The sequence below is a fragment of the Staurois parvus genome, unplaced genomic scaffold, assembly GCF_062004578.1.
Source record: "Staurois parvus isolate SC_StPar_1 unplaced genomic scaffold, SC_StPar_1.0 ptg001307l, whole genome shotgun sequence".
NCBI lineage: Eukaryota > Metazoa > Chordata > Amphibia > Anura > Ranidae > Staurois > Staurois parvus.
Window position 1 is genome coordinate 1 of NW_028319103.1, and position 274,603 is coordinate 274,603.

At 49.7% G+C, this 274,603-nt stretch overlaps 2 protein-coding genes across 2 annotated transcripts; both read left to right on the forward strand.

Moving 5' to 3' along the window:
* The first annotated feature begins 2,770 nt into the window (after positions 1 to 2,770).
* On the forward strand, positions 2,771 to 42,445 carry LOC149437132 (uncharacterized). Its single transcript, XM_089661091.1, has 4 exons — positions 2,771 to 2,918; positions 12,711 to 12,956; positions 39,755 to 40,015; positions 42,220 to 42,445. Exons 1-4 carry the CDS (start codon positions 2,771 to 2,773, stop codon positions 42,339 to 42,341), a joined length of 777 nt encoding a protein of 258 aa, XP_089517217.1. The 3' UTR covers positions 42,342 to 42,445.
* Positions 42,446 to 54,819: 12,374 nt separating this feature from the next.
* LOC149437133 (uncharacterized) lies at positions 54,820 to 205,062 on the forward strand. The gene is made up of 6 exons (XM_089661090.1): positions 54,820 to 54,935; positions 70,830 to 70,880; positions 82,133 to 82,234; positions 146,916 to 147,038; positions 197,107 to 197,226; positions 200,759 to 205,062. The coding sequence occupies exons 1-6, from the start codon at positions 54,884 to 54,886 to the stop codon at positions 200,872 to 200,874; spliced, it is 564 nt and encodes a 187-aa protein (XP_089517216.1). The 5' UTR covers positions 54,820 to 54,883; the 3' UTR covers positions 200,875 to 205,062.
* Positions 205,063 to 274,603: the final 69,541 nt, after the last annotated feature.

Sequence of the window (274,603 nt, forward strand, 5' to 3'; positions counted from 1 at the left end):
CGTAATCCAAGGCAAGCCGAAGTCGGTACAGGCAAGTCGAGACACGTCAGGTCGGCAACAACATCAGGATACAGCGGACAGCAGATGACAAGAAGTAGTGGATCAAAAGGCAAAGACTCCTAGAGCAGTGTGGTTTAAATAGCGCCAATCTGGTGGCGGGCATGCATGTGTGCACGGAAATGGGCACGGCTGTTGGGCAATCGGCATTGCTGCATTAATGTGCGCCTGGGCATTCCTTTTCTTCCCTGACAACATCAGACAAGGCAATTAAAGGAACACGGACAGTCTTTACTGCAGTCATGCAAACATGCAGGAACAGTTCCGGTGGCAGAGCATAACCCTCTGCAGAGGTGCCCATTGGATAGTCGTACTGGAGTCCTTCACGGCACTTGTCCCACCCGCCCAATGTAGATAAACGGTCGAGTCGGGGAAGTGCCGCTCTGACTGGACGTACCTATAAGTCTTGTCAGTGCCATTCTGTGATGGGTGTGTCCCTCTGACACAGCGTATCACAGATGATATGTCTGATTGGCCCTCCCAATCATGTGATGGCTGCATCCCTCACCAGTGCACCAAGCACCATCTGTTCCTGTCCAAGTGCACATCAACATCTGTACCAGTGTCCCTTCAACATCTGCCACAGTGTACCAGTGCATAAAACATCTGTCACTGTGTACTACTGCCTCATCAGCACCTCACAGTGTCCCATTGCAACATCAACATCTGTCAGTGTCCCTAGTGGACGTTTAACATCTGTCACAGTGTACCAGTGCATAAAAACATGTCAGTGTACCAGTGCATAAAAACATCTGTCAGTGTACCAGTGTCCCATCAACATCTGTCACAGTGTACCAGTGCATAAAAACATGTCAGTGTACCAGTGCATAAAAACATCTGTCAGTGTACCAGTGTCCCATCAACATCTGTCACAGTGTACCAGTGCATAAAACCATCTGTCAGTGTACCAGTGTCCCATCAACATCTGTCACAGTGTACCAGTGCATAAAATATCTGTCTCAGTGTACTGGTGACCAATCAACATCTGTCACAGTCTACCACTGCCTCATCAGCACCTCACAGTGTCCCATTTCAACATCTGTCAGTGTCCCTAGTGGACGTTTAACATCTGTCACAGTGTACCAGTGCATAAAAACATCTGTCAGTGTAGCAGTGTCACATCAACATCTGTCACAGTGTGCCAGTGCACAAAAACATCTGCAATAGTGTCCCATTGCAACACCAACATCTGTTAGTGTCCCTAGAGGACCATCAGCATCTGTCAGTGTCCCTAGTGGACTATCAATATCTGTTGGTGTCCCTAGTGGACCATCTACACCTGTCAGTGTCCCTAGTAGATCATCGACACTCCAGTAAACCATCAACATCTGTTGGTGTCCCTAGAGGACCATCAACATCTGTTGGTGTCCCTAGTGAACCGTAAACATCTGTTGGTGTCCCTAGTGGACCGTGAACATCTGTCAGTGTCCCTAGTGGACCGTGAACATCTGTCAGTGTCCCTAGTGGACAGTCAACATCTGTTGGTGTCCCCAGTGGGCCTCCAAATGTGTGAGAGGTAGTCAGGAAATTGTATGTGCAATTTATGCACCTATAATGCCTGAAGGTGCTCCTTGGATCTTGGGCCTCTCTATATTGCTAGGCCATTGTGGCGGGAAAACTTGACCAGCAACATTAACCCCTTCCTCTTGGACACATCCACCTAGTAGGTCATCCTGAGGACACAGTGGACACAGCAACATTTGGACAGTTTCAGTGGAAAGGCGGCAGACTTGACCCAGATAACTGAGGAACTTGAGCCAGCATAGAAAAAAAACATTAACCTATTGGAAGCACCAGTCTGGCTGGGACAGTTGTACAGCATGGAGACTGTGGCTTCAAAAAGATTGGGGTGCAAGTGAGGGTAAGACTTGGATCCTTTACAGTCTACCTAAATATGATGGCCGAATTGGAAGCTGGTTCTATTCTATTCAAAATTCGAATTTTGGAAGAAGGCTATATTTTTTCTATTCTATTCTATTTTTTTTCCTATTTTATATTCCTTTTTGTTTTTATTCTTTTCTATTCTATTCTGTTTTATTCTATTCTTTTCAATTCTATTTTAATCTATTCCATTTGAATTTCAGAAGACGGCTATATGCTTTCTATTTTACTCTATTCTCTTCCATTCTATTCTTTTATTTTCTATTCTATTCTGGTTTTTTCTATTCTTCACTATTCTACTCTATTTTATTCTTTTCTAAATTCAAATTTGGGAAGTCAGCTACATTATTCTTTTCTATTCTATTCTACACTTTTCTATTCCTTTATTTTGTATTCTATTCTTTTATTTTCCATTCTGTTCTATACCTTTATTTTCTAGTCTATTCTTTTATTTTCTATTCTGTTCTGTTTTACTCTATTCTTTTCTATTCTGTTTTATTCTATTATATTGTTTTCAAAATCGAATTTCGGAAGACGGTTATATTCTAACACTAATATGCAGTCTTTGAAGGAAATTATCAACAGTCAGCAATGTGTTTACAGTTCGCATTCCTTTTAGAATTTGATTCAAATTCGATTTTCACACAAATTCTTGTTTCGTTGTTTCAGGTTAATTTAAAATTGTTTACTACCGTAATTCGGAAATTCGGACACATCCGAATCTCCAAATAATAAAAATTTTGTCCGAATTTTGATTTGGAACTAAACCCCCGAGAATGTCAAAACCATTCGGCAACTTGGGCATGATGATCGTCGGGGAACAATCCACAACATGGCTGCCATTGTCCGTGTGTCATACGGAACAGTCCAGGCAATCCTCACGTGTGATTTGAATATGCGCCGTGTTGCTGCCAAGTTAGTCCCCAGGCTGCTGACCCAGGAGCAGAAGGAACATCGCATCAAAGTCTACCAAGAACTCTGTTAGTGTGCCAGGGATGACCCGTCCTTCATGTCAAGGATCATTACTGGGGACGAAACTTGGGTGGGCGGGTTTCATGTAGAATTTCACATTTGCTCTTTGTTCTAACTTGCTGTCCATGATGACATAGCAGACGTGGAAGCGCACGTGGTCAAATTAGCACCAGTTGCACAGCTCCCGATGTACACAGGACGATGTCTTTTGGCACACTGATTTATGAAGGTCGGTGCTCCCTGTGACTGTGTGTGCAGCCATGTGCTGCCATCTGTTGATGTGTTACAAAACTTGTCTCGAAACTTTTTGATACCACCTTTTATGTAGCATTTATGACTTTTTCTAACTCATAACATCTCTTCTCCTTTAATTGTCTCTTCTCTCTTTCCCTATCCTCCTTGCTCTCCCTTTCCCCAATCTTTCCCTCTGTAACGTACTAGAAGTGCAGAGAGAGAGCACACGGAGACAGATTGCACGGAACCCGACGTGCGGCCGTTTATTGGGGAGTTTTTCGGGGTACAGACAATAGAACCGTTAGTCCACAGATCAACGCCAGACACAGCGACACAGTATGGAAGGCAATATGGAACAACAGATGGCCGATAGTCCACCGGGTTTAACAGGAAAGAGTGGCGGAGGTTCCGTGAGAATTGGGGTTCCTGGGGAGAACTGGGCTCAGTCTGTCGGGCAGCACGGGGTTAGTCCACTTACTGGATGCGGGGAGCCGGACACGGAGGGTTACAGTCCACACAGGCAGCACAGGGTCAATCCACACAGGCAGCTCCAGGCAGCAAAGGGCTAGGTCCGCCAGGTTCATGGGCAGCAAAGGGTTAAGTCCGCCAGGCTCATGGGCAGCAAAGGGTTAAGTCCGCCAGGCTCATGGGCAGCAAAGGGTTAAGTCCGCCAGGCTCAGGGGCAGCAAAGGGTTAAGTCTGCCAGGCTCATGGGCAGCAAAGGGTTAAGTCCGCCAGGCTCAGGGGCAGCAGAGGGTTAATCCGCACAGAGACGTTACAGGCAGCGGAGAGTTAACCCCACACAGGGGAGGGATCTGGCAGCAGATGAGTAGGCAGTGGAGATCAGTGAGAGGACGGGGCATTGGATCAGTGAGGAGGCTGGCCCGGAGCTCAGACCTCACTCACACTAACAGGAGCCAGGAGAACTACCTCAGGACCGGGGCCCAGCTCTGCATTAAATACAGAGTCGGGCGTGTTCCCGTTTGCCGTGGTTACCCTGAGACTTAGTGTCGGGTCACAATGTGTCTTGGAAATTCACTTTAACGAATTTCTCCTTACCGTGAGTACTCGCAGTTGGATGCGCAGAAATCCCCCATAAAGCTGTGCGAATCTCGCTTACCACGACTGCAGCCAAACTACACGATTCCTGCCCATCCAAATACTTTGGTCCTGTTGAATTTGTGGGTGATTGGAGCTCCGCTACCCTAGAATGATCACACGACACTCTAAGGCTGGTGTTGCAATCCACATCAGGGCTGATTTTAGGCTCCGCTCTCTGTTTTATTAAGAATACACACATGCCCCCCACATGAATAAAGTCAATCCCTCCCACCGAACAATACAATGGGGAGTACCTATACAGAGGATGTACATTCCAATTGGAGCATAGCCTTTGCTATTATCTATCACTGGTCCTCCCCCATGAACCTTCTGAGGTCAGCAGACTTCCTCCCCTTCCCCCCTATGAGCCATCTGAGGTCATATTTCCTGTCCTACTAGCTTCTATTGGTATGTAAAATTCTCTGCACAAGCACTCTCTAAAAATATCAGTCTGTACCTGGATGGGCCCGATACGATCTTTATTAAAACACATCCATCCGAGATACAGTTCAGATTAGTAATGGGTTGTAAGATATGCACAAGCCTACACGTGGAGTTCACACCGCTTGCGCATTGCGTTATGAAGCCCACGTGGTACCATGCTGCTGATATGTGGATACAGGCCCACGGTCTACTGACAGCAGCATTCGCATGGAATGCCGTGGTGGTATACACGCCGGTCTATAAGCGCAGATCTGCCATCTCATCCATTACCAAGCCGAGTACTGTAATACATACATTGTACATGCGCATGGCCCAATTGCAGCCTTCAGAGCTTTAATTAAGCCACACGAGAGACATATGAATAACACGAATACATGACACATTTAAAGTTCGACCAACAATACAAAATTTCCATGACATTCCCTCCTGTTTTATCATATTCTCCTCGTGTCCCTTCTTGATCTTCTTCAGCTTGATGGGTGTAGTCTCAAACTTCAAAGAGTTCCTGTAGTTGTCCCTGAGAATAAAGCTCCACGGGGTACCTGAAACAACAAGACCCGACGCAGACTCGACGCAAACAGGCTTGATTGAAGCGATGATCCTCAAGAGCGTTGGAACCTTCACTACAGGAAGGCTCTTGCAAAAACCACAAACAGACTTGTGGTATGAATAAAGCTTGTGATCCCACGGTGGTCTGGGGAGATCCAGCAATAGATTCTCAAATTGCCCCTGCAGACGGGGCCACACAAGGCTGGTCTCGACCCAGACAGTTTTCCAAATCGCAGACACAAACAATGATGAGGCTTGAAGCTTGCTTGAAGGTCTTGGAGAATGTGGTCTTCAGAGAGATAAATTAGAGGGAAGCCAGGACGTAATCTGTAGAGAAGGTGGATGGTTGGTGAGGTCTTCCTCCGATCAGTGGTTGGAGTGGGATCCCAGGAGCGGGCATGGAGATGTGGTCGTCTGCCCAAGCTTGGTTTACACGGTCGATGAGGCAACAGGAACATCTCACCGCGGCATATAAAAGGCAGATGAAAAAGAGAAGCATCAGGATATACACTCCCACTTCCTTCAACCAAGATCCGATGGAGAACAGGAAATCTCCCAATCCTCCCAAACCCTTGAACGGATTCCAACCCTCACTAGCTATAGCTCTAGCTTTTCCCTGTAGTTCACTAACTTTGTCCATATGGGCCTGGACCTTGTCATCGGTGTCTTCTATCCAAGTACAACAATCCTCTCCGATGAACTCACAGAACCCCCCTTTGGCGGCTAAAAGATAATCGAGGGCCATCTTCTCCTGAAGCACTAAAATTCCCATCTGCCGTTGTTCTTGGGCAATTTCTCTGACAGCCTCTACGGTCTCGTTAAACATACTATCCACGATGACAGAAAAATTGTTCAGGCGCTTCATAAGTTCTATTCCCCATCCTGTCCATGAGGGGAACCAAGCCCATGCCTGGTCGCCCTCAGAGAACAGCTCCCTGCGAACTCTCCCTGCCATCCTTACCTTCTTGTGGACCATCAACTCTTCATGGTCCATCACTACATAGGATGCGGGGACTAGCTTTATGAGGGCACACGAACCTTTCGCGTTCTGGGGAAATGTTCTATAGGCTGCCGAACCACACAGAAAATAGTATGGACCTGTCAGAGCAGAACAGGAGGAGTTCCTCGTTCGGCCTCTGGTACTGAGCAACAGTTGCACAGACTGGGGGATTGCTCCCTCAGTCTGCACATCACATCCGTCCTTCCAACACACGTGGTCTGGTCGGTCAGTGTGGTTACTCAGAAAGGAAGTCTGGTTAGTCAGATTGACAGTTATACCTCCCTCGCAGGTGGTAATCCCAACAAACTTGTTACCTGTGCCAAAGCTGATGTTAAAGCACACCTGAGGGCTGCCTAGCTGCCCAGTTACCCATAATGGACTGGTGAGGGCCCTACAGGAGCTAGAGCTAATATTGGTGCTGAAACTGATGTTACCTGCTAAAAATGTGTCATTAAGTTCTACCGACAAATGTCTACGTGGGGGCTGACCAGGGGTCCCTTGCTTTTTCATGCCGACGCGGATGTCATATAGGGCATGAACAGCGGCCATTGCGGACATGTGATGACTGGGTGGGGGCTTAGAGCATACCCAACAGTTGGTTTTGTTGGCGGTTCTGGCTAAACGCAGGTGCATTTTAAATAAAAGGTTGGGGTATCTGCCGTCTTTTCCTCCGTTCACACACATGTATGACATACAAACAAAAAGAAAAAGGAAAATGACACCCCTCATTCTCTGGTGTAGCTGAGAAGCTTCTTGCAGTGGCTTGCGTGCACCCAGTTGTCTCGTCCCTCGAGCTTGAGTGAGGTAGGTGTCGTCAGCTGGACTTGGTATGGTCCGGTGAACCGTGGCTCGAGTCCGGTTCTTTGATGTTTCTTTAGGACGACCCAATCACCTGGCTCAATAGAAAGAACACCTGTTATTGTATTTGGATCGGGGAGCGATTCGCGAACCCGATGGTGTATCTTCTGCAGCTCCCGTTGCAGAGATTGCACATAACCTGTAAGCTGTGAATGCAAAGACGACAACTGTTGAGGAAAGTACAACCCTGTTTTGGGAGGTCCCCCAAACAACACCTCGTAGGGTGACAGCCCATGTGGTTGCCGAGGGGCATTCCGGATGGAATAGGGGGCAATGGGGAGACACTCAGGCCAAGGTTTTTGGGTATCGGAAGACGTTCAACCTTACCGCTACTCTCGGGGTGATATGGGGTGTGTCGCCGCTGACTCCAGTTCCACCAAAGAGATGCAGTCGTGTCCTTTGGAAGAGAGATTAGTAGTGGACAAAGAAGACATGTTAGCAGAAGAGGTGTTAGTATTGTTAGTCGTGTTGCAAAATTCAGCACTGTCATTGCTGTCCTCCCCCCCCTTCTCATCTTCCGACACAGGAAGAAGAGAAGCTGGGTTAAGAATAGTGCATCGTTTGATAGTGAGGTTAGTAGGGGTTAGGAGGGTTTTCCCCTGAGAGGGGTACCTTGCCTTGGATGTCCTGTTTTCGCAAGACTGTTCTGGCTGCACTGGTGTCGGTGAGGCAAGGGAGGGGATATTTTAATTCCTCTAGAAAAAGATGGATCTGGGCCGACACCGATTTGTCAACTTCCTATGAGAATTCATAGGAGTTACTTACCATGGTGGTCATAGGGGCGGAGGACTCATCAGGAATGAACTGCCACCGACCTTTAGGTAATTGGGGACAGCTCCTCCTCATGTGCCCCGTTTGGTGGCACTGGAAGCACCTGGGTGGGGGCCTATTCTTCCTGTGACCCAGATCCCTTGGTTTTTCGTGTGGGGTCTGGGACATAAGAACTTTGGCCTTGTCTTGTTTTCTTCTATCCATTTCCCTCTCTATTGCCGCAAGAGTGGAAAGGATAGCAGGGATAGACATCTCATTATATTCGGGTCGGGCCAGAACCAGCCTTTCCCGAATTTTAATATTGATGCCTTCCAAAAATTTGGCCCGCAACAGAATGTGCGTCGCGGTCACCTTTACCCCTTCAGTTGGAGCATCAGGTCCAACTTCCAGATCCGCATCCAGTGCCGTCTGCTTGAGACGGCGCCAGAAGCAGGCGCTTTCCTCATTAGGACCCTGGGTGAGCTTCATCATGTCCGTAGTAGAGGTAGCACCATACATTTCTGGAAGCTTTGCCTTTAGCTGTGTACAGAACTCTTTGCCCCCTGAAGTCATCTCCTCATGCGTGGTTATAGAGCACCCTGCAATCACTGTACTGGCCACTTCCATGCCCACCTTTGCCCGTAGGATCTGTGCACAATCTGACCCGCTCATACCATAGCTGAACTGGTTTTGTCCAAACATTCGAGCAAATCCTCTCGGATTGACTCGATAGTCCGGGAGCTCAGCCAGAATAGTGCGGATCTCTGCCGGGGTGAAGGGGACATGCCAAACTACCCGTTCCCCTAAAGTCCGTTCCCCCCGTGCATTGGGAGGACCTTCAAATTGCTGCACCCTGACTGGATAGGCCTCGGTCCGGGAAGAGTGCAAGGGCTGACCCAGCATCATCGGTGGGCTTAGATTAACCACCTCGCTTACTGCACCTTCAGGTTTGAGGTCCCTCAGATCAGGGTATAGCTGGGGGGCAGGGGTCTGATCAGTGGTTCGTAGCGCTTTGATGCAATCCGCCCTGTTTTTTAACCGGGTGTCTACTCCCCTTGATTCACAGATAGTCTGCAAATCGGTTGTTGAGAAGGCTTCATAGTTGGAAACAGAAGGAGCTGGGGTGAAGCAGGGAGAAGGGAGAGGTAGAGGCAGAGGCTGAGGCATAGATACAGAAGACACAGAAGGTATGTCAAGAGTGACGTCACTAACAGAAGAGACAGGTGCAGTTATACTTATCTCAGCCACTGTTGGTTGTTGGGGAACCCCAGCAGACCCTGATCCTGCCTGCCTTAGTAGAGTCAGCCCTGAAAGAGCTTCCTCCACCTCTGACACTGGATCCTCCTGTTTTATTCCCTCTGGAGGCCAGGTATACATCACCTGGTTCTTCCGGACAGACACCAGTTTATGTATGCCTTGCTTCCCTAATCGGATTGACCTGTGAAGCCATAGCTGTGCGATCTCTAGTTCTGACGCCTGCATCCGTGGTCCAAATTCAGAGATGAATTTTTCCCACCTCCATGCGTCAAATGTACCTTCCCGGGGAATTTCCCATCTGGTACCCTTCGACCATTTATTCCACCTTTTGAGGGGTTCTGTAGACTTCCCCCCCAAACTCACCTTCATCAGTTGTGCAGCTGTCCTTACCCTGAAGAGGGCTGGTTCCCCCTCTCTCTTCATGGACTGACTACTGCCCATCGTGACTAGTCACTGGTATATATCCCGCGTCCGGGTACCTGTTTACCCCCTGGAGCACTCGGTGGGATCCTACCGAGAGGCCTGATTCCACCACTTTCCCAGCACAGCGTAATTTATGTGATACTTATCGATCACCCGAAGCGCATCAAGTGGCGGTCAGACTGAGAGCACACCTCCCACTCCCACAGCGCAATTTGTGTGATCCTGACCACCCGAAGTGTTTGTGGTGACCAGGACTTCCCTGGACCGCCCACTCACACAGCGTAATTTATGTGGTTCTCATCACCCACTGTGTTTGGCAGGCCACACCGCACAATGATGAAAGTGGCTTTTCTCTCCCTGCACACAGTAGCTAACACAAGTCAAAACAAAAAGAGGGGTTCTTGGATGTTACTTGGGGGTCACTGGTTGGGCAGAAACCTGCTAACTGACCTTTAGGAAATTTGTGTAAAAAGAAAAAAAACTTTCCTAATACACACAGAAAAACCCTTTTTCAACCTGAAAAACTGTTAAAAAGGACAAAGTGGATCCTTATGAAAAACACGGGACGTTTCACAGTAAAACAATTACACAGAGGTAAACCGAAAAACTGCGCCAAAAGTAACCTTGTTGCTGACGCAAAAATCACTCCTATCAGCACCGCTAAACGATCCACGTTATACACGCAATCTTTACTGCAACCACCTAGAACCGTTTACACAAAAAGTCTGCTGGACGTGAAACACGCGACACAGCAGCTTAAAACAAACCCGCTTTACAATAAGGAACTACTTTTAACAGGAAAAACACAAGAAAAACATAATCACTATACAAGAAATCTATGTGCAAAAACCCAGACTTCACCGCGCTCATTAAATGTGGAACACGTGAAGGGAAAACTCGCTTAATACACTTTAAATTGGCTGGCAATACGCAAATTTAAAGCTAAAAGCAAACAAATGAAACTGTAAAAAATTTGGATTAAAAACACAATATGGGTCAAATGCATATAGGAAACTTCATGCACATTGCATAGAGATTACTGCACATTTGGTAGCCAACAAAATGGCCACCAAACAAAAGGAGTCCATGTGGTTTAGTCAAGAAGATGACCCCCCACAGAGGAGCACATGGCAGATACTAGAATGACCCCCCACAGAGGAGCACATGGTAACACTAGAATGGCCCCCCACAGGGAAGCACACGGCAGCCTCTAGCCTCAAAATTGCCTCTTACATAAAACAGACTTTTGAACAGAACATACACTGGACAATTACACAACAATATGAAGTACACATACAACACAATTTGGGCACAATCACAGAACGGACATAAAACACCAACATATCACACTAACATGCACATGTAACAAAAAGGACCCCCTGCTGCATGCTTGCTGGGAGCAGTAGTTCCACAAAACATTGTACACAGATCTTACAACAGTTAACAATTAACCTAAGCCTTTCAGCACTGTAATAATTACCTCACGTGGAGGGGGGTAAAGCAATCACCACAGTACCTACAGCCCACAAATACTTACCTAACACTATGCAACAACTTTTACCCACTAAAACATATACCCGTTTAATTTTTGGTTGGAAGATTTTTAAACTTGACCAAATCCAGCCAACCAAACCCACCCCTCTGCTGCTCTCCGCAGAGACAAACCCTCGTCTTTCACCCACAAATCAAGAGTTTAGGACAAAAAACAAGGTCCTTGTTAAGCGGTATTTCTTGTTAGCTAACAGAGAGCGAAATCAGCCACACGAACACGCAAAAAGCGATCCTCTTAATGGCAGAGAGACCTGAAATGTGCCGGCATACTTTTTGCTAGTTCATGATGGCTCATTCCCCCCTCGTTCTTGGTTAGCTACGCAAGAATACGCGTTAGTATCCACCAGGCTCGCCAAACTGTCTTGGAAATTCACTTTAACGAATTTCTCCTTACCGTGAGTACTCGCAGTTGGATGCGCAGAAATCCCCCATAAAGCTGTGCGAATCTCGCTTACCACGACTGCAGCCAAACTACACGATTCCTGCCCATCCAAATACTTTGGTCCTGTTGAATTTGTGGGTGATTGGAGCTCCGCTACCCTAGAATGATCACACGACACTCTAAGGCTGGTGTTGCAATCCACATCAGGGCTGATTTTAGGCTCCGCTCTCTGTTTTATTAAGAATACACACATGCCCCCCACATGAATAAAGTCAATCCCTCCCACCGAACAATACAATGGGGAGTACCTATACAGAGGATGTACATTCCAATTGGAGCATAGCCTTTGCTATTATCTATCACTGGTCCTCCCCCATGAACCTTCTGAGGTCAGCAGACTTCCTCCCCTTCCCCCCTATGAGCCATCTGAGGTCATATTTCCTGTCCTACTAGCTTCTATTGGTATGTAAAATTCTCTGCACAAGCACTCTCTAAAAATATCAGTCTGTACCTGGATGGGCCCGATACGATCTTTATTAAAACACATCCATCCGAGATACAGTTCAGATTAGTAATGGGTTGTAAGATATGCACAAGCCTACACGTGGAGTTCACACCGCTTGCGCATTGCGTTATGAAGCCCACGTGGTACCATGCTGCTGATATGTGGATACAGGCCCACGGTCTACTGACAGCAGCATTCGCATGGAATGCCGTGGTGGTATACACGCCGGTCTATAAGCGCAGATCTGCCATCTCATCCATTACCAAGCCGAGTACTGTAATACATACATTGTACATGCGCATGGCCCAATTGCAGCCTTCAGAGCTTTAATTAAGCCACACGAGAGACATATGAATAACACGAATACATGACACATTTAAAGTTCGACCAACAATACAAAATTTCCATGACAAATGGCAAAGGGCCCTGCCCACCCCCCCGCATCTCTGGCCCCGCACAGGGAACTCCGCCTTTGTCCCTGTTGGGCACAGAGCGCGGGAGGATGGGATCGCGCCATGCACGTGGGGACAGTGAGGGGGGGGCACAGGAGGAAGCCTGCTTGAGGATTCCCACAGAAGGGGGGCCGACTTTCTAGCGCTCGGCCAGGGGAGCAGGATGCTCCCTCGGCAAGGGGGCAAGATTGCTGGCAACAGAAGAGTGAGGGGCTGCTGAGGGGTGGCTGGCAGCAGACCGGGGGATGGGGGTGAGACCAGCTCTGTGACACCCTCCATTTCTCTTCCTCTCAGATGTTGTATCGGATCCTGTTCTGAAGCTCCAGTGTCTCTCCAATGACAGTCTCCTGGTCACATGTACCATGGAAAAAGGGACAAAACCCCAAATCCTTCTGACCATCAATAGAGAAGAGTTCAGGGAGCCCAAAATGGGTCGTATCAATGTGACAACGTCGTTGCCTCCTCCCTGGAACATCAGCTGCTCTGCGAACAATGAAGTCAGCCAGAAGATGACCTCTGTCTTCTCCAAGTCCTGCCAAGGTGAGTAAAACTATAAACAAAAATGTGACTATGAGATAACTCGCAAAAACCCCAAATCACTCTCTGGATTCAAATGAGAAAAAACTTTCAACCCTTGAAAGCACAAAATTCCAAAAAAAAAAAAATCTAAAAAGAATCAAATCTCCCCCTCTTTAAACAAATCCCCAATTGAAATCCATAAATGACCCCCACACCTTATAAGTGATCGTATGAAGTCATCAAACCAACAATCCTCAGGAAACAGTCCAATGTCCCAATAGTTCAAACCAACAATAAAAGGATGAGTGGAATAGACTTGACATGTCTTATAGTGTTGATTGCTTCCGGGGACTTTTATGAAAACCTCAAAAATAAAAGAAACTCAAATAGTGTATTACCACAATATTATGAGGAAGGAAAAAAAAGTGTAAAACACAAAAGTAGTGAAACACTTGTGAAAAATTGCAAACAACACTCATGCCAGTTCCTAATGTGATTCACTCAGTGAAATCCTCTACCCAAGTGTAACACTTCTAATAAGTAGGCAGATACAGGGGGGCAAAAAAGTATTTAGTCCCCACCAATGGTGCAAGTTCTCCCACTTACAGAGATGAGAGAGGCCTGTAATTGGCATCATAGGGAGACCTCAACTATGAGAGACAAAATGAGAAAACAAATCCAGACAATCTCATTGGCTGATCTGGAAAGAATTTATTTGCAAATTATGGTGGAAAATAAGTATTTGGTGAATATGAAAAGTTCATGTCAATACTTTGTTATATATCCTTTGTTGGCAATGACAGAGGTCAGACGTTTCCTGGAAGTCCTCACAAGGTTGGCACACACTGTTGCTGGTATGTTGGCCCATCTTCCATGCAGATCTCCTCCTCCATGCAGATCTCCTCTAGAGCAGTGATGTTTTGGGGCTGTCGCTGGGCAACACGGACTTTCAACTCCCTCCAAAGGTTTTCTATGGGGTTGAGATCTGGAGACTGGCTAGGCCACTCCAGGACCTTGAAATGCTTCTTATGAAGCCACTCCTTCGTTGCCCGGGCGGTATGTTTGGGATCATTGTCATGTTGGAAGACCCAGCCACGTTTCATCTTCAATGCCCTTGCTGATGGAAGGAGGTTTGCACTCAAAATCTCACGATACATGGCCCCATTCATTCTGTCCTGTACATGGATCAGTCGTCCTGGTCCCTTTGAGGAGAAACAGCCCCAAAGCATGATGTTGCCACCCCCATGCTTCACAGTAGGTATGGTGTTCTTTGGATGCAACTCAGCATTCTCTCTCCTCCAAACACAACGAGTTGTGTTTCTACCAAACAGTTCTATTTTGGTTTCATCTGACCACATGACATTCTCCCAATCCTCTTCTGGATCATCCAAATGCTCTCTAGCAAACTTCAGACGGGCCCCGGACATGTACTGGCTTAAGCAGGGGGACACGTCTGGCACTGCAGGATCTGAGTCCCTGGCGGCGTAGTGTGTTACTGATGGTAGCCTTTGTTACGTTGGTCCCAGCTCTCTGCAGGTCATTCACTAGGTCCCCCCGTGTGGTCCTGGGATTTTTTCTCACCGTTCTTGTGATCATTTTGACCCCACGGGGTGAGATCTTGCGTGGAGCCCCAGATGGAGGGAGATTATCAGTGGTCTTGTATGTCTTCCATTTTCTAATTATTGCTCCCACAGTTGATTTGTTCACACCAAGCTGCTTGCCTATTGCAGATTCAGTCTTCCCAGCCTGGTGCAGGTCTACAATTTTGTTTCTGGTGTCCTTGGACAGCTCTTTGGTCTTCCCCATAGTGGAGTTTGGAGTGTGACTGTTTGAGGTTGTGGACAGGTGTCTTTTATACTGATAACAAGTTCAAACAGGTGCCATTGATACAGGTAATGAGTGCAGGAGGAGGAGCCTCTTAAAGAAGAAGGTCCAGGTCTGTGAGAGCCAGAAATCTTGCTTGTTTGTAGGTCACCAAATACTTATTTTCCACCATAATTTGCAAATAAATTCTTTCCAGATCAGCCAATGAGATTGTCTGGATTTGTTTTCTCATTTTGTCTCTCATAGTTGAGGTCTCCCTATGATGCCAATTACAGGCCTCTCTCATCTCTGTAAGTGGGAGAACTTGCACCATTGGTGGGGACTAAATACTTTTTTGCCCCCCTGTATATTCTTCCCAACAATCGGAGAGAAAACGCCTGAAGATATCAGCTGTAGGGATCACCCAACGAATCTTTCTCCTCCTTCTCTATTGCAGAGTATCACTACACTACCATCCCTCCATGGCCATCCGCAAGCCTTGATCCCAATATTCCAGGCTCCAATCATATATAATAGGAAATGACAAGAGTGTAACTCCGTATATTATAAGGCCATACTACTTTAATATATCTGCTTACATGAAAATATAAATCAGAGATGCATAGAGAATAAATCCCCCAGTTCCTGGGGATTACCAGGCAGTTCCCATGTGGAAAGTACAGCGATTTCCAGAAGTAAAGATGGCCGCCGTATCACTTCCAGTTCCTGCTCCTTGCGTCCGACGTCACTTCCCTTGACGCGTTTTGTCACATCCGGGACTTATGCAGGCCATAGATGGGTCGAAAATCGGCCGACTTTTCGGCCGAAAATAAAATCGGCCGATTTTCGGATCGTTAGTGGGCTATTTGTTCGGCCGTTTTTCGGTATTTTGGCCATTTTTTTTATCGGTAAAGTTGGAAAAAAAATCGGCCAATTTTGCCGATCGGCCGATTTTCGCGGCAATAATGGGCAAATCGGCCGATTTTTTACCGATAAAAAATCTGCGCATGAGCAGTGACCTGCAAGAGGAGGACAAAAAGAAGAAAAAGAAGAAGAGGAAGAAGAAGAGGATGAAGATGATGATGATGAAGAAGAGGGTGATGATGATGAAGAAGAAGAAGAGGATGATGATGAAGAAGAAGAAGAGGATGATGATGAAGAAGAAGTAGTAGAAGAAGAAGAAGAAGAAGAAGAAGAGGATGATGATGATGAAGAAGAAGAAGAGGATGATGATGAAAAAGAAGAAGAAGAAGGGGATGATGAAGAAGAAGAAGAGGATGATGATGAAAAAGAAGAAGAAGAAGAGGATGATGATGAAGAAAAAGAAGAAGAAGAGGATGATGATGAAGAAGAACTAGTAGAAGAGGATGATGATGAAGAAGTAGAAGAAGAGGATGATGATGAAGAAGAGGAAGAAGAAGTAGAAGAAGAAGAAGAGGATGATGATGAAAAAGAAGAAGAAGAAGAGGATGATGATTAAGAAGAAGTAGAAGAAGAAGAAGAAGAAGAGGATGATGATGATGATGATGAAGAAGAAGAAGAAGAAGAGGATGATGATGAAAAAGAAGAAGAAGAAGAGGATGATGAAGAAGAAGAAGAGGATGATGATGAAGAAGAAGTAGAAGAAGAAGAAGAGGATGATGATGAAGAAAAAGAAGAAGAGGATGATGATGAAGAAGAAGTAGAAGAAGAGGATGATGATGAAGAAGTAGAAGAAGAGGATGATGATGAAGAAGAGGAAGACGAAGTAGAAGAAGAATAAGAGGATGATGATGAAAAAGAAGAAGAAGAAGAGGATGATGATGAAGAAGAAGTAGAAGAAGAAGAAGAAGAGGATGATGATGATGATGATGAAGAAAAAGAAGAAGAAGAAGAAGAGGATGATGATGAAGAAGAAGTAGAAGAAGAGGATGATGATGAAGAAGAGGAAGAAGAAGTAGAAGAAGAAGAAGAAGAGGATGATGATGAAGAAGTAGAAGAAGATGAAGAAGAGGATGATGATGAAGAAGTAGTAGAAGAAGAAGAAGAGAATGATGATGACGAAGAAGAGGATGATGATGATGATGAAGAAAAAGAAGAAGAGGAGGATGATGATGATGAAGAAGAAGATGAGGATGATGATGATGAAGAAGAAGAAGAGGATGATGATGATGAAGAAAAAAAATTATATTAATAATTCTTTTATAATATATAATATAATAAATATATATAATAAATATAATAATAAATAATATAATAAATATAATAATTAATAAATTCTTCTATTTATATATAAAAAATTATATTACCTGAATTAGATATATCCAACCAAATTAAATTATATTAAATAAAAATAAACTAAATAAAATTAAAAAAATAAACAAATTAATATTTCTATCATCTTAGCACCCCCTACTGGTCATAGCTAACTTTTATCATATTATCACATAATTAATTGTTAAAATACAAAGTATACAAATATTTATTCACATGCCTATAATCTATTAAAATTAAAAATAATATATTTAATTAAATAAGTTTTACAATAGATTATAGGCATGTGAATAAATATTTGTATACTTTGTATTTTAACAACTCCCCCTCTCTGTTGGGGTCCCTCAAGGCTCCGTCCTCGGGCCCCTTCTCTTCTCCATCTACACCTCCTCCCTTGGCCAACTCATACACTCTCACGGCTTCAACTATCACCTCTACGCTGACGACACACAAATCTATCTCTCCACCCCCCACCTCACCCCCTCAGTCTCCGCCCCCCACCTCACCCCCTCAGTCTCCGCCCCCCACCTCACCCCCTCGGTCTCCGCCCGAATCACACACCTACTGAGCGACATATCAGACTGGATGTCACTCCATTTCCTTAAACTGAATCTCTCCAAAACCAAGTTTCTTGTTTCCCCCCAGCCCGGACCCCCCCCCCCCCATTGACTTCTCCATCACATCCAACAACGCCACCATCAAACCCGCCCCGCAGGCCAGAGTACTTGGTGTCATTCTGGACTCCAACCTATCCTTCCAGCCCCAAGTCCAATCTTTAACAAACTCGTGCAGACTCCACCTCCACAACATGCAGACTCCGCCTCCGCAACGTGCAGACTCCACCTCCGCAACGTGCAGACTCCACCTCCGCAACGTGCAGACTCCACCTCCGCAACGTGCAGACTCCACCTCCGCAACGTGCAGACTCCACCTTCGCAACGTACAGACTCCACCTCCGCAACGTGCAGACTCCACCTCCGCAACGTGCAGACTCCACCTCCGCAACGTGCAGACTCCACCCCCGCAACGTGCAGACTCCACCTCCGCAACGTGCAGACTCCACCTCCGCAACGTGCAGACTCCACCTCCGCAACGTGCAGACTCCACCTCCGCAACATGCAGACTCCGCCTCCGCAACATGCAGACTCCGCCTCCGCAACATCGCCAAAATCCGCACGTTCCTAACCCCAGAAACCACTAAACAGCTCATCCCCTCCCTCATCATATCACGACTCGACTACTGCAACTCCCTCCTCACTGGCCTGCCTCGCCGCTGGCTATCCCCGCTTCAGTCCATCCTGAATACGGCTGCCAGACTCATTCACCTTTCCAACCGCTCCATCTCCTCCACCCCCCTCTGCCAATCCCTCCACTGGCCTCCACTCAGTGTCCTCCACCCCCCTCTGCCAATCCCTCCACTGGCCTCCACTCAGTGCCCTCCACCCCCCTCTGCCAATCCCTCCACTGGCCTCCACTCAGTGTCTGCTACCCCCCTCGGCCAATCCCTCCACTGGCCTCCACTCAGTGCCCTCCACCCCCCTCTGCCAATCCCTCCACTGGCCTCCACTCAGTGTCCTCTACCCCCCTCGGCCAATCCCTCCACTGGCCTCCACTCAGTGTCCTCCACCCCCCTCTCTGCCAATCCCTCCACTGGCTTCCGATTGCGCAACGGATCAAATTCAAAATCCTAACACTGACGTACAAAGCCGTCCACCATACTGCCCCGAACTACATCACTGACCTAATATCCAAGTACCACCCAACACGCACACTCCGCTCCTCACAAGACCTCCTTCTCTCTAGTTCCCTGGTCTCCTCCTCCCATGCCCGCCTCCAGGATTTCTCCAGGGCTTCACCCATCCTCTGGAACTCCCTACCCCAACCCATCAGACTATCACCTACTCTCCTCTCCTTTAGGCGCACCCTGAAAACCCATCTCTTCAGGGAAGCCTACCCCACCCCCTGCTAACCTGCCAACCTCCTCCACTCTTCCTACCACTCCATCCCCCACAGCTATCTCCTCCTGTACCACCATCCCCCCCCTCCTAGATTGTAAGCTCCAAGGATCAGGGCCCTCAATCCCCTCATGTATCACATTGTATTGGTATTGTTCTGTCACATGTTCTGTCCCCCTCTGTAATGTACAGCGCTGAGCCAACTATCGGCGCTTTATAAATACTGTATAATAATAATAATAATAATAATAGGGCTTGTCTGTTTATATATATTTATTTATATTTATTTATTCAATTTCGTGTTATAGAACATAGTAGATTTGTGAATATATAGGAAGGATATTGACATGTTACATGTGGGTGGTCACAGTCTGATGTTAAGGGTACATACGACAGGAAAGATCCCGCTGCTCGAATGGGTATGGGCGTCTTTTCCCTAACCTAACATGGCGGCCGGAGCATCATTAATAGGCTGAGGAGCGTTATAAATTGTGGCCAGGTGTCCCGACGTTCTTATCCCTTATGACTAAGTCCCGAATGTGACGAAACGCGTCAAAGGAAGTGACGTCGGACGCAAGGAGCAGGAACCGGAAGTGATACGGCGGCCATCTTTACTTCTGGAAATCGTTGTACTTTCCACATGGGAACTGCCTGGTAATCCCCAGGAACTGGGGGATTTATTCTCTATGCATCTCTGATTTATATTTACATGTAAGCAGATATATTAAAGTAGTATGGCCTTATAATATACGGAGTTACACTCTTGTCATTTCCTATTATATATGATTGGAGCCTGGAATATTGGGATCAAGGCTTGCGGATGGCCATGTTGGGATGGTAGCGTAGTGATACTCTGCAATAGAGAAGGAGGAGAACGATTTGTTGGGTGATTCCTACAGCTGATATCTTAAGGCGTTTTCTCTCCAATTGTTGGGAAGGGTATATATGCCTCACTTATTAGAAGTGTTACACTCGGGTAGAGGATTTCACTGAGTGAAACACATTAGGAACTGGCATGAGTGTTGTTTGCAATTTTTCACGAATGTTTCACTACTTTTGTGCTTTACACTTTTTTTTTTTTTTTTTCCTTCCTCATAATATTGTGGTAATACACTATTTTGAGTTTCTTTTATTTTTGAGGTTTTCATAAAAGTCACCGGAAGCAATCAACACTATAAGACATGTCAAGTCTATTCCACTCATCCTTTTATTATTGGTTTGAGCTATTGGGACATTGGACTGTTTCCAGAAATGCCCGTAGCGAATAGGGAAGAATGGAAAATGGCGCAGGGCATACATGACTAGGCCCAGAGTGGTGTAGGGAACGGAAAGGGTTAAATTTAGCTCCAGGGGGTGGGGAATTGTAGCATTGGCAGATGTGGAGTGTAGGAGGGGTTTTGTGGTACCTTAGGGTGGGGGGTTCTGCGGAAGGGGCGTCAGTGGAGCTGGACGTGGCAAGGACCAGAGCTTCCCTCCCGCCCTCCCTGCTTGGTTGGGTATAGGGGCTCGTCCGGGGGCAGGTGAGAATTAAAAAAAAAAAAAAAAAAAGGACACCAGTTGGAGAGGTGGGTTTTTCCGTTGGTTCGTGGGTGGTTGTTGGTCTTTGGAGGCGGTTCTCATCTTGGAAGGAAAAACAATGGTGTGGGACCCCATCCGTGGTATGGGGGGCCCGGTGGATATTCCCAGTTAACCAAGGTTTAACTGGAAGGTGGTGGTGCTGCACTGCGGACGGTATGGTTGTCTCCGAGCTGGTTGGTTGGGTATAGGGTCTCGTCCGGGGGCAGGTGAGAATAAAAAAAAAAAAAAAAAGGACACCAGTTGGAGAGGTGGGTTTTTCCGTTGGTTCGTGGGCGGTTGTTGGTCTTTGGAGGCGGTTTTCATCTTGGAAGGAAAAACAATGGTGTGGGACCCCATCCGTGGTATGGGGGGCCCGGTGGATATTCCCAGTTAACCAAGGTTTAACTGGAAGGTGGTGGTGCTGCACTGCGGACGGTATGGTTGCCTCCGAGCTGGTTGGTTGCGGCTGGAGGCCTGGTGTATAGGGTTGTCCGCAGGTGCATTTTGGATCGTTTGTGGGTGCCTTTGAAGACCAACAACAATTCTTTGGTTTCCGTTAAGGAACGGTTGATGTATGTTAAAATGTGAAGTTGTTAGTAAAAGGCCATGTTGGCCATTTACTCCAAATTGGTGTCATGTTTTTTGTAAAGTTTAGTTGGTTAAGGGGGTGGGGAGGGGTATGGATAGGCAATGGTGGAAGTAGGAGTGGACAAGCCTATCTATGGTGCATTAGTCAAGAAATGCCCGTAGCGAATAGGGAAGAATGGAAATAGCGCAGGGCATACATGACTAGGCCCAGAGTGGTGTAGGGAACGGAAAGGGTTAAATTTAGCTCCAGGGGGTGGGGAATTGATTGGGGAATTGTAGCATTGGCAGATGTGGAGTGTAGGAGCGGTTTTGTGGTACCTTAGGGTGGGGGGTTCTGCGGAAGGGGCGTCAGTGGAGCTGGACGTGGCAAGGACCAGAGCTTCCCTCCCGCCCTCCCTGCTTGGTTGGGTATAGGGGCTCGTCCGGGGGCAGGTGAGAATTAAAAAAAAAAAAAAAAAAAAAAAAAAAAAGGACACCAGTTGGAGAGGTGGGTTTTTCCGTTGGTTCGTGGGCGGTTGTTGGTCTTTGGAGGCGGTTCTCATCTTGGAAGGAAAAACAATGGTGTGGGACCCCATCCGTGGTATGGGGGGCCCGGTGGATATTCCCAGTTAACCAAGGTTTAACTGGAAGGTGGTGGTGCTGCACTGCGGACGGTATGGTTGTCTCCGAGCTGGTTGGTTGCGGCTGGAGGCCTAGTGTATATGGTTGTCCGCAGGTGCATTTTGGATCGTTTGTGGGTGCCTTTGAAGACCAACAACAATTCTTTGGTTTCCGTTAAGGAACGGTTGATGTGTGTTAAAATGTGAAGTTGTTAATAAAAGGCCATGTTGGCCATTTACTCCAAAATGGTGTTATGTTTTTTGTAAAGTTTAGTTGGTTAAGGGGGGGGTGGAGGGGTATGGATAGGTAATGGTGGAAGTAGGAGTGGACAAGCATCTATGGTGCATTAGTCATGAGTATTGTTGATTTGATGACTTTATACGATCACTTATAAGGTGTGGGGGTCATTTATGGATTTCAATTGGGGATTTGTTTAAAGAGGGGGAGATTTGATTCTTTTTAGAATTTTTTTTGGAAGGTGAGTAGAACGTGTCTGATGTCTGACAGAGCCCAAACGTGGATCCATTGACTGGCCTACCGTCTGTGGCCCTTAGCAGAAATGAAGATTCATCAGACCAGGCTGTTTTTTCTTCCAGTCTGTCTGGTTGGGGTGATCCTGTGCCCACTGGAGTCTCAGCTTCATGTTTTTAGCTGACAGGAACTCAATGTGGTCTTCTGCTGTTGCAGCCCATCCACCGCAGGTTCCATGTGGTGTACATTGTGAGATGCTTTTCTGCTCACCTCAGTTGAGGTTATAACAATTCGTAATATCTCACATAAATGAAATAGACATGCTTTGTCCAAAATAGGTCATAAAATCAGAAATGTAATATGATGATAAGTCCAGTGACAATGTGCAGATAAATTGCCACTAAGGAGTGACCAATAAAGTGAATAGTGCCAGACACATCAACCCAACATAGTTCACAATAAAGGTGCATAGGAGATCTCTGATGATCTTCAAAATCCAGTGATTAAATCCAACGATATGGTGATGTGAAAATACCGTGAAAAGATTGCGCACTCACCAGATACGCAATCAAAATGCGCATGTAGAGATAATAACCTCAGCACACTGGAAATCCTTATGTGGGTCAGGTCTGGTCTGGTCTGGTATCCCTCACTGCCTGGTACACACTGGCACACTAGAAGATGCTGCTCTGCAGATGTAGACAGCTCACCAGGAGCCCCAAAAAAACAGAGGAGGCCAAATAGTGTGATATCCTTTTGACAGGAAATGTTTATTCCATATGTACCATACAAGACAATAGAGACAAAACCACTGACCATGAGTAGAGATGAAGATGGCCGCCGGGGCCCTCCTGGGTGAACCCCTTATGAATACGTGCCATCGCATGAAACGTGTTAGGGAGGGACTACAGCGCTGTGACGTCACGCTGCCCGTGCTAGGAGGGTTATAACAAGCCATAACAGGAAAGAAATGGAGAGAGAAGAACAAAAGGCAAAAAGGATAGAGAGGGAGAAGGAGGGAGAAGCCCCAGGAAGGGGCAAATGCCATTAATTGCTTGATGAATGACCATGTGCTGTATTTGTAGCACTACTCCCTTAGGAGTTGCAAGGATTTTAGGTCCCCCTGTAGTCCTGCATAGCCAGGCAACACACATTTCTTATTCAGACTTGCATCCAGGGGACAGTAGCCAGTCTTTGAGAGCTGGTTTTGGTGTTTTATGAGAGGATACGAAACTTGGATGGGGTCCGGGGTTACGGGAGGCCCAATGGAACTGGAACTTAAGGACAACTTCCTGGAAGTACAGTCAGGTCCATAAATATTGGGACATCGACACAATTCTAACATTTTTGGCTCTATACACCACCACAATAGATTTGAAATGAAACGAAGAAACGAATGAAAGTGATGGGAAGAGAAGAGTATGGAGAAGGAACTGCTCATGATCCGTCGCATACCACCTCATCAGTGATCATGGTGGTGGTAGTGTCATGGCGTGGGCATGTATGGCTGCCAATGGAACTGCTTCTCTTGTATTTATTGATGATGTGACGGCTGACAGAAGCAGCCGGATGAATTGTGAAGTGTTTCGGGAATATTATCGGCTCATATTCAGCCAAATGCTTCACAACTCATTGGACGCTTCACAGTGCAGATGGACAATGACCCTAAGCAGACTGCAAAAGCCACCAAAGAAGTGGAATGTTATGCAATGGCCAAGTCCATCACCTGACCTGAATCCGATGGAGCATTTCACTTGCTGAAGACAAAACTGAAGGGAAAATGCCCCAAGAACAAGCAGGAACTGAAGACAGTTGCAGTAGAGGCCTGGCAGAGCATCACCAGGGATGACACCCAGCGTCTGGGGATGTCTATGCGTTCCACACTTCAGGCTGTAATTGACTGCAAAGGATTTGCAACCAAGTATTAAAAAGTGAAAGTTTGATTTATGATTATTATTCTGTCCCAGTACTTTTGGTCCCTTAACAAGTGGGAGGCACATATGCAAACTGTTGTCATTCCTACACCGTTCACCAGATTTGGATGTAAATACCCTCAAATTAAAGCTGACAGTCTGCAGTTAAAGCACATCTTGTTCGTTTCATTTCAAATCCATTGTGGTGTATAGAGCCAAAAATGTTAGAGTTGTGTCCATGTCCCAATATTTATGGACCTGACTGTATATACAAGTTTTATAGCAAAAACACATCCACTTCTTGGAGCGCTAGCCAGTGTCTCTTGGTAGTACCACCCCAGACCGCAGATTAATCCTTCCCTCATCCAGCTATCTGAGGGAAATCCCTGGGCAGGGAGTTCAGTGTCTGTCATTTTAAAAGAAAACCGTCCAGGGTAGTTTGTAATCTGGTTTCCCACCAGAGTGCTCCTTCTTTGTTGCCCAGGGGGTGCAGGCTTACTCACTTGGTCCTTCTCCTGTGTTGCTGGTGGGTCACTGGCTGCTACTTGGCCTTCTAGCTGGGCTGCTCCTTCCCTGCCTGACAGTTGGTCCTCTCTCAGGGGACCGGTGAAGTCTCAAGCTTTCATCCTTCTAAGATCCCTGCCTGGAGGTGAGCCCTTTCCCATCTGGGCCACCTCCCAGGTTCTTGCTCTCCAGCCTTCATATTCTCCTCTTCCACCTGAACTCACCTGCTGCTGAGGTTGTCCTAGCCCCCCTGTCAAGCCTCCTGTTGGGGATTGGCCAGGATCCTTCAAAAGTGCAGATCAGCCACTCCTCACATCTGCCCACTGCTTCTAGAACATTCCCCAAAGTTCTAGTGCAGGAGGAAGTCTCAAAGAGCTGATCTGCAGAGCCTCTCAGTTGTAGCCTGAATTTGACCCCTGTTATCTATCACACCCAGGATTCTATTCAGCCCTCCTAGCTAACAATTAGAGTCTAGCTCCCCCTAGCTGATTAAAAGGGTGCTACATAATTCTAAACTATGGGAGCGTGGACCTCATTACATAATCTGATGGACATAATATTACACCAGAAGAATTCTAGTCCAAGGGGCCCATGATCACTGCACTAAAGTACGAAATGACAGCACACCCACAGACAGGAGTTTCTTTAGTCAACTGGTTTAAAGGCCTCCATGGAAAACGAGGCAGGAATCCCCATATTCTATGGTTTACTAGACACCAGCTTTACTTCTTAGATGCGAGAGCCTTCCACTACCATTGCCCCCATACACTGTCCACCAACACCCCCCAACCTGCGAGAGCCTTCCACTACCATCACCCCCATACACCGTCCACCAACACCCCACCTCCCAACCTGTGAGAGCCTTCCACTACCATCACCCCCATACACCGTCCACAAACACCCCACCTCCCAACCTGTGAGAGCCTTCCACTACCATCACCCCCATACACCGTCCACCAACACCCCACCCCCGAACCTGCGAGAGCCTTCCACTACCTTCACCCCCATACACCGTCCACCAACACCCCACCCCCCAACCTGTGAGAGCCTTCCACTACCATTGCCCCCATACACTGTCCACCAACACCCCACCCCCCAACCTGCGAGAGCCTTCCACTACCTTCACCCCCATACACCGTCCACCAACACCCCACCTCCCAACCTGCGAGAGCCTTCCACTACCATCACCCCCATACACTGTCCACCAACACCCCACCTCCCAACCTGTGAGAGCCTTCCACTACCATCACCCCCATACACTGTCCACCAACACCCCACCCCCCAACCTGCGAGAGCCTTCCACTACCATCACCCCCATACACCGTCCACCAACACCCCACCCCCCAACCTGCGAGAGCCTTCCACTACCATCACCCCCATACACCGTCCACAAACACCCCACCTCCCAACCTGTGAGAGCCTTCCACTACCATCACCCCCATACACCGTCCACCAACACCCCACCCCCGAACCTGCGAGAGCCTTCCACTACCTTCACCCCCATACACCGTCCACCAACACCCCACCCCCCAACCTGTGAGAGCCTTCCACTACCATTGCCCCCATACACTGTCCACCAACACCCCACCCCCCAACCTGCGAGAGCCTTCCACTACCTTCACCCCCATACACCGTCCACCAACACCCCACCTCCCAACCTGCGAGAGCCTTCCACTACCATCACCCCCATACACTGTCCACCAACACCCCACCTCCCAACCTGTGAGAGCCTTCCACTACCATCACCCCCATACACTGTCCACCAACACCCCACCTCCCAACCTGCGAGAGCCTTCCACTACCATCACCCCCATACACTGTCCACCAACACCCCACCTCCCAACCTGTGAGAGCCTTCCACTACCATTGCCCCCATACACTGTCCACCAACACCCCACCTCCCAACCTGTGAGAGCCTTCCACTACCATCACCCCCACACACTGTCCCCCAACCTGTGAGAGCCTTCCACTACTATCACCCCCATACACCGTCCACCAACACCCCACCCCCCAACCTACGAGAGCCTTCCACTACCATCACCCCCATACACCGTCCACCAACACCCCAACCTGTGAGAGCCTTCCACTACCATCACCCCCATACACCGTCCACCAACACCCCACCTCCCAACCTGTGAGAGCCTTCCACTACTATCACCCCCATACACCGTCCACCAACACCCCACCCCCCAACCTACGAGAGCCTTCCACTACCATCACCCCCATACACCGTCCACCAACACCCCACCCCCGAACCTGCGAGAGCCTTCCACTACCTTCACCCCCATACACCGTCCACCAACACCCCACCCCCCAACCTGTGAGAGCCTTCCACTACCATTGCCCCCATACACTGTCCACCAACACCCCACCCCCCAACCTGCGAGAGCCTTCCACTACCTTCACCCCCATACACCGTCCACCAACACCCCACCCCCCAACCTGTGAGAGCCTTCCACTACCATTGCCCCCATACACTGTCCACCAACACCCCACCCCCCAACCTGCGAGAGCCTTCCACTACCATCACCCCCATACACCGTCCCGCAACCTGCGAGAGCTTTCCACTACCATCACCCCCATACACTGTCCACCAACACCCCACCTCCCAACCTGTGAGAGCCTTCCACTACCATCACCCCCATACACTGTCCCCCAACCTGTGAGAGCTTTCCACTACTATCACCCCCATACACCGTCCACCAACACCCCACCCCCCAACCTACGAGAGCCTTCCACTACCATCACCCCCATACACCGTCCCCCAACCTGTGAGAGCCTTCCACTACCATCACCCCCATACACCGTCCACCAACACCCCACCTCCCAACCTGTGAGAGCCTTCCACTACTATCACCCCCATACACCGTCCACCAACACCCCACCCCCCAACCTACGAGAGCCTTCCACTACCATCACCCCCATACACCGTCCACCAACACCCCACCCCCCAACCTGCGAGAGCCTTCCACTACCATCACCCCCATACACCGTCCACCAACACCCCACCCACAATTAGAGAGAGAAAGACACTCACCTTCGCAGCTCCGGACATCCTCAGGAATGAGAGTTGGGCTCTGCATACACGGTCAAGCAGCCCGCAGCCTCTCTCGGATCGCACCTTGTCCCCATGCCACCTGTGTCCCTTCTTCTGTCCCTTCTTCTGGGGGGGCGGTGCTGCCTAGACAAATGCCTTGTTTGCTTTCTGGTAAATACGCCCCTGATGTCACAATGTCAATCAGCAGTGTGGGAATTTGGAGATCAGAAAGCCACCTCCTGATTTGTCTCTCCATAGTGGACAAAGTGGTCACATGACTGACTTCTGCTTACCACTTACACTAGGGGGAGCCCAAGCCTAGGACTGATGTGTCCTCTGCTATTGGCTCCAGGAGCCATCCTGAGAAAGCCTTCATCTAATATGACACAGAGGTCTACTGAGATTTCAGTGGCTATCTCGGAAGTAGAAGGGCTACATACAGCACAATCTGGCCACAGGAATGCCTTTGATTGCAGGGAAGTGAGTAAGCAGGGAAAGGTACCTACCCGTTAGGGTACCCTCAGATGGAGCAGGTTGGAGCCCTGGGAGTTTATCTGGCAGATTCCTCAAATGCAGATTGAAGTCTTTGGATGTATTTTGGTAAGTCGGTTGAGTTGTTAGCCGGGTTACTGAGGCAATAGGAAGTAGGCTGTCCAATACTTAAAGATGAATTCCAGGTTTGATCATTTTTACAAAGTTGTATTGGTCCCACTTGGATCAAAGTATGTATATATACAGTATATATATATATATATATATATATATATATATATATACACACACACCATACCCGTGGGATCCTCTAGAAGATGGAATTTACAGTACTGGACACCACTACTCCACTGATCTTCACTAACTTTACGGGGCCCATGCTGAGCTCATCCTTCTCTATGCCAGTTCAGGAGGACAATCATACATCTCTCTTTCTCTTTTTCTTTCTCTCATTACACAAAAGCACAATACACCACTGCTGTGCTGATACCATTGATTTTTCCAGCTACATATAAGGTGATAATTCTTCCTGCTGACCACAAGTGTAAGGGACATTCCCCCCACTGACCCCCAATGTAAGGGACATTCCCCCCACTGACCCCCAATGTAAGGGACGTTCTTCCCACTGACCCCTAATGTAAGGGACATTCTTCCCACTGACCCCCAATGTAAGGGACGTTCTTCCCACTGACCCCTAATGTAAAGGGACATTCTTCCCACTGACCCCCCAATGTAAGGGACATTCTTCCCACTGACCTCCAATGTAAGGGACATTCTTCCCACTGACCCCCAATGTAAGGGACATTCTTCCCACTGACCCCCAATGTAAGGGACATTCTTCCCACTGATCCCCAATGTAAGGGACATTCTTCCCACTGACCCCCAATGTAAGGGACATTCTTCCCACTGACCCCCAATGTAAGGGACATTCTTCCCACTGACCCCCAATGTAAGGGACATTCTTCCCACTGACCCCCAATGTAAGGGACATTCTTCCCACTGACCCCCAATGTAAGGGACATTCTTCCCACTGACCCCCAATGTAAGGGACATTCTTCCCACTGACCCCCAATGTAAGGGACATTCTTCCCACTGATCCCCAATGTAAGGGACATTCTTCCCACTGACCTCCAATGTAAGGGACATTCTTCCCACTGACCCCCAATGTAAGGGACATTCTTCCCACTGATCGCCAATGTAAGGACATTCTTCCCACTGACCGCCAATGTAAGGGACATTCTTCCCACTGACCGCCAATGTAAGGGACATTCTTCCCACTGACCCCCAATGTAAGGGACATTCTTCCCACTGACTCCCAATGTAAGGACCATTCTTCCCACTGATCACCAATGTAAGGGATATTCTTCCCACTGACCCCCCAATGTAAGGGACATTCTTCCCACTGACCCCCAATGTAAGGGACATTCTTCCCACTGATCACCAATGTAAGGGACATTCTTCCCACTGACCCCCAATGTAAGGGACATTCTTCCCACTGACCCCCAATGTAAGGGACATTCTTCCCACTGATCACCAATGTAAGGGACATTCTTCCCACTGACCCCCCCAATGTAAGGGACGTTCTTCCCACTGATCACCAATGTAAGGGACATTCTTCCCACTGATCATCAATGTAAGGGACATTCTTCCCACTGACCCCCAATGTAAGGAACATTCTTCCCACTGACCACCAATGTAAGGGACATTCTTCCTACTGATCATCAATGTAAGGGACATTCTTCCCACTGATCACCAATGTAAGGGACATTCTTCCCACTGACCCCCAATGTAAGGGACATTCTTCCCACTGACCCCCAATGTAAGGGACATTCTTCCCACTGATCACCAATGTAAGGGACATTCTTCCCACTGACCCCCCCAATGTAAGGGACGTTCTTCCCACTGATCACCAATGTAAGGGACATTCTTCCCACTGATCATCAATGTAAGGGACATTCTTCCCACTGACCCCCAATGTAAGGAACATTCTTCCCACTGACCACCAATGTAAGGGACATTCTTCCCACTGATCATCAATGTAAGGGACATTCTTCCCACTGATCACCAATGTAAGGGACATTCTTCCCACTGACCACCAATGTAAGGGACATTCTTCCTACTGATCATCAATGTAAGGGACATTCTTCCCACTGATCATCAATGTAAGGGACATTCTTCCCACTGACCCCCAATGTAAGGAACATTCTTCCCACTGTAAGGAACATTCTTCCCACTGACCACCAATGTAAGGGACATTCTTCCTACTGATCATCAATGTAAGGGACATTCTTCCCACTGACCCCCAATGTAAGGAACATTCTTCCCACTGATCATCAATGTAAGGGACATTCTTCCCACTGACCCCCAATGTAAGGGACATTCTTCCCACTGACCCCCAATGTAAGGGACATTCTTCCCACTGGCCACCAATGTAAGGGACATTCTTCCCACTGACCCCCAATGTAAGGGACATTCTTCCCACTGATCACCAATGTAAGGGACATTCTTCCCACTGACCACCAATGTAAGGGACATTCTTCCCACTGACCCCCAATGTAAGGGACATTCTTCCCACTGACCCCCCAATGTAAGGGACATTCTTCCCACTGACCCCCAATGTAAGGGACATTCTTCCCACTGACCCCCCAATGTAAGGGACATTCTTCCCACTGACCCCCCAATGTAAGGGACATTCTTCCCACTGACCCCCAATGTAAGGGACATTCTTCCCACTGACCCCCCAATGTAAGGGACATTCTTCCCACTGACCCCCAATGTAAGGGACATTCTTCCCACTGACCCCCAATGTAAGGGACATTCTTCCCACTGACCCCCAATGTAAGGGACATTCTTCCCACTGACCCCCAATGTAAGGGACGTTCTTCCCACTGGCCACCAATGTAAGGGACATTCTTCCCACTGATCACCAATGTAAGGGACGTTCTTCCCACTGACCCCCAATGTAAGGGACATTCTTCCCACTGACCACCAATGTAAGGCACATTCTTCCCACTGACACCCCCATTGTAAGGGACATTCTTCCCACTGACCCCCAATGTAAGGGACATTCTTCCCACTGACCCCCCAATGTAAGGGACATTCTTCCCTGTAAAATGAAATAAAAAACAAGAAGCGCACCAGCCTTGCGCATTACCTCAGCGACCAAAATTTATTACTTGTAAAGAACATACTCACAAACAGCGAATAAAATCAGGCATGTAAGTCCTCTCAGGGACTTGAAGATAACATGAGTCCCATCAGGGGAATAGGTGTTCAGTACAGCTGACGCGTTTCGAAGGGAGTCCCTTCTTCCTCAGAGCTCTGAGGAAGAAGGGACTCCCTTCGAAACGCGTCAGCTGTACTGAACACCTATTCCCCTGATGGGACTCATGTTATCTTCAAGTCCCTGAGAGGACTTACATGCCTGATTTTATTCGCTGTTTGTGAGTATGTTCTTTACAAGTAATAAATTTTGGTCGCTGAGGTAATGCGCAAGGCTGGTGCGCTTCTTGTTTTTTATTTCATTTTACAGTGCTGATTGGGCTTCCCCAGCCTTGGTTTGGAGCTGCACAGCCCTTTATGCAGTGGTGTTCGTTCTCCCCAGGCCTGGTTCCATCTTGTGCCACCTGTCTGAGTCTTGGAGCGCAGGAGAATTCTTTTTCGTTTTTCCAGGGACATTCTTCCCACTGACTGCCAATGTAAGGGACATTCTTCCCACTGACCCCCAATGTAAGGGACATTCTTCCCACTGACCCCCAATGTAAGGGACATTCTTCCCACTGACCCCCAATGTAAGGGACATTCTTCCCACTGACCACCAATGTAAGGGACATTCTTCCCACTGACCTCCAATGTAAGGGACATTCTTCCCACTGACCCCCAATGTAAGGGACATTCTTCCCACTGACCACCAATATAAGGGACATTCTTCCCACTGACCTCCAATGTAAGGGACATTCTTCCCACTGACCCCCAATGTAAGGGACATTCTTCCCACTGATCACCAATGTAAGGGACATTCTTCCCACTGACCTCCAATGTAAGGGACATTCTTCCACTGACCCCCAATGTAAGGGACATTCTTCCCACTGACCCCCAATGTAAGGGACATTCTTCCCAATATTTCTTTATTAAAAGTCTCGCAATCAATAAACATAAAATATTATACAGAATATAAAAAAATTATATATATTTACAGCAAAACGAAAATAAACATAGCAAAATCTGCTGTCAGACAAAAGCAAATGTCTCAGAAATGAACGTGACATAATTGGGGAAATAAATCGTACTACCACTCACATCACTACACCAGACATCAAACCTGTGAGGTTAATAAACCACCCCGCCCCCCTTATGCATGCAGCCCCGCCCCCCTTATGCATGCAGCCCTTCTTCAAAAAAGATCTTAATCAACAAAAACTACGGGAGTGAAAAGAACAGTATAAGGAAAGAGCCCCTCCCCCAGAGATGGACAGTTCACCAAAGGCAGGTCTGATATTCCTCCACGCCCTTATCCAGACCGCCCGAGGCTCTCTGCCCTTCTCAAGACCCCAAATCTTCCCAACCTCACCCAGAATATCGTGCACCACCACCTCTACAGGGAGGACTTTCTTCCGCAGGGTAATCTGACACCGTGCGTTCCATGTGAAGTAACGAACAACTATACTAACTAGAAAAAGTGTATCCAAATCAAAGTCCCAGCGAGGTGGGAATGCCCCGTACACCCACTCTGCATAACTCATGCGATAGAGAAAGGGGATGCCCAGAACCCTCCCCACCCTTTTATACACCTCTATGTTAAAGGGACACAGGAGCAGAAAGTGGTCCATAGACTCCACTTTACCAACACACTCAACACACAGGGCGGTGCTTCAGGTTCCCTCTCACATAGAGCCTTCCATGAAAAGCGAGCCAGGCTTGATCCCTAAACTTCAAAGGGATTCTCTCCAAGTTAATTAAACGCAATCCCTCCCTCATTACGGAGCCTGGGCAATCCTTTAAGGCCAGTGACACACTGAAAGCAGAAGCCAAAATCCTCTCCCCCAGAAGCTTCCTGGGAAGGGACCTGATATCCTCCACTGTCACCTGCCACTGCCGAAGTATTTTCAGACACGGGCAACATAAGCCGGGAGCTTGCCATGTCGGACTCTCAGACTTTTCACTGGGCCGCCATCTTCCCAGCAATGCAGAAAAGGCCTAAACCAAGACTGAAAAATACCCACCCACCCCGGAGGGGTCTCTGCTAACATATTACCAAGAATGTACTTTAAAAAGAGCAAAGAAAAGAAAACTATCGGGTTGACCATTCCTAGGCCACCCTCCCACCTGGACAGGTAAGTTACATTGCGTTTGATCAGGTTCAGCCGGTTTCCCCATAACAGTTGGAAAAAACAGCTGTAGACCCGTGCATAGAGAGATACCGGCAAGATACAGATGAAGCTGACATATAAAAAGATCGGGATCAGGTAAGTTTTGATCAAGTCAACCCTCTCTCTTAAGGAAAGCCTCCATCTCTTCCAGCTTGCTACTTTGGCATTGGCAACTACCAACCTGCTTTCCCAGTTTCGATGACCATAGTCACCAGGACCAAATTTGATGCCCAAAATTTTAATTTCCTGCTGGGGCTCTGGGAAGGCATCCGGAAGTTCGAAGCTTTCACCCTCCTCACCCATCCAGAAAACTTCACTCTTTTCATGGTTGAATTTAGAGCCAGAAGCCTCCGTGTACTGCTCTATCACAGAGACCACCTCCTGCGCCTCCTCAGTCCCAGAGATAATAACAGACACATCATCAGCATAGGCAACGACTTTCAAAGGCGGCACACCAGCAATGCCCAGAGGCACCCCGCACAACGATGCGCCCTCTAGCCTTCTTACAAAGGGGTCGATTGCGAAAGCATATAGCAGGGGGCTCAAAGGACATCCCTGGCGCACACCAGAGCCGACCTCAAAAGGCCGCCCAACCCAACCATTAACAAGTGGGAGCTCTCAGCCCCTTTATATAATGTCTTCAGCCAATCTATAAACCTCCCCTGCAGGCCGTATCTACCAAGCAGCAACCACAGATATTCATGATTCACTCGATCAAAAGCTTTTGCCTGATCCAATGCCAGCAAGTACTTTCTCCATCCAGCAGCCCTGCATCGTTCCAAAGCCTCCCGGATAGCCAAAACTGCTGAAAAGGTACTTCTACCTTGGACCAAACAGTGCTGATGGCTGGACAACAAATCGCCTGCTACTGACGACAAGCGCCAAAAAAGAATCTTTGCCAAGATCTATCAACATTGAGAAGACTGATGGGGCGCCAGTTCTCAATCATTGAGGGGTCTTTACCTTTTGACAGAAGAATCACAGCGGATTGCCTCATGGAGGAAGGGAGCGAACCCTCTTCTAGACAGCTGTTAAAAACCTCCGCTAAAAAGGGAGCCAGAATGGACTTAAAACACTTGTAAAATTCAGCTGTCAATCCATCTGGCCCAGGCGATTTTTTGGTAGCCAGCTTGTCTATAGCATGAACTACCTCATCCGCTGAAATTGGTTCTGTCAAATTCATCAAAAGCAATGCACCATTTCCCAATCCTGGAGTAGAATCCAGAAAGCTTTCCATCCTGTCCCGGCTAAGGTCCTTTCTTCCCAGGAGGTCTGCATAATACGACCCAAAGATCTCCAAGATCCCTGATCTGGACTTTATCAGGGAACCCGTACTGTCTTTCAGGCCAATGACCGTCTTAACTGCTATGCCTTGCTTACAGTTCTGGTAAGGATCAGGTGAGTGATATTTCCCATAATCCCTCTCCAGAACCAAGGAGGCATGCCGGTCGTATTGACACTTCCTAAGAAGAAGCTTCACTTCAGAGATCTCCCCTGGATCTCCTCCATACGAGACAAGACGATCAAGCTTCCTCCGCAAATGCTGGTAGGCAATATACATACCAAGCTGCTTCTTCTTACTTATGGCCTTGAAAAGTCCAATCGCCCTTTGTTTCACAAGCTCCCACCACTCTGACTTACTGCTCCAAAAGTCCAGAATAGAAACCTGTGCCTGAAAAAAATCCTCAAAGGATTGTCTTACCTCTACATCTTCCAGGAGAGCCGAATTCAGTTTCCAGACACCCCTTCCCCTGGGTGGAGTGTCCGAGGCATTCAGAGTCACAGACAGCATACAGTGGTCAGAGAACTCCACCGCCTTCAACTCAGGAGCCAAGAAAGCAGAGTTCTCCTTTAAAAAAAAACCTGTCTATCCTGCTCTGACTATTCCCTCTCTGAAATGTGAACCCCGTGCTGCCAGGGCAGTGCTTAATGTGCACATCTACCAGGCCTGCCTGTCTAACCAAATCTCTGAGAAAAACGCTATCATAACCCAGCCTGTCTATGGAGCCTCCCCTGTCTATGGAGCCTCCCCTGTCTATGGAGCCTCCCCTGTCTATGGAGCCTCCCCTGTCTATGGAGGCTCTCCTGTCTATGGAGGCTCTCCTGTCTATGGAGGCTCTCCTGTCTTCAGGCCTAATTATGGTGTTAAAGTCACCTCCAAAGACAACCTGCTGGGACGTAAAAAGGAAGGGCTTGATCTTTGTGAGGAGGCATTTCCTGCCCCATTTTGACTGCGGTCCATAGATATTGATCAGGCGCAGGTCCTGCCCCCCAACAGAGACGTCTAAGACCATGCATCTCCCCATTTCTACCTCAATTACCCGCCGGCACGTTACCATATCGGTTTTAAAAAGGACCGCAACTCCGCTGCAAGGTTCAGCCGCAAGAGACCAAAAGGAGGGACCACATCTCCACTCCCTTTTTGCTAGATAGACATCGGCCAATGTATTGAGCCAGGTCTCTTGCAAAAATAAAATCTCAGCATCAAACTCGCTGAGCAAAAATAAGGCCGTATCACGAGCTCTTGCAGATTTAATGCTGGCGACATTAATGGTCGCCACCTTTAACAGAGTGGGAACTGCCATCAGGATGATTGGGGTAGTCGTTTCTTAACCTCTACCACACTCTCATCACCCGAAACAGCTCTCTTCAGAGTACGTGACTCCCCCTCATCCATAGATGATAGAGAAATGGATATATCAGATACCATCTCATCACCTGACAAAACTGAAAAAGCATTGCCAAGAGGGACCCCTCCTGGATCTGATTCTGAGGAAGAGAGGACAGCTCTTCTCATCCTCCTCTTCTTCTTCTTCCTCTTCTCCTTCACCCTCTCCCACCCCTCATCAGCCGAAACCCCCCCAGCAGGAGGTGAGACATGGGACATGGATACCCCTCCCTGAGCCCCATCGGCTCCACCCCCATCCGGCACCCCCACAACCTCCTGACCACCGGAGGTGGAGTAGGCCGAGAGGGAAGATCCGCTAAACCCGCCCCCCCAGCAGCTTCCGCCAGTCTGGAGGATCTACGTACTGTAGGATTAGGGACAGGAGGGACAGACTCAGGGGTGACATTACTGGGGGAAACACAATCTGACACAACAGAGGGAACAGACACAGGAGGGGCAACTACAGTTTCCTCCCTAGCATCAGCTGCCTCATCCTCTTTATCCAGCCTCTGCAGCTCAGCCTCCAGTCCTGGCAGGTTGTGTAGTGCCTCTGGGCACAGACTGTATGGATGACCCAGCTGCTGGCACAAATTACACCGAATCTCGGTGCATTCTTTGGCCAAATGGCCAAAATCCTGGCACAGTGAGCACTTCTTGATGGTGCAGGACGATGCAAAATGACCTTTCTCTCCGCATTTGTTACAAACTTTAGGCTGACCTTGATAGAAAATGGTCAGCCTATCCCTCCCCAGAAAGGCTGAGCAGGGAAGATGCTGAACCACATTGCCCAGCACCCTCAATTGCACTGACATCGTCCAGGCCCCTGTCCATATCCTATGCTCATCCAGGACCTTCCGCAGTGGGGTGAGGACCTCACCATGTCGGCGTAGCCAAACTACCAAATCAGCCTCTGGTATGGATTCATTCCGGACCAGGATTGTCACCGATTTTATCAAAGGCTGTCTGGAGACCACCTTTGCCACCAAACCTCTCCACTGCTGAAGGCTCCTGCACCTCCAATATCTCTCCCAAAACAGGTCCAGGCCTTCAGGTTTTACAAATGACAAATCGTATTCATAGCTGCCGACTGGGCAGATCAACGCAAACACATCACAGGCTTTAAACCCCATCTCCAGAATCAACTCCGCCACCCTCCCCCTTACTGGTGGGTTCCCTTCCCCCTCCCACTTCAACTGTACAACATTCCTTCTCCTGGATTCTCAGACACAGCAACAAGTGAGACATCCATGTGTGCTGTTTGCTCTCCATGTTGTGCAGTGTGCTGCTCCCCTCCCCCACCAGCATCAATCAGGTCTGGAGCACCTGGGAGCTCAGGTGGAACAGTCTCTCTGCACGTGGCAGCCATCTTGCCTGTAGAGGGACTACTGGTCTCAGCAGGAACAGCAGCAGCAATTTCCATCTGTGGGGTGCTTGGTGCAGGTTCATCCACATTCCCCTGATGGTCTGGAGACCTCTCTGCCAGGGATTTTTCCTCCAGGTTGGCTGAGGATTCCTCCACAGCAGGCTGCTTGCAGAGCTCCTCATCCACAGAACTCACCACAGCAGGCGGGGCAGACATGCTGGGAGCAGCCATCTTGGTATACTGGGATCTCTCCACCAGTCTTGGCTTTGCTGCTCTGTATCTCCTCTGTCCATCCTCAGGGACTTCTGCAGGGTTATCAGAGAAGGCGAACTTGTCTGCTCTCAGGGGTGACTCCATGTGCTGGATGAACCTTAAGGTTCCATACTCACCCTCAACCCCCTGGCTGGTTGCCACTGGTGATTCCACAGCCTGACATGGGGGGAGAGACGCTGATGTAGATGGAGCCGGGTCATCCATTACCTGGGGCTGCTGATCCACAGAACTCACTGATGTCTGGCTGGCAAATCTCCCCTCATTATCGAACTTTTCTTTAAATGCTCCACTTCTTGCTTTCAACTTTTCTAATAATAAAGATTGTCTCTTTACTTTCTCCTCCATGTGCTGGAGCGCTGGCTTCATGCCCAATCTGTTCTTGCTCCAGGCCTGGCAGTATTTGGCTCTGAAGGTTTTGTGTTCAGATTTCAAAACATTAAGTTTCTCCTCAGCTCTTCCAATAGTCACAAATCTATCAGTAATCTTCTGTCTGAAGACATCGACATCCTCACCAGGGCCGGGACCCACAGTCAGGTCCTCCACCTCCTCCTCTTCACTAGGCCCGGTCTCATCAGGGGAATCCCTCCCAGGGCCTCCCCCTGGATCAGGCATGGTTCCTGGGCCAAGCTAGCAGGCAAGGCCCAGGCTTGAAAATGCTGGTTCTCAGGGAGAGCTCCTTCAGTGTGTCCTCCTCCTTCTCCCACTGACCACCAATGTAAGGGACATTCTTCCCACTGACCCCCCAATGTAAGGAGCATTCTCCCCACTGACCCCCAATGTAAGGGACATTCTTCCCACTGACCCCCAATGTAAGGGACATTCTTCCCCACTGACCCCCAATGTAAGGGACATTCTTCCCACTGACCCCCAATGTAAGGGACATTCTTCCCACTGACCCCCAATGTAAGGGACATTCTTCCCACTGACCCCCAATGTAAGGGACATTCTTCCCACTGACCCCCAATGTAAGGGACATTCTTCCCACTGACCCCCAATGTAAGGGACATTCTTCCCACTGACCACCAATGTAAGGGACATTCTTCCCACTGACCCCCAATGTAAGGGACATTCTTCCCACTGACCCCCAATGTAAGGGACATTCTTCCCACTGACCCCCAATGTAAGGGACATTCTTCCCACTGACCTCCAATGTAAGGAACATTCTTCTTACTGACCTCCAATGTAAGGGACATTCTTCCCACTGACCCCCAATGTAAGGGACATTCTTCCCACTGACCCCCAATGTAAGGGACATTCTTCCCACTGACCCCCACTGTAAGGGACATTCTTCCCACTGACCCCCAATGTAAGGGACATTCTTCCCACTGACCTCCAATGTAAGGGACATTCTTCCCTCTGACCCCCAATGTAAGGGACATTCTTCCCACTGACCCCCAATGTAAGGAACATTCTTCCCACTGACCCCCAATGTAAGGGACATTCTTCCCTCTGACCCCCAATGTAAGGGACATTCTTCCCACTGATCACCAATGTAAGGGACATTCTTCCCACTGACCACCAATGTAAGGGACATTCCTCCCACTGACCCCCAATGTAAGGGACATTCTTCCCACTGACCCCCAATGTAAGGGACATTCTTCCCACTGACCCCCAATGTAAGGGACATTCTTCCCACTGACCCCCAATGTAAGGGACATTCTTCCCACTGACCCCCAATGTAAGGGACATTCCTCCCACTGACCCCCAATGTAAGGGACATTCTTCCCACTGACCCCCAATGTAAGGGACATTCTTCCCACTGACCACCAATGTAAGGGACATTCTTCCCACTGACCACCAAAGTTATTTCAAGATTTCCTTGAAATGGGATAAGTGCTTTCAGGGGATGGTAATGCATTAAAAGGTTCTAGTGGGAACGCAGTTCCCTCCAGAACCCACCAGTGACAGTAATAAGAGTTTTCTCCCGCAAAGAATGTAATTTTAGATGGAGATCTGCCTCTCTGTCTCCACAGATGCTCTCTTGGACCCAGTTCTGGATTTTTCCTGCCATGTGAACGGTTCTGTGATGATCTCCTGTGTGCTGGGGTCAGGGTCAGGCGCTTTGTACTCCTGGACTGTAGATGGGCAGCCCCCGCAGAGCGACACCAATTCTTCATGGCATGTCAGTGGGAATCACATCACAGGAGAAGCCAACTCTCCGCGGAACGTCAGCTGCTTGGCCTGGAATGTCTTCAACCACGTGTGGAGTCCCCAGCAGGTGATTCACTGCCAAGGTGAGAGGCGTTGGGCTCCTTTTATACAGATGGCGATGTTCAGGAATGGGCAGCAAGGGGCCAGCAGGAGGGTTGCCCAAGGGTGTATGGCCTTCCAGTGGAATCGTCCTCAACTCCAACCAAAAATTTCTCTCCTGTTTTGTTGGAGGTAAAAGAAAAGGTTTATTGCTGGCCATGTCCCTATTTCTTACTTCCTGTCCTGCACAAGGCCTTAGAATGAGGGGGTGTCGTAGACTGACCTGCACCTTTATAGGGATACCTGAGCGGCCATCTTTCCACCCACAAGGCCCTAGAATGAGGGGGTGTCGTAGACTGACCTGCACCTTTATAGGGAATACCTGAGCGGCCATCTTTCCACCCACAAGGCCTTAGAATGAAGGGGTGTCGTAGACTGAAAGAGGGTTTGTGAAAAGAAATTCACAGATTGACCAGATTCGTAGATTGACCTGCACCTTTATAGGGAATACCTGAGCGGCCATCTTTCCACCCACAAGGCCTCAGAATGAAGGGGTGTCGTAGACTGACCTGCACATTTATAGGGAATACCCGAGCGGCCATCTTTCCACCCACAAGGCCTTAGAATGAAGGGGTGTCGTAGACTGACCTGCACATCTATAGGGATACTTGAGCGGCCATCTTTCCACCCACAAGGCCTTAGAATGAGGGGGTGTCGTAGACTGACCTGCACCTTTATAGGGAATGCCTGAGCGGCCATCTTTCCACCCACAAGGCCTTAGAATGAGGGGGTGTCGTAGACTGACCTGCACCTCTATAGGGAATGCCTGAGCGGCCATCTTTCCACCCACAAGGCCTTAGAATGAGGGGGTGTCGTAGACTGACCTGCACCTTTATAGGGAATGTCTGAGCGGCCATCTTTCCACCCACAAGGCCTTAGAATGAGGGGGTGTCGTAGACTGACCTGCACCTTTATAGGGAATACCTGAGCGGCCATCTTTCCACCCACAAGGCCTTAGAATGAAGGGGTGTCGTAGACTCACCTGCACCTTTATAGGGATACCTGAGCGGCCATCTTTCCACCCACAAGGCCTTAGAATGAAGGGGTGTCGTAGATTGACCTGCACCTTTTTAGGGATACCTGAGCGGCCATCTTTCCACCCACAAGGCCTTAGAATGAAGGGGTGTCGTAGATTGACCTGCACCTTTTTAGGGATACCCGAGCGGCCATCTTTCCACCCACAAGGCCTTAGAATGAGGGGGTGTCGTAGACTGACCTGCACCTTTATAGGGAATGTCTGAGCGGCCATCTTTCCACCCACAAGGCCTTAGAATGAGGGGGTGTCGTAGACTGACCTGCACCTTTATAGGCAATACCTGAGCGGCCATCTTTCCACCCACAAGGCCTTAGAATGAGGGGGTGTCGTAGACTGACCTGCACCTTTATAGGGAATGTCTGAGAGGCCATCTTTCCACCCACAAGGCCATAGAATGAGGGGGTGTCGTAGACTGACCTGCACATTTATAGGGAATACCCGAGCGGCCATCTTTCCTCCCACAAGACCTTAGAATGAAGGGGTGTCGTAGACTGACCTGCACATCTATAGGGATATCTGAGCGACCATCTTTCCACCCACAAGGCCTTAGAATGAGGGGGTGTCGTAGACTGACCTGCACCTTTATAGGGAATACCTGAGCGGCCATCTTTCCACCCACAAGGCCTTAGAATGAGGGGGTGTCGTAGACTGACCTGCACCTTTATAGGGAATACCTGAGCGGCCATCTTTCCACCCACAAGGCCTTAGAATGAGGGGGTGTCGTAGACTGACCTGCACCTTTATAGGGAATACCTGAGCGGCCATCTTTCCACCACAAGGCCTTAGAATGAGGGGGTGTCGTAGACTGACCTGCACATCTATAGGGATACCTGAGCGGCCATCTTTCCACCCACAAGGCCTTAGAATGAGGGGGTGTCGTAGACTGACCTGCACCTTTATAGGGAATACCTGAGCGGCCATCTTTCCACCCATAAGGCCTTAGAATGAGGGGGTGTCGTAGACTGACCTGCACCTTTATAGGGAATACCTGAGCGGCCATCTTTCCACCACAAGGCCTTAGAATGAGGGGGTGTCGTAGACTGACCTGCACCTTTATAGGGAATACCTGAGTGGCCATCTTTCCACCCACAAGGCCTTAGAATGAGGGGGTGTCGTAGACTCACCTTTATAACGCCCTCCTGTGTCTTACAGATCCAGACGAGAAGTTGGGAGTCGCTGAGCACTGCGTGAAGGTGGTTCTGTTTGTCATGTACAATGTCCTCCTGCTACGAGGCGTATGGGGGGTAAGGAAAGCAGCCGCAGCCAATCCGTGAAGACTCGGCATGTTCTGTGTGATTTAAAAAGGAGCCAAACAACTCTGTGATAATAAATGTCTTCACATGATCATCATCCTTCAATAAAAGAGCATTTTTTGGCACATCAGTCATATTTTCAATATCAATGCCAACATTTCACAATTTCTGCCGGGGGAGGGAAACCTTTGAGTACAACTGTACCTAGTGTCTGCCCCGTATATCTGCGTAGAACAGGAGTTTGACTTTACCGTTCACTGGCCACATGCTTGTTTCAGGTCAGTGACTCAGAAAAGCAGTCAGAGACATCTGGGGAACCAGCAACTTCACAAGACCAGCAATGTCTTCCTTCATCTTTCCATGAGGTCTAATAATACATTTTGCTACAAGCAGATAACAATGTAACATCAAATAAATAAATATGTTACAGTGTTACCCTGAGCTACAGCGCTGCAAGCCTTCCTGTGTGTCTATGTCAGCCAGTCCCGTCAGTCTCTGCACCACAGGAGCTTACACTCTAATGCCCCCTCCCCCACAGTCCCATCAGTCTCTGTACCAGAGGAGCTTACACTCTAATGTCCCCTCCCCCGCAGTCCCATCAGTCTCTGCACCACAGGAGCTTACACTCTAATGTCCCCTCCCCCACAGTCCCATCAGTCTCTGCACCACAGGAGCTTACACTCTAATGTCCCCTCCCCCACAGTCACATCAGTCTCTGTACCAGAGGAGCTTACACTCTAATGTCCCCTCCCCCGCAGTCCCATCAGTCTCCGTACCAGAGGAGCTTACACTCTAATGTCCCCTCCCCCGCAGTCCCATCAGTCTCTGCACCAGAGGAGCTTACACTCTAATGTCCCCTCCCCCGCAGTCCCATCAGTCTCCGTACCAGAGGAGCTTACACTCTAATGTCCCCTCCCCCACAGTCACATCAGTCTCTCTACCAGAGGAGCTTACACTCTAATGCCTCCTCCCCCACAGTCCCATCAGTCTCTGTACCAGAGGAGCTTACACTCTAATGTCCCCTCCCCCGCAGTCCCATCAGTCTCTGCACCACAGGAGCTTACACTCTAATGTCCCCTCCCCCCACAGTCCCATCATTCTCTGTACCGGAGGAGCTTACACTCTAATGTCCCCTCCCCCCACAGTCCCATCAGTCTCTGTACAGAGGAGCTTACACTCTAATGTCCCCTCCCCCACAGTCACATCAGTCTCTGTACCAGAGGAGCTTACACTCTAATGTCCCCTCCCCCGCAGTCCCATCAGTCTCTACCAGAGGAGCTTACACTCTAATGTCCCCTCCCCTACAGTCCCATCAGTCTCTCTACCAGAGGAGCTTACACTCTAATGTCCCCTCCCCCACAGTCCCATCAGTCTCTGTACCAGAGGAGCTTACACTCTAATGTCTCCCCTCCCCCACAGTCACTATTATTATTATACATTTCTATAGCTCTGACATATACCGCAGCGCAGTAACGGAAGGGTGAAGGTGGTTGGGGGGGTGCAGCACAGACAGAGTTAAGAAGAAGTGAAAGTTGTCAGTTGTCGGAGGACACGCTCCTCTGATCGCTCCTCTGATCACTTCCTCTCAGTTGGGTTTGATTCTGAGTCAGGACTTATAAATAAACAGAAGTTTGCAGCAAACATCCCCATATAAGAGCCTTGCCGCGTCTGTGTCACCAGTGATCACCGGATGGCCGCCCCGGGGCCCCAGATATAACCTGTATACAGTAGTGTAACCATGAGGGCTCTGCCGTGTACACCGACACGTGTGTATGGGTGCCTTTATAAAGTGCGGTCCCACTATGAGAAGAACCAACGTTGGGGCAGTTATCACGGGCAGTCCTTTGTCACCCGAGGTGGAAAAACCAAAGTGACCCCCATGAGCTGTGAACTACTTCAGCTGTATAGATTGCAGGTCTAGCCGTTTTGGTCCAAGATGGCCACCACTTCTGCCTACCCCATGGCCCAGCCCTGTTTCAATCTGGCTATAGATAGCCAATAACGGATGGAGATATGCCCACCTCATTCTCAGTTCATATCTTCTCGGGAACCATAGTGGGCACCTGCCAGAGGCACACAGCACATTTATTATAGATCCTCCATGAAAGGTGGACGTCATCTGGCCACATGCCTTCCAATCTGATCACACAACCTCTGCATAGATCTTCACAGAACATTAATTATAGATCCTCCATGAAAGTTGGACGTCACCTGGCCACATGCCTTCCAATCTGACTGTACAACCTCTTCATAGGTCTTCACAGCACATTAATTATAGATCCTCCATGAAAGTTGGACGTCATCTGGCCACATGCCTTCCAATCTGATCGCACAACCTCTTCATAGGTCTACACAACACATTAATTATAGATCCTCCATGAAAGTTGGACGTCATCTGGCAACATGCCTTCCAATCTGATCACACAACCTCTTCATAGGTCTTCACAGAACATTAATTAGATCCTCCATGAAAGTTGGACGTCGTCTGGCCACATGCCTTCCAATCTGATCGTACAACCTCTTCATAGGTCTACACAACACATTAATTATAGATCCTCCATGAAAGTTGGATGTCATCTGGCCGCATGCCTTCCAATCTGACCGTACAGCCTCTTCATAGGTCTTCACAGCACATTAATTATAGATCCTCCATGAAAGTTGGACGTCATCTGGCCACATGCCTTCCAATCTGATCGCACAACCTCTTCATAGGTCTACACAACACATTAATTATAGATCCTCCATGAAAGTTGGACGTCATCTGGCAACATGCCTTCCAATCTGATCACACAACCTCTTCTTAGGTCTTCACAGAACATTAATTAGATCCTCCATGAAAGTTGGACGTCGTCTGGCCACATGCCTTCCAATCTGATCGTACAACCTCTTCATAGGTCTACACAACACATTAATTATAGATCCTCCATGAAAGTTGGATGTCATCTGGCCGCATGCCTTCCAATCTGACCGTACAGCCTCTTCATAGGTCTTCACAGCACATTAATTAGATCCTCCATGAAAGTTGGACGTCGTCTGGCCACATGCTTTCCAATCTGACCGTACAGCCTCTTCATAGGTCTTCACGGCACATTAATTATAGATCCTCCATGAAAGTTGGACATCATCTGGCAACATGCCTTCCAATCTGACCGTACAGCCTCTTCATAGGTCTTCACGGCACATTAATTATAGATCCTCCATGAAAGTTGGATGTCATCTGGCCACATGCCTTCCAATCTCATCGCAAAACCTCTGCGTAGGTCTTCACAGCACATTAATTATAGATCCTCCATGAAAGTTGGATGTCATCTGGCCACATGCCTTCCAATCTGACCGTACAGCCTCTTCATAGGTCTTCACGGCACATTAATTATAGATCCTCCATGAAAGTTGGATGTCATCTGGCCACATGCCTTCCAATCTGATTGCACAACCTCTACATAGGGTGAAAGCCTACCCAGTCAATCAAAACAGTCTACAGTCAGACACCCACACTAGTATGCATACAAGATGGAAAATCTAATGGAGATTGGAGGGTATGTGGTCGGTCTTATCTCTCCCTCTGCTATGTGGGAGACTAAAGGAGGAAAGCAGCACAGGTTGGTCACTGGTGGGTGAGAATCACACCCAGGACTGCTGTTAGAAACCACGGGGCCCCATACAGCCAACCTGACAGGGCCCACCCAAATAATTAAAGTTTAGTGATGAATGAGGATAGCGACCGGTACTGATCACTCATTGTGTTCATTCAGGAAAGGAAGGGGCTGGTAAATATGACATATTTACCGAACCCTTCCCCCACTCTCCTCCTGAAGGACCCCTTTGTGTGCTTGCAGCTGCCAGTGGAAAGGAGAGGAGGGAAGCCGGCAGCACTTTGTGGACGGGGGCAACAGGGGGAAACGTATGGTGGACAGGACCCGCCTGCTCATAATATCGGCTGATTCATCTCAAGACTCGTTCATAACTTTCAAATCTGTTGCAATTCACGATTCTCAGGTCTCTAAGCTTAGATTTCATTTGTGGAAAAGAGCTGCGACTGTTTTCCTCGGTGACGCTCCCACAGTTTTCTCTGACTGTTTAGATCTGGGTGTGGGAGAACTAATATAGTTCTGGAGATTATATTTCTAATAGCAGTGATCGATTCTTACATGGACAGAACGATTCGCTTCCTATGGGGTGAGCTACAAAAGCAGGATATGTTATCAGTTACACTCAACGGCCACTTTATTGGGTCCTCCTTGCTAGTACCGGGTTTGACCCCCTTTTGCCTTCAGAATTGCCTTCATTCTTCATGGCCTAGATTCCACAAGGTGATGGAAACATTCATCAGAGATTTTGGTCCATATAAACATGATAGCATCACGCAGTTGCTGCAGATTTGTCGGCTGCACATCCATGATGGGAATCTCCCGTTCCACCAAATCCCAAAGGTGCTCTATTGGATGGAGATCTGGTGACTGTGGAGGCCATTGGAGTACAGTAACCTCATTGTCATGTTCCAGAAACCAGTTGGAGATGGTTGGAGCTTTGTCACATGGAAGGAGCCATCAGAAGATGGGGGCACTGGAGTCATAAAGGGATGGATATGGTCAGCAACAGGGCTCAGGTAGGCCGTGGTGTTTAAACTCAAGGGGCCCAAAGTGTGCCAAGAAAATCTCCTCCACACAATGACACCACCAGCCTGAACCATTGATACAAGGCAGGATGGATCCACGACACCATGACACCACCAGCCTGAACCATTGATACAAGGCAGGATGGATCCACCACGCCATGACACCACCAGCCTGAACCATTGATACAAGGCAGGATGGATCCACCACACCATGACACCACCAGCCTGAACCATTGATACAAGGCAGGATGGATCCACCACACCATGACACCACCACCACCACCAGCCTGAACCATTGGTACAAGGCAGGATGGATCCACCACACCATGACACCACCAGCCTGAACCATTGGTACAAGGCAGGATGGATCCTCCACACCATGACACCACCACCAGCCTGAACCATTGATACAAGGCAGGATAGATCCACCACACCATGATACCACCACCACCAGCCTGAACCATTGATACTAGGCAGGATGGATCCACCATACCATGACACCACCACCAGCCTGAACCACTGATACAAGGGCAGGATGAATCCACCACACCATGACACCACCAGCCTGAACCATTGATACTAGGCAGGATGGATCCATGCTTTCATGTTGTTGGCGTCAAATTCTGACCCGACCATCTGAATTTTGCAGCTGAAATCCAGACTCATCAGACCAGGCAACATTTTTCCAATCTTCTATTGTCCAATGTTGGTGATCCTGTGCGAATTGTAGCCTCCATTTCTTGTTCTTAGCTGACAGGAGTGGCACCACATGTGGTCTTCTGCTGCTGTAGCCCATCTGCTTCAAGGTTGGACATGTTGTGTGTTCATACCTTGGATGTAATGAGGGGTTATTTGAGTTACTGTTGCCTTTTTATCATCTGGAACCAGTCTGCCCATTCTCCTCTGACCCCAACAAGGCATTTTCCTCCACACAACTGCCACTCACTGGATATTTTCTCTTTTTCGGACCATTCTCTGTAAACCCTAGAGATGGTTGTCCAGGAAAATCCCAGTAGATCAGCAGTTATTGAAATACTCAGACCAGCCCGTCTGGCGCCAACCACCATGCCGTGTTCAAAGTCACTTAAGTCTCCTTTCTTCCCCATTCTAATGCTCGGGTTAATCTTCAGCAAGTCGTCTTCACCACATTTACATGATTATATGCATTGAGTTGCTGCCATGTGATTGGCTGATTGGCAATTTGTGCTACCAAGTCATTGAACAGGTGGACCTAATAAAGTGGCGGTGAGTGTATATCAATATTAGGAAATTACACTGCGTAATGCTTGTGAACCTCTCTATAAGAAGTCGATTTATTCAATAGAGGAGCATGGATGAGGGACAGCAACCTTCTGGGAGGCCCTGCCATGAGCCATCCTCCAATGTCCATATTTCCATGTGTTCCTATAGAGAACATTTGTTCACAAAGCTAAACCATCAGGATAAGGACTTGGTACGATGATATCTGGAAAAAAGTCACATGACTAAGATACAATTTGAGCCTCCATTAAGCGAGGATTCTTACATTTATTGTCCTGATGTTCTTGACACTTACATGCCTCCACATAAAGTGGTCCTGCAGATACACGAGGGACTCCCACTGAGGTTGGTCCTGGTGCTGATGTTAGATTACACTCACCATCCCCTTTATTAGGTCCACCTGTTCAATTGCTTGGTAACACAGATTGCTAATCAGCCAATCACATGGCAGCAACTCAATGCATTTAGGTATATAGACGTGGTGAAGACGACTTGCTGAAGTTCAAACCGAGCATTAGAATGGGGAAGAAAGGGGATTTAAGTGACTTTGAACTTGGCATGGTTGTTGAGGCCAGAGGGACTGGTCTGAGTATTTCAAAAACCTGCTGATCTACTGGGATTTTCCTGCACAACCATCTCTAGGGTTTACAGAGAATGGTCCGAAAAAGAGAAAATATCCAGTGAGCGGCAGTTGTGTGGAGGAAAATGCCTTGTTGAGGTCAGAGGTCAGAGGAGAATGGGCAGACTGGTTCCAGATGATAGAAAGGCAACAGTAACTCATGTCAATATGGACCAAAATCTCTGATGAATGTTTCCAACACCTTGTAGGATCTATGCCACAAAAAATGAAGGCAGTTCTGAAGGCAAAAGAGGGTCCAACTCCGTACCAGCCAGGTGTACCTAATAAAGTGGCTGCTGAACGTAAACCAGTTTGCTCTTTGAAGGAAAGTAGGTCCATATTTGAAGTAGCTTCACTGCTTTACTTGGTAGGACAGGAGGGAAAGGAACTGGAATATCCAAAGCTCACATGGGGCTCCTAGAGCTCCTTGGCTAGAAGCTGTTGGGTGGAGCTCATGTTTCAGAGGAAAACACGTGGACCTTCTTCCAGTGCACGTCGACCACACAAAACAGGAGGTATAGGTGTAGCTCTGGGACAAAAATCTAAGTCCATTGTACATAATTTCCTGTCCCTTTGACAGTGGTGGAACCCTGAGTGCTGGGATATGTTTGTTACCAGCTTGTGACATCTGGGGAAAATGAGGCTGGCATTGTGTTTAGCAAGACTCTCCCATTCTATCCAGCCAAAAGATTTGATAAACCTCATAATCATTATAAGGCTCCCAGCCTGCTCACCGTGAGGGATGATACCCTCCAGGACTGAGCTCCAGCTCTGAGGTCTCAAACCTGGTAACCAGCCCTCTCACAGAGCCAGCATTCCCAGAGGGGAAGGGATAACAAGAACTCCTCCCAAAGAAGGTGGCCTAACTAAGGACACTTTGAGAACATTGCCTTTGTGTTTTGTCAAGGATAGGTCTACCCACTAATAACAAGCTTACTAGGGGTTGGCCAACTGACAGAACACATAGGACTCTCTGTATCCAGATGTAACACTCTTCAGGTTTGTTAGGTAGTTTTTGTGAGATAGAGGCTGAGTATCAGCCTGGGGATGACTTAGCCTGGGGAGTGAGATAGTGAGGTTACCTCGGGACAGGCTGGAAGGCTCTATCGGGTCGGGGCTTCTGGAGCCCTCCCACCTTTACAGAAATGAGAGATTTCTGAAAAAGGGGTGAAGAGGAGGAAGCCCAAATCTGCATGTTTGAAGGACTCTAGCTACTCTCCTGGCAGGAGGCTGGGCATGGTGACCAAGGCAACCCTCAAATGTGGCAGAGCCTAGGGGGAGGTGTGCAGTGTTGGGTCGAAGATGGATTATGGATGGCTGGAGTAAGGAGCCTGGGAGGGGGCCCCAGGGAGAGGAGCCTACCTACAGGTTGGTTACTAGAGAGGAGGATCTCCTCTGCCTCAACGTCTCCTTGGGAGGACAGCCAGTGCAACAGGGAAGGAGCCAGGCCAGCAAAAGGCCTGAAGGTAGCTACCAACACATTGGGTTAACAGGAGAGGACAGTGTGAGTACTCTTACACCCCCTGGACCAGATAAGGGGAGAGGGCAGTCAGGTGCAATACCCAACTAGCTTCTCATCTGGGCCTGTTCAATTGACAGCTGTTAGGCCCCCTTGCTCATGGATACCCTCAGGCAGTTGGGTGAAGAGGAGGAATCATCCAAGGTCTGAGGGGGTACACTTAAGAGCCTTTAGTGCTCTTCAAGAAGAGACTGTTGCTAACTGAATCTTTGTACAGAGTTGCCAAGGAGTTGTCCTCAAGTCCTAAAGTTCCTCAGGCATCCTATATACCCCTAGACCCCATCCAATTTTAACTCCCTTATAAAAACCACAAAACCAGCTCAAGGACTGTTTATTGACTCCAGTATGCAAAGTGTGAAAATGCATGTTGGATGGCCACGCAGAGCATAGGGGGACCCTACCAAATCCAGCAGCCCTGAGGGAGGTAGTGATACACATACCTTTATATAGGACTCTGGAGTCTCCATAGCAGAGTGACTGGCAGGCGATTTGGTACAGATAATAATTGAGCGCAAATTTGTGCAAGGTAACCTAAAAAAGTGAAAGCAAAACAAAACATGGCGATAGGGAACACATCCCTACACAAGCATGGCACGTCCGATAGGGGACACATCCCTACACAAGCATGGCACGTCCGATAGGGAACACATCCCTACACAAGCATGGCACGTCCGATAGGGAACACATCCCTACACAAGCATGGCACGTCCGATAGGGAACACATCCCTACACAAGCATGGCACGTCTGATAGGGAACACATCCCTACACAAGCATGGCACGTCCGATAGGGAACACATCCCTACACAAGCATGGCACGTCCGATAGGGAACACATCCCTACACAAGCATGGCACGTCCGATAGGGAACACATCCCTACACAAGCATGGCACGTCTGATAGGGAACACATCCCTACACAAGCATGGCACGTCTGATAGGGAACACATCCCTACACAAGCATAACACTGCCAACAAAAGTAGTGAAAGAAGTGCAAAGAAAAACAATTACAGCACTGTGGTATTCGGAACGAGAGTGTCAACGACCCTCAGCTCTCAGGATGACACCCCCCACAAAGGCCGAGCACCGTCAAATCATCTCCTGGCAGAATTTTCATAAGAACTCCAAAGACAATGAAGAGGAGCAAATGTATCCCCAACATTTTCACGTCAAACAGACTCAAGCAAATGGAGAAAGACTTGCGGTAATGAAATATTTTTCACTCAACAGATAAAAGAGGCAAAAGTGACACAACTCAAAGAGTAGGTTTAGCACCATCGGCAAAGCCTGGCAAGTCCAACGACTGATGGCATAAATGGTGCACACCAGACACCCATGGGCAATAGGGGATCATGGGGCCCCTGTGTCCTCACCACTCCCACCACACCCAAAAAAAGCCTATGAAAGGTACCAGGGGCATCTCATGGGGCCCCCTACTGACCCCGGGCCCTTGGGCAGTGCCTGAGTTCCCAAATGGTCAGAGTGACTGCACAAAGCATCCAGCATGTTACTACCCTCTCCTCAGCTCCATCTGAGTTATAACATTTTGCTTACTGTAAAAAATAAGGAGTGACACGTCATAAAAAAGTGAATTAACACGGACAGTATTTGTAACACGAAGATTCAGAGTTGGGATTCGATCTGGAAATAAAAAACGGAGAACAGAAATGCGGTTGTATTTTAATATAGCAAACAGGAATGAACTTTCTCAAAAACTCCACTTTTTTCATTTCTGGTCTCTAGTTTTACAGCATTAACCCGTCTGGTGCTGCTTCAGACTCAATCCCCTTCAATGTCCACTCACCCTGGGAGACTGGCAAAAAATTTCATGTTGGTAGAATTGCTAAATGGAGAAGGTTAGTGGGTAGTCGCCATTACATTGACCCCGGAGGTGTGGCGGGAGAGCCACTATAACAATGACCTCTCAAGGGTTGAGTGAAGGCCACCTTAACAATGACCCTTCAAGAGTAGAGGGCCACCATAACAATAACCCCTCAAGGGTGGAGAGAGAGCCACGTTAACAATGTCCCCTCAAGGGTGATGTGAGGGTTACCTTAACAATGACCCCTCGAAGGTGAAATGAAAGCCACCATAACAATGACCACTCAAGGGTGGAGTGAGGGCTACCTTAACAATGACCCCTCAAAGGTGAAATGAAAGCCACTATGACAATGACCCATCAAGGGTGAAGTGAGAGACACCATAAAAATGACCCCTCAAGGGTGGAGTGAGAGCCACCACAACAATAACCCCTCAAGGGTGGAGAGAGAGCCACCTTAACAATGTCCCCTAAAGAGTGATGTGAGGGCTACCTTAACAATGACCCTTAAAGGGTGAAATGAAAGCCACCATAACAATGACCCCCTCAAAGGTGAAATGAAAGCCACTATGACAATGACTCCTCAAGGTTGAAGGTCAAGCCACCATAACAGTGAATCATTGGAGGTGGATTGAAAGCCACTATGATATGATAGTGACCCCTCAAGGGTGGCGGTGAAACACCATGACAGTGACCTCTCAAGGGTGGAAACCATAACAATGAGCCCTCAGGGATAGAGTGAAAACCATCATAACAATGAGCCCTCAGGGATAGAGTGAAAACCATCATAACAATGAACCCTCAGGGATAGAGTGAAAACCATCATAACAATGGCTCCTCGGCCATGGAGTGAGAATGAGAACATTGTGTAAGCCATCAATAGGAATGACCCCAAAGCTTGGTCCGAACACAGATTCGGACTGAACCTTGGCTGTTTGGGTGTTCCAATGAACGCCTGAACATTTACATGTTATTGCTTGGCTACATTAACATACATGGCCAGGAATCCCAGGCAACATAGGCAAAGGAGCAGCGTGGAGTTTCCCCCATAATTCATACAAGGTCCTTCAAGTCACACAAAAACGGCATGGGGGTTCCTCCACAATTCATAGCAGGCCCTTCGGGTCACACAAAAAATGACATTGGGGTTCCTCTGTAACTCTTACCAGGCCTTTCAGGTCACTCAAAAAGACAAAATGAAATGGCATGGGGTCCTTTCCAAATTCCATACCAGACCCTTCAAATCTGGATTATGGATTTAAGGGGGGGGACCGTACACAATCTGTGGCCCCCAGAGACTATCTTTGCCCCATATGAAAGAGTAAGGAATACCTAGTACCCCTGCTCATTCACAAAGAAAAATGCAAACTATAAAAACACATGTTTTTTGACGAATCCTTTAATGAAAAAAAAAGAAATGTCCTGCGGGCAGGGGCGGACTGACCATTTGGGAACTCGGGCACTGCCCGAGGGCCCGGGGTCAGTAGGGGGCCCCATGAGATGCCCCGGTACCTTTCATAGGCTTTTTTGGGTATGGTTTGAGTGTGGGCTAGGACACAGGGGCCCCATGGTCCCCTATTGCCCGGGGGCCCCATGAGTTGTCAGTCCGCCCCTGCCTATGGGGTACATCCATCATTATTCATGTTCTCCAGTGATGTCATCCCAGTGACATCATTGGCTAAATATGCTACCTGGCCAGGGTTATGGGGAAGAGGCCCCTGTCCTCATCAACATGGGGACACGGTGCTTTCCAAGGGACCCACTCTCCTTGGTGAGATATCCCCCCATGTTGGGGGCATGTGTCCTGGTGTGGTGCAGCAGGTGGGCTGCATACTTGCCTTTCCAGGCCAGCCAGGCTGTATACTTGAATAAAGGCATGATATGGATTTTATGGGAACCCTTCATTTGGGAACCCAAATTCTTGATTTTATTTGGGGGGGGGGCACTCTTAAATCTATACCAGATCCAAAGAACCTTGCATGGAAGATGGGGAACCCCAGGCCATTTTTTAATTATTTTTTTGCATGGGGTTCCCCTTATTACTTGGCCATTTTTTGTGTGTATCCCCCATTATTATCTATAGCAGACCCTCATCCAGGAGAACGGTGTGGTGTAGATGAAGGGAACCTCTGACTGCTTTCTTTACGACTGGGAACTGTCATTTGGCCGCCATTTTTTCCTTTGCTGTAGTAGGTTGTACATCGTCCAGATGCCCCACTTCACAGGCAGGGCCAGGGCACCTCCCAGGCATGTCCTATAAAGAAATTGTGCATTTTTATTGATGTCCTTTCAGCATTAGTAAAGTCGTTGCTCCTCAACCAACAGAATTTACAATCCCGGTTCTGTATTCTGTGGACAGGAAGGAGGACTGAGCTCAATGTCGTCTGATCCAGCGTTGGACGCACCCATAGGAGCACAAACCTGCATACAGCTGCTTGAACCCGATAACTTTCCTTCAGTGCAGAAACTTCTTTAGCGTCATCTTTCATCTTCTCTAATGGTCGGTTCTATGACCCAGGTAGCTGGGCGACCTCCTGTGACGGACACATGGAGGGGTCATTGTTCTATGCAGACCACAGGTGACGCCTCTAGACATGTCATTTTCAGTAATTGTTTTCCTTTTTGTCACCTCGTCATCGGACAGATTTACATGAGATATTTTTATCCCTGTATAGAGAGAGGTGCAGGATGTGGTGACAGACTACTGTGATACAGGACCAGGACACTCGCAGATATGTCCCTCCTCAGAATCCTCAGCCTGATCCTCAGTCTTCAGCTTCACTGGGGTAAGAAATTGGGAAAGGTGTGGGTATGGATGGGAATAAGTATGGTGGGTGTGGGGTGATAGGTGTGGTGTGGGGGGGATATGATCTCCATGTATAATACATAAGGGGGATATGATCTCCATGTATAATACATAAGGGGGGGATATGATCTCCATGTATAATACATTAGGGGGGATATAATCTCCATGTATAATACATAAGGGGGGATATGATCTCCATGTATAATACATTAGGGGGGATATAATCTCCATGTATAATACATAAGGGGGGATATGATCACCATGTATAATACATAAGGGGGGATATGATCTCCATGTATAATACATAAGGGGGATATGATCTCCATGTATAATACATAAGGGGGGATATGATCTCCATGTATAATACATAAGGGGAGATATGATCTCCATGTATAATACATAAGGGGGATATGATCTCCATGTATAATACATAAGGGGGGATATGATCTCCATGTATAATACATAAGGGGGATATGATCTCCATGTATAATACATAAGGGGGATATGATCTCCATGTATAATACATAAGGGGGGATATGATCTCCATGTATAATACATAAGGGGGGATATGATCTCCATGTATAATACATAAGGGGGGATATGATCTCCATGTATAATACATAAGGGGGGGATATGATCTCCATGTATAATACATAAGGGGGGATATGATCTCCATGTATAATACATAAGGGGGGGATATGATCTCCATGTATAATACATAAGGGGGGATATGATTTCCATGTATAATACATAAGGGGGGATATGATCTCCATGTATAATACATAAGGGGGGGATATGATCTCCATGTATAATACATAAGGGGGGATATGATCTCCATGTATAATACATAAGGGGGGGATATGATCTCCATGTATAATACATAAGGGGGGATATGATCTCCATGTATAATACATAAGGGGGGATATGATCTCCATGTATAATACATAAGGGGGGGATATGATCTCCATGTATAATACATAAGGGGGGATATGATCTCCATGTATAATACATAAGGGGGGATATGATCTCCATGTATAATACATAAGGGGGGATATGATCTCCATGTATTATACATAAGGGGGGATATGATCTCCATGTATAATACATAAGGGGGATATGATCTCCATGTATAATACATAAGGGGGATGTGATCACCATGTATAATACATAAGGGGGGATATGATCACCATGTATAATACATAAGGGGGATATGATCTCCATGTATAATACATAAAAGGGGATATGATCACCATGTATAATACATAAGGGGGCATATGATATCCATGTATAATACATAAGGGGGATATGATCTCCATGTATAATACATAAGGGGGGATATGATCTCCATGTATAATACATAAGGGGGGATATGATCACCATGTATAATACATAAGGGGGATATGATCTCCATGTATAATACATAAAAGGGGATATGATCACCATGTATAATACATAAGGGGGCATATGATATCCATGTATAATACATAAGGGGGGATATGATCACCATGTATAATACATAAGGGGGATAGGATCTCCATGTATAATACATAAGGGGGGATATGATCTCCATGTATAATACATAAGGGGGGGATATGATCTCCATGTATAATACATAAGGGGGGATATGATCACCATGTATAATACATAAGGACGGGATATGATCTCCATGTATAATACATAAGGGGGGATATGATCTCCATGTATAATACATAAGGGGGGATATGATCTCCATGTATAATACATAAGGGGGATATGATCACCATGTATAATACATAAGGGGGGGATATGATCTCCATGTATAATACATAAGGGGGGGATATGATTTCCATGTATAATACATAAGGGGGGATATGATCTCCATGTATAATACATAAGGGGGGATATGATCTCCATGTATAATACATAAGGGGGGATATGATCTCCATGTATAATACATTAGGGGGATGTGATCTCCATGTATAATACATAAGGGGGGGGGATATGATCTCCATGTATAATACATAAGGGGGGGTATGATCTCCATGTATAATACATAAGGGGGGATATGATCAGCATGTATAATACATAAGGGGGATATGATCTCCATGTATAATACATAAGGGGGATATGATCTCCATGTATAATACATAAGGGGGGGATATGATCTCCATGTATAATACATAAGGGGGGATATGATCTCCATGTATAATATATAAGGGGGATATGATCTCCATGTATAATACATAAGGGGGGATATGATCACCATGTATAATGCATAAGGGGGGATATGATCTCTATGTATAATACATAAGGGGGGATATGATCTCCATGTATAATACATAAGGGGGGATATGATCTCTATGTATAATACATAAGGGGGGGATATGATTTCCATGTATAATACAGAAGGGGGGATATGATCACCATGTATAATACATAAGGGGGGATATGATCCCCATGTGTAATACATAAGGGGGGGGGATATGATCTCCATGTATAATACATAAGGGGGGATATGATCTCCATGTATAATATATAAGGGGGATATGATCTCCATGTATAATACATAAGGGGGGATATGATCTCCATGTATAATACATAAGGGGGGGATATGATCTCCATGTATAATACATAAGGGGGTATGATCTCCATGTATAATACATAAGGGGGATATGATCACCATGTATAATACATAAGGGGGGATATGATCACCATGTATAATACATAAGGGGGATATGATCTCCATGTATAATACATAAGGGGGGATATGATCTCCATGTATAATACATAAGGGGGATATGATCACCATGTATAATACATAAGGGAGGGATATGATCACCATGTATAATACATAAGGGGGGATATGATCTCCATGTATAATACATAAGGGGGGATATGATCTCCATGTATATTACATAAGGGGGATATGATCTCCATGTATATTACATAAGGGGGGATATGATCTCCATGTATAATACATAAGGGGGGATATGATCTCCATGTATAATACATAAGGGGGGATATGATCTCCATGTATAATACATAAGGGGGGATATGATCTCTATGTATAATACATAAGGGGGGGATATGATTTCCATGTATAATACAGAAGGGGGGATATGATCACCATGTATAATACATAAGGGGGGTATGATCTCCATGTATAATACATAAGGGGGGATATGATCTCCATGTATAATACATAAGGGGGGATATGATCTCCATGTATAATACATAAGGGGGGATATGATCTCCATGTATAATATATAAGGGGGATATGATCTCCATGTATAATACATAAGGGGGGATATGATCTCCATGTATAATGCATAAAGGGGGGATATGATCTCTATGTATAATACATAAAGGGGGGATATGATCTCCATGTATAATGCATAAGGGGGGATATGATCTCCATGTATAATACATAAGGGGGGATATGATCTCTATGTATAATACATAAAGGGGGGATATGATCACCATGTATAATGCATAAAGGGGGGATATGATCTCCATGTATAATACATAAGGGGGGATATGATCTCCATGTATAATACATAAGGGGGGATATGATCTCTATGTATAATACATAAAGGGGGGATATGATCTTCATGTATAATACATAAGGGGGGGATATGATCTCCATGTATAATACATAAGGGGGATATGATCTCCATGTATAATTCATAAGGGGGGATATGATCTCCATGTATAATACAGAAGGGGGGATATGATCACCATGTATAATACATAAGGGGGGGGTATGATCTCCATGTATAATACATAAGGGGGGGTATGATCTCCATGTATAATACATAAGGGGGGATATGATCTCCATGTATAATACATAAGGGGGGGTATGATCTCCATGTATAATATATAAGGGGGATATGATCTCCATGTATAATACATAAGGGGGGATATGATCTCCATGTATAATACATAAGGAGGGATATGATCTCCATGTATAATACATAAGGGGTGATATGATCACCATGTATAATACATAAGGGGGGATATGATCTCCATGTATAATACATAAGGGGGGGATATGATCTCCATGTATAATACATAGGGGGGATATGATCTCCATGTATAATACATAAGGGGGATATGATCTCCATGTATAATACATAAGGGGGGATATGATCTCCATGTATAATACATAAGGGGGGATATGATCACCATGTATAATACATAAGGGGGGGATATGATCTCCATGTATAATACATAAGGGGGATATGATCTCCATGTATAATACATAAGGGGGATATGATCACCATGTATAATACATAAGGGGGGGATATGATCTCCATGTATAATACATAAGGGGGATATGATCACCATGTATAATACATAAGGGGGGATATGATCTCCATGTATAATACATAAGGGGGATATGATCACCATGTATAATACATAAGGGGGGATATGATCTCCATGTATAATACATAAGGGGGGGATATGATCTCCATGTGTAATACATAAGGGGGGATATGATCTCCATGTATAATACATAAGGGGGATATGATCTCCATGTATAATACATAAGGGGGGATATGATCACCATGTATAATACATAAGGGGGGGATATGATCTCCATGTATAATACATAAGGGGGATATGATCTCCATGTATAATACATAAGGGGGGGTATGATCTCCATGTATAATGCATAAGGGGGGATATGATCTCCATGTATAATACATAAGGGGGGATATGATCTCTATGTATAATACATAAAGGGGGGATATGATCACCATGTATAATGCATAAAGGGGGGATATGATCTCCATGTATAATACATAAGGGGGGATATGATCTCCATGTATAATACATAAGGGGGGATATGATCTCTATGTATAATACATAAAGGGGGGATATGATCTTCATGTATAATACATAAGGGGGGGATATGATCTCCATGTATAATACATAAGGGGGGATATGATCTCCATGTATAATTCATAAGGGGGGATATGATCTCCATGTATAATACAGAAGGGGGGATATGATCACCATGTATAATACATAAGGGGGGGGTATGATCTCCATGTATAATACATAAGGGGGGGTATGATCTCCATGTATAATACATAAGGGGGGATATGATCTCCATGTATAATACATAAGGGGGGGTATGATCTCCATGTATAATATATAAGGGGGATATGATCTCCATGTATAATACATAAGGGGGGATATGATCTCCATGTATAATACATAAGGGGGGGATATGATCTCCATGTATAATACATAAGGAGGGATATGATCTCCATGTATAATACATAAGGGGTGATATGATCACCATGTATAATACATAAGGGGGGATATGATCTCCATGTATAATACATAAGGGGGGGATATGATCTCCATGTATAATACATAGGGGGGATATGATCTCCATGTATAATACATAAGGGGGATATGATCTCCATGTATAATACATAAGGGGGGATATGATCTCCATGTATAATACATAAGGGGGGGATATGATCTCCATGTATAATACATAAGGGGGATATGATCTCCATGTATAATACATAAGGGGGATATGATCACCATGTATAATACATAAGGGGGATATGATCTCCATGTATAATACATAAGGGGGGATATGATCACCATGTATAATACATAAGGGGGGGATATGATCTCCATGTATAATACATAAGGGGGATATGATCACCATGTATAATACATAAGGGGGGGGATATGATCTCCATGTATAATATATAAGGGGGGATATGATCTCCATGTATAATACATAAGGGGGGGATATGATCTCCATGTATAATACATAAGGGGGGGATATGATCTCCATGTATAATACATAAGGACCCCAAAAGTATCCCACAATGTAACACCATCATCAATCACATTGTCTGGTGGTGTAGATCAGACATGTCCAGGGGCGGACTGACAACTCATGGGGCCCCCTACTGGCCCCGGGCCCTCGGGCAGTGCCCGAGTTTCCAAATGGTCAGTCCGCCCCTGGACATGTGCGGTTCGTTTCGTTCCGTATTCGAACATTTGGATGAATTTTTCATTACTCAGAGATTCGGATGTTTCTGAATTACAATAGAAATGAATTTATATAAATGTGAAATAAGGGAACGTAGCTATGTCTGACATTCCGAATGAAGTGGAATTGAATGCGAAAGCAGAAATACAATAAAATAGAAAGAAAAATAAAGGAATAGAATAGAAAATAATAGAAAACAATAGAAAAGAATAGAAGAGTAAAACAGAACAGAATAGAATAGAATAGAATACAATATTCAATAAAATAATAGAATTAAATAGAATTGAAAATAAAGGAATAGAATTGAATAGAAAATAAAACAATAGAATAGAAATTTACATTTTGAAAAGAATAGAATAGAAAATAAAGGGATAGAATAGAAAATTTAAAAAAAAACAGAAATGAGTAGAATAGAGTAAAATGTTATAGAAAATAAAGGAATGGAATAGAAAACAACAGAAAAGCACAAAAAATAATAGAATATAAAAGAATAGAATAGAATATAGCCGCCGTTTGATATTCAAATTTTGAAAAGAACAGAATAAAACTGAACAGGGTAGAATATAAAATAAAATAATAAAATAAGGTAGAATATAAAATAAAATAATAGAATATAAAAGAATAGAATAGAATATAGCCGCCTCCAAACATTCATATTTAAAAGAGAAAAGAATAGAGTAAAACAGAACAGAAGAGAATAAAATATAAAATAAAAGAATAGAATAAAAAATAATAAAAAATAAACGAATAGAATAGAAAATAATAGAATAGAATAGAATATAGCCGTTTTCTGATATTCAAATTTCAAAAGAAGAGAATAGAATAAAACAGAATAAAAGAGAGTAAAAAAAAATAATAGAATAGAAAATAAAATAATAGAATAGAAAAGAATAGAATAGATTAGAACAGAAAATAATAGAATAGAATAGAATATAGTAAAACAGTACAGAATACAATAGAATTAAAAATAAAGGAATGGAATAGAAAAGAATAGAATAGAAAATAACAGAATAGAATAGAATAGAATATAGCCACCGTTCGAAATTCAAAATTTTGAAAAGAATAGAATAGAGTAAACCAGAACAGAATAGAATAAAACAGAATAAAAAATAAAGGAATAGAATAGATAAGAATAAAATAAAACAGAAAGAATATACGATCTTCCGAAATTTGAATAGAATACATTTGAATGCCGTTTCGATACTTTTTGATTTGGTCGAATTGAATTAAATTCAACCGAATTCGGAAAATTAGAATCAAACTGGAAAACGAATCAATGGAAGGAATTCCGAAAAGTAATGAAACGTTCGGGTTCTGCACGTGTCCGGCGTTGATTTATTTAGATTGATGTGATCCGATCATCGCCTTCCCCTGACTGACAGGTCCAGCAGGGTCAGCAAAGGGGCGGGTCTCCTGGGTGATGTCATTGACCAAATATGGACATGTCAAACCCCCGGCGGGAGCGCGCCACGTCTCCTAGCATGTAATGTACCGAGTTTTGTATGTCCTCATTTATAGAACAGACTGCCCCACCCCCACCATCGCAGGGCCCCCGCCATCGCAGGTCCCCCAACCCCCATTATCGCAGAGCCCCGACCATCGCAGGTCCCCCACCCCCATCATCGCAGGCCCCCCACCATCGCAGAGACCCCACCCCCACCATCGCAGGGCCCCCACCATTGCAGAGCCGCCACCATCGCAGGGCCCCCACCCCCATCATCGCAGGGCCCCCACCATCACAGGGCCCCCACCATCACAGGGCCCCCACCCCCATCATCGCAGAGCCCCCACCATCGCAGGGCCCCCACCATCACAGGGCCCCCACCATCACAGGGCCCCCACCCCGCCACACATGGCTCCACTCTCACAAGCTGGTGTTTACTGACTGGGACTATTTTCAGTTCATCCTCGCACCTCTCACTTCCCTTTTCTGGTAGAAGCGTGTTCTCCACATACATGTCTGTCTCCGTGTTCAGCCTGCGGTATTAGGTGACATAAGTCAGTCTGACAACTTCCAGGAGGCCATTGTGTCATCTTCACCCAGGGACAGCGCTACGTCTACTGCTACGTTGTGACAATCCGGGACTAATTCTGCCTCTGTGCAGCCAGTCCCTGTGTAAGCTCTAATTAGTCCTTGTGTACGTTCCAACCAGTCCTTGTGTACATTCCAACCAGTCCCCGTGTACGTTTCAACCAGTCCCCATGTACGTTCCAACCAGTCCCCGTGTACGTTCCAACCAGTCCCCGTGTACGTTCCAACCAGTCCCTGTGTACGTTCCAACCAGTCCCCGTGTACATTCCAACCAGTCCCCGTGTACGTTCCAACCAGTCCCCGTGTAAGTACCAACCAGTCCCCGTGTACGTTCCAACCAGTCCCCGTATACGTTCCAACCAGTCCCCGTGTAAGTACCAACCAGTCCCCGTATACGTTCCAACCAGTCCCCGTGTAAGTACCAACCAGTCCCCGTATACGTTCCAACCAGTCCCCGTGTACGTTCCAACCAGTCCCCGTGTAAGTACCAACCAGTCCCCGTATACGTTCCAACCAGTCCCCGTATACGTTCCAACCAGTCCCCGTGTGCAGTTGTGTTCAGAATAATATCCGTGTGATGATAAAAGTGAGTAAAGCTGCAAATCCTTCTAATCCTTTTATTTCCATCCACACAAATGCATTGGGAACACGACACATTCTATTCCAAATCACAACATGAAGAAAAATACATCAAATTTGTGTCGTTCCTCTAAAAAAATGGAAGAAAAGTGAATATTAGACGGTTCAAAAAAATGGCCGTGTTTGTATTCTTCTTTACAAACTCCAACATTCACTATATAAACTGAGAAATGTTTGAAGATTTTGCTTTCCTTTGAATGACTTCATGAATATTTGGTTGTAGTCGCACTGTTTCTGAGAACTGCTGTACATCTGTGTTGCATGGAGTCCCCCAACTTCTGGCCCCTGTGATCAGGTATTCCAGCCCAGGATGATTGGACCACATTCCACACTTCTTCTCTATTTCTTGGTTTTGCATCAGAAACGGCATTTTTGATGTCACCCCACAAGTTTTCTAATGGATGAAGATCCGGGGATTGGGCTGGCCACTCCATAACGTCCATCTTGTTGGTCTGGAACCAAGATGTTGCACGTTTACTGGTGTGTTTGGGGTCGTTGTCTTGTTGGAACCCCCATTTCAAGGGCATTTCCTCTTCAGCATAAGGCAGCATGACCTCTTCAAGTATTCTGATGGATTCAAACTGATCCATGATCCCTGGTATGCGATAAATAGGCCCAACACCGCAGTATGAGAAACATCCCCATATCATGATGCTTGCACCACCATGCTTCACGGTCTTCACAGTGTACTGTGGCTTGAATTCAGTGTTTGGGGGTCGTCTGACAAACTGTCTCCGCCCACTAGACCCAAAAAGAACAATCTTACTTCCATCAGTCCACAAAATGTTGCCCCATTTCTCTTTAGGCCGGTCAATGTGCTCTTTGACAGATTGTAACCTCTTCAGCACACGTCTTTTTCCCAACAGTGGGACTTTGCGGGGACTTCTTGCAGATAGCTTGGCTTCACATCGGCGTCTTCTAATTGTAACAGTCCTCACAGGGAACGTCACACCTTCTTTCATCTTCCTGGAGCTGATTGTTGGCTGAGTCCTCACAGGGAACGTCACACCTTCTTTCATCTTCCTGGAGCTGATTGTTGGCTGAGTCCGCCCCATGTTGGCTATTCTTCTATCCATTCCAATGGTAGTTTTTCGCTTTCTTCCGCGTCTTTCAGGTTTTGGTTGCCATTTTAAAGCATTTGCCATCATTTTAGCTGAGCAGCCGATCATTTTCTGCACTTCTTTATATGTTTTCCCCTCCAATCAACTTTTTAATCGAGGTACGCTGTTCTTCTGAACAATGTCTGGAACGACCCATTTTCCTCAGAATTTCAGAGAGAAATGCACTGTAACCAGCATGTCCAACATTTGCTGCCTTCCTTCCTTAAATAAGGGCAATAATTGCCACCTGTTTATCAAAGAATGAATGACGTCACTAATAGAACTCCACACGGCTATTATTGTGAACACGCCCCTCAATGAGTGATTCAATGACACAGAATCAGCAGCATGCATGTCATGACTGTTGGGTCTGTTGGATTTCTATGACTCTACTACACCTGCTAGGAAATTATCTGCCATGTAGAAATATCATTTCCACCAAAAACAGAGATTGATCCCGTTAGTGATGTCTGATGGCTAGTATTTTCAACACAACTGTACGTTCCAACCAGTCCCCATATACATTCCAACCAGTCCCCATGTACATTCCAACAAGTTCCCATGTACATTCCAACCCAGGGGCGGACTGACCATTTGGAAACTCAGGCACTGCCCGAGGGCCCGGGGTCAGTAGGGGGCCCCGTGAGATGCCCCTGGTACCTTTTTCATAGGCTTTTTGAGTTTGGGCAAGGACACAGGGGCCCCATGATCCCCTATTGCCTGGGGGCCCCATGAGTTGCCAGTCCACCCCTGTTCCAACTAGTCCCCATGTAAGCTCTAATCACTCCCTGTGTATGTTCCAACCAGTCCCCATGTACTTTCCAACCAGTCCCCATGTACACTCCAACCAGTCCCCATGTACTTTCCAACCAGTCCCCATGTACATTCCAACCAGTCCCCATGTACATTCCAACCAGTCCCCATGTACATTCCAACCAGTCCCCATGTACTTTCCAACCAGTCCCCATGTACATTCCAACCAGTCCCCATGTACATTCCAACCAGTCCCCATGTACATTCCAACCAGTCCCCATGTACTTTCCAACCAGTCCCCATGTACATTCCAACCAGTCCCCATGTACTTTCCAACCAGTCCCCATGTACATTCCAACCAGTCCCCATGTACTTTCCAACCAGTCCCCATGTACTTTCCAACCAGTCCCCATGTACACTCCAACCAGTCCCCATGTACATTCCAACCAGTCCCCATGTACGTTCCATCATCTTCTATAGGAAGATGCATAGACACTGTATATACATTGTAATAATGACTCCTCCTATAGAGTGACGTCACGTCCAGGGGCGGACTGACAACTCATGGGGCCCCCGGGCAATAGGGGATCATGGGGCCCCTGTGTCCTTGCCCAAACTAAAAAAATCCTATGAAAAAGGTACCGGGGCATCTCATGGGGCCCCCTACTGACCCCGGGCCCTTGGGCAGTGCCGAGTTTCCAAATGGTCAGTCCGCCCCTGGTCACGTCTCTGTCCGTACATCACTATACATTGTAATAATGACTCCTCCTATAGAGTGACGTCACATCGTTGTCCGTACATCACTATACATTGTAATAATGACTCCTCCTATAGAGTGACGTCACGTCTCCGTCTGTACATCACTATACATTGTAATAATGACTCCTCCTATAGAGTGACATCACGTCTCCGTCCGTACATCTCTATACATTGTAATAATGACTCCTCCTACAGAGTGACGTCACATTGTTGTCCGTACATCACTATACATTGTAATAATGACTCCTCCTATAGAGTGACATCACGTCGTTGTCCGTACATCACTATACATTGTAATAATGACTCCTCCTATAGATTGACGTCACGTCTCCATCCATACATCTGTATACATTGTAATAATGACTCCTCCTATAGAGTGATGTCACGTCTCCGTCCGTACATCACTATACATTGTAATAATGACTCCTTCTATAGAGTGACGTCACATCTCCGTCCATACATCTCTATACATTGTAATAATGACTCCTCCTATAGAGTGATGTCACGTCTCCGTCCGTACATCACTATACATTGTAATAATGACTCCTCCTATAGAGTGACGTCACATCGTTGTCCGTACATCACTATACATTGTAATAATGACTCCTCCTATAGAGTGACGTCACGTCTCCGTCTGTACATCTCTATACATTGTAATAATGACTCCTCCTATAGAGTGACGTCACGTCTCCGTCTGTACATCTCTATACATTGTAATAATGACTCCTCCTATAGAGTGACATCACGTCTCTGTTTGTACATCACTATACATTGTAATAATGACTCCTCCTATAGAGTGACGTCACGTTTCTGTCCATACATGTCTGTCCATTGTAATAATGACTCCTCCTATAGAGTGACGTCACGTCTCCGTCCGTACATCTCTATACATTGTAATAATGACTCCTCCTATAGAGTGACATCACGTCTCTGTTTGTACATCACTATACATTGTAATAATGACTCCTCCTATAGAGTGACGTCACGTTTCTGTCCATACATGTCTGTCCATTGTAATAATGACTCCTCCTATAGATTGACGTCACGTCTCCATCCATACATCTCTATACATTGTAATAATGACTCCTCCTATAGAGTGACATCACGTCTCCGTCCGTACATCTCTATACATTGTAATAATGACTCCTCCTACAGAGTGACGTCACATCGTTGTCCGTACATCACTATACATTGTAATAATGACTCCTCCTATAGAGTGACGTCACGTCTCCGTCCGTACATCTCTATACATTGTAATAATGACTCCTCCTATAGATTGACGTCACGTCTCCATCCATACATCTGTATACATTGTAATAATGACTCCTTCTATAGAGTGACGTCACATCTCCGTCCATACATCTCTATACATTGTAATAATGACTCCTCCTATAGAGTGATGTCACGTCTCCGTCCGTACATCACTATACATTGTAATAATGACTCCTCCTATAGAGTGACGTCACATCGTTGTCCGTACATCACTATACATTGTAATAATGACTCCTCCTATAGAGTGACGTCACGTCTCCGTCTGTACATCTCTATACATTGTAATAATGACTCCTCCTATAGAGTGACGTCACGTCTCCGTCTGTACATCTCTATACATTGTAATAATGACTCCTCCTATAGAGTGACATCACGTCTCTGTTTGTACATCACTATACATTGTAATAATGACTCCTCCTATAGAGTGACGTCACGTTTCTGTCCATACATGTCTGTCCATTGTAATAATGACTCCTCCTATAGAGTGACGTCACGTCTCCGTCCGTACATCTCTATACATTGTAATAATGACTCCTCCTATAGATTGACGTCACGTCTCCATCCATACATCTCTATACATTGTAATAATGACTCCTCCTATAGAGTGACGTCACATTTCTGTCCGTACATCTGTATACATTGTAATAATGACTCCTCCTATAGAGTGACGTCACGTCTCCGTCCATACATCTCTATACATTGTAATAATGACTCCTCCTACAGAGTGACGTCACGTCTCCGTCCTTACATCTCTATACATTGTAATAATGACTCCTCCTATAGAGTGATGTCACGTCTCCGTCCGTACATCACTATACATTGTAATAATGACTCCTCCTATAGAGTGACGTCACATCGTTGTCCGTACATCACTATACATTGTAATAATGACTCCTCCTATAGAGTGACGTCACGTCTCCGTCTGTACATCTCTATACATTGTAATAATGACTCCTCCTATAGAGTGACATCACGTCTCTGTTTGTACATCACTATACATTGTAATAATGACTCCTCCTATAGAGTGACGTCATGTTTCTGTCCATACATGTCTGTCCATTGTAATAATGACTCCTCCTATAGAGTGACGTCACGTCTCCGTCCGTACATCTCTATACATTGTAATAATGACTCCTCCTATAGATTGACGTCACGTCTCCATCCATACATCTCTATACATTGTAATAATGACTCCTCCTATAGAGTGACGTCACATTTCTGTCCGTACATCTGTATACATTGTAATAATGACTCCTCCTATAGAGTGACGTCACGTCTCCGTCCGTACATCTCTATACATTGTAATAATGACTCCTCCTATAGAGTGATGTCACATCGTTGTCCGTACATCTCTATACATTGTAATAATGACTCCTCCTATAGAGTGACGTCACGTCTGTGTCCGTACATCTGTATACATTGTAATAATGACTCCTCCTATAGAGTGACGTCACATCTCCGTCCATACATCTCTATACATTGTAATAATGACTCCTCCTATAGAGTGACGTCACGTCTCCGTCCGTACATCTCTATACATTGTAATAATGACTCCTCCTATAGAGTGACGTCACGTCTCCGTCCGTACATCTCTATACATTGTAATAATGACTCCTCCTATAGAGTGATGTCACGTCTCCGTCCGTACATCTCTATACATTGTAATAATGACTCCTCCTATAGAGTGACGTCACGTCTCCGTCCGTACAGCTGTATACATTGTAATAATGACTCCTCCTATAGAGTGACGTCACGTCTCCGTCCGTACATCTCTATACATTGTAATAATGACTCCTCCTATAGAGTGACGTCACGTCTCCGTCCGTACATCACTATACATTGTAATAATGACTCCTCCTATAGAGTGACGTCACGTCTCCGTCCGTACATCTCTATACATTGTAATAATGACTCCTCCTATAGAGTGACGTCACGTCTCCGTCCTTACATCTCTATACATTGTAATAATGACTCCTCCTACAGAGTGACGTCACGTCTCCGTCCTTACATCTCTATACATTGTAATAATGACTCCTCCTACAGAGTGACGTCACGTCTCCGTCCTTACATCTCTATACATTGTAATAATGACTCCTCCTACAGAGTGACGTCACGTCTCCGTCCGTACATCTCTATACATTGTAATAATGACTCCTCCTACAGAGTGACGTCACGTCTCCGTCCGTACATCTCTATACATTGTAATAATGACTCCTCCTACAGAGTGACGTCACGTCTCCGTCCGTACATCTCTATACATTGTAATAATGACTCCTCCTATAGAGTGACGTCACGTCTCCGTCCGTACATCTCTATACATTGTAATAATGACTCCTCCTATAGAGTGACGTCACGTCTCCGTCCGTACATCTATATACATTGTAATAATGACTCCTCCTACAGAGTGACGTCACGTCTCCGTCCGTACATCTCTATACATTGTAATAATGACTCCTCCTACAGAGTGACGTCACGTCTCCGTCCATACATCTCTATACATTGTAATAATGACTCCTCCTATAGAGTGACGTCACGTCTTCGTCCGTACATCTCTATACATTGTAATAATGACTCCTCCTATAGAGTGACGTCACATTTCTGTCCGTACATCTGTATACATTGTAATAATGACTCCTCCTATAGAGTGACGTCACGTCTCTGTCCGTACATCTCTATACATTGTAATAATGACTCCTCCTATTGAGTGATGTCACATCGTTGTCCGTACATCTCTATACATTGTAATAATGACTCCTCCTATAGAGTGACGTCAAATCTCCGTCCATACATCTCTACACATTGTAATAATGACTCCTCCTATAGAGTGACGTCACGTCTCCGTCCGTACATCTGTATACATTGTAATAATGACTCCTCCTATAGAGTGACGTCACATCGTTGTCCGTACATCTCTATACATTGTAATAATGACTCCTCCTATAGAGTGACGTCACGTCTCCGTCCGTACATCTGTATACATTGTAATAATGACTCCTCCTATAGAGTGACGTCACGTCTCTGTCCGTACATCTCTATACATTGTAATAATGACTCCTCCTACAGAGTGACGTCACGTCTCCGTCCATACATCTATATACATTGTAATAATGACTCCTCCTACAGAGTGACGTCACGTCTCCGTCCGTACATCTATATACATTGTAATAATTACTCCTCCTATAGAGTGACGTCACGTCTCTGTCCGTACATCTCTATACATTGTAATAATGACTCCTCCTATAGAGTGACGTCACATTTCTGTGATTTCATGAATCTTTTCTGCACACAATGACACTTTGATTTTTCTGTTTCTAGGCGGGGTAGTAACCGAGCCCAATTCCAGCACCGATGCCCTTCAACCATCTGGTGAGTAATTCCGACAAATCTGCTTTCTTAATACAAACAGCTGGGCCCCTCCCCCACAGCGCCATTCTTGCGTCTAAATGTGTCAGTAACTTCGCTCTGTGTGCAATGTCTCTCTGGCTCCATCCCTCTCAGTCTGTACCCCAAACAATAGGATCCATAGACTGGGGACCATCCGGCAAACCGCCAAGAAGCCAACTCCTGGCACCAAAACCAACCTAACCTTGCAGGCCACACCGCGATCGGCACTACTCACAGAGAGGGTCTCATTCCCCAGAACCTAAGGGTAGGCTCGCGACTAAAGTATTCCCTACACTAGAGTTCCTCAACTGGGGTGCCATTTGGGTTCCTTTGGGGTGCCGCAAACACGGGCAGGGCCAGCCTCCAGCACCATAACAACTGATAAAGCTCTAGGACCAGGATGGGGCAATCCTACACTGTGGCAATGATCCAGGGCAGGTGCAGTATTCAGAAGAAGACTCCTCTGAATGGACCTGCTCTGCCTCCTGCCCTACGCCATGCTGCGGGAGTAAGGTAGGGCTCTGATGGGAAGAGGAGACTCTGTGATGGGGATGTGGCCCTTACCCCCGAAGGAGCCGCTGATGGACAGGTCCCTGATTCCGGATGGCAACGACCCTTCCGACAATTCCACACCCTCTGAAACACCAAGAAGGAGGTTTTATTTTGAGAAGTAGTCCCCACAGATCATTAAACAATAACAAACGATCATTTTGTACAACGCCACAACAAATGAGAGGACACCTTCACACATAAACCCTGAATTTAGGGAGGTCCTAACTAAAGGGGCAGAACTGGAAGCTCAAAAGTCCTTCAGCCTCTCCAAAACCCCTCCCACTGGCCAGGGTATTGTGAATCGCCGGGGTCCAAACTTCCTGCGTTGGCGTGTCCAGGTTTAAGTGGAGAACAGGGTAGAGGGTTGTATCCCAAGAGAAGAAATGACTACACTGGCCCTTTAAGAAAGGAGGAAGGAGGTCCTGATTCCTCTATATAGATCTTTATATCACTAGAGGGGTCACTGGCAGGAGGAAGGAGGTCCCGATTCCTCTATATAGATTTTATCACTAGAGGGGTCACCGGCGGGAGGAAGGAGGTCCCGATTCCTCTATATAGATCCTATCACTAGAGGGGTCACCGGCGGGAGGAAGGAGGTCCTGATTCCTCTTTATAGATCCTATCACTAGAGGGGTCACCGGCAGGAGGAAGGAGGTCCTGATTCCTCTATATAGATCTTTATATCACTAGAGGGGTCACCGGCAGGAGGAAGGAGGTCCCGATTCCTCTATATAGATCTATCACTAGAGGGGTCACCGGCGGGAGGAAGGAGGTCCTGATTCCTCTTTATAGATCCTATCACTAGAGGGGTCACCGGCAGGAGGAAGGAGGTCCTGATTCCTCTATATAGATCTTTATATCACTAGAGGGGTCACCGGCAGGAGGAAGGAGGTCCTGATTCCTCTATATAGATCTATCACTAGAGGGGTCACCGGCAGGAGGAAGGAGGTCCTGATTCTTCTATATAGATCCTATCACTAGAGGGGTCACCGGCAGGAGGAAGGAGGTCCCGATTCCTCTATATAGATCCTATCACTAGAGGGGTCACCGGCGGGAGGAAGGAGGTCCCGATTCCTCTACATAGATCCTATCACTAGAGGGGTCACCGGCGGGAGGAAGGAGGTCCCGATTCCTCTACATAGATCCTATCACTAGAGGGGTCACCGGCAGGAGGAAGGAGGTCCCGATTCCTCTACATAGATCCTATCACTAGAGGGGTCACCGGCAGGAGGAAGGAGGTCCCGATTCCTCTATATAGATCTATCACTAGAGGGGTCACCGGCAGGAGGAAGGAGGTCCTGATTCCTCTATATAGATCCTATCACTAGAGGGGTCACCGGCGGGAGGAAGGAGGTCCCGATTCCTCTACATAGATCCTATCACTAGAGGGGTCACCGGCGGGAGGAAGGAGGTCCCGATTCCTCTATATAGATCCTATCACTAGAGGGGTCAACGGCGGGAGGAAGGAGGTCCCGATTCCTCTATATAGATCCTATCACTAGAGGGGTCACCGGCAGGAGGAAGGAGGTCCCGATTCCTCTATATAGATCCTATCACTAGAGGGGTCCCCGACAGGAGGAAGGAGGTCCTGATTCCTCTATATAGATCTATCACTAGAGGGGTCACCGGCAGGAGGAAGGAGGTCCTGATTCCTCTATATAGATCTTTATATCACTAGAGGGGTCACCGGCAGGAGGAAGGAGGTCCCGATTCCTCTATATAGATCTATCACTAGAGGGGTCACCGGCAGGAGGAAGGAGGTCCTGATTCTTCTATATAGATCTATCACTAGAGGGGTCACCGGCAGGAGGAAGGAGGTCCTGATTCTTCTATATAGGTCCTATCACTAGAGGGGTCACCGGCAGGAGGAAGGAGGTCCTGATTCCTCTATATAGATCTATCACTAGAGGGGTCACCGGCAGGAGGAAGGAGGTCCTGATTCCTCTATATAGATCCTATCACTGGAGTGGTCACCGGCAGGAGGAAGGAGGTCCCGATTCCTCTATATAGATCCTATCACTAGAGGGGTCCCCGACAGGAGGAAGGAGGTCCTGATTCCTCTATATAGATCCTATCACTAGAGGGGTCCCCGGCAGGAGGAAGGAGGTCCTGATTCCTCTATATAGATCTATCACTAGAGGGGTCACCGGCGGGAGGAAGGAGGTCCTGATTCCTCTATATAGATCTATCACTAGAGGGGTCACCGGCAGGAGGAAGGAGGTCCTGATTCCTCTATATAGATCCTATCACTAGAGGGGTCACCGGCAGGAGGAAGGAGGTCCTGATTCCTCTATATAGATCTATCACTAGAGGGGTCACCGGCAGGAGGAAGGAGGTCCCGATTCCTCTACATAGATCCTATCACTAGAGGGGTCACCGGCGGGAGGACAGAGGTCCTGATTCCTCTATATAGATCCTGTCACTAGAGGGGTCACCGGCAGGAGGAAGGAGGTCCCGATTCCTCTATATAGATCTATCACTAGAGGGGTCCCCGGCGGGAGGAAGGAGGTCCTGATTCCTCTATATAGATCTATCACTAGAGGGGTCCCCGGCGGGAGGAAGGAGGTCCTGAGTCTTCTATATAGATCTTTATATCGCTAGAGGGTTAACCGGCAGGAGGAAGGAGGTCCTGATTCCTCTATATAGATCCTATCACTAGAGGGGTCACCGGCGGGAGGAAGGAGGTCCCGATTCCTCTACATAGATCCTATCACTAGAGGGGTCACCGGCGGGAGGAAGGAGGTCCCGATTCCTCTACATAGATCCTATCACTAGAGTGGTCACCGGCGGGAGGAAGGAGGTCCCGATTCCTCTATATAGATCCTATCACTAGAGGGGTCACCGGCGGGAGGAAGGAGGTCCTGATTCCTCTATATAGATCCTATCACTAGAGGGGTCACCGGCAGGAGGAAGGAGGTCCTGATTCCTCTATATAGATCCTATCACTAGAAGGGTCACCGGCAGGAGGAAGGAGGTCCTGATTCCTCTATATAGATCCTATCACTAGAGGGGTCACCGGCAGGAGGAAGGAGGTCCTGATTCCTCTATATAGATATTTATATCACTAGAGGGGTCACCGGCAGGAGGAAGGAGGTCCTGATTCCTCTATATAGATCCTATCACTAGAGGGGTCACCGGCAGGAGGAAGGAGGTCCTGATTCCTCTATATAGATCCTATCACTAGAGGGGTCCCCGGCAGGAGGAAGAAGGTCCTTATTCCTCTATATAGATCTATCACTAGAGGGGTCACCGGCGGGAGGAAGGAGGTCCCGATTCCTCTATATAGATCCTATCACTAGAGGGGTCACCGGCAGGAGGAAGGAGGTCCCGATTCCTCTATATAGATCCTATCACTAGAGGGGTCACCGGCGGGAGGAAGGAGGTCCCGATTCCTCTATATAGATCCTATCACTAGAGGGGTCACCGGCTGGAGGAAGGAGGTCCCGATTCCTCTATATAGATCTTATATCACTAGAGGGGGTCACCGGCAGGAGGAAGGAGGTCCTGATTCCTCTATATAGATCCTATCACTAGAGGGGTCACCGGCAGGAGGAAGGAGGTCCCGATTCCTCTATATAGATCCTATCACTAGAGGGGTCACTGGCAGGAGGAAGGAGGTCCTGATTCCTCTATATAGATCCTATCACTAGAGTGGTCACCGGCGGGAGGAAGGAGGTCCCGATTCCTCTATATAGATCCTATCACTAGAGGGGTCACCGGCGGGAGGAAGGAGGTCCTGATTCCTCTATATAGATCCTATCACTAGAGGGGTCACCGGCAGGAGGAAGGAGGTCCTGATTCCTCTATATAGATCCTATCACTAGAAGGGTCACCGGCAGGAGGAAGGAGGTCCTGATTCCTCTATATAGATCCTATCACTAGAGGGGTCACCGGCAGGAGGAAGGAGGTCCTGATTCCTCTATATAGATATTTATATCACTAGAGGGGTCACCGGCAGGAGGAAGGAGGTCCTGATTCCTCTATATAGATCCTATCACTAGAGGGGTCACAGGCAGGAGGAAGGAGGTCCTGATTCCTCTATATAGATCCTATCACTAGAGGGGTCCCCGGCGGGAGGAAGAAGGTCCTGATTCCTCTATATAGATCTATCACTAGAGGGGTCACCGGCGGGAGGAAGGAGGTCCCGATTCCTCTATATAGATCCTATCACTAGAGGGGTCACCGGCAGGAGGAAGGAGGTCCCGATTCCTCTATATAGATCCTATCACTAGAGGGGTCACCGGCGGGAGGAAGGAGGTCCCGATTCCTCTATATAGATCCTATCACTAGAGGGGTCACCGGCTGGAGGAAGGAGGTCCCGATTCCTCTATATAGATCCTATCACTAGAGGGGTCCCCGGCAGGAGGAAGGAGGTCCTGATTCCTCTATATAGATCCTATCACTAGAGGGGTCACTGGCAGGAGGAAGGATGTCCTGATTCCTCTATATAGATCCTATCACTAGAGGGGTCACCGGCAGGAGGAAGGAGGTCCCGATTCCTCTATGTAGATCCTATCACTAGAGGGGTCACCGGCAGGAGGAAGGAGGTCCTGATTCCTCTGTTTAGATCCTACCACTAGAGGGGTCACCGGCAGGAGGAAGGAGGTCCTGATTCCTCTATATAGATCCTATCACTAGAGGGGTCACCGGCGGGAGGAAGGAGGTCCTGATTCCTCTATATAGATCCTATCACTAGAGGGGTCACCGGCGGGAGGAAGGAGGTCCCGATTCCTCTATATAGATCCTATCACTAGAGGGGTCACCGGCAGGAGGAAGGAGGTCCCGATCCCTCTATATAGATCCTATCACTAGAGGGGTCACCGGCAGGAGGAAGGAGGTCCCGATTCCTCTATATAGATCCTATCACTAGAGGGGTCACCGGCAGGAGGAAGGAGGTCCCGATTCCTCTATATAGATCCTATCACTAGAGGGGTCACCGGCAGGAGGAAGGAGGTCCTGATTCCTCTATATAGATCCTATCACTAGAGGTTTCACCTCCCTGTGAATGGGGCCCCGTGTCCCCGCTGAGGAGGTCCCGCCTCTCTACTTTTCCTGACAACTATTGTCTGCAGGACAGACAGTGAAGTGAAATCCAGGATTGCGAGTTGTCAGACGGCAGAGGTTTGCTTTAGTTCCGTTCTTCCAAGAATATCGGAGATTTTCATCCCACATCCAAATTGCAACTTCGACAAGTGCCACTTATCTCTATGACAACCATCGTCATTGGTCTGCAGAGCGCCACTTATCTCTATGACAACCATCGTCATTGGTCTGCAAAGCGCCACTCATCTCTATGACAACCATCGTCATTGGTCTGCAGAGCACCAGTCAACTCTATGACAACAAATGTCTGCTCATCCCTGGACCAAACACACCTCTGGTTATGTGGATTAGTGTTTCCATCCTCCAGCTTCTCCAGGAACCTCCTGCCACTGTGGAGGTCACCAGCTGACACCCGCCGACACCCACTGACACCCGCCGACACCAAGTAATACTGGAGAACGAGTGTAGGAGTGACAATCTGGAACCTGATTCCTGAGGTCCTGATTCCTCTATATAGATCCTATCACTAGAGGGGTCACCGGCTGGAGGAAGGAGGTCCTGATTCCTCTATATAGATCCTATCACTAGAGGGGTCACCGGCAGGAGGAAGGAGGTCCTGATTCCTCTATATAGATCCTATTACTAGAGGGGTCACCGGCGGGAGGAAGGAGGTCCTGATTCCTCTATATAGATCCTATCACTAGAAGGGTCACCGGCAGGAGGAAGGAGGTCCTGATTCCTCTATATAGATCCTATCACTAGAGGGGTCACCGGCAGGAGGAAGGAGGTCCTGATTCCTCTATATAGATATTTATATCACTAGAGGGGTCACCGGCAGGAGGAAGGAGGTCCTGATTCCTCTATATAGATCCTATCACTAGAGGGGTCACCGGCAGGAGGAAGGAGGTCCTGATTCCTCTATATAGATCCTATCACTAGAGGGGTCCCCGGCGGGAGGAAGAAGGTCCTGATTCCTCTATATAGATCTATCACTAGAGGGGTCACCGGCGGGAGGAAGGAGGTCCCGATTCCTCTATATAGATCCTATCACTAGAGGGGTCACCGGCAGGAGGAAGGAGGTCCCGATTCCTCTATATAGATCCTATCACTAGAGGGGTCACCGGCGGGAGGAAGGAGGTCCCGATTCCTCTATATAGATCCTATCACTAGAGGGGTCACCGGCTGGAGGAAGGAGGTCCCGATTCCTCTATATAGATCCTATCACTAGAGGGGTCCCCGGCAGGAGGAAGGAGGTCCTGATTCCTCTATATAGATCCTATCACTAGAGGGGTCACTGGCAGGAGGAAGGATGTCCTGATTCCTCTATATAGATCCTGTCACTAGAGGGGTCACCGGCAGGAGGAAGGAGGTCCCGATTCCTCTATGTAGATCCTATCACTAGAGGGGTCACCGGCAGGAGGAAGGAGGTCCTGATTCCTCTGTTTAGATCCTACCACTAGAGGGGTCACCGGCAGGAGGAAGGAGGTCCCGATTCCTCTATATAGATCTATCACTAGAGGGGTCACCGGCAGGAGGAAGGAGGTCCTGATTCCTCTATATAGATCTATCACTAGAGGGGTCACCGGCAGGAGGAAGGAGGTCCTGATTCCTCTATATAGATCCTATCACTAGAGGGGTCACCGGCAGGAGGAAGGAGGTCCCGATTCCTCTATATAGATCCTATCACTAGAGGGGTCACCGGCAGGAGGAAGGAGGTCCTGATTCCTCTATATAGATCTATCACTAGAGGGGTCACCGGCAGGAGGAAGGAGGTCCCGATTCCTCTACATAGATCCTATCACTAGAGGGGTCACCGGCGGGAGGAAGGAGGTCCTGATTCCTCTATATAGATCTATCACTAGAGGGGTCACCGGCAGGAGGAAGGAGGTCCTGATTCCTCTATATAGATCTATCACTAGAGGGGTCACCGGCAGGAGGAAGGAGGTCCTGATTCCTCTATATAGATCCTATCACTAGAGGTTTCACCTCCCTGTGAATGGGGCCCCGTGTCCCCGCTGAGGAGGTCCCGCCTCTCTACTTTTCCTGACAACTATTGTCTGCAGGACAGACAGTGAAGTGAAATCCAGGATTGCGAGTTGTCAGACGGCAGAGGTTTGCTTTAGTTCCGTTCTTCCAAGAATATCGGAGATTTTCATCCCACATCCAAATTGCAACTTCGACAAGTGCCACTTATCTCTATGACAACCATCGTCATTGGTCTGCAGAGCGCCACTTATCTCTATGACAACCATCGTCATTGGTCTGCAAAGCGCCACTCATCTCTATGACAACCATCGTCATTGGTCTGCAGAGCACCAGTCAACTCTATGACAACAAATGTCTGCTCATCCCTGGACCAAACACACCTCTGGTTATGTGGATTAGTGTTTCCATCCTCCAGCTTCTCCAGGAACCTCCTGCCACTGTGGAGGTCACCAGCTGACACCCGCCGACACCCACTGACACCCGCCGACACCAAGTAATACTGGAGAACGAGTGTAGGAGTGACAATCTGGAACCTGATTCCTGAGGTCCTGATTCCTCTATATAGATCCTATCACTAGAGGGGTCACCGGCTGGAGGAAGGAGGTCCTGATTCCTCTATATAGATCCTATCACTAGAGGGGTCACCGGCAGGAGGAAGGAGGTCCTGATTCCTCTATATAGATCCTATTACTAGAGGGGTCACCGGCGGGAGGAAGGAGGTCCTGATTCCTCTATATAGATCTTTATATCACTAGAGGGGTCACCGGCAGGAGGAAGGAGGTCCTGATTCCTCTATATAGATCTATCACTAGAGGGGTCACCGGCAGGAGGAAGGAGGTCCTGATTCCTCTATATAGATCCTATCAATAGAGGGGTCACCGGCAGGAGGAAGGAGGTCCTGATTCCTCTATATAGATCTATCACTAGAGGGGTCACCGGCAGGAGGAAGGAGGTCCTGATTCCTCTATACAGATCCTATCACTAGAGGGGTCACCGGCAGGAGGAAGGAGGTCCTGATTCCTCTATATAGATCCTATCACTAGAGGGGTCACCGGCAGGAGGAAGGAGGTCCTGATTCCTCTATATAGATCCTATCACTAGAGGGGTCACCGGCAGGAGGAAGGAGGTCCCGATTCCTCTATATAGATCTATCACTAGAGGGGTCACCGGCAGGAGGAAGGAGGTCCCGATTCCTCTATATAGATCTATTACTAGAGGGGTCACCGGCAGGAGGAAGGAGGTCCCGATTCCTCTATATAGATCTATCACTAGAGGGGTCACCGGCAGGAGGAAGGAGGTCCTGATTCCTCTATATAGATCCTATCACTAGAGGGGTCACCGGCGGGAGGAAGGAGGTCCTGATTCCTCTATATAGATCCTATCACTAGAGGGGTCACCGGCGGGAGGAAGGAGGTCCTAATTCCTCTATATAGATCCTATCACTAGAGGGGTCACCGGCAGGAGCAAGGAGGTCCTGATTCCTCTATATAGATCTTATATCACTAGAGGGGTCACCGGCAGGAGGAAGGAGGTCCCGATTCCTCTATATAGATCTATTACTAGAGGGGTCACCGGCAGGAGGAAGGAGGTCCTGATTCCTCTATATAGATCTATTACTAGAGGGGTCACCGGCAGGAGGAAGGAGGTCCTGATTCCTCTATATAGATCCTATCACTAGAGGGGTCACCGGCAGGAGGAAGGAGGTCCCGATTCCTCTATATAGATCCTATCACTAGAGGGGTCACCGGCAGGAGGAAGGAGGTCCTGATTCCTCTATATAGATCTATATATCACTAGAGGGGTCACCGGCAGGAGGAAGGAGGTCCTGATTCCTCTATATAGATCTATCACTAGAGGGGTCACCGGCAGGAGGAAGGAGGTCCTGATTCCTCTATACAGATCCTATCACTAGAGGGGTCACCGGCAGGAGGAAGGAGGTCCTGATTCCTCTATATAGATCCTATCACTAGAGGGGTCACCGGCAGGAGGAAGGAGGTCCTGATTCCTCTATATAGATCCTATCACTAGAGGGGTCACCGGCAGGAGGAAGGAGGTCCTGATTCCTCTATATAGATCCTATCACTAGAGGGGTCACCGGCAGGAGGAAGGAGGTCCTGATTCCTCTATATAGATCCTATCACTAGAGGGGTCACCGGCAGGAGGAAGGAGGTCCTGATTCCTCTATATAGATCCTATCACTAGAGGGGTCACCGGTGGGAGGAAGGAGGTCCTAATTCCTCTATATAGATCCTATCACTAGAGGGGTCACTGGCAGGAGGAAGGAGGTCCTGATTCCTCTATATAGATCTATCACTAGAGGGGTCACCGGCAGGAGGAAGGAGGTCCAGATTCCTCTATATAGATCTATCACTAGAGGGGTCACCGGCAGGAGGAAGGAGGTCCTGATTCCTCTATATAGATCCTATCACTAGAGAGGTCACCGGCAGGAGGAAGGAGGTCCTGATTCCTCTATATAGATCCTATCACTAGAGGTTTCACCTCCCTGTGAATGGGGCCCCGTGTCCCCGCTGAGGAGGTCCCGCCTCTCTACTTCTCCTGACAACTATTGTCTGCAGGACAGACAGTGAAGTGAAATCCAGGATTGCGAGTTGTCAGACGGCAGAGGTTTGCTTTAGTTCCGTCCTTCCAAGAATATCGGAGATTTTCATCCCACATCCAAATAGCAACTTCGACAAGTGCCACTTATCTCTATGACAACCATCGTCATCGGTCTGCAGAGTGCCACTCATCTCTATGACAACCATCGTCATCGGTCTGCAGAGTGCCACTCATCTCTATGACAACCATCGTCATCGGTCTGCAGAGTGCCACTCATCTCTATGACAACCATCGTCATCGGTCTGCAGAGTGCCACTCATCTCTATGACAACCATCGTCATCGGTCTGCAGAGTGCCACTCATCTCTATGACAACCATCGTCATCGGTCTGCAGAACGCCACTCATCTCTATGACAACAAATGTCCGCTTATCCCTGGACCAAGCACACCTCTGGTTATGTGGATTGGTGTTTCCATCCTCCAGCTTCTCCAGGAACCTCCTGTCACTGTGGAGGTCACCCGCCGACACCCGCTGACACCCGCCGACACCCGCCGACACCCGCTGATACCCGCTGACACCCGCCGACACCCGTCGACACCCGCTGACACCCGCTGACACCCAGTAATACTGGAGAACGAGTGTAGGAGTGACAATCTGGAACCTTCATACTCCTGTATGGGGTCTCCTGAAGCCTAGTACACAGGATCAGAAAATCGGACAAACAATGCCGCTTTTGAAGCGATCGAACGATAATCTGCTCGTCAGCACACAGCGTTCATCCAGAATCATTCACAGGGACAAGCACGACATTTTTTTCCTATGACACCGGATCGGATGATTTTCGTTTAATCGGTACAGTATTCATCCAAAACAAATGAGAAGAGCGGACCACGCATGCTCAGACACGGGAGAATACATTACAATATGTCACGTGACGTCACTCCCGAAGTTGTATTCTGACACACGAGAATTTCTGTGAGTTTTATATCGTTTGTCTGATATTCTCATTGTGTGCCGGGCTTGAGGGTGACGCTGTCCTAGGAGTGACTATCTCCTCCACCACTGACACTCCGTGTATTCTCTCATATTTCAGGATCAAGTTCTGTCACATCGAAAACATCCGTGCCTTATGACCTGCCCACCATCTTGGAGGTGACAGAGGGGACGAAGCAGATCAGCAATAAAATGCAATGTGGTGAGAGACTCAGAATCATTATGTTCTAGAGATAACGAGGAGGACACAGAGCTCCTCCCACACCTTATCTTCCTCTCTGGGTGGGGAGTTTTTTAATGAAAGGAGATGGAAGGAAGATGAAGAGGAGGAGGAGAGATGGAGGGAAGATGAAGAGTAGAGGGAGAGGAAATGGAGGGAGGATGAAGAGGAGGTGGAGGGAGGATGGAGAAGAGATGGGGGGAAGATGAAGAGGAGATGGAGGGGAGATGGGGGGGGGGAATGAAGAGGAGATGGAAAGGAGATGGAGGGAAGATGAAGAGAAGATGGAGGAGAGATGGAGCAGAGATGGAGGTAAGATGGAGGAGAGATGGGGGGGAAATGGAGGAGAGATGGGGGGAAGATGGAGGAGAGTTGGAGGGAAGATGAAGAGGAGATGGAGGGGAGATGGGGGGGAGGAATGAAGAGGAGATGGAAAGGAGATGGAGGGAAGACGAAGAGAAAATGGACGAGAGATGGAGCAGAGATGGATGTAAGATGGAGGAGAGATGGGGGGAAGATGGAGGAGAGATGGGGGGAAGATGGAGGAGAGATGGGGGGAAGATGAAGAGGAGATGGAGGAGAGATGGGGGTAAAATGAAGAGAAGATGGAAGGAAGATGGAGGAGAGATGGAGGCAAGATGAAGAGGAGATGGAGGGGAGATGGAGGGGAGATGAAGAGGAGATGGAGGAGAAATGGAGGGAAGATGGAGGAGAGATGGAGGGAATATGAAGAGGAGATGGAGGGAAGATGAAGAGGAGATGGAGGGGAGATGGGGGGAAGATGGAGGAGAGATGGAGGGAAGATGAAGTAGAGATGGAAAGGAGATGGAGGAGAGATGGAGGGAAGATGGATGGGAAGATGATGGGAAATGGAGGAGAGATGGAGGTAAGATGAAGAGGAGATGGAGGGGAGATGAAGAGGAGATGGAGTGAAGATGGAGGGGAGATGGAGGGGAGATGGAGGGAAGATGGATAGGAAATGGAAGAGAGATGGAGGGGAGATGGAGGGAAAATGGATGGGAAATGGAAGAGAGACGGAGGGAAGATGAAGGGGAGATGAAGGGGAAATGAAGAGGAGATGGAGGGGAGATGGAGGGAAGATGAAGGGGAGATGGAGGGGAAATGGAGAGGAGATGGAGGGGAGATGGAGGGAAGATGGAGGGGAGATGGTGGGAAGATGATGGGGAGATGAAAGGGAGATGGAGAGAAGATGGAAGGGAGATGGAGAGAAGATGGAGAGGAGATGGAGAGAAGATGGAGAGGAGATGGAGAGAAGATGGAAGGGAGATGGGGGAAAATGAAAAGGAGATGGAGGGGAGATGGACGGAAGATGAAGAGGAGATGGAGGGAAGATGAAGATGAGATGGAGGGAAGATGAAGAGGAGATGGAGAGAAGATGTAAAGGAGATGGGAGAAGATGAAGAGGAGATAGAGGGAAGATGAAGAGGAGATGGAGGGAAGATGGAGAAGATGGACGGGAGATAGAGAGAAGATGGAGAGGAGATGAAGAGGATATGGATGGCAGATTGGGGGAAAGTGGATGGAAAATGGTGGAGAAATGGAGAGGAAACGAAGGGAAAATGGATTGTTAGGTGGAAAGTAGATGGAATGGAGACAAATGGGAGATCAATGGAAAGACAGACACCAGACTGAGGGGAGATGGGAGGAAGAGGAATGGGAGATTCAAGAGAAAAAGAGGGCAAATAGAGGAAGGACAGAACGGAGATGAAGGGAGGATGGATGACAGAAGTTGGGGAGATGAAGGTGAGATAGAGGGCAGATGAAGGAAAAGGATAGATGGATGGGAAATGGAGGAAAGACAAATGGCAGATAGATGGAGAGAAGATATAGGGAAGACGGATGGCAGTTTTAGGAAAGATGGAGGGGAGACAGAGAGCAGATAGGTGGGAGAAGGAGGGAAGACAGAAGGGAAATTAAGGAGACATGAAGGGGAGATGGAGGAAGACAGATGGCAGATGGAGGGAGGATGGATGGAAGACAAAGGTGAGATGGGGGGTGAAAGAGGGGAGACAGAACAGATAAATGATGGCAGATGGAGAGGAGATATAGGAAAGATGTATGTGAGATGGAGGGGTGATGGAGGGGAGATGGAGAGAAGATAGAACAGAGATGGAGGGGAGATGGAGGAAAAATGATGGGAAGATGAAGAGGAGATGGAGGAGAGATGGAGGCAAGATGAAGAGGAGATGGAGGGAAGATGGAGAAGAGATGGAGGGAAGATGGAGGAGAGATGGAGGGAAGATGGAGGAGAGATGGAGGGAAGATGAAGAGAGGACGGAGGGGAGATGAAGAGGAGATGGAGGGGAAATGGAGGGAGGATGGAGAGGAGATGAAGAAGAGATGGAGGGGAAATGGAGGGAGGATGGAGAGGAGATGGAGGGGAAATGGAGGGAGGATGGAGAGGAGATGGAGAGAGATGAAGAGGAGATAGGGGGCAAATGGATGGGAAATGGAGGAGTGACAGAGGGGGAACAAAAGGGAAAATGGGTGGCACATGGAGGGGAGATTGAAGGAGGATAGAGGTCAGATGGATGGGAGAAGGAAGGAGGAGAGTTAGTAGATGGAGAGTAGATGGAATGGAGACGAGTGGGAGATGAGTGGGAAGATGAAGGCGGGACAGAGGGCAAATGGATGGGAGACAGGGGGGAGTCAGAGGGCCGATGGATGGGAGACAGGGGGGAGTCAGAGGGCAGATGGATGGGAGACCGGGGGGAGTCAGAGGGTAGATGGAGGAAAGACAGAAGATGGATGGGAAATGGTGGAAAGACAAATGGCAGATAGATGGAAGATGGAGGAAAATATAGGAAAGACGAAGTGGAGGCAGAGAGCAGATAGGTGGGAGAAGGAGGGAAGGCAGAGGGGGAATGAAGGAGACATGAAGGATGGAGGAAAGACAGATGGTAGATGGAGAGAGGATGGATGGAAGATAAAGGTGAGGTGCGGAATGACAGAGGGGAGACAGAGAGCATATGGAGATGGAGGAAAGACAGGTGGAGACGAAGGGAGATGGAGGAAAGACAGGTGGAGACGAAGGGAGATGGAGGGAAGACAGGTGGAGACGAAGGGAGATGGAGGGAAGACAGGTGGAGACGAAGAGAGATGGAGGGAAGACAGGTGGAGACGAAGGGTGATGGAGGGAAGACAGGTGGAGACGAAGGGAGATGGAGGGAAGACAGATGGAGACGAAGGCAGATGGAGGGAAGACAGATGGAGACGAAGGGAGATGGAGGGAAAACAGGTGGAGACGAATGGAGATGGAGGGAAGACAGGTGGAGATGAAGGGAGATGGAGGGAAGACAGATGGAGATGAAGGCAGATGGAGGGAAGACAGATGGAGACGAAGGGAGATGGAGGGAAGACAGATGGAGACAAAGGGAGATGGAGGGAAGACAGATGGAGACGAAAGGAGATGGAGGGAAGACAGACGGAGACGAAGGGAGATGGAGGGAAGACAGATGGAGACGAAGACAGATGGAGGGAAGACAGATGGAGATGAAGGGAGATGGAGGGAACAAAGATGGAGGGAAGACAGATGGAGAAGAAGGGAGATGGAGAGAAGACAGGTGGAGACGATGGGAGATGGAGGGAAGACAGATGGAGACGAAGGGAGATGGAGGGAAGATAGAAGGAGACGAAGGGAGATGGAGGGAAGACAGATGGAGACGAAGGGAGATGGAAGGAAGACAGATGGAGACGAAGGGAGATGGAGGGAAGACAGATGGAGAGGAAGGGAGATGGAGGGAAGACAGATGGAGACGAAGGGTGATGGAGGGAAGACAGATGGAGACGAAGGGAGATGGAGGGAAGACAGATGGAGACGAAGGGAGATGGAGGGAAGACAGATGGAGACGAAGGGTGATGGAGGGAAGACAGAAGGAGACGAAGGGAGATGGAGGGAAGAGAGATGGAGACGAAGGGAGATGGAAGGAAGACAGATGGAGATGAAGGGAGATGGAGGGAAGACAGATGGAGACGAAGGGAGATGGAGGGAAGACAGATGGAGACGAAGGGTGATGGAGGGAAGACAGATGGAGAAGAAGGGAGATGGAGGGAAGACAGATGGAGACGAAGGGAGATGGAGGGAAGACAGATGGAGACGAAAGGAGATCGAGGGAAGAAAGGTGGAGACGAAGGGAGATGGAGGGAAGAAAGGTGGAGAAGAAGGGTGATGGAGGGAAGACAGGTGGAGACGAAGGGAGATGGAGGGAAGACAGGTGGAGACGAAGGGAGATGGAGGGAAGACAGGTGGAGACGAAGGGAGATGGAGGGAAGACAGGTGGAGACGAAGGGAGATGGAGGGAAGACAGATGGAGATGAAGGCAGATGGAGGGAAGACAGATGGAGACGAAGGGAGATGGAGGGAAAACAGGTAGAGACGAATGGAGATGGAGGGAAGACAGGTGGAGATGAAGGGGGATGGAGGGAAGAAAGGTGGAGATGAAGGGAGATGGAGGGAAGACAGATGGAGATGAAGGCAGATGGAGGGAAGACAGATGGAGATGAAGGAAGATGGAGGGAAGACAGATGGAGACGAAAGGAGATGGAGGGAAGAAAGACGGAGATGAAGGGAGATGGAGGGAAGACAGATGGAGACGAAGACAGATGGAGTGAAGACAGATGGAGATGAAGGGAGATGGAAGGAACAAAGATGGAGGAAAGACAGATGGAGATGAAGGCAGATGGAGGGAAGACAGATGGAGACGAAGGGAGATGGAGGGAAAACAGGTAGAGACGAAGGGAGATGGATGGAAGACAGATGGAGGCGAAGGGAGATGGAAGGAAGACAGAAGGAGATGAAGAAAGATGGAGCGAAGACAGATGGAGATGAAAGGAGATGGAGGGAAGACAGATGGAGACGAAGGGAGATGGAGGGAAGACAGATGGAGACGAAGAGAGATGGAGGGAAGACAGATGGAGACGAAGGGAGATGGAGGGAAGACAGATGGAGATAAAGGTAGATGGAGGGAAGACAGATGGAGACAAAGGGAGATGGAGGGAAGACAGATGGAGACGAACGGAGATGGAGGGAAGACAGATGGAGACGAAGGAAGATGGAGGGAAGACAGATGGAGACGAAGGGAGATGGAGGGAAGACAGATGGAGACGAAGGGAGATGGAGGGAAGACAGATGGAGACGAAGGGAGATGGAGGGAAGACAGATGGAGACGAAGGGAGATGGAGGGAAGACAGATGGAGACGAAGGGAGATGGAGGGAAGACAGATGGAGACGAAGGGAGATGGAGGGAAGACAGATGGAGACGAAGGGAGATGGAGGGAAGACAGATGGAGACGAAGGGAGATGGAGGGAAGACAGATGGAGACGAAGGGAGATGGAGGGAAGACAGATGGAGACGAAGGGAGATGGAGGGAAGACAGATGGAGATGAAGGGAGATGGAGGGAAGACAGATGGAGATGAAGGGAAATGGAGGGAAGACACTTGAAGATGAAGGCAGATGGAGGTAAGACAGATTGAGACGAAGGGAGATGGAGGGAAGACAGATGGAGATGAAGGGAGATGGAGGGAAGACAGATGGAGATGAAGGGCGATGGAGGGAAGACAGATGGAAATGAAGAAAGATGGAGCGAAGACAGATGGAGATGAAGGGAGATGGAGGGAAGACAGATGGAGACGAAGGGAGATGGAGGGAAGACAGATGGAGACAAAGGGAGATGGAGGGAAGACAGATGGAGACGAAGTGAGATGGAGGGAAGACAGATGGAGACGAAGGGAGATGGAGGGAAGACAGATGGAGACAAAGGGAGATGGAGGGAAGACAGATGGAGACGAAGGGAGATGGAGGGAAGATAGATGGAGACGAAGGGAGATGGAGGGAAGACATATGGAGACAAAGGGAGATGGAGGGAAAACAGATGGAGACGAAGGGAGATGGAGGGAAGACATATGGAGACAAAGGGAGATGGAGGGAAGACAGATGGAGACAAAGGGAGATGGAGGGAAGACAGAAGGAGAAGAAGGGAGATGGAGGGAAGACAGATGGAGACGAAGGGAGATGGAGGGAAGACAGGTGGAGATGAAGGGAGATGGAGAAAAGACAGATGGAGACGAAGGGAGATGGAGGGAAGACAGAAGGAGACAAAGGGAGATGGAGGGAAGACAGATGGAGACGAAGGGAGATGGAGGGAAGACAGATGGAGAGGAAGGGAGATGGAGGGAAGACAGATAGAGACAAAGGGAGATGGAGGGAAGACAGATGGAGACGAAGGGAGATGGAGGGAAGACAGGGAGAGATGAAGGGAGATGGAGGGAAGACAGAGAGAGATGAAGGGAGATGGAGGGAAGACAGAGAGAGATGAAGGGAGATGGAGGGAAGACAGATGGAGATGAAGGGAGATGGATGGAAGACAGATGGAGGCGAAGGGAGATGGAAGGAAGACAGAAGGAGATGAAGAAAGATGGAGCAAAGACAGATGGAGATGAAGGGAGATGGAAGGAAGACAGATGGAGACGAAGGGAGATGGAGGGAAGACAGATGGAGACGAAGGGAGATGGAGGGAAGACAGATGGAGACGAAGGGAGATGGAGGGAAGACAGATGGAGACGAAGGGAGATGGAGGGAAGACAGATGGAGACGAAGGAAGATGGAGGGAAGACAGATGGAGACGAAGGGAGATGGAAGGAAGACAGATGGAGACGAAGGGAGATGGAGGGAAGACAGATGGAGACGAAGGGAGATGGAGGGAAGACAGATGGAGACGAAGGGAGATGGAGGGAAGACAGATGGAGACGAAGGGAGATGGAGGGAAGACAGATGGAGACGAAGGGAGATGGATGGAAGACAGATGGAGGCGAAGGGAGATGGAAGGAAGACAGAAGGAGATGAAGAAAGATGGAGCGAAGACAGATGGAGATGAAGGGAGATGGAGGGAAGACAGATGGAGACGAAGGGAGATGGAGGGAAGACAGATGGAGACGAAGGGAGATGGAAGGAAGACAGAAGGAGATGAAGAAAGATGGAGCAAAGACAGATGGAGATGAAGGGAGATGGAAGGAAGACAGATGGAGACGAAGGGAGATGGAGGGAAGACAGATGGAGACGAAGGGAGATGGAGGGAAGACAGATGGAGACGAAGGGAGATGGAGGGAAGACAGATGGAGACGAAGGGAGATGGAGGGAAGACAGATGGAGACGAAGGAAGATGGAGGGAAGACAGATGGAGACGAAGGGAGATGGAAGGAAGACAGATGGAGACGAAGGGAGATGGAGGGAAGACAGATGGAGACGAAGGGAGATGGAGGGAAGACAGATGGAGACGAAGGGAGATGGAGGGAAAACAGATGGAGACGAAGGGAGATGGAGGGAAGACAGATGGAGACGAAGGGAGATGGATGGAAGACAGATGGAGGCAAAGGGAGATGGAAGGAAGACAGAAGGAGATGAAGAAAGATGGAGCGAAGACAGATGGAGATGAAGGGAGATGGAGGGAAGACAGATGGAGACGAAGGGAGATGGAGGGAAGACAGATGGAGATGAAGGGAGATGGAGGGAAAACAGATGGAGACAAAGGGAGATGGAGGGAAGACAGATGGAGACAAAGGGAGATGGAGGGAAGACAGATGGAGACGAAGGGAGATGGAGGGAAGACAGATGGAGACGAAGGAAGATGGAGGGAAGACAGATGGAGACGAAGGGAGATGGAGGGAAGACAGATGGAGACGAAGGGAGATGTTGGGAAGACAGATGGAGACGAAGGGAGATGGAGGGAAGACAGATGGAGACGAAGGGAGATGGAGGGTAGACAGATGGAGGCGAAGGGAGATGGAGGGAAGACAGATGGAGATGAAGGGAGATGGAGGGCAGACAGATGGAGACGAAGGGAGATGGAGGGAAGACAGATGGAGATGAAGGGAGATGGAGGGAAGACAGATGGAGACGAAGGGAGATGGAGGAAAGACAGATGGAGATGAAGGGAGATGGAGGGAAGACAGATGGAGACGAAGGGAGATGGAAGGAAGACAGATGGAGACGAAGGGAGATGGAGGGAAGACAGATGGAGACGAAGGGAGATGGATGGAAGACAGATGGAGACGAAGGGAGATGGAAGGAAGACAGATGGAGATGAAGAAAGATGGAGCAAAGACAGATGGAGACAAAGGGAGATGGAGGGAAGACAGATGGAGACGAAGGGAGATGGAGGGAAGACAGATGGAGACGAAGGGAGATGCAGGGAAGACAGATGGAGAGGAAGGGAGATGGAGGGAAGACAGATGGAGACGAAGGGAGATGGAGGGAAGACAGATGGAGACGAAGGGAGATGGAGGGAAGACAGAAGGAGACGAAGGGAGATGGAGGGAAGACAGATGGAGACGAAGGGAGATGGAAGAAAGACAGATGGAGACGAAGGGAGATGGAGGGAAGACAGATGGAGACGAAGGGAGATGGATGGAAGACAGATGGAGGCGAAGGGAGATGGAGGGAAGACAGAAGGAGATGAAGAAAGATGGAGCGAAGACAGATGGAGATGAAGGGAGATGGAGGGAAGACAGATGGAGACGAAGGGAGATGGAGGGAAGACAGATGGAGACGAAGGGAGATGGAGGGAAGACAGATGGAGACAAAGGGAGATGGAGGGAAGACAGATGGAGACGAAGGGAGATGGAGGGAAGACAGATGGAGACGAAGGGAGATGGAGGGAAGACAGATGGAGACGAAGGGAGATGGAGGGAAGACAGATGGAGACGAAGGGAGATGGAGGGAAGACAGATGGAGACGAAGGGAGATGGAGGGAAGACAGATGGAGACGAAGGGAGATGGAGGGAAGACAGATGGAGATGAAGGGAGATGGAGGGAAGACAGATGGAGATGAAGGGAAATGGAGGGAAGACACTTGAAGATGAAGGCAGTTGGAGGTAAGACAGATTGAGACGATGGGAGATGGAGGGAAGACAGATGGAGATGAAGGGAGATGGAGGGAAGACAGATGGAGATGAAGGGCGATGGAGGGAAGACAGATGGAAATGAAGAAAGATGGAGCGAAGACAGATGGAGATGAAGGGAGATGGAGGGAAGACAGATGGAGACGAAGGGAGATGGAGGGAAGACAGATGGAGACAAAGGGAGATGGAGGGAAGACAGATGGAGACGAAGGGAGATGGAGGGAAGACAGATGGAGACGAAGGGAGATGGAGGGAAGACAGATGGAGACGAAGGGAGATGGAGGGAAGACAGATGGAGACGAAGGGAGATGGAGGGAAGATAGATGGAGACGAAGGGAGATGGAGGGAAGACATATGGAGACAAAGGGAGATGGAGGGAAAACAGATGGAGACGAAGGGAGATGGAGGGAAGACATATGGAGACAAAGGGAGATGGAGGGAAGACAGATGGAGACAAAGGGAGATGGAGGGAAGACAGAAGGAGAAGAAGGGAGATGGAGGGAAGACAGATGGAGACGAAGGGAGATGGAGGGAAGACAGGTGGAGATGAAGGGAGATGGAGAAAAGACAGATGGAGACGAAGGGAGATGGAGGGAAGACAGAAGGAGACAAAGGGAGATGGAGGGAAGACAGATGGAGACGAAGGGAGATGGAGGGAAGACAGATGGAGAGGAAGGGAGATGGAGGGAAGACAGATAGAGACAAAGGGAGATGGAGGGAAGACAGATGGAGACGAAGGGAGATGGAGGGAAGACAGGGAGAGATGAAAGGAGATGGAGGGAAGACAGAGAGAGATGAAGGGAGATGGAGGGAAGACAGAGAGAGATGAAGGGAGATGGAGGGAAGACAGATGGAGACGAAGGGAGATGGATGGAAGACAGATGGAGGCGAAGGGAGATGGAAGGAAGACAGAAGGAGATGAAGAAAGATGGAGCAAAGACAGATGGAGATGAAGGGAGATGGAAGGAAGACAGATGGAGACGAAGGGAGATGGAGGGAAGACAGATGGAGACGAAGGGAGATGGAGGGAAGACAGATGGAGACGAAGGGAGATGGAGGGAAGACAGATGGAGACGAAGGGAGATGGAGGGAAGACAGATGGAGACGAAGGAAGATGGAGGGAAGACAGATGGAGACGAAGGGAGATGGAAGGAAGACAGATGGAGACGAAGGGAGATGGAGGGAAGACAGATGGAGACGAAGGGAGATGGAGGGAAGACAGATGGAGACGAAGGGAGATGGAGGGAAGACAGATGGAGACGAAGGGAGATGGAGGGAAGACAGATGGAGACGAAGGGAGATGGATGGAAGACAGATGGAGGCGAAGGGAGATGGAAGGAAGACAGAAGGAGATGAAGAAAGATGGAGCGAAGACAGATGGAGATGAAGGGAGATGGAGGGAAGACAGATGGAGACGAAGGGAGATGGAGGGAAGACAGATGGAGACGAAGGGAGATGGAAGGAAGACAGAAGGAGATGAAGAAAGATGGAGCAAAGACAGATGGAGATGAAGGGAGATGGAAGGAAGACAGATGGAGACGAAGGGAGATGGAGGGAAGACAGATGGAGACGAAGGGAGATGGAGGGAAGACAGATGGAGACGAAGGGAGATGGAGGGAAGACAGATGGAGACGAAGGGAGATGGAGGGAAGACAGATGGAGACGAAGGAAGATGGAGGGAAGACAGATGGAGACGAAGGGAGATGGAAGGAAGACAGATGGAGACGAAGGGAGATGGAGGGAAGACAGATGGAGACGAAGGGAGATGGAGGGAAGACAGATGGAGACGAAGGGAGATGGAGGGAAGACAGATGGAGACGAAGGGAGATGGAGGGAAGACAGATGGAGACGAAGGGAGATGGATGGAAGACAGATGGAGGCGAAGGGAGATGGAAGGAAGACAGAAGGAGATGAAGAAAGATGGAGCGAAGACAGATGGAGATGAAGGGAGATGGAGGGAAGACAGATGGAGACGAAGGGAGATGGAGGGAAGACAGATGGAGATGAAGGGAGATGGAGGGAAAACAGATGGAGACAAAGGGAGATGGAGGGAAGACAGATGGAGACAAAGGGAGATGGAGGGAAGACAGATGGAGACGAAGGGAGATGGAGGGAAGACAGATGGAGACGAAGGAAGATGGAGGGAAGACAGATGGAGACGAAGGGAGATGGAGGGAAGACAGATGGAGACGAAGGGAGATGTTGGGAAGACAGATGGAGACGAAGGGAGATGGAGGGAAGACAGATGGAGACGAAGGGAGATGGAGGGTAGACAGATGGAGACGAAGGGAGATGGAGGGAAGACAGATGGAGATGAAGGGAGATGGAGGGCAGACAGATGGAGACGAAGGGAGATGGAGGGAAGACAGATGGAGATGAAGGGAGATGGAGGGAAGACAGATGGAGACGAAGGGAGATGGAGGGAAGACAGATGGAGATGAAGGGAGATGGAGGGAAGACAGATGGAGACGAAGGGAGATGGAAGGAAGACAGATGGAGACGAAGGGAGATGGAGGGAAGACAGATGGAGACGAAGGGAGATGGATGGAAGACAGATGGAGACGAAGGGAGATGGAAGGAAGACAGATGGAGATGAAGAAAGATGGAGCAAAGACAGATGGAGAAAAAGGGAGATGGAGGGAAGACAGATGGAGACGAAGGGAGATGGAGGGAAGACAGATGGAGACGAAGGGAGATGCAGGGAAGACAGATGGAGAGGAAGGGAGATGGAGGGAAGACAGATGGAGACGAAGGGAGATGGAGGGAAGACAGATGGAGACGAAGGGAGATGGAGGGAAGACAGAAGGAGACGAAGGGAGATGGAGGGAAGACAGATGGAGACGAAGGGAGATGGAAGAAAGACAGATGGAGACGAAGGGAGATGGAGGGAAGACAGATGGAGACGAAGGGAGATGGATGGAAGACAGATGGAGGCGAAGGGAGATGGAGGGAAGACAGAAGGAGATGAAGAAAGATGAAGCGAAGACAGATGGAGATGAAGGGAGATGGAGGGAAGACAGATGGAGACGAAGGGAGATGGAGGGAAGACAGATGGAGACGAAGGGAGATGGAGGGAAGACAGATGGAGACAAAGGGAGATGGAGGGAAGACAGATGGAGACGAAGGGAGATGGAGGGAAGACAGATGGAGATGAAGGGAGATGGAGGGAAGACAGATGGAGACGAAGGGAGATGGAGGGAAGACAGATGGAGACGAAGGGAGATGGAGTGAAGACAGAAGGAGACGAAGGGAGATGGAGGGAAGACAGATGGAGATGAAGGGAGATGGAAGGAAGACAGATGGAAACGAAGGGAGATGGAGGGAAGACAGATGGAGATGAAGGGAGATGTATGGAAGACATATGGAGGCGAAGGGAGATGGAAGGAAGACAGAAGGAGATGAAGAAAGATGGAGCGAAGACAGATGGAGATAAAGGGAGATGGAGGGAAGACAGATGGAGACGAAGGGAGATGGAGGGAAGACAGATGGAGACGAAGGGAGATGGAGGGAAGACAGATGGAGACGAAGGGAGATGGAGGGAAGAAAGATGGAGACAAGGGGAGATGGAGTGAAGACAGATGGAGACAAAGGGAGATGGAGGGAAGACAGATGGAGACGAAGGAAGATGGAGGGAAGACAGATGGAGAGGAAGGGAGATGGAGGGAAGACAGATAGAGACAAAGGGAGATGGAGGGAAGACAGATGGAGACGAAGGGAGATGGAGGGAAGACAGATGGAGACGAAGGGAGATGGAGGGAAGACAGATGGAGACGAAGGGAGATGGAGGGAAGACAGATGCAGATGAAGGGAGATGGAGGGAAGACAGATGGAAATGCGGGGTAATGGAAGGAAGACAGATGGAGCCGAAGGGTGATGGAGGGAAGACAGATGGAGACGAAGGGAGATGGAGGGAAGACAGGTGGAGACGATAGGAGATGGAGGGAAGACAGATGGAGACGAAGGGAGATGGAGGGAAGACAGAAGGAGACGAAGGGAGATGGAGGGAAGACAGATGGAGACGAAGGGAGATGGAAGGAAGACAGATGGAGACGAAGGGAGATGGAGGGAAGACAGATGGAGACGAAGGGAGATGGATGGAAGACAGATGGAGACGAAGGGAGATGGAAGGAAGACAGATGGAGATGAAGAAAGATGGAGCAAAGACAGATGGAGACAAAGGGAGATGGAGGGAAGACAGATGGAGACGAAGGGAGATGGAGGAAAGACAGATGGAGACGAAGGGAGATGGAGGGAAGACAGATGGAGAGGAAGGGAGATGGAGGGAAGACAGATAGAGACAAAGGGAGATGGAGGGAAGACAGATGGAGACGAAGGGAGATGGAGGGAAGACAGGGAGAGATGAAGGGAGATGGAGGGAAGACAGAGAGAGATGAAGGGAGATGGAGGGAAGACAGAGAGAGATGAAGGGAGATGGAGGGAAGACAGATGGAGACGAAGGGAGATGGATGGAAGACAGATGGAGGCGAAGGGAGATGGAAGGAAGACAGATGGAGATGAAGAAAGATGGAGCAAAGACAGATGGAGATGAAGGGAGATGGAGGGAAGACAGATGTAGACGAAGGGAGATGGAGGGAAGACAGATGGAGACGAAGGGAGATGGAGGGAAGACAGATGGAGAGGAAGGGAGATGGAGGGAAGACAGATGGAGACGAAGGGAGATGGAGGGAAGACAGATGGAGACGAAGGAAGATGGAGGGAAGACAGATGGAGATGAAGGGAGATGGAGGGAAGACAGATGGAGACGAAGGGAGATGGAGGGAAGACAGATGGAGACGAAGGGAGATGGAGGGAAGACAGATGGAGACGAAGGGAGATGGAGGGAAGACAGATGGAGACGAAGGGAGATGGAGGGAAGACAGATGGAGACGAAGGGAGATGGAGGGAAGACAGATGGAGATGAAGGGAGATGGAGGAAAGACAGATGGAGACGAAGGGAGATGGAGGGAAGATAGATGGAGATGAAGGGAGATGGAGGGAAGACAGATGGAGATGAAGGGAGATGGAGGGAAGACAGATGGAGATGAAGGGAGATGGAGGGAAGACAGATGGAAATGAGGGGTAATGGAAGGAAGACAGATGGAGCCGAAGGGTGATGGAGGGAAGACAGATGGAGACGAAGGGAGATGGAGGGAAGACAGGTGGAGACGATGGGAGATGGAGGGAAGACAGATGGAGACAAAGGGAGATGGAGGGAAGACAGAAGGAGACGAAGGGAGATGGAGGGAAGACAGATGGAGACAAAGGGAGATGGAGGGAAGACAGATGGAGATGAAGGGAGATGGAGGGAAGACAGATGGAGACGAAGGGAGATGGATGGAAGACAGATGGAGACGAAGGGAGATAGAAGGAAGACAGATGGAGACGAAGAAAGATGGAGCAAAGACAGATGGAGACGAAGGGAGATGGAGGGAAGACAGATGGAGACGAATGGAGATGCAGGGAAGACAGATGGAGACGAAGGGAGATGGAGGGAAGACAGATGGAGACGAAGGGAGATGGAGGGAAGACAGATGGAGACGAAGGGAGATGGAGGGAAGAGAGATGGAGACGAAGGGAGATGGAGGGAAGACAGATGGAGACGAAGGGATATGGAGGGAAGACAGAAGGAGACGAAGGGAGATGGAGGGAAGACAGATGGAGACGAAGGGAGATGGAAGAAAGACAGATGGAGACGAAGGGAGATGGAGGGAAAACAGATGGAGACGAAGGGAGATGGAAGGAAGACAGAAGGAGATGAAGAAAGATGGAGCGAAGACAGATGGAGATGAAGGGAGATGGAGGGAAGGCAGATGGAGACGAAGGGAGATGGAGGGAAGACAGATGGAGACGAAGGGAGATGGATGGAAGACAGATGGAGGCGAAGGGAGATGGAAGGAAGACAGAAGGAGAAGAAGAAAGATGGAGCGAAGACAGATGGAGATGAAGGGAGATGGAGGGAAGACAGATGGAGACGAAGGGAGATGGAGGGAAGACAGATGGAGACGAAGGGAGATGGAGGGATGACAGATGGAGATGAAGGGAGATGGAGAAAAGACAGATGGAGACGAAGGGAGATGGAGGGAAGACAGAAGGAGACGAAGGGAGATGGAGGGAAGACAGATGGAGACGAAGGGAGATGGAGGGAAGACAGATGGAGAGGAAGGGAGATGGAGGGAAGACAGATGGAGACAAAGGGAGATGGAGGGAAGACAGATGGAGACGAAGGGAGATGGAGGGAAGACAGGGAGAGATGAAGGGAGATGGAGGGAAGACAGATGGAGATGAAGGGAGATGGAGGGAAGACAGTGAGAGATGAAGGGAGATGGAGGGAAGACAGATGGAGACGAAGGGAGATGGATGGAAGACAGATGGAGGCGAAGGGAGATGGAAGGAAGACAGAAGGAGATGAAGAAAGATGGAGCGAAGACAGATGGAGATGAAGGGAGATGGAGGGAAGACAGATGGAGACGAAGGGAGATGGAAAGAAGACAGATGGAGACGAAGGGAGATGGAGGGAAAACAGATGGAGACAAAGGGAGATGGAGGGAAGACAGATGGAGACGAAGGGAGATGGAGGGAAGACAGATGGAGACGAAGGGAGATGGAGTGAAGACAGATGGAGACGAAGGGATATGGAGGGAAGACAGAAGGAGACGAAGGGAGATGGAGGGAAGACAGATGGAGACGAAGGGAGATGGAAGAAAGACAGATGGAGACGAAGGGAGATGGAGGGAAAACAGATGGAGACGAAGGGAGATGGAAGGAAGACAGAAGGAGATGAAGAAAGATGGAGCGAAGACAGATGGAGATGAAGAGAGATGGAGGGAAGACAGATGGAGACGAAGGGAGATGGAGGGAAGACAGATGGAGACGAAGGGAGATGGATGGAAGACAGATGGAGGCGAAGGGAGATGGAAGGAAGACAGAAGGAGAAGAAGAAAGATGGAGCGAAGACAGATGGAGATGAAGGGAGATGGAGGGAAAACAGATGGAGACGAAGGGAGATGGAGGGAAGACAGATGGAGACGAAGGGAGATGGAGGGATGACAGATGGAGATGAAGGGAGATAGAGAAAAGACAGATGGAGATGAAGGGAGATGGAGGGAAGACAGAAGGAGACGAAGGGAGATGGAGGGAAGACAGATGGAGACGAAGGGAGATGGAGGGAAGACAGATGGAGAGGAAGGGAGATGGAGGGAAGACAGATGGAGACAAAGGGAGATGGAGGGAAGACAGATGGAGACGAAGGGAGATGGAGGGAAGACAGGGAGAGATGAAGGGAGATGGAGGGAAGACAGATGGAGATGAAGGGAGATGGAGGGAAGACAGAGAGAGATGAAGGGAGATGGAGGGAAGACAGATGGAGACGAAGGGAGATGGATGGAAGACAGATGGAGGCGAAGGGAGATGGAAGGAAGACAGAAGGAGATGAAGAAAGATGGAGCGAAGACAGATGGAGATGAAGGGAGATGGAGGGAAGACAGATGGAGACGAAGGGAGATGGAGCGAAGACAGATGGAGACGAAGGGAGATGGAGGGAAAACAGATGGAGACGAAGGGAGATGGAGGGAAGACAGATGGGGACGAAGGGAGATGGATGGAAGACAGATGGAGACGAAGGGAGATGGAAGGAAGACAGATGGAGATGAAGAAAGATGGAGCAAAGACAGATGGAGACGAAGGGAGATGGAGGGAAGACAGATGGAGACGAAGGGAGATGGAGGGAAGACAGATGGAGACGAAGGGAGATGGAGGGAAGACAGATGGAGACGAAGGGAGATGGAGGGAAGACAGATGGAGACGAAGGGAGATGGAGGGAAGACAGATGGAGACGAAGGGAGATGTTGGGAAGACAGATGGAGACGAAGGGAGATGGAGGGAAGACAGATGGAGACGAAGGGAGATGGAGGGTAGACAGATGGAGAAGAAGGGAGATGGAGGGAAGACAGATGGAGATGAAGGGAGATGGAGGGCAGACAGATGGAGACGAAGGGAGATGGAGGGAAGACAGATGGAGATGAAGGGAGATGGAGGGAAGACAGATGGAGACAAAGGGAGATGGAGGGAAGACAGATGGAGATGAAGGGAGATGGAGGGAAGACAGATGGAGACGAAGGGAGATGGAAGGAAGACAGATGGAGACGAAGGGAGATGGAGGGAAGACAGATGGAGACGAAGGGAGATGGATGGAAGACAGATGGAGACGAAGGGAGATGGAAGGAAGACAGATGGAGATGAAGAAAGATGGAGCAAAGACAGATGGAGACAAAGGGAGATGGAGGAAAGACAGATGGAGACGAAGGGAGATGGAGGGAAGACAGATGGAGACGAAGGGAGATGCAGGGAAGACAGATGGAGAGGAAGGGAGATGGAGGGAAGACAGATGGAGACGAAGGGAGATGGAGGGAAGACAGATGGAGACGAAGGGAGATGGAGGGAAGACAGAAGGAGACGAAGGGAGATGGAGGGAAGACAGATGGAGACGAAGGGAGATGGAAGAAAGACAGATGGAGACTAAGGGAGATGGAGGGAAGACAGATGGAGACGAAGGGAGATGGATGGAAGACAGATGGAGGCGAAGGGAGATGGAGGGAAGACAGAAGGAGATGAAGAAAGATGGAGCGAAGACAGATGGAGATGAAGGGAGATGGAGGGAAGACAGATGGAGACGAAGGGAGATGGAGGGAAGACAGATGGAGACGAAGGGAGATGGAGGGAAGACAGATGGAGACGAAGGGAGATGGAGGGAAGACAGATGGAGACGAAGGGAGATGGAGGGAAGACAGATGGAGATGAAGGGAGATGGAGGGAAGACAGATGGAGATGAAGGGAGATGGAGGGAAGACAGATGGAAATGCGGGGTAATGGAAGGAAGACAGATGGAGCCGAAGGGTGATGGAGGGAAGACAGATGGAGACGAAGGGAGATGGAGGGAAGACAGGTGGAGACGATGGGAGATGGAGGGAAGACAGATGGAGACGAATGGAGATGGAGGGAAGACAGATGGAGACGAAGGGAGATGGAAGGAAGACAGATGGAGACGAAGGGAGATGGAGGGAAGACAGATGGGGACGAAGGGAGATGGATGGAAGACAGATGGAGACGAAGGGAGATGGAAGGAAGACAGATGGAGATGAAGAAAGATGGAGCAAAGACAGATGGAGACGAAGGGAGATGGAGGGAAGACAGATGGAGACGAAGGGAGATGGAGGGAAGACAGATGGAGACGAAGGGAGATGGAGGGAAGACAGATGGAGACGAAGGGAGATGGAGGGAAGACAGATGGAGACGAAGGGAGATGGAGGGAAGACAGATGGAGACGAAGGGAGATGGAGGGAAGACAGAAGGAGACGAAGGGAGATGGAGGGAAGACAGATGGGGACGAAGGGAGATGGATGGAAGACAGATGGAGACGAAGGGAGATGGAAGGAAGACAGATGGAGATGAAGAAAGATGGAGCAAAGACAGATGGAGACGAAGGGACATGGAGGGAAGACAGATGGAGACGAAGGGAGATGGAGGGAAGACAGATGGAGACGAAGGGAGATGGAGGGAAGACAGATGGAGACGAAGGGAGATGGAGGGAAGACAGATGGAGACGAAGGGAGATGGAGGGAAGACAGATGGAGACGAAGGGAGATGGAGGGAAGACAGATGGAGACGAAGGGAGATGGAGGGAAGACAGAAGGAGACGAAGGGAGATGGAGAGAAGACAGATGGAGATAAAGGGAGATGGAAGAAAGACAGATGGAGACGAAGGGAGATGGAGGGAAGACAGATGGAGACGAAGGGAGATGGATGGAAGACAGATGGAGGCGAAGGGAGATGGAAGGAAGACAGAAGGAGATGAAGAAAGATGGAGCGAAGACAGATGGAGATGAACGGAGATGGAGGGAAGACAGATGGAGACGAAGGGAGATGGAGGGAAGACAGATGGAGACAAAGGGAGATGGAGGGAAGACAGATGGAGACGAAGGGAGATGGAGGGAAGACAGATGGAGAGGAAGGGAGATGGAGGGAAGACAGATGGAGACAAAGGGAGATGGAGGGAAGATAGATGGAGACAAAGGGAGATGGAGGGAAGACAGATGGAGACGAACGGAGATGGAGGGAAGACAGATGGAGAGGAAGGGATATGGAGGGAAGACAGATGGAGACGAAGGGAGATGGAGGGAAGACAGATGGAGACAAAGGGAGATGGAGGGAAGACAGATGGAGACAAAGGGAGATGGAGGGAAGACAGATGGAGACGAAGGGAGATGGAGGGAAGACAGATGGAGATGAAGGGAGATGGAGGGAGGACAGATGGAGACGAAGGGAGATGGAGGGAAGACAGATGGAGACGAAGGGAGATGGAGGGAAGACAGATGGAGACGAAGGGAGATGGATGGAAGACAGATGGAGGCGACGGGAGATGGAAGGAAGACAGAAGGAGATGAAGAAAGATGGAGCGAAGACAGATGGAGATGAACGGAGATGGAGGGATGACAGATGGAGACGAAGGGAGATGGAGGGAAGACAGATGGAGACGAAGGGAGATGGAGGGAAGACAAATGGAGACGAAGGGAGATGGAGGGAAGACAGATGGAGACAAAGGGAGATGGAGGGAAGACAGATGGAGACAAAGGGAGATGGAGGGAAGACAGATGGAGACGAACGGAGATGGAGGGAAGACAGATGGAGAGGAAGGGAGATGGAGGGAAGACAGATGGAGACGAAGGGAGATGGAGGGAAGACAGATGGAGACAAAGGGAGATGGAGGGAAGACAGATGGAGACAAAGGGAGATGGAGGGAAGACAGATGGAGACGAAGGGAGATGGAGGGAAGACAGATGGAGACGAAGGGAGATGGAGGGAGGACAGATGGAGACGAAGGGAGATGGAGGGAAGACAGATGGAGACGAAGGGAGCGAGGGAAGACAGATGGAGATGAAGGGAGATGGAGGGAAGACAGATGGAGACGATGGGAGATGGAGGGAAGACAGATGGAGATGAAGGGAGATGGAGGGAAGACAGATGGAGATGAAGGGAGATGGAGGGAAGACAGATGGAAATGCGGGGTAATGGAAGGAAGACAGATGGAGCCGAAGGGTGATGGAGGGAAGACAGATGGAGACGAAGGGAGATGGAGGGAAGACAGATGGAGACGAAGGGAGATGGAAGGAAGACAGATGGAGACGAAGGGAGATGGAGGGAAGACAGATGGAGACGAAGGGAGATGGATGGAAGACAGATGGAGACGAAGGGAGATGGAAGGAAGACAGATGGAGATGAAGAAAGATGGAGCAAAGACAGATGGAGATGAAGGGAGATGGAGGGAAGACAGATGGAGACGAAGGGAGATGAAGGGAAGACAGATGGAGACGATGGGAGATGGAGGGAAGACAGATGGAGACGATGGGAGATGGAGGGAAGACAGATGGAGATGAAGGGAGATGGATGGAAGACAGATGGAGGCGATGGGAGATGGAAGGAAGACAGAAGGAGATGAAAAAAGATGGAGCGAAGACAGATGGAGATGAAGGGAGATGGAGGGAAGAAAGATGGAGACGAAGGGAGATGGAGGGAAGACAGAAGGAGACGAAGGGAGATGGAGGGAAGGGAGATGGAGATGAAGGGAGATGGAAGGAAAACAGATGGAGACGAAGGGAGATGGAGGGAAGACAGATGGAGACAAAGGGAGATGGATGGAAGACAGATGGAGGCGAAGGGAGATGGAAGGAAGACAGAAGGAGATGAAGAAAGATGGAGCGAAGACAGATGGAGATGAAGGGAGATGGAGGGAAGACAGATGGAGACAAAGGGAGATGGAGGGAAGAAAGATGGAGACGAACGGAGATGGAGGGAAGACAGATGGAGAGGAAGGGAGATGGAGGGAAGAAAGATGGAGACGAAGGGAGATGGAGGGAAGACAGATGGAGACAAAGGGAGATGGAGGGAAGACAGATGGAGACAAAGGGAGATGGAGGGAAGACAGATGGAGACGAAGGGAGATGGAGGGAAGACAGATGGAGACGAAGGGAGATGGAGGGAGGACAGATGGAGACGAAGGGAGATGGAGGGAAGACAGATGGAGACGAAGGGAGCGAGGGAAGACAGATGGAGATGAAGGGAGATGGAGGGAAGACAGATGGAGACGAAGGGAGATGGAGGGAAGACAGATGGAGATGAAGGGAGATGGAGGGAAGACAGATGGAGATGAAGGGAGATGGAGGGAAGACAGATGGAAATGCGGGGTAATGGAAGGAAAACAGATGGAGCCGAAGGGTGATGGAGGGAAGACAGATGGAGACGAAGGGAGATGGAGGGAAGTTAGGTGGAGACGATGGGAGATGGAGGGAAGACAGATGGAGACGAAGGGAGATGGAGGGAAGACAGAAGGAGACGAAGGGAGATGGAGGGAAGACAGATGGAGACAAAGGGAGATGGAGGGAAGACAGATGGAGACGAAGGGAGATGGAGGGAAGACAGATGGAGACGAAGGGAGAGGGAGGGAAGAAAGATGGAGACAAAGGGAGATGGAGGGAAGACAGATGGAGAGAAAGGGAGATGGAGGGAAGACAGATGGAGACGAACGGAGATGGAGGGAAGACAGATGGAGACGAAGCAAGATGGAGGGAAGAAAGATGGAGACGAAGGGAGATGGAGGTAAGACAGATGGAGACGAAGGGAGATGGATGGAAGACAGATGGAGACGAAGGGAGATGGAGGGAAGACAGATGGAGACGAAGGGAGATGGAGGGAAGACAGATGGAGACGAAGGGAGATGGAGGGAAGACAGATGGAGGCAAAGGGAGATGGAGGGAAGACAGATGGAGACAAAGGGAGATGGAAGGAAGACAGATGGAGACAAAGGGAGATGGAGGGAAGACAGATGGAGAAGAAGGGAGATGGATGGAAGACAGATAGAGACGAAGGGAGATGGAAGGAAGACAGATGGAGATGAAGAAAGATGGAGCAAAGACAGATGGACATGAAGGGAGATGGAGGGAAGACAGATGGAGACGAAGGGAGATGGAGGGAAGACAGATGGAGACGAAGGGAGATGGAGGGAAGACAGATGGAGATGAAGGGAGATGGAGGGAAGACAGATGGAGACGAAGGGAGATGGAGGGAAGACAGATGGAGACGAAGGGAGATGGAGGGAAGACAGGTGGAGACGATGGGAGATGGAGGGAAGACAGATGGAGACAAAGGGAGATGGAGGGAAGACAGAAGGAGACGAAGGGAGATGGAGGGAAGACAGATGGAGACGAAGGGAGATGGAAGGAAGACAGATGGAGACGAAGGGAGATGGAGGGAAGACAGATGGGGACGAAGGGAGATGAATGGAAGACAGATGGAGACGAAGGGAGATGGAAGGAAGACAGATGGAGATGAAGAAAGATGGAGCAAAGACAGATGGAGATGAAGGGAGATGGAGGGAAGACAGATGGAGACGAAGGGAGATGAAGGGAAGACAGATGGAGACGAAGGGAGATGGAGGGAAGACAGATGGAGATGAAGGGAGATGGAGGGAAGACAGATGTAGACGAAGGGAGATGGAGGGAAGACAGAAGGAGACGAAGGGAGATGGAGGGAAGACAGATGGAGATGAAGGGAGATGGAAGAAAGACAGATGGAGACGAAGGGAGATGGAGGGAAGACAGATGGAGACGAAGGGAGATGGATGGAAGACAGATGGAGGCGAAGGGAGATGGAGGGAAGACAGATGGAGACGAAGTGAGATGGAGGGAAGACAGATGGAGACGAAGGGAGATGGAAGGAAGACAGATGGAGACGAAGGGAGAGGGAGGGAAGACAGATGGAGAAGAAGGGAGATGGATGGAAGACAGATAGAGACGAAGGGAGATGGAAGGAAGACAGATGGAGATGAAGAAAGATGGAGCAAAGACAGATGGAGATGAAGGGAGATGGAGGGAAGACAGATGGAGACGAAGGGAGATGGAGGGAAGACAGATGGAGACGAAGGGAGATGGAGGGAAGACAGATGGAGACAAAGGGAGATGGAGGGAAGACAGATGGAGACGAAGGGAGATGGAGGGAAGACAGATGGAGACGAAGGGAGATGGAGGGAAGACAGATGGAGACGAGGGGAGATGGAGGGAAGACAGAAGGAGACAAAGGGAGATGGAGGGAAGACAGATGGAGATGAAGGGAGATGGAAGGAAGACAGATGGAGACAAAGGGAGATGGAGGGAAGACAGATGGAGACGAAGGGAGATGGAGGGAAGATAGATGGAGATGAAGGGAGATGGAAGGACGACAGATGGAGACAAAGGGAAATGGAGGGAAGACAGATGGAGACGAAGGGAAATGGATGGAAGACAGATGGCGGCGAAGGGAGATGGAAGGAAGACAGAAGGAGATGAAGAAAGATGGAGCGAAGACAGATGGAGATGAAGGGAGATGGAGGGAAGACAGACGGAGACGAAGGGAGATGGAGGGAAGACAGATGGAGACGAAAGGAGATGGAGGGAAGACAGATGGAGATGAAGGGAGATGGAGAAAAGACAGATGGAGACGAAGGGAGATTGAGGGAAGACAGATGGAGACGAAGGGAGATGGAAGGAAGACAGAAGGAGATGAAGAAAGATGGAGCAAAGACAGATGGAGATGAAGGGAGATGGAAGGAAGACAGATGGAGACGAAGGGAGATGGAGGGAAGACAGATGGAGACGAAGGGAGATGGAGGGAAGACAGATGGAGACGAAGGGAGATGGAGGGAAGACAGATGGAGACGAAGGGAGATGGAGGGAAGACAGATGGAGACGAAGGAAGATGGAGGGAAGACAGATGGAGACGAAGGGAGATGGAAGGAAGACAGATGGAGACGAAGGGAGATGGAGGGAAGACAGATGGAGACGAAGGGAGATGGAGGGAAGACAGATGGAGACGAAGGGAGATGGAGGGAAAACAGATGGAGACGAAGGGAGATGGAGGGAAGACAGATGGAGACGAAGGGAGATGGATGGAAGACAGATGGAGGCAAAGGGAGATGGAAGGAAGACAGAAGGAGATGAAGAAAGATGGAGCGAAGACAGATGGAGATGAAGGGAGATGGAGGGAAGACAGATGGAGACGAAGGGAGATGGAGGGAAGACAGATGGAGATGAAGGGAGATGGAGGGAAAACAGATGGAGACAAAGGGAGATGGAGGGAAGACAGATGGAGACAAAGGGAGATGGAGGGAAGACAGATGGAGACGAAGGGAGATGGAGGGAAGACAGATGGAGACGAAGGAAGATGGAGGGAAGACAGATGGAGACGAAGGGAGATGGAGGGAAGACAGATGGAGACGAAGGGAGATGTTGGGAAGACAGATGGAGACGAAGGGAGATGGAGGGAAGACAGATGGAGACGAAGGGAGATGGAGGGTAGACAGATGGAGGCGAAGGGAGATGGAGGGAAGACAGATGGAGATGAAGGGAGATGGAGGGCAGACAGATGGAGACGAAGGGAGATGGAGGGAAGACAGATGGAGATGAAGGGAGATGGAGGGAAGACAGATGGAGACGAAGGGAGATGGAGGAAAGACAGATGGAGATGAAGGGAGATGGAGGGAAGACAGATGGAGACGAAGGGAGATGGAAGGAAGACAGATGGAGACGAAGGGAGATGGAGGGAAGACAGATGGAGACGAAGGGAGATGGATGGAAGACAGATGGAGACGAAGGGAGATGGAAGGAAGACAGATGGAGATGAAGAAAGATGGAGCAAAGACAGATGGAGACAAAGGGAGATGGAGGGAAGACAGATGGAGACGAAGGGAGATGGAGGGAAGACAGATGGAGACGAAGGGAGATGCAGGGAAGACAGATGGAGAGGAAGGGAGATGGAGGGAAGACAGATGGAGACGAAGGGAGATGGAGGGAAGACAGATGGAGACGAAGGGAGATGGAGGGAAGACAGAAGGAGACGAAGGGAGATGGAGGGAAGACAGATGGAGACGAAGGGAGATGGAAGAAAGACAGATGGAGACGAAGGGAGATGGAGGGAAGACAGATGGAGACGAAGGGAGATGGATGGAAGACAGATGGAGGCGAAGGGAGATGGAGGGAAGACAGAAGGAGATGAAGAAAGATGGAGCGAAGACAGATGGAGATGAAGGGAGATGGAGGGAAGACAGATGGAGACGAAGGGAGATGGAGGGAAGACAGATGGAGACGAAGGGAGATGGAGGGAAGACAGATGGAGACAAAGGGAGATGGAGGGAAGACAGATGGAGACGAAGGGAGATGGAGGGAAGACAGATGGAGACGAAGGGAGATGGAGGGAAGACAGATGGAGACGAAGGGAGATGGAGGGAAGACAGATGGAGACGAAGGGAGATGGAGGGAAGACAGATGGAGACGAAGGGAGATGGAGGGAAGACAGATGGAGACGAAGGGAGATGGAGGGAAGACAGATGGAGATGAAGGGAGATGGAGGGAAGACAGATGGAGATGAAGGGAAATGGAGGGAAGACACTTGAAGATGAAGGCAGTTGGAGGTAAGACAGATTGAGACGATGGGAGATGGAGGGAAGACAGATGGAGATGAAGGGAGATGGAGGGAAGACAGATGGAGATGAAGGGCGATGGAGGGAAGACAGATGGAAATGAAGAAAGATGGAGCGAAGACAGATGGAGATGAAGGGAGATGGAGGGAAGACAGATGGAGACGAAGGGAGATGGAGGGAAGACAGATGGAGACAAAGGGAGATGGAGGGAAGACAGATGGAGACGAAGGGAGATGGAGGGAAGACAGATGGAGACGAAGGGAGATGGAGGGAAGACAGATGGAGACGAAGGGAGATGGAGGGAAGACAGATGGAGACGAAGGGAGATGGAGGGAAGATAGATGGAGACGAAGGGAGATGGAGGGAAGACATATGGAGACAAAGGGAGATGGAGGGAAAACAGATGGAGACGAAGGGAGATGGAGGGAAGACATATGGAGACAAAGGGAGATGGAGGGAAGACAGATGGAGACAAAGGGAGATGGAGGGAAGACAGAAGGAGAAGAAGGGAGATGGAGGGAAGACAGATGGAGACGAAGGGAGATGGAGGGAAGACAGGTGGAGATGAAGGGAGATGGAGAAAAGACAGATGGAGACGAAGGGAGATGGAGGGAAGACAGAAGGAGACAAAGGGAGATGGAGGGAAGACAGATGGAGACGAAGGGAGATGGAGGGAAGACAGATGGAGAGGAAGGGAGATGGAGGGAAGACAGATAGAGACAAAGGGAGATGGAGGGAAGACAGATGGAGACGAAGGGAGATGGAGGGAAGACAGGGAGAGATGAAGGGAGATGGAGGGAAGACAGAGAGAGATGAAGGGAGATGGAGGGAAGACAGAGAGAGATGAAGGGAGATGGAGGGAAGACAGATGGAGACGAAGGGAGATGGATGGAAGACAGATGGAGGCGAAGGGAGATGGAAGGAAGACAGAAGGAGATGAAGAAAGATGGAGCAAAGACAGATGGAGATGAAGGGAGATGGAAGGAAGACAGATGGAGACGAAGGGAGATGGAGGGAAGACAGATGGAGACGAAGGGAGATGGAGGGAAGACAGATGGAGACGAAGGGAGATGGAGGGAAGACAGATGGAGACGAAGGGAGATGGAGGGAAGACAGATGGAGACGAAGGAAGATGGAGGGAAGACAGATGGAGACGAAGGGAGATGGAAGGAAGACAGATGGAGACGAAGGGAGATGGAGGGAAGACAGATGGAGACGAAGGGAGATGGAGGGAAGACAGATGGAGACGAAGGGAGATGGAGGGAAGACAGATGGAGACGAAGGGAGATGGAGGGAAGACAGATGGAGACGAAGGGAGATGGATGGAAGACAGATGGAGGCGAAGGGAGATGGAAGGAAGACAGAAGGAGATGAAGAAAGATGGAGCGAAGACAGATGGAGATGAAGGGAGATGGAGGGAAGACAGATGGAGACGAAGGGAGATGGAGGGAAGACAGATGGAGACGAAGGGAGATGGAAGGAAGACAGAAGGAGATGAAGAAAGATGGAGCAAAGACAGATGGAGATGAAGGGAGATGGAAGGAAGACAGATGGAGACGAAGGGAGATGGAGGGAAGACAGATGGAGACGAAGGGAGATGGAGGGAAGACAGATGGAGACGAAGGGAGATGGAGGGAAGACAGATGGAGACGAAGGGAGATGGAGGGAAGACAGATGGAGACGAAGGAAGATGGAGGGAAGACAGATGGAGACGAAGGGAGATGGAAGGAAGACAGATGGAGACGAAGGGAGATGGAGGGAAGACAGATGGAGACGAAGGGAGATGGAGGGAAGACAGATGGAGACGAAGGGAGATGGAGGGAAGACAGATGGAGACGAAGGGAGATGGAGGGAAGACAGATGGAGACGAAGGGAGATGGATGGAAGACAGATGGAGGCGAAGGGAGATGGAAGGAAGACAGAAGGAGATGAAGAAAGATGGAGCGAAGACAGATGGAGATGAAGGGAGATGGAGGGAAGACAGATGGAGACGAAGGGAGATGGAGGGAAGACAGATGGAGATGAAGGGAGATGGAGGGAAAACAGATGGAGACAAAGGGAGATGGAGGGAAGACAGATGGAGACAAAGGGAGATGGAGGGAAGACAGATGGAGACGAAGGGAGATGGAGGGAAGACAGATGGAGACGAAGGAAGATGGAGGGAAGACAGATGGAGACGAAGGGAGATGGAGGGAAGACAGATGGAGACGAAGGGAGATGTTGGGAAGACAGATGGAGACGAAGGGAGATGGAGGGAAGACAGATGGAGACGAAGGGAGATGGAGGGTAGACAGATGGAGACGAAGGGAGATGGAGGGAAGACAGATGGAGATGAAGGGAGATGGAGGGCAGACAGATGAGACGAAGGGAGATGGAGGGAAGACAGATGGAGATGAAGGGAGATGGAGGGAAGACAGATGGAGACGAAGGGAGATGGAGGGAAGACAGATTGAGATGAAGGGAGATGGAGGGAAGACAGATGGAGACGAAGGGAGATGGAAGGAAGACAGATGGAGACGAAGGGAGATGGAGGGAAGACAGATGGAGACGAAGGGAGATGGATGGAAGACAGATGGAGACGAAGGGAGATGGAAGGAAGACAGATGGAGATGAAGAAAGATGGAGCAAAGACAGATGGAGAAAAAGGGAGATGGAGGGAAGACAGATGGAGACGAAGGGAGATGGAGGGAAGACAGATGGAGACGAAGGGAGATGCAGGGAAGACAGATGGAGAGGAAGGGAGATGGAGGGAAGACAGATGGAGACGAAGGGAGATGGAGGGAAGACAGATGGAGACGAAGGGAGATGGAGGGAAGACAGAAGGAGACGAAGGGAGATGGAGGGAAGACAGATGGAGACGAAGGGAGATGGAAGAAAGACAGATGGAGACGAAGGGAGATGGAGGGAAGACAGATGGAGACGAAGGGAGATGGATGGAAGACAGATGGAGGCGAAGGGAGATGGAGGGAAGACAGAAGGAGATGAAGAAAGATGGAGCGAAGACAGATGGAGATGAAGGGAGATGGAGGGAAGACAGATGGAGACGAAGGGAGATGGAGGGAAGACAGATGGAGACGAAGGGAGATGGAGGGAAGACAGATGGAGACAAAGGGAGATGGAGGGAAGACAGATGGAGACGAAGGGAGATGGAGGGAAGACAGATGGAGATGAAGGGAGATGGAGGGAAGACAGATGGAGACGAAGGGAGATGGAGGGAAGACAGATGGAGACGAAGGGAGATGGAGTGAAGACAGAAGGAGACGAAGGGAGATGGAGGGAAGACAGATGGAGATGAAGGGAGATGGAAGGAAGACAGATGGAAACGAAGGGAGATGGAGGGAAGACAGATGGAGATGAAGGGAGATGTATGGAAGACATATGGAGGCGAAGGGAGATGGAAGGAAGACAGAAGGAGATGAAGAAAGATGGAGCGAAGACAGATGGAGATGAAGGGAGATGGAGGGAAGACAGATGGAGACGAAGGGAGATGGAGGGAAGACAGATGGAGACGAAGGGAGATGGAGGGAAGACAGATGGAGACGAAGGGAGATGGAGGGAAGAAAGATGGAGACAAGGGGAGATGGAGTGAAGACAGATGGAGACAAAGGGAGATGGAGGGAAGACAGATGGAGACGAAGGAAGATGGAGGGAAGACAGATGGAGAGGAAGGGAGATGGAGGGAAGACAGATAGAGACAAAGGGAGATGGAGGGAAGACAGATGGAGACGAAGGGAGATGGAGGGAAGACAGATGGAGACGAAGGGAGATGGAGGGAAGACAGATGGAGACGAAGGGAGATGGAGGGAAGACAGATGCAGATGAAGGGAGATGGAGGGAAGACAGATGGAAATGCGGGGTAATGGAAGGAAGACAGATGGAGCCGAAGGGTGATGGAGGGAAGACAGATGGAGACGAAGGGAGATGGAGGGAAGACAGGTGGAGACGATAGGAGATGGAGGGAAGACAGATGGAGACGAAGGGAGATGGAGGGAAGACAGAAGGAGACGAAGGGAGATGGAGGGAAGACAGATGGAGACGAAGGGAGATGGAAGGAAGACAGATGGAGACGAAGGGAGATGGAGGGAAGACAGATGGAGACGAAGGGAGATGGATGGAAGACAGATGGAGACGAAGGGAGATGGAAGGAAGACAGATGGAGATGAAGAAAGATGGAGCAAAGACAGATGGAGACAAAGGGAGATGGAGGGAAGACAGATGGAGACGAAGGGAGATGGAGGAAAGACAGATGGAGACGAAGGGAGATGGAGGGAAGACAGATGGAGAGGAAGGGAGATGGAGGGAAGACAGATAGAGACAAAGGGAGATGGAGGGAAGACAGATGGAGACGAAGGGAGATGGAGGGAAGACAGGGAGAGATGAAGGGAGATGGAGGGAAGACAGAGAGAGATGAAGGGAGATGGAGGGAAGACAGAGAGAGATGAAGGGAGATGGAGGGAAGACAGATGGAGACGAAGGGAGATGGATGGAAGACAGATGGAGGCGAAGGGAGATGGAAGGAAGACAGATGGAGATGAAGAAAGATGGAGCAAAGACAGATGGAGATGAAGGGAGATGGAGGGAAGACAGATGTAGACGAAGGGAGATGGAGGGAAGACAGATGGAGACGAAGGGAGATGGAGGGAAGACAGATGGAGAGGAAGGGAGATGGAGGGAAGACAGATGGAGACGAAGGGAGATGGAGGGAAGACAGATGGAGACGAAGGAAGATGGAGGGAAGACAGATGGAGATGAAGGGAGATGGAGGGAAGACAGATGGAGACGAAGGGAGATGGAGGGAAGACAGATGGAGACGAAGGGAGATGGAGGGAAGACAGATGGAGACGAAGGGAGATGGAGGGAAGACAGATGGAGACGAAGGGAGATGGAGGGAAGACAGATGGAGACGAAGGGAGATGGAGGGAAGACAGATGGAGATGAAGGGAGATGGAGGAAAGACAGATGGAGACGAAGGGAGATGGAGGGAAGATAGATGGAGATGAAGGGAGATGGAGGGAAGACAGATGGAGATGAAGGGAGATGGAGGGAAGACAGATGGAGATGAAGGGAGATGGAGGGAAGACAGATGGAAATGAGGGGTAATGGAAGGAAGACAGATGGAGCCGAAGGGTGATGGAGGGAAGACAGATGGAGACGAAGGGAGATGGAGGGAAGACAGGTGGAGACGATGGGAGATGGAGGGAAGACAGATGGAGACAAAGGGAGATGGAGGGAAGACAGAAGGAGACGAAGGGAGATGGAGGGAAGACAGATGGAGACAAAGGGAGATGGAGGGAAGACAGATGGAGATGAAGGGAGATGGAGGGAAGACAGATGGAGACGAAGGGAGATGGATGGAAGACAGATGGAGACGAAGGGAGATCGAAGGAAGACAGATGGAGACGAAGAAAGATGGAGCAAAGACAGATGGAGACGAAGGGAGATGGAGGGAAGACAGATGGAGACGAATGGAGATGCAGGGAAGACAGATGGAGACGAAGGGAGATGGAGGGAAGACAGATGGAGACGAAGGGAGATGGAGGGAAGACAGATGGAGACGAAGGGAGATGGAGGGAAGAGAGATGGAGACGAAGGGAGATGGAGGGAAGACAGATGGAGACGAAGGGATATGGAGGGAAGACAGAAGGAGACGAAGGGAGATGGAGGGAAGACAGATGGAGACGAAGGGAGATGGAAGAAAGACAGATGGAGACGAAGGGAGATGGAGGGAAAACAGATGGAGACGAAGGGAGATGGAAGGAAGACAGAAGGAGATGAAGAAAGATGGAGCGAAGACAGATGGAGATGAAGGGAGATGGAGGGAAGGCAGATGGAGACGAAGGGAGATGGAGGGAAGACAGATGGAGACGAAGGGAGATGGATGGAAGACAGATGGAGGCGAAGGGAGATGGAAGGAAGACAGAAGGAGAAGAAGAAAGATGGAGCGAAGACAGATGGAGATGAAGGGAGATGGAGGGAAGACAGATGGAGACGAAGGGAGATGGAGGGAAGACAGATGGAGACGAAGGGAGATGGAGGGATGACAGATGGAGATGAAGGGAGATGGAGAAAAGACAGATGGAGACGAAGGGAGATGGAGGGAAGACAGAAGGAGACGAAGGGAGATGGAGGGAAGACAGATGGAGACGAAGGGAGATGGAGGGAAGACAGATGGAGAGGAAGGGAGATGGAGGGAAGACAGATGGAGACAAAGGGAGATGGAGGGAAGACAGATGGAGACGAAGGGAGATGGAGGGAAGACAGGGAGAGATGAAGGGAGATGGAGGGAAGACAGATGGAGATGAAGGGAGATGGAGGGAAGACAGTGAGAGATGAAGGGAGATGGAGGGAAGACAGATGGAGACGAAGGGAGATGGATGGAAGACAGATGGAGGCGAAGGGAGATGGAAGGAAGACAGAAGGAGATGAAGAAAGATGGAGCGAAGACAGATGGAGATGAAGGGAGATGGAGGGAAGACAGATGGAGACGAAGGGAGATGGAAAGAAGACAGATGGAGACGAAGGGAGATGGAGGGAAAACAGATGGAGACAAAGGGAGATGGAGGGAAGACAGATGGAGACGAAGGGAGATGGAGGGAAGACAGATGGAGACGAAGGGAGATGGAGTGAAGACAGATGGAGACGAAGGGATATGGAGGGAAGACAGAAGGAGACGAAGGGAGATGGAGGGAAGACAGAAGGAGACGAAGGGAGATGGAAGAAAGACAGATGGAGACGAAGGGAGATGGAGGGAAAACAGATGGAGACGAAGGGAGATGGAAGGAAGACAGAAGGAGATGAAGAAAGATGGAGCGAAGACAGATGGAGATGAAGAGAGATGGAGGGAAGACAGATGGAGACGAAGGGAGATGGAGGGAAGACAGATGGAGACGAAGGGAGATGGATGGAAGACAGATGGAGGCGAAGGGAGATGGAAGGAAGACAGAAGGAGAAGAAGAAAGATGGAGCGAAGACAGATGGAGATGAAGGGAGATGGAGGGAAAACAGATGGAGACGAAGGGAGATGGAGGGAAGACAGATGGAGACGAAGGGAGATGGAGGGATGACAGATGGAGATGAAGGGAGATAGAGAAAAGACAGATGGAGATGAAGGGAGATGGAGGGAAGACAGAAGGAGACGAAGGGAGATGGAGGGAAGACAGATGGAGACGAAGGGAGATGGAGGGAAGACAGATGGAGAGGAAGGGAGATGGAGGGAAGACAGATGGAGACAAAGGGAGATGGAGGGAAGACAGATGGAGACGAAGGGAGATGGAGGGAAGACAGGGAGAGATGAAGGGAGATGGAGGGAAGACAGATGGAGATGAAGGGAGATGGAGGGAAGACAGAGAGAGATGAAGGGAGATGGAGGGAAGACAGATGGAGACGAAGGGAGATGGATGGAAGACAGATGGAGGCGAAGGGAGATGGAAGGAAGACAGAAGGAGATGAAGAAAGATGGAGCGAAGACAGATGGAGATGAAGGGAGATGGAGGGAAGACAGATGGAGACGAAGGGAGATGGAGCGAAGACAGATGGAGACGAAGGGAGATGGAGGGAAAACAGATGGAGACGAAGGGAGATGGAGGGAAGACAGATGGGGACGAAGGGAGATGGATGGAAGACAGATGGAGACGAAGGGAGATGGAAGGAAGACAGATGGAGATGAAGAAAGATGGAGCAAAGACAGATGGAGACGAAGGGAGATGGAGGGAAGAAAGATGGAGACGAAGGGAGATGGAGGGAAGACAGATGGAGACGAAGGGAGATGGAGGGAAGACAGATGGAGACGAAGGGAGATGGAGGGAAGACAGATGGAGACGAAGGGAGATGGAGGGAAGACAGATGGAGACGAAGGGAGATGTTGGGAAGACAGATGGAGACGAAGGGAGATGGAGGGAAGACAGATGGAGACGAAGGGAGATGGAGGGTAGACAGATGGAGAAGAAGGGAGATGGAGGGAAGACAGATGGAGATGAAGGGAGATGGAGGGCAGACAGATGGAGACGAAGGGAGATGGAGGGAAGACAGATGGAGATGAAGGGAGATGGAGGGAAGACAGATGGAGACAAAGGGAGATGGAGGGAAGACAGATGGAGATGAAGGGAGATGGAGGGAAGACAGATGGAGACGAAGGGAGATGGAAGGAAGACAGATGGAGACGAAGGGAGATGGAGGGAAGACAGATGGAGACGAAGGGAGATGGATGGAAGACAGATGGAGACGAAGGGAGATGGAAGGAAGACAGATGGAGATGAAGAAAGATGGAGCAAAGACAGATGGAGACAAAGGGAGATGGAGGAAAGACAGATGGAGACGAAGGGAGATGGAGGGAAGACAGATGGAGACGAAGGGAGATGCAGGGAAGACAGATGGAGAGGAAGGGAGATGGAGGGAAGACAGATGGAGACGAAGGGAGATGGAGGGAAGACAGATGGAGACGAAGGGAGATGGAGGGAAGACAGAAGGAGACGAAGGGAGATGGAGGGAAGACAGATGGAGACGAAGGGAGATGGAAGAAAGACAGATGGAGACTAAGGGAGATGGAGGGAAGACAGATGGAGACGAAGGGAGATGGATGGAAGACAGATGGAGGCGAAGGGAGATGGAGGGAAGACAGAAGGAGATGAAGAAAGATGGAGCGAAGACAGATGGAGATGAAGGGAGATGGAGGGAAGACAGATGGAGACGAAGGGAGATGGAGGGAAGACAGATGGAGACGAAGGGAGATGGAGGGAAGACAGATGGAGACGAAGGGAGATGGAGGGAAGACAGATGGAGACGAAGGGAGATGGAGGGAAGACAGATGGAGAGGAAGGGAGATGGAGGGAAGACAGATGGAGATGAAGGGAGATGGAGGGAAGACAGATGGAAATGCGGGGTAATGGAAGGAAGACAGATGGAGCCGAAGGGTGATGGAGGGAAGACAGATGGAGACGAAGGGAGATGGAGGGAAGACAGGTGGAGACGATGGGAGATGGAGGGAAGACAGATGGAGACGAAGGGAGATGGAGGGAAGACAGATGGAGACGAAGGGAGATGGAAGGAAGACAGATGGAGACGAAGGGAGATGGAGGGAAGACAGATGGGGACGAAGGGAGATGGATGGAAGACAGATGGAGACGAAGGGAGATGGAAGGAAGACAGATGGAGATGAAGAAAGATGGAGCAAAGACAGATGGAGACGAAGGGAGATGGAGGGAAGACAGATGGAGACGAAGGGAGATGGAGGGAAGACAGATGGAGACGAAGGGAGATGGAGGGAAGACAGATGGAGACGAAGGGAGATGGAGGGAAGACAGATGGAGACGAAGGGAGATGGAGGGAAGACAGATGGAGACGAAGGGAGATGGAGGGAAGACAGATGGAGATGAAGGGAGATGGAGGGAAGACAGAAGGAGACGAAGGGAGATGGAGAGAAGACAGATGGAGATAAAGGGAGATGGAAGAAAGACAGATGGAGACGAAGGGAGATGGAGGGAAGACAGATGGAGACGAAGGGAGATGGATGGAAGACAGATGGAGGCGAAGGGAGATGGAAGGAAGACAGAAGGAGATGAAGAAAGATGGAGCGAAGACAGATGGAGATGAACGGAGATGGAGGGAAGACAGATGGAGACGAAGGGAGATGGAGGGAAGACAGATGGAGACAAAGGGAGATGGAGGGAAGACAGATGGAGACGAAGGGAGATGGAGGGAAGACAGATGGAGAGGAAGGGAGATGGAGGGAAGACAGATGGAGACAAAGGGAGATGGAGGGAAGATAGATGGAGACAAAGGGAGATGGAGGGAAGACAGATGGAGACGAACGGAGATGGAGGGAAGACAGATGGAGAGGAAGGGATATGGAGGGAAGACAGATGGAGACGAAGGGAGATGGAGGGAAGACAGATGGAGACAAAGGGAGATGGAGGGAAGACAGATGGAGACAAAGGGAGATGGAGGGAAGACAGATGGAGACGAAGGGAGATGGAGGGAAGACAGATGGAGATGAAGGGAGATGGAGGGAGGACAGATGGAGACGAAGGGAGATGGAGGGAAGACAGATGGAGACGAAGGGAGATGGAGGGAAGACAGATGGAGACGAAGGGAGATGGATGGAAGACAGATGGAGGCGACGGGAGATGGAAGGAAGACAGAAGGAGATGAAGAAAGATGGAGCGAAGACAGATGGAGATGAACGGAGATGGAGGGATGACAGATGGAGACGAAGGGAGATGGAGGGAAGACAGATGGAGACGAAGGGAGATGGAGGGAAGACAAATGGAGACGAAGGGAGATGGAGGGAAGACAGATGGAGACAAAGGGAGATGGAGGGAAGACAGATGGAGACAAAGGGAGATGGAGGGAAGACAGATGGAGACGAACGGAGATGGAGGGAAGACAGATGGAGAGGAAGGGAGATGGAGGGAAGACAGATGGAGACGAAGGGAGATGGAGGGAAGACAGATGGAGACAAAGGGAGATGGAGGGAAGACAGATGGAGACAAAGGGAGATGGAGGGAAGACAGATGGAGACGAAGGGAGATGGAGGGAAGACAGATGGAGACGAAGGGAGATGGAGGGAGGACAGATGGAGACGAAGGGAGATGGAGGGAAGACAGATGGAGACGAAGGGAGCGAGGGAAGACAGATGGAGATGAAGGGAGATGGAGGGAAGACAGATGGAGACGATGGGAGATGGAGGGAAGACAGATGGAGATGAAGGGAGATGGAGGGAAGACAGATGGAGATGAAGGGAGATGGAGGGAAGACAGATGGAAATGCGGGGTAATGGAAGGAAGACAGATGGAGCCGAAGGGTGATGGAGGGAAGACAGATGGAGACGAAGGGAGATGGAGGGAAGACAGATGGAGACGAAGGGAGATGGAAGGAAGACAGATGGAGACGAAGGGAGATGGAGGGAAGACAGATGGAGACGAAGGGAGATGGATGGAAGACAGATGGAGACGAAGGGAGATGGAAGGAAGACAGATGGAGATGAAGAAAGATGGAGCAAAGACAGATGGAGATGAAGGGAGATGGAGGGAAGACAGATGGAGACGAAGGGAGATGAAGGGAAGACAGATGGAGACGATGGGAGATGGAGGGAAGACAGATGGAGACGATGGGAGATGGAGGGAAGACAGATGGAGATGAAGGGAGATGGATGGAAGACAGATGGAGGCGATGGGAGATGGAAGGAAGACAGAAGGAGATGAAAAAAGATGGAGCGAAGACAGATGGAGATGAAGGGAGATGGAGGGAAGAAAGATGGAGACGAAGGGAGATGGAGGGAAGACAGAAGGAGACGAAGGGAGATGGAGGGAAGGGAGATGGAGATGAAGGGAGATGGAAGGAAAACAGATGGAGACGAAGGGAGATGGAGGGAAGACAGATGGAGACAAAGGGAGATGGATGGAAGACAGATGGAGGCGAAGGGAGATGGAAGGAAGACAGAAGGAGATGAAGAAAGATGGAGCGAAGACAGATGGAGATGAAGGGAGATGGAGGGAAGACAGATGGAGACAAAGGGAGATGGAGGGAAGAAAGATGGAGACGAACGGAGATGGAGGGAAGACAGATGGAGAGGAAGGGAGATGGAGGGAAGAAAGATGGAGACGAAGGGAGATGGAGGGAAGACAGATGGAGACAAAGGGAGATGGAGGGAAGACAGATGGAGACAAAGGGAGATGGAGGGAAGACAGATGGAGACGAAGGGAGATGGAGGGAAGACAGATGGAGACGAAGGGAGATGGAGGGAGGACAGATGGAGACGAAGGGAGATGGAGGGAAGACAGATGGAGACGAAGGGAGCGAGGGAAGACAGATGGAGATGAAGGGAGATGGAGGGAAGACAGATGGAGACGAAGGGAGATGGAGGGAAGACAGATGGAGATGAAGGGAGATGGAGGGAAGACAGATGGAGATGAAGGGAGATGGAGGGAAGACAGATGGAAATGCGGGGTAATGGAAGGAAAACAGATGGAGCCGAAGGGTGATGGAGGGAAGACAGATGGAGACGAAGGGAGATGGAGGGAAGTTAGGTGGAGACGATGGGAGATGGAGGGAAGACAGATGGAGACGAAGGGAGATGGAGGGAAGACAGAAGGAGACGAAGGGAGATGGAGGGAAGACAGATGGAGACAAAGGGAGATGGAGGGAAGACAGATGGAGACGAAGGGAGATGGAGGGAAGACAGATGGAGACGAAGGGAGAGGGAGGGAAGAAAGATGGAGACAAAGGGAGATGGAGGGAAGACAGATGGAGAGAAAGGGAGATGGAGGGAAGACAGATGGAGACGAACGGAGATGGAGGGAAGACAGATGGAGACGAAGCAAGATGGAGGGAAGACAGATGGAGACGAAGGGAGATGGAGATAAGACAGATGGAGACGAAGGGAGATGGATGGAAGACAGATGGAGACGAAGGGAGATGGAGGGAAGACAGATGGAGACGAAGGGAGATGGAGGGAAGACAGATGGAGACGAAGGGAGATGGAGGGAAGACAGATGGAGGCAAAGGGAGATGGAGGGAAGACAGATGGAGACAAAGGGAGATGGAAGGAAGACAGATGGAGACAAAGGGAGATGGAGGGAAGACAGATGGAGAAGAAGGGAGATGGATGGAAGACAGATAGAGACGAAGGGAGATGGAAGGAAGACAGATGGAGATGAAGAAAGATGGAGCAAAGACAGATGGACATGAAGGGAGATGGAGGGAAGACAGATGGAGACGAAGGGAGATGGAGGGAAGACAGATGGAGACGAAGGGAGATGGAGGGAAGACAGATGGAGATGAAGGGAGATGGAGGGAAGACAGATGGAGATGAAGGGAGATGGAGGGAAGACAGATGGAAATGCGGGGTAATGGAAGGAAGACAGATGGAGCCGAAGGGTGATGGAGGGAAGAAAGATGGAGACGAAGGGAGATGGAGGGAAGACAGGTGGAGACGATGGGAGATGGAGGGAAGACAGATGGAGACAAAGGGAGATGGAGGGAAGACAGAAGGAGACGAAGGGAGATGGAGGGAAGACAGATGGAGACGAAGGGAGATGGAAGGAAGACAGATGGAGACGAAGGGAGATGGAGGGAAGACAGATGGGGACGAAGGGAGATGAATGGAAGACAGATGGAGACGAAGGGAGATGGAAGGAAGACAGATGGAGATGAAGAAAGATGGAGCAAAGACAGATGGAGATGAAGGGAGATGGAGGGAAGACAGATGGAGACGAAGGGAGATGAAGGGAAGACAGATGGAGACGAAGGGAGATGGAGGGAAGACAGATGGAGATGAAGGGAGATGGAGGGAAGACAGATGTAGACGAAGGGAGATGGAGGGAAGACAGAAGGAGACGAAGGGAGATGGAGGGAAGACAGATGGAGATGAAGGGAGATGGAAGAAAGACAGATGGAGACGAAGGGAGATGGAGGGAAGACAGATGGAGACGAAGGGAGATGGATGGAAGACAGATGGAGGCGAAGGGAGATGGAGGGAAGACAGATGGAGACGAAGTGAGATGGAGGGAAGACAGATGGAGACGAAGGGAGATGGAAGGAAGACAGATGGAGACGAAGGGAGAGGGAGGGAAGACAGATGGAGAAGAAGGGAGATGGATGGAAGACAGATAGAGACGAAGGGAGATGGAAGGAAGACAGATGGAGATGAAGAAAGATGGAGCAAAGACAGATGGAGATGAAGGGAGATGGAGGGAAGACAGATGGAGACGAAGGGAGATGGAGGGAAGACAGATGGAGACGAAGGGAGATGGAGGGAAGACAGATGGAGACAAAGGGAGATGGAGGGAAGACAGATGGAGACGAAGGGAGATGGAGGGAAGACAGATGGAGACGAAGGGAGATGGAGGGAAGACAGATGGAGACGAGGGGAGATGGAGGGAAGACAGAAGGAGACAAAGGGAGATGGAGGGAAGACAGATGGAGATGAAGGGAGATGGAAGGAAGACAGATGGAGACAAAGGGAGATGGAGGGAAGACAGATGGAGACGAAGGGAGATGGAGGGAAGATAGATGGAGATGAAGGGAGATGGAAGGACGACAGATGGAGACAAAGGGAAATGGAGGGAAGACAGATGGAGACGAAGGGAAATGGATGGAAGACAGATGGCGGCGAAGGGAGATGGAAGGAAGACAGAAGGAGATGAAGAAAGATGGAGCGAAGACAGATGGAGATGAAGGGAGATGGAGGGAAGACAGACGGAGACGAAGGGAGATGGAGGGAAGACAGATGGAGACGAAAGGAGATGGAGGGAAGACAGATGGAGATGAAGGGAGATGGAGAAAAGACAGATGGAGACGAAGGGAGATTGAGGGAAGACAGATGGAGATGAAGGGAGATGGAGGGAAGACAGAAGGAGACGAAGGGAGATGGAGGGAGGACAGATGGAGACGAAGGGAGATGGAGGGAAGACAGATGGAGACGAAGGGAGCGAGGGAAGACAGATGGAGATGAAGGGAGATGGAGGGAAGACAGATGGAGACGAAGGGAGATGGAGGGAAGACAGATGGAGATGAAGGGAGATGGAGGGAAGACAGATGGAGATGAAGGGAGATGGAGGGAAGACAGATGGAAATGCGGGGTAATGGAAGGAAGACAGATGGAGCCGAAGGGTGATGGAGGGAAGACAGATGGAGACGAAGGGAGATGGAGGGAAGACAGGTGGAGACGATGGGAGATGGAGGTAAGACAGATGGAGACGAAGGGAGATGGAGGGAAGACAGAAGGAGACGAAGGGAGATGGAGGGAAGACAGATGGAGACGAAGGGAGATGGAAGGAAGACAGATGGAGACGAAGGGAGATGGAGGGAAGACAGATGGAGACAAAGGGAGATGGATGGAAGACAGATGGAGACGAAAGGAGATGGAAGGAAGACAGATGGAGATGAAGAAAGATGGAGCAAAGACAGATGGAGATGAAGGGAGATGGAGGGAAGACAGATGGAGACGAAGGGAGATGGAGGGAAGACAGATGGAGACGAAGGGAGATGGAGGGAAGACAGATGGAGACGATGGGAGATGGAGGGAAGACAGATGGAGATGAAGGGAGATGGATGGAAGACAGATGGAGGCGATGGGAGATGGAAGGAAGACAGAAGGAGATGAAAAAAGATGGAGCGAAGACAGATGGAGATGAAGGGAGATGGAGGGAAGACAGATGGAGACGAAAGGATATAGAGGGAAGACAGAAGGAGACGAAGGGAGATGGAGGGAAGGGAGATGGAGATGAAGGGAGATGGAAGGAAAACAGATGGAGACGAAGGGAGATGGAGGGAAGACAGATGGAGACAAAGGGAGATGGATGGAAGACAGATGGAGGCGAAGGGAGATGGAAGGAAGACAGAAGGAGATGAAGAAAGATGGAGCGAAGACAGATGGAGATGAAGGGAGATGGAGGGAAGACAGATGGAGACGAAGGGAGATGGAGGGAAGACAGATGGAGACGAAGGGAGATGGAGGGAAGACAGATGGAGATGAAGGGAGATGGAGAAAAGACAGATGGAGAGGAAGGGAGATGGAGGGAAGACAGATGGAGACAAAGGGAGATGGAGGGAAGACATATGGAGACGAAGGGAGATGGAGGGAAGACAGAGAGAGATGAAGGGAGATGGAGGGAAGACAGAGAGAGATGAAGGGAGATGGAGGGAAGACAGAGAGAGATGAAGGGAGATGGAGGGAAGACAGATGGAGATAAAGGGAGATGGAGGGAAGACAGATGGAGATGATGGGAGATGGAGGGAAGACGGATGAAGATGAAGGGAGATGGAGGGAAGACAGAGAGAGATGAAGGGAGATGGAGGGAAGACAGATGGAGATGAAGGGAGATGGAGGGAAGACAGATGGAGATGAAGGGAGATGGAGGGAAGACAGAGAGAGATGAAGGGAGATGGAGGGAAGACAGATGGAGATGAAGAGAGATAGAGGGAAGACAGATGGAGACGAAGGGAGATGGAGGGAAGACAGATGGAGAGGAAGGGAGATGGAGGGAAGACAGATGGAGACAAAGGGAGATGGAGGGAAGACAGATGGAGACGAAGGGAGATGGAGGGAAGACAGAGAGAGATGAAGGGAGATGGAGGGAAGACAGAGAGAGATGAAGGGAGATGGAGGGAAGACAGAGAGAGATGAAGGGAGATGGAGGGAAGACAGATGGAGATAAAGGGAGATGGAGGGAAGACAGATGGAGATGAAGGGAGATGGAGGGAAGACGGATACAAAGGGAGATGGAGGGAAGACAGATGGAGACGAAGGGAGATGGAGGGAAGACAGATGGAGACGAAGGGAGATGGAGGGAAGACAGAAGGAGACGAAGGGAGATGAAGGGAAGACAGATAGAGACGAAGGGAGATGGAGGGAAGACAGATGGAGACGAAGGGAGATGGAGGGAAGACAGATGGAGACGAAGGGAGATGGAGGGAAGACAGATGGAGACAAAGGGAGATGGAGGGAAGACAGATGGAGGAGAAGGGAGATGGAAGGAAGACAGATGGAGACGAAGGGAGATGGAGGGAAGACAGATGGAGATGAAGGGAGATGGAGGGAAGACAGATGGAGATGAAGGGAGGTGGAGGGAAGACAGATGGAAATGCAGGGTAATGGAAGGAAGACAGATGGAGCCGAAGGGTGATGGAGGGAAGACAGATGGAGACGAAGGGAGATGGAGGGAAGACAGGTGGAGACGATGGGAGATGGAGGGAAGACAGATGGAGACAAAGGGAGATGGAGGGAAGATAGAAGGAGACGAAGGGAGATGGAGGGAAGACAGATGGAGACGAAGGGAGATGGAAGGAAGACAGATGGAGACGAAGGGAGATGGAGGGAAAACAGATGGGGACGAAGGGAGATGGATGGAAGACAGATGGAGACGAAGGGAGATGGAAGGAAGACAGATGGAGATGAAGAAAGATGGAGCAAAGACAGATGGAGATGAAGGGAGATGGAGGGAAGACAGATGGAGACGAAGGGAGATGGAGGGAAGACAGAAGGAGACGAAGGGAGATGGAGAGAAGACAGATGGAGACGAAGGGAGATGGAAGGAAGACAGATGGAGACGAAGGGAGATGGAGGGAAGACAGATGGAGACGAAGGGAGATGGATGGAAGACAGATGGAGACGAAGGGAGATGGAAGGAAGACAGATGGAGATGAAGAAAGATGGAGCAAAGACAGATGGAGATGAAGGGAGATGGAGGGAAGACAGATGGAGACGAAGGTAGATGGAGGGAAGACAGATGGAGACGAAGGGAGATGGAGGGAAGACAGATGGAGACGATGGGAGATGGAGGGAAGACAGATGGAGATGAAGGGAGATGGATGGAAGACAGATGGAGGCGATGGGAGATGGAAGGAAGACAGAAGGAGATGAAAAAAGATGGAGCGAAGACAGATGGAGATGAAGGGAGATGGAGGGAAGACAGATGGAGACGAAGGGAGATGGAGGGAAGACAGAAGGAGACGAAGGGAGATGGAGGGAAGGGAGATTAAGATGAAGGGAGATGGAAGGAAAACAGATGGAGACGAAGGGAGATGGAGGGAAGACAGATGGAGACAAAGGCAGATGGATGGAAGACAGATGGAGACGAAGGGAGATGGAGGGAAGACAGAGAGAGATGAAGGGAGATGGAGGGAAGACAGAGAGAGATGAAGGGAGATGGAGGGAAGACAGAAAGAGATGAAGGGAGATGGAGGGAAGACAGATGGAGATAAAGGGAGATGGAGGGAAGACAGATGGAGATGAAGGGAGATGGAGGGAAGACGGATACAAAGGGAGATGGAGCGAAGACAGATTGAGACGAAGGGAGAAGGAGGGAAGACAGATGAAGATGAAGGGAGATGGAGGTAAGACAGAGAGAGATGAAGGGAGATGGAGGGAAGACAGATGGAGATGAAGGGAGATGGAGGGAAGACAGATGGAGTTGAAGGGAGATGGAGGGAAGACAGAGAGAGATGAAGGGAGATGGAGGGAAGACAGATGGAGATGAAGGGAGATAGAGGGAAGACAGATGGAGACGAAGGGAGATGGAGGGAAGACAGATGGAGAGGAAGGGAGATGGAGGGAAGACAGATGGAGACAAAGGGAGATGGAGGGAAGACAGATGGAGACAAAGGGAGATGGAGGGAAGACAGATGGAGACGAAGGGAGATGGAGGGAAGACAGAGAGAGATGAAGGGAGATGGAGGGAAGACAGAGAGAGATGAAGGGAGATGGAGGGAAGACAGAGAGAGATGAAGGGAGATGGAGGGAAGACAGATGGAGATAAAGGGAGATGGAGGGAAGACAGATGGAGATGAAGGGAGATGGAGGGAAGACGGATACAAAGGGAGATGGAGGGAAGACAGATGGAGACGAAGGGAGATGGAGGGAAGACAGATGGAGACGAAGGGAGATGGAGGGAAGACAGATGGAGACGAAGGGAGATGGAGGGAAGACAGATGGAGGAGAAGGGAGATGGAGGGAAGACAGATGGAGACGAAGGGAGATGGAGGGAAGACAGATGGAGATGAAGGGAGATGGAGGGAAGACAGATGGAGATGAAGGGAGATGGAGGGAAGACAGATGGAAATGCGGGGTAATGGAAGGAAGACAGATGGAGCCGAAGGGTGATGGAGGGAAGACAGATGGAGACGAAGGGAGATGGAGGGAAGACAGATGGAGATGAAGGGAGATGGAGAAAAGACAGATGGAGACGAAGGGAGATTGAGGGAAGACAGATGGAGATGAAGGGAGATGGAGGGAAGACAGAAGGAGACGAAGGGAGATGGAGGGAGGACAGATGGAGACGAAGGGAGATGGAGGGAAGACAGATGGAGACGAAGGGAGCGAGGGAAGACAGATGGAGATGAAGGGAGATGGAGGGAAGACAGATGGAGACGAAGGGAGATGGAGGGAAGACAGATGGAGATGAAGGGAGATGGAGGGAAGACAGATGGAGATGAAGGGAGATGGAGGGAAGACAGATGGAAATGCGGGGTAATGGAAGGAAGACAGATGGAGCCGAAGGGTGATGGAGGGAAGACAGATGGAGACGAAGGGAGATGGAGGGAAGACAGGTGGAGACGATGGGAGATGGAGGTAAGACAGATGGAGACGAAGGGAGATGGAGGGAAGACAGAAGGAGACGAAGGGAGATGGAGGGAAGACAGATGGAGACGAAGGGAGATGGAAGGAAGACAGATGGAGACGAAGGGAGATGGAGGGAAGACAGATGGAGACAAAGGGAGATGGATGGAAGACAGATGGAGACGAAAGGAGATGGAAGGAAGACAGATGGAGATGAAGAAAGATGGAGCAAAGACAGATGGAGATGAAGGGAGATGGAGGGAAGACAGATGGAGACGAAGGGAGATGGAGGGAAGACAGATGGAGACGAAGGGAGATGGAGGGAAGACAGATGGAGACGATGGGAGATGGAGGGAAGACAGATGGAGATGAAGGGAGATGGATGGAAGACAGATGGAGGCGATGGGAGATGGAAGGAAGACAGAAGGAGATGAAAAAAGATGGAGCGAAGACAGATGGAGATGAAGGGAGATGGAGGGAAGACAGATGGAGACGAAAGGATATAGAGGGAAGACAGAAGGAGACGAAGGGAGATGGAGGGAAGGGAGATGGAGATGAAGGGAGATGGAAGGAAAACAGATGGAGACGAAGGGAGATGGAGGGAAGACAGATGGAGACAAAGGGAGATGGATGGAAGACAGATGGAGGCGAAGGGAGATGGAAGGAAGACAGAAGGAGATGAAGAAAGATGGAGCGAAGACAGATGGAGATGAAGGGAGATGGAGGGAAGACAGATGGAGACGAAGGGAGATGGAGGGAAGACAGATGGAGACGAAGGGAGATGGAGGGAAGACAGATGGAGATGAAGGGAGATGGAGAAAAGACAGATGGAGAGGAAGGGAGATGGAGGGAAGACAGATGGAGACAAAGGGAGATGGAGGGAAGACATATGGAGACGAAGGGAGATGGAGGGAAGACAGAGAGAGATGAAGGGAGATGGAGGGAAGACAGAGAGAGATGAAGGGAGATGGAGGGAAGACAGAGAGAGATGAAGGGAGATGGAGGGAAGACAGATGGAGATAAAGGGAGATGGAGGGAAGACAGATGGAGATGATGGGAGATGGAGGGAAGACGGATGAAGATGAAGGGAGATGGAGGGAAGACAGAGAGAGATGAAGGGAGATGGAGGGAAGACAGATGGAGATGAAGGGAGATGGAGGGAAGACAGATGGAGATGAAGGGAGATGGAGGGAAGACAGAGAGAGATGAAGGGAGATGGAGGGAAGACAGATGGAGATGAAGGGAGATAGAGGGAAGACAGATGGAGACGAAGGGAGATGGAGGGAAGACAGATGGAGAGGAAGGGAGATGGAGGGAAGACAGATGGAGACAAAGGGAGATGGAGGGAAGACAGATGGAGACGAAGGGAGATGGAGGGAAGACAGAGAGAGATGAAGGGAGATGGAGGGAAGACAGAGAGAGATGAAGGGAGATGGAGGGAAGACAGAGAGAGATGAAGGGAGATGGAGGGAAGACAGATGGAGATAAAGGGAGATGGAGGGAAGACAGATGGAGATGAAGGGAGATGGAGGGAAGACGGATACAAAGGGAGATGGAGGGAAGACAGATGGAGACGAAGGGAGATGGAGGGAAGACAGATGGAGACGAAGGGAGATGGAGGGAAGACAGAAGGAGACGAAGGGAGATGAAGGGAAGACAGATAGAGACGAAGGGAGATGGAGGGAAGACAGATGGAGACGAAGGGAGATGGAGGGAAGACAGATGGAGACGAAGGGAGATGGAGGGAAGACAGATGGAGACAAAGGGAGATGGAGGGAAGACAGATGGAGGAGAAGGGAGATGGAAGGAAGACAGATGGAGACGAAGGGAGATGGAGGGAAGACAGATGGAGATGAAGGGAGATGGAGGGAAGACAGATGGAGATGAAGGGAGGTGGAGGGAAGACAGATGGAAATGCAGGGTAATGGAAGGAAGACAGATGGAGCCGAAGGGTGATGGAGGGAAGACAGATGGAGACGAAGGGAGATGGAGGGAAGACAGGTGGAGACGATGGGAGATGGAGGGAAGACAGATGGAGACAAAGGGAGATGGAGGGAAGATAGAAGGAGACGAAGGGAGATGGAGGGAAGACAGATGGAGACGAAGGGAGATGGAAGGAAGACAGATGGAGACGAAGGGAGATGGAGGGAAAACAGATGGGGACGAAGGGAGATGGATGGAAGACAGATGGAGACGAAGGGAGATGGAAGGAAGACAGATGGAGATGAAGAAAGATGGAGCAAAGACAGATGGAGATGAAGGGAGATGGAGGGAAGACAGATGGAGACGAAGGGAGATGGAGGGAAGACAGAAGGAGACGAAGGGAGATGGAGAGAAGACAGATGGAGACGAAGGGAGATGGAAGGAAGACAGATGGAGACGAAGGGAGATGGAGGGAAGACAGATGGAGACGAAGGGAGATGGATGGAAGACAGATGGAGACGAAGGGAGATGGAAGGAAGACAGATGGAGATGAAGAAAGATGGAGCAAAGACAGATGGAGATGAAGGGAGATGGAGGGAAGACAGATGGAGACGAAGGTAGATGGAGGGAAGACAGATGGAGACGAAGGGAGATGGAGGGAAGACAGATGGAGACGATGGGAGATGGAGGGAAGACAGATGGAGATGAAGGGAGATGGATGGAAGACAGATGGAGGCGATGGGAGATGGAAGGAAGACAGAAGGAGATGAAAAAAGATGGAGCGAAGACAGATGGAGATGAAGGGAGATGGAGGGAAGACAGATGGAGACGAAGGGAGATGGAGGGAAGACAGAAGGAGACGAAGGGAGATGGAGGGAAGGGAGATGGAGATGAAGGGAGATGGAAGGAAAACAGATGGAGACGAAGGGAGATGGAGGGAAGACAGATGGAGACAAAGGCAGATGGATGGAAGACAGATGGAGACGAAGGGAGATGGAGGGAAGACAGAGAGAGATGAAGGGAGATGGAGGGAAGACAGAGAGAGATGAAGGGAGATGGAGGGAAGACAGAAAGAGATGAAGGGAGATGGAGGGAAGACAGATGGAGATAAAGGGAGATGGAGGGAAGACAGATGGAGATGAAGGGAGATGGAGGGAAGACGGATACAAAGGGAGATGGAGCGAAGACAGATTGAGACGAAGGGAGAAGGAGGGAAGACAGATGAAGATGAAGGGAGATGGAGGTAAGACAGAGAGAGATGAAGGGAGATGGAGGGAAGACAGATGGAGATGAAGGGAGATGGAGGGAAGACAGATGGAGTTGAAGGGAGATGGAGGGAAGACAGAGAGAGATGAAGGGAGATGGAGGGAAGACAGATGGAGATGAAGGGAGATAGAGGGAAGACAGATGGAGACGAAGGGAGATGGAGGGAAGACAGATGGAGAGGAAGGGAGATGGAGGGAAGACAGATGGAGACAAAGGGAGATGGAGGGAAGACAGATGGAGACAAAGGGAGATGGAGGGAAGACAGATGGAGACGAAGGGAGATGGAGGGAAGACAGAGAGAGATGAAGGGAGATGGAGGGAAGACAGAGAGAGATGAAGGGAGATGGAGGGAAGACAGAGAGAGATGAAGGGAGATGGAGGGAAGACAGATGGAGATAAAGGGAGATGGAGGGAAGACAGATGGAGATGAAGGGAGATGGAGGGAAGACGGATACAAAGGGAGATGGAGGGAAGACAGATGGAGACGAAGGGAGATGGAGGGAAGACAGATGGAGACGAAGGGAGATGGAGGGAAGACAGATGGAGACGAAGGGAGATGGAGGGAAGACAGATGGAGGAGAAGGGAGATAGAGGGAAGACAGATGGAGACGAAGGGAGATGGAGGGAAGACAGATGGAGATGAAGGGAGATGGAGGGAAGACAGATGGAGATGAAGGGAGATGGAGGGAAGACAGATGGAAATGCGGGGTAATGGAAGGAAGACAGATGGAGCCGAAGGGTGATGGAGGGAAGACAGATGGAGACGAAGGGAGATGGAGGGAAGACAGGTGGAGACGATGGGAGATGGAGGGAAGACAGATGGAGACAAAGGGAGATGGAGGGAAGACAGAAGGAGATGATGGGAGATGGAGGGAAGACAGATGGAGACGAAGGGAGATGGAAGGAAGACAGATGGAGACGAAGGGAGATGGAGGGAAGACAGATGGGGACGAAGGGAGATGGATGGAAGACAGATGGAGACGAAGGGAGATGGAAGGAAGACAGATGGAGATGAAGAAAGATGGAGCAAAGACAGATGGAGATGAAGGGAGATGGAGGGAAGACAGATGGAGATGAAGGGAGATGGAGGGAAGACAGATGGAGACGAAGGGAGATGGAGGGAAGACAGATGGGAACGAAGGGAGATGGAGGTAAGACAGATGGAGACGAAGGGAGATGGAGGGAAGACAGATGGAAACGAAGGGAGATGGAGGGAAGACAGATGGAGACGAAGGGAGATGGAGGGAAGACAGAAGGAGACGAAGGGAGATGGAGGGAAGACAGATGGAGATGAAAGGAGATGGAAGAAAGACAGATGGAGACGAAGGAAGATGGAAGGAAGACAGATGGAGACGAAGGGAGATGGATGGAAGACAGATGGAGGCGAAGGGAGATGGAAGGAAGACAGAAGGAGATGAAGAAAGATGGAGGGAAGACAGATGGAGATGAACGGAGATGGAGGGAAGACAGATGGAGACGAAGGGAGATGGAGGGAAGACAGATGGAGACGAAGGGAGATGGAGGGAAGACAGATGGAGACGAAGGGAGATGGAGGGAAGACAGATGGAGACGAAGGGAGATGGAGGGAAGACAGATGGAGACAAAGGGAGATGGAGGGAAGATAGATGGAGACAAAGGGAGATGGAGGGAAGACAGATGGAGACGAACGGAGATGGAGGGAAGACAGATGGAGAGGAAGGGAGATGGAGGGAAGACAGATGGAGACGAAGGGAGATGGAGGGAAGACAGATGGAGACAAAGGGAGATGGAGGGAAGACAGATGGAGACGAAGGGAGATGGAGGGAAGACAGATGGAGATGAAGGGAGATGGAGGGAGGACAGATGGAGACGAAGGGAGATCGAGGGAAGACAGATGGAGACGAAGGGAGCGAGGGAAGACAGATGGAGATGAAGGGAGATGGAGGGAAGACAGATGGAGACGAAGGGAGATGGAGGGAGGACAGATGGAGACAAAGGGAGATGGATGGAAGACAGATGGAGGCGAAGGGAAATGGAAGGAAGACAGAAGGAGATGAAGAAAGATGGAGCGAAGACAGATGGAGATGAATGGAGATGGAGGGAAGACAGATGGAGACAAAGGGAGATGGATGGAAGACAGATGGAGACGAAGGGAAATGGAAGGAAGACAGAAGGAGATGAAGAAAGATGGAGCGAAGACAGATGGAGATGAAGGGAGATGGAGGGAAGACAGATGGAGACGAAGGGAGATGGAGGGAAGACAGATGGAGATGAAGGGAGATGGAGGGAAGACAGATGGAGACAAAGGGAGATGGAGGGAAGACAGATGGAAATGCGGGGTAATGGAGGGAAGACAGATGGAGACAAAGGGAGATGGAGGGAAGACAGGTGGAGACGATGGGAGATGGAGGTAAGACAGATGGAGACGAAGGGAGATGGAGGGAAGACAGAAGGAGACGAAGGGAGATGGAGGGAAGACAGATGGAGACGAAGGGAGATGGAAGGAAGACAGATGGAGACGAAGGGAGATGGAGGGAAGACAGATGGAGACAAAGGGAGATGGATGGAAGACAGATGGAGACGAAGGGAGATGAAAGGAAGACAGATGGAGATGAAGAAAGATGGAGCAAAGACAGATGGAGATGAAGGGAGATGGAGGGAAGACAGATGGAGACGAAGGGAGATGGAGGGAAGACAGATGGAGACGAAGGGAGATGGAGGGAAGACAGATGGAGACGATGGGAGATGGAGGGAAGACAGATGGAGATGAAGGGAGATGGATGGAAGACAAATGGAAGCGATGGGAGATGGAAGGAAGACAGAAGGAGATGAAAAAAGATGGAGCGAAGACAGATGGAGATGAAGGGAGATGGAGGGAAGACAGATGGAGACGAAAGGATATAGAGGGAAGACAGAAGGAGACGAAGGGAGATGGAGGGAAGGGAGATGGAGATGAAGGGAGATGGAAGGAAAACAGATGGAGACGAAGGGAGATGTAGGGAAGACAGATGGAGACAAAGGGAGATGGATGGAAGACAGATGGAGGCGAAGGGAGATGGAAGGAAGACAGAAGGAGATGAAGAAAGATGGAGCGAAGACAGATGGAGATGAAGGGAGATGGAGGGAAGACAGATGGAGACGAAGGGAGATAGAGGGAAGACAGATGGAGATGAAGGGAGATGGAGGGAAGACAGATGGAGATGAAGGGAGATGGAGAAAAGACAGATGGAGAGGAAGGGAGATGGAGGGAAGACAGATGGAGACAAAGGGAGATGGAGGGAAGACATATGGAGACGAAGGGAGATGGAGGGAAGACAGAGAGAGATGAAGGGAGATGGAGGGAAGACAGAGAGAGATGAAGGGAGATGGAGGGAAGACAGAGAGAGATGAAGGGAGATGGAGGGAAGACAGATGGAGATAAAGGGAGATGGAGGGAAGACAGATGGAGATGATGGGAGATGGAGGGAAGACGGATGAAGATGAAGGGAGATGGAGGGAAGACAGAGAGAGATGAAGGGAGATGGAGGGAAGACAGATGGAGATGAAGGGAGATGGAGGGAAGACAGATGGAGATGAAGGGAGATGGAGGGAAGACAGAGAGAGATGAAGGGAGATGGAGGGAAGACAGATGGAGATGAAGGGAGATAGAGGGAAGACAGATGGAGACGAAGGGAGATGGAGGGAAGACAGATGGAGAGGAAGGGAGATGGAGGGAAGACAGATGGAGACAAAGGGAGATGGAGGGAAGACAGATGGAGACGAAGGGAGATGGACGGAAGACAGAGAGAGATGAAGGGAGATGGAGGGAAGACAGAGAGAGATGAAGGGAGATGGAGGGAAGACAGAGAGAGATGAAGGGAGATGGAGGGAAGACAGATGGAGATAAAGGGAGATGGAGGGAAGACAGATGGAGATGAAGGGAGATGGAGGGAAGACGGATACAAAGGGAGATGGAGGGAAGACAGATGGAGACGAAGGGAGATGGAGGGAAGACAGATGGAGACGAAGGGAGATGGAGGGAAGACAGAAGGAGACGAAGGGAGATGAAGGGAAGACAGATAGAGACGAAGGGAGATGGAGGGAAGACAGATGGAAACGAAGGGAGATGGAGGGAAGACAGATAGAGACGAAGGGAGATGGAGGGAAGACAGATGGAGACAAAGGGAGATGGAGGGAAGACAGATGGAGGAGAAGGGAGATGGAGGGAAGACAGATGGAGACGAAGGGAGATGGAGGGAAGACAGATGGAGATGAAGGGAGATGGAGGGAAGACAGATGGAGATTAAGGGAGATGGAGGGAAGACAGATGGAAATGCGGGGTAATGGAAGGAAGACAGATGGAGCCGAAGGGTGATGGAGGGAAGACAGATGGAGACGAAGGGAGATGGAGGGAAGACAGGTGGAGACGATGGGAGATGGAGGGAAGACAGATGGAGACAAAGGGAGATGGAGGGAAGATAGAAGGAGACGAAGGGAGATGGAGGGAAGACAGATGGAGACGAAGGGAGATGGAAGGAAGACAGATGGAGACGAAGGGAGATGGAGGGAAAACAGATGGGGACGAAGGGAGATGGATGGAAGACAGATGGAGACGAAGGGAGATGGAAGGAAGACAGATGGAGATGAAGAAAGATGGAGCAAAGACAGATGGAGATGAAGGGAGATGGAGGGAAGACAGATGGAGACGAAGGGAGATGGAGGGAAGACAGATGGAGATGAAGGGAGATGGAGGGAAGACAGATGGAGATGAAGGGAGATGGAGGGAAGACAGAGAGAGATGAAGGGAGATGGAGGGAAGACAGATGGAGATGAAGGGAGATAGAGGGAAGACAGATGGAGACGAAGGGAGATGGAGGGAAGACAGATGGAGAGGAAGGGAGATGGAGGGAAGACAGATGGAGACGAAGGGAGATGGAGGGAAGACAGATGGAGACGAAGGGAGATGGACGGAAGACAGAGAGAGATGAAGGGAGATGGAGGGAAGACAGAGAGAGATGAAGGGAGATGGAGGGAAGACAGAGAGAGATGAAGGGAGATGGAGGGAAGACAGATGGAGATAAAGGGAGATGGAGGGAAGACAGATGGAGATGAAGGGAGATGGAGGGAAGACGGATACAAAGGGAGATGGAGGGAAGACAGATGGAGACGAAGGGAGATGGAGGGAAGACAGATGGAGACAAAGGGAGATGGCGGGAAGATAGATGGAGACAAAGGGAGATGGAGGGAAGACAGATGGAGACGAACGGAGATGGAGGGAAGACAGATGGAGAGGAAGGGAGATGGAGGGAAGACAGATGGAGACAAAGGGAGATGGAGGGAAGACAGATGGAGACAAAGGGAGATGGAGGGAAGACAGATGGAGACGAAGGGAGATGGAGGGAAGACAGATGGAGATGAAGGGAGATGGAGGGAGGACAGATGGAGACGAAGGGAGAAGGAGGGAAGACAGATGGAGACGAAGGGAGCGAGGGAAGACAGATGGAGATGAAGGGAGATGGAGGGAAGACAGATGGAGACGAAGGGAGATGGAGGGAGGACAGATGGAGACGAAGGGAGATGGAGGGAAGACAGATGGAGACGAAGGGAGCGAGGGAAGACAGATGGAGATGAAGGGAGATGGAGGGAAGACAGATGGAGACGAAGGGAGATGGAGGGAAGACAGATGGAGATGAAGGGAGATGGAGGGAAGACAGATGGAGATGAAGGGAGATGGAGGGAAGACAGATGGAAATGCGGGGTAATGGAAGGAAGACAGATGGAGCCGAAGGGTGATGGAGGGAAGACAGATGGAGACGAAGGGAGATGGAGGGAAGACAGGTGGAGACGATGGGAGATGGAGGGAAGACAGATGGAGACGAAGGGAGATGGAGGGAAGACAGAAGGAGACGAAGGGAGATGGAGGGAAGACAGATGGAGACGAAGTGAGATGGAAGGAAGACAGATGGAGACGAAGGGAGATGGAGGGAAGACAGATGGAGACGAAGGGAGATGGAGGGAAGACAGATGGAGACGAAGGGAGATGGATGGAAGACAGATGGAGACGAAGGGAGATGGAAGGAAGACAGATGGAGATGAATAAAGATGGAGCAAAGACAGATGGAGATGAAGGGAGATGGAGGGAAGACAGATGGAGACAAAGGGAGATGGAGGGAAGACAGATGGAGACGAAGGGAGATGGAAGGAAGACAGAAGGAGATGAAAAAAGATGGAGCGAAGACAGATGGAGATGAAGGGAGATGGAGGGAAGACAGATGGAGACGAAAGGAGATGGAGGGAAGACAGAAGGAGACGAAGGGAGATGGAGGGAAGGGAGATGGAGATGAAGGGAGATGGAAGGAAAACAGATGGAGACGAAGGGAGATGGAGGGAAGACAGATGGAGACAAAGGGAGATGGATGGAAGACAGATGGAGGCGAAGGGAGATGGAAGGAAGACAGAAGGAGATGAAGAAAGATGGAGCGAAGACAGATGGAGATGAAGGGAGATGGAGGGAAGACAGATGGAGACGAAGGGAGATGGAGGGAAGACAGATGGAGACGAAGGGAGATGGAGGGAAGACAGATGGAGATGAAGGGAGATGGAGAAAAGACAGATGGAGAGGAAGGGAGATGGAGGGAAGACAGATGGAGACAAAGGGAGATGGAGGGAAGACAGATGGAGACGAAGGGAGATGGAGGGAAGACAGAGAGAGATGAAGGGAGATGGAGGGAAGACAGAGAGAGAGATGAAGGGAGATGGAGGGAAGACAGAGAGAGATGAAGGGAGATGGAGGGAAGACAGATGGAGATAAAGGGAGATGGAGGGAAGACAGATGGAGATGATGGGAGATGGAGGGAAGACGGATGAAGATGAAGGGAGATGGAGGGAAGACAGAAAGAGATAAAGGGAGATGGAGGGAAGACAGATGGAGATGAAGGGAGATGGAGGGAAGACAGATGGAGATGAAGGGAGATGGAGGGAAGACAGAGAGAGATGAAGGGATATGGAGGGAAGACAGATGGAGATGAAGGGAGATAGAGGGAAGACAGATGGAGACGAAGGGAGATGGAGGGAAGACAGATGGAGAGGAAGGGAGATGGAGGGAAGACAGATGGAGACAAAGGGAGATGGAGGGAAGACAGATGGAGACGAAGGGAGATGGAGGGAAGACAGAGAGAGATGAAGGGAGATGGAGGGAAGACAGAGAGAGATGAAGGGAGATGGAGGGAAGACAGAGAGAGATGAAAGGAGATGGAGGGAAGACAGATGGAGATAAAGGGAGATGGAGGGAAGACAGATGGAGATGAAGGGAGATGGAGGGAAGACGGATACAAAGGGAGATGGAGGGAAGACAGATGGAGACTAAGGGAGATGGAGCGAAGACAGATGGAGACGAAGGGAGATGGAGGGAAGACAGAAGGAGACGAAGGGAGATGGAGGGAAGACAGATGGAGACGAAGGGAGATGGAGGGAAGACAGATGGAGACGAAGGGAGATGGAGGGAAGACAGATGGAGGAGAAGGGAGATGGAGGGAAGACAGATGGACACGAAGGGAGATGGAGGGAAGACAGATGGAGATGAAGGGAGATGGAGGGAAGACAGATGGAGATGAAGGGAGATGGAGGGAAGACAGATGGAAATGCGGGATAATGGAAGGAAGACAGATGGAGCCGAAGGGTGATGGAGTGAAGACAGATGGAGACGAAGGGAGATGGAGGGAAGACAGGTGGAGACGATGGGAGATGGAGGGAAGACAGATGGAGACAAAGGGAGATGGAGGGAAGACAGAAGGAGACGAAGGGAGATGGAGGGAAGACAGATGGAGACGAAGGGAGATGGAAGGAAGACAGATGGAGACGAAGGGAGATGGAGGGAAGAAAGATGGGGACGAAGGGAGATGGATGGAAGACAGATGGAGACGAAGGGAGATGGAAGGAAGACAGATGGAGATGAAGAAAGATGGAGCAAAGACAGATGGAGATGAAGGGAGATGGAGGGAAGACAGATGGAGACGAAGGGAGATGGAGGGAAGACAGAAGGAGACGAAGGGAGATGGAGGGAAGACAGATGGAGACGAAGGGAGATGGAAGGAAGACAGATGGAGACGAAAGGAGATGGAGGGAAGACAGATGGAGACGAAGGGAGATGGATGGCAGACAGATGGAGACGAAGGGAGATGGAAGGAAGACAGATGGAGATGAAGAAAGATGGAGCGAAGACAGATGGAGATGAAGGGAGATGGAGGGAAGACAGATGGAGACGAAGGGAGATGGAGGGAAGACAGAAGGAGACGAAGGGAGATGGAGGGAAGGGAGATGGAGATGAAGGGAGATGGAAGGAAAACAGATGGAGACGAAGGGAGATGGAGGGAAGACAGATGGAGACAAAGGGAGATGGATGGAAGACAGATGGAGGCGAAGGGAGATGGAAGGAAGACAGAAGGAGATAAAGAAAGATGGAGCGAAGACAGATGGAGATGAAGGGATATGGAGGGAAGACAGATGGAGACGAAGGGAGATGGAGGGAAGACAGATGGATACGAAGGGAGATGGAGGGAAGACAGGTGGAGATGAAGGGAGATGGAGAAAAGACAGATGGAGAGGAAGGGAGATGGAGGGAAGACAGATGGAGACAAAGGGAGATGGAGGGAAGACAGATGGAGACGAAGGGAGATGGAGGGAAGACAGAGAGAGATGAAGGGAGATGGAGGGAAGACAGAGAGAGATGAAGGGAGATGGAGGGAAGACAGAGAGAGATGAAGGGAGAAGAAGGGAAGACAGATGGAGATAAAGGGAGATGGAGGGAAGACAGATGGAGATGAAGGGAGATGGAGGGAAGACGGATACAAAGGGAGATGGAGGGAAGACAGATGGAGACGAAGGGAGATGGAGGGAAGACAGATGGAGACGAAGGGAGATGGAGGGAAGACAGAAGGAGACGAAGGGAGATGGAGGGAAGACAGATGGAGATGAAGGGAGATGGAGGGAAGATGGATACAAAGGGAGATGGAGCGAAGACAGATTGAGACGAAGGGAGATGGAGGGAAGACAGATGAAGATGAAGGGAGATGGAGGGAAGACAGAGAGAGATGAAGGGAGATGGAGGGAAGACAGATGGAGATGAAGGGAGATGGAGGGAAGACAGATGGAGATGAAGGGAGATGGAGGGAAGACAGAGAGAGATGAAGGGAGATGGAGGGAAGACAGATGGAGATGAAGGGAGATAGAGGGAAGACAGATGGAGACGAAGGGAGATGGAGGGAAGACAGATGGAGAGGAAGGGAGATGGAGGGAAGACAGATGGAGACAAAGGGAGATGGAGGGAAGACAGATGGAGACGAAGGGAGATGGAGGGAAGACAGAGAGAGATGAAGGGAGATGGAGGGAAGACAGAGAGAGATGAAGGGAGATGGAGGGAAGACAGAGAGAGGTGAAGGGAGATGGAGGGAAGACAGATGGAGATAAAGGGAGATGGAGGGAAGACAGATGGAGATGAAGGGAGATGGAGGGAAGACGGATACAAAGGGAGATGGAGGGAAGACAGATGGAGACGAAGGGAGATGGAGGGAAGACAGATGGAGACGAAGGGAGATGGAGGGAAGACAGAAGGAGACGAAGGGAGATAGAGGGAAGACAGATGGAGACGAAGGGAGATGGAGGGAAGACAGATGGAGACGAAGGGAGATGGAGGGAAGACAGATGGAGACGAAGGGAGATGGAGGGAAGACAGATGGAGGAGAAGGGAGATGGAGGGAAGACAGATGGAGACGAAGGGAGATGGAGGGAAGACAGATGGAGATGAAGGGAGATGGAGGGAAGACAGATGGAGATGAAGGGAGATGGAGGGAAGACAGATGGAAATGCGGGGTAATGGAAGGAAGACAGATGGAGCCGAAGGGTGATGGAGGGAAGACAGATGGAGACGAAGGGAGATGGAGGGAAGACAGGTGGAGACGATGGGAGATGGAGGGATGACAGATGGAGACAAAGGGAGATGGAGGGAGGACAGAAGGAGACGAAGGGAGATGGAGGGAAGACAGATGGAGACGAAGGGAGATGGAAGGAAGACAGATGGAGACGAAGGGAGATGGAGGGAAGACAGATGGGGACGAAGGGAGATGGATGGAAGACAGATGGAGACGAAGGGAGATGGAAGGAAGACAGATGGAGATGAAGAAAGATGGAGCAAAGACAAATGGAGATGAAGGGAGATGGAGGGAAGACAGATGGAGACGAAGGGAGATGGAGGGAAGACAGATGGAGACGAAGGGAGATGGAGGGAAGACAGATGGAGACGAAGGGAGATGGAGGGAAGACAGATGGAGACGAAGGGAGATGGAGGGAAGACAGATGGAGACGAAGGGAGATGGAGGGAAGACAGATGGAGACGAAGGGAGATGGAGGGAAGACAGAAGGAGACGAAGGGAGATGGAGGGAAGACAGATGGAGACGAAGGGAGATGGAAGAAAGACAGATGGAGACGAAGGGAGATGGAGGGAAGACAGATGGAGACGAAGGGAGATGGATGGAAGACAGATGGAGGCGAAGGGAGATGGAAGGAAGACAGAAGGAGATGAAGAAAGATGGAGCGAAGACAGATGGAGATGAACGGAGATGGAGGGAAGACAGATGGAGACGAAGGGAGATGGAGGGAAGACAGATGGAGACGAAGGGAGATGGAGGGAAGACAGATGGAGACGAAGGGAGATGGAGGGAAGACAGATGGAGACGAAGGGAGATGGAGGGAAGACAGATGGAGACAAAGGGAGATGGAGGGAAGATAGATGGAGACAAAGGGAGATGGAGGGAAGACAGATGGAGACGAACGGAGATGGAGGGAAGACAGATGGAGAGGAAGGGAGATGGAGGGAAGACAGATGGAGACGAAGGGAGATGGAGGGAAGACAGATGGAGATGAAGGGAGATGGAGGGAAGACAGATGGAGACAAAGGGAGATGGAGGGAAGACAGATGGAGACGAAGGGAGATGGAGGGAAGACAGATGGAGATGAAGGGAGATGGAGGGAGGACAGATGGAGACGAAGGGAGATGGAGGGAAGACAGATGGAGACGAAGGGAGCGAGGGAAGACAGATGGAGATGAAGGGAGATGGAGGGAAGACAGATGGAGACGAAGGGAGATGGAGGGAAGACAGATGGAGACGAAGGGAGATGGATGGAAGACAGATGGAGGCGACGGGAGATGGAAGGAAGACAGAAGGAGATGAAGAAAGATGGAGCGAAGACAGATGGAGATGAACGGAGATGGAGGGAAGACAGATGGAGACGAAGGGAGATGGAGGGAAGACAGATGGAGACGAAGGGAGATGGAGGGAAGACAGATGGAGACAAAGGGAGATGGAGGGAAGACAGATGGAGACAAAGGGAGATGGAGGGAAGACAGATGGAGACAAAGGGAGATGGAGGGAAGACAGATGGAGACGAACGGAGATGGAGGGAAGACAGATGGAGAGGAAGGGAGATGGAGGGAAGACAGATGGAGACGAAGGGAGATGGAGGGAAGACAGATGGAGACAAAGGGAGATGGAGGGAAGACAGATGGAGACAAAGGGAGATGGAGGGAAGACAGATGGAGACGAAGGGAGATGGAGGGAAGACAGATGGAGACGAAGGGAGATGGAGGGAGGACAGATGGAGACGAAGGGAGATGGAGGGAAGACAGATGGAGATGAAGGGAGCGAAGGAAGACAGATGGAGATGAAGGGAGATGGAGGGAAGACAGATGGAGAGGAAGGGAGATGGAGGGAAGACAGATGGAGATGAAGGGAGATGGAGGGAAGACAGATGGAGATGAAGGGAGATGGAGGGAAGACAGATGGAAATGCGGGGTAATGGAAGGAAGACAGATGGAGCCGAAGGGTGATGGAGGGAAGACAGATGGAGACGAAGGGAGATGGAGGGAAGACAGGTGGAGACGATGGGAGATGGAGGGAAGACAGATGGAGACAAAGGGAGATGGAGGGAAGACAGATGGAGAGGAAGGGAGATGGAGGGAAGACAGATGGAGACGAAGGGAGATGGAGGGAAGACAGATGGAGACAAAGGGAGATGGAGGGAAGACAGATGGAGACAAAGGGAGATGGAGGGAAGAAAGATGGAGACGAAGGGAGATGGAGGGAAGACAGATGGAGACGAAAGGAGATGGAGGGAGGACAGATGGAGACGAAGGGAGATGGAGGGAAGACAGATGGAGACGAAGGGAGCGAGGGAAGACAGATGGGGATGAAGGGAGATGGAGGGAAGACAGATGAAGACGAAGGGAGATGGAGGGAAGACAGATGGAGACAAAGGGAGATGGAGGGAAGACAGATGGAGACGAACGGAGATGGAGGGAAGACAGATGGAGACGAAGGGAGATGGAGGGAAGACAGATGGAGACGAAGGGAGATGGAGGGAAGACAGATGGAGACGAAGGGAGATGGAGGGAAGACAGATGGAGACAAAGGGAGATGGAGGGAAGACAGATGGAGACAAAGGGAGATGGAGGGAAGACAGATGGAGACGAACGGAGATGGAGGGAAGACAGATGGAGAGGAAGGGAGATGGAGGGAAGACAGATGGAGACGAAGGGAGATGGAGGGAAGACAGATGGAGACAAAGGGAGATGGAGGGAAGACAGATGGAGACAAAGGGAGATGGAGGGAAGACAGATGGAGACGAAGGGAGATGGAGGGAAGACAGATGGAGACGAAGGGAGATGGAGGGTGGACAGATGGAGACGAAGGGAGATGGAGGGAAGACAGATGGAGACGAAGGGAGCGAGGGAAGACAGATGGAGATGAAGGGAGATGGAGGGAAGACAGATGGAGACGAAGGGAGATGGAGGGAAGACAGATGGAGATGAAGGGAGATGGAGGGAAGACAGATGGAGATGAAGGGAGATGGAGGGAAGACAGATGGAAATGCGGGGTAATGGAAGGAAGACAGATGGAGCCGAAGGGTGATGGAGGGAAGACAGATGGAGACGAAGGGATATGGAGGGAAGACAGGTGGAGACGATGGGAGATGGAGGGAAGACAGATGGAGACGAAGGGAGATGGAGGGAAGACAGAAGGAGACGAAGGGAGATGGAGGGAAGACAGATGGAGACGAAGGGAGATGGAGGGAGGACAGATGGAGACGAAGGGAGATGGAGGGAAGACAGATGGAGACGAAGGGAGCGAGGGAAGACAGATGGGGATGAAGGGAGATGGAGGGAAGACAGATGAAGACAAAGGGAGATGGAGCAAAGACAGATGGAGATGAAGGGAGATGGAGGGAAGACAGATGGAGACGAAGGGAGATGGAGGGAAGACAGATGGAGACGAAGGGAGATGGAGGGAAGACAGATGGAGACGAAGGGAGATGGAGGGAAGACAGATGGAGACGAAGGGAGATGGAGGGAAGACAGATGGAGACAAAGGGAGATGGAGGGAAGACAGATGGAGACAAAGGGAGATGGAGGGAAGACAGATGGAGACGAACGGAGATGGAGGGAAGACAGATGGAGAGGAAGGGAGATGGAGGGAAGACAGATGGAGAGGAAGGGAGATGGAGGGAAGACAGATGGAGACGAAGGGAGATGGAGGGAAGACAGATGGAGACGAAGGGAGCGAGGGAAGACAGATGGGGATGAAGGGAGATGGAGGGAAGACAGATGAAGACAAAGGGAGATGGAGGGAAGACAGATGGAGACAAAGGGAGATGGAGGGAAGACAGATGGAGACGAACGGAGATGGAGGGAAGACAGATGGAGACGAAGGGAGATGGAGGGAAGACAGATGGAGACGAAGGGAGATGGAGGGAAGACAGATGGAGACGAAGGGAGATGGAGGGAAGACAGATGGAGACAAAGGGAGATGGAGGGAAGACAGATGGAGACAAAGGGAGATGGAGGGAAGACAGATGGAGACGAACGGAGATGGAGGGAAGACAGATGGAGAGGAAGGGAGATGGAGGGAAGACAGATGGAGACGAAGGGAGATGGAGGGAAGACAGATGGAGACAAAGGGAGATGGAGGGAAGACAGATGGAGACAAAGGGAGATGGAGGGAAGACAGATGGAGACGAAGGGAGATGGAGGGAAGACAGATGGAGACGAAGGGAGATGGAGGGTGGACAGATGGAGACGAAGGGAGATGGAGGGAAGACAGATGGAGACGAAGGGAGCGAGGGAAGACAGATGGAGATGAAGGGAGATGGAGGGAAGACAGATGGAGACGAAGGGAGATGGAGGGAAGACAGATGGAGATGAAGGGAGATGGAGGGAAGACAGATGGAGATGAAGGGAGATGGAGGGAAGACAGATGGAAATGCGGGGTAATGGAAGGAAGACAGATGGAGCCGAAGGGTGATGGAGGGAAGACAGATGGAGACGAAGGGAGATGGAGGGAAGACAGGTGGAGACGATGGGAGATGGAGGGAAGACAGATGGAGACGAAGGGAGATGGAGGGAAGACAGAAGGAGACGAAGGGAGATGGAGGGAAGACAGATGGAGACGAAGGGAGATGGAGGGAGGACAGATGGAGACGAAGGGAGATGGAGGGAAGACAGATGGAGACGAAGGGAGCGAGGGAAGACAGATGGGGATGAAGGGAGATGGAGGGAAGACAGATGAAGACAAAGGGAGATGGAGCAAAGACAGATGGAGATGAAGGGAGATGGAGGGAAGACAGATGGAGACGAAGGGAGATGGAGGGAAGACAGATGGAGACGAAGGGAGATGGAGGGAAGACAGATGGAGACGAAGGGAGATGGAGGGAAGACAGATGGAGACGAAGGGAGATGGAGGAAAGACAGATGGAGACAAAGGGAGATGGAGGGAAGACAGATGGAGACAAAGGGAGATGGAGGGAAGACAGATGGAGACGAACGGAGATGGAGGGAAGACAGATGGAGAGGAAGGGAGATGGAGGGAAGACAGATGGAGACGAAGGGAGATGGAGGGAAGACAGATGGAGACAAAGGGAGATGGAGGGAAGACAGATGGAGACAAAGGGAGATGGAGGGAAGACAGATGGAGACGAAGGGAGATGGAGGGAAGACAGATGGAGACGAAGGGAGATGGAGGGTGGACAGATGGAGACGAAGGGAGATGGAGGGAAGACAGATGGAGACGAAGGGAGCGAGGGAAGACAGATGGAGATGAAGGGAGATGGAGGGAAGACAGATGGAGACGAAGGGAGATGGAGGGAAGACAGATGGAGATGAAGGGAGATGGAGGGAAGACAGATGGAGATGAAGGGAGATGGAGGGAAGACAGATGGAAATGCGGGGTAATGGAAGGAAGACAGATGGAGCCGAAGGGTGATGGAGGGAAGACAGATGGAGACGAAGGGAGATGGAGGGAAGACAGGTGGAGACGATGGGAGATGGAGGGAAGACAGATGGAGACGAAGGGAGATGGAGGGAAGACAGAAGGAGACGAAGGGAGATGGAGGGAAGACAGATGGAGACGAAGGGTGATGGAGGGAAGACAGATGGAGACGAAGGGAGATGGAAGGAAGACAGATGGAGACGAAGGGAGATGGAGGGAAGACAGATGGAGACGAAGGGAGATGGATGGAAGACAGATGGAGACGAAGGGAGATGGAAGGAAGACAGATGGAGATGAAGAAAGATGGAGCAAAGACAGATGGAGATGAAGGGAGATGGAGGGAAGACAGATGGAGACGAAGGGAGATGGAGGGAAGACAGATGGAGACGAAGGGAGATGGAGGGAAGACAGATGGAGACGATGGGAGATGGAGGGAAGACAGATGGAGATGAAGGGAGATGGATGGAAGACAGATGGAGGCCATGGGAGATGGAAGGAAGACAGAAGGAGATGAAAAAAGATGGAGCGAAGACAGATGGAGATGAAGGGAGATGGAGGGAAGACAGATGGAGACGAAGGGAGATGGAGGGAAGACAGAAGGAGACGAAGGGAGATGGAGGGAAGGGAGATGGAGATGAAGGGAGATGGAAGGAAAACAGATGGAGACGAAGGGAGATGGAGGGAAGACAGATGGAGACAAAGGGAGATGGATGGAAAACAGATGGAGGCGAAGGGAGATGGAAGGAAGACAGAAGGAGATGAAGAAAGATGGAGCGAAGACAGATGGAGATGAAGGGAGATGGAGGGAAGACAGATGGAGACGAAGGGAGATGGAGGGAAGTCAGATGGAGACGAAGGAAGATGGAGGGAAGACAGATGGAGATGAAGGGAGATGGAGAAAAGACAGATGGAGAGGAAGGGAGATGGAGGGAAGACAGATGGAGAGGAAGGGAGATGGAGGGAAGACAGATGGAGACAAAGGGAGATGGAGGGAAGACAGATGGAGACGAAGGGAGATGGAGGGAAGACAGAGAGAGATGAAGGGAGATGGAGGGAAGACAGAGAGAGATGAAGGGAGATGGAGGGAAGACAGAGAGAGATGAAGGGAGATGGAGGGAAGACAGATGGAGATAAAGGGATATGGAGGGAAGACGGATACAAAGGGAGATGGAGCGAAGACAGATTGAGACGAAGGGAGATGGAGGGAAGACAGATGAAGATGAAGGGAGATGGAGGGAAGACAGAGAGAGATGAAGGGAGATGGAGGGAAGACAGATGGAGATGAAGGGAGATGGAGGGAAGACGGATGGAGATGAAGGGAGATAGAGGGAAGACAGATGGAGATGAAGGGAGATGGAGGAAGGACAGAGAGAGATGAAAGGAGATGGAGGGAAGACAGATGGAGATGAAGGGAGATGGAGGGAAGACAGATGGAGATGAAGGGGTAATAAAGGGGAGACATATGTCAGATAGAGGGGGGATGGAGGGAAGACGCCCCCCAATCTCATTTTGTATGAAACCAGAAATTGGAATATTTTTTGTAGTTGATACATTAAAGTAGAGCTCCATCCAATGTCTTACTTAGTTTTGGTCGGGGTGGGGGAGGGTTAAGCCTTTGTTCCTCCGGTCTGCGCTCCGTCTGGAGAGATTTCCCCGGAGTTGTTTCCAGGTCGGCCATTTCCTGTGCGGTGCTTCTGATGGAGAATCCGATTCATTTTTATTTTTCAGCATGGTGGTGCGATGAAATCCGCGCTATCGTCTTGGCTGCAGGACTGGGAACAATTTTCCTCATGTCCATCATCTTGTGTGCTGTCAGCTGTTCTCTTTGGAAGAGGATGGGGTCACACCCAGGTGAGAGCTGACACCAGTATGGTGTATGATGTCTGTGGAGGGGGTCACACCCAGGTGAGAGCTGACACCGGTATGATGTATGATGTCTGTGGAGGGGGTCACACCCAGGTGAGAGCTGACACCGATATGGTGTATGATGTCTGTGGAGGAGGGTCACACCCAGGTGAGAGATGACACCGGTATGGTGTATGATGTCTGTGGAGGGGGTAGTACCCAGGTGTGAGCTGACACCAATATGTTTATGATGTCTGTGGAGGGGGTCACACCCAGGTGAGAGCTGACACCGGTATGGTGTATGATGTCTGTGGAGGGGGTCGCACCCAGGTGAGAGCTGACACCGGTATGGTGTATGATGTCTGTGGAGGGGGTCGCACCCAGGTGAGAGCTGACACCGGTATGGTGTATGATGTCTGTGGAGGGGGTCGCACCCAGGTGAGAGCTGACACCGGTATGTTGTATGATGTCTGTGGAGGGGGGTCACACCCAGGTGAGAGCTGACACCGGTATGGTGTATGATGTCTGTGGAGGAGGTCACACCCAGGTGAGAGCTGACACCGGTGTGGTGTATGATGTCTGTGGAGGAGGCCACACCCAGGTGAGAGCTGATACCGGTGTGGTGTATGATGTCTGTGGAGGGGGTCACACCCAGGTGAGAGCTGACACCGGTGTGGTGTATGATGTCTGTGGAGGGGGTCACACCCAGGTGAGAGCTTATACCTGTATGTGGGGAAAACTCAAATTTAGTTGCCTTCTTCCAGTTTACAAGGTTGATATTCAGTTTTATGATTGCAGTGGAGACGAGTCCAATAAGCGGTCAGAAGTAAAAGGTCTTTAATGTTTCTGTCAGTTTAACTTTTATCCGGATCTCCAGACATAACATTTTTCACACCATGAATAGAGTGCTTCTGTTCAGTACTTTTTTGGATTCCATTTTGACTGCATCCCAGATAGCTGGTTTCTGCTTTATAAATGGGCCCTAAAAGCTGAATACATTACAATATACCAATTCCCCATTAAGAAGAAGCTGTCATAATAGAACTGAACAGCAGGAGGCGGCAGTGTGTTACAATACCAGAACTGTACAGGAGGGGGCGGCAGTGTTAGAATACCAGAACTGTACAGCAGGAGGCGGCAGTGTGTTACAATACCAGAACTGTACAGAAGGAGGCGGCAGTGTGTTACAATACCAGAACTGTACAGGAGGGGGCGGCAGTGTTACAATACCAGAACCGTACAGAAGGAGGCAGCAGTGTGTTACAATACCAGAACTGTACAGAAGGAGGCGGCAGTGTGTTACAATACCAGAACTGTACAGAAGGAGGCGGCGGTGTGTTACAATACCAGAACTGTACAGAAGGAGGCAGCAGTGTGTTACAATACCAGAACTGTACAACAGGAGGCGGCGGTGTGTTACAATACAGAACTTACAGGAGGAGGCGGCAGTGTGTTACAATACCAGAAATGTACAGAAGGAGGCGGCAGTGTGTTACAATACCAGAACTGTACAGCAGGAGGCAGCGGTGTGTTAAAATACCAGAACTGTACAGCAGGAGGCGGCAGTGTGTTACAATACCAGAACTGTACAGCAGGAGGCGGCAGTGTGTTACAATACCAGAACTGTACAGCAGGAGGCGACAGTGTATTACAATACCAGAAATGTACAGAAGGAGGCGGCAGTGTGTTACAATACCAGAACTGTACAGCAGGAGGCGGCAGTGTGTTAAAATACCAGAACTGTACAGCAGGAGGCGGCAGTGTGTTACAATACCAGAACTGTACAGCAGGAGGCGGCAGTGTGTTACAATACCAGAACTGTACAGCAGGAGGCAGCAGTGTGTTACAATACCAGAACTGTACAGAAGGAGGCGGCGGTGTGTTACAATACAGAACTGTACAGCAGGAGGCAGCAGTGTGTTACAATACAGAACTGCACAGAGGGAGGCGGCAGTGTGTTACATTACCAGAACTGTACAGCAGGAGGCAGCAGTGTGTTACAATACCAGAACTGTACAGAAGAAGGCGGCAGTGTGTTACAATACCAGAACTGTACAGAAGGAGGCGGCGGTGTGTTACAATACCAGAACTGTACAGAAGGAGGCAGCGGTGTGTTACAATACCAGAACTGTACAGAAGGAGGCAGCAGTGTGTTACAATACCAGAACTGTACAACAGGAGGCGGCGGTGTGTTACAATACATAACTTACATGAGGAGGCGGCAGTGTGTTACATTACTAGAACTGTACAGCAGGAGTGCGGCAGTGTGTTACATTACTAGAACTGTACAGAATGAGGCGGCAGTGTGTTACAATACAGAACTGTACAGCAGTAGGCAGCAGTGTGTTACAATACAGAACTGTACAGAGGGAGGCGGCAGTGTGTTACAAAACCAGAACTGTACAGAAGGAGGCGGCGGTGTGTTACAATACCAGAACTGTACAGCAGGAGGCAGCACTGTGTTACAATACCAGAACTGTACAGAGGGAGGCGGCGGTGTGTTACAATACCAGAACTGTACAGCAGGAGGCAGCAGTGTGTTACGATACAGAACTGTACAGCAGGAGGCAGCAGTGTGTTACATTACCAGAACTGTACAGAGGGAGGCGGCAGTGTGTTACAATACCAGAACTGTACAGAAGAAGGCGGCAGTGTGTTACAATACAGAACTGTACAGCAGGAGGCAGCAGTGTTTTACAATACCAGAACTGTACAGAGGGAAGCGGCAGTGTGTTACAATACAGAACTGTACAGCAGGAGGCAGCAGTGTGTTACAATACCAGAACTGTACAGGAGGAGGCAGCAGTGTGTTACAATACCAGAACTGTACAGAAGGAGGCGGCGGTGTGTTACAATACCAGAACTGTACAGAAGGAGGCGGCGGTGTGTTACAATACCAGAACTGTACAGAAGGAGGCGGCAGTGTGTTACATTACCAGAACTGTACAGCAGGAGGCGGCAGTGTGTTACAATACCAGAACTGTACAGAAGGAGGCGGCAGTGTGTTACAATACCAGAACTGTACAGCAGGAGGCGGCAGTGTATTACAATACCAGAACTGTACAGAAGGAGGAAGCAGTGTGTTACAATACCAGAACTGTACAGAAGGAGGCGGCGGTGTGTTACAATACCAGAACTGTACAGAAGGAGGCAGCAGTGTGTTACAATACCAGAACTGTACAGAAGGAGGCGGCGGTGTGTTACAATACAGAACTTACAGGAGGAGGCGGCAGTGTGTTACAATACCAGAACTGTACAGAGGGAGGCGGCAGTGTGTTACATTACCAGAACTGTACAGCAGGAGGCAGCAGTGTGTTACAATACCAGAACTGTACAGAAGGAGGCGGCGGTGTGTTACAATACAGAACTGTACAGAAGGAGGCGGCAGTGTGTTACAATACAGAACTGCACAGAGGGAGGCGGCAGTGTGTTACATTACCAGAACTTTACAGCAGGAGGCAGCAGTGTGTTACAATACCAGAACTGTACAGAAGGAGGCGGCGGTGTGTTACAATACCAGAACTGTACAGAAGAAGGCGGCAGTGTGTTACAATACCAGAACTGTACAACAGGAGGCGGCGGTGTGTTACAATACAGAACTTACAGGAGGAGGCGGCAGTGTGTTACAATACCAGAACTGTACAGCAGGAGGCGGCGGTGTGTTACAATACAGAACTTACAGGAGGAGGCGGCAGTGTGTTACATTACTAGAACTGTACAGAAGGAGGCGGCAGTGTGTTACAATACAGAACTGTACAGCAGGAGGCAGCAGTGTGTTACAATACAGAACTGTACAGAGGGAGGCGGCAGTGTGTTACAATACCAGAACTGTACAGAAGGAGGCGGCAGTGTGTTACAATACCAGAACTGAACAGAAGGAGGCGGCAGTGTGTTACAATACCAGAACTGTACAGAAGGAGGCAGCAGTGTGTTACAATACCAGAACTGTACAGCAGGAGGCAGCAGTGTGTTACAATACCAGAACTGTACAGAAGGAGGCGGCGGTGTGTTACAATACCAGAACTGTACCGCAGGAGGCGTCAGTGTATTACAATACCAGAACTGTACAGCAGGAGGCAGCAGTGTGTTACAATACAGAACTGTACAGCAGGAGGCAGCAGTGTGTTACAATACCAGAACTGTACAGAAGAAGGCGGCAGTGTGTTACAATACAGAACTGGACAGAAGGAGGCAGCAGTGTGTTACAATACCAGAACTGTACAGAAGGAGGCGGCGGTGTGTTACAATACAGAACTGTACAGCAGGAGGCAGCAGTGTGTTACAATACCAGAACTGTACAGCAGGAGGCAGCAGTGTGTTACAATACCAGAACTGTACAGAAGGAGGCGGCAGTGTGTTACAATACCAGAACTGTACAGGAGGAGGCGGCAGTGTGTTACATTACCAGAACTGTACAGAAGGAGGCGGCGGTGTGTTACAATACCAGAACTGTACAGAAGGAGGCGGCGGTGTGTTACAATACCAGAACTGTACAGAAGGAGGCGGCGGTGTGTTACAATACCAGAACTGTACAGAAGAAGGCGGCAGTGTGTTACAATACAGAACTGTACAGGAGGAGGAGGCGGTGTGTTACAATACCAGAACTGTACAGAAGGAGGCAGCAGTGTGTTACATTACCAGAACTGTACAGAAGGAGGCGGCGGTGTGTTACAATACCAGAACTGTACAGGAGGAGGCGGCGGTGTGTTACAATACCAGAACTGTACAGAAGGAGGCGGCAGTGTGTTACAATACAGAACTGTACAGAGGGAGGCGGCGGTGTGTTACAATACCAGAACTGTACAGAGGGTGGCGGCAGTGTGTTACAATACCAGAACTGTACAGAAGGAGGCGGCGGTGTGTTACAATACAGAACTGTACAGAAGGAGGCGGCAGTGTGTTACAATACAGAACTGTACAGCAGGAGGCGGCAGTGTGTTACAATACCAGAACTGTACAGCAGGAGGCGGCAGTGTGTTACAATACCAGAACTGTACAGCAGGAGGCGGCAGTGTGTTACATTACCAGAACTGTACAGCAGGAGGCGGCAGTGTGTTACAATACCAGAACTGTACAGAAGGAGGCGGTAGTGTGTTACAATACCAGAACTGTACAGAAGGAGGCGGCAGTGTGTTACAATACCAGAACTGTACAGAAGGAGGCGGCAGTGTGTTACAATACCAGAACTGTACAGAAGGAGGCGGCAGTGTGTTACAATACCAGAACTGTACAGCAGGAGGCGGCAGTGTGTTACAATACCAGAACTGTACAGAAGGAGGGGGCAGTGTGTTACAATACCAGAACTGTACAGCAGGAGGCGGCGGTGTGTTACAATACCAGAACTGTACAGCAGGAGGCGGCGGTGTGTTACAATACCAGAACTGTACAGCAGGAGGCGGCAGTGTGTTACAATACCAGAACTGTACAGCAGGAGGCGGCAGTGTGTTACAATACAGAACTTACAGGAGGAGGCGGCAGTGTGTTACAATACCAGAACTGTACAGCAGGAGGCGGCAGTGTGTTACAATACCAGAACTGTACAGAGGGAGGCGGCAGTGTGTTACATTACCAGAACTGTACAGCAGGAGGCAGCAGTGTGTTACAATACCAGAACTGTACAGAAGGAGGCGGCGGTGTGTTACAATACAGAACTGTACAGCAGGAGGCAGCAGTGTGTTACAATACAGAACTGTACAGAGGGAGGCGGCAGTGTGTTACATTACCAGAACTGTACAGCAGGAGGCAGCAGTGTGTTACAATACAGAACTGTACAGCAGGAGGCAGCAGTGTGTTACAATACCAGAACTGTACAGCAGGAGGCGGCAGTGTGTTACAATACCAGAACTGTACAGAAGGAGGCGGCAGTGTGTTACAATACCAGAACTTACAGGAGGAGGCGGCAGTGTGTTACAATACCAGAACTGTACAGCAGGAGGCGGCAGTGTGTTACAATACAGAACTGTACAGCAGGAGGCAGCAGTGTGTTACAATACCAGAACTTACAGGAGGAGGCGGCAGTGTGTTACAATACCAGAACTGTACAGCAGGAGGCGGCAGTGTGTTACATTACTAGAACTGTACAGAAGGAGGCGGCAGTGTGTTACAATACAGAACTGTACAGCAGGAGGCAGCAGTGTGTTACAATACAGAACTGTACAGCAGGAGGCGGCGGTGTGTTACAATACCAGAACTGTACAGAAGGAGGCGGCGGTGTGTTACAATACCAGAACTGTACAGAAGGAGGCGGCGGTGTGTTACAATACCAGAACTGTACAGCAGGAGGCGGCGGTGTGTTACAATACCAGAACTGTACAGAAGGAGGCGGCGGTGTGTTACAATACCAGAACTGTACAGGAGGAGGCGGCAGTGTGTTACATTACCAGAACTGTACAGAAGGAGGCGGCGGTGTGTTACAATACCAGAACTGTACAGAAGGAGGCGGCGGTGTGTTACAATACCAGAACTGTACAGAAGGAGGCGGCAGTGTGTTACAATACAGAACTGTACAGGAGGAGGCAGCGGTGTGTTACAATACCAGAACTGTACAGAAGGAGGCAGCAGTGTGTTACATTACCAGAACTGTACAGCAGGAGGCAGCGGTGTGTTACAATACCAGAACTGTACAGAAGGAGGCGGCGGTGTGTTACAATACCAGAACTGTACAGCAGGAGGCGGCAGTGTGTTACAATACCAGAACTGTACAGAAGGAGGCGGCAGTGTGTTACAATACAGAACTGTACAGAGGGAGGCGGCGGTGTGTTACAATACCAGAACTGTACAGGAGGAGGCGGCAGTGTGTTACAATACCAGAACTGTACAGAAGGAGGCGGCGGTGTGTTACAATACCAGAACTGTACAGCAGGAGGCAGCAGTGTGTTACAATACCAGAACTGTACAGAAGGAGGCGGCAGTGTGTTACAATACAGAACTGTACAGCAGGAGGCAGCAGTGTGTTACAATACCAGAACTGTACAGAAGGAGGCGGCGGTGTGTTACAATACCAGAACTGTACAGAAGGAGGCGGCGGTGTGTTACAATACCAGAACTGTACAGAAGGAGGCGGCGGTGTGTTACAATACCAGAACTGTACAGAAGAAGGCGGCAGTGTGTTACAATACAGAACTGTACAGGAGGAGGCGGCGGTGTGTTACAATACCAGAACTGTACAGAAGGAGGCAGCAGTGTGTTACATTACCAGAACTGTACAGCAGGAGGCAGCGGTGTGTTACAATACCAGAACTGTACAGAAGGAGGCGGCGGTGTGTTACAATACCAGAACTGTACAGAAGGAGGCGGCAGTGTGTTACAATACAGAACTGTACAGAGGGAGGCGGCGGTGTGTTACAATACCAGAACTGTACAGAAGGAGGCGGCAGTGTGTTACAATACCAGAACTGTACAGAAGGAGGCGGCGGTGTGTTACAATACAGAACTGTACAGAAGGAGGCGGCAGTGTGTTACAATACAGAACTGTACAGCAGGAGGCGGCAGTGTGTTACAATACCAGAACTGTACAGCAGGAGGCGGCAGTGTGTTACAATACCAGAACTGTACAGCAGGAGGCGGCAGTGTGTTACATTACCAGAACTGTACAGCAGGAGGCGGCAGTGTGTTACAATACCAGAACTGTACAGAAGGAGGCGGCAGTGTGTTACAATACCAGAACTGTACAGAAGGAGGCGGCAGTGTGTTACAATACCAGAACTGTACAGAAGGAGGCGGCAGTGTGTTACAATACCAGAACTGTACAGAAGGAGGCGGCGGTGTGTTACAATACCAGAACTGTACAGAAGGAGGCGGCAGTGTGTTACAATACCAGAACTGTACAGAAGGAGGCGGCAGTGTGTTACAATACCAGAACTGTACAGAAGGAGGCAGCAGTGTGTTACAATACCAGAACTGTACAGAAGGAGGGGGCAGTGTGTTACAATACCAGAACTGTACAGCAGGAGGCGGCGGTGTGTTACAATACCAGAACTGTACAGCAGGAGGCGGCGGTGTGTTACAATACCAGAACTGTACAGCAGGAGGCGGCGGTGTGTTACAATACCAGAACTGTACAGCAGGAGGCGGCAGTGTGTTACAATACCAGAACTTTACAGCAGGAGGCGGCAGTGTGTTACAATACAGAACTTACAGGAGGAGGCGGCAGTGTGTTACAATACCAGAACTGTACAGCAGGAGGCGGCAGTGTGTTACAATACCAGAACTGTACAGAGGGAGGCGGCAGTGTGTTACATTACCAGAACTGTACAGCAGGAGGCAGCAGTGTGTTACAATACCAGAACTGTACAGAAGGAGGCGGCGGTGTGTTACAATACAGAACTGTACAGCAGGAGGCAGCAGTGTGTTACAATACAGAACTGTACAGAGGGAGTCGGCAGTGTGTTACATTACCAGAACTGTACAGCAGGAGGCAGCAGTGTGTTACAATACAGAACTGTACAGCAGGAGGCAGCAGTGTGTTACAATACCAGAACTGTACAGCAGGAGGCGGCAGTGTGTTACAATACCAGAACTGTACAGAAGGAGGCGGCAGTGTGTTACAATACCAGAACTGTACAGCAGGAGGCGGCGGTGTGTTACAATACAGAACTTACAGGAGGAGGCGGCAGTGTGTTACATTACTAGAACTGTACAGAAGGAGGCGGCAGTGTGTTACAATACAGAACTGTACAGCAGGAGGCAGCAGTGTGTTACAATACAGAACTGTACAGAGGGAGGCGGCAGTGTGTTACAATACCAGAACTGTACAGAAGGAGGCGGCAGTGTGTTACAATACCAGAACTGTACAGAAGGAGGCGGCAGTGTGTTACAATACCAGAACTGTACAGAAGGAGGCAGCAGTGTGTTACAATACCAGAACTGTACAGCAGGAGGCAGCAGTGTGTTACAATACCAGAACTGTACAGAAGGAGGCGGCGGTGTGTTACAATACCAGAACTGTACAGCAGGAGGCGGCTGTAAGGGACCGCCCGGCGGTACTACTAGCACTCCACTGAATAGGCGTCCCCAGCGCACGGAGTCTAAGTCCCAGGGTGCTTGTTCACCAGGGCCCCTGATGGTGGGGATGGACTTGGAGCTCCCTGAGACCAGGTCGTGACTACCGGGTGCGTCCGTCAGTGGTAGTAGTATGCGCAAGGGGCTCCCACGGGGAAGAGTCTGATGTGAGGAGGTCAGAAGACTCCACTGCACGGGATGGATGGATGGATGAGCAGGGTCAGACGGGCCGGGTCGGTAACAGAGAGGGCGGCAAGGTACAAGGCAGCGGGCATAGAATGGTCGGGTCACACGCCAGGTCAGCAACAGCAGGTCAAATCCAATAGGGGGCATTCAGGAGAGAGGTCAGGCAAAGCAAGGGTCAGAACAGGCGAAAACAGCAAGGTCAGGTTCAATCCGGGTCAATAACTTACAGGGTACAGGTTCACAGGATTCAGAATGCAGGAAAGACCAGAAGGCACTGAATGACAGCTCAGGGTCGTTTAAATATCCCGCCCTGCGCTGCCATTGGTGCCCAGCGGGCGGCCGCGGCTTCTACTGCGCATGCGCGAACTCGAACGCCGCGGCCGGCCCGGAACCAGTGCTCGAGTCCCTGCGCTGGGCGGCATACTGCGCCTGCGCCGGGACCAACGCGGCGGGGATCGAGGGGATCCCTGACAGCGGCAGTGTATTACAATACCAGAACTGTACAGCAGGAGGCGGCGGTGTGTTACAATACAGAACTGTACAGCAGGAGGCAGCAGTGTGTTACAATACCAGAACTGTACAGCAGGAGGCAGCAGTGTGTTACAATACCAGAACTGTACAGCAGGAGGCGGCAGTGTGTTACAATACAGAACTGTACAGCAGGAGGCAGCAGTGTGTTACAATACCAGAACTGTACAGAAGGAGGCGGCGGTGTGTTACAATACCAGAACTGTACAGAAGGAGGCGGCGGTGTGTTACAATACCAGAACTGTACAGAAGGAGGCGGCGGTGTGTTACAATACCAGAACTGTACAGAAGGAGGCGGCGGTGTGTTACAATACCAGAACTGTACAGAAGAAGGCGGCAGTGTGTTACAATACAGAACTGTACAGGAGGAGGAGGCGGTGTGTTACAATACCAGAACTGTACAGAAGGAGGCAGCAGTGTGTTACATTACCAGAACTGTACAGCAGGAGGCAGCGGTGTGTTACAATACCAGAACTGTACAGAAGGAGGCGGCGGTGTGTTACAATACAGAACTGTACAGGAGGAGGCGGCGGTGTGTTACAATACCAGAACTGTACAGAAGGAGGCGGCAGTGTGTTACAATACAGAACTGTACAGAGGGAGGCGGCGGTGTGTTACAATACCAGAACTGTACAGAAGGAGGCGGCAGTGTGTTACAATACCAGAACTGTACAGAAGGAGGCGGCGGTGTGTTACAATACAGAACTGTACAGAAGGAGGCGGCAGTGTGTTACAATACAGAACTGTACAGCAGGAGGCGGCAGTGTGTTACAATACCAGAACTGTACAGCAGGAGGCGGCAGTGTGTTACAATACCAGAACTGTACAGCAGGAGTCGGCAGTGTGTTACATTACCAGAACTGTACAGCAGGAGGCGGCAGTGTGTTACAATACCAGAACTGTACAGAAGGAGGCGGTAGTGTGTTACAATACCAGAACTGTACAGAAGGAGGCGGCAGTGTGTTACAATACCAGAACTGTACAGAAGGAGGCGGCAGTGTGTTACAATACCAGAACTGTACAGAAGGAGGCGGCAGTGTGTTACAATACCAGAACTGTACAGCAGGAGGCGGCAGTGTGTTACAATACCAGAACTGTACAGAAGGAGGGGGCAGTGTGTTACAATACCAGAACTGTACAGCAGGAGGCGGCGGTGTGTTACAATACCAGAACTGTACAGCAGGAGGCGGCGGTGTGTTACAATACCAGAACTGTACAGCAGGAGGCGGCAGTGTGTTACAATACCAGAACTGTACAGCAGGAGGCGGCAGTGTGTTACAATACAGAACTTACAGGAGGAGGCGGCAGTGTGTTACAATACCAGAACTGTACAGAAGGAGGCGGCAGTGTGTTACAATACCAGAACTGTACAGAGGGAGGCGGCAGTGTGTTACATTACCAGAACTGTACAGCAGGAGGCAGCAGTGTGTTACAATACCAGAACTGTACAGAAGGAGGCGGCGGTGTGTTACAATACAGAACTGTACAGCAGGAGGCAGCAGTGTGTTACAATACAGAACTGTACAGAGGGAGGCGGCAGTGTGTTACATTACCAGAACTGTACAGCAGGAGGCAGCAGTGTGTTACAATACCAGAACTGTACAGCAGGAGGCGGCAGTGTGTTACAATACCAGAACTGTACAGAAGGAGGCGGCAGTGTGTTACAATACCAGAACTTACAGGAGGAGGCGGCGGTGTGTTACAATACCAGAACTGTACAGCAGGAGGCGGCAGTGTGTTACAATACAGAACTGTACAGCAGGAGGCAGCAGTGTGTTACAATACCAGAACTTACAGGAGGAGGCGGCAGTGTGTTACAATACCAGAACTGTACAGCAGGAGGCGGCAGTGTGTTACATTACTAGAACTGTACAGAAGGAGGCGGCAGTGTGTTACAATACAGAACTGTACAGCAGGAGGCGGCGGTGTGTTACAATACCAGAACTGTACAGAAGGAGGCGGCGGTGTGTTACAATACCAGAACTGTACAGAAGGAGGCGGCAGTGTGTTACAATACAGAACTGTACAGCAGGAGGCAGCAGTGTGTTACAATACCAGAACTGTACAGAAGGAGGCGGCGGTGTGTTACAATACCAGAACTGTACAGAAGGAGGCGGCGGTGTGTTACAATACCAGAACTGTACAGAAGGAGGCGGCGGTGTGTTACAATACCAGAACTGTACAGAAGAAGGCGGCAGTGTGTTACAATACAGAACTGTACAGGAGGAGGCGGCAGTGTGTTACAATACCAGAACTGTACAGCAGGAGGCGGCAGTGTGTTACAATACCAGAACTGTACAGAGGGAGGCGGCAGTGTGTTACATTACCAGAACTGTACAGCAGGAGGCAGCAGTGTGTTACAATACCAGAACTGTACAGAAGGAGGCGGCGGTGTGTTACAATACAGAACTGTACAGCAGGAGGCAGCAGTGTGTTACAATACAGAACTGTACAGAGGGAGTCGGCAGTGTGTTACATTACCAGAACTGTACAGCAGGAGGCAGCAGTGTGTTACAATACAGAACTGTACAGCAGGAGGCAGCAGTGTGTTACAATACCAGAACTGTACAGCAGGAGGCGGCAGTGTGTTACAATACCAGAACTGTACAGAAGGAGGCGGCAGTGTGTTACAATACCAGAACTGTACAGCAGGAGGCGGCGGTGTGTTACAATACAGAACTTACAGGAGGAGGCGGCAGTGTGTTACATTACTAGAACTGTACAGAAGGAGGCGGCAGTGTGTTACAATACAGAACTGTACAGCAGGAGGCAGCAGTGTGTTACAATACAGAACTGTACAGAGGGAGGCGGCAGTGTGTTACAATACCAGAACTGTACAGAAGGAGGCGGCAGTGTGTTACAATACCAGAACTGTACAGAAGGAGGCGGCAGTGTGTTACAATACCAGAACTGTACAGAAGGAGGCAGCAGTGTGTTACAATACCAGAACTGTACAGCAGGAGGCAGCAGTGTGTTACAATACCAGAACTGTACAGAAGGAGGCGGCGGTGTGTTACAATACCAGAACTGTACAGCAGGAGGCGGCTGTAAGGGACCGCCCGGCGGTACTACTAGCACTCCACTGAATAGGCGTCCCCAGCGCACGGAGTCTAAGTCCCAGGGTGCTTGTTCACCAGGGCCCCTGATGGTGGGGATGGACTTGGAGCTCCCTGAGACCAGGTCGTGACTACCGGGTGCGTCCGTCAGTGGTAGTAGTATGCGCAAGGGGCTCCCACGGGGAAGAGTCTGATGTGAGGAGGTCAGAAGACTCCACTGCACGGGATGGATGGATGGATGAGCAGGGTCAGACGGGCCGGGTCGGTAACAGAGAGGGCGGCAAGGTACAAGGCAGCGGGCATAGAATGGTCGGGTCACACGCCAGGTCAGCAACAGCAGGTCAAATCCAATAGGGGGCATTCAGGAGAGAGGTCAGGCAAAGCAAGGGTCAGAACAGGCGAAAACAGCAAGGTCAGGTTCAATCCGGGTCAATAACTTACAGGGTACAGGTTCACAGGATTCAGAATGCAGGAAAGACCAGAAGGCACTGAATGACAGCTCAGGGTCGTTTAAATATCCCGCCCTGCGCTGCCATTGGTGCCCAGCGGGCGGCCGCGGCTTCTACTGCGCATGCGCGAACTCGAACGCCGCGGCCGGCCCGGAACCAGTGCTCGAGTCCCTGCGCTGGGCGGCATACTGCGCCTGCGCCGGGACCAACGCGGCGGGGATCGAGGGGATCCCTGACAGCGGCAGTGTATTACAATACCAGAACTGTACAGCAGGAGGCGGCGGTGTGTTACAATACAGAACTGTACAGCAGGAGGCAGCAGTGTGTTACAATACCAGAACTGTACAGCAGGAGGCAGCAGTGTGTTACAATACCAGAACTGTACAGCAGGAGGCGGCAGTGTGTTACAATACAGAACTGTACAGCAGGAGGCAGCAGTGTGTTACAATACCAGAACTGTACAGAAGGAGGCGGCGGTGTGTTACAATACCAGAACTGTACAGAAGGAGGCGGCGGTGTGTTACAATACCAGAACTGTACAGAAGGAGGCGGCGGTGTGTTACAATACCAGAACTGTACAGAAGGAGGCGGCGGTGTGTTACAATACCAGAACTGTACAGAAGAAGGCGGCAGTGTGTTACAATACAGAACTGTACAGGAGGAGGAGGCGGTGTGTTACAATACCAGAACTGTACAGAAGGAGGCAGCAGTGTGTTACATTACCAGAACTGTACAGCAGGAGGCAGCGGTGTGTTACAATACCAGAACTGTACAGAAGGAGGCGGCGGTGTGTTACAATACAGAACTGTACAGGAGGAGGCGGCGGTGTGTTACAATACCAGAACTGTACAGAAGGAGGCGGCAGTGTGTTACAATACAGAACTGTACAGAGGGAGGCGGCGGTGTGTTACAATACCAGAACTGTACAGAAGGAGGCGGCAGTGTGTTACAATACCAGAACTGTACAGAAGGAGGCGGCGGTGTGTTACAATACAGAACTGTACAGAAGGAGGCGGCAGTGTGTTACAATACAGAACTGTACAGCAGGAGGCGGCAGTGTGTTACAATACCAGAACTGTACAGCAGGAGGCGGCAGTGTGTTACAATACCAGAACTGTACAGCAGGAGTCGGCAGTGTGTTACATTACCAGAACTGTACAGCAGGAGGCGGCAGTGTGTTACAATACCAGAACTGTACAGAAGGAGGCGGTAGTGTGTTACAATACCAGAACTGTACAGAAGGAGGCGGCAGTGTGTTACAATACCAGAACTGTACAGAAGGAGGCGGCAGTGTGTTACAATACCAGAACTGTACAGAAGGAGGCGGCAGTGTGTTACAATACCAGAACTGTACAGCAGGAGGCGGCAGTGTGTTACAATACCAGAACTGTACAGAAGGAGGGGGCAGTGTGTTACAATACCAGAACTGTACAGCAGGAGGCGGCGGTGTGTTACAATACCAGAACTGTACAGCAGGAGGCGGCGGTGTGTTACAATACCAGAACTGTACAGCAGGAGGCGGCAGTGTGTTACAATACCAGAACTGTACAGCAGGAGGCGGCAGTGTGTTACAATACAGAACTTACAGGAGGAGGCGGCAGTGTGTTACAATACCAGAACTGTACAGAAGGAGGCGGCAGTGTGTTACAATACCAGAACTGTACAGAGGGAGGCGGCAGTGTGTTACATTACCAGAACTGTACAGCAGGAGGCAGCAGTGTGTTACAATACCAGAACTGTACAGAAGGAGGCGGCGGTGTGTTACAATACAGAACTGTACAGCAGGAGGCAGCAGTGTGTTACAATACAGAACTGTACAGAGGGAGGCGGCAGTGTGTTACATTACCAGAACTGTACAGCAGGAGGCAGCAGTGTGTTACAATACCAGAACTGTACAGCAGGAGGCGGCAGTGTGTTACAATACCAGAACTGTACAGAAGGAGGCGGCAGTGTGTTACAATACCAGAACTTACAGGAGGAGGCGGCGGTGTGTTACAATACCAGAACTGTACAGCAGGAGGCGGCAGTGTGTTACAATACAGAACTGTACAGCAGGAGGCAGCAGTGTGTTACAATACCAGAACTTACAGGAGGAGGCGGCAGTGTGTTACAATACCAGAACTGTACAGCAGGAGGCGGCAGTGTGTTACATTACTAGAACTGTACAGAAGGAGGCGGCAGTGTGTTACAATACAGAACTGTACAGCAGGAGGCGGCGGTGTGTTACAATACCAGAACTGTACAGAAGGAGGCGGCGGTGTGTTACAATACCAGAACTGTACAGAAGGAGGCGGCGGTGTGTTACAATACCAGAACTGTACAGCAGGAGGCGGCGGTGTGTTACAATACCAGAACTGTACAGAAGGAGGCGGCGGTGTGTTACAATACCAGAACTGTACAGGAGGAGGCGGCAGTGTGTTACAATACCAGAACTGTACAGAAGGAGGCGGCGGTGTGTTACAATACCAGAACTGTACAGAAGGAGGCGGCGGTGTGTTACAATACCAGAACTGTACAGAAGGAGGCGGCAGTGTGTTACAATACAGAACTGTACAGGAGGAGGCGGCGGTGTGTTACAATACCAGAACTGTACAGAAAGAGGCAGCAGTGTGTTACATTACCAGAACTGTACAGCAGGAGGCAGCGGTGTGTTACAATACCAGAACTGTACAGAAGGAGGCGGCGGTGTGTTACAATACCAGAACTGTACAGCAGGAGGCGGCAGTGTGTTACAATACAGAACTGTACAGGAGGAGGCGGCGGTGTGTTACAATACCAGAACTGTACAGAAGGAGGCGGCAGTGTGTTACAATACAGAACTGTACAGAGGGAGGCGGCGGTGTGTTACAATACCAGAACTGTACAGGAGGAGGCGGCAGTGTGTTACAATACCAGAACTGTACAGAAGGAGGCGGCAGTGTGTTACAATACCAGAACTGTACAGAAGGAGGCGGCGGTGTGTTACAATACAGAACTGTACAGCAGGAGGCGGCAGTGTGTTACAATACCAGAACTGTACAGAAGGAGGCGGCGGTGTGTTACAATACCAGAACTGTACAGCAGGAGGCAGCAGTGTGTTACAATACCAGAACTGTACAGAAGGAGGCGGCAGTGTGTTACAATACAGAACTGTACAGGAGGAGGCGGCAGTGTGTTACATTACCAGAACTGTACAGAAGGAGGCGGCGGTGTGTTACAATACCAGAACTGTACAGAAGGAGGCGGCGGTGTGTTACAATACCAGAACTGTACAGAAGGAGGCGGCGGTGTGTTACAATACAGAACTGTACAGGAGGAGGCGGCGGTGTGTTACAATACCAGAACTGTACAGAAGGAGGCAGCAGTGTGTTACATTACCAGAACTGTACAGCAGGAGGCAGCGGTGTGTTACAATACCAGAACTGTACAGAAGGAGGCGGCGGTGTGTTACAATACCAGAACTGTACAGAAGGAGGCGGCAGTGTGTTACAATACAGAACTGTACAGAGGGAGGCGGCGGTGTGTTACAATACCAGAACTGTACAGAAGGAGGCGGCAGTGTGTTACAATACCAGAACTGTACAGAAGGAGGCGGCGGTGTGTTACAATACAGAACTGTACAGAAGGAGGCGGCAGTGTGTTACAATACAGAACTGTACAGCAGGAGGCGGCAGTGTGTTACAATACCAGAACTGTACAGCAGGAGGCGGCAGTGTGTTACAATACCAGAACTGTACAGCAGGAGGCGGCAGTGTGTTACATTACCAGAACTGTACAGCAGGAGGCGGCAGTGTGTTACAATACCAGAACTGTACAGAAGGAGGCGGCAGTGTGTTACAATACCAGAACTGTACAGAAGGAGGCGGCAGTGTGTTACAATACCAGAACTGTACAGAAGGAGGCGGCAGTGTGTTACAATACCAGAACTGTACAGAAGGAGGCAGCAGTGTGTTACAATACCAGAACTGTACAGAAGGAGGGGGCAGTGTGTTACAATACCAGAACTGTACAGCAGGAGGCAGCAGTGTGTTACAATACCAGAACTGTACAGCAGGAGGCGGCGGTGTGTTACAATACCAGAACTGTACAGCAGGAGGCGGCAGTGTGTTACAATACCAGAACTTTACAGCAGGAGGCGGCAGTGTGTTACAATACAGAACTTACAGGAGGAGGCGGCAGTGTGTTACAATACCAGAACTGTACAGCAGGAGGCGGCAGTGTGTTACAATACCAGAACTGTACAGAGGGAGGCGGCAGTGTGTTACATTACCAGAACTGTACAGCAGGAGGCAGCAGTGTGTTACAATACCAGAACTGTACAGAAGGAGGCGGCGGTGTGTTACAATACCAGAACTGTACAGAAGGAGGCGGCGGTGTGTTACAATACCAGAACTGTACAGAAGGAGGCGGCAGTGTGTTACAATACAGAACTGTACAGGAGGAGGCGGCGGTGTGTTACAATACCAGAACTGTACAGAAAGAGGCAGCAGTGTGTTACATTACCAGAACTGTACAGCAGGAGGCAGCGGTGTGTTACAATACCAGAACTGTACAGAAGGAGGCGGCGGTGTGTTACAATACCAGAACTGTACAGCAGGAGGCGGCAGTGTGTTACAATACAGAACTGTACAGGAGGAGGCGGCGGTGTGTTACAATACCAGAACTGTACAGAAGGAGGCGGCAGTGTGTTACAATACAGAACTGTACAGAGGGAGGCGGCGGTGTGTTACAATACCAGAACTGTACAGGAGGAGGCGGCAGTGTGTTACAATACCAGAACTGTACAGAAGGAGGCGGCAGTGTGTTACAATACCAGAACTGTACAGAAGGAGGCGGCGGTGTGTTACAATACAGAACTGTACAGCAGGAGGCGGCAGTGTGTTACAATACCAGAACTGTACAGAAGGAGGCGGCGGTGTGTTACAATACCAGAACTGTACAGCAGGAGGCAGCAGTGTGTTACAATACCAGAACTGTACAGAAGGAGGCGGCAGTGTGTTACAATACAGAACTGTACAGGAGGAGGCGGCAGTGTGTTACATTACCAGAACTGTACAGAAGGAGGCGGCGGTGTGTTACAATACCAGAACTGTACAGAAGGAGGCGACGGTGTGTTACAATACCAGAACTGTACAGAAGGAGGCGGCGGTGTGTTACAATACCAGAACTGTACAGAAGAAGGCGGCAGTGTGTTACAATACAGAACTGTACAGGAGGAGGCGGCGGTGTGTTACAATACCAGAACTGTACAGAAGGAGGCAGCAGTGTGTTACATTACCAGAACTGTACAGCAGGAGGCAGCGGTGTGTTACAATACCAGAACTGTACAGAAGGAGGCGGCGGTGTGTTACAATACCAGAACTGTACAGAAGGAGGCGGCAGTGTGTTACAATACAGAACTGTACAGAGGGAGGCGGCGGTGTGTTACAATACCAGAACTGTACAGAAGGAGGCGGCAGTGTGTTACAATACCAGAACTGTACAGAAGGAGGCGGCGGTGTGTTACAATACAGAACTGTACAGAAGGAGGCGGCAGTGTGTTACAATACAGAACTGTACAGCAGGAGGCGGCAGTGTTTTACAATACCAGAACTGTACAGCAGGAGGCGGCAGTGTGTTACAATACCAGAACTGTACAGCAGGAGGCGGCAGTGTGTTACATTACCAGAACTGTACAGCAGGAGGCGGCAGTGTGTTACAATACCAGAACTGTACAGAAGGAGGCGGCAGTGTGTTACAATACCAGAACTGTACAGAAGGAGGCGGCAGTGTGTTACAATACCAGAACTGTACAGAAGGAGGCGGCAGTGTGTTACAATACCAGAACTGTACAGAAGGAGGCAGCAGTGTGTTACAATACCAGAACTGTACAGAAGGAGGGGGCAGTGTGTTACAATACCAGAACTGTACAGCAGGAGGCGGCGGTGTGTTACAATACCAGAACTGTACAGCAGGAGGCGGCGGTGTGTTACAATACCAGAACTGTACAGCAGGAGGCGGCGGTGTGTTACAATACCAGAACTGTACAGCAGGAGGCGGCAGTGTGTTACAATACCAGAACTTTACAGCAGGAGGCGGCAGTGTGTTACAATACAGAACTTACAGGAGGAGGCGGCAGTGTGTTACAATACCAGAACTGTACAGCAGGAGGCGGCAGTGTGTTACAATACCAGAACTGTACAGAGGGAGGCGGCAGTGTGTTACATTACCAGAACTGTACAGCAGGAGGCAGCAGTGTGTTACAATACCAGAACTGTACAGAAGGAGGCGGCGGTGTGTTACAATACAGAACTGTACAGCAGGAGGCAGCAGTGTGTTACAATACAGAACTGTACAGAGGGAGTCGGCAGTGTGTTACATTACCAGAACTGTACAGCAGGAGGCAGCAGTGTGTTACAATACAGAACTGTACAGCAGGAGGCAGCAGTGTGTTACAATACCAGAACTGTACAGCAGGAGGCGGCAGTGTGTTACAATACCAGAACTGTACAGAAGGAGGCGGCGGTGTGTTACAATACCAGAACTTACAGGAGGAGGCGGCAGTGTGTTACAATACCAGAACTGTACAGCAGGAGGCGGCTGTGTGTTACATTACTAGAACTGTACAGAAGGAGGCGGCAGTGTGTTACAATACAGAACTGTACAGCAGGAGGCAGCAGTGTGTTACAATACAGAACTGTACAGAGGGAGTCGGCAGTGTGTTACATTACCAGAACTGTACAGCAGGAGGCAGCAGTGTGTTACAATACAGAACTGTACAGCAGGAGGCAGCAGTGTGTTACAATACCAGAACTGTACAGCAGGAGGCGGCAGTGTGTTACAATACCAGAACTGTACAGAAGGAGGCGGCGGTGTGTTACAATACCAGAACTTACAGGAGGAGGCGGCAGTGTGTTACAATACCAGAACTGTACAGCAGGAGGCGGCAGTGTGTTACATTACTAGAACTGTACAGAAGGAGGCGGCAGTGTGTTACAATACAGAACTGTACAGCAGGAGGCAGCAGTGTGTTACAATACAGAACTGTACAGCAGGAGGCAGCAGTGTGTTACAATACCAGAACTGTACAGGAGGAGGCGGCAGTGTGTTACATTACCAGAACTGTACAGAAGGAGGCGGCGGTGTGTTACAATACCAGAACTGTACAGCAGGAGGCGGCAGTGTGTTACAATACAGAACTGTACAGGAGGAGGCGGCGGTGTGTTACAATACCAGAACTGTACAGAAGGAGGCGGCAGTGTGTTACAATACAGAACTGTACAGAGGGAGGCGGCGGTGTGTTACAATACCAGAACTGTACAGGAGGAGGCGGCAGTGTGTTACAATACCAGAACTGTACAGAAGGAGGCGGCAGTGTGTTACAATACCAGAACTGTACAGAAGGAGGCGGCGGTGTGTTACAATACAGAACTGTACAGAAGGAGGCGGCAGTGTGTTACAATACAGAACTGTACAGCAGGAGGCGGCAGTGTGTTACAATACCAGAACTGTACAGCAGGAGGCGGCAGTGTGTTACAATACCAGAACTGTACAGCAGGAGGCGGCAGTGTGTTACATTACCAGAACTGTACAGCAGGAGGCGGCAGTGTGTTACAATACCAGAACTGTACAGAAGGAGGCGGCAGTGTGTTACAATACCAGAACTGTACAGAAGGAGGCGGCAGTGTGTTACAATACCAGAACTGTACAGAAGGAGGCGGCAGTGTGTTACAATACCAGAACTGTACAGAAGGAGGCGGCAGTGTGTTACAATACCAGAACTGTACAGAAGGAGGGGGCGGTGTGTTACAATACCAGAACTGTACAGCAGGAGGCGGCAGTGTGTTACAATACCAGAACTGTACAGCAGGAGGCGGCAGTGTGTTACAATACCAGAACTGTACAGAAGGAGGCGGCAGTGTGTTACAATACCAGAACTGTACAGCAGGAGGCGGCAGTGTGTTACAATACCAGAACTGTACAGCAGGAGGCGGCAGTGTGTTACAATACCAGAACTGTACAGAGGGAGGCGGCAGTGTGTTACATTACCAGAACTGTACAGCAGGAGGCAGCAGTGTGTTACAATACCAGAACTGTACAGAAGGAGGCGGCGGTGTGTTACAATACAGAACTGTACAGCAGGAGGCAGCAGTGTGTTACAATACAGAAATGTACAGAGGGAGGCGGCAGTGTGTTACATTACCAGAACTGTACAGCAGGAGGCAGCAGTGTGTTACAATACAGAACTGTACAGCAGGAGACAGCAGTGTGTTACAATACCAGAACTGTACAGAAGGAGGCGGCGGTGTGTTACAATACCAGAACTGTACAGAAGGAGGCGGCGGTGTGTTACAATACCAGAACTGTACAGAAGGAGGCAGCAGTGTGTTACATTACCAGAACTGTACAGCAGGAGGCAGCGGTGTGTTACAATACCAGAACTGTACAGAAGGAGGCAGCGGTGTGTTACAATACAGAACTGTACAGGAGGAGGCGGCGGTGTGTTACAATACCAGAACTGTACAGAAGGAGGCGGCAGTGTGTTACAAAACAGAACTGTACAGAGGGAGGCGGCGGTGTGTTACAATACCAGAACTGTACAGGAGGAGGCGGCAGTGTGTTACAATACCAGAACTGTACAGCAGGAGGCGGCAGTGTGTTACAATACCATTACTGTACAGAAGGAGGCGGCGGTGTGTTACAATACCAGAACTGTACAGCAGGAGGCAGCAGTGTGTTACAATACCAGAACTGTACAGAAGGAGGCGGCAGTGTGTTACAATACAGAACTGTACAGCAGGAGGCAGCAGTGTGTTACAATACCAGAACTGTACAGAAGGAGGCGGCGGTGTGTTACAATACCAGAACTGTACAGGAGGAGGCGGCAGTGTGTTACATTACCAGAACTGTACAGAAGGAGGCGGCGGTGTGTTACAATACCAGAACTGTACAGAAGGAGGCGGCGGTGTGTTACAATACCAGAACTGTACAGAAGGAGGCGGCGGTGTGTTACAATACCAGAACTGTACAGAAGAAGGCGGCAGTGTGTTACAATACAGAACTGTACAGGAGGAGGCTGCGGTGTGTTACAATACCAGAACTGTACAGAAGGAGGCAGCAGTGTGTTACATTACCAGAACTGTACAGCAGGAGGCAGCGGTGTGTTACAATACCAGAACTGTACAGAAGGAGGCGGCGGTGTGTTACAATACCAGAACTGTACAGCAGGAGGCGGCAGTGTGTTACAATACAGAACTGTACAGGAGGAGGCGGCGGTGTGTTACAATACAGAACTGTACAGGAGGAGGCGGCAGTGTGTTACAATACCAGAACTGTACAGAAGGAGGCGGCAGTGTGTTACAATACAGAACTGTACAGAGGGAGGCGGCGGTGTGTTACAATACCAGAACTGTACAGAAGGAGGCGGCAGTGTGTTACAATACCAGAACTGTACAGAAGGAGGCGGCGGTGTGTTACAATACAGAACTGTACAGAAGGAGGCGGCAGTGTGTTACAATACAGAACTGTACAGCAGGAGGCGGCAGTGTGTTACAATACCAGAACTGTACAGCAGGAGGCGGCAGTGTGTTACAATACCAGAACTGTACAGCAGGAGGCGGCAGTGTGTTACATTACCAGAACTGTACAGCAGGAGGCGGCAGTGTGTTACAATACCAGAACTGTACAGAAGGAGGCGGCAGTGTGTTACAATACCAGAACTGTACAGAAGGAGGCGGCAGTGTGTTACAATACCAGAACTGTACAGAAGGAGGCGGCAGTGTGTTACAATACCAGAACTGTACAGAAGGAGGCAGCAGTGTGTTACAATACCAGAACTGTACAGAAGGAGGGGGCAGTGTGTTACAATACCAGAACTGTACAGAAGGAGGCGGCAGTGTGTTACAATACCAGAACTGTACAGAAGGAGGCGGCAGTGTGTTACAATACCAGAACTGTACAGAAGGAGGCAGCAGTGTGTTACAATACCAGAACTGTACAGAAGGAGGGGGCAGTGTGTTACAATACCAGAACTGTACAGCAGGAGGCGGCGGTGTGTTACAATACCAGAACTGTACAGCAGGAGGCGGCGGTGTGTTACAATACCAGAACTGTACAGCAGGAGGCGGCGGTGTGTTACAATACCAGAACTGTACAGCAGGAGGCGGCAGTGTGTTACAATACCAGAACGTTACAGCAGGAGGCGGCAGTGTGTTACAATACAGAACTTACAGGAGGAGGCGGCAGTGTGTTACAATACCAGAACTGTACAGCAGGAGGCGGCAGTGTGTTACAATACCAGAACTGTACAGAGGGAGGCGGCAGTGTGTTACATTACCAGAACTGTACAGCAGGAGGCAGCAGTGTGTTACAATACCAGAACTGTACAGAAGGAGGCGGCGGTGTGTTACAATACCAGAACTGTACAGAAGGAGGCGGCGGTGTGTTACAATACAGAACTGTACAGAAGGAGGCGGCGGTGTGTTACAATACAGAACTGTACAGCAGGAGGCGGCAGTGTGTTACAATACCAGAACTGTACAGAAGGAGGCGGCGGTGTGTTACAATACCAGAACTGTACAGCAGGAGGCAGCAGTGTATTACAATACCAGAACTGTACAGAAGGAGGCGGCAGTGTGTTACAATACAGAACTGTACAGCAGGAGGCAGCAGTGTGTTACAATACCAGAACTGTACAGAAGGAGGCGGCGGTGTGTTACAATACCAGAACTGTACAGGAGGAGGCGGCAGTGTGTTACATTACCAGAACTGTACAGAAGGAGGCGGCGGTGTGTTACAATACCAGAACTGTACAGAAGGAGGCGGCGGTGTGTTACAATACCAGAACTGTACAGAAGGAGGCAGCGGTGTGTTACAATACCAGAACTGTACAGAAGAAGGCGGCAGTGTGTTACAATACAGAACTGTACAGGAGGAGGCGGCGGTGTGTTACAATACCAGAACTGTACAGAAGGAGGCAGCAGTGTGTTACATTACCAGAACTGTACAGCAGGAGGCAGCGGTGTGTTACAATACCAGAACTGTACAGAAGGAGGCGGCGGTGTGTTACAATACCAGAACTGTACAGCAGGAGGCGGCAGTGTGTTACAATACAGAACTGTACAGGAGGAGGCGGCGGTGTGTTACAATACCAGAACTGTACAGAAGGAGGCGGCAGTGTGTTACAATACAGAACTGTACAGAGGGAGGCGGCGGTGTGTTACAATACCAGAACTGTACAGAAGGAGGCGGCAGTGTGTTACAATACCAGAACTGTACAGAAGGAGGCGGCGGTGTGTTACAATACAGAACTGTACAGAAGGAGGCGGCAGTGTGTTACAATACAGAACTGTACAGCAGGAGGCGGCAGTGTGTTACAATACCAGAACTGTACAGCAGGAGGCGGCAGTGTGTTACAATACCAGAACTGTACAGCAGGAGGCGGCAGTGTGTTACATTACCAGAACTGTACAGCAGGAGGCGGCAGTGTGTTACAATACCAGAACTGTACAGAAGGAGGCGGCAGTGTGTTACAATACCAGAACTGTACAGAAGGAGGCGGCAGTGTGTTACAATACCAGAACTGTACAGAAGGAGGCAGCAGTGTGTTACAATACCAGAACTGTACAGAAGGAGGGGGCAGTGTGTTACAATACCAGAACTGTACAGCAGGAGGCGGCGGTGTGTTACAATACCAGAACTGTACAGCAGGAGGCGGCGGTGTGTTACAATACCAGAACTGTACAGCAGGAGGCGGCGGTGTGTTACAATACCAGAACTGTACAGCAGGAGGCGGCAGTGTGTTACAATACCAGAACTTTACAGCAGGAGGCGGCAGTGTGTTACAATACAGAACTTACAGGAGGAGGCTGCAGTGTGTTACAATACCAGAACTGTACAGCAGGAAGCGGCAGTGTGTTACAATACCAGAACTGTACAGAGGGAGGCGGCAGTGTGTTACATTACCAGAACTGTACAGCAGGAGGCAGCAGTGTGTTACAATACCAGAACTGTACAGAAGGAGGCGGCGGTGTGTTACAATACAGAACTGTACAGGAGGAGGCGGCGGTGTGTTACAATACCAGAACTGTACAGAAGGAGGCAGCAGTGTGTTACAATACCAGAACTGTACAGAAGGAGGCGGCGGTGTGTTACAATACCAGAACTGTACAGAAGGAGGCGGCAGTGTGTTACAATACAGAACTGTACAGAGGGAGGCGGCGGTGTGTTTTAATACCAGAACTGTACAGGAGGAGGCGGCAGTGTGTTACAATACCAGAACTGTACAGAAGGAGGCGGCAGTGTGTTACAATACCAGAACTGTACAGAAGGAGGCGGCAGTGTGTTACAATACAGAACTGTACAGCAGGAGGCGGCAGTGTGTTACAATACCAGAACTGTACAGCAGGAGGCGGCAGTGTGTTACAATACCAGAACTGTACAGCAGGAGGCGGCAGTGTGTTACATTACCAGAACTGTACAGCAGGAGGCGGCAGTGTGTTACAATACCAGAACTGTACAGAAGGAGGCGGCAGTGTGTTACAATACCAGAACTGTACAGAAGGAGGCGGCGGTGTGTTACAATACCAGAACTGTACAGAAGGAGGCGGCAGTGTGTTACAATACAGAACTGTACAGAGGGAGGCGGCGGTGTGTTACAATACCAGAACTGTACAGGAGGAGGCGGCAGTGTGTTACAATACCAGAACTGTACAGAAGGAGGCGGCAGTGTGTTACAATACCAGAACTGTACAGAAGGAGGCGGCGGTGTGTTACAATACCAGAACTGTACAGCAGGAGGCGGCAGTGTGTTACAATACCAGAACTGTACAGAGGGAGGCGGCAGTGTGTTACAATACCAGAACTGTACAGAAGGAGGGGGCAGTGTGTTACAATACCAAAACTGTACAGCAGGAGGCGGCAGTGTGTTACAATACCAGAACTGTACAGCAGGAGGCGGCAGTGTGTTACAATACCAGAACTGTACAGAGGGAGGCGGCAGTGTGTTACATTACCAGAACTGTACAGCAGGAGGCAGCAGTGTGTTACAATACCAGAACTGTACAGCAGGAGGCAGCAGTGTGTTACAATACAGAACTGTACAGCAGGAGGCGGCAGTGTGTTACATTACCAGAACTGTACAGCAGGAGGCAGCAGTGTGTTACAATACAGAACTGTACAGCAGGAGGCAGCAGTGTGTTACAATACCAGAACTGTACAGAAGGAGGCGGCGGTGTGTTACAATACCAGAACTGTACAGAAGGAGGCGGCGGTGTGTTACAATACCAGAACTGTACAGAAGGAGGCGGCGGTGTGTTACAATACAGAACTGTACAGGAGGAGGCGGCGGTGTGTTACAATACCAGAACTGTACAGAAGGAGGCAGCAGTGTGTTACATTACCAGAACTGTACAGCAGGAGGCAGCGGTGTGTTACAATACCAGAACTGTACAGAAGGAGGCGGCGGTGTGTTACAATACCAGAACTGTACAGCAGGAGGCGGCAGTGTGTTACAATACAGAACTGTACAGGAGGAGGCGGCGGTGTGTTACAATACCAGAACTGTACAGAAGGAGGCGGCAGTGTGTTACAATACAGAACTGTACAGAGGGAGGCGGCGGTGTGTTACAATACCAGAACTGTACAGGAGGAGGCGGCAGTGTGTTACAATACCAGAACTGTACAGAAGGAGGCGGCAGTGTGTTACAATACCAGAACTGTACAGAAGGAGGCGGCGGTGTGTTACAATACAGAACTGTACAGAAGGAGGCGGCAGTGTGTTACAATACAGAACTGTACAGGAGGAGGCGGCGGTGTGTTACAATACCAGAACTGTACAGAAGGAGGCAGCAGTGTGTTACAATACCAGAACTGTACAGAAGGAGGCGGCGGTGTGTTACAATACCAGAACTGTACAGCAGGAGGCGGCAGTGTGTTACAATACAGAACTGTACAGGAGGAGGCGGCGGTGTGTTACAATACCAGAACTGTACAGAAGGAGGCGGCAGTGTGTTACAATACAGAACTGTACAGAGGGAGGCGGCGGTGTGTTACAATACCAGAACTGTACAGGAGGAGGCGGCAGTGTGTTACAATACCAGAACTGTACAGAAGGAGGCGGCAGTGTGTTACAATACCAGAACTGTACAGAAGGAGGCGGCGGTGTGTTACAATACAGAACTGTACAGAAGGAGGCGGCAGTGTGTTACAATACAGAACTGTACAGGAGGAGGCGGCGGTGTGTTACAATACCAGAACTGTACAGAAGGAGGCGGCAGTGTGTTACAATACAGAACTGTACAAAGGGAGGCGGCAGTGTGTTACAATACAGAACTGTACAGCAGGAGGCGGCAGTGTGTTACAATACCAGAACTGTACAGCAGGAGGCGGCAGTGTGTTACAATACCAGAACTGTACAGCAGGAGGCGGCAGTGTGTTACATTACCAGAACTGTACAGCAGGAGGCGGCAGTGTGTTACAATACCAGAACTGTACAGAAGGAGGCGGCAGTGTGTTACAATACCAGAACTGTACAGAAGGAGGCGGCAGTGTGTTACAATACCAGAACTGTACAGAAGGAGGCGGCAGTGTGTTACAATACCAGAACTGTACAGAAGGAGGCGGCAGTGTGTTACAATACCAGAACTGTACAGAAGGAGGCGGCAGTGTGTTACAATACCAGAACTGTACAGCAGGAGGCGGCGGTGTGTTACAATACCAGAACTGTACAGCAGGAGGCGGCGGTGTGTTACAATACCAGAACTGTACAGCAGGAGGCGGCGGTGTGTTACAATACCAGAACTGTACAGCAGGAGGCGGCGGTGTGTTACAATACCAGAACTGTACAGCAGGAGGCGGCAGTGTGTTACAATACCAGAACTGTACAGCAGGAGGCGGCAGTGTGTTACAATACAGAACTTACAGGAGGAGGCGGCAGTGTGTTACAATACCAGAACTGTACAGCAGGAGGCGGCAGTGTGTTACAATACCAGAACTGTACAGAGGGAGGCGGCAGTGTGTTACATTACCAGAACTGTACAGCAGGAGGCAGCAGTGTGTTACAATACCAGAACTGTACAGAAGGAGGCGGCGGTGTGTTACAATACAGAACTGTACAGCAGGAGGCAGCAGTGTGTTACAATACCAGAACTGTACAGAGGGAGGCGGCAGTGTGTTACATTACCAGAACTGTACAGCAGGAGGCGGCGGTGTGTTACAATACCAGAACTGTACAGAAGGAGGCAGCAGTGTGTTACATTACCAGAACTGTACAGCAGGAGGCAGCGGTGTGTTACAATACCAGAACTGTACAGAAGGAGGCGGCGGTGTGTTACAATACCAGAACTGTACAGCAGGAGGCGGCAGTGTGTTACAATACAGAACTGTACAGGAGGAGGCGGCGGTGTGTTACATTACCAGAACTGTACAGAAGGAGGCGGCAGTGTGTTACAATACCAGAACTGTACAGAAGGAGGCGGCAGTGTGTTACAATACAGAACTGTACAGAGGGAGGCGGCGGTGTGTTACAATACCAGAACTGTACAGGAGGAGGCGGCAGTGTGTTACAATACCAGAACTGTACAGAAGGAGGCGGCAGTGTGTTACAATACCAGAACTGTACAGAAGGAGGCGGCGGTGTGTTACAATACAGAACTGTACAGAAGGAGGCGGCAGTGTGTTACAATACAGAACTGTACAGCAGGAGGCGGCAGTGTGTTACAATACCAGAACTGTACAGCAGGAGGCAGCAGTGTGTTACAATACCAGAACTGTACAGCAGGAGGCGGCAGTGTGTTACATTACCAGAACTGTACAGCAGGAGGCGGCAGTGTGTTACAATACCAGAACTGTACAGAAGGAGGCGGCAGTGTGTTACAATACCAGAACTGTACAGAAGGAGGCAGCAGTGTGTTACAATACCAGAACTGTACAGAAGGAGGCGGCGGTGTGTTACAATACCAGAACTGTACAGAAGGAGGCGGCGGTGTGTTACAATACCAGAACTGTACAGAAGGAGGCGGCGGTGTGTTACAATACCAGAACTGTACAGAAGGAGGCGGCAGTGTGTTACAATACCAGAACTGTACAGCAGGAGGCGGCAGTGTGTTACAATACCAGAACTGTACAGCAGGAGGCGGCAGTGTGTTACAATACCAGAACTGTACAGAGGGAGGCGGCAGTGTGTTACATTACCAGAACTGTACAGCAGGAGGCAGCAGTGTGTTACAATACCAGAACTGTACAGAAGGAGGCGGCGGTGTGTTACAATACAGAACTGTACAGCAGGAGGCAGCAGTGTGTTACAATACAGAACTGTACAGAGGGAGGCGGCAGTGTGTTACATTACCAGAACTGTACAGCAGGAGGCAGCAGTGTGTTACAATACAGAACTGTACAGCAGGAGGCAGCAGTGTGTTACAATACCAGAACTGTACAGAAGGAGGCGGCGGTGTGTTACAATACCAGAACTGTACAGAAGGAGGCGGCGGTGTGTTACAATACCAGAACTGTACAGAAGGAGGCGGCAGTGTGTTACAAAACAGAACTGTACAGAGGGAGGCGGCGGTGTGTTACAATACCAGAACTGTACAGGAGGAGGCGGCAGTGTGTTACAATACCAGAACTGTACAGCAGGAGGCGGCAGTGTGTTACAATACCATTACTGTACAGAAGGAGGCGGCGGTGTGTTACAATACCAGAACTGTACAGCAGGAGGCAGCAGTGTGTTACAATACCAGAACTGTACAGAAGGAGGCGGCAGTGTGTTACAATACAGAACTGTACAGCAGGAGGCAGCAGTGTGTTACAATACCAGAACTGTACAGAAGGAGGCGGCGGTGTGTTACAATACCAGAACTGTACAGGAGGAGGCGGCAGTGTGTTACATTACCAGAACTGTACAGAAGGAGGCGGCGGTGTGTTACAATACCAGAACTGTACAGAAGGAGGCGGCGGTGTGTTACAATACCAGAACTGTACAGAAGGAGGCGGCGGTGTGTTACAATACCAGAACTGTACAGAAGAAGGCGGCAGTGTGTTACAATACAGAACTGTACAGGAGGAGGCTGCGGTGTGTTACAATACCAGAACTGTACAGAAGGAGGCAGCAGTGTGTTACATTACCAGAACTGTACAGCAGGAGGCAGCGGTGTGTTACAATACCAGAACTGTACAGAAGGAGGCGGCGGTGTGTTACAATACCAGAACTGTACAGCAGGAGGCGGCAGTGTGTTACAATACAGAACTGTACAGGAGGAGGCGGCGGTGTGTTACAATACAGAACTGTACAGGAGGAGGCGGCAGTGTGTTACAATACCAGAACTGTACAGAAGGAGGCGGCAGTGTGTTACAATACAGAACTGTACAGAGGGAGGCGGCGGTGTGTTACAATACCAGAACTGTACAGAAGGAGGCGGCAGTGTGTTACAATACCAGAACTGTACAGAAGGAGGCGGCGGTGTGTTACAATACAGAACTGTACAGAAGGAGGCGGCAGTGTGTTACAATACAGAACTGTACAGCAGGAGGCGGCAGTGTGTTACAATACCAGAACTGTACAGCAGGAGGCGGCAGTGTGTTACAATACCAGAACTGTACAGCAGGAGGCGGCAGTGTGTTACATTACCAGAACTGTACAGCAGGAGGCGGCAGTGTGTTACAATACCAGAACTGTACAGAAGGAGGCGGCAGTGTGTTACAATACCAGAACTGTACAGAAGGAGGCGGCAGTGTGTTACAATACCAGAACTGTACAGAAGGAGGCGGCAGTGTGTTACAATACCAGAACTGTACAGAAGGAGGCAGCAGTGTGTTACAATACCAGAACTGTACAGAAGGAGGGGGCAGTGTGTTACAATACCAGAACTGTACAGAAGGAGGCGGCAGTGTGTTACAATACCAGAACTGTACAGAAGGAGGCGGCAGTGTGTTACAATACCAGAACTGTACAGAAGGAGGCAGCAGTGTGTTACAATACCAGAACTGTACAGAAGGAGGGGGCAGTGTGTTACAATACCAGAACTGTACAGCAGGAGGCGGCGGTGTGTTACAATACCAGAACTGTACAGCAGGAGGCGGCGGTGTGTTACAATACCAGAACTGTACAGCAGGAGGCGGCGGTGTGTTACAATACCAGAACTGTACAGCAGGAGGCGGCAGTGTGTTACAATACCAGAACGTTACAGCAGGAGGCGGCAGTGTGTTACAATACAGAACTTACAGGAGGAGGCGGCAGTGTGTTACAATACCAGAACTGTACAGCAGGAGGCGGCAGTGTGTTACAATACCAGAACTGTACAGAGGGAGGCGGCAGTGTGTTACATTACCAGAACTGTACAGCAGGAGGCAGCAGTGTGTTACAATACCAGAACTGTACAGAAGGAGGCGGCGGTGTGTTACAATACCAGAACTGTACAGAAGGAGGCGGCGGTGTGTTACAATACAGAACTGTACAGAAGGAGGCGGCGGTGTGTTACAATACAGAACTGTACAGCAGGAGGCGGCAGTGTGTTACAATACCAGAACTGTACAGAAGGAGGCGGCGGTGTGTTACAATACCAGAACTGTACAGCAGGAGGCAGCAGTGTATTACAATACCAGAACTGTACAGAAGGAGGCGGCAGTGTGTTACAATACAGAACTGTACAGCAGGAGGCAGCAGTGTGTTACAATACCAGAACTGTACAGAAGGAGGCGGCGGTGTGTTACAATACCAGAACTGTACAGGAGGAGGCGGCAGTGTGTTACATTACCAGAACTGTACAGAAGGAGGCGGCGGTGTGTTACAATACCAGAACTGTACAGAAGGAGGCGGCGGTGTGTTACAATACCAGAACTGTACAGAAGGAGGCAGCGGTGTGTTACAATACCAGAACTGTACAGAAGAAGGCGGCAGTGTGTTACAATACAGAACTGTACAGGAGGAGGCGGCGGTGTGTTACAATACCAGAACTGTACAGAAGGAGGCAGCAGTGTGTTACATTACCAGAACTGTACAGCAGGAGGCAGCGGTGTGTTACAATACCAGAACTGTACAGAAGGAGGCGGCGGTGTGTTACAATACCAGAACTGTACAGCAGGAGGCGGCAGTGTGTTACAATACAGAACTGTACAGGAGGAGGCGGCGGTGTGTTACAATACCAGAACTGTACAGAAGGAGGCGGCAGTGTGTTACAATACAGAACTGTACAGAGGGAGGCGGCGGTGTGTTACAATACCAGAACTGTACAGAAGGAGGCGGCAGTGTGTTACAATACCAGAACTGTACAGAAGGAGGCGGCGGTGTGTTACAATACAGAACTGTACAGAAGGAGGCGGCAGTGTGTTACAATACAGAACTGTACAGCAGGAGGCGGCAGTGTGTTACAATACCAGAACTGTACAGCAGGAGGCGGCAGTGTGTTACAATACCAGAACTGTACAGCAGGAGGCGGCAGTGTGTTACATTACCAGAACTGTACAGCAGGAGGCGGCAGTGTGTTACAATACCAGAACTGTACAGAAGGAGGCGGCAGTGTGTTACAATACCAGAACTGTACAGAAGGAGGCGGCAGTGTGTTACAATACCAGAACTGTACAGAAGGAGGCAGCAGTGTGTTACAATACCAGAACTGTACAGAAGGAGGGGGCAGTGTGTTACAATACCAGAACTGTACAGCAGGAGGCGGCGGTGTGTTACAATACCAGAACTGTACAGCAGGAGGCGGCGGTGTGTTACAATACCAGAACTGTACAGCAGGAGGCGGCGGTGTGTTACAATACCAGAACTGTACAGCAGGAGGCGGCAGTGTGTTACAATACCAGAACTTTACAGCAGGAGGCGGCAGTGTGTTACAATACAGAACTTACAGGAGGAGGCTGCAGTGTGTTACAATACCAGAACTGTACAGCAGGAGGCGGCAGTGTGTTACAATACCAGAACTGTACAGAGGGAGGCGGCAGTGTGTTACATTACCAGAACTGTACAGCAGGAGGCAGCAGTGTGTTACAATACCAGAACTGTACAGAAGGAGGCGGCGGTGTGTTACAATACAGAACTGTACAGGAGGAGGCGGCGGTGTGTTACAATACCAGAACTGTACAGAAGGAGGCAGCAGTGTGTTACAATACCAGAACTGTACAGAAGGAGGCGGCGGTGTGTTACAATACCAGAACTGTACAGAAGGAGGCGGCAGTGTGTTACAATACAGAACTGTACAGAGGGAGGCGGCGGTGTGTTTTAATACCAGAACTGTACAGGAGGAGGCGGCAGTGTGTTACAATACCAGAACTGTACAGAAGGAGGCGGCAGTGTGTTACAATACCAGAACTGTACAGAAGGAGGCGGCAGTGTGTTACAATACAGAACTGTACAGCAGGAGGCGGCAGTGTGTTACAATACCAGAACTGTACAGCAGGAGGCGGCAGTGTGTTACAATACCAGAACTGTACAGCAGGAGGCGGCAGTGTGTTACATTACCAGAACTGTACAGCAGGAGGCGGCAGTGTGTTACAATACCAGAACTGTACAGAAGGAGGCGGCAGTGTGTTACAATACCAGAACTGTACAGAAGGAGGCGGCGGTGTGTTACAATACCAGAACTGTACAGAAGGAGGCGGCAGTGTGTTACAATACAGAACTGTACAGAGGGAGGCGGCGGTGTGTTACAATACCAGAACTGTACAGGAGGAGGCGGCAGTGTGTTACAATACCAGAACTGTACAGAAGGAGGCGGCAGTGTGTTACAATACCAGAACTGTACAGAAGGAGGCGGCGGTGTGTTACAATACCAGAACTGTACAGCAGGAGGCGGCAGTGTGTTACAATACCAGAACTGTACAGAGGGAGGCGGCAGTGTGTTACAATACCAGAACTGTACAGAAGGAGGGGGCAGTGTGTTACAATACCAAAACTGTACAGCAGGAGGCGGCAGTGTGTTACAATACCAGAACTGTACAGCAGGAGGCGGCAGTGTGTTACAATACCAGAACTGTACAGAGGGAGGCGGCAGTGTGTTACATTACCAGAACTGTACAGCAGGAGGCAGCAGTGTGTTACAATACCAGAACTGTACAGCAGGAGGCAGCAGTGTGTTACAATACAGAACTGTACAGCAGGAGGCGGCAGTGTGTTACATTACCAGAACTGTACAGCAGGAGGCAGCAGTGTGTTACAATACAGAACTGTACAGCAGGAGGCAGCAGTGTGTTACAATACCAGAACTGTACAGAAGGAGGCGGCGGTGTGTTACAATACCAGAACTGTACAGAAGGAGGCGGCGGTGTGTTACAATACCAGAACTGTACAGAAGGAGGCGGCGGTGTGTTACAATACAGAACTGTACAGGAGGAGGCGGCGGTGTGTTACAATACCAGAACTGTACAGAAGGAGGCAGCAGTGTGTTACATTACCAGAACTGTACAGCAGGAGGCAGCGGTGTGTTACAATACCAGAACTGTACAGAAGGAGGCGGCGGTGTGTTACAATACCAGAACTGTACAGCAGGAGGCGGCAGTGTGTTACAATACAGAACTGTACAGGAGGAGGCGGCGGTGTGTTACAATACCAGAACTGTACAGAAGGAGGCGGCAGTGTGTTACAATACAGAACTGTACAGAGGGAGGCGGCGGTGTGTTACAATACCAGAACTGTACAGGAGGAGGCGGCAGTGTGTTACAATACCAGAACTGTACAGAAGGAGGCGGCAGTGTGTTACAATACCAGAACTGTACAGAAGGAGGCGGCGGTGTGTTACAATACAGAACTGTACAGAAGGAGGCGGCAGTGTGTTACAATACAGAACTGTACAGGAGGAGGCGGCGGTGTGTTACAATACCAGAACTGTACAGAAGGAGGCAGCAGTGTGTTACAATACCAGAACTGTACAGAAGGAGGCGGCGGTGTGTTACAATACCAGAACTGTACAGCAGGAGGCGGCAGTGTGTTACAATACAGAACTGTACAGGAGGAGGCGGCGGTGTGTTACAATACCAGAACTGTACAGAAGGAGGCGGCAGTGTGTTACAATACAGAACTGTACAGAGGGAGGCGGCGGTGTGTTACAATACCAGAACTGTACAGGAGGAGGCGGCAGTGTGTTACAATACCAGAACTGTACAGAAGGAGGCGGCAGTGTGTTACAATACCAGAACTGTACAGAAGGAGGCGGCGGTGTGTTACAATACAGAACTGTACAGAAGGAGGCGGCAGTGTGTTACAATACAGAACTGTACAGGAGGAGGCGGCGGTGTGTTACAATACCAGAACTGTACAGAAGGAGGCGGCAGTGTGTTACAATACAGAACTGTACAAAGGGAGGCGGCAGTGTGTTACAATACAGAACTGTACAGCAGGAGGCGGCAGTGTGTTACAATACCAGAACTGTACAGCAGGAGGCGGCAGTGTGTTACAATACCAGAACTGTACAGCAGGAGGCGGCAGTGTGTTACATTACCAGAACTGTACAGCAGGAGGCGGCAGTGTGTTACAATACCAGAACTGTACAGAAGGAGGCGGCAGTGTGTTACAATACCAGAACTGTACAGAAGGAGGCGGCAGTGTGTTACAATACCAGAACTGTACAGAAGGAGGCGGCAGTGTGTTACAATACCAGAACTGTACAGAAGGAGGCGGCAGTGTGTTACAATACCAGAACTGTACAGAAGGAGGCGGCAGTGTGTTACAATACCAGAACTGTACAGCAGGAGGCGGCGGTGTGTTACAATACCAGAACTGTACAGCAGGAGGCGGCGGTGTGTTACAATACCAGAACTGTACAGCAGGAGGCGGCGGTGTGTTACAATACCAGAACTGTACAGCAGGAGGCGGCGGTGTGTTACAATACCAGAACTGTACAGCAGGAGGCGGCAGTGTGTTACAATACCAGAACTGTACAGCAGGAGGCGGCAGTGTGTTACAATACAGAACTTACAGGAGGAGGCGGCAGTGTGTTACAATACCAGAACTGTACAGCAGGAGGCGGCAGTGTGTTACAATACCAGAACTGTACAGAGGGAGGCGGCAGTGTGTTACATTACCAGAACTGTACAGCAGGAGGCAGCAGTGTGTTACAATACCAGAACTGTACAGAAGGAGGCGGCGGTGTGTTACAATACAGAACTGTACAGCAGGAGGCAGCAGTGTGTTACAATACCAGAACTGTACAGAGGGAGGCGGCAGTGTGTTACATTACCAGAACTGTACAGCAGGAGGCGGCGGTGTGTTACAATACCAGAACTGTACAGAAGGAGGCAGCAGTGTGTTACATTACCAGAACTGTACAGCAGGAGGCAGCGGTGTGTTACAATACCAGAACTGTACAGAAGGAGGCGGCGGTGTGTTACAATACCAGAACTGTACAGCAGGAGGCGGCAGTGTGTTACAATACAGAACTGTACAGGAGGAGGCGGCGGTGTGTTACATTACCAGAACTGTACAGAAGGAGGCGGCAGTGTGTTACAATACCAGAACTGTACAGAAGGAGGCGGCAGTGTGTTACAATACAGAACTGTACAGAGGGAGGCGGCGGTGTGTTACAATACCAGAACTGTACAGGAGGAGGCGGCAGTGTGTTACAATACCAGAACTGTACAGAAGGAGGCGGCAGTGTGTTACAATACCAGAACTGTACAGAAGGAGGCGGCGGTGTGTTACAATACAGAACTGTACAGAAGGAGGCGGCAGTGTGTTACAATACAGAACTGTACAGCAGGAGGCGGCAGTGTGTTACAATACCAGAACTGTACAGCAGGAGGCAGCAGTGTGTTACAATACCAGAACTGTACAGCAGGAGGCGGCAGTGTGTTACATTACCAGAACTGTACAGCAGGAGGCGGCAGTGTGTTACAATACCAGAACTGTACAGAAGGAGGCGGCAGTGTGTTACAATACCAGAACTGTACAGAAGGAGGCAGCAGTGTGTTACAATACCAGAACTGTACAGAAGGAGGCGGCGGTGTGTTACAATACCAGAACTGTACAGAAGGAGGCGGCGGTGTGTTACAATACCAGAACTGTACAGAAGGAGGCGGCGGTGTGTTACAATACCAGAACTGTACAGAAGGAGGCGGCAGTGTGTTACAATACCAGAACTGTACAGCAGGAGGCGGCAGTGTGTTACAATACCAGAACTGTACAGCAGGAGGCGGCAGTGTGTTACAATACCAGAACTGTACAGAGGGAGGCGGCAGTGTGTTACATTACCAGAACTGTACAGAAGGAGGCGGCAGTGTGTTACAATACCAGAACTGTACAGAAGGAGGCGGCAGTGTGTTACAATACCAGAACTGTACAGAAGGAGGCGGCAGTGTGTTACAATACCAGAACTGTACAGCAGGAGGCAGCAGTGTGTTACAATACCAGAACTGTACAGAAGGAGGCGGCGGTGTGTTACAATACAGAACTGTACAGCAGGAGGCAGCAGTGTGTTACAATACAGAACTGTACAGAGGGAGGCGGCAGTGTGTTACATTACCAGAACTGTACAGCAGGAGGCAGCAGTGTGTTACAATACAGAACTGTACAGCAGGAGGCAGCAGTGTGTTACAATACCAGAACTGTACAGAAGGAGGCGGCGGTGTGTTACAATACCAGAACTGTACAGAAGGAGGCGGCGGTGTGTTACAATACCAGAACTGTACAGAAGGAGGCGGCGGTGTGTTACAATACAGAACTGTACAGGAGGAGGCGGCGGTGTGTTACAATACCAGAACTGTACAGAAGGAGGCGGCAGTGTGTTACAATACAGAACTGTACAGAGGGAGGCGGCGGTGTGTTACAATACCAGAACTGTACAGGAGGAGGCGGCAGTGTGTTACAATACCAGAACTGTACAGAAGGAGGCGGCAGTGTGTTACAATACCAGAACTGTACAGAAGGAGGCGGCGGTGTGTTACAATACAGAACTGTACAGAAGGAGGCGGCAGTGTGTTACAATACAGAACTGTACAGCAGGAGGCGGCAGTGTGTTACAATACCAGAACTGTACAGCAGGAGGCGGCAGTGTGTTACATTACCAGAACTGTACAGCAGGAGGCGGCAGTGTGTTACAATACCAGAACTGTACAGAAGGAGGCGGCAGTGTGTTACAATACCAGAACTGTACGGAAGGAGGCGGCAGTGTGTTACAATACCAGAACTGTACAGAAGGAGGCGGCAGTGTGTTACAATACCAGAACTGTACTGAAGGAGGCGGCAGTGTGTTACAATACCAGAACTGTACAGAAGGAGGCGGCGGTGTGTTACAATACCAGAACTGTACAGAAGGAGGCGGCAGTGTGTTACAATACCAGAACTGTACAGCAGGAGGCGGCAGTGTGTTACAATACCAGAACTGTACAGAAGGAGGGGGCAGTGTGTTACAATACCAGAACTGTACAGCAGGAGGCGGCAGTGTGTTACAATACCAGAACTGTACAGAGGGAGGCGGCAGTGTGTTACATTACCAGAACTGTACAGCAGGAGGCAGCAGTGTGTTACAATACCAGAACTGTACAGAAGGAGGCGGCGGTGTGTTACAATACAGAACTGTACAGCAGGAGGCAGCAGTGTGTTACAATACAGAACTGTACAGAGGGAGGCGGCAGTGTGTTACATTACCAGAACTGTACAGCAGGAGGCAGCAGTGTGTTACAATACAGAACTGTACAGCAGGAGGCAGCAGTGTGTTACAATACCAGAACTGTACAGAAGGAGGCAGCAGTGTGTTACAATACCAGAACTGTACAACAGGAGGCGGCGGTGTGTTACAATACAGAACTTACAGGAGGAGGCGGCAGTGTGTTACATTACTAGAACTGTACAGAAGGAGGCGGCAGTGTGTTACAATACAGAACTGTACAGCAGGAGGAAGCAGTGTGTTACAATACAGAACTGTACAGAGGGAGGCGGCGGTGTGTTACAATACCAGAACTGTACAGAAGGAGGTGGCGGTGTGTTACAATACCAGAACTGTACAGCAGGAGGCAGCAGTGTGTTACAATACCAGAACTGTACAGAAGGAGGCGGCAGTGTGTTACAATACCAGAACTGTACAGCAGGAGGCGGCAGTGTGTTACAATACCAGAACTGTACAGAAGGAGGCGGCGGTGTGTTACAATACCAGAACTGTACAGGAGGAGGAGGCAGTGTGTTACATTACCAGAACTGTACAGAAGGAGGCGGCAGTGTGTTACAATACCAGAACTGTACAGAAGGAGGCGGCGGTGTGTTACAATACCAGAACTGTACAGCAGGAGGCGGCAGTGTGTTACAATACAGAACTGTACAGAGGGAGGCGGCAGTGTGTTACATTACCAGAACTGTACAGCAGGAGGCAGCAGTGTGTTACAATACCAGAACTGTACAGAAGGAGGCGGCGGTGTTTTACAATACCAGAACTGTACAGAAGAAGGCGGCAGTGTGTTACAATACAGAACTGTAATGGAGGAGGCAGCAGTGTGTTACATTACCAGAACTGTACAGCAGGAGGCAGCGGTGTGTTACAATACCAGAACTGTACAGAAGGAGGCGGCAGTGTGTTACAATACCAGAACTGTACAGCAGGAGGCGGCAGTGTGTTACAATACAGAACTGTACAGGCGGAGGCGGCGGTGTGTTACAATACCAGAACTGTACAGAAGGAGGCGGCGGTGTGTTACAATACCAGAACTGTACAGAAGGAGGCGGCAGTGTGTTACAATACCAGAACTGTACAGAAGGAGGCGGCGGTGTGTTACAATACAGAACTGTACAGAAGGAGGCGGCAGTGTGTTACAATACAGAACTGTACAGCAGGAGGCAGCAGTGTGTTACAATACCAGAACTGTACAGCAGGAGGCGGCAGTGTGTTACAATACCAGAACTGTACAGCAGGAGGCGGCAGTGTGTTACATTACCAGAACTGTACAGCAGGAGGCGGCAGTGTGTTACAATACCAGAACTGTACAGAAGGAGGCGGCAGTGTGTTACAATACCAGAACTGTACAGAAGGAGGCGGCAGTGTGTTACAATACCAGAACTGTACAGAAGGAGGCGGCAGTGTGTTACAATACCAGAACTGTACAGAAGGAGGCGGCGGTGTGTTACAATACCAGAACTGTACAGAAGGAGGCGGCAGTGTGTTACAATACCAGAACTGTACAGCAGGAGGCGGCAGTGTGTTACAATACCAGAACTGTACAGAAGGAGGGGGCAGTGTGTTACAATACCAGAACTGTACAGCAGGAGGCGGCGGTGTGTTACAATACAGAACTGTACAGCAGGAGGCGGCAGTGTGTTACAATACCAGAACTGTACAGCAGGAGGCGGCAGTGTGTTACAATACCAGAACTGTACAGCAGGAGGCGGCAGTGTGTTACAATACCAGAACTGTACAGAAGGAGGCAGCAGTGTGTTACAATACCAGAACTGTACAGAAGGAGGCAGCAGTGTGTTACAATACCAGAACTGTACAGAAGGAGGCAGCAGTGTGTTACAATACCAGAACTGTACAACAGGAGGCGGCGGTGTGTTACAATACAGAACTTACAGGAGGAGGCGGCGGTGTGTTACAATACCAGAACTGTACAGCAGGAGGCGGCAGTGTGTTACAATACTAGAACTGTACAGCAGGAGGCGGCAGTGTGTTACATTACTAGAACTGTACAGAAGGAGGCGGCAGTGTGTTACAATACCAGAACTGTACAGCAGGAGGCGGCAGTGTGTTACAATACCAGAACTGTACAGCAGGAGGCGGCAGTGTGTTACAATACCAGAACTGTACAGCAGGAGGCGGCGGTGTGTTACAATACCAGAACTGTACAGCAGGAGGCGGCAGTGTGTTACAATACAGAACTGTACAGCAGGAGGCGGCAGTGTGTTACAATACCAGAACTGTACAGCAGGAGGCGGCGGTGTGTTACAATACCAGAACTGTACAGCAGGAGGCGGCAGTGTGTTACAATACCAGAACTGTACAGCAGGAGGCGGCGGTGTGTTACAATACCAGAACTGTACAGGAGGAGGCGGCGGTGTGTTACAATACAGAACTGTACAGAAGGAGGCGGCAGTGTGTTACAATACCAGAACTGTACAGCAGGAGGCGGCAGTGTGTTACAAAACAGAACTGTACAGCAGGAGGCGGCAGTGTGTTACAATACCAGAACTGTACAGAAGGAGGCGGCGGTGTGTTACAATACAGAACTGTACAGAAGGAGGCGGCGGTGTGTTACAATACCAGAACTGTACAGCAGGAGGCGGCAGTGTGTTACATTACTAGAACTGTACAGAAGGAGGCGGCAGTGTGTTACAATACAGAACTGTACAGCAGGAGGAAGCAGTGTGTTACAATACAGAACTGTACAGAGGGAGGCGGCGGTGTGTTACAATACCAGAACTGTACAGAAGGAGGCGGCGGTGTGTTACAATACCAGAACTGTACAGCAGGAGGCGGCAGTGTGTTACAATACAGAACTGTACAGAGGGAGGCGGCAGTGTGTTACATTACCAGAACTGTACAGCAGGAGGCAGCAGTGTGTTACAATACCAGAACTGTACAGAAGGAGGCGGCGGTGTGTTACAATACCAGAACTGTACAGAAGAAGGCGGCAGTGTGTTACAATACAGAACTGTAATGGAGGAGGCAGCAGTGTGTTACATTACCAGAACTGTACAGCAGGAGGCAGCGGTGTGTTACAATACCAGAACTGTACAGAAGGAGGCGGCAGTGTGTTACAATACCAGAACTGTACAGCAGGAGGCGGCAGTGTGTTACAATACAGAACTGTACAGGAGGAGGCGGCGGTGTGTTACAATACCAGAACTGTACAGAAGGAGGCGGCGGTGTGTTACAATACCAGAACTGTACAGAAGGAGGCGGCAGTGTGTTACAATACCAGAACTGTACAGAAGGAGGCGGCGGTGTGTTACAATACAGAACTGTACAGAAGGAGGCGGCAGTGTGTTACAATACCAGAACTGTACAGCAGGAGGCGGCAGTGTGTTACATTACCAGAACTGTGCAGCAGGAGGCGGCAGTGTGTTACAATACCAGAACTGTACAGAAGGAGGCGGCAGTGTGTTACAATACCAGAACTGTACAGAAGGAGGCGGCAGTGTGTTACAATACCAGAACTGTACAGAAGGAGGCGGCAGTGTGTTACAATACCAGAACTGTACAGAAGGAGGCGGCAGTGTGTTACAATAGCAGAACTGTACAGCAGGAGGCGGCAGTGTGTTACAATACCAGAACTGTACAGAAGGAGGGGGCAGTGTGTTACAATACCAGAACTGTACAGAAGGAGGCGGCGGTGTGTTACAATACCAGAACTGTACAGAAGGAGGCGGCGGTGTGTTACAATAGCAGAACTGTACAGCAGGAGGCGGCAGTGTGTTACAATACAGAACTGTACAGCAGGAGGCGGCAGTGTGTTACAATACCAGAACTGTACAGCAGGAGGCGGCAGTGTGTTACAATACCAGAACTGTACAGCAGGAGGCGGCAGTGTGTTACATTACCAGAACTGTACAGCAGGAGGCAGCAGTGTGTTACAATACCAGAACTGTACAGAAGGAGGCGGCAGTGTGTTACAGTACCAGAACTGTACAGAAGGAGGCAGCAGTGTGTTACAATACCAGAACTGTACAACAGGAGGCGGCGGTGTGTTACAATACAGAACTTACAGGAGGAGGCGGCGGTGTGTTACAATACCAGAACTGTACAGCAGGAGGCGGCAGTGTGTTACATTACTAGAACTGTACAGCAGGAGGCGGCAGTGTGTTACATTACTAGAACTGTACAGAAGGAGGCGGCAGTGTGTTACAATACCAGAACTGTACAGCAGGAGGCGGCAGTGTGTTACAATACCAGAACTGTACAGCAGGAGGCGGCAGTGTGTTACAATACCAGAACTGTACAGCAGGAGGCGGCGGTGTGTTACAATACCAGAACTGTACAGCAGGAGGCGGCAGTGTGTTACAATACCAGAACTGTACAGCAGGAGGCGGCGGTGTGTTACAATACCAGAACTGTACAGGAGGAGGCGGCGGTGTGTTACAATACAGAACTGTACAGCAGGAGGCGGCAGTGTGTTACAATACCAGAACTGTACAGAAGGAGGCGGCAGTGTGTTACAGTACCAGAACTGTACAGAAGGAGGCAGCAGTGTGTTACAATACCAGAACTGTACAACAGGAGGCGGCGGTGTGTTACAATACAGAACTTACAGGAGGAGGCGGCGGTGTGTTACAATACCAGAACTGTACAGCAGGAGGCGGCAGTGTGTTACATTACTAGAACTGTACAGCAGGAGGCGGCAGTGTGTTACATTACTAGAACTGTACAGAAGGAGGCGGCAGTGTGTTACAATACCAGAACTGTACAGCAGGAGGCGGCAGTGTGTTACAATACCAGAACTGTACAGCAGGAGGCGGCAGTGTGTTACAATACCAGAACTGTACAGCAGGAGGCGGCGGTGTGTTACAATACCAGAACTGTACAGCAGGAGGCGGCAGTGTGTTACAATACCAGAACTGTACAGCAGGAGGCGGCGGTGTGTTACAATACCAGAACTGTACAGGAGGAGGCGGCGGTGTGTTACAATACAGAACTGTACAGAAGGAGGCGGCGGTGTGTTACAATACCAGAACTGTACAGCAGGAGGCGGCAGTGTGTTACAATACAGAACTGTACAGCAGGAGGCGGCAGTGTGTTACAATACCAGAACTGTACAGAAGGAGGCGGCGGTGTGTTACAATACAGAACTGTACAGAAGGAGGCGGCGGTGTGTTACAATACCAGAACTGTACAGAAGGAGGCGGCGGTGTGTTACAATACCAGAACTGTACAGAAGGAGGCGGCAGTGTGTTACAATACCAGAACTGTACAGCAGGAGGCGGCAGTGTGTTACAATACCAGAACTGTACAGGAGGAGGCGGCAGTGTGTTACAATACCAGAACTGTACAGAAGGAGGCAGCAGTGTGTTACAATACCAGAACTGTACAGCAGGAGGCGGCGGTGTGTTACTATACAGAACTGTACAGCAGGAGGCGGCAGTGTGTTACAATACCAGAACTGTACAGCAGGAGGCGGCAGTGTGTTACAATACAGAACTGTACAGAAGGAGGCGGCGGTGTGTTACAATACCAGAACTGTACAGAAGGAGGCGGCGGTGTGTTACAATACCAGAACTGTACAGCAGGAGGCGGCGGTGTGTTACAATACCAGAACTGTACAGAAGGAGGCGGCGGTGTGTTACAATACCAGAATTGTACAGAAGGAGGCGGCAGTGTGTTACAATACCAGAACTGTACAGAAGGAGGCGGCGGTGTGTTACAATACCAGAACTTTACAGCAGGAGGCGGTGTTGTGTTACAATACCAGAACTGTACAGAATGAGGCGGCAGTGTGTTACAATACCAGAACTGTACAGAATGAGGCGGCAGTGTGTTACAATACAGAACTGTACAGAGGGAGGCGGCATTGTGTTACAATACAGAACTGTACAGCAGGAGGCAGCAGTGTGTTACAATACAGAACTGTACAGAGGGAGGCGGCAGTGTGTTACAATACCAGAACTGTACAGCAGGAGGCGGCAGTGTGTTACAATACAGAACTGTACAGAAGGTGGCGGCAGTGTGTTACAATACCAGAACTGTACAGCAGGAGGCGGCAGTGTGTTACAATACCAGAACTGTACAGAAGGAGGCGGCAGTGTGTTACAATACCAGAACTGTACAGAAGGAGGCAGCGGTGTGTTACAATACCAGAACTGTACAGAAGGAGGCGGCTGTGTGTTACATTACCAGAACTGTACAGAAGGAGGCAGCAGTGTGTTACAATACCAGAACTGTACAGAAGGAGGCAGCGGTGTGTTACAATACCAGAACTGTACAGAAGGAGGCGTCAGTGTGTTACATTACCAGAACTGTACAGAAGGAGGCAGCAGTGTGTTACAATACCAGAACTGTACAGGAGGAGGCGGCAGTGTATTACAATACCAGAACTGTACAGCAGGAGGCGGCAGTGTGTTACAATACCAGAACTGTACAGAATGAGACGGCAGTGTGTTACAATACCAGAACTGTACAGCAGGAGGCGGCAGTGTGTTACATTACTAGAACTGTACAGCAGGAGGCGGCAGTGTGTTACATTACTAGAACTGTACAGAAGGAGGCGGCAGTGTGTTACAATACCAGAACTGTACAGCAGGAGGCGGCAGTGTGTTACAATACCAGAACTGTACAGCAGGAGGCGGCAGTGTGTTACAATACCAGAACTGTACAGCAGTAGGCGGCGGTGTGTTACATTACCAGAACTGTACAGCAGGAGGCGGCAGTGTGTTACAATACCAGAACTGTACAGCAGGAGGCGGCAGTGTGTTACAATACAGAACTGTACAGCAGGAGGCGGCAGTGTGTTACAATACCAGAACTGTACAGAAGGAGGCGGCGGTGTGTTACAATACAGAACTGTACAGAAGGAGGCGGCGGTGTGTTACAATACCAGAACTGTACAGCAGGAGGCGGCAGTGTGTTACAATACCAGAACTGTACAGGAGGAGGCGGCAGTGTGTTACAATACCAGAACTGTACAGAAGGAGGCAGCAGTGTGTTACAATACCAGAACTGTACAGCAGGAGGCGGCGGTGTGTTACTATACAGAACTGTACAGCAGGAGGCGGCAGTGTGTTACAATACCAGAACTGTACAGAAGGAGGCGGCGGTGTGTTACAATACAGAACTGTACAGAAGGAGGCGGCGGTGTGTTACAATACCAGAACTGTACAGAAGGAGGCGGCGGTGTGTTACAATACCAGAACTGTACAGCAGGAGGCGGCGGTGTGTTACAATACCAGAACTGTACAGAAGGAGGCGGCGGTGTGTTACAATACCAGAACTGTACAGCAGGAGGCGGTGTTGTGTTACAATACCAGAACTGTACAGAATGAGGCGGCAGTGTGTTACAATACCAGAACTGTACAGAATGAGGCGGCAGTGTGTTACAATACAGAACTGTACAGCAGGAGGCAGCAGTGTGTTACAATACAGAACTGTACAGAGGGAGGCGGCAGTGTGTTACATTACCAGAACTGTACAGAAGGAGACGGCAGTGTGTTACAATACCAGAACTGTACAGCAGGAGGCGGCAGTGTGTTACAATACAGAACTGTACAGAAGGTGGCGGCAGTGTGTTACAATACCAGAACTGTACAGCAGGAGGCGGCAGTGTGTTACAATACCAGAACTGTACAGAAGGAGGCGGCAGTGTGTTACAATACCAGAACTGTACAGAAGGAGGCAGCGGTGTGTTACAATACCAGAACTGTACAGAAGGAGGCGGCTGTGTGTTACATTACCAGAACTGTACAGAAGGAGGCAGCAGTGTGTTACAATACCAGAACTGTACAGAAGGAGGCAGCGGTGTGTTACAATACCAGAACTGTACAGAAGGAGGCATCAGTGTGTTACATTACCAGAACTGTACAGAAGGAGGCAGCAGTGTGTTACAATACCAGAACTGTACAGAAGGAGGCAGCGGTGTGTTACAATACCAGAACTGTACAGAAGGAGGCGGCAGTGTATTACAATACCAGAACTGTACAGCAGGAGGCGGCAGTGTGTTACAATACCAGAACTGTACAGAATGAGACGGCAGTGTGTTACAATACCAGAACTGTACAGCAGGAGGCGGCGGTGTGTTACAATACCAGAACTGTACAGCAGGAGGCGGCAGTGTGTTACAATACCAGAACTGTACAGAAGGAGGCGGCAGTGTGTTACAATACCAGAACTGTACAGAAGGAGGCGGCAGTGTTTTACAATACCAGAACTGTACAGAAGGAGGCGGTGGTGTGTTACAATACCAGAACTGTACAGAAGGAGGCAGCGGTGTGTTACAATACCAGAACTGTACAGAAGGAGGCAGCGGTGTGTTACAATACCAGAACTGTACAGCAGGAGGCGGCAGTGTATTACAATACCAGAACTGTACAGAAGGAGGCGGCAGTGTGTTACAATACCAGAACTGTACAGCAGGAGGCGGCAGTGTGTTACAATACCAGAACTGTACAGAAGGAGGCGGCGGTGTGTTACAATACCAGAACTGTACAGAAGGAGGCAGCAGTGTGTTACAATACCAGAACTGTACAGCAGGAGGCGGCAGTGTGTTACAATACCAGAACTGTACAGAAGGAGGCGGCGGTGTGTTACAATACCAGAACTGTACAGAAGGAGGCAGCAGTGTGTTACAATACCAGAACTGTACAGAAGGAGGCGGCAGTGTGTTACAATACAGAACTGTACAGAAGGAGGCGGCAGTGTGTTACAATACCAGAACTGTACAGAAGGAGGCGGCGGTGTGTTACAATACCAGAACTGTACAGAAGGAGGCAGCAGTGTGTTACAATACCAGAACTGTACAGCAGGAGGCGGCAGTGTGTTACAATACCAGAACTGTACAGAAGGAGGCGGCAGTGTGTTACAATACCAGAACTGTACAGCAGGAGGCGGCAGTGTGTTACAATACCAGAACTGTACAGAAGGAGGCAGCAGTGTGTTACAATACCAGAACTGTACAGCAGGAGGCGGCGGTGTGTTACAATACAGAACTGTACAGCAGGAGGCAGCAGTGTGTTACAATACCAGAACTGTACAGCAGGAGGCCGCAGTGTGTTACAATACCAGAACTGTACAGCAGGAGGCCGCAGTGTGTTACAATACAGAACTGTACAGCAGGAGGCGGCAGTGTGTTACAATACCAGAACTGTACAGCAGGAGGCGGCAGTGTGTTACAATACAGAACTGTACAGCAGGAGGCGGCAGTGTGTTACAATACCAGAACTGTACAGAAGGAGGCGGCGGTGTGTTACAATACCAGAACTGTACAGCAGGAGGCGGCAGTGTGTTACAATACCAGAACTGTACAGAAGGAGGCGGCGGTGTGTTACAATACCAGAACTGTACAGCAGGAGGCGGAGGTGTGCTACTCTTATGGAATCTTCGTACCAAAAAAATATATATATTTTTGATGTTTTCTGTGCTATTTTGGGTACAATAAAGTTTACCTAAACGCAAACATAATATATTGCAGCTCACAGCCCTGCACTGGTGGTTTTTCTTTTTTCTTCATTCATTGATCCTGCCTGTAACACTTCCTTCCTAGGGCACCCACCTTCATTTACTGTCTGTATGGAGCTGGAACGAGTTCTATTTGGATCGAACGTTGGCTGTTTGGGCGTTTTTCTGAACGATGAACATTTGGGGCGTTCTTAGTGGATGGATGTGAAGCAATGGCCGATTTCAGGCTCTACCTCCTTACAAACCATTGAGGTCCCGGGCCCATTCACATACACGGCCTGGAATCCTTCGCAGGGACAGCGGTGCCATGGCTGAAATACTGGATGGCCAATGCTGTCAATGGTTGCTATGGAAGCGGTGGTTGCTAGCATCCATCACATCCTTACCAACCTCTGACGTCACCCCGCCCATTCACTTATTTGTTCGTGAGTTTCCAGCAATATAAACAAATGGAGACAGGGACACGGTGACATCACTGGACATATTTGGGCAGTGATGTCACCACTAACTCCTCCTCTTCCTTTATATAGCCAATGACAGCTCGGATAGCCGACATTCAGCCAGTGCTCCTGTCAGGGATTGGTGGTGTGTGGTGGGTCATCAGGTTTTATTTTTTAGGCGAGTCTGTGATGGTGGACATTGTGAGTGATGATGGATTTACGATGAGGGAATTTTTTTTTCATGTTACATTGTATCATCCCCAATCATGTGCATTAATCTCTGTCCTTCCAGTGACGTCATCGTGTTACATTGTATCATCCCCAATCATGTGCATTAATCTCTGTCCTTCCAGTGATGTCATCGTGTTACATTGTATCATCCCCAATCATGTGCATTAATCTCTGTCCTTCCAGTGATGTCATCGTGTTACATTGTATCATTCCCAATCATGTACATTAATCTCTCTCCTTCCAGTGACGTCACCGTGTTACATTGTATCATCCCCAATCATGTACATTAATCTCTGTCCTTCCAGTGACATCATCATGTGACACTGTATCATCCCCCATCATGTACATTAATCTCTGTCCTTCCAGTGACGTCATTGTGTTACATTGTATCATCCCCCCTCATGTACATTAATATCTCTCCTTCCAGTGACATCATTGTGTTACATTGTATCATCCCCCATCATGTACATTAATCTCCGTCCTTCCAGTGACGTCATTGTTTTACATTGTATCATCCCCCATCATGTACATTAATCTCTGTCCTTCCAGTGACGTCATGGTGTTACATTGTATCATCCCCCATCATGTGTATTATTCTCTGTCCTTCCAGTGACATCCTCATGTTACATTGTATCATCCCCTCATGTACATTAATCTCTGTCCTTCCAGTGACATCATTGTGTTTTAATGTATGATCCCCCCTCATGTACATTAATCTCTGTCCTTCCAGTGACGTCATCGTGTTACATTGTATGATCCCCCCTCATGTACATTAATCTCTCTCCTTCCAGTGACTTCATTGTTTTACATTGTATCTTCCCCCATCATGTACATTAATCTCTGTCCTTCCAGTGACGTCATCGTGTTACATTGTATCATCCCCCATCATGTACATTAATCTCTGTCCTTCCAGTGAAGTCATCGTGTTACATTGTATCATCCCCCATCATGTGTATTAATCTCTGTCCTTCCAGTGACATCCTCATGTTACATTGTATCATCCCCCTCATGTACATTAATCTCCGTCCTTCCAGTGACATCATCGTGCTACATTGTATCATCCCCCATCATGTACATTAATCTCTGTCCTTCCAGTGACGTCATCGTGTTACATTGTATGATCCCCCCTCATGTACATTAATCTCTCTCCTTCCAGTGACGTCATCGTGTTACATTGTATCATCCCCCATCATGTGTATTAATCTCTGTCCTTCCAGTGATGAAGGGGGTGGAGCTGGAAGCCCTGACACAGAATGTGACAGCAGAATGCAGCGTGAATCTTCCAGGTGACTCCGGGAAAAGTGAGCCTCTGACAACCAATGACAACGGGATCTGCGGTGAGCAATCTTCTGACAACTCAGCCATTCCTCCTCCCCTCCTCCCAACACGACAGATATTCCACCAACTCATCGTTCTGGATTATTGTCTATTGCTGGGAATGGGGTGCCACGTATCAGTGGAAGGTGATTAGGTTGGGAATGGGGTGCCACATTTCAGTGGAATAGGATTAGGTTGGGAATGGGGTGCCACGTATCAATGGAAGGTGATTAGGTTGGGAATGGGGTGCCACGTATCAGTGGAAGGTGATTAGGTTGGGAATGGGGTGCCACGTATCAGTGGAAGGAGAATTGGTTGGGAATGGGGTGCCACATTTCAGTGGAATAGGATTAGGTTGGGAATGGGGTGCCACATTTCAGTGGAATAGGATTAGGTTGGGAATGGGGTGCCACGTTTCAGTGGAATAGGATTAGGTTGGGAATGGGGTGCCACGTATCAGTGGAAGGTGATTAGGTTAGGAATGGGGTGCCATGTATCAGTGGAATAGGATTAGGTTGGGGATGGGGTGCCACGTATCAGTGGAAGGTGATTAGGTTGGGAATGGGGTGCCACATTTCAGTGGAATAGGATTAGGTTGGGGATGGGGTGCCACGTATCAGTGGAATAGGATTAGGTTGGGAATGGGGTGCCACATTTCAGTGGACTAGGATTAGGTTGGGAATGGGGTGCCACATTTCAGTGGAAGGTGATTAGGTTGGGAATGAGGTGCCACATTTCAGTGGAAGGTGATTAGGTTGGGAATGGGGTGCCACATTTCAGTGGAATAGGATTAGGTTGGGAATGGGGTGCCACATATCAGTGGAATAATATTTGGTGTGGGAATGGGGTGCCACATTTCAAAGGAATAGGATTAGGTTGGGAATGGGGTGCCACATTTCAAAGGAATAGGATTAGGTTGGGAATGGGGTGCCACATTTCAGTGGAAGGTGATAAGGTTGGGAATGGGGTGCCACATTTCAGTGGAAGATGATTAGGTTGGGAATGGGGTGCCACGTATCAGTGGAAGGTGATTAGGTTGGGCATAGGGTGCCACGTATCAGTGGAATAGGATTAGGTTGGGAATGGGGTGCCACGTATCAGTGGAAGGTGATTAGGTTGGGAATGGGGTACCACGTATCAGTGGAAGGTGATTAGGTTGGGAATGGGGTGCCACGTATCAGTGGAATAGGATTAGGTTGGGAATGGGGTGCAGAATTTCAGTGGAATAGGATTAGGTTGGGAATGGGGTGCCACATTTCAGTGGAATAGGATTAGGTTGGAAATGGGGTGCCACATATCAGTGGAAGGTGATTAGGTTGGGAATGGGGTGCCACGTATCAGTGGAAGGTGATTAGGTTGGGAATGGGGTGCCACGTATCAGTGGAAGGTGATTAGGTTGGGAATGGGGTGCCACATTTCAGTGGAAGGTGATAAGGTTGGGAATGGGGTGCCACATTTCAGTGGAAGGTGATAAGGTTGGGAATGGGGTGCCACATTTCAGTGGAAGGTGATAAGGTTGGGAATGGGGTACCACATTTCAGTGGAATGTTATTAGGTTGGGAATGAGGTGCCACATTTCAGTGGAACCAGATTAGGTTGGGAATAGAGTGCCATATTTCAATGGAATAAAACAAGTTGGGAAATAGGATTAGGCCTGGAATGGGGTGCCACGTTTTCATGGAATAAAAATAGGTCTAGAAAGTAATTAGATTTAGAACGGGGTGCCACATTTCAATGGAATGGGATTGGTTCAGAATGGAACTAGACGTGGAATCATGTGGCACATTTCAGTGGAATGAGATTAGGTTGGGAATGGGATTAGACTACGACTGGGGGACCACATGAATGTAACAGCAACTGTTTGGGATGCCACGTTTACACTGAATGTGTCATCAGGCTGGGAAGGGGATTAGTCTTGGGATTGGGAACTGCATTTCAATGGAATGGGATTAAGTAGGGGACAGGGTGGTGCATCTCATGGAACATGGTTAGGCTGGAAATGGGATTAGCCAGGGAGCAAGGTACCACACTGTGGCAAGGAAAGGAATTAGTGCCATTAAACTGATCTGAAATCATCTGAACAGGAATAGGTTGGAGACGGGATCAAGCTGGGAATGGAGAGCCACATTTTGGTGGAAAGGGTATTAGGTTGGCAATGTGGTGTCTGAGGTTGGGATTGGGGTGCCACACTGAAATGTAATAGATTAGGCTGGGAATGGGTTGCCACATTTCAGTGGAATATGATTAAGTTCAGAATGGGGTGCCACATTTCAGTGGAAGGTGATTAGGCTGGGAATGGGGTGTCACATTTTAATACCCCAAAAATTAGGTTGGGATTGGAATGTGGCCTTTCAATATAAAGGATTCAGTCCACAATGGGACTAAACGTGGAATGGGGTGCCACATTTCAATAGAATTTAATTAGGTTTGCAATGAGATTAGACTGGGACGCCGCTTGACGAAGGGGCCCTGCGTGGCTCCAAAACGTTGCAGCTGTTGATATTATGTGACCACTAAATAAAGATTCGAACCCTTTGGAAGATTCCTTGGTGGGCTGGTGACATTTTTCTTTCTAGATTGTCTGCAATTCCCAGCCTGTGGTCACTACAGCACCCAAACACCATTTACAGCCACTTGCAGGATCACGTGTGTTGGGAAAATGACATTTAGACTTGGAATGGGGTGCCACATTTCAGTGGAATAGGATAAGGCTGAGAATGGGGTGCTACATTTCAGTGGAATGCGATAAGGTTGAGAATGGGGTGCCACATTTCAGTGGAATAGGATAAGGCTGAAAATGGGGTGCCACATTTCAGTGGAATGGGAGAAGGCTGAGAATAGGGTGACACATTTTAGTGGAATGCGAAATGGCTGAGAATGGGGTGCCACATTTCAGTGGAATGGGATAAGGCTGAGAATGGGGTGCCACATTTCAGTGGAATGGGATAAGGCTGAGAATGGGGTGCCACATTTCAGTGGAATGGGATAAGGTTTGGAAAAGGGTGCCACATTTCAGGGACTAGGTTGGGAAGAGAGTGACACGTTCCAGTAGAACAGAATTAGTTTGTGATAGGTTTAGGGATTAAGCAAGGAATGAGATGCGATACGTTAAAGGAAAGGGATTGGGTTGGGAATGGGGTGCCACGTTTCAGTGAAACAGGATTAGATTTGGAATGGTGTGCCCCAGTTCATTGGAATGGGGTTGGGATGGATTAAACCGGGAAATAGGGTGCAGCATTACAGAAGTACGGGACTGGATGGGGAATGGGGTTCCACCTTTTATTGGAAACGTTTAGGCTCAGAATGGAATGCCACATTTCAGTGGAACATTTGGGGTCTCCTCACAAGATGGATGTGTTGAAATGTCTCCTTGTTGTACAAAGGTTCATAATTCTTTATGCTGCACCTCAATTTGGGTTCATGAAATGTCCGGCATCCTGCTGTAATCTACACGTGACCCCTTCCTGACCCCCCACTCTTACTTAATTTTTTTTGTTCCTCTCTGTGTCACAGTTTTCTTTCTCTCTATAATTTGGTGTCCATCTTCCGCAGACGTGGAGAACTGTGCCTCTGAAGCCACCCAGGATGCCCAGGACATGGCCAACAATTTTCCTTCTCCTGAGAACAACCTGCCAGAGTTCCCAGATGTCCCACCACTTGCGGAATAGACCCTCCACTCCTCTCCAGAGGACCACCTAACCTGAGGACACGTCGCAGTTCATCTACCCATTCTTCATGTCAACTGCCCCTCTATGACTCTGGACTGTATACTGGTTCTTTATGAGAGCAGTTCCTCTCTGACTCCAGACTGTGTACCAGTTCTCAATGACAATTGCCACTCTATGACTCTGGACTGTATACTGGTTCTCCATGACAACTGCCCCTCTCTGACTCCAGACTATATACTGGTTCTTCAAGACAGCAGTTCCTCTTTGACTCCAGACTGTATACTAGTCCTCCATGGCAGCACCCCCTCTTTGTCTCTGGACTGTTTTACTGGTTTTCCATGACCACTGCCCCTCTCTGACTTGGGACCATGTAATGGATCTCCATAAGAACTGCACCTCTCTGACTTCGGACTGTGTACCAGTTCTCCATGACAACTGCCCTTCTCTGACTCTAGACTATATACTGGTTCTCCATGACAACTGCCCCTCTTTGACTTCAGATTGAATACAGGTTCTTCATGATAAGTTACCCTCTCTGACTCTGGACTGTATACTAGTCCTCCATGGCAGCACCCCCTCTATAACTCTGGACTGTATACTAGTCCTCCATGGCAGCACCCCCTCTCTGACTCTGGACTGTATACCAGTCCTTCATGGCAGCACCCCCTCTCTGACTGCAGACGGCATAGTAGTCCTCCATGGCAGCACCCCCTCTATAACTCTGGACTGTATATTAGTCCTCCATGGCAGCACCCCCTCTCTGACTGCAGACGGCATACTAGTCCTCCATGGCAGCACCCCCTCTATAACTCTGGACTGTATACTAGTCCTCCATGGCAGCACCCCCTCTCTGACTCTGGACTGTATACTAGTCCTCCATGGCAGCACCCCCTCTCTGACTCTGGACTGTATACTAGTCCTCCATGGCAGCACCCCCTCTCTGATTCCAGACTGTATACTAGTCCTCCATGGCAGCACCCCCTCTCTGACTTTGGACTGTACACAAGTCCTCCATGGCAGCACCCCTCTCTGACTCTGGACTGTATACTAGTCCTCCAAGGCAGCACCCCCTCTCTGACTCTGGACTGTATACTAGTCCTCCATGGCAGCACCCCCTCTCTGATTCTAGACTGTATACTAGTCCTCCATGGCAGCACCCCCTCTCTGACTTTGGACCGTACACAAGTCCTCCATGGCAGCACCCCTCTCTGACTCTGGACTGTATACTAGTCCTCCATGGCAGCACCCCCGCTCTGACTCTGGACTGTATACTAGTCCTCCATGGCAGCACCCCCGCTCTGACTCTGGACTGTATACTAGTCCTCCATGGCAGCACCCCCGCTCTGACTCTGGACTGTATACTAGTCCTCCATGGCAGCACCCCTCTCTGACTCTGGGCTGTATACTAGTCCTCCATGGCAGCACCCCTCTCTGACTCTGGACTGTATACTAGTCCTCCATGGCAGCACCCCCTCTCTGACTCTGGACTGTATACTAGTCCTCCATGGCAGCACCCCCCCTCTGACTCTGGACTGTATACTAGTCCTCCATGGCAGCACCCCTCTCTGACTCTGGACTGTATACTAGTCCTCCATGGCAGCACCCCCGCTCTGACTCTGGACTGTATACTAGTCCTCCATGGCAGCACCCCCTCTCTGACTCTGGACTGACTCTGCCATGACATGACCTATTCCTATGCAGTATACAGACCAGGAGTCACGCAGGTGCGCCCAGCCCCGGCGAATCATCTCACAGCTTTTCTGTCCGCTCGTTCTGGAATATAATCACTTTCCATGCACTATTCATAGTCTGACCTGGGAAGTCAGAATGTGGATTGGTGGTCCCAGAGGAAAAAAAAATATTACAAAAAATGAAGAATGCCATCAAAAATGGGAAAAGCCACCACTTTGAGGAAACTTCTTCTCTGTTGTGCACACATTTGCGCATTGTGTGAAATCAGTTTGGACATTTTATGTATTAGGGGATATTTACTAAAACTGAAGAGTGAAAGATCTGGTGCAACTTTCCATCGGAAACCAATCGGCTTCCGGGTTTTATTGTCAAAGAGCGGAAGTTTGAGGCTGATTGGCTGCCATGCACAGATTAAGAGTGCACCAGTTTTAGTAAATCTACCCCGTAGTCTCCTCTAACCTAACATGCCAGGCCCCAGGTCCGGGGGATAGGGGTATAATGGGCCCCCCCTGCACTCCAGGAGACGAGGAATTGTTATAATCTGTACAGACCTGGTGTGTTATGGAGCACCGGAGGTTCAGGAACACTCCCGGATGTAACACTCCCGGCTTTGCTCAGCCTAGAACCACCACTCACATTGCTCTGATGTAAATATATTGTAACTCAGCCCTCAATTCTGCTTCAGAAGGAATCCAGTTTAGGGTGCAGGGGGCTAGGTGAGAGTTGGGGGACCTCTGAGAATGGAGTCAGGTTGGGAATGGGGTTAAGATGCTAATCAGATTAGGCTGAGAAAGGGATAAGGCTGGGAATGGAGTGTAATTGGTAATTGGGTTAGGTTGGGAATTTGGTGAGGTTGGGAATGGGGCAAGCCTGGGAATAGAGTGAGGCTGGGAATGGGCTTAGGCTATGAATGGGATAAGGTTGGGCATAAAGTGTGGCTGGAAACGGGGTGAGGATGGGAATAGAGTGAGGCTGGGAATGGGTATAGTAAGGCCGGGAATTAGGCAGAGAATAGGGTGAGGCTGGGAATAGGTTTATCTCGGCAATGGGGAAATGGGTTAGAAACGGTCTGAGGTTGGGAATAGGGTGAGATTGGTCATTAAGTTAGGTTGTGAGCTGGGTGAGGTCAGGAATGGGACTAGATTAGGAATGGGGTGAGGCTGGAAATTGGGGGAGGTTGAGAATGGAGTTAGGCTAGGAATGGGGTGAGTTTGGGAATAGAGTAAGGTTGGGAATGGTGCAAGGCTGGGAGTGGGCTTAGGCTATGAATGGGGTAAGGTTGGGCATAGAGTGGGGCTGGGAATGGGGTGAGGATAGGAATAGAGTGAGGCTGGGACGGGGCTAAGGCTGATGATGGGATTAGGTTAGGAATGGGCTGAAGTTGGGTATTGAGTGAAATTGGTAAGTGGGTTCGGTTGGGAATTTGGTGAGGTTGGAAATAGGGAGGAGCTGGAAATGGGATGAGGTTGAGAATGAGCTAAAGCTAGAAATGGGGTGAGGTTGGGAATAGAGTGAGGTTGGGAATGGGGCAAATGCTGGGAATGGAGTGAGGCTGGAGATGCGGCTTAGGCTATGAATGGGGTAAGGTTGGGCATAGAGTGGGGCTGGAAATGGGGTGAGGATGAGAATAGAATGAGGCTGGGAATGGGGTTAGTAAGGCCGGGAATTAGGCCGAGAATAGGGTGAGGCTGGGAATAGGGTTATCTTGGGAATGGGGAAATGGGTTGGAAACGGTCTGAGGTTGGGAATAGGGTGAGATTGGTCATTAGGTTTGGTTGGGAGCTGGGTGAGGTCAGGAATGGGATTAGATCAGACATGGGGTGAGGCTGGAAATTGGGGGAGTTTGAGAATGGAGTTAGGCTAGGAATGGGGTGAGTTTGGGAATACAGTAAGGTTGGGAAGCTTGGGAATAGGGTGAAATTGGTAATTGGGTTAGGTTGGGAATGGGGAGGAGCTGGAAATGGGGTGAGGTTAAGAATGAGGTTTGGTTGAGAATGGGATAAAGCTAGAAATGGGGCGAGGTTGGGAATAGAGTGAGGTTGGGAATGGGGTGAGGATGGGAATAGAGTGAGGCTGGGAATGTGATGAGGTTGGCAATTAGGATAGATTGGGAATCGGATGAGGCTGGGAATGGCGTGAGGTTGGGAATGAAGTGGAGTTGGCAATGCAATGAGATTGGCAATTGGATGAGGCTGGGGATGGGGTGAGGTTGGGAATGGAGTGGAGCTGGGAATGTGCTGAGGTTGGCAATTGGATGAGGTTGGGGATGGGGTGAGGTTAGGAATGGAGTGAGGCTGGGAAGAGAGTGAGGTTGGGAAGAGAGTGAGGCTGGGAATGGGGTGAGGTTGGGAAAACAGTGAGGCTGGGAATGGGGTGATGTTGGGAAAACAGTGAGGCTGGGAATAGGGTAAGGTTGGGAATACAGTGAGGCTGGGAATGGGGTAAGGTTGGGAATACAGTGAGGCTGGGAATGGGGTAAGGTTGGGAATACAGTGAGGCTGGGAATGGGGTAAGGTTGGGAAGAGGGTGAGGTTGAGAATGGGGTGGGGATGGGAATGGGAATGAGGTTTGGTTGAGAATGGGGTGAGGTTGGGAAATACAGTGAGGCTGGGAATGGGGTGAGGCTGGGGAATGGGGTAAGGCTGGGGAATGAGGATTGGTTGAGAATGGGGTGAGGTTGGCATTTAGGCTAGATTGGGAATTGGGTGAGGCTGGGGATGGAGTGAGGCTGGGGATAGAGTGAGGCTGGGGATAGAGTGAGGCTGGGGATGGAGGGAGGCTGAGGATGGAGGGAGGCTGGGGATGGAGGGAGCTTGGTAATGGGATGAGGTCGGAGTGGGGAGCGGTTGATAACTGGAGGAAAAAGATAATACCACAAGATTTATTTTTGTCCTGTGATAGGAAGATCTCTAGGACCGCCGAGGTCGGACCGCGTGTGAATGTCGAACTGTATTGATTGTTGTAGAATTGACTTTGTTACTTTTTTAAGTTGAATTATTTGTTAGGTTTCTGTTTGCAATGTCTATGCTGATTGGTTTAATAGAGGAGCGTATTTATCAAGCTCCAATGAAATCAATGAAACCTCACGTGACTTTCGGAAATTTTTTTTTTTGCTTAGTCTGATACTTATAGGGAATTGATGTAAAAATGATAGGTGGGAACTCCTGACATACTTGTGGGAGGGGACCATTTTAAGCCCTAGATCCAATCACATACCTCCTAATTTTGGAACTTGAGAAATATGAACACCATGGAATGGAGAAGACGTGGGGTTTGCCAAAAAATGTGTGTGGCTAAATTGCACTAAATATTGGGCGTGGCCTTCAGTAGCGTGGTTGAATGGAGTCTAAGCCCACGTACCATATTTTCCAATGTGTGTCGGGTTTCTTGAGGACCACCTCAAGGTGAGTCGGTGAATACCATAGCATTGAACCGGAGGGCTCCCTAATTAGGGACTGGTAATAATAACAAAACATGTAATGTGTAGGTTTTATTTTCAGAGTATTCCACGTACCACGTAGACCAGTGATGGCCAACCTTTGTGAGCCCGAGCGCCCAAACTGCAACCCAAAACCAACTTATTTCTTTCAAAGTGCCAACACTGCAATGAAACCTGAATATTGAGCTTTTGGTTTAGAAAAACAACTCGTACAGAAGTGCAAACTGATTAACAGCTTTTGTCCTAAAAGAAAAACACAATAACAGAGCTTTCAATTATACAGTTTTCTTTTATTGAAAAAAACATCAACTCTACATATTCATGTATTTTTGGTTAAGAATGCATTTGCTGAGCACTCGTAAGGATGCATTGCTGGACTTGTATTGGGCCTTACTCTGGGTTCTTTCCCTGCTTCTACAGGTGTTGCATTAGTAAAAGGTAACTAGTTGCCGACCGCAGATATCCGAATGACGGCTTCACTGCAGCCGGCCAGTTCTGGGTGGACGTCATATGACGTCCCCCCAGAACGCGCTCTCCTGCGCGCCCCAGGGGGCGCGCACCCGGCGATCTCCGTGATCGCTGTGTCCTACGGACACAGCTGATCACGTGATGTGGTAAAAGGCCAATCATACCGGCCTTTTACCACGTGATCAGCGGTGTCCAATGACACGCTGATCAGAGGGAAATGCAAGTACCGGTTCTCGGCTGCACTTTCCTCACGCTGTCAGATCGTGAGGAAAGTACTGCCGAGAACCGGCAGTTGTCAGAGCGGGGATCGGCACCGATCATCAGGGCCACTGATGATCAGTGCCCTGATGATCGGTGCCCAGCAGTGCCACCCACAAGTTCCGCCCACCTGTGCCCAGCAGTGCACCCACCTGTGCCCACCCACCTGTGCCCACCAGTGCCACCCACCTGTGCCCACCAGTGCCACCCACCAGTGCCACCCACCTGTGCCCACCCACCAGTGCTGCCCACCAGTGCCACCCACCAGTGCAGCCCACCAGTGCTGCCAGTCAGTGCCACCAGTCAGTGCCCAGCGGTTGTGCCAGTCAGTGCCACCAGTCAGTGCCCAGCAGTAATGCCAGTCAGTGCCATCTATCAGTACCCATCATCAGTGTCACCTATCAGTGCCGCCTATCAGTGCTGCATATCAGTGCCGCCTATCCGTGCCACCTCATTAGTACTGCCTATCTGTGCCCATCAGTGCCGCCTATCAGTGCTGCATATTAGTGCCGCCTATCCGTGCCACCTCATTAGTACTGCCTATCAGTGCCCTTTAGTGCTGCCTATCAGTGCCCATCAGTGCCGCCTATCAGTGCTTATCAGTGCCGCCTATCAGTGCCCATCAGTGCCGCCTATCAGTGCCCATCAGTGCCGCCTATCAGTGCCCATCAGTGCCGCCTATCAGTGCCCATCAGTGCTGCCTCATCAACGCACATCAGTGAAGGAGAAAAAATACCTGTTTGAAAAATTTTATAATAGAAACAAAGAAACTTTTTTTTTTTTTTTCAAATTTTTTGCACTTTTTTAATTTATAGCGCAAAAAGTAAAGTGCCCAGCGGGGAGTAAATACCACCAAAAGAAAGCTGTATTTGTGAGAAAAAAATGATCAAAATTTCATATGGGTACAATGTTGCATGACCGCGCAATTGTCAATCAAAGTGCGGCAGTGCTGAAAGCTGAAAATTGGCCTGGTAAGGAAGGGGGTAGAAGTGCCCGGGGGGCAGGAAGGGGGTAGAAGTGTCCTGTAGGCAGGAAGGGGGTAGAAGTGTCCTGTGGGCAGGAAGGGGGTAGAAGTGCCCGGTAGGCAAGAAGGGGGTAGAAGTGCCCTGTAGGCAGGAAGGGGGTAGAAGTGTCCTGTAGGTAGGAAGGGGGTAGAAGTGCCCTGTAGGCAGGAAGGGGGTAGAAGTGCCCGGGGGGCAGGAAGGGGGTAGAAGTGCCCGGTAGGCAGGAAGGGGGTAGAAGTGCCTGGTAGGCAGGAAGGGGGTAGAAGTGCCTGGGAGGCGAGGGGTTAAAGTCAGCCTATATTAGGGTGAGTCAGATCAACAAGAAAACTAAACTTGCTTAACACAGAAACAACACCTACACGTGTGTCTTGGACGGCATACACTGCACACACTGCACACACTGCACACACTGCACACACTGCACACACTGCACACACTGCATACACTGCGTTAGGTAAAAGTTTGGCACGCTTTTGCACAATTAATGTGATTTTTGTGTGGATGCTGATTTGTCAAACCTCGGCTCATACTCCGTTAGTTTGAGAGCAACACATACAGCACTCAGGTCATCTGTTAGTCTGTTTCTGGCATCACATTTGATATACCGTATTTTTCGCTCCATAAGACGCACTTTTTTTCCCCCAAAAAAAGGGGGGGAAATGTCAGCGCGTCTTATGGAGTGAATATAAAGCGGCCGGTCCGGTATTTCTGCCGCCACCATGTCAGGATACCGGGCCGGCCGCTCAGCTGTTCTCTCCTGCAGGGCCTTACCTGTTCCTCGCTCCAGCGCTGCACAGTCTTCCCGGGCCGGCTTCTGTGACAGCCGGGTGCCCACTGCGCATGCGCTGCGCTTTGTGAATGATCTTCTGGGACACATGACAGGCCCCAGAAGGCGCCAGGCCATTCACAAAGCGCAGCGCTTCTCGCGCATGCACAGTGGGCACCCGGCTGTCACAGAAGCCGGCCCGGGAAGAAGAGGGAAGGACAACTCCGCGGAAGTGGGAGCGGGTACCTGTCAAATTCAGGTACCCGCACCCCCTCCCTCCCCAAAGGTCAGCAGTCTCTGGTCATTCCCTGCACTGTGTCCGCAGTCTCTGGTCATTCCCTGCACTGTCCGCAGTCTCTGGTCATTCCCTGCACTGTGTCCGCAGTCTCTGGTCATTCCCTGCACAGTCTGCAGTCTCTGGTCATTCCCTGCACTGTCTGCAGTCTCTGGTCATTCCCTGCACTGTCTGCAGTCTCTGGTCATTCCCTGCACTGTCTGCAGTCTCTGGTCATTCCCTGTACTATGTCCACAGTCTCTGGTCATCTCCTCCACTGTGTCCGCAGTCTCTGGTCATCTCCTGTACTGTGTCCGCAGTCTCTGGTCATCTCCTGTACTGTGTCCGCAGTCTCTGGTCATCCCCTGTACTGTGTCCGCAGTCTCTGGTCATCTCCTGTACTGTGTCCGCAGTCTCTGGTCATCTCCTGTACTGTGTCCGCAGTCTCTGGTCATCTCCTGCACTGTGTCTGCAGTCTCTGGTCATCTCCTGTACTGTGTCCGCAGTCTCTGGTCATCCCCTGTACTGTGTCCGCAGTCTCTGGTCATCTCCTGCACTGTGTCCGCAGTCTCTGGTCATCTCCTGTACTGTGTCCGCAGTCTCTGGTCATCCCCAGTACTGTGTCCGCAGTCTCTGGTCATCTCCTGTACTGTGTCCGCAGTCTCTGGTCATCTCCTGTACTGTGTCTGCAGTCTCTGGTCATCCCCTGTACTGTGTCTGCAGTCTCTGGTCATCCCCTGTACTATGTCCGCAGTCTCTGGTCATCTCCTGCACTGTGTCCGCAGTCTCTGGTCATCTCCTGTACTGTGTCCGCAGTCTCTGGTCATCTCCTGTAGTATGTCCGCAGTCTCTGGTCATCTCCTGTACTGTGTCCGCAGTCTCTGGTCATCTCCTGTACTGTGTCCGCAGTCTCTGGTCATCCCCTGTACTGTGTCCGCAGTCTCTGATCATCTCCTGTACTATGTCCGCAGTCTCTGGTCATCTCCTAACTCAAACTCGCTTTCACTCCTGTTATATTCAGAACAAATGGTGTATTTATATTTGTGTGTATGTTGAGCAGTCCTCACCTTCAGTCGCACCCAGTTTACGACTGTAGCCTGGTTCCTATGAGACATCCCCCAACATTCATGTGATCCTTATCAGCTTCTAATTGGGGTGGAGTTGAATGCTCATTTGAGCATCTCCCTATAAATTCAGATCAGCTCATGGGGGGAGATCACTGATGGGGGGCACAGTCTCTGATGGGGGTGCGGCTTCGAAAGAGTGCGAAGCAGTTAAACACAGCAGTTGAACTAAAACAGGAGAAAGACACAACAACAGCAAGAAACTCTCCTGCACGCTGGACAGACTGCAAGGAAACACCCCGGGAAACATCTCCTACATACCTGAGTCCCACTCCGTGTACCTTTATATAATACTCCCCTCTTCTCCTCTTCATATTACTATCCTCTGTTCCCAAATCTCATTTCTTTACCCCTCTGCTCCACCCCAAAACTTGTACATCTCCCCCTCATTGCTATCATCTCCCTACTACTGCTCTCATCACCCCCCACAATGCCTCTTCTACTCCTTCTCATTTTCCTCTCCTCCATTCCCAAAATCCATTCACTATATCCCTCTGCTCCTCCTAAACATTTGTATATTGTGTCCTCACTGCTTCCTTCACCCCTCTATGGCACCCACCACCTCCTCCTATTATTCCACTCTCCCACTGACCCCAACACCTCCACTAGGAGTTTTTCACGCTCCTGCACATCCCGCTCCCATGCCACCTTTCTCACCCTTCTCCTCCTCCTAGCCGCGGGAGACATCTCCCCGAATCCTGGCCCTCCACCACCTCCCTCACCCGCACAACACCCTCCCGCCTCCTCGTCCTGCCCCAACCCCCACAACTTAGTATCTTTCCCCCTGCTCCCTAAAATCTCCCCCCCGTTTTCATGTGCACTCCTGAACGCCCGATCGGTGTGCAACAAGCTTACCGCCATCCACGACCTCTTTGTTTCCCGCTCCCTCAACCTCCTAGCAATCACGGAAACCTGGATCCAGGCCACTGACTCCACCTCCCCTGCTGCACTCTCCTATGGAGGTCTCATCTGGACCCACTCACCCAGACCCAACGGTCGTAAAGGTGGTGGGGTTGGTCTGCTCCTGTCACCGCAGAGCACCTTCCGAGTCCTCCCAAACCCCCCCTCCCTATCCTTCTCCTCCTTCGAGGCCCACTGCCTCCGACTATTCTCCCCAACCCCCCTGAAGATTGCTGTGATATATCGGCCTCCTGGATCCATACCCCGCTTCCTGGGTGACTTCTCCTCCTGGCTACCCTTCTTCCTCTCCTCTGAGCTACCCACCATCATTCTTGGGGATTTCAACATCCCTGTCAACCTTGACAACCCGGACACAGCCCGTCTCCTCCACTTAACCTCCTCCTTTGCACTTGCACAGTGCATACAATCCACCAGCCACTCCGACGGAAATATCCTTGATCTTGTCTTCTCCAACCGCTGCGCTCCCCACAACCTCACTAACATCCCCTTCCCTCTCTCTGACCACAACCTGATCACCTTCTCTATCTCCTCGTCCTCCAACGCCTACCCCTCCAAATGTCACACTACTACCAGCCGTAACCTCCGCAACCTTAACCCTGCCTCCCTCCACTCTGCAGCTGATCAACTCCATGACCGCAGCCTCCCCCTGTCCTGCCCCGACTTGGCTATGACTGCCTACAACAACGCGCTCTCAACAGCCCTTGACTCACTAGCGCCTTTAACTACACAAACATCAGACCCCGACCGCTCCAGCCCTGGCAGACTGATCACACCAAAACCCTCAAACGACGCAGTCGTGCCCTGGAGCGACTATGGCGCAAAACCAAATCCCAACAAGCCTTCACCCGCTACAAATCTGCCTTCCACACCTACACCTCCTCCCTCCATACTGCCAAACAAGCCGACTTCCTGACCCTCATCAAGGCCCTCTCCTCCAACCCTCGCCGACTCTTCTCCGCCTTCAACTCTCTACTCTCTCCACCCCCACCTCCACCCAGCACCTCACTCACCGCCCTTGAGATTGCCAATCACTTCAAAAACAAGATTGACACAATTCGCAAGGACATTGCCGCAACTCACACGCCCTCTCAACCCGTCCCCTCTCACACAGCTACCCCCTCATCCCCCCTCCCCCTCGACATTACCCGCAGGGACTTCGTCACTGCTCAAACTCCCTCCAACCCCGTTCCCCCTCACTCAGCTACCCCCTCATCACCCCTCTCCCACGGCCCCACCACTGCTCTGACCTCCACTCCCACCCCACCCTACATTCCTCATACTGAAGCTCCCCCAACACTCCACACCTTTGACCTTACCACCATCGAGGAAGTCTCCAAGATCCTCTCTGATGCCCGCCTCACCACCTGCCCCCTCGACCCTATCCCCTCACAACTCCTACGACCTCCCTCCCCCTCCATCCTACGCTCCCTCACCCACATCTTTAATCTCTCCCTCTCCTCCGGCACTTTCCCCTCCCCACTGAAGCATGCACACATCACCCCCATACTTAAAAAGCCCTCCCTGGACCCCAATGACCCGAACAACCTCAGACCCATCTCCCTGCTCCCACTTACATCTAAACTCCTCGAGCGTCTTGTCTAAACCCGCCTATGCTCTCACCTCAACGACAACAACCTCCTCGATCCCCTACAGTCCGGCTTCCATCCCCTACACTCCACCAAAACTGCCTTACTCAAATCTCCAACGACCTTCTAACCGCCAAAGCTAATGGCCACTATTCAGTGCTCCTACTCCTTGACCTCTCTGCGGCCTTCGACACAGTTGACCACCCCCTCCTCCTCAAAATACTACACTCCCTCGGCCTCAGAGATTCTGCTCTCTCCTGGCTCTCATCCTACCTGTCACAACGCTCTTTCAGCGTTACCTATAATGCTACCACCTCCCCCTCACTCCCCCTCTCTGTTGGGGTCCCTCAAGGCTCTGTCCTCGGACCCCTTCTCTTCTCCATCTACACCTCCTCCCTTGGCCAACTCATACACTCTCACGGCTTCAACTACCACCTCTATGCCGACGACACACAAATCTATCTCTCAACCCCTCACCTCACCCCCTCGGTCTCTGCCCAAATCACACACCTACTGAGCGACATATCAGACTGGATGTCACTCCACTTCCTTAAACTGAACCTCTCCAAAACAGAGTTTCTTGTCTTCCCCCCAGCCGGGACCCCACCCCCCATTGACTTCTACATCACATCCAACAACGCCACCATCAAACCCGCCCCGCAGGCCAGAGTACTGGGTGTCATTCTGGACTCCAACCTATCCTTCCAGCCCCAAGTCCAATCTTTAACAAACTCATGCAGACTCCACCTCCGCAACATGCAGACTCCGCCTCCGCAACATGCAGACTCCGCCTCCGCAACATGCAGACTCCACCTCCGCAACATCGCCAAAATCCGCACGTTCCTAACCCCAGAAACCACTAAACAGCTCATCCACTCCCTCATCATATCACGACTCGACTACTGCAACTCCCTCCTCACTGGCCTGCCTCGCCGCTGGCTATCCCCGCTTCAGTCCATCCTGAATACGGCTGCCAGACTCATTCACCTTTCCAACCGCTCCGTCTCCGCCACCCACCTCTGCCAATCCCTCCACTGGCCTTCATTCACTGTCCTCCACCCCCCTCTGCCAATCCCTCCACTGGCCTCCACTCAGTGTCCTCCACCCCCCTCTGCCAATCCCTCCACTGGCTTCTGATTGCGCAACGGATCAAATTTAAAATCCTAACACTGACGTACAAAGCTGTCCACCATACTGCCCCGAACTACATCACTGACCTAATATCCAAGTACCACCCAACACGCACACTCCGCTCCTCACAAGACCTCCTTCTCTCTAGTTCCCTGGTCTCCTCCTCCCATGCCCGCCTCCAGGACTTCTCCAGGGTGTCACCCATCCTCTGGAACTCCCTGCCCCAACCCATCAGATTATCACCTACTCTCCTCTCCTTTAGGCGCACCCTGAAAACCCATCTCTTCAGGGTAGCCTACCCCACCCCCTTCTAACTTGCCGACCTCCCCCACTCTTCCTGCCACTCCATCCCCCACAGCTATCTCCTCCTGTGCCACCACCCCCTCCCTCCTAGATTGTAAGCTCCCAGGAGCAGGGCCCTCAATCCCCTCATGTATCACATTGTATTGGTATTGTTCTGTCACATGTTCTGTCCCCCTTTGTAATGTACAGCGCTGAGCCAACTATCGGCGCTTTATAAATACTGTATAATAATAATAATCTCCTGTACTATGTCCGCAGTCTCTGGTCATCTCCTGTACTGTGTCCGCAGTCTCTGGTCATCTCCTGTACTGTGTCCGCAGTCTCTGGTCATCTCCTGCACTGTGTCCGCAGTCTCTGGTCATCCCCTGTACTATGTCCGCAGTCTCTGGTCATCTCCTGCACTGTGTCCGCAGTCTCTGGTCATCTCCTGCACTGTGTCCGCAGTCTCCGGTCATCTCCTGCACTGTGTCCGCAGTCTCTGGTCATCTCCTGTACTGTGTCCGCAGTCTCTGGTCATCTCCTGCACTGTGTCTGCAGTCTCTGGTCATCTCCTGTACTATGTCCGCAGTCTCTGGTCATCTCCTGTACTATGTCCGCAGTCTCCGGTCATCTCCTGTACTGTGTCCGCAGTCTCCGGTCATCTCCTGTACTATGTCCGCAGTCTCCGGTCATCTCCTGTACTGTGTCCGCAGTCTCTGGCCATCTCCTGTACTGTGTCCGCAGTCTCTGGCCATCTCCTGTACTGTGTCCGCAGTCTCTGGTCATCTCCTGTACTGTGTCCGCAGTCTCTGGTCATCTCCTGTACTGTGTCCGCAGTCTCTGATCATCTCCTGCACTGTGTCCGCAGTCTCCGGTCATCTCCTGTACTGTGTCCGCAGTCTCTGGCCATCTCCTGTACTGTGTCCGCAGTCTCTGGTCATCTCCTGTACTGTGTCCGCAGTCTCTGGTCATCTCCTGTACTGTGTCCGCAGTCTCTGGTCATCTCCTGTACTGTGTCCGCAGTCTCTGATCATCTCCTGCACTGTGTCCGCAGTCTCTGGTCATCTCCTGTACTGTGTCCGCAGTCTCTGGTCATCTCCTGTACTGTGTCCGCAGTCTCTGATCATCTCCTGCACTGTGTCCGCAGTCTCTGGTCATCTCCTGTACTGTGTCTGCAGTCCATTGGTTCAGAATATTTTTTTTTCTTGTTTTTCGCCTCAAAAACCTAGGTGCGTCTTATGGAGCGAAAAATACGGTAATTCAAAGCTGAAAACAGCTGCTCACAGGCATAAGATGACCCAAACAAAGTAAGATAAGCAATCCCAAGAGCTTTCATTGACTTAAAATGATTTGGCAGAGAATTCCACGCTTTAAGTATTTCATTTTCCGAACTACCAACTGTACTGTCCTTGTCATCCCTTCACACTCTATCTTCTCCAGTGTTGCACGCAGCTCAAAGAATTTATTTTTCCAGATAGAGCTTTCTTGACATTCCAGCAGCTCCATTTCCAGATTTTCTAAATCTAACCAGAGTAAGCAGGAAAGATCAAACTCTTCAAATTTGGCTTTATGTGGAGAAGTAAGAAAACACAGCGTTGTCTCCATCTCACGGAACTGTAAAAATCTGTTACTACAATTCTCCTTTGCAACGGCTACAATGCGAGAAAATTCCTTGTAGATTTCCTGATGGTTTGTAGGATTGTCCGTAAATGTTGTAGAATTTTCCAAATGCCTTTTTAGATTTGGAAAATATTTCAGCTGCCCACTTTCAAGGTCTCTTTCAAAAACCTGCAGTTTTCTCTCAAATGTTCTGATATCACAAAACATGCTTTCTGCTGTTTTCCCTAAACCTTGCAGTTTTTTGTTCAGTACATTGAAGTGTCCTATAAAATCAGTAAAAAACTTGAGGTTGGTAAGCCGGGTGATATCAGTGAGCTGCGGATATTCCTGCCCCTTTCCATTCATAAGCAGCCGAATTTCATCCAAGCAGCTTACAAATCTCTCCAGGACCTGTCCTCTGCTTAGCCCCCGGACATTATTGTACAGAAGTATTATACTGCCTGGACCTCATCAAGAAGCGCTTCAAACTGTCGACAATTAAGAGCACGAGCCATGATGTAATTCACCATTTTTGTGACATCTTTGAGGATATCGTCTAATTTTTTGCTGCTTTCTCTGGCACAAAGAGCTTCTTGATGTATAATACAATGAAATTGAAAAACTGGATGCTTTGCTTCTTTAACCCCTCGCCTACCGGGCACTTCTACCCCCTTCCTTACCAGGCCAATTTTCAGCTTTCAGCGCTGCCGCACTTTGATTGACAATTGTGCGGTCATGCAACATTGTACCCATATGAAATTTTGATCATTTTTTTCTCACAAATAGAGCTTTCTTTTGGTGGTATTTAATCGCCACTGGGCGCTTTACCCTTTGCGCTATAAATTTAAAAAAGTGCAAAAAATTTGAAAAAAAAAAAAAAGTTTATTTGTTTCTTTTATAAAATTTTTCAAACAGGTATTTTTTCTCCTTCACTGATTTGCGTTGATGAGGCGGCACTGATGGGCACTGATAGGCGGCACTGATGGGCACTGATAGGCAGCACTAAAGGGCACTGATAGGCAGTACTAATGAGGTGGCACGGATAGGCGGCACTGATAGACAGCACTAATTAGGGGTCACGGATAGGCGGCACTGATATGCAGCACTGATAGGCGGCACTGATAGGTGACACTGATGATGGGTACTGATAGACGGCACTGACTGGCATCACTTCTGGGCACTGACTGGCGGCACTGACTGGCACAACCCCTGGGCACTGACTGGTGGCACTGACTGGCAGCACTGCTGGGCTGCACTGGTGGGTGGCACTGGTGGGCAGCACTGGTGGGTGGGCACAGGTGGGTGGCACTGGTGGGCACAGGTGGGTGGCACTGGTGGGCACAGGTGGGTGGGCACAGGTGGGTGGCACTGCTGGGCACATGTAGGTGGCACTTCTGGGCACAGGTAGGTGGCACTGCAGAGTGGCACAGGTGGGTGCACTGCTGGGCACAGGTGGGGGCACTGCTGGGCACAGGTGGGGGCACTGCTGGGAACGGGTGGGCGGGGCTAGTGGGCGCACTGCTGGGCGGAACTTGCGGGTGTCACTGCTGGGCACCGATCATCAGGGCACTGATCATCAGTGCCCTGATGATCGGTGCCGATCCCCGCTCTGACAACTGCCGGTTCTCGGCAGTACTTTCCTCACGATCTGACAGCGTGAGGAAAGTGCAGCCGAGAACCGGCACTTGCATTTCCCTGTGATCAGCGTGTCATTGGACACCGCTGATCACGTGGTAAAAGGCCGGTGGGATCGGCCTTTCACCACATCACGTGATCAGCTGTGTCCGTAGGACACAGCGATCACGGAGATCGCCGGGTGCGCGCCCCCTGGGGCGCGCAGGAGAGCGCGTTCTGGGAGGACGTCATATGACGTCCACTCAGAACTGGCCGGCCGCGGTGAAGCCGTCATTCGGCTATGCGCGGTCGGCAAGAGGTTAAAAAAAAAAACGGATGAAACACCCAATAGAAATCTCTCCCTACCTATACCAAAAATATTATTGTCACACTTCACAAAAAAAATAGGTAATTAATACATAATTGTAGAAGAGCAACTCCCGTTTTTGTAGATCAGCGTCAATCGTCCAACGTCCTGTGAAACAACAAGGTGCACTTTGCTGCTGACGGCTCTGCCGGCTCTGCCGGGTGTACATTCCACAATAACTGTAGACAAGAACCCAGGAGAGGGGGCTGGAATGAAAAAAATATTTTTTTGCCATTGTTGTCCATAAGGGACAAAGGTTCAAAAAACTACCATAATGCCACATTAAGATGTAACCCTGAGCAACTCCCGTTTTTGTAATATGGACAGATATAAGCGTACATTGTCCAACGTCCTGCGAAATAACAAGGTGCTCTGCTGGGTGTACATTCCACCGCGACTGTAGAGAGGAACCCAGGAGAGGGGGCTGGAATGAAAAAACTTTTTTTTGTTATTGTTGTTCATAAGGACACAAGTTCAAGTAACTACCATAATATATACTACCACCTGAAGGTGAAACTGCAGCCCGGGGGGCCAGATGTGGCCCTTTCCTTACTTTTATTAAGCTCTTGGGATACTGTAATATTCACTGATACCAACAATAGGGCATAATTCCCCCCACTGACACCAATAGGGGGCACAATTCCTCCCACTGACACCAATGATGGGGCACTATTCCTCCCACTGACACCAATGATGGGGCACTATTCCTCCCACTGACACCAATGATGGGGCACTATTCCTCCCACTGACACCAATGATGGGGCACTATTCCTCCCACTGACACCAATGATGGGGCACTATTCCTCCCACTGACACCAATGATGGGGCACTATTCCTCCCACTGACACCACTGATGGGGCACTATTCCTCCCACTGACACCAATGATGGGGCACTATTCCTCCCACTGACACCAATGATGGGGCACTATTCCTCCCACTGATACCAATGATGGGGCACTATTCCTCCCACTGATACCAATGATGGGGCACTATTCCTCCCACTGACACCAATGATGGGGCACTATTCCTTCCACTGACACCAATGATGAGGCACTATTCCTCCCACCGACACCAATGATGGGGCACTATTCCTCCCACTGATACCAATGATGGGACACTATTCCTCCCACTGACACCAATGATGGGGCACTATTCCTCCCACTGACACCAATGATGGGGCACTATTCCTCCCACTAACACCAATGATGGGGCACTATTCCTCCCACTGACACCAATGATGGGGCACTATTCCTCCCACTGACACCACTGATGGGGCACTATTCCTCCCACTGACACCAATGATGGGGCACTATTCCTCCCACTGATACCAATGATGGGGCACTATTCCCCCAATGATACCAATGATGGGGCACTATTCCTCCCACTGACACCAGTGATGGGGCACTATTCCTCCAAATTACACCAAAGATGGGGCACTATTCCTCCCACTGACACCAATGATGGAGCACTATTCCCCCCACTGACACCAATGATGGAGCACTATTCCCCCCACTGACACCAATGATGGGGCACTATTCCTCCCACTGACACCAATGATGGGGCACTATTCCTTCCACTGACACCAATGATGAGGCACTATTCCTCCCACCGACACCAATGATGGGGCACTATTCCTCCCACTGATACCAATGATGGGACACTATTCCTCCCACTGACACCAATGATGGGGCACTATTCCTCCCACTGACACCAATGATGGGGCACTATTCCTCCCACTGACACCAATGATGGGGCACTATTCCCCCCACTGACACCAATGATGGGGCACTATTCCTCCCACTGATACCAATGATGGGACACTATTCCTCCCACTGACACCAATGATGGGGCACTATTCCTCCCACTGACACCAATGATGGGACACTATTCCTCCCACTGACACCAATGATGGGGCACTATTCCTGCCACTGATACCAATGATGGGGCACTATTCCTCCCACTGACACCAATGATGGGGCACTATTCCTCCCACTGACACCAATGATGGGACACTATTACTTCCACTGACACCAATGATGGGGCACTATTCCTCCCACTGACACCAATGATGGGGCACTATTCCTCCCACTGACACCAATGATGGGGCACTATTCCTCCCACTGACACCAATGATAGGGCACTATTCCTCCCACTGACACCAATGATGGGACACTATTACTTCCACTGACACCAATGATGGGGCACTATTCCCCCCAATGATACCAATGATGGGGCACTATTCCTCCCACTGACACCAATGATGGGGCACTATTCCCCCCACTGACACCAATGATGGGGCACTATTCCTCCCACTGACACCAATGATGGGGCACAATTCCTCCAAATTACACCAAAGATGGGGCACAATATTTCCCAATGATGCACAACAAGGAGCACTGCTATGTGGGCTGCAGGCAAGCTGGGGAACTCCAGGCACAGTACAAGTGTCAGAGAGACCAAGGCTGGAGCAAGATGGCTGCTACTCACAGAGTTGAGGCACAAGTCAGGCAGATCACACAGAGAGCGGGCCAAGTGTAAAGGAGGCAGGCTTGTCGTGGTGATGCACGCGTGGAGGAACAGGCAAGGAGCTCTTCAACGGCACGTCCTCTCAGATCTCCATGCCCTCCGAGACAACTATATTTCCGCCCGTACGTCACTGGCCACGCCCACCTCGGCTACGTCACCGCTGGCCCTGCCTAGAGAATTGTGGGAGATGTAGTTTTGAGGGGGGTGCGGTGCGGCGTTACGGGATCAGTTTATGTCAGTATTTAATTATTCTCCTGGCGTGCCCACAGGTAAGGCTCGGCGTGGCCGGCTGTGGCACGCGTGCCACGGGTTCGCCATCACTGACATAGACTGTCCACCGTGTGCCCACAAAATACTCTGTAATTCCGGTGCTGTGAATGAAAGTGTCAGCTACATAAACAATAATAATAGTAGACTAGACACGACCCTCAAAACCCCAAAACGACATCAAAGGTCAGATCTCGATAAAGTACCAAGTGTAGCAATCAGGACTATATCATAGCAGGAAGGACCATGTATCCTGGAGACCCGTACATCGCTGGTCAGGAGGGGTTCCTAGGAGGAAGAATGTCCCAGAAGTCCATTCAATGGGGGGGGGAATGATCTGAAGTCGATGGTCCCTGGGTGGAAGAACGTCCTTGAATCCGGGGAAGGAAAAAAATCCCGGAGTTGGTGGTCAGGGGAAAAAAAAAAAAGCCTGGTGTGGTGGGAGGAAAAAATTCCCAGTGTTTGGGTCTATAAAAGGTAATATGTCCTGACCTTGGTGGTCAAAAAAAGATGGATTGGCTTAATTCGGGAGTGATGGGGGCAACGCTAATACTTGGGGGGATGAGGGGGGCAATGGGGACCAGAGAGCGTGGGGGAATAATGCATAGTAAGGGGTGGAGGGGAGAAATGGTACCTAGAGGGGGTGGGGTGACAACAGTGCCTAGGTAGGGAACAATAGTTTCCAGTTAGAGGATATATGAAGAAGTTGTGCCCAATAGAGGGTGAAGGGGGCAATAGTGCCCATCATAGGGTGGTGGAAAACAGGGCCCGGTAGTGGTGGAAGAGGAGCCATAGTGCCCATCAGGAGGTGGGGAAAAGCAACAGTGACCAATAGGGGATGAAGGGGAGCAATAGTGCCCACCAGGGGGTGGGGGAAACAATAGCACCCAATAGGGGATGAAGGGGAGCAATAGTGCCCATGAGGGGTGAAGGAAAACATAATACCCAGTGTGGGGAGGAGCGGTGGAGCCCAGTGCGGGGAGGAGCGGTGGAGCCCAGTGCGGGGAGGAGCGGTGGAGCCCAGTGCGGGGAGGAGCGATGGAGCCCAGTGCGGGGAGGAGCGGTGGAGCCCAGTGCGAGGAGGAGGGGTGGTGCCCAGTGCGGGGAGGAGGGGTGGTGCCCAGTGCGGGGAGGAGGGGTGGCGCCCAGTGCGGGGAGGAGCGGTGGAGCCCAGTGCGGGGAGGAGCGGTGGCGTTCAGTGAGAGGAGGAGTGGTGGAGCCCAGTGCAGGGAGGAGCGGTGGAGCCGTGTGGGGAGGAGCGGTGGAGCCCAGTGCGGGGAGGAGCGGTGGAGCCCAGTGCGGGGAGGAGCGGTGGAGCCCAGTGCGGGGAGGAGTGGTGGAGCCCAGTGCGGGGAGGAGCGGTGGAGCCCAGTGCGGGGAGGAGTGGTGGAGCCCAGTGCGGGGAGGAGTGGTGGAGCCCAGTGAGAGGAGGAGCGGTGGAGCCCAGTGCGGGGAGGAGTGGTGGAGCCCAGTGCGGGGAGGAGCGGTGGAGCCGTGTGGGGAGGAGCGGTGGAGCCCAGTGCGGGGAGGTGCGGTGGAGCCCAGTCCGGGGAGGAGCAGTGGTGCCCAGTGTGGGGAGGAGTGGTGGAGCCCAGTGCGGGGAGGAGCGGTGGAGCCGTGTGGGGAAGAGCGGTGGAGCCCAGTGCGGGGAGGAGCGGTGGAGCCCAGTGCGGGGAGGAGCGGTGGAGCCCAGTCCGGGGAGGAGCAGTGGTGCCCAGTGTGGGGAGCCGAGCAGGGCCGCTATTAGAAACCACTGGGGCCCGTCCAGCCAACCTGACAGGGCCCCTTCAAATAAACACACTTTACTATAGTCCAGTTATGAATGAACACAGTGATGATCGATGCCGATCACTCCTTGTGTTCATTCAGGGAAGGACGGGGCTGGTAAATGCGACATATTCACAGGGTTCCTTCCCCCACTCTCCATCCTGAAGGATCCTATAGAGAAGGTTTTTTCCCAGTGACACCAGCCAGAGAACCGGAAGTGTGGGTGTCACTGGAACAGGAAGGAACAGACATCACGGTCTTTTTTGGGGGGGAGCAAAAGAGGAATGAAAACCTGCCAGAGGATCGAACCCCTCCCCCGCTCTGTGCAAAACCAAAGAAAAAGTTCTGTCTGGAAAAAAAAATTTTTTTTCTAAAAATAGAATCGGGACGAAGTTTCCACAAAGTGAACGTAAAACAATCTCCACAGCGAGATCAGCGGCAGGAAGTCATCGAAGGCGACGCGCAGCTGAGAGCGAAGGAAACCTGATCTCACCTCTTGATAAAAACGCCCCACAGATGGTGAATCATCCTCATTGGATGGAAGTCGTTCTCTTCATCCAAAATAAAACCGATAAAATTCAAACCAGCCGACTGACAATACTTCCTCCTCTGTACTGCGCCACGGTGTATGTCAGAGATACGTACATGTATACTAGTGTGTGACTGTGGGGGAGGGGACATTAGAGCGTAAGCTCCTCTGGTACAGAGACTGATGGGACTGCGGGGGGAGGGGACATTAGAGTGTAAGCTCCTCTGGTACAGAGACTGATGGGACTGCGGGGGGAGGGGACATTAGAGTGTAAGCTCCTCTGGTACAGAGACTGATGGGACTGTGGGGGAGGGGACATTAGAGTGTAAGCTCCTCTGGTACAGAGACTGATGGGACTGCGGGGGGAGGGGACATTAGAGTGTAAGCTCCTCTGGTACAGAGACTGATGGGACTGTGGGGGAGGGGACATTAGAGTGTAAGCTCCTCTGGTACAGAGACTGATGTGACTGTGGGGGAGGGGACATTAGAGCGTAAGCTCCTCTGGTACAGAGACTGATGGGACTGTGGGGGAGGGGACATTAGAGTGTAAGCTCCTCTGGTACAGAGACTGATGGGACTGTGGGGGAGGGGACATTAGAGTGTAAGCTCCTCTGGTACAGAGACTGATGGGACTGTGGGGGAGGGACATTAGAGTGTAAGCTCCTCTGGTACAGAGACTGATGGGACTGCGGGGGGAGGGGACATTAGAGTGTAAGCTCCTCTGGTACAGAGACTGATGGGACTGTGGGGGAGGGGACATTAGAGTGTAAGCTCCTCTGGTACAGAGACTGATGGGACTGTGGGGGAGGGGACATTAGAGCGTAAGCTCCTCTGGTACAGAGACTGATGGGACTGTGGGGGAGGGGACATTAGAGTGTAAGCTCCTCTGGTACAGAGACTGATGTGACTGTGGGGGAGGGGACATTAGAGCGTAAGCTCCTCTGGTACAGAGACTGATGGGACTGTGGGGGAGGGGACATTAGAGCGTAAGCTCCTCTGGTACAGAGACTGATGGGACTGTGGGGGAGGGGACATTAGAGTGTAAGCTCCTCTGGTACAGAGACTGATGGGACTGTGGGGGAGGGACATTAGAGTGTAAGCTCCTCTGGTACAGAGACTGATGGGACTGTGGGGGAGGGGACATTAGAGCGTAAGCTCCTCTGGTACAGAGACTGAAGGGACTGTGGGGGGAGGGGACATTAGAGCGGAAGCTCCTCTGGTACAGAGACTGATGGGACTGCGGGGGAGGGGGCATTAGAGTGTAAGCTCCTCTGGTACAGAGACTGATGGGACTGTGGGGGAGGGGACATTAGAGTGTAAGCTCCTCTGGTACAGAGACAGATGGGACTGTGGGGGAGGGGACATTAGAGTGTAAGCTCCTCTGGTACAGAGACTGATGGGACTGTGGGGGAGGGGACATTAGAGTGTAAGCTCCTCTGGTACAGAGGCTCATGCACTTTCATAACTAAACTCCTCCCCACCCCACAATTGGATAGTAAAAAGAGGAGCAGCCAACTGATGAGCTCAACTCTATCACTCTGCTCTCTACACCTTCCACATGCTCCTTGAACTGCAATATCCAGCAGTGACCAACCAGAGCCTGATATATACTATATCTGTGATGTCATCATTAGTATTAATAATGGGAGGGAACGCCTGGGATACATCAGAGCAAAGCAAAATATATGCAGTACATGTGCATCTTCCTGTGAGAGACGAGAGATACAAAGTAGCATTGTTTATAAACATCGATCAGACGGGAGATAGAGAGATACAAAGTAACATTGTTTATAAACACCGATCAGACGGGGGATGGAGAGATACAAAGTAGCATTGTTTATAAACATCGATCAGACGGGAGATAGAGAGATACAAAGTAACATTGTTTATAAACATCGATCAGACGGGAGATGGAGATACAAAGTAACATTGTTTATAAACATCGATCAGACGGGAGATGGAGAGATACAAAGTAACATTGTTTATAAACATCGATCAGACGGGAGATGGAGATACAAAGTAACATTGTTTATAAACATCGATCAGACGGGAGATAGAGATACAAAGTAACATTGTTTATAAACATCGATCAGACGGGAGATGGAGAGATACAAAGTAACATTGTTTATAAACATCGATCAGATGGGAGATAGAGATACAAAGTAACATTGTTTATAAACATCGATCAGACGGGAGATAGAGAGATACAAAGTAACATTGTTTATAAACATCGATCAGACGGGAGATAGAGAGATACAAAGTAACATTGTTTATAAACACCGATCAGACGGGGGATGGAGAGATACAAAGTAACATTGTTTATAAACATCGATCAGACGGGGGATAGAGAGATACAAAGTAACATTGTTTATAAACATCGATCAGACGGGAGATGGAGAGATACAAAGTAACATTGTTTATAAACATCGATCAGATGGGAGATAGAGAGATACAAAGTAACATTGTTTATAAACATCGATCAGACGGGAGATGGAGAGATACAAAGTAACATTGTTTATAAACATCGATCAGACGGGAGATAGAGATACAAAGTAACATTGTTTATAAACACCGATCAGACGGGGGATGGAGAGATACAAAGTAACATTGTTTATAAACATCGATCAGACGGGGGATAGAGAGATACAAAGTAACATTGTTTATAAACATCGATCAGACGGGAGATAGAGATACAAAGTAACATTGTTTATAAACATCGATCAGACGGGAGATAGATACAAAGTAACATTGTTTATAAACATCGATCAGACGGGAGATGGAGAGATACAAAGTAACATTGTTTATAAACATCGATCAGACGGGAGATGGAGAGATACAAAGTTACATTGTTTATAAACATCGATCAGACGGGAGATAGAGAGATACAAAGTAACATGGTTTCTTTCGTGTATATACTTTGTTTCCTTTGTCTGTAGATGAAAGGGATGAGCACTCTCCTATATATGATATCAGTCTCACAAATATAGAAAACATTTTTTCTATTTGTCAATAATCCCGATTTCCCCTTATCTCACCCCGAATTGCTGGAAGTATCTTCTTTACTATTATTTTCCTGATGATTTAACGTTTCTATTTCTGATTGTTGGCTGAGTCCTCACAGGGAACGTCACACCTTCTTTCATCTTCCTGGAGCTGATTGTTGGCTGAGTCCTCACAGGGAACGTCACACCTTCTTTCATCTTCCTGGAGCTGATTGTTGGCTGAGTCCGCCCCATTTTGGCTATTCTTCTATCCATTCCAATGGTAGTTTTTCGCTTTCTTTCACGTCTTTCAGGTTTTGGTTGCCATTTTAAAGCATTTGCCATCATTTTAGCTGAGCAGCCGATCATTTTCTGCACTTCTTTATATGTTTTCCCCTCCAATCAACTTTGTAATCACGGTACGCTGTTCTTCTGAACAATGTCTGGAATGACCCATTTTCCTCAGAATTTCAGAGAGAAATGCACTGTAACCAGCATGTCCAACATTTGCTGCCTTCCTTCCTTAAATAAGGGCAATAATTGCCACCTGTTTGTCAAAGAATGAATGACCTCACTAATAGAACTCCACAGGGCTATTATTGTGAACACGCCCCTTTCAATGAGTGATTCAATGACACAGAATCAGCAGCATGCATGTCATGACTGTTGGGTCTGTTGGATTTCTATGACTCTACTACACCTGCTAGGAAATTATCTGCCATGTAGAAATATCATTTCTGCTATAATTTTCAGTGTGTGTGTTGTGGGAACTCGCATCAAAATGGTAGAACTTTTCCTTTTAAAAAGCACAGAGCCACTCATGTCTTCTTCTTTAAGGCCTTTTAGCCCATTTTTATTTAAACGAAAGTTCAATAACAAAAAATACTTCCCACAAGGGGGTATCCACCATCAATACAATATTCAGCCTTCTGGCTCTCTCAGGTATACGGCTTTATGTCTCCTACAGACTCCTTCCAAAAGGGCCTTTAACACACAGCTACTCCCTAACAGCCTCTGGCTGCTCTGGCTTCCACCTCTCCTAGGGGGAACCCTCCTGACTCCTGGGCACTGACCTCCAGTCTGCCGGGGTGGAGCCCTCCTGACTCCTGGGCACTGACCTCCTGTCTGCCGGGGTGGAGCCCTCCTGACTCCTGGTCACTGACCTCCAGTTTGCCGGGGTGGAGCCCTCCTGACTCCTGGGCACTGACCTCCTGTCTGCCGGGGTGGAGCACTCCTGACTCCTGGGCACTGACCTCCTGTCGGCCGGGGTGGAGCCCTCCTGACTCCTGGGCACTGACCTCCTGTCTGCCGGGGTGGAGCCCTCCTGACTCCTGGTCACTGACCTCCAGTCTGCCGGGGTGGAGCCCTCCTGACTCCTGGGCACTGACCTCCTGTCGGCCGGGGTGGAGCCCTCCTGACTCCTGGTCACTGACCTCCAGTCTGCCGGGGTGGAGCCCTCCTGACTCCTGGGCACTGACCTCCAGTCTTCCGGGGTGGAGCCCTCCTGACTCCTGGGCACTGACCTCCTGTCTGCCGGGGTGGAGCCCTCCTGACTCCTGGTCACTGACCTCCTGTCTGCCGGGGTGGAGCCCTCCTGACTCCTGGTCACTGACCTCCAGTCTGCCGGGGTGGAGCCCTCCTGACTCCTGGGCACTGACCTCCTGTCTGCATGGGTGGAGCCCAGAACCCTGGTCCTGACTCCAGAAGCGAGCCATGCACACCTGACCAATCAGTCTCCTGGCCATTCCTAAAACCTGGTCCCAGGATTGGAGATTTCATCCCTCCCAAATCACTTTGAAATCTCCCGGCTCCGGGTCCCAAAATGGACTTTACAAACAACTGAGGAAAGTGAAAAGTCAGTTTCTTCTGTCTCAAACAATTACCCCGGAGCCCCTCTACCTGCCTTGTTGAGAATCCCGGGTGAAATATCCTTTCCACATTGTGACAGATCGCCACACTGTCACTATATATATATATGTGTGTGTATATATATATATATGTGTGTGTGTGTATATATATATATGTGTGTATATATACAGTCAGGTCCATAAATATTGGGACATCAACAGAATTCTAAAATTTGTGGCTCTATACACCACAATGGATTTGAAATGAAATGAACAAGATGTGCTTTAACTGCAGACTGTCAGCTTTAATTTGAGGGTATTTACATCCAAATCAGGTGAACGGTGTAGGAATTACAACAGTTTGCATAGGTGCCTCCCACCTGTTAAGGGACCAAAAGTAATGGGACAGAATAATAATCATAAATCAAACTTTCACTTTTTAATACTTGGTTGCAAATCCTTTGCAGTCAATGACAGCCTGAAGTGTGGAACGCATAGACATCCCCAGACGCTGGGTGTCATCCCTGGTGATGCTCTGCCAGGCCTTTACTACAACTGTCTTCAGTTCCTGCTTGTTCTTGGGCCATTTTCCCTTCAGTTTTGTCTTCAGCAAGTGAAATGCTCCATCGGATTCAGGTCAGGTGATTGGCCATTGCAGAACATTCCACTTCTTTGGTGTCTTTTGCAGTCTGCTTTGGGTCATTGTCCATCTGCACTGTGAAGCGTCCAATGAGTTGTGAAGCATTTGGCTGAATATGAGCCGATAATATTCCCGAAACACTTCACAATTCATCCGGCTGCTTCTGTCAGCCGTCACATCATCAATAAATACAAGAGAAGCAGTTCCATTGGCAGCCATACATGCCCACGCCATGACACTACCACCACCATGATCACTGATGAGGTGGTATGCTGAGGACCATGAGCAGTTCCTTCTCCATCCTCTTCTCTTCCCATCACTCTGGTACAAGTTGATGTCGGTCTCATCTGTCCATAGGATGTTGTTCCAGAACTGTGAAGGCTTTTTTACATGTCGTTTGGCAAACTCTAATCTGGCCTTCCTGTGTTTGAGGCTCACCAATGGTTTCCATCTTGTGGTGAACCCTCTGTATTCACTCTGGTGAAGTCTTCTCCTGATTGGTGACTTTGACACACATACACCTACCTCCTGGAGGGTGTTCTTGATCCGGCCAACTGTTGTGAAGGGTGTTTTCTTCACCAGGGAAAGAATTCTTCTGTCATCCCCCACAGTTGTTTTCCGTGGTCTTCCGGGTCTTTTGGTGTTGCTGAGCTCACCGGTGCGTTCCTTCTTTTTAAGAATGTTCCAAACAGTTGTTTTGGCCACGCCTCATGTTTTTGCTATCTCTCTGATGGGTTTGTTTTGTTGTTTCAGCCTAATGATGGCTTCACTGATAGTGACAGCTCTTTGGATCTCATCTTGAGAGTTGACAGCAACAGATTCCAAATGCAAATAGCACACTTGAAATGAACTCTGGACCTTTTATCTGCTCATTGTAATTGGGATAATGAGGGAATAACACACACCTGGCCATGGAACAGCTGAGAAGCCAATTGTCCCATTACTTTTGGTCCCTTAACAAGTGGGAGGCACATATGCAAACTGTTGTAATTCCTACACCGTTCACCTGATTTGGATGTACAGTTGTGTCCAAAATTATTCAACCCCCAATGCTGTAAAGGGGTTTAGGGACTATAGTGTACATTTGGAATTGTATTCAGAATCAAATCCTACAAGGACGTTGTAACTACCCAAATGCAACTAAAATGACATCAATTGTTTATGTAATACAGTAGTAAATGGTTCTTATGTGGTTTCTTCATTGCCACAATTATTCAACCCCTTAAAGACTACCACTCTGAAGAACAGAGGTTCATACAGGTGCTTTCCATCAGGTATTGAAAACACCTGTGGATGTCACCGAGCAGCAATCAAGCATAATAAGCACCAATTAGGCAGCTTTAAAATGACTGTGATACTCAGCTCCTTCTAGACATTTACTGGTGTGGTTACAAACATGGTGAAGGCAAGAGAATGGTCCAGGAAGACAAGAGAAGAGGTGATTTCTCTTCACAGGAAGGGCAATGGCTATAAGAAGATTGCAAAGATGTTAAACATACCAAGAGACACCTTAGGAAGCATCATTCGCAAATTCAAGGCAAAGGGCACTGTTGAAACGCTACCTGGTCGTGGCAGAAAGAAGATGCTGACTTCGACTGCTGTGCGCTACCTGAAGCGTAGAGTGGAGAGAAGTCCCCGTGTGACTGCTGAGGAACTGAGAAAAGATTTGTCAGATGTGGGTACAGAAGTTTCAGCCCAGACAATAAGACGCACACTGCGTAATGAAGGCCTCCGTGCCAGAACTCCCAGGCGTACCCCCTTGCTGTCTCCAAAGAATAAGAAGAGTCGACTGCAGTATGCCAAAAGCCATGTGGACAAACCACAAAAGTTGTGGGATAGTGTTCTGTGGACTGATGAAACAAAATTAGAACTGTTTGGGCCCATGGATCAACGCTATGTTTGGAGGAGGAAGAACAAGGCCTATGATGAAAAGAACACCTTGCCTACTGTGAAGCATGGTGGAGGGTCAATCATGCTTTGGGGCTGTTTTGCTTCTGCAGGTACAGGGAAGCTTCAGCGTGTGCAAGGTACCATGAATTCTCTTCAGTACCAGGAGATATTGGATGGAAACGTGATGCAGTCCGTCACACACCTGAGGCTTGGGAGACGTTGGACCTTTCAACAGGACAATGATCCCAAGCATACCTCCAAGTCCACTAGAGCATGGTTGCAGAGGAAAGGCTGGAACATTTTGGAGTGGCCATCGCAGTCACCAGACTTAAATCCGATTGAGAACCTCTGGTGGGACTTAAAGAAAGCAGTTGCAGTGCGCAAGCCTAAGAATGTGACTGAACTGGAGGCCTTTGCCCATGAAGAATGGGCGAAGATACCCGTAGATCGCTGCAAGACACTTGTGTCAAGCTATGCTTCACGTTTAAAAGCTGTTATAACTGTAAAAGGATGCTGTACTAAGTACTAAGATTGAATGTCACTTGGGGGTTGAATAAAACTGATAATGCTGTGAGCACAGAAAAGACATTTGTGGTTATTTCATTATAACTGTTATGTTATATTTGTCTGACCTACAAGTGCCTCTTTAATGTAAATGTAAGCAAGATGACTGAATGATCAAAAGCAATGTCAAACTGGCCAAAACACTCAATTTCAGTGGGGGTTGAATAATTTTGGACACAACTGTATGTCATAAGACATACATTCTCCCCCTCTTTCCTTCTAATGGTCCCGGTTCTCCTGTCAAATAATAAGACTTTGGAGTGTTGCCCAAACTTTGGCCCTTTGCTTGACTTTATCTGGCCCTTGAGGCATAACTCCTGCCACTGGACATAATCCGGCCTCCTTAAAATTGCCACTGACAGCAACAACAGGGCATACAGTGAAGGAAATGTGTATTTGCTCCCCGGCTGATGCTGAATGTTCGCCCCTCACACAGAAATGATCGGTCTAACAATGGAATGTTCGCCCCTCACACAGAAATGATCGGTCTATCAATGGAATGTTCGCCCCTCACACAGAAATGATCGGTCTATCAATGGAATGTCCGCCCCTCACACAGAAATGATCGGTCTAACAATGGAATGTTCGCCCCTCACACAGAAATGATCGGTCTAACAATGGAATGTTCGGTGTAACACTGAGAGATAGAATACAACAACAAATTCAGCAGAAATGCGTCTAACAAATGATGACGGATCTGCATGTTCATGAGGGAAAGAAGGATTTGATCCCCTATCATTCAGCAGGATTTCTGGCTCCCAGGTGTCTCTCATACAGGTAACAAGCTGAGATTAGAAGCAGTCTCTTAAAGGGAGTGCTGCTAATCTCATTGTGTTACCTGTATAAAAGACACCTGTCCACAGGAGCCATCAAACCATCAGATTCCAAACTCTCCACCATGGCAAACACCAAAGAGCTGTCCAAGGATGTCAGGGACAAGATGGTAGACCTACACAAGGCTGGACTGGGCTACCAAACTATGGCCAAGCAGCTTGGTGAGAAGGTGACAACAGTTGGTGCAATCATTCACAAATGGAAGAAACACAAAACAAGTGTCAGTCTCCCTAGGTCTGGTGCACCATGCAAGATCTCCCCTCGTGGAGTGTCAATGATCATGAGAACAGTGAGGAATCATCCCAGAACTACACGTGAGGATCTTTTCAATGATCTCCAGGCAGCTGGGACCACAGTCACCAAGAAAACAATTGGTAACACACTACGCCGACAAGGACTGAAATCCTGCAGTGCCCGCACGGTCCCTCTGCTCAAGAAAGCCCATGTCCAGCCCGTCTGAAGTCTGCCACTGAACATCTGAATGATGCCGAGGAGGACTGGTGGGAAGTGTTGTGGTCAGAGGAGACCAAAATCCAGCTCTTTGGCCTCAACTCAACTCACCGTGTTTGGAGGAGGAGGAATGCTGCCTATGACCCCAAGAACACCATCCCAACTGTGAAACATGGTGGTGGAAACATTCTGCTTTGGGGTGGGTTTCTGCTAAGGGGACAGGACAACTGCACCGCATCAAAGGGACGATGGACGGGGCAATGTACCCTCAAATCTTGGGTGAGAACCTTCTTCCCTCAGCCAGGGCATTGAAAATGGGTGGTGGATGGGTGTTCCAGCATGACAATGACCCAAAACACACGGCCAAGGCAACAAAGGAGCGGCTCAAGAAGAAGCACATTAAGGTCCTGGAGTGGCCTAGCCAGTCTCCACACCTTCATCCGATGGACAATCTGTGGAGGAGCTGAAAGTTCGAGTTGCCGAATGTCAGCCACCGAACCTTAAAGACTTGGAGAGGATCTGCCAAGAGGAGTGGGCCAAAATCCCTCCTGAGATGTGTGCGAACCTGGGGGCCAACTCCAGGAAATGTCTGACCTCTGTGATTGCCAACAAGGGATTGACCACCAAGTACTAAGTCATGTTTTGTGAAGGGGATCAAATCCTTCTTCCCCTCATGAACATGCAGATCCGTCATCATTTGTTAGACACATTTCTGCTGAATTTGTTGTTGTATTCTGTCTCTCAGTGTTACACCGAACATTCCATTGTTAGACCGATCGTTTCTGTGTGAGGGGCGAACATTCCATTGTTAGACCGATCATTTCTGTGTGAGGGGCGAACATTCCATTGTTAGACCGATCGTTTCTGTGTGAGGGGCGAACATTCCATTGTTAGACCGATCATTTCTGTGTGAGGGGCGAACATTCAGCATCAGCCGGGGAGCAAATACACATTTCCTTCATTGTATATTCTATTATACATTGTATCATTATATACATCCCATTATACATTGTATCATTATATACATCCCATTATACATTGTATCATTATATACATCCCATTATACATTGTATCATTATATACATCCTATTATACATTGTATCATTATATACATCCTATTATACATTGTATCATTATATACATTATATTATACATTGTATCATTATATACATCCCATTATACATTGTATCATTATATACATTGTATTATACATTGTATCATTATATACATCCTATTATACATTGTATCATTATATACATCCTATTATACATTGTATCATTATATACATCCCATTATACATTGTATCATTATATACATCCCATTATACATTGTATCATTATATACATCCCATTATGCATTGTATCATTATATACATTCTATTATACATTGTATCATTATATACATCCTATTATACATTGTATCATTATATACATCCCATTATACATTGTATCATTATATACATCCCATTATACATTGTATCATTATATACATCCTATTATACATTGTATCATTATATACATCCCATTATACATTGTATCATTATATACATCCTATTATACATTGTATCATTATATACATCCTATTATACATTGTATCATTATATACATTCTATTATACATTGTATTTCTCTCTCTTCTTGCATAGAAAACAAACTGTTAAAAAAAATAAAAAAAATAAAGATAAATATAAAAAAATAAAATAAAGAATAAAGACAAAATCCCCAGATGAAGGTTTGATCTAGTTCAGTGCCGGGGTTAGTGTTTGGGTCAAGGTCAAGGTCAGGGTCAAAGGTCAGGATTTTTTTTTTTTTTAAATTGATGTCAGTGTGTTTTAGGTAAAAAAAACCTCTCCAAAAGCACCGTATTGCCTCTGGGAGGTACTCCGGGTCCAAACAACAAATAACACACATCTATGGTGTGGCTGCGATCGTCAGGAGCGGGAGAATGTATTCCGGGTCGTTTGTTGGCGGTAGGTTATGGTAGTAACAAGAAACACAGATAAATGAAAAAAAAGGAAAGTTTTTTTTTGCTATTTTGGCTCAGTTTTCCTTTGATAAATAAAAAAACAAACATTCCGGAGATCTCCGTTCCCATTTACCACCAAATAAAAGTCCAATTTTGTCCTGAAAAAAAAAAAAAGCGTTATAATCTGCCTGGATCCACGAAGTAGCAGCGATGATTCGGACGGTTTTACTAACACGAGTCAAAGTTGTAAAATTGTGCTTAGGCGTTAACATTTGTTTCCCTCTCAGGGGGAAAGGGGTTAAAGGGCCTGATATACATTTGGGGGGGAGGGGGGGACTCTGTGGAAATGTTTTTGTCGTTCTGTAGGATGCGCAAAGAATACAAAAATCGCCGACAAATGACAATTCATCGCCAGCTTCTTAAAAAACAAAAACAAAATACAGATCTTATAAAAAGTCCCCCGAAACTCCTCGCAATGGTTTTGGGGGGGTCTGTGGCTGGCTCCGTGGTCTCCTGTCCCCCCCCCCCCCCCGTGAAGATCGCTCTGCCTGTGGTGTGTGTGCTGCGAGATGTGTGGGGAGGTCGCAGGAGACGCTCTCCCTCCTCCTTCCTCCCCGATCAGTCGCTCATCACTCACATTCTGCTGGCCATGGAGGCGAGAGGTGCAGCACGGCTCTCCTTGTGGACCAGCCTGAGCCTCCTCCTCATCTCAGGTAAGGACCACCCCCCCCCCCGTGACCACCACCCTCCCCCCCCCCCCGTGCCCACCGTGCTCCTCTGTTACATTTTTGTGATTTCTGGGAATTTAAAAAAAAGCAGAAGAAGAAAATGGAACCTGGAAACCAAAAGTGACATTTTCTGCAAATCGGCCTCTTTGAACTTTTAGAGCATCCCCCCCCCTCCCCCTCACGGTGCGAATGTCGCCCCCGTCCGGGATCAAGACTTTGGGGCAGAAAACTTTCAGCAGAACAGCAACTGCATCCAATCAGATCTGGTGTCTGGAGGGCCGGCGGGGCTGGCTGGTAGAATCCAATATGTGCAACAGGAGAGTCCCCCTACTGCGCTGTGTAGCCTGGATGTACAGACAGTCCCATTCACGTCTATTGAGATGCAGCGGCTGCATGGCCTCTGATCGCAGCTGCCATCTGTGAAGGTGAGGGCCGCTGTGTGTCCTACAACCCGCACTGTCTGTGTCCAGGGGACCTGCACCCCCATCCGCACCCCCACCTGCACCCCCATCCGCACCCCCACCTGCACCCACACCTGCACCCGCACCCCCACCTGCACCCACACCTGCACCCACACCCCCACCTGCACCCCCACCCACATGGATGTTAGATTGGGAGCAGCGGCTGTGTCTGTGCAGGTGAGGGCCGCTCTGTGTCCTACAACTCGCACTGCCTGTGTCCAGGGGACCCGCACCCCACCTGCACCCCCAACTGCACCCCCATCCGCACCCCAACTGCACCCCCACCCACACCCCACCTGCACCCCCACCCACATGGATGTTAGATCGGGAGCAGCGGCTGTGTCTGTGCAGGTGAGGGCCGCTGTGTGTCCTACAACCCACACTGTCTGTGTCCAGGGGACCCGCACCCCACCTGCACCCCCATCCGCACCTCCAACTGCACCCCCATCCGCACCCCCACCTGCACCCCCACCCACATGGATGTTAGATTGGAAGCAGCGGCTGTGTCTGTGCAGGTGAGGGCCGCTTGTGTCCTACAACTCGCACTGTCTGTGTCCAGGGGACCCGCACCCCACCTGCACCCCCAACTGCACCCCTATCCGCACCCCCAACTGCACCCGCATCCGCACCCCCACCTGCACCCCCACCTGCACCCAGATCTGCACCACCACCCGCACCTGCACCCCCACCAGCACCCAGATCTGCACCCACACTGGCACCCCCACCCAGCTGGATGTCAGATTGGGAGCAGCGGCTGTGTCTGTGTCCCAACAGGCATGAATGGGACTGTCTGCATGGGGGATGTATGGAGCACCTGTACACCCCATGAGAGTAAACACAGCCCTTCACATGGATGCATGCTTCGGTGCGCCTGTGCGAATGAGGACAAGGGGGCGCTCTTCACGTCTGGAGGAAAAGAAATGTCATCTCCAAACACGGAAAGGTTTCTTCACAGTAAGAGCTGTGAGAATGTGGAATAGACTCCCTCCAGAGGTGGGTGTGGCCAGCTCAGTGGATTGCTGGAGGAAAGTCCTGGATCCTTTCTTGGATACACAGAATATAACTGGATAGAACATTTATAGGGAAAGGTGATCCCGGGAATATCCGATTATTGATCCCGGGAATATCCGATTATTGATCCCGGGAATATCCGATTATTGATCCCGGGAATATCCGATTATTGATCCCGGGAATATCCGATTATTGATCCCGGGAATATCCGATTATTGATCCCGGGAATATCCGATTGCCTCTCGGGGGATCAGGAAGGAATGTTTCCCCTGCAGGAGGAGATTGGATCGTGCTTTGCTGGGATTCTGCCTTCCTCTGGATCCACTGTGGGTGGAGGATTAGAACTCTTTTTCTTTTATGGTTGAACTGGATGGACTTTTGTCTTTTCAGCGAAAAAAACTATGTAACTATGTATCATTATTTATAGAGCGAGGGATGGATGGGCGGATGGATAGAGGGATGGAGGGATGGATGGATGAAGGGATGGATGGATGGAGGGATGGATGGATGATGGATGGATGGATGGATGGATGAAAGGATGGATGGGTGGATGGAGGGGTGGATGGACAGATGGATGGATGTATGGATGGAGGGATGGATGGAGGGATGGATGGACAGATGGATGGATGTATGGATGGAGGGATGGATGGATGGATGGAGGGATGGAGGGAGGGATGGACGGAGGGACGGATGGATGGACAGATGTATGGATGTATGGATGGAGGGATGGATGGAGGGATGGAGGGACGGAGGGAGGGATGGACGGATGGATGGAGGGACGGATGGAGGGACGGATGGAGGGATGTATGGATGGAGGGATGGATGGATGGAGGGATGGAGGAACGGATGGACGGATGGAGGGAGGGAGGGATGGACGGATGGATGGAGGGACGGATGGATGGACAGATGTATGGATGTATGGATGGAGGGATGGATGGAGGGATGGAGGGATGGAGGGACGGAGGGAGGGAGGGATGGACGGATGGATGGAGGGACGGATGGAGGGATGTATGGATGGAGGGATGGAGGGACGGAGGGAGGGAGGGATGGACGGATGGATGGAGGGACGGATGGAGGGACGGATGGAGGGATGTATGGATGGAGGGATGGATGGATGGATGGAGGGATGGAGGAACGGATGGACGGATGGAGGGAGGGAGGGAGGGATGGACGGATGGATGGAGGGATGGATGGATGGACAGATGTATGGATGTATGGATGGAGGGATGGATGGAGGGATGGAGGGATGGAGGGACGGAGGGATGGAGGGAGGGATGGACGGATGGATGGAGGGACGGATGGAGGGATGGATGGATGGATGGAGGGACGGATGGAGGGAGGGAGGGAGGGATGGACGGATGGACGGATGGAGGGAGGGAGGGAGGGAGGGATGGACGGATGGATGGAGGGACGGATGGAGGGATGGACGGATGGATGGAGGGACGGATGGAGGGAGGGAGGGAGGGATGGACGGATGGACGGATGGAGGGAGGGAGGGAGGGATGGACGGATGGAGGGAGGGAGGGAGGGATGGACGGATGGATGGAGGGACGGATGGAGGGATGGACGGATGGATGGAGGGACGGATGGAGGGAGGGAGGGAGGGATGGACGGATGGACGGATGGAGGGAGGGAGGGATGGACGGATGGAGGGAGGGAGGGAGGGATGGACGGATGGATGGACTCCTTATTTTGGACCGTATTGCAGACATAAGTTGGACCCAATAACTGTGGAATACTTCAGCGCCATTACAAGTCCCGCCTCCAATGTGCTGCCCCCACATATACAGACTTTGCAGACCAGTGCCGCCATGTTGACGTATTACACGCTGCGTTCCAGTTCGCTATAGTGCATAACATACGTGATCCTCACAATGCAGTGCGTGTGCAAATATGCAATCTTACATAACGTTCCACCTAACTCCTCATATAGTGATCTCCGGTCCACACATCACATGTACAAGGACACACATCACATGTACAAGGACACACATCGCATGTACAAGGACACACATCATATGTACAAGGCCACACATCACATGTACAAGGACACACATCACATGTACAGGGCCACACATCACATGTACAAGGCCACACATCACATGTACAAGGACACACATCACATGTACAAGGACACACATCACATGTACAGGGCCACACATCACATGTACAAGGACACACATCACATGTACAGGGCCACACATCACATGTACATGGCCACACATCACATGTACAGGGCCACGCATCACATGCACAGGGCCACACATCACATGTACAGGGCCACACATCACATGTACAGGGCCACACATCACATGTACAGGGCCACGCATCACATTTACAGGGCCACACATCACATGTACAGGGCCACACATCACATATACAAGGACACACATCACATGTACAGGGCCACATATCACATGTACAGGGACACACATCACATGTACAGGGCCACACATCACATGTACAGGGCCACGCATCACATGCACAGGGCCACACATCACATGTACAAGGACACACATCACATGTACAGGGCCACACATCACATGTACAGGGCCACACATCACATGCACAGCGCCACACATCACATGTACAGGGCTACACATCACATATGCAAGGCCACACGTCACATGTACAGGGCCACACATCACATGTACAGGACCACACATCACATGTACAGCACTACATATCACATGTGCAAGGACACACATCACATGTACAGGGCCACACATCACATGCACAGGGCCACACATCACATGTACAAGGACACACATCACATGTACAGGGCCACACATCACATGTACAGGGCCACACATCACATGTACAGGGCCACACATCACATGTACAGAGCCACACATCACATACACAGTGCCAAACATCACATTTACAAGGCCACACATCACATGTACCGGGCCACACATCACATGTACAAGGCCACACATCACATGTACAAGGCCACACATCACATGTACAGTGTGATTGGCCTGCCACATGTGACCCCCTATGGCCATCCAATGTACACATTCCTCTATACAAGGTCAGTATGTTCTCATAAATATTCATACATCTTCCTGCCGTGTTGTAAATCCCCCGTGTGCGCTCCTCCCCCATCCCCCGCACACGTATGTACTTTATGTTCTCTCACCTCATGGATCTGACCTGCATGTATTTAGGTCCTTTCCCTCATAACCCGGGTAGGTATATTTCTCTTCATCCCCCAGTCCCCCCCCCCCATGTGAATGAGTCTGGGGGTACACCGCCCCCCCATGTGAATGAGTCTGGGGGTACACTGCCCCCATGTGAATGAGTCTGGGGGTACACCGCCCCCCCCCATGTGAATGAGTCTAGGGATACACCGTCCCCCATGTGAATGAGTCTAGGGATACACCGCCCCCCATGTGAATGACTCTGGGGATACACCGCCCCCCATGTGAATGAGTCTGGGGATACACCGTCCCCCATGTGAATGACTCTGGGGATACACCGCCCCCCATGTGAATGACTCTGGGGATACACCGCCCCCCCCATGTGAATGAGTCTAGGGATACACCGCCCCCCATGTGAATGAGTCTAGGGATACACCGTCCCCCATGTGAATGACTCTGGGGATACACCGTCCCCCATGTGAATGAGTCTGGGGTACAGCCCCCCCATGTGAATGACTCTGGGGATACACCGCCCCCCATGTGAATGAGTCTGGGGGTACACCGCCCCCCATGTGAATGAGTCTGGGGTACAGCCCCCCCATGTGAATGAGTCTGGGGATACACCGCCCCCCCATGTGAATGAGTCTGGGGGTACACCGCCCCCCATGTGAATGACTCTGGGGATACACCGTCCCCCATGTGAATGAGTCTGGGGTACAGCCCCCCCATGTGAATGACTCTGGGGATACACCGCCCCCCCCATGTGAATGAGTCTAGGGATACACCGCCCCCCCATGTGAATGAGTCTGGAGGTACACCGCCCCCCATGTGAATGAGTCTGGGGGTACAGCCCCCCCATGTGAATGAGTCTGGGGATACACAGCCCCCCCCATGTGAATGAGTCTGGGGGTACACTGCCCCCATGTGAATGAGTCTGGGGATACACCGCCCCCCCATGTGAATGAGTCTGGGGTACAGCCCCCCCATGTGAATGAGTCTGGGGATACACCGCCCCCCATGTGAATGAGTCTAGGGATACACCGCCCCCCATGTGAATGAGTCTGGGGTACAGCCCCCCCATGTGAATGAGTCTGGGGGTAAACCGCCACCCCATGTGAATGAGTCTGGGGGTACAGTCCCCCCATGTGAATGAGTCTGGGGGTACACTGCCCCCATGTGAATGAGTCTGGGGATACACCGCCCCCCCATGTGAATGAGTCTGGGGATAAACCGCCCCCCCATGTGAATGAGTCTGGGGATAAACCGCCCCCCCATGTGAATGAGTCTGGGGTACAGCCCCCCCATGTGAATGAGTCTGGGGGTACACTGCCCCCATGTGAATGAGTCTGGGGGTACACCGCCCCCCATGTGAATGAGTCTGGGGGTACACCGCCCCCCATGTGAATGAGTCTGGGGGTACATAGCACTAAAGTTCGACCCAAAGATAGAGCCCACCGGTCCTGAGTGGATAAATGGGCCCCACCGGTACCGGCTGAGCTGCTACTGATTGGACCCTCCTCTGACACCCTTGTGGAGACAATAGATGCCCTGAATTGGGTGCTTTCATCTTCCCGACACCTTCGCCCCCATTAAATACTCAAACCGATTCTCCCGCTCCATGGTATCCTCACTGACGATCGATGAAGGCAATCTGGAGACATGAGTGTAGGGGGCGCCGTTCTCACCGGACTGTTCTCTATCAGATCATAGATGTGTCTATAGGGGTCACATTGGGACGGGTGAGATCACACGCCTTCCCCGCGCCATCGAAGAAAATCTCAGCAACTCTTCTGCACCATCGATCGATTATTAAAGCCTCGCAGTCCCTCCACATTCCCGGCCTCAACACGGCTCTACAACCTGGTCATTGGTCCCTTCACATTCCCAGCCTCAACACGGCTCTACAACACAGTCATTGGTCCCTCCACATTCCCAGCCTCAACACGGCTCTACAACCCGGTCATTGGTCCCTCTACATTCCCAACGTCAACACGGCTCTACAACCCGGTCATTGGTCCCTCCACATTCCCAACGTCAACACGGCTCTACAACCCGGTCATTGGTCCCTCCACATTCCCGGCCTCAACACGGCTCTACAACCCAGTCATTGGTCCCTCCACATTCCCGGCCTCAACACGGCTCTACAACTTGGTCATTGGTCCCTTCACATTCCCGGCCTCAACACGGCTCTACAACCCGGTCATTGGTCCCTTCACATTCCCGGCCTCAACACGGCTCTACAACCCGGTCATTGGTCCCTTCACATTCCCGGCCTCAACACGGCTCTACAACCCGGTCATTGGTCCCTCCACATTCCAAACCTCAACACGGCTCTACAACCCGGTCATTGGTCCCTCCACATTCCAAACCTCAACACGGCTCTACAACCCGGTCATTGGTCCCTCCACATTCCAAACCTCAACACGGCTCTACAACCCGGTCATTGGTCCCTCCACATTCCCGGCCTCAACACGGCTCTACAACCCGGTCATTGGTCCCTCCACATTCCAAACCTCAACACGGCTCTACAACCCGGTCATTGGTCCCTCCACATTCCCGGCCTCAACACGGCTCTACAACCCGGTCATTGGTCCCTCCACATTCCCGGCCTCAACACGGCTCTACAACCCGGTCATTGGCCCTTTACACGGGTGTTACATTGTGTCATCAATTCCGTCACGTTCCTTCCAAGAGAAACATCAATCAGTTCACATCCGTTATTCATCCGGTTTTGTCCGTTTACATACAATTTTCATCCTTTTTTGTTCATTTACTTCCATTTTTCATACGTTTACATCAGTTTTTTTCCATTTATATCTGTTTTTGTCCAATACATCCGTTTACATCTTTTTGTTATCCATTTACTTAAATTTTTTCATCCATTCCGGGGTTTTTTATGAAAGAAAAATAGAGTTTTCTTCAATTCAAAAAACGGATGTTAACATCCGTTTACATCCGCTAGTCCATAGAGATACATGGGTGTCCGTGTGTCATCCGTTTACATCCGCTAGTCCATAGAGATACATGGGGGTCCGTGTGTCATCCGTTTACATCCGCTAGTCCATAGAGATACATGGGGGTCCGTGCTTCATCCGTTTACATCCGCTAGTCCATAGAGATACATGGGGGTCCGTGTTTCATCCGTTTACATCCGCTAGTCCATAGAGATACATGGGGGTCCGTGCTTCATCCGTTTACATCCGCTAGTCCATACAGATACATGGGGGTCCGTGCGTCATCCGTTTACATCCCGCTAGTCCATAGAGATACATGGGGGTCCGTGCGTCATCCGTTTACATCCGCTAGTCCATAGAGATACATGGGGGTCCGTGCGTCATCCGTTTACATCCGCTAGTCCATAGAGATACATGGGGGTCCGTGCGTCATCCGTTTACATCCGCTAGTCCATAGAGATACATGGGGGTCCGTGCGTCATCCGTTTACATCCGCTAGTCCATAGAGATACATGAGGGTCCGTGCGTCATCCGTTTACATCCGCTAGTCCATAGAGATACATGGGGGTCCGTGCGTCATCCGTTTACATCCGCTAGTCCATAGAGATACATGGGGGTCCGTGTGTCATCCGTTTACATCCGCTAGTCCATAGAGATACATGGGGGTCCGTGCTTCATCCGTTTACATCCGCTAGTCCATAGAGATACATGGGGGTCCGTGTTTCATCCGTTTACATCCGCTAGTCCATAGAGATACATGGGGGTCCGTGCTTCATCCGTTTACATCCGCTAGTCCATACAGATACATGGGGGTCCGTGCGTCATCCGTTTACATCCCGCTAGTCCATAGAGATACATGGGGGTCCGTGCGTCATCCGTTTACATCCGCTAGTCCATAGAGATACATGGGGGTCCGTGCGTCATCCGTTTACATCCGCTAGTCCATACAGATACATGGGGGTCCGTGTTTCATCCCTTTACATCCGCTAGTCCATAGAGATACATGGGGGTCCGTGCTTCATCCGTTTACATCCGCTAGTCCATACAGATACATGGGTGTCCGTGTTTCATCCGTTTACATCCGCTAGTCCATAGAGATACATGGGGGTCCGTGCTTCATCCGTTTACATCCGCTAGTCCATAGAGATACATGGGGGTCCGTGCGTCATCCGTTTACATCCGCTAGTCCATAGAGATACATGGGGGTCCGTGCGTCATCCGTTTACATCCGCTAGTCCATAGAGATACATGGGGGTCCGTGCTTCATCCGTTTACATCCGCTAGTCCATAGAGATACATGGGGGTCCGTGTGTCATCCGTTTACATCCGCTAGTCCATAGAGATACATGGGGGTCCGTGCTTCATCCGTTTACATCCGCTAGTCCATAGAGATACATGGGGGTCCGTGCTTCATCCGTTTACATCCGCTAGTCCATAGAGATACATGGGGTCCGTGTGTCATCCGTTTACATCCGCTAGTCCATAGAGATACATGGGGGTCCGTGTGTCATCCGTTTACATCCGCTAGTCCATAGAGATACATGGGGGTCCGTGCGTCATCCGTTTACATCCGCTAGTCCATAGAGATACATGGGGGTCCGTGTTTCATCCGTTTACATCCGCTAGTCCATAGAGATACATGGGGGTCCGTGTTTCATCCGTTTACATCCGCTAGTCCATAGAGATACATGGGGGTCCGTGTGTCATCCGTTTACATCCGCTAGTCCATAGAGATATATGGGGGTCCGTGTGTCATCCGTTTACATCCGCTAGTCCATAGAGATACATGGGGGTCCGTGTGTCATCCGTTTACATCCGCTAGTCCATAGAGATATATGGGGGTCCGTGCGTCATCCGTTTACATCCGCTAGTCCATAGAGATACATGGGGGTCCGTGTGTCATCCGTTTACATCCGCTAGTCCATAGAGATACATGGGGGTCCGTGTGTCATCCGTTTACATCCGCTAGTCCATAGAGATATATGGGGGTCCGTGTGTCATCCGTTTACATCCGCTAGTCCATAGAGATACATGGGGGTCCGTGTGTCATCCCTTTACATCCGCTAGTCCATACAGATACATGGGGGTCCGTGTTTCATCCCTTTACATCCGCTAGTCCATACAGATACATGGGGGTCCGTGTTTCATCCGTTTACATCCGCTAGTCCATACAGATACATGGGGGTCCGTGTTTCATCCGTTTACATCCGCTAGTCCATAGAGATATATGGGGGTCCGTGTGTCATCCGTTTACATCCGCTAGTCCATAGAGATACATGGGTGTCCGTGTTTCATCCGTTTACATCCGCTAGTCCATAGAGATACATGGGTGTCCGTGTGTCATCCGTTTACATCCGCTAGTCCATAGAGATACATGGGGGTCCGTGTTTCATCCGTTTACATCCGCTAGTCCATAGAGATACATGGGTGTCCGTGTGTCATCCGTTTACATCCGCTAGTCCATAGAGATACATGGGGGTCCGTGTTTCATCCGTTTACATCCGCTAGTCCATAGAGATACATGGGGGTCCGTGTGTCATCCGTTTACATCCGCTAGTCCATAGAGATATATGGTGGTCCGTGTGTCATCCGTTTACATCCGCTAGTCCATAGAGATACATGGGAGTCCGTGTGTCATCCGTTTACATCCGCTAGTCCATAGAGATACATGGGGGTCCGTGTTTCATCCGTTTACATCCGCTAGTCCATAGAGATACATGGGGGTCCGTGTTTCATCCGTTTACATCCGCTAGTCCATAGAGATACATGGGGGTCCGTGTGTCATCCGTTTACATCCGCTAGTCCATAGAGATACATGGGGGTCCGTGTTTCATCCGTTTACATCCGCTAGTCCATAGAGATACATGGGGGTCCGTGTTTCATCCGTTTACATCCGCTAGTCCATAGAGATACATGGGGGTCCGTGTGTCATCCGTTTACATCCGCTAGTCCATAGAGATACATGGGGGTCCGTGTTTCATCCGTTTACATCCGCTAGTCCATAGAGATACATGGGGGTCCGTGTTTCATCCGTTTACATCCGCTAGTCCATAGAGATACATGGGGGTCCGTGTCATCCGTTTACATCTGTTTTTCGTCTGTTCTGGTCCATAAACGGACAGATGAAAAACAGACATACGGAACGCCCGGGTGAAATTTTTTTCTCCTCAAAAATTGACAAAATATGGCACGGAATTCTTACCTCCCCGCGTTTCCTCCACGTCACCTCCTGCCCCTGCCGGTGCTACATGTAGGAGGGGCGTCGGTGACACATGAGGGGTCTAAGCAGGTTCTTTGGAGACACAGAAAGTGATTGAGGACACGGCCCGAATCTCTGCAGCCTGGGAGGGACACAATGAATGGACAGGAAGAGCTTCTTACAGACTGAAGAGTAGTAAACAGAGCTGACTATGCTTCCCTTATGAATCAACACAGAGAGTGATCAGCACCGATCTGGTTCATTCAGAAAAGGAAGGGGCCGGCAAATCTAATGTATTTACTCCCTCCAAACCTCCTCTCTGCTCACCTCCACACCCCAAACCCCCTCTCTGCTCACCTCCACACCCCAAACCCCATCTCTGCTCACCCCCACACCCCAAACCCCCTCTCTGCTCACCCCCACACCCAAAACCCCCTCTCTGCTCACCCCCACACCCCAAACCCCTCTCTGCTCACCCCCACACCCCAAACCCCCTCTCTGCTCACCTCCACACCCCAAACCCCTTCTCTGCTCACCTCCACACCCCAAACCCCCTCTCTGCTCACCCCCACACCCCAAACCCCCTCTCTGCTCACCCCCACACCCCAAACCCCTCTCTGCTCACCCCCACACCCCAAACCCCTTCTCTGCTCACCCCCACACCCCAAACCCCCTCTCTGCTCATCCCCACACCCCAAACCCCCTCTCTGCTCACCCCCACACCCCAAACCCCTCTCTGCTCACCTCCACACCCCGAACCCCCTCTCTGCTCACCCCCACACCCAAAACCCCCTCTCTGCTCACCCCCACACCCCGAACCCCCTCTATGCTCACCTGCACACCCTAAAACCCCTCTCTGCTCATCCCCACACCCCAAATCCCATCTCTGCTCACCCCCCACCCCAAACCCCTCTCTGCTCATCCCCACACCCCAAACACCTCTCTGCTCACCTCCACACCCCAAACCCCTCTCTGCTCATACCCACACCCCAAACACCTCTCTGCTCACCCCCACACCCCAAACCCCTCTCTGCTCATACCCACACCCCAAACACCTCTCTGCTCACCTCCACACCCCAAACCCCCTCTCTGCTCACCCCCACACCCCAAACCCCCTCTCTGCTCACCCCCACACCCCAAACCCCCTCTCTGCTCACCTCCACACCCCAAACCCCCTCTCTGCTCACCTCCACACCCCAAACCCCTCTCTACTCCCCCCCCAACCAAACCCCCTCTCTGCTCACCCCCACACCCCAAACCCCTCTCTGCTCACCTCCACACCCCAACCCCCCTCTCTGCTCACCCCCACACCCCAAACCCCCTCTCTGCTCACCCCCACACCCCAAACCCCTCTCTGCTCACCCCCACACCCCAAACCCCCTCTCTGCTCACCTCCACACCCCAAACCCCTTCTCTGCTCACCTCCACACCCCAAACCCCCTCTCTGCTCACCCCCACACCCCAAACCCCCTCTCTGCTCACCCCCACACCCAAAACCCCCTCTCTGCTCACCCCCACACCCCAAACCCCTCTCTGCTTACCCCCACACCCCTTCTCTGCTCACCCCCACACCCCAAACCCCCTCTCTGCTCATCCCCACACCCCAAACCCCCTCTCTGCTCACCCCCACACCCCAAACCCCTCTCTGCTCACCTCCACACCCCGAACCCCCTCTCTGCTCACCCCCACACCCCAAACCCCCTCTCTGCTCACCCCCACACCCCGAACCCCCTCTATGCTCACCTGCACACCCTAAAACCCCTCTCTGCTCATCCCCACACCCCAAATCCCATCTCTGCTCACCCCCACACCCCAAACCCCTCTCTGCTCATCCCCACACCCCAAACACCTCTCTGCTCACCTCCACACCCCAAACCCCTCTCTGCTCATACCCACACCCCAAACACCTCTCTGCTCACCTCCACACCCCAAACCCCCTCTCTGCTCACCCCCACACCCCAAACCCCTCTCTGCTCACCCCCACACCCCAAACCCCCTCTCTGCTCACCTCCACACCCCAAACCCCCTCTCTGCTCACCTCTACACCCCAAACCCCTCTCTACTCCCCCCCCAACCAAACCCCCTCTCTGCTCACCCCCACACCCCAAACCCCTCTCTGCTCACCTCCACACCCCAACCCCCCTCTCTGCTCACCCCCACACCCCAAACCCCCTCTCTGCTCACCCCCACACCCCAAACCCCCTCTCTGCTCACCTGCACACCCTAAAACCCCTCTCTGCTCATCCCCACACCCCAAATCCCATCTCTGCTCACCCCCACACCCCAAACCCCTCTCTGCTCATCCCCACACCCCAAACACCTCTCTGCTCACCTCCACACCCCAAACCCCCTCTCTGCTCACCTCCACACCCCAAACCCCCTCTCTGCTCACCCCCACACCCCAAACCCCCTCTCTGCTCACCTCCACACCCCAAACCCCCTCTCTGCTCACCCCCACACCCCAAACCCCTCTCTGCTCACCCCCACACCCCAAACCCCTCTCTGCTCCCCCCCCAACCAAACCCCTCTCTGCTCACCCCCACACCCCAAACCCCCTCTCAGCTCACCTCCACACCCCAAACCCCTCTTTGCTCACCCCCACAACCCCAAACCCCCTCTCTGCTCACCCCCACACCCCAAACCCCTCTCTGCTCCCCCCCCAACCAAACCCCTCTCTGCTCACCCCCACACCCCAAACCCCTCTTTGCTCACCCCCACAACCCCAAACCCCCTCTCTGCTCACCCCCACACCCCAAACCCCTCTCTGCTCCCCCCCAACCAAACCCCTCTCTGCTCACCCCCACACCCCAAACCCCTCTTTGCTCACCCCCACAACCCCAAACCCCCTCTCTGCTCACCCCCACACCCCAAACCCCTCTCTGCTCCCCCCCCCCCCAACCAAACCCCTCTCTGCTCACCCCCACACCCCAAACCCCTCTTTGCTCACCCCCACAACCCCAAACCCCCTCTCTGCTCACTCCCACTCCCCAAACCCCTCTCCCCCATGCTTATCTTGTCACCCCAAACGCCCTCTCTGTTCACCTCTGTACCCCAGTCCCTCTGGATATATTTTATACTACATTTCTAATTAATATATATTTTTGATTTGATATTAAATGTAACCGACTTCAATTATACTGAACGATATCCTCTGAGATGTATTTATATATACAGTATATATTGCCATAGAAAGTCCCATATGTATTCTATAACAGAAAACACACAGAAATGATTGTATTAGGTGGAAATAAAAAGACACAAATATATATATAGTGATAATAAAATCTATATACGGAATATGTAAAATAAATACAAAAAATAGATATATATATATATATATAGACATTTACTGTATATACATTATATATATTTTTTTGTTTCTTAATTTATTTTAGATATACTATATATAGATTTTATTATCACTATATATATATATATATGTGTGTATTTATTTATTTATTTTTTAAATAATATATATTTATGATTTAAAATTTTAAATATTAAAATATAAAAAATGATCTTTTAGAATTATTACATAGAATATTCCTGAATAATTTGTATTACATTTATATATTTTTCTAATATATATTAAATAATAAATATATAATCAATATCTCACTTTATATATAATTTGTTGGTATATTTGTGTTGCTCATATTTCCGATCTGTGTCATCATTTCCATGCGGTTTGTTTGTGCCCCGGCCTGTCACGCATGTCACATATGTCACGTGTGGGGCGGCCTACATACCGTATATCAGTGGCTCTACATGCAAGAAACACGGATCTGTATAGACGGGCGGAAGGGAAACGTTCGTTTGGTTTCATTTTGTGTCGATTCGTTGGGTGACTGAAGACTAGCTAGTTCTATTCTATTTGAATTTTGGAAGACAGCTATATTCTATTCTCTTCTATTTTATTCTAGTTTTTTCTATTCTGTTTTATTTTATTCTTTTCTACTCAATTCCTTTTTATTCTCTTCTATTCTAGTTTTTTTCTGTTCTATTCTGTTTTATTTCTTCTCTATTCATTTATATTCTACTCTATTCATTTTTATTCTATTCTCTTCTATTCTAATCTGTTCTAGATTTTTCTCTATTTAATTCTTTTCTATTCTGTTTTTATTTTATTCTTCTCTGTTCTATTCTTTTATATTCCACACTATTCCTTTTTATTCTATTATCTTCTCTTCTAATCTATTTTAGTTTTTTTTCTATTCTATTCTTCTATTTCTGTTTTATTTCATTCTTCTCTATTCTATTCTTTTATATTCTACGCTATTCCTTTTTATGCTATTCTCTTCTTTTCTAACCTATTCTAGTTTTTTCTACTCTATTATGTTTTATTTCATTCTTCTCTATTCTATTCATTTATATTTCTACACTATTCTTTTTTATTCTATTCTCTTCTTTTCTAACCTATTCTAGTTTTTTCTATTCTATTCTTTTATTTTAAATGCTATTCTATTCTTTACTATTCTATTCTTTTCTATTCTATTCTTATCTATTCTAGTCGAATTTCAACTTTTGGAAGACAGTTATATTGTATTTCATTCTATTCTTTTATTTTCTATTCTTTTCTAATCTACTCTTTTATATTCTATTTCTTTAGTTTCTATTCTATTTTGTTCTATTCTTTTATTTTCTACTATTCTATTCTGTTTTTTTCTATTCTATTCTTTTTTGGAAGGCGGATATATTCTATTTTATTCTATTCTTTTATATTCTATGTTATTATTTGCTCTTCTCTTCTCCACCCCATGGCTGGTCCTCTCTTCTCTTCTCCTCCCATGGCTGGTCCTCTCTTCTCTTCTGTTTTATTCTTTTATATTCTATTTTGTTCTATTCTATTATTTTATATTGCTTTTAAAATTTCTATTCTATTGGAATTTTAACTTTCGGAGTACAGTTATATTCTATTGTATTCTATTCTATTATTTTCTTTACTATTCTATTTTAATCTGTTCTTTTCTATTATATTCCTTTTTTTCTATTCTCTTCTATTATTTTATTTTCTATTCTATTCTGTTTCATTCTGTTCTATTCTTTTTGAAATTTGAATTTTGGAAGGCAGCTATGTTCTATTTTGTTCTATTCTATTTTATTATTTGTTATTCTATTTTCTTCTATTCTATTCTTTTATATTCTATTTTAGTCTTTTTTTTTTTTATTCTATTTTATTATATTCTGTTACTTTCAATTATTTTCTATTCTGTTCTATTCCTTTATTTTAATTCTATTTTATTATTTAATGTTTTTTAACTCGATCTCGTTTTCAAATTCAGTTTGAATTTCCTTTCATTATTTTAGTTACATAGTTAGCCTGGCTGAAAAAAGACAAAAGTCCATCCAGTTCAACTATTAAATAAAAATTGTTATAATCCTCCACCCACAGTGTAAACCCAGCAAAGCACGATCCAGTCTCCTCCTGCAGGGGAAAAAATTCCTTCCTGATCCCCCGAGAGGCAATTGGATTTTCCCCAGATCAACTTTCCCTATAAATAATTTTGAATTTGTTTACATCCGTTACTATTGTCATTCAGAAATTCTGATAGATCCAAATCGCCCGATAATGAATAATTTGTCCAAATCTCAATTTGGAACTAAACACCATGTGGGGGAGGGGGGCCTGGAGTGCCCATCAGACCAACATTTTGGACATTATAAAAAAAAAGGGCAGTAAACCAGAAGCCTCAGCCAGAGGGGTGCACTCCCACTAACCCCCCCCCCCCCCCCCCCCTCCAGGGAATGTGAGGTCAATGTGCCGCGTATAATTTCGGGAAAATGTATTTGAAAAAAAAAATGACAAAATGTAAAAAAGGAAAAAGAAGTATAAAAGGAAAAAAACGTTCAGCCCTTTTTTTGTTTTGTTCGTTGTCTGTCTCTCCATCATCTCCGATATTTGGGGTTCGCTGGTTTTCTACACAATATCAGTTCATCGAATTTTGTCACTTTCAGAAACCGTTCAGAAATGCCCACATGGAAGAAAAATATATTTTAAAAATATTCTTCCCAAATATATTGACATATATTTGAAATACTACAATTTTGGTCGTATTCAATATATATACTGTATGTTGAAATGTGTTTTTTATATATTACAGAACATATGAAAAATATTTTTTAAAATATATATTTGTAAAATATATTCTTCAAATTTTTTTTGCATATAAAAAGGTCATTTTAACACATATTTTTACCTATATTTGTAAATGCTTTCCCAAAATGTAAGTTAAATTTATTTTTAAAGACATACATATATATATTGGAAAATGTATTTTTAAAAATATTTTTCATATAATTTGTAATAATATATTTAAAAAATATTCTTCCCAAATATAGTGACATATATTTGAAACACTAAAATTTTGGCCATATTCAATATATTTTAATATATATATATATATACTGTATGTTGAAATGTGTTTTTTATATATTACAAAATATATGAAAAATATTTTTTAAAATATATATTTGTATAATATATTTTTAAAAAAATTTTTTTACATATAAAAAGGTCATTTTAACACATATTTTTACATATATTTGTAAATGCTTTCCCAAAATGTAAATTAAATGTATTTTTAAAGACATACAGTGTATTGGAAAATGTATTTTTAAAAATATTTTTCATATATTTTGTAATAATGTATTTTAAAAATATTCTTCCCAAATATAATGACTTATATTCGAAACACTACAATTTTGGTCGTATTCAATATATATACTGTATGTTGAAATGTGTTTTTTATATATTACAGAACATATGAAAAATATTTTTTAAAATATATATTTGTAAAATATATTCTTCAAATTTTTTTTGCATATAAAAAGGTCATTTTAACACATATTTTTACCTATATTTGTAAATGCTTTCCCAAAATGTAAGTTAAATTTATTTTTAAAGACATACATATATATATTGGAAAATGTATTTTTAAAAATATTTTTCATATAATTTGTAATAATATATTTAAAAAATATTCTTCCCAAATATAGTGACATATATTTGAAACACTAAAATTTTGGCCGTATTCAATATATTTTAATATATATATACTGTATGTTGAAATGTGTTTTTTATATATTACAAAATATATGAAAAATATTTTTTAAAATATATATTTGTAAAATATATTCTTCAAATTTTTTTTTTACATATAAAAAGGTCATTTTAACACATATTTTTACATATATTTGTAAATGCTTTCCCAAAATGTAAATTAAATGTATTTTTAAAGACATACAGTGTATTGGAAAATGTATTTTTAAAAATATTTTTCATATATTTTGTAATACTGTATTTTAAAAATATTCTTCCCAAATATAATGACTTATATTCGAAACACTACAATTTTGGTCGTATTCAATATATTTAAAAATATATTATATATATATATATTTTATATATATCTATATATGTATGTGTATATATATATATATATATATATATATATATATGTGTGTGTATAAATATATGGAATACGGCCAAAATAGTAGTCTTTCAAAACATTTTTCATATATTTTGTAATATATAAAAATGCATTTCAAAATACAGTATATATTAAATGTATTTATTTATTTTAAACATATTGAATACGGCCAAAATTTTTATATTTCAAAGATGTGTCAATATATTTGGGAAGAATATTTTTAAAATATATTATTACAAAATATATGAAAAGTATTTTTAAAAATACATTTTCCAATACACTGTATGTCATTAAAAATACATTTAATCTACATTTTTGCAATGCATTTACAGATATATGAAAAAATATATCTTAAAATGACTTTTTTATATGTTAAACAAAATCTGAAGAATATATTTAAAAAAAACATATTTTTAAAAATATTTTTCATATATATTGTAATATTTAAAAAACGCATTTCAACATGCAGTGTGTGTATATATATTAAATATAATTAAATACGGCCAAAATTGTAGTATTTTAGATATATTTTATATATATGTCAATATGTTTGGGTAGAATATTTTTCAAATATATTTAAAAAATATATATTTTCCTCCATGTGGGATGGGAAGTGGAGAGAAATTATTTGTTGCGTTTTACAAGTCGATGTAACATTTTCCTCCATTTGTTGGTTTCTGTTTTTTTGTATCGATGTGAAAAAGATACAAATGTGTGTAACACGGAGGGGGGGGGGAGGGGGCGGAGCCGTCGCTGTGGCTTCACATCTCCCACCATGGAGGGAAATCATTCTGAGAAGTGCAGATGTCGGGTACAATTTTCCCACGCGGGGCCACGGACCCCCCCCCCCCCCAATATGACACAGCAGATGCTGACGGCGCGGAAGTCGCAGTGAGGTGTCCCAGAGTGGCGGCACCGATTATTAGCTAGGGGGCCTTCAGTGTAGACTAGCTAGGGGCCCTCAGTGTAGAATAGCTAGGGGGCCCTCAGTGTAGACTAGCTAGGGGGCCCTCAGTGTAGAATAGCTAGGGGGCCCTCAGTGTAGAATAGCTAGGGGGCCCTCAGTGTAGAATAGCTAGGGGGCCCTCAGTGTAGAATAGCTAGGGGGCCCTCAGTGTAGAATAGCTAGGGGGCCCTCAGTGTAGAAGAGCTAGGGGGCCCTCAGTGTAGAATAGCTAGGGGGCCCTCAGTGTAGAATAGCTAGGGGGCCCTCAGTGTAGAATAGCTAGGGGGCCCTCAGTGTAGAAGAGCTAGGGGGCCCTCAGTGTAGAGCAGCTAGGGGGCCCGCCATGTAGTCCCAGTATGTCAGGTAGCACACAGGTCGGTATTATGGTCCCGCCCATAGCTGTGGCACAGTACGGGGGCACACAGGTCGGTATTATGATCCCACCCATAGCTGTGGCGCAGTACGGGGGCACACAGGTCAGTATTATGATCCCGCCCATAGCTGTGGCGCAGTACGGGGGCACACAGGTCAGTATTATTGTCCCACCCATAGCTGTGGCACAGTACGGGGGCACACAGGTCGGTATTATGATCCCACCCATAGCTGTGGCGCAGTACGGGGGCACACAGGTCGGTATTATGATCCCACCCATAGCTGTGGCACAGTACGGTGGCACACAGGTCGGTATTATGATCCCGCCCATAGCTGTGGCGCAGTACGGTGGCACACAGGTCGGTATTATGATCCCGCCCATAGCTGGGGCACAGTACGGGGGCACACAGGTCGGTATTATGATCCCGCCATAGCTGTGGTGCAGTACGGGGGCACACAGGTCGGTATTATGATCCCGCCCATAGCTGTGGCGCTGTACGGTGGCACACAGGTCAGTATTATGATCCCGCCTATAGCTGTGGCGCAGTAAGGTGGCACACAGGTCAGTATTATGGTCCCGCCCATAGCTGTGGCGCAGTACGGGGGCACACAGGTCGGTATTATGGTCCCGCCCATAGCTGTGGCGCAGTACGGGGGCACACAGGTCAGTATTATGATCCCGCCCATAGCTGTGGCGCAGTACGGGGGCACACAGGTCAGTATTATGGTCCCGCCCATAGCTGTGGCGCAGTACGGGGGCACACAGGTCAGTATTATGATCCTGCCCATAGCTGGGGCGCAGTACGGTGGCACACAGGTCGGTATTATGGTCCCGCCCATAGCTGTGGCGCAGTACTGGGGCACACAGGTCGGTATTATGGTCCCGCCTATAGCTGTGGCACAGTACGGGGCACACAGGTCGGTATTATGGTCCCGCCTATAGCTGTGGCACAGTACGGGGGCACACAGGTCGGTATTATGGTCCCGCCCATAGCTGTGGCGCAGTACGGTGGCACACAGGTCAGTATTATGATCCCGCCCATAGCTGTGGCACAGTACGGGGGCACACAGGTCGGTATTATGGTCCCGCCCATAGCTGTGGCGCAGTACGGTGGCACACAGGTCAGTATTATGGTCCCGCCCATAGCTGTGGCACAGTACGGTGGCACACAGGTTGGTATTATGGTCTCGCCCGTATCTGTGGCGCAGTACGGGGGCACACAGGTCAGTATTATGATCCCGCCCATAGCTGTGGCGCAGTACGGGGGCACACAGGTCGGTATTATGGTCTCGCCCGTATCTGTGGCGCAGTACGGTGGTCTGCAGGTGTCAGGACTCATATCTCCTTCCAGCTCTGTGCAGCTCAGACAGGCCACGTTTCACACTGGAAGGGCTCTGCAGTCTGTGGTCTGGTATGGCAGGTGAGATTGCAGCGCACAGACGGGGTGTATGGGGCGAGGCGGGGGAGGCGGGCGATGATGCTGCCGGTATTGAGGTTGGAAAGTCATGTCTGAACTCAGCGCCGTCTTCCTGTTTCCAACCAAGTCTGCACCCCTCCCCCGCCGGACAGGGCCCAGCGCAATCGGCTCCACGCTGCTTAACTAGTTGCTGACCGCAGATAGCCGAACGACAGCTACACTGTGGCCGGCCAGTTCTGGGAGGGGGTCATATGACGTCCTCCCAGAACGCGCTCTCCTGAGTGTCCCCGGAGATCTCCTATGGACACGGCTGATCACATGATGTGCTAAAAGGCCAATCACAGCGGCCTTTTACCACGTGATCAGCCGTGTCCAATGACAGCAGATCACCGGGAAATGCAATTGCTGCGCTTTCCTTGTGCTGTCAGAATGTGGGGAAAGTACTGCCGAGAACCCGCAGAGCAGGGATGGGTACCGATCATCAGTGCCACCCATCAGTGCCACCCACCCGTGTCACCCACGTGTGCCCATCAGTGCCACCCACCTGTGCTCAGCAGTGCAGCCCGCCATTTCCACCCACCTGTGCCCAGCAGTGCCACCCACCTGTGTCACCTACCTGTTCCCATCAGTGCCACCCACCTGTGCCCAGCAGTGCACCCACCAGTTCCACCCACCCGTGTCACCCACCTGTGCCCATCAGTGCCACCCACCTGTGCTCAGCAGTGCAGCCCGCCATTTCCACCCACCTGTGCCCAGCAGTGCCACCCACCTGTGTCACCTACCTGTTCCCATCAGTGCCACCCACCTGTGCCCAGCAGTGCACCCACCAGTTCCACCCACCCGTGTCACCCACCTGTGCCCATCAGTGCCACCCACCTGTGCTCAGCAGTGCAGCCCGCCATTTCCACCCACCTGTGCTCAGCAGTGCAGCCCGCCATTTCCACCCACCTGTGCCCAGTAGTGCCACCCACCTGTGTCACCTACCTGTGCCCATCAGTGCCACCCACCTGTGTCACCTACCTGTTCCCATCAGGGCCAATCACCTGTGTCACCTACCTGTGCCCATCAGTGTCACCCACCTGTGCCCATTAGTGCAGCCCAGCAGTGCCGCCAGTCAGTGCCCAGCAGTTCTACCTATCAGTGCCGACTATCTGTGCCACCCACCTCATTAGTGCTGCCCATCAGTGAAGAAGAAAAATTACCTGTTTGCAAACTTTTATAATAGAAACAAAGAAACCTTTTTTTTTTCAAATTTTTTTAATCTTTTTTTGTTTATAGCGCAAAAAGTAACTCCCCCCCCCAGCGGGGAGGAAATACCACCAAAACAAAGCTCTATTTGTGTGAAAAAAAATGATAAAAATGTCATCTGGGTACAGTGTTGCATGACCGCGCAATTGTCATTCAAAGTGCAACAGCGCTGGAAGCTGAAAATTGGCCTGGGCAGGAAGGGGGTAGAAGTGTCCTGTAGGCAGGAAGGGGGTAGAAGTGTCCTGTAGGCAGGAAGGGGGTAGAAGTGTCCTGTAGGCAGGAAGGGGGTAGAAGTGTCCTGTAGGCAGGAAGGGGGTAGAAGTGTCTGGTAGGCAGGAAGGGGGTAGAAGTGTCCTGTAGGCAGGAAGGGGGTAGAAGTGCCCTGTAGGCAGGAAGGGGGTAGAAGTGTCTGGTAGGCAGGAAGGGGGTAGAAGTGCCCTGTAGGCAGGAAGGGGGTAGAAGTGCCCGGTAGGCAGGAAGGGGGTAGAAGTGTCCTGTAGGCAGGAAGGGGGTAGAAGTGTCCTGTAGGCAGGAAGGGGGTAGAAGTGTCTGGTAGGCAGGAAGGGGGTAGAAGTGTCTGGTAGGCAGGAAGGGGGTAGAAGTGTCCTGTAGGCAGGAAGGGGGTAGAAGTGCCCTGTAGGCAGGAAGGGGGTAGAAGTGTCCGGTAGGCAGGAAGGGGGTAGAAGTGCCCTGTAGGCAGGAAGGGGGTAGAAGGGTCCGGTAGGCAGGAAGGGGGTAGAAGTGCCCTGTAGGCAGGAAGGGGGTAGAAGTGTCCTGTAGGCAGGAAGGGGGTAGAAGTGCCCTGTAGGCAGGAAGGGGGTAGAAGTGTCCTGTAGACAGGAAGGGGGTAGAAGTGCCCTGTAGGCAGGAAGGGGGTAGAAGTGCACTGTAGGCAGGAAGGGGGTAGAAGTGCGGGGGGGGGCAGGAAGGGGGTAGAAGTGCCCTGTAGGCAGGAAGGGGGTAGAAGTGTCCTGTAGGCAGGAAGGGGGTAGAAGTGTCCTGTAGGCAGGAAGGGGGTAGAAGTGTCCTGTAGGCAGGAAGGGGGTAGAAGTGCGGGGGGGGGCAGGAAGGGGGTAGAAGTGCCCGGTAGGCAGGAAGGGGGTAGAAGTGCCCGGTAGGCAGGAAGGGGGTAGAAGTGCCCTGTAGGCAGGAAGGGGGTAGAAGTGTCCTGTAGGCAGGAGGGGGGGAGAAGTGTCCTGTAGGCAGGAAGGGGGTAGAAGTGCCTGGGGGGCAGGAAGGGGGTAGAAGTGCCCTGTAGGCAGGAAGGGGGGAGAAGTGTCCGGTGGGCAGGAAGGGGGGAGAAGTGTCCGGTGGGCAGGAAGGGGGTAGAAGTGCCCGGTAGGCAGGAAGGGGGGAGAAGTGTCCGGTGGGCAGGAAGGGGGTAGAAGTGCCCGGTGGGCAGGAAGGGGGGAGAAGTGTCCGGTGGGCAGGAAGGGGGTAGAAGTGCCCGGTAGGCAGGAAGGGGGGAGAAGTGCCCGGTGGGCAGGAAGGGGGGAGAAGTGTCCGGTGGGCAGGAAGGGGGTAGAAGTGCCCGGTGGGCAGGAAGGGGGGAGAAATGTCCGGTGGGCAGGAAGGGGGTAGAAGTGCCCGGTAGGCAGGAAGGGGGGAGAAGTGCCCGGTGGGCAGGAAGGGGGTAGAAGTGCCCGGTGGGCAGGAAGGGGGGAGAAGTGTCCGGTAGGCAGGAAGGGGGTAGAAGTTTCCTGTAGGCAGGAAGGGGGGAGAAATGTCCGGTGGGCAGGAAGGGGGTAGAAGTGCCCGGTAGGCAGGAAGGGGGGAGAAGTGCCCGGTGGGCAGGAAGGGGGTAGAAGTGTCCGGTAGGCAGGAAGGGGGTAGAAGTGTCCTGTAGGCAGGAAGGGGGGAGAAGTGTCCGGTGGGCAGGAAGGGGGTAGAAGTGTCCGGTAGGCAGGAAGGGGGGAGAAGTGTCCTGTAGGCAGGAAGGGGGGAGAAGTGTCCGGTGGGCAGGAAGGGGGTAGAAGTGCCCTGTAGGCAGGAAGGGGGTAGAAGTGCCCTGTAGGCAGGAAGGGGGGAGAAGTGTCCGGTAGGCAGGAAGGGGGTAGAAGTGTCCTGTAGGCAGGAAGGGGGGAGAAGTGTCCGGTGGGCAGGAAGGGGGTAGAAGTGCCCGGTAGGCAGGAAGGGGGGAGAAGTGCCCGGTGGGCAGGAAGGGGGTAGAAGTGTCCGGTGGGCAGGAAGGGGGTAGAAGTGTCCGGTGGGCAGGAAGGGGGTAGAAGTGCCCTGTAGGCAGGAAGGGGGTAGAAGTGCCCTGTAGGCTGGAAGGGGGTAGAAGTGTCCTGTAGGCAGGAAGGGGGTAGAAGTGCCCTGTAGGCAGGAAGGGGGTAGAAGTGCCCGGTGGGAAGGAAAGGGGTAGAAGTGCCCGGTAGGCAGGAAGGGGGTAGAAGTGTCCTGTAGGCAGGAAGGGGGTAGAAGTGCCCTGTAGGCAGGAAGGGGGTAGAAGTGTCCTGTAGGCAGGAAGGGGGTAGAAGTGTCCTGTAGGCGGGAAGGGGGTAGAAGTGTCCGGTAGGCAGGAAGGGGGTAGAAGTGTCCTGTAGGCGGGAAGGGGGTAGAAGTGTCCTGTAGGCAGGAAGGGGGTAGAAGTGTCCTGTAGGCAGGAAGGGGGTAGAAGTGTCCTGTAGGCAGGAAGGGGGTAGAAGTGTCCTGTAGGCAGGAAGGGGGTAGAAGTGCCCTGTAGGCAGGAAGGGGGTAGAAGTGTCCTGTAGGCAGGAAGGGGGTAGAAGTGTCCTGTAGGCAGGAAGGGGGTAGAAGTGCCCGGTGGGAAGGAAAGGGGTAGAAGTGCCCGGTAGGCAGGAAGGGGGTAGAAGTGCCCTGTAGGCAGGAAGGGGGTAGAAGTGCCCGGGAGGCAGGGAGGGGGTAGAAGTGTCCTGTAGGCAGGAAGGGGGTAGAAGTGTCCGGTAGGCAGGAAGGGGGTAGAAGTGCTTGGAAGGTGAAGGGTTAAAGACATACATTGCAGCTGACCGGGCCCCAGGTATGGCGCCTGCATTCCTTTTCTCCTGGTGATCCTGCCAGTAACACACTTCCTCTCCTAGGGTGACAACACTCACTGCGCTGTATCCATGGAGGAGCAGCGTTGTCACCCCAGCATGGACCCCCACTCTGCAATCACCTCATTTTCCCCATTACATGGGGGGTGGGGGGGGGGGATAGGAAGACACCGATGTTTGTGATATCAGTTCAGCTCACAGGAAGTGACAAGGGCAGTGGATGTCTGGCAGGATCAACACATAGTCTATTTCTTTCTATCCTATAGTATTCTGTTCTATTCTGTTCTATTCTATCCTATCCCTTTCTATTCTAGTTTATTATTTTCAATACTATATTATTTGATTCTATTCTAGTATATTCTTTTCGGCTATAATCTATTCTTTATTATTCTATTCTATTTTATTCTTTTCCTTTCTATAGTATTCTATTCTGTTGTATTCTATTCTATTCCTTTCTGTTCCGTTTTATTCTTTTCCATTCTATATTATTTTATTCTATTCTTTATTATTCTATTCTCTTTTATTCTATCCCTTTCTCTTCTATTTTATTCTTTTCCATTATATAGTATTCTATTCTATTCCTTTCTGTTCCATGTTATTCTTTTCCGTTCTATAGTATTTTATTCTATTCTAATCTATTCTTTATTATTTGTATTCTATTCTGTTTTATTTAATTCTATTCTATGCCTTTCTATTGTATTTTATTCTTTTCCATTTTATATTATTCTATTCTATTCTAGTATATTCTATGCGGTTCTAATCTATTCTTTTTATTCTATCCCTTTCTATTCTATTTTATTTTTTTCCATTCAATAGTATTCTATTCTTTTCTGTTTCATTTTATTCTTTTCCATCCTATATTATTTTATTCTATTCTAATCTATTCTTTATTTTTCGATTCTATTCTGTTTTATTTAATTCTATTCTATCCCTTTCTATTGCATTTTATTTTCCATTCTATAGTATTCTATTCTATTCCGTTCTATTCTCTTCTATGCTATCCCTTTCTATTTCATTTTATTTTTTCATTCTATATTATGCTATTCTATTCTAGTGTATTCTATTCTGTTCAAATCTATTCTTTATTATTCTATTCTGTTTTATTCTATCCCTTTCTATTATATTTTATTTTCCATTCTATAGTATTCTATTCGGTTGTATTCTATTCTATTCCTTTCTGCTCCATTTTATTCTTTTCCGTTCTATATTATTCTATTATATTCTGTTCTAATCTATTCTTTATTATTCTTTTCTATTTAATTGAATTCTATTCTATCCCTTTCTATTGTATTTTATTCTTTTCCATTCTATATTTTTCTATTCTACTCTAGTATATTCTATTCAGTTCTAATATATGCTTTATTATTCTATTCTGTTTTATTTAGTTCTGTTCTATCCCATTCTATTGTATTTCATTCTTTCCATTCTATATTTTTCTATTCTATTCTAGTATATTCTATTGTGTTCTAACCTATGCTTTACTATTCTATTCTGTTTTATTCTAGTATATTCTATCTCTTTCTATTCCATTTTATTCTTTTCCATTCTATATTATTATATTGTATTCTTTTCTATTTTAGTAGCTTCTATTCTGTTTTATTCTGTTATTTTCTATTCTATTCTCTTCTATTTTATTATATTCTATATAGCAGCCTAAGCATGAATCATCATCTGTATTTATTTTGGATTGGTTGGAATGTGTACTATGGTGGTTTGGAAATTTGGATGCATCCGACTCTCCGAATGACGGAAATTTTGTGCGATTTTCGATTCGTAACGGAACATGTCGCTGTGACATAAATGTACAGATTTGAGTAGATAAGATGTGACTTGTAGAAAATATGACAAAGTAAATCTAGTTCATTCCATGTCATTAAAGAAATATTCAGTCCTAGGTACTCAGACACAGATGGTCACCAATTAGCATCTGAAGAGACAGAGCAGCTTCCTCAGGCTGGAAGTGAAAACTGGGGGCCAATAAGGTTTGTCACCTTCTGGGGAAACCGGGAAGGAAATGATTGGAGACAGGTTGGCTTCATGACCGCGGGAGACCAGAGCTTTGAAGTATATCGGGGGATCAAAGGAAATGTTTCATCTCTCATAAAAGCTAAAATATTAGTTGCAGAGAGATGAAACTACTTCCTTCTGATGGGACACTCTGTAGGCTACATCGGCATATAAAAAACGTATTTGTGGATTAGGTAGAATGCCAGAAAAATGCAGGAAATGGAGTGCGACAGCCGAACAGTGATTGGTACTGTCGTGATCGGGCCGATGCGCTGGTGTCGGAAATCCAATCCCCGACTTGGTGATTCAAGACGGTCTTGGTCCGATTGAACTTGGGCAGGTCAGCACCCAGAGCATCCTGTGGGGGGGTACAGGAACACCCCCCAGAAGCAATTGGCCAAGGACTAATGTCCCGCCTACATCCATATCCCCATAAATGGAGTAGCCGGACATTGGGACATTTGTGATTCGTACGGAGCTGGTCGATCGACTGACGGATTGCTGACGCTCTGACTTGCTCCAGTCGCAGGATAGACCTCGGTAAACGTTTTATTCTGTTTTATTCCCTTTTTATTTTATAGTGAATAGTCATTTGTGTGTCTTCTCGTATTTCTGTAACTTTTTATACTTTGTACGTATTTTATGCTCCGCCCACTTTCGGGAAATTAAATCTTAAAATTAATTAGTGACATCTGTGTATTTAAGCTCGGGCTCATATCTCCGGAGAGATTAGATTGGAGAGATTGGATTGGAGAGATTAGATTGTATCGTACTAGTGCCTTTAAACGCTCGGTCAAGCTCATTGCCAATCTGTATGCAATTGCACTGTGTGTGGGCAGATTGCGTGCAGATTGTAAAGGTAACAGATCGACCAGATGTAGATCTGTGTGTGTGGTGTCCCAGCAGACCGTTCTGTGGATAATCTGTTGGGTGGTGGCAGGCTACATTTTGTGGTGTGTCTGGTGAGGGGGTGTGTGGGGGAGGGGTGTGTCTGGTGCGGGGGAGGGGTGTGGACAGTGGAAGGGTGATAACACCGGGGTTCAAGCTGTAGGATAGCTGGAGGGACTCTAGAAGGGTGTAATTACTAAGCTGCTCCTCAACTCTAATCAGTGCACCAGATTGTATGTAAGATTTGTATCTGCCAGTGTGTGGTCAGCCATCTGGATTGGAGTGGAGTCTCCCTCCGGTGGTGGGCAGAGGTAGTGCAGCTGTGGAAGGATATCACGGCTGATCTTACATACGGTTTTATATATTCAGTTGCGTCCCCTTTATTCCCTCGTACCCCCAGTCACGGCCGCACGTGCGCTCCTCGGTTAGCTAGTCGCTGTGGGCGTGGCGTGTGGGGAATCCATGACAGTCGCACGTGTCTAATTCCTGCTGCCCATAATGGCGGCACGGGGCCGCAGACCCCGCAGTGAAATGGTTGATTTGGGGGCTCCTGTGGGGGTGGGAGGATGCTGAGGATAAATCTCTCCCCTCACCCGCTCTGATTTCCTCCAATAGGAGCGGCCGTGGTGACAGCGACACCGAAACCCTACGCCATGGATACCGCGGTGCAGCTGGACATCCCCAACTGCCACTTCCTGGAGGCGGACTCTGTGGAGTGGAAGCGGGACAACGTACGTCTGCGCAGGAAGAGGCCGACAGATACTCTGCAGACGGACCCGGACCCGGCGTGTGGCTGCAGAATCCTTTCCAACGGAGCGCTGCACCTCCAACGCCTGGAGAGGGAAGGAGAGGCGATCTACGCCGTGCTGGTGCATGACAAGGGGGGACTGCTGAAGTGTAACGAGTCCATGACCGTCATCGGCCAATGTGAGTGACACCAAATGATGGCTATGGCTACAGGTATTACCGCAGAGGGGAGCTCATCCTCCAGACCGGATCATAATGATTGGAAAGTGCCCCATCATTGGTGTCAGTGGGAGGAATAGTGCCCCATCATTGGTGTCAGTGGGAGGAATAGTGTCCCATCATTGGTGTCAGTGGGAGGAATAGTGCTCCATCATTGGTGTCAGTGGGAGGAATAGTGCTCCATCATTGATATCAGTGGGAGGAATAGTGCCCCGTCATTGGTGTCAGTGGGAGGAATAGTGCCCCATCATTGGTGTCAGTGGGAGGAATAGTGTCCCGTCATTGGTGCCAGTGGGAGGAATAGTGCCCCATCATTGGTGTCAGTGGGAGGAATAGTGCCCCATCATTGGTGTCAGTGGGAGGAATAGTGCCCCATCATTGGTGTCAGTGGGAGGAATAGTGCTCTATCATTGGTGTCAGTGGGAAGAATAGTGCCCCATCAATGGTGTCAGTGGGAGGAATAGTGCTCCATCATTGGTGTCAGTGGGAGGAATAGTGCCCCATCATTGGTGTCAGTGGGAGGAATAGTGCCCTATCATTGGTGTCAGTGGGAGGAATAGTGCCCCGTCATTGATATCAGTGGGAGGAATAGTGTCCCGTCATTGGTGTCAGTGGGAGGAATAGTGCCCCATCATTGGTGTCAGTGGGAGGAATAGTGCCCCATCATTGGTGTCAGTGGGAGGAATAGTGCCCCATCATTGGTGTCAGTGGGAGGAATAGTGCCCCATCATTGGTGTCAGTGGGAAGAATAGTGCCCCATCATTGGTGTCAGTGGGAGGAATAGTGCCCCATCATTGGTGTCAGTGGGAGGAATAGTGCCCCATCATTGGTATCAGTGGGAGGAATAGTGCCCCATCATTGGTGTCAGTGGGAGAAATAGTGCCCCATCATTGGTGTCAGTGGGAGGAATAGTGCCCCATCATTGGTGTCAGTGGGAAGAATAGTGCCCCATCATTGGTGTCAGTGGGAGGAATAGTGCCCCATCATTGGTGTCAGTGGGAGGAATAGTGCCCCATCATTGGTGTCAGTGGGAGGAATAGTGCCCCATCATTGGTATCAGTGGGAGGAATAGTGCCCCATCATTGGTGTCAGTGGAACAAAGAGTGCCTCCTGGTTGCCTACTGGCCTGACACAAGTATTACAGTCTTTCTGATCAGCAGTGTGGATCCGGGGCTTAGATTTGGATGTATAAAATGACAAAATCAGCAGATCCTGGAAAAGCCCCCCCCCCCGAAATGTCCCCCATGTTGTCATGTTACAATGTATCCCCCCATGTTGTCATGTTACAATGTATCCCCCCATGTTGTCATGTTACAATGTATCCCCCCCATGTTGTCATGTTACAATGTATCCCCCCATGTTGTCATGTTACAATGTATCCCCCCCATGTTGTCATGTTACAATGTATCCCCCCCATGTTGTCATGTTACAATTAGAGATGAGCGAAGTATTCAAAAATTCGATTCGACTGATTCGGCGAATTCGTGGAAAAATTTCGATTCGAGTCGAATATATTCGCTGTGAATTTAACTTAAAAAAGGGTGTTTCTAGGCTTCAGAGAGCCTTTATATTAGTGCTGAACACTGTACCTTTCATTTAAATGCCCTTGGAGTCTGCTGGGGAAGAGAAATAATACTGTCAGTCAGTATGACATGCAGATGAGTGCCGTCCATCTTAGAATCACCGCACACTTCACTCATTTGGGCAGTCACGGGGCCAAAACCAGAGTGTGGAGCCACAGTGTGGCGGTGGAGGCAGCAGCAATGGGAGGCCATACAGCAACCTATGACAAAATGGAACCCACCAGCAGTGTGAGGAGACCTGAAAGTGGCACATGGCAGAGTGTGGCGATAGAGACAGCAGCAATGGGAGGCCGTACAGGGACCCATGACACACTCTGGACCTGGCAGCAGCATGAGGAGGCGGTACAGGGGCCCATGACAGATTACGGGCCTGGCAGCAGCATGAGGAGTCAGTACGGGGGCCCATGGCAGATTACAGGCCTGGCAGCAGCAATGGGAGGCCGTACAGGGACCCATGACACAATCTGGACCTGGCAGCAGCATGGGGAGGCGGTACAGGGGCCCATGACAGATTACGGGCCTGGCAGCAGCATTTGGAGTCGGTACGGGGGCCCATGACACACTCTGGACCTGGCAGCAGCATGAGGAGGCGGTACAGGGGCGCATGACAGATTACGAGCCTGGCAGCAGCAACTTGGACAGGAGGACGTTCAGCTTCTGCACCGTCGGGTGCGTGCTCGCAAACTGTTGTCTCTTGGAAACGGATTCCAAGAAAGACTGCTGACGGAATCCGTGAAGAGGAGTAGCAGGAGAAGGAGCATCTGAACGAGCGGAATATGCCAACAAGCGACAACAGGGGCCCATGACAGATTACGGGCCTGGCAGCAGCATGAGGAGTCGGTACGGGGGCCCATGGCAGATTAGGGGCCTGGCAGCAGCTATGGGAGGCCCGTAATCTGCCAGCACCCTATGACAAAAAATGGAACCCACCAGCAGTGTGAGGAGACCTGAAAGTGGCACATGGCAGAGTGTGGCGATGGAGACAGCAGCAATGGGAGGCCGTACAGGGACCCATGACAGACTCTGGACCTGGCAGCAGCATGAGGAGGCGGTATAGGGGCCCATGGCAGATTAGGGGCCTGGCAGCAGCTATGGGAGGCCCGTAATCTGCCAGCACCCTATGACAAAAAATGGAATACACCAGCAGTGTGTGAGGAGACCTGAAAGTGGCACATGTTTGGGGCATGATTCATGGCGGATTTAGTCAGTTGTGTCAGGAACTGGTGGTTTGAAATCCAGACTAATCCACGCCTGATTCATTTTCACAAACGTCAGTCTCTCCACACTTTGGGTGGACAGTCGTGTCCTCCGCGGAGTTGCAATACCTCCTGCCGCACTAAACACGCGCTCCGATGCCACGCTACTGGCCGGGCATGACAGCCTTTCAAGGGCAAATTCAGCTAGTTGGGGCCAAAGGTCAAGTTTCGTTGCCCAGTAGTCAAGGGGATTGTCTACCTCGGTTGGCAGGGTGCTGTCCAAGTAGGCCTAAGCCTGTTGTTTGAGGTCCTGCTCCAGGTCCACCTGATGCTGCTGCTGCTGCTGCTGCTGCGGCTGGTTAGTAGTTTCCTCACTGCGCTGGTGAAGAAAGCTACTCATCATCGACTGCAGACTGAGGCAGCCGCTGCTGGTGGAGCTGCCACTGCTCCTACCACCCCACCCCTCCCCTGCTGCCATGGCAGCGGAACGCGAGCGCACAGGGCCCACAGTGTCTGAGGATGGACGTTGGCGCAGACAGGCAGAGACCAGCTGACTACATAGGTGGTTTTTATAGTACGTTATTTTGGCCTCCCTCTCAGCAGGTGTGAAAAAGGCCACCATTTTTGAACGGTAGGGAGGGTCCAACAAGGTGGACAGCCAAAAGTCATTCCTCTGTCTGATGGTTATTATTCGGCTGTCGCTACGCAAGCAACCGAGCATGCTATGGGCCATTTGTGCCAAGGAATGCGAGGGACTCCCTGCCTCCATCTCCACAGCATACTGCCACGGTGCGTCTGGGTCCTCTGTCTCCTCCTCCTCCTCTACCAGATGCTCCTGCTCCTCCACTCCTGTCCGCTGAGTGGAAAAACCACCCATTTCACTCAATAATTCCTGAGCACCAATGTCCTCCTCTACCACCTCCTCTTCTTCCTGTCCTGCCCCCACAGGGGTCATGTGGCGTTGAGATCTGTGCGCCACGTCTACCGCACCCTGACCAGCCATTGTTAACAGCATTTGTTCCAGGACGTGCAACAGAGGAATGACGTCGTTCATCCCATAGTCCTGCCGACTCACGAATAGCGTGGCCTCCTCAAAGGGCCTGAGCAAGCGGCAGGTGTCACGCATGAGCTGCCAATGGCTGACATCTAAGTTACACAGGGAGTACCTTTATCCGCTTGTAGCATCAGGAAATCGGTGATGGCCTTTCGCTGCTCGTAAAGGCGGTCTAACATATGTAGGGTTGAATTCCACCTTGTTGCAACGTCACAGCATGAGGAGTCGGTACGGGGGCCCATGGCAGATTACGTGCCTGGCAGCAGCAATGGGAGGCCCGTAATCTGCCAGCACCCTATGTCAAAAAATTCAACACACCAGCAGTGTGAGGAGACCTGAAAGTGGCACATGGCAGAGTGTGGCTATGGAGACAGCAGCAATGGGAGGCCGTACAGGGACCCATGACACACTCTGGACTTGGCAGCAGCATGAGGAGGCGGTATAGGGGCCCATGGCAGATTAGGGGCCTGGCAGCAGCAATGGGAGGCCCGTAATCTGCCAGCACCCTATGTCAAAAAATTCTACACACCAGCAGTGTGAGGAGACCTGAAAGTGGCACATGGCAGAGTGTGGCGATGGAGACAGCAGCAATGGGAGGCCGTACAGGGACCCATGAGAGACTCTGGACCTGGCAGCAGCATGAGGAGGCGGTATATAGGGGCCTATGGCAGATTAGGGGCCTGGCAGCAGCTATGGGAGGCCCGTAATCTGCCAGCACCCTATGTCAAAAAATTCTACACACCAGCAGTGTGTGAGGAGACCTGAAAGTGGCACATGGCATGAGAGACTCTGGACCTGGCAGCAGCATGAGGAGGCGGTATATAGGGGCCCATGGCAGATTAGGGGCCTGGCAGCAGCTATGGGAGGCCCGTAATCTGCCAGCACCCTATGTCAAAAAATTCTACACACCAGCAGTGTGAGGAGACCTGAAAGTGGCACATGGCAGAGTGTGGCGATGGAGACAGCAGCAATGGGAGGCCGTACAGGGACCCATGAGAGACTCTGGACCTGGCAGCAGCATGAGGAGGCGGTATATAGGGGCCTATGGCAGATTAGGGGCCTGGCAGCAGCTATAGGAGGCCCGTAATCTGCCAGCACCCTATGTCAAAAAATTCTACACACCAGCAGTGTGAGGAGACCTGAAAGTGGCACATGGCAGAGTGTGGCGATGGAGACAGCAGCAATGGGAGGCCGTACAGGGACCCATGAGAGACTCTGGACCTGGCAGCAGCATGAGGAGGCGGTATATAGGGGCCCATGGCAGATTAGGGGCCTGGCAGCAGCTATGGGAGGCCCGTAATCTGCCAGCACCCTATGTCAAAAAATTCAACACACCAGCAGTGTGTGAGGAGACCTGAAAGTGGCACATGGCAGAGTGTGGCGATGGAGACAGCAGCAATGGGAGGCCGTACAGGGACCCATGACAGACTCTGGACCTGGCAGCAGCATGAGGAGGCGGTATATAGGGGCCTATGGCAGATTAGGGGCCTGGCAGCAGCTATGGGAGGCCCATAATCTGCCAGCACCCTATGTCAAAAAATTCTACACACCAGCAGTGTGTGAGGAGACCTGAAAGTGGCACATGGCAAAGTGTGGCGATGGAGACAGCAGCAATGGGAGGCCGTACAGGGACCCATGAGAGACTCTGGACCTGGCAGCAGCATGAGGAGGCGGTATATAGGGGCCTATGGCAGATTAGGGGCCTGGCAGCAGCTATGGGAGGCCCGTAATCTGCCAGCACCCTATGTCAAAAAATTCTACACACCAGCAGTGTGAGGAGACCTGAAAGTGGCACATGGCAGAGTGTGGCGATGGAGACAGCAGCAATGGGAGGCCGTACAGGGACCCATGAGAGACTCTGGACCTGGCAGCAGCATGAGGAGGCGGTATATAGGGGCCCATGGCAGATTAGGGGCCTGGCAGCAGCTATGGGAGGCCCGTAATCTGCCAGCACCCTATGTCAAAAAATTCAACACACCAGCAGTGTGTGAGGAGACCTGAAAGTGGCACATGGCAGAGTGTGGCGATGGAGACAGCAGCAATGGGAGGCCGTACAGGGACCCATGACAGACTCTGGACCTGGCAGCAGCATGAGGAGGAGGTATATAGGGGCCTATGGCAGATTAGGGGCCTGGCAGCAGCTATAGGAGGCCCATAATCTGCCAGCACCCTATGTCAAAAAATTCAACACACCAGCAGTGTGAGGAGACCTGAAAGTGGCACATGGCATGAGACACTGTGGACCTGGCAGCAGCATGAGGAGGCGGTATATAGGGGCCCATGGCAGATTAGGGGCCTGGCAGCAGCTATGGGAGGCCCGTAATCTGCCAGCACCCTATGTCAAAAAATTCTACACACCAGCAGTGTGAGGAGACCTGAAAGTGGCACATGGCAGAGTGTGGCGATGGAGACAGCAGCAATGGGAGGCCGTACAGGGACCCATGAGAGACTCTGGACCTGGCAGCAGCATGAGGAGGCGGTATATAGGGGCCTATGGCAGATTAGGGGCCTGGCAGCAGCTATAGGAGGCCCGTAATCTGCCAGCACCCTATGTCAAAAAATTCTACACACCAGCAGTGTGAGGAGACCTGAAAGTGGCACATGGCAGAGTGTGGCGATGGAGACAGCAGCAATGGGAGGCCGTACAGGGACCCATGAGAGACTCTGGACCTGGCAGCAGCATGAGGAGGCGGTATATAGGGGCCCATGGCAGATTAGGGGCCTGGCAGCAGCTATGGGAGGCCCGTAATCTGCCAGCACCCTATGTCAAAAAATTCTACACACCAGCAGTGTGTGAGGAGACCTGAAAGTGGCACATGGCAGAGTGTGGCGATGGAGACAGCAGCAATGGGAGGCCGTACAGGGACCCATGACAGACTCTGGACCTGGCAGCAGCATGAGGAGGCGGTATATAGGGGCCTATGGCAGATTAGGGGCCTGGCAGCAGCTATGGGAGGCCCATAATCTGCCAGCACCCTATGTCAAAAAATTCAACACACCAGCAGTGTGAGGAGACCTGAAAGTGGCACATGGCATGAGACACTGTGGACCTGGCAGCAGCATGAGGAGGCGGTATATAGGGGCCTATGGCAGATTAGGGGCCTGGCAGCAGCAATGGGAGGCCCGTAATCTGCCAGCACCCTATGTCAAAAAATTCTACACACCAGCAGTGTGTGAGGAGACCTGAAAGTGGCACATGGCAGAGTGTGGCGATGGAGACAGCAGCAATGGGAGGCCGTACAGGGACCCATGAGAGACTCTGGACCTGGCAGCAGCATGAGGAAGCGGTATATAGGGGCCTATGGCAGATTAGGGGCCTGGCAGCAGCTATAGGAGGCCCATAATCTGCCAGCACCCTATGTCAAAAAATTCAACACACCAGCAGTGTGAGGAGACCTGAAAGTGGCACATGGCATGAGACACTGTGGACCTGGCAGCAGCATGAGGAGGCGGTATATAGGGGCCCATGGCAGATTAGGGGCCTGGCAGCAGCTATGGGAGGCCCGTAATCTGCCAGCACCCTATGTCAAAAAATTCTACACACCAGCAGTGTGAGGAGACCTGAAAGTGGCACATGGCAGAGTGTGGCGATGGAGACAGCAGCAATGGGAGGCCGTACAGGGACCCATGACAGACTCTGGACCTGGCAGCAGCATGAGGAGGCGGTATATAGGGGCCTATGGCAGATTAGGGGCCTGGCAGCAGCTATGGGAGGCCCGTAATCTGCCAGCACCCTATGTCAAAAAATTCTACACAACAGCAGTGTGTGAGGAGACCTGAAAGTGGCACATGGCAGAGTGTGGCGATGGAGACAGCAGCAATGGGAGGCCGTACAGGGACCCATGACAGACTCTGGACCTGGCAGCAGCATGAGGAGGCGGTATATAGGGGCCTATGGCAGATTAGGGGCCTGGCAGCAGCTATGGGAGGCCCGTAATCTGCCAGCACCCTATGACAAAATGGAACACAGCAGCAGTGTGAGGAGACCTGAAAGTGGCACATGTTTGGGGCATGATTCATGGCGGATTTAGTCAGTTGTGTCAGGAACTGGTGGTTTGAAATCCAGACTAATCCACGCCTGATTCATTTTCACAAACGTGAGTCTCTCCACACTTTGGGTGGACAGTCGTGTCCTCCGCGGAGTTACAATACCTCCTGCCGCACTAAACACGCGCTCCGATGCCACGCTACTGGCGGGGCATGACAGCCTTTCAAGGGCAAATTCAGCTAGTTGGGGCCAAAGGTCAAGTTTCGTTGCCCAGTAGTCAAGGGGATTGTCTACCTCGGTTGGCAGGGTGCTGTCCAAGTAGGCCCAAGCCTGTTGTTTGAGGTCCTGCTCCAGGTCCACCTGATGCTGCTGCTGCTGCTGCGGCTGGTTAGTAGTTTCCTCACTGCGCTGGTGAAGAAAGCTACTCATCATCGACTGCAGACTGAGGCAGCCGCTGCTGGTGGAGCTGCCACTGCTCCTACCACCCCACCCCTCCCCTGCTGCCATGGCAGCGGAACGCGAGCGCACAGGGCCCACAGTGTCTGAGGATGGACGTTGGCGCACAAAGGCAGAGACCAACTGACTACATAGGTGGTTTTTATAGTACGTTATTTTGGCCTCCCTCTCAGCAGGTGTGAAAAAGGCCACCATTTTGGAACGGTAGCGAGGGTCCAACAAGGTGGACAGCCAAAAGTCATCCCTCTGTCTGATGGTTATTATTCGGCTGTCGCTACGCAAGCAACCGAGCATGCTATGGGCCATTTGTGCCAAGGAATGCGAGGGACTCCCTGCCTCCATCTCCACAGCATACTGCCACGGTGCGTCTGGGTCCTCTGTCTCCTCCTCCTCCTCCTCTACCAGATGCTCCTGCTCCTCCACTCCTGTCCGCTGAGTGGAAAAACCACCCATTTCACTCAATAATTCCTGAGCACAAATGTCCTCCTCTACCTCCTCCTCTTCTTCCTGTCCTGCCCCCACAGGGGTCATGTGGCGTTGAGATCTGTGCGCCACGTCTACCGCACCCTGACCAGCCATTGTTAACAGCATTTGTTCCAGGACGTGCAACAGAGGAATGACGTCGTTCATCCCATAGTCCTGCCGACTCACGAATAGCGTGGCCTCCTCAAAGGGCCTGAGCAAGCGGCAGGTGTCACGCATGAGCTGCCAATGGCTGACATCGAAGTTACACAGGGGAGTACCTTTATCCGCTTGTAACATCAGGAAATCGGTGATGGCCTTTCGCTGCTCGTAAAGGCGGTCTAACATGTGTAGGGTTGAATTCCACCTTGTTGCAACGTCGCAGATCAGGCGATGCTGTGGAATTCCGTTCTGCCGCTGCAGCTCAATGAGGGTGTGCTTTGCGGTGTAGGAATGGCTGAAATGCATGCAAAGTTTATGTGACATTTTAAGGATGTCTTGCAGTGGGATGGTGGATTTTAGGAACCGCTTGACAACCAGATTGAACACGTGAGCCATGCATGGCGCATGGCACAACCTTCCTTGACGCAGAGCAGACACCATGTTCTTTCCGTTGTCGGTCAACATGGTTCCGATTTTCAGTTTGCGCGGAGACAGCCATCTGTCGATTTCTCTGTTCATTACACTCAGAAGTTCCTCCCCTGTGTGACTACGTTCGCCAAGGCATACCAGGTGCAGAACAGCGTGACACCGTTGCGCCCTGCACATGTGATATGCCGGTCGGGTAATGGGACTTGGCACGGGGGTGGTGGCTGAGGACACGGCGGAAGAAGAGGTGGTAGAGGCGGACATCTTTGCCGGACCAAGGACGTGCAAACGTGGAGGCAAAAGCGGCGTGACCTGTCCAAGTTGCTGGTGCGGCTGTGACGGCACCACGTTCACCCAGTGGGCCGTAAATGACATGTACTGTCCCTGACCGTAGTTACAGCTCCTCACGTCGGCGCTGCTGTGCACTTTGGCAGAGACCGACATGCTCAAAGACTGGCCCACCATCTCTTCTACATGTGAATGCAGGGCTGGCACTGCCTTTTTGGCGAAGAAATGACGGCTTGGCACTCTCCACCGCGGCGCGGCACAAGCCATCATTTCTCTGAAAGGTGCTGAGTCCACCACTTGGAAAGGGAGGGACTGCAGCACCAGCAACTTGGACAGGAGGACGTTCAGCTTTTGCACCGTCGGGTGCGTGCTCGCAAACTGTTGTCTCTTGGAAACGGATTCCAAGAAAGACTGCTGACGGAATCCGTGAAGAGGAGTAGCAGGAGAAGGAGCATCTGAACGAGCGGAAGATGCCAACGAGCGACAACTCCCCTCAGCAGAGGTGTTGGAGCCTTGACTGGCTGATGGAGGGCGATTGACGTCGGGTGACGGAGCAAGTAACGGAGCGGGTGATGGAGCGGGGGCTGGGGAGGGCAGAACCGCCGTATCTTTATCACGGTTTTCCCAGGCCACCAAATGGCGACGCTGCATATGCTGCCGCAACGCTGTAGTCCCAACATGGGCCCCCTGGCCACGCTTGACTTTCTGGCCACATAGTCGACATACGGCTACGTTTACTTCCTCGGGCGGCTTGACAAAAAATTGCCACACCGCCGAGTAGGAAACTTTGCCCCCGCTACTCTTCACTGGCTGACTGCTACTTCCTCCGTGCGCACCGGCACCACTACTGGCCGTGGTGGTAGGCTGCAGTGGAGCTGGTGCTCTACTCCGTGGCCGTTTGGCTCCACTGACACTGCTGCGACCCTGCTGCTGTCTCCTGGGCAACCCACCGACTGTTTTGCTCGCTGCCAAGCTGCCACCCTCTTCTCCTGATGATGCGGAAGAAATTGCCTGATGACGACGAGGCTGCCAAGTGCGATCAACCTCCTCATCATCAAGTAGGGTCTCCGCCTCACTACTAGCCCCCTCGGCTGCGTCTGGGTCAGGAGACAGACCTGTCTCTAGACCGGCTACCGAGCCACTCTCCTCGCCACTACTTCTTCGCCTGGCTGCTGAAAAGGCGGATGTCTCCCCCCGTTCCTGACCGCCCTCTGTTAGCTCTTCCTCACTGTACAGTGGGGCTGAGCCCACAGCATGCGATACTTCGCTTGGTGAGGGAACACCAAAGGACAGGGGCAGGTAGAGGACACGTGATTTCAGTGGGCTTGGTCCCGGGCCATGCCAACTAACGGTTGTGTCTGACGTACCCACCGACCGTTGGCTGTAGGTGTCAGAGGTGACCTGGGAAGAGGAAGACGACCGAGCCAACCAATCGACGACGGCAGGGTTGTCGGTGGAGACACGACCGCTGGATGACACCGGGAGCACTGGCCTCTGGCTGCGAATAGTGCTGCCTCGACCCCTTCCTCTGCTGCCACGTCTGCTCGCTCCTAAAACATTGCC

Bases quoted from the DNA above. Each gene is read 5' to 3' on its own strand.
- LOC149437132 (XM_089661091.1), top strand. From the start codon at position 2,771: ATGGCTGCCATTGTCCGTGTGTCATACGGAACAGTCCAGGCAATCCTC. The intron at 2,919-12,710 runs GTTAGTGTGCCA...TCTTCCTCTCAG, and splicing joins CAAAGTCTACCAAGAACTCT to ATGTTGTATCGGATCCTGTT. The intron at 12,957-39,754 runs GTGAGTAAAACT...CTGTCTCCACAG, and splicing joins CTTCTCCAAGTCCTGCCAAG to ATGCTCTCTTGGACCCAGTT.
- LOC149437133 (XM_089661090.1), top strand. From the start codon at position 54,884: ATGTCCCTCCTCAGAATCCTCAGCCTGATCCTCAGTCTTCAGCTTCAC. The intron at 54,936-70,829 runs GTAAGAAATTGG...TTCTGTTTCTAG, and splicing joins CAGTCTTCAGCTTCACTGGG to GCGGGGTAGTAACCGAGCCC. The intron at 147,039-197,106 runs GTGAGAGCTGAC...CTGTCCTTCCAG, and splicing joins GAGGATGGGGTCACACCCAG to TGATGAAGGGGGTGGAGCTG.